The sequence below is a fragment of the Rhinopithecus roxellana genome, chromosome 16, assembly GCF_007565055.1.
Source record: "Rhinopithecus roxellana isolate Shanxi Qingling chromosome 16, ASM756505v1, whole genome shotgun sequence".
Lineage (NCBI taxonomy): Eukaryota > Metazoa > Chordata > Mammalia > Primates > Cercopithecidae > Rhinopithecus > Rhinopithecus roxellana.
In genome coordinates this window covers 108,818,608-109,062,400 of record NC_044564.1, presented here as the reverse complement: position 1 = coordinate 109,062,400, position 243,793 = coordinate 108,818,608, and the positions used below count along the sequence as shown (strand labels likewise).

Below are 243,793 nucleotides of genomic sequence, written 5' to 3'. Positions count from 1 at the left end.
TATTGATAAAATAGCTCACATTTATTGAGTGTTTTCTATGTGTTTTCAAGAAACCTATGTAATTTGATGTAAGTGATCCAAAGTGAAGAAGAAAGAAGAAGGAAGAAGGAAGAAGGAAGAAGGAAGGAGAAGGAGGAGGAGGAGGAGGAGGAGGAGGAGCAGGAGGAGCAGGAGAAGAAGAAGAAGAAGAAGAAGAAGGAGGAGGAGGAGGAGGAGGAGGAGGAGGAGGAGGAGGAGGAGGAGGAGGAAAGTTGTCCAAGGTAGCATGCAGAACTAAGTCAGGGATCAAGGAGAGAGGTGAGAAGGCAGGCACCACATTGAAGGCCTGAGTAGTTACCCTGCCACATTAGTTTTTAAGATAGTCTGCTCTCTTAATTTGAGGAGAGACACATGACTAAATATGAGTTTCCCATGTCTCCTTAGCAGCACTTCTACATGTGGCTCATGTCAATCACCATTGTTTATTTATTTATTACAGCATTAAATTTTTTATTTTTACATTTTTATCTGTTTATTTATTTTGAGACCAGGTTATGAGACTGGCTAAATGTTGTATTTTTGGTAGAGATGGGGTTTTGCCACGTTGCCTAGGCTGGTCTTGAACTCCTGGGCTCAAGCTATCCACATGCTTCAGTCCCCCAAAGTGCTGGGATTACAGGCATGAGCCACAGTCATCATTATTTAAATCAATAAAATAACACTGACCATTTGTTGAAGTTAAGACTAGAAGCTTTTATCTACCCGGGCAGGTAGGCATCATATTCCCATCTTAGAAATGAGAAAACTGAGATTCAGGAGCTTAACTTAGTTCATGTTTATCTAGTGCTTTTTCCACACTGTATCACTTTATCAATCAAATTTCCAATCTGAATTGACCTTCTAATTTCACACCCCAATAGTTTTCCCTTGACTGTATCTGCATTTAAGACGTGAATCTTCATGGACTTATAACATGGCACTAAGTGGAAAACAAGTGGAAATGATGTACAGCCTTGGCTTTCAGTGTGGTATCATAGTTTGTTTGCTAGTACGTTGTAGCAACTCCCCTGGCATAATTTTAGTTTCCAGGCTCTCTGGACAATTTCAGTGCCTCTTGGACATCAGACAAATTATTGTTAAAATAATGAATGAGACACCTGTAATCCCAGCACTTTGGGAGGCTAAGGGGGATGGACCACTTGAGGTCAGGAGTTCGAGACCAGCCTGGCCAACACAGTGAAACCTTCTCTCTACTAAAATTACAAAAGTTATCTGGGCGTGGTGGCACATGCCTATAGTCCCAGCTACTCAGGAGGCTGAGGCAGGAGAATTGCTTGCACCCAGGAGGCAGAGGTTGCGGTGAGCCGAGATCGTGCCACTACACTCCAGCCTGGGCGAGAGTGTGACTCTGTCTCAAAAAAAAAAAAAAAAAAAAAAAAGAAAGAAAGAAAAGAAAAGAAAAGAAAGAATGAGGACCAGTATAGCTCTGAGTTTAAGGTCTTTATTTTTATTGGTGTTTCTGTCCCGGTTTGTTTTTTGAGGGAAGAAAGGGTTGCGTGATTCTTTGCACATAGTGAAGACCTAGATCAGCTTTTATTTTAGGGCTACGGATAGTGGGAGTTGGGAGGGCAAGCAACAGTCTCAAAAATGTTCAAGGAATTAAAACACAAAAACGGAAAACTGCAAGTGTTGGCAAGGTTGTGGAAACTTGGAACCCTCAAACATTGCTGGTGGAAATGTAAAATGATTCATTCAGCTGCTGTGGAAAACTTTTTGGCAGTTCCTGGAAAAGTTAAACATAGAATTACCCTATGACCTAGAAAGTCCACTCCTAGGTATGTATCCAAAAGAACTGGGAACAGGTACTCAAATATGTGTACAGGCATGTTCACAGCAGCACTATTCACAATGGCCAAAAGGTGGAAATAACCCAAATATCTATCAAGGGATGAATGAATAAACAAATTGTAATATACACATACAATGGGATATTAATCAGTCATAAAAACGAATGAAGTACTGATCCACGCCTCAACATGGGTGAATCTTAAATACTGGCTAAGTCAAAGAAACGACACAAAAGGCCGCATATTGTATGGTTCCATTTATATGAAATATCCAGAAAAAGTAAACTCACAGAGACAGAAAATAGCTGAGTGGTTGCCAGGGTCTGGAGGAAGGAGGGACTGGGGAATTACTGCTTAATGAAGTGATCGAAGTTTCAGAACTAGATAGAAGTAGTGGTTGCTCAACATTATGAATGTAATAAATGCCACTGAATCGTTCTCTTTTAAATGGTTTATGTCTTGTGAATTTCACCTCAAAAAAAAAAAAAAAAAAAGTTAAAAAGCCTTCTCTGCCTTTCTCTGGGCTTGGAATCTTCCTAATGGATTCAGGGCAAAAGAAACATTCAGCCACTCTGTTTGCGGAAGGGGCAAAGAGTGGCTTGTCCCGACAGTTTGAGCTGTTGTGCATGCATTTACACACGCATTAATTCCAACTGAGTCAGCACAGTGTCCAAGACAGGTCCTGGGCTCCAGTGAGCACAGTCGCTATCTGGGGGAGGCACATTCCGCAGATTAACAGAAGTCTGTGATAAACTCAGCATAGGGGGATTGGCTGTCTCAAGTAACAAGGAGTCCTAAAAGAAAAGGGCCTATTTCAGTCGGGGGACCTGGACTGAACTAACTCGTGTCCATGGCCGCCAAATCTCGTGTGACAAATGTATTCTTCTGTTGTTAATAGAAATAAAACAGTTTTTCAGGCCCCTCCAGGAGCTCCTCTGCAAAGGTGGGGGGAAAAAGGCAACTAAATCAGTACGAGGACTTCAGCCCGAGGATGTCAGGAGCGGGGTCGGTGCGGACGGGCAGGTGGGCGGGGGGCACCCCGCGCCCCGCCCCAGTCCCCGGGAGGCCGGCGGCCACAGCTCGGGGAAGTGGGGACTGGCGCGGGGCCGCGCTCCCGCCGTCCTCGGCAGCGCCTACGGACCGGCAAGCGGCGGGCGGTCCGCGAGGGGGCGGCGGCGTCCGGGCTTTGTGGCCGCGGCGCGCGCGGCGGGGCCTGGCCGGCCGGGGGCGCGCCGCCGCCGCCGCCCGGCGCTCGGGAGCCCGCGGCCCTCCTGGCCGCCCTGCTTGCCAGAAGAGCCCAGGCCGCCCGCGCTCGCGCCTCGCCGGCCCCTCCCCCGGTCGCCGCGGCCGCCGCGCCGCCGCTGCAGGTAGGAGGCTCCCCTCCCGGGCGGGCAGCAGCGGGGCGGGGGCGGGGGGGCGCGGGACGGGCGTGCAGGGGCCGGGGGCCGGCATGGCGGGTTTTCGGGCCGAGCCGCTGCGACCCCTGCCTTGCAGGCTGGGCGCCAGGCGACCGCCTCCGCGCGCTGCGATGGGACTCGGTGAGTAGGGCCGGCCTGCTGCCTACAAAGCCCCGGGGCGCGGGCCTCCGGGGGACTCAGTGGCGCGCCCATGGCAGGGAGTGGGGTGGGCTCTGGACTCCCGGGCTGGGGGAGCTGCTTGGGGGGAATCCAGGTGACCCGCAATACCGCGGTCTTCCCATCCCGGTGTCCCCACTGTGTGCTGATCACTGTGCTCGGCGCTTTTCCATACTTGGCTCCTTTAAGACCCCCAGTGCCCCGCCCGTCCAGAGTGTAACGGGAGGGGTCTCTCACTTGCAGGATGAAGGCCAAGCATCACATCCTTGCTCGACTGACCTTGGGAAAGCTCCTTTACTCGGAGCCGGGGCTACTGTTTCTGTAAATTAGAGGCGGGGGTCGGGGGCGGGGGGGAGTGGTATTATATCTACCCTCAGGTGCTCTTGTGAAAGATAATGTATATAAATGATAACAGCTAAATTTTGAGCACTTTGTATATACCAGGCCCTAGGTACTGAACAGTTGGCATGAATTGTCATTGAATCATCACACTGGCGCTATGAGGTAGTTACTGTAAATTGCATGAATAATCTTTATTTAGGAGTACTAAACAGTGAAAAATGTAGTCTCCCTATTCCCATTCAGGAGATTGGGTATTAGGTGTGATAACATCTAAGATTACAGACGTTCCTGCAGTATTGAGGAGAGTAGTTGTAGGATGGAGGGATATATTTGTCATACATTTAAAACTGGAGGTAGGGTAATATCAAGGCCAGAGAGTGTGCCTTTCAGCATGTCAGAGAAGATGGTTGTATTCCAAGGAAATTGCTGAATACTAATTCAAAAACATAGTTTATAAGTTAGAATTGAGGACGGCTGTGGAAGTCTGGGGCCAGAGGGAGACATGGGATGGACTAGGGGGAGAAGAAGGATTCTGAAGTCCTGGAAGAAGATGTAGAGGAAGGTACCAGGGTTCACCATCCCTCCCCTGCACAATTCTGGACCAGGATTTCTGGGCCAGATTTCAGCCCTCCCTTGGAGAACCGGGATGAGGGACGAAGGCTGCTGGGTCAGGAGGTGGGGAGGGATGTTGTAGGATGTCTCTTTTTACTCCCAGGCCAGGCCAAAAATATTCAGATTGATGGAGGGTGGGGTGGTTGGGCCTCCTAACATGCCATTATCCCTTCTCACAGAATTCTTGTGTTTCAGGCCATGGGGATGCTTGCCAGCCCTAATGGTTGATGAGATGCTTAAAATACAAAGGTCTCACTGATAAAATGGAGGAGAGCATTTTCAACACCATTCATTGGGTTAGAGAAGTAATGGGCCTGAGGAAATTATTTTGGGTTTCATTTTAGAATGGGGAGGACTAAAAAGGCTTTGGATCCTGAAGAAGGAAGTGAGGCAGGAAGGGCCCAGGCACTGCACCTATGGGGAAAGGCAGGAGAAGGAGGAGCTGAGGACTTCACCCCACCATCTGCAGAATACCCAACAGGCTGTTCAGTTCTCAGCTACCAAGGGGGCACCCTTTCCTCTCCCGGTTTGTGATGATTTGTTACTTAACGTATTGTGGAAGATCAAGGACTGAACTCAGGCACTCCTGTCCTGAGTGAGTAGGAAAGAATCCTGGGAGAAGGGTGTTTTTTTTTGTTTTTAACCAGGCATTGAAGCAGAGAGTAGGTGGGTACGTAGCGATGGTGAAGGTAGGGAACACCATGCATAGTTGGAAGAGCAATTGCTTTGGAGAGATAGAGTGTTTGGGGTTTGAATCCTAGCTCTGCCATTTCTTAGCTTTGTACATTTTTTTGTGAGGATAAAATAATGTTTTTTCACATACCTGGTGTGCAGTTCAACAAGCCCTAGTGCCGTTTTCCCTGTCCGTGATAACATTCATTCAACAAATGTCTGCTGAGCACCAGTCGCGTGCTGAGTCATATGTTACATTCTGGGGATACAGCAATGAGTCAGAAATTACGTATTCCCTAGGAATTTCCCAGTCCAGTGTGGGAGATGGACGCAAAGAGCAAATTGAAAAAAAAAAATGGGAAGTGTTACAGTACAGTCATGTACAACTGGCAGCGAGCTCATAGAAGAGTAACTCATTCTGAGCCAGTGGGAACTCAGGGCCAATCTATATCTAACAAGATAAGTATGAGACATTATGACAGAGGTTTTTGTTTTGTGGGGTTTTTTTGTTTGTTTGTTTGTTTGTTGAGACAGAGTCTCGCTCTGTCATCCAGGCTGGAGTGCAGTGGCATGATCTCAGCTCACTGCAGTCTCCACCTCTTGAGTTCAAGCGAGTCTCTTGTCTCAGCCTCCCAAGTAGCTGAGATTACAGGCGCCCATCACCACACCCAGCTAATTTTTGTAGTTTTAGCAGAGATGGGGTTTCACCATGTTGGCCAGGCTGGTCTCGAACTCCTGACCTCAGGTGATCCGCCCACCTCGGCCTCCCAAGGTGTTAGGATTATAAGTGTGAGCCACTGCGCCCAGCCATGACACAGGTTTTGAATGCTCCTTTACCACCTAGCTTTGATCTCTTTTGACTTTGTCTTATCTTTGCCCTGATAGTCTCTCCTCAATCTCTCTCAAAAAAAAAAAAAAAAAAAAAAAATCTAGTTGTATTGTGTGTATAATTCGTAAGCTGCTTCAACCCCATTTTAGAAGGTAGCCATTATAAAGAAAATAAACATAAGAGACTGGGTATTAATTGAGGAAGGCTTAACAAAAAATTGCATGAGAGTTGGGCTTTGAAGATTGAAAATGGGCCGGGCGCAGTGGCTCACGCCTGTAATGCCAGCACTTTGGGAGCGAGACTCGGTTTCAAAAAACAAAAAAAAAAACAAAAAAAGATTGAAAATGGGCCCTTGGTGGCCTTGGGGTGAAGGATTCCAGCCAAAGGAAGCCGCATGTTGAGTTTGGTCTGGTTAGGGTGAAAAATACATGGAGAGGATGAGGGGCTGGTGAGGGTGCTATAATCAGGGCCAGATCCAGAAAGGCCATGAATGCCGTGTGAGGAGTTGGGACTTATCATTTAGGCAGTGGGAGAGACGTCTGAGGTTTACAAGGAAGCCTGTGGCTTGATCACTGTGTTTTAGGAAGATCCCTGTAGTTGTGTGGAAGAGAGACCAGAAGTTTGGGAGACCATGTTAGAGATTAGGTCTGACCACGGACATGGGCAGTGAGAATGGAAGAGGAGGGAACAGATGTTGGGGTAAAATGTACCACAGGTGTTGTTAATTAGTCGCATGTGATTGAAGATGACATTGATGTTTCTGCTTTGGGAAGCCAAATTGATGTGGCTGACATCATCAGAAATCAGAAGATTTTGGTGTAGGGGAATAATTAGTTTGTTTGGGCTATGGAGAATTGGAGTTTTCTGAGGTGCACATGATGGGGTGCAGAGGTGGCTGATAGATAATTGGAAATGTGTTTGATGCTAAGGAGAGAGGTTGAGGCTTGGAAGAGAGGTTCTTCCATCACTGCCACTTTCTTCTTTTTCTTTTTTCTTTCTTTTTTTTTTTTTTTTTGAGACAGAGTTTTGCTCTTGTTGCCCAGGCTGGAGTGTAGTGGCATGATCTCGGCTCACCGCAACCTCTGCCTCCTGGGTTCAAGCAATTCTCCTGCCTCAGCCTCCTGAATAGCTGGGATTATAGGCATGTGCCACCATACCTGGCTAATTTTGTATTTTTAGTAGAGACAGGGTTTTTCCATGTTGGTCAGGCTGGTCTCAAACTCCTGACCTCGGGTGATTCTTCCGCCTCAGCCTCCCAAAGTGCTGGGATTACAGGTGTGAGCCCCATGCCTGGCCTTTTTTTTTTTTTTTTTTTTTTTTAAAGAGACAGGGTTGTGCTCTTTTACCTAGGTTGGAGTGCAGTGGTGCAATCATTGTTTGCTGCAGCCTCAAACTCCTGGGCTCAGGTGATCCTCCCACCTCAGCCTTCCAAGTAGCTGGAATTACAGATGCTCATGCCTGGCTAATTTTTTAATTTTTATTTTTAGAGATGGAGTATCACTGTGTTGCCCGGGCTGGTCTCAAACTTCTGGCATCAAGCAGTACTCCCCCCTCTGCCTTCCAAAGTGCTGGGATTACAGGTGTGAGCCTCTGCCTGCGTCCCCCCTCCCAACTTTTTTTTTTTTTTTTTTTTTTTTAAAACAAACACTTACTGCGAATCTACTATGTGCTACAGATACAAATAAAATGTAGTTCAATGCCTCAGAGCTCACCATCAGATAGGGAGAGCCTTCAGGATATGGATAGATAGTGCAGAGTAATTCTGAGTGCTGCAAGAGGAAAATACTTGGTACCCTTCTCCTATTGAGAGCTGATGGTTGTAGCTGAAGTGGTGGGAGTGGAGGAGTGTGTACTCAGTAGACGAGAAGTAGGTTGGAGTGGGAACACCTACAGAAGGGGACTTTCTGTTTTTCAACACTGCTTTCTGTGGAAGATACCTTAATAATGATTCCAAAGGCATTTCAGGGAAGCCGTAGGTGAGGATGGTTTAAGATGGAGTGTGGAGAAGGGGAAGGAAGGGGATAGGACTTTTAAGAACTCTCATCTGGTTTATAGAGGGGACTGTGAGGGTGGGAAAGTGGGGGAGACCTGGCTTTCAACACAAGGCTGGTTCTGCATGCATACAGTCACACTCAGGCACAGATGATGAAAATAAACACTTCCAAGTTACATGGCTGCCTGGAGTGGGTGGAAAGTGGTAGAGAGGGAATGCATTAGAGAAAGCAAGTTCGGTGCTAGGTTTGACTGGAAAGCTCTCGAAAAGGAAAGAAAGAAGGTGGAGAGGCAGAGAGAGCTTGGGTGAGTGGCCATCCTGGGCACACAGGTATGTACATGTGCAGGCAGGTAAGAGTACTGTCTGATTACTCTCACCTCTGGATAAAATGAAACCCTGAAGGCATCATAGTGGTATTGAGGCTCTTAAAACGTTGCCATTTCTACCTCCTTTGAACTGTAATGATATTTGCAAGAAGGAAATGATTATTTTATGATAAATCCTTTCTAAGAGGAGAAATTTAAAATAATAAAACATCTAGTGGCCGGGTGCGGTGGCTCACACCTCTAATCCCAGCACTTTGGGAGGCCGAGGCCGGCGGATCATGAGGTCAGGAGATCGAGACCATCCTGGCTAACACGGTGAAACCTCGTCTCTACTAAAAATACAAAAAAAATTAGCTCGGTATGGTGGTGGGCTCCTGTAGTCCCAGCTACTTGGGAGGCTGAGGCAGGAGAATGGCGTGAACCCAGAAGGCTGAGCTTGCAGTGAGCCGAGATCGCGCCACTGCACTCCAGCCTGGGTGACAGAGCGAGACTCCGTCTCAAAAAACAAAAAACAAAACAAAACAAAACAAAATCTAGCAATAATTAGTTTAAAAAAATGCAAATGGTAAGCAGGTTGGTTATGGCATTTAATTCCACAAATATTTATTGAGTGCTTGATGTACACCAGACTCTCTGTAAGGAGCTGTAGTGAACAGATCAGATCACCTGCTTTTGCCATTTCACCTAGAACTGCTTAACTTGCATAGTTAAACCTGTGTATGGGCCTTAAGCAAAATAACAAGGTCATCTAAAGTGCTGAGATCACTTCATTCTGCTGTAATGCTCTCTTTCATTGGCTGGTAGCTCCACCAGCCTCATAAATAATCAGAAAATACCAACTATGTGTCTTTGGCAGTGAACTGTGGAAATTAGGTTGCAGAAAAATCATTTTAATGGCAGTAATAGATGACCAGTACTGGATAGTACTTTAGAGAATACCCCCTTGAGCTTTATAATTTAGAGATGAGGAATTAACAGCAAGTAAAGAAGGCGTGCCAAGACAGATGTCACAAAATGAATGACAGAGTTGAGAGCAGTGCCCTGGAGTTTTCAAACGGTACAGTCGGGGAGGCTAGAGAGTACCTAGCCAAAAGGGCATCCTGATGGTGAGGGGGTTCTGAAGTGGGAAAGGGGTTGGAAAGCAAACGAAGAAGCCTTGATTTCAGACCCTCCCCTGTAACTAGGGCCTCGGGAAGTCCTGTTTTGCCCTGAGCCTCAGTTTCCTCAACTGTAAAGTGAGAGGATTAGATTGAGATCCTTCTTTAACATTTATTTATATTTTTTCTTTTTCTAAAGCTCCATTCTCAGGAGCAGCGGTAGGGTTGGGATTTGAGGCCATGGGTCCAAGCCCATGTCCTTAACCTCTATACTATACTACCTTTTTTTTTTTGGAGATAGGGTCTTGCTCTGTCACCCTGGCTGGCGTGCAGTGGAATGATTATATCTCACTGCAACTTCAAACTCCTGGGCTCAAGGGATCCTCCTCTCTTAGCCTCCCTAGTAGCTGGGGCTGTAGGCACATGCCACCTTGCCCGGCTAATACTTTTAATTTTAATTTTCATAGCAATAGAGGTCTCCCCTTGTTGCCTAGGCTAGTCTTGAACTCCTCAAACAATCCTCCCGCCTTAGCCTCCCAAAGTTCTGGGATTACAGATGGGAATCACCACACCTGGCCAATGTCCTTTGTAGTTTAAAAGAAAGGTTATTTTTGAGGTGTTGAGTCAGAAGACAGGCAAGATACCAGGGTAGGAAATAGCCTTTCTACCTTTAGAGCAAGTGGATTCCCCATTACTTGCCAGGCCTTGCTTGTGGGGAGGGCTGCCACGTGTCCTTCAGTTCACCCACCACTTCTGAATATGTTCTTTAAGTCTTTCCCTCCCGAGCTGTGGCCCTGCTTTGTTCTCAAGTTCATCTAATTTCAGTCTATTCAAGTAGGAATTAAGTTTCCTGTTCTAGATCCCCCCAATTTTGGAATATGTCCCTGGGCACATCTCTGTCACTGTGCTTATCACACTGCCTTGTCACCAGCCTATCCCACAATACATGTGCATTATGTCTTCATGGGACTGTGATGTCCTCATTGGTCTGTGATCTCCTTGATCTTAAGGAATACCATTCTCTCTGATGCCTGCACAGAGTAGGTGTTCGGTTAATCCTCGTATATCCTCCCTGCCTCTGCTTTCTGTTGATCCCCTACCCTACTGTGGACACATATACATCCTGCTCATTTCTTCCTTTGAAACAGTCTTTGGCTGAATGTGGTGGCTCACGCCTGTAATCCTAATCCCAACACTTTGAGAGGCCGAGGCAGGCGGATCATCTGAGGTTAGGAGTTCGAGACCAGCCTGGCCAATATATAGTGAAACCCCATCTTTTTTAAAATTACAAAAATCAGCTGAGTGTGGTGACGGGCACCTGTAATCCTAGCTACTTGGGAAACTGAAGCCGGAGAATTGTTTGAACCTAGGAGGCGGAGGTTGCAGTGAGCTGAGATCGCGCCACTCTACTCCAGCCTGGGCGACAGAGCTAGATTCTGTCTCTCAAAAAAGAAAGAGACAGTCTTTGGTGTGTACTTCCTCCTGTCCAATAACATTGTCCCCAATCAGAGTCCAGGCCTGTTCTTGTCAATAATTTATCTGATGATCTCCTTCAACTCTCTCCATTCATATCCTATACATTCTTAAAGATCTAGCTCAAATGTCCTCTTATTCAAGAGAATGCCAGTGAACTTCTTCCCTCCTCTGCACACTCAAGGCGCTTTGTCCTCTCTTCTGGTGTCTGTTTCCGCGTGCCTCTCATTTTAGTTGTCAGTTTGTGCATGTCAGTGCTCTTTCTAGGCTGGAGGGTTCAGCCTGCCCCTGTATCTCCCACATACTCTAGAACAGTGCTGAGCCTTTGGCAGGAGTTCATTACATATTTGTTGAATTGTGTGTGTATGAAATAAGGAGCCAATAACTATATATACACACACACCCTATATACACACACACACACACACACTCTATATATATATGCACGCACACACACACACAGCACTATTCTATTTTTGGAAGCAGTTTAATATGGGTGGGAAGAGTAGAAAGAACTAAAATTGATTGAAGCTGTAGTCTGTTTCTTTATTCACGTTGCAGGACTGTTATGCAGAGGGAATGAGGCAGGGCTGGGGTAGCGGGGGAGTAACTCCATTTTACAGATGAAGCATTAGATGTTGATTGACTTGCCCAAAGTCACACGGTTGGGTGACAGGTAAAGTCAGGATTTGAGCCCAGGTTTTCTGCATCCAGTGTCTTGGTTGATTTCACCTCACTTTAAGATCAGCAGTCTATTAATGTCCTGAAGTCTGATTTTCCAGTGCCACAGCTCTTCAGTCATGGTACCCATTCTGAGTATTAACTTCAAAGAACTCCCCTTTCCACAAAGAGCAAGAGATAGAAAATCTTGACAAGTTTCTCTAGTCTTTGCTCAAATTTTAGGACTTAGTTTCACCCTTGGTGGACTCAAAAATCACTAGATGGTATATTAGTCTTCTCAGGCTGCCATAATAAAATCCCACAGATTATGTGGTTGAAACAACAGAAATTGGATTCTCACAGTTCTAGAGGCTGAGAATGCCAAGATCAAGGTGTTGGCAAGTTAGGTTCCATCCTGAGGTCTCTTGTCTTGGCTTGTAGGTGATGGCCATCTTGCTGTGTGCCATCTTGCTGTGTTCTTACATGACCTCATCTTTGTAAGCCATTGAGGATAACGGGGCATGCCAGCTTCCTGGTGTCTCTATTATCAAGGCACTAACCCCACTGAACCAGGGCCCCATACTTATGTCCTTATTTAACCTTAATTGCTTCCTCAGATATCCAGTCCCCAAATACAACCACTAGGGAATTAGGGCTTCAACATATGGATCTTGGGATGACACAGGCATTTGGTCCATAAACAGATGAATTTTTGTTTTATATTGGATAGTAAATGTATGCATTACAGTATTTTGGTGGTTTAGTCAATGTTAGTGTTTTGGAAATTGTGCTAATTCTTTCCTTCTTGTTCTTCTGTGGGTATGAGAAGTGTGCCTTTTTATTTAGGCCTATCTGGGTCTTTGCCTAGTCCAAGGGGAACTTCCATTGCATTTGAATTTTGCTATTTTATTTGACCATTTCTACTTTAATGCAGCTTTTTTTTTTCCATTAAGAGATGGGGTCTCACTATGTTGTCCAGGCTGAAGTGGGGTGACTATTCATAGGCACAATCATAGTTCACTATTGCCTCTAACTCCTTGGCCCAAGTAATCACCCTGCCTCAGCCTCCCAAGAAGCTAGGACTACAGGCACACCACCATACCCAGCCAATGTAACCTTTAGTATACTGTTTTGTCATGTATGATACTGTGTGCATGGTGGGCTGTTTTATGCCTATATCAAAATATCTGCATTTACAAAATGTTTACTGAGAGCCCACTTTGTGAGGGTCACTGGGCTGCTTGTTGCCCTGCAACCATGCATAAGAATGGATCATATACTGTCTACCTGAACAGCAGACACAAGAGATAATGGCTCCTGAGCAGAATTGGGGGACAGGGAAGGCCAGTCCATCCCTAATAAAAGTTGGTGCGGGAGGGAAGGCTTGTTATGTTGTCATTTATAGCCAGTTATGGACATTGCTGAATAGTTTTAAACACGAGTATCCTTTCTAGACTCAAAATTTCTATTAATAAGCATTAATAAGCTTTGCTGGAGAGACCTCTTTGGGAAGTATTTGTTTATGTGCTGAAGTGTAATGCCAGCATTCCCCTGAGGCATGGACCATGTTAAAGCTCCAAAAGATCTCCACAGTTTCCTTTCAAACATACAATCTTTTTTTTTTTTTTTTTTTTTTTTTTTTTGAGACAGAGTCTTACTCTGTTACCCAGGCTGGAGTACAATGGCTTGACCTTGGCTCACTGCAACCTCCGCCTCCCAGGTTTAAGTGATTCTCCTGCCTCAGCCTCCTGAGAAGCTGGGATTACAGGTGCATGCTACCACACCTGGCTAATTTTTTTATTTTTAGCAGAGACGGAGTTTCACCTTATTGGCCAGGCTGGTCTTGAACCCCTGACCTCAGGTGATCCATCCACCTGCCTCAGCCTCCCAAAGTGCTGGGATTACAGGCATGAACCCCCATGCCTGGCCCAAACATACAGTCTTACTGGTTTAACTGCAGAAATCAGAGTTCTGGTTAGAGCGAGGAAGGTACACGTGGGAGGATTATGGGCCCTAAGTTTGAAATCTGGAGGAGGTAATGGAGGGAGGGAAATGAGTGGGGGAACAGCCAACAGATGGAGACACACTCCACTGAAATTGCCCTATCCTGGGCCCTTTCCTGGCTGATGATTAGAGTGTTAATGGCCATGCTTTGAGCAGGGGAATAGAAGCTATCACTAGGTCTGAAACAAAAGAGCTAAGCAGAGCAGAGAGGAGCATGGGCACTGGAGTAAGTCAGACCACTTACTATTTGTGTGACCAGAGTAAGTTACTGAGCCACAGTTTTCTTATCTGGGAAATGGGAATAATAATTGATTAAGGGAGATAAACAGCCTATTTCACAAGGCTGTTGAAAATCCATAAGGAACCTTTGGGGTACATTGCCTTGTATCAGAATCCCTTTATAGCCAGGCAGAATGAACCACAAGGCCCAAGGAGGCCTGCTGTTCTACGAAATTAAGCAAAGTAAATTGGTAACTTTGGATTTACTTAGCTAGTGATTAAATAACAGTTTAGTTAATAGGCTATTAATGGTCCCCAGGTGTTGGTAATTCTGAGTATTTGCTTTTGGGAGCAGTCGTATAATTTCTCCTGATACTTTATATATATATGCATGTATATATTTACATATATAAAGTAGGAGAAATATATACATGTGCATTATATACATGTAATGTATATAATTATATACATATATATTATATATATTAATGTATATATAATATATAATTATATACATGTAATGTATATGTATGTAATACACATGTATATATACTACATATACATGTGCATTATATACATATAGATGCATGTATATATATGTATTTTTAACAGAAAACATTGAAGTAGCCGGGCGCGGTGGCTCAAGCCTGTAATCCCAGCACTTTGGGAGGCTGAGACGGGCAGATCACGAGGTCAGGAGATCGAGACCATCCTGGCTAACACGGTGAAACCCCGTCTCTACTAAAAAATACAAAAAACTAGCTGGGCGAGGTGGCGGGCGCTATAGTCCCAGCTACTCGGGAGGCTGAGGCAGGAGAATGGCGTGAACCCAGGAGGCGGAGCTTGCAGTGAGCTGAGATCCGGCCACTGCACTCCAGCCCGGGCAACAGAGCAAGACTTCGTCTCAAAAAAAAGAAAACATTGAAGTATAACAAATTATGCTCTCAGAGGCTATTTTTGGGAGGGTTAAATGATATTGTGCATATTAAACATTTGTTACACCTACAATACAGGCTCAATAAAAGTTATCTGCTATTATATTATTGCTATCATTATTACTCTGAGACACAACTGGCCACATGTAAGGCAAGAAACTTTGTGAAATTTAGACTCCCCACAAGTCCACCACCACCTGGTTGCAGCTAGAGGTGCTGCACACATCTTGAGGAAAAGTGAAATTGCTTGGAATTAATTCCATGTAATTTCAGTCCCACCAAGGATCACAAGAGCTTTGTTGAGAGTGTGGCTTACTTACCTCAGAACTGAAATTCATATATCATTAATCAATGAAGTGACTTTTTTACCTCCACAGTTGGCACAGAATAAAAAAACGAAATAAGGAAATGGACGTGCTTATGTGCCATTAATAGAAATGTAATCGGGCCGGGCGCGGTGGCTCAAGCCTGTAATCCCAGCACTTTGGGAGGCCGAGGTGGGCGGATCACGAGGTCAGGAGATCGAGACCATCCTGGCTAACATGGTGAAACCCCGTCTCTACTAAAAAAATACAAAAAACTAGCCGGGCGAGGTGGCGGGCGCCTGTAGTCCCAGCTACTCGGGAGGCTGAGGCAGGAGAATGGCGTAAACCCGGGAGGTGGAGTTTGCAGTGAGCTGAGATCTGGCCACTGCACTCCAGCCTGGGTGACAGAGCGAGACTCCTTCTCAAAAAAAAAAAGAAAAAAAAAAAGAAATGTAATTGGTGCAACATTTTACAAGGACAAGTTGGGGATGTAACAGAAGTCTTAAGTGTTTTTATCTTTTGGTGCAACAGTCCTAGGAATTTATCTTGAAGAAATAAAATAGAAAAAAGAGATTTATTCAGAAAGTATGTGTGTGTATACACACGTATAATGTATATGTAAAATAGCATTACATATAACAACAAAATAGGTAGTAATCCTTTTTTCATTTGTGAATCAGAGTTCTTAATCCTTACAGCAGCAATTCTTAGGAGTGGGGAAAGTAGGCATATTGACATCTCCTGGAGCAGAGGCATTGAGGATGGGGAATTGGATCAGAATCTGCTGTGTAAGCTGTGTAATTTAAGAACAGGCTATGTACCTGTTGATTTCATAACAAAAACTACAGAAAGTAAAGCTGGACATAGACATCTTGGCAGATAGAGATACTACAGAAGAGTGATATTGTACAGGGTGTATGTTAATAAATTTCAGTTTGGGGAACATTTATAGGAAATAAAACTATGGGTGAAGGTAAAAAATTAATTTGGGACCTTTGAGGAAGAAAGAGCCTGGGTTGGGTATCATTGTATGGATATTAGAGCAACATGATCAAAACACGAGCATGGGAAATTAGCATTATAGGGACACATCCCCAAAGATAAATGTCCACTCATGTAGCTTTGCTCAGGATCTGAGGGCCAAACCATCTTTGACTTGTGTCTGAACCGCCCAGTGTCTGATACCCGATGCGTCCAGTATGAATGTAGAGCAGGGTACCTGGCATTTGGAGACACAGATTACCCTCATACTTCATTCTATTAATAACAACTTCTAAGATGAGGCAGTGCATAGTGAGAGACCCTGATCAGGTTCTGTCACCCTCATGTAAAGCCCACACTCCTTGGCCTCAATTTGAAGGGTCTCTGATCCGGCCCAGTCCTCTCCAGCCTCAGTCAAACAGATTTCAGGCATTCACAACTACAGAAACTCCTTCCCAGGCATAGTGTGTGAGTAGCTGGCTTGAAATAATGTGATTTAAAATTAGTGTACCATAAACTTAAAAGTCACAGCCTCCCCCACCTAATTTTTTATTATGGAATTTAAAAACATAACAAAGGTTGAGAAAATAACTTAATGAATCCTTGTGTACCTATGACCTTTGATTTCAAATTATTCCATTTTCGGCTAGTGGGACTCTTTTTAAGATGGTTCCTAATTTTCTTTCTTTTTTTCTTTCTTTTTCTTTTTTTTTGAGATGGAGTCTTGCTCTGTTGCCCAGGCTGGAGTGCAGCAGCACGATCTCGGCTCACTGCAAGCTCTGCCTCCCAGGGTCAAGCAATTCTCCTGCCTCAGCCTCCCGAATAGCTGGGACTACAGGCGCCCGCCACCACGCCTGGTTAGTTTTTTTTTTTTTTTTTTTTTTTTTTGTAGTTTTAGTAGAGACAGGGTTTCACTATGTTAGCCAGGATGGTTGCGATCTCCTGACTTTGTGATCCACCCGCCTCGGCCTCCCAAAGTGTTGGGATTACAGGCGTGAGCCACCACGCCCGTGCAGTTCTAATTTTTTGATGTGATCGGTCAGTTTTAAATGGACTGCCTTGGCCGGGCGCGGTGGCTCAAGCCTGTAATCCCAGCACTTTGGGAGGCCGAGACGGGCGGATCACGAGGTCAGGAGATCGAGACCATCCTGGCTAATACGGTGAAACCCCGTCTCTACTAAAAAATACCAAAAAAAACTAGCCGGGCAAGGTGGCGGGCGCCTGTAGTCCCAGCTACTCGGGAGGCTGAGGCAGGAGAATGGCGTAAACCCGGGAGGCGGAGCTTCCAGTGAGCTGAGATTCAGCCACTGCACTCCAGCCTGGGCGGCAGAACAAGACTCTGTCTCCAAAAATAAAAATAAAAATAATAAAAAAATAAATGGACTGCCTCATCAGTATCTTGATGCATGCCTATTACTCTGAGAAATCAGAGGCTTGGAGAATGTAAGAAGGACTGGGAGGGAATACGTTGGCCCTTTCCAACAAGGGGAATGATAATGCTTTCTTTATTGCCGTGGTCAGTGTTGCTTAGCTACATTTTTGCCATAACATATTTGAGAGGTTAATTTTATGAAAAGCTTTCTGTGATTAAAAGATGTGGGAAAAGTGTGTGGTCCTAAAACACATACAGGTTTCATGCACTTCACTGGAATAAGACATTCACTAAGCACCTGTTGTGTGAAACATGCTGACTCAGCACTGTGGAGGATGACAGGGTGACTTATGGGAATCATGGTTGAATCATTTGGAGTGACCCAAGGCAAGAGGCTGAGAGACAGTTGTGGAATGATTCTAAGAATACTAGACTCCTAGGGCAGTCCAAGTTCTGGACTTTCCATGTTACCGTCTTTGTGATCTTGTGCAATCCACTTCACCTTTCTGACCCTTACTTCTCTCAGCCGGAAAGAGACTTGAGGACTGTAAAGAGGAACATTGAACTCAGTCTCTTAAGTGCCTAGGCCCTTTCACATCTGAAATTACATACATTGTTTACTTAGGATTTTAAAAAGCAGCCCTCATACCTGAAGGACACAGACTCCAACCCCTCATTTTAAAGATGAAAAAACTGAGGTTTCCGTTGCTCCAGGTACATGCCACAGAGTGACGAAAACATCAATTTTTTTTTTTTTTTTTTTTTTGAGACAGTGTCTCCTTTGTCACCCAGGCTGGAGTGCAGTGGTATGAACATGGCTCACTGTAGCCTCGACTTCCTGGGCTCTGGGATTACAGGTGCGTACCACCACACCTGGCTAATTTTTTTTTCTTCTTTTACTTTTTCTTTCTTTCCTTTTTTTTTTTTTTTTTTGTAGAGACAGGGTTTTGCCATGTTGCCCATGCTAGTCTCAAACTGCTGGGCTCAAGCAGTCTACCTGCCTCAGCCTCCCAAAGTGCTGGGATTACAGATGGGAGCCACCGTGCCTGGCTGTACATCATATATATATATATATATATATATATATTTTTTTTTTTTTTTTTTTTTTTTGAGATGGAGTCTCGCTCTGTTGCCCAGGCTGGATTGCAATGGCATGATCTCTGCTCACTGCAACCTCCACCTCCCGGGTTCAAGCAATTCTCCTGCCTCAGCCTCCTGAGTAGCTGGAATTACAGGCGCACACTACCACATCCAGCTAATTTTTGTGTTTTTAGTAGAGATAGGGTTTCACCATGTTGGTCAGGCTGGTCTCGAACTCCTGACCTCGTGATTCGCCCGCCTTGGCCTCCCACATCATATTATATATTTCATTACACGGTGGCTTCTCTTGTCCTCAGCTGTGACAAAACTTAGAAAGCTGTTTAGTTCTAAAACTGGCTAACATGATTTGGGGGAAAAATCAGTTGCCAAACATGAAAGAAAAATCAATTAAGAAATCAGAGTCTAGACCAGGCACGGTGGCTCACGCCTGTAATCCCAGCACTTTGGGAGGCCGAGGCAGGCAGATCACTTAGGGTCAGGAGTTCGAGACCAGCCTGGCCAACATGGTGAAACCCTGTCTCTACCAAAACTACCAAAAAAAAAAAAAAAATTTGCTGGGCGTGGTGACAGGTGCCTGTAATCCCAGCTATTCAGGAGGCTGAGGCAAGAGAATTGCCTGAACCCAGGAGGTGGAGGTTGCTGTGAGCTCAGATCATGCCACTGCACTCCAGCCTGGGCGACAAGAGCGAGACTCCATTTCAAAAAAAAAAAAGAATGTTCAACTTTTCTTTTTTTGCTGTTATATACCAGATAGTCACAGTAGCCACAGCAATCCAGTTTGAAGTAAAACCCCATTCCTAGTACATTTCTAAATATTCTCCAGAGTCCTGAATATCATAATTCAACATGAATGGAAAAGAAAGTACTGTATTTCAGATAAGGGAATCAAGTCAGGAATTAAGCTTCAGTGATTTGCAGGCATTGTTTTTGCTGGAGTTGGTAATCATTGCTTCAAACTTCCTTTTACAGGATAGCTAGCGGCCAGGAGAAATATAGTGGAAAATGCAAAACAACGAAATTATAAAGCCTGCCAAATACTTCTCAGAATTGGAAAAGAGCATCCTGCTGGCTTTAGTAGAAAAGTATAAATATGTGCTGGAATGTAAGAAAAGTGATGCGCGAACTATTGCCCTTAAGCAGCGTACCTGGCAGGCGCTGGCCCACGAATACAACTCTCAGCCCAGCGTGTCCCTGCGGGATTTCAAACAGCTGAAGAAGTGCTGGGAGAACATCAAGGCTCGGACCAAAAAAATTATGGCCCATGAAAGGAGAGAGAAAGTGAAACGGAGCGTCAGCCCTCTCCTGAGTACCCACGTCCTAGGGAAGGAGAAGATCGCCAGCATGCTGCCGGAGCAGCTCTACTTCCTGCAGAGCCCCCCGGAGGAGGAGCCCGAATACCACCCCGACGCCTCGGCCCAAGGTATCCGTTCCTGATGCCAGTGTGCACACTCTCACTGGGTACCTGTTTGACATTTTAATTTTAAAATCCTCCATTTTGAGGGAACTTCTAAAAATGAAACTTTTGTATCAAACTCGATTTTCCTAATTCAAGATCTCAGGATTATATAGGACATTCAAAGTCACATAGAGGTGGGCGCGGTGGCTCACGCCAGTAATCCCAGCACTTTGGGAGGCTGAGGCAGGAGGATGGCTTGAGCCCAGGAATTTGAGACTACCCTGGGCAACAAAGTGAGACCCCCATTTCTACAAAAAATAGAAAAAATTAGCTGGGTGTGGTAGCATGCACCTGTAATTCCAGATACTTGGGAGGCTGAGACTGCAGGATCACTTGAGCCTGGGAGGTGGAGGCTGCAGTGAACTGTGCCACTGCACTCCAGCCCGGGTGACAGAGTGAGACCCTGTCTCAAAAAAAGAAAAAGTATATAAAAACAAAAGTACTTGTTTACATCATTGTGCTAGCTCTCTTGGAGGCTTTATTATTACTTAAACATAAAGAAAAATAAGGAATTGCGTTAATGGAGTTCTCATTCATGAGGTGCTGCAGTTGCCTATCAACCTATCTCAAATATGTTAAAGAGAATTTTTTGAAGATTTATATTCTTCCACTCAATTTCACTTTTTTCAAAAAATATTTTTGGAGATCCTTATTATTTGCAAAGCATTGCAGTAGGCCACTCAAAAGGCCATATTAAAAGAGCCAACTGGCTGGGTACTGTGGCTCATGCCTGTAATCCCAGCACTTTGGGAGTCTGAGGCAGGCGGATCACCTGAGGTTGGGAGTTTGAGACCAGCTTGACCAACATGGAGAAACCCCATCTCTACTAAAAATACAAAATTAGCTGAGCGTGGTGGTGCATGCCTGTAATCCCAGCTACTTGGGAGGCTGAGGCAGGAGAATCGCTTGAACCTGGGAGGCGGAGATTGTGGTGAGCCAACATAGGGCCATTGCACTCCAGCCTAGGCAACAAGAGCAAAACTCCGTGTCAAAAAAAAAAAAAGCCGGGCGCGGTGGCTCAAGCCTGTAATCCCAGCACTTTGGGAGGCCGAGACGGGCGGATCACAAGGTCAGGATATCAAGACCATCCTGGCTAACATGGTGAAGCCCCGTCGCTACTAAAAAATACAAAAAACTAGCAGGGCGAGGTGGCGGGCGCCTGTAGTCCCTGCTACTCGGGAGGCTGAGGCAGAAGAATGGCGTAAACCCAGGAGGCGGAGCTTGCAGTGAGCTGAGATCCGGCCACTGCACTCCAACCTGGGCGACAGAGCCAGACTCCGTCTCAAAAAAAAAAAAAAAATATTTCAAACTTTAAAAAAAGTGCGGAGACTAATATGATGAATGCCCGTTTTAGCATTCACCCAGTTTAAAAACCAGCATTTTTAGCCATTATGCTATTGTGATCCACAGTTTTGGTTTGTGGCACCCCAGGGATCTTGAAAAACTCCCAAAAAATTAACTTTTAAGTTTAATATACTTCCATTAAAAAGAGAAAAATATGTCATACATAATTCTTAGGGAAAAAAACACTGTCATACAATGAAGGATGCAGTGATAGTGTGTCATGGCTTCAAAAGATTGGAATTAAGGGACTATTGAAATGTCTCTAGGCAAAGGGAGGGTGGAAATGCACACAGATAAATTTCCAGCAATTTCTGCTTCTTTTCAGACAGGAAGTGGCCAGTTTATATAAAAATTTATTGCAGTTTTCTGAAAGCAGACATTGAAGCAGAGGATGTTTCCTGGTGGGGGACAGAGGGTTGTTCATAAGGTGCTTCAGGGACCCAGCAACCACTTCCCCAGGATAGTCTGGTTCTCAGCTTGCAGGATGGGAAATTCACTTGTCAGTGTCTCCAGAGCAGACTGAGCTCTGAGGGACTGGCTTCTGTTAATTAAGAGTAACAAGAAGCAGTCCAAAGCCAGGTATGTTGTCTGTGTAGAGTGGAAAAGATAATTGCCAAGTGAATCAAATACATGTTTTTGATTAGCACCTTTTTTTCTGTCCTGTAGGCAGACGATCCTGGAGAAGCAAATTATGATCAAAGGTTTGCTTACTGATCATTTGGCCAAGGTTAAGTCCAGGAAGCCAGTTGGGTAACCATAGTGGTTTATGTTATGAACTTCATGCATCGATTTCCAGTATAGGAACCTTGTGTCTGGGTTTTGATCCCTGAGTTCCCAAGCCAGGGTACCTCCTAGCAGACAGTTTATGGGGGCACTGTCAGCTCTCTTTCTTATGCCTCCTCATTGCTGCTTCTGTCGTGCATGGACTGTCACTGCTAATTAATGGTGTCCTTGTTTTGGAGATGTTTATAGCTTTAGCCAGTTACTCTCAGTTCCTCTCCATCTTGCTGGCTTCAGAGCCATTTAGCTTCTGTGAGGCTGTGGAGGAGTGTGCTGGGGGAGGAGGGAATGGATCAGCAGGGCTGCTCTTTATATTGCATATGTTCCCTGGGAGATACTGCTGAGAACCATGCTGGTGTGAGCTGCTTTCTGTTCATTTTGCAAACCTGTGATCCAAATTATTGTGTATTGATTTCATAGGGTTATTCTTAGGGGGCCTGGACAGTCTTATTTCCCCATTTTCAAATTCTGGGGTGGGATCTAGGAAAGTTCATCCCACAAATTTTTTTCTCTTTCTTTTTGGAAGAAATGATGTAATTCATTTACTCATAAAGGTACATTCTCAGTGTTTTCCTTGTAGTGACGTTTAATAGTGACTCAAGTATAAAGGGATTTATTTTAAATTGGATATTTGTATATAGATGACGCTGGGCACTTCCCTTTTTGCTGATTATTAAAGCATAGCCAAATGCTTCTTGCTCCGGTGTCCAGGTCCTATCTGGAGGGTGGTGGAGAACCTTGGTGCTTTGTCATTTGGAAAGTGTGTCCAAAGGTAATCTGTTAATACTAGTAGGTAGGGTACTGGAACTCTTTCTATACAGTAAAACAACTTTGAATACATTTCACTCATTTTGCATTTCAATTTTCTTTCAAAAAAGAAAAAGAAGCCTGGAATTGTCAGTCATCCTTTCTGGGACTTGGTGGGAAAAAGGTAGAAAATCTGCTATAGAGTTATGGCCCTCATTACATCTTGTGTATTTGACATAAGGAATGTGTGTGTGTGTGTGATCTTTCTAACACTGTGCTGTCTAATACAGTTATCACAAGCCACATGAGGCTCATAAGCACTTGAAATGTGGGTAGACCACATTCGGATGTGCTATAATTGCGCACACCACATTTTGAAGACTTAGTACCAAAAAATGTAAAAAAACCTCATTAAATAATTTTGATATTGTTACATGTTGAAATGATACTATTTTAGATATATCGGATTAAAAAATATGTTACCAAAATAAATATCACTTTTTTTTTTTTTTTTTTTTTTACTTTTCTCATGTTACTCTGAGGATATTTTAAATTATATATAAATAGCTTATATTGTATTTCTGTTGGACAGAACTGTTCCAACACCTTACAGGGTACCTGTTACAGAATTAGGTACTCAGAAATTTGTTGGAAATTATGATAAAACTGTTAAACAGGATGGACTCTAATAGTATTCCACTAGAGGCCTCTCTGCAACTACTTTTTGGTATGAGATAGTTTCAACTGTGTCATCTTGATCACTGTCTCTTGGATATACTTAGCTTTGTCAATGACTTTCTGAAAATGTCCATCGTATTCCAACACACTAGTCTTAAAATTTAAGTATAACACTTAGGTATATATTAATATTTGCAAAAACCCCCAGTATTTCCTCCTTAAATATGTTTAAACAATTTACACCCTGCAGATTTTATGATGTGTGATAATTTGGCTTTGACACTTATCTTCCATTATTTTGAGGGAAACTGTGTACAGAACTAACTAAGGGAGCCAACAAAATTTGCTAAGAGTGGCTGGGAAGCTAGGATAACCAAAAGTCAAATACATTTAAGAAAACTAAGCTTTGGAGTAGCACCCAAATGTCTTAGGATAATTTATATTTAATTTCACATTCTATGCTATAAAGTGATACTTGATAACTGTGAACATTTCTTAATAAACGCCATTATTATTACTGTTCAATCCTAATCTTTGGGGGTGAGATCTCTGGTACCAGAGGGCTGAGTTACATTTCCAGTCATGGCACACCAGCCTCACTGGTCTGTGAAAAGCCTCTCTTTTGTTAGTTAGGTGTTTGCTCCATTTTTATTCCATTCTTTTATTCTCTTCTCCTGCACCTGAATCATTCTAACATGCTTACATATTCTTTTACATGTGTTTTGTGTGCATCTATTCCAAATTTATATAGTTTTAAATTTGTGCTAGAGATACTATTTTCTCTGCTTTCTTCGCTTAGAAGAGTCTTTTTAAGATCAGTTCCTAGGCTGGGCACAGTGGTTCATGCCTGTAATCCCAGCACTTTGGGAGGCCAAGGCAGACAGATCATCAGAGGTCAAGAGTTCAAGACTGTCGTGGCCAACATGGCAAAACTCCCATCTTTACTAAAACTACAAAAATTAGCCGGGCATGGTGGTGCACACCTGTAATCCCAGCTACTTGGGAGGCTGAGACAGGAGAATTGCTTGAACCCTGGAGGCGGAGATTGCAGTGAGCCAATATTATACTACTGCACTCCAGCCTGGGTGCCAGAGCCAGACTTCGTCTAAAAAAAAAAAAAAAAAAATCAATTCATTGCAGTGTGTAAGTCTAGTTTCTTTCTTTTAGTTAACGTGTTATACTCCATAACATGCATCCACCCATCTTATTTATCCACTTTCCCAGGCAGCCTTATTTCCTCTATCTGGGGTTTGGCCTGTTTATAGTTTCCTTCCCATCCTTTTGCTGTCATGGTAGGTTTTCCCTGCTGATATTAAACTTACTCCAGTTGTCCAAGTGAAAGAACATCCCCTTGGCTTTCCTGGTCCCAGGAAAGCTGATGGGGTTTCCTACCCTTTTTGCATAAGATTGAGTTGTTTTCTCCTTCAGGTGGCTTTGTTTTGCCTCTGAGAGAGATTACATGGTGGGTATTTGCAGCACAGTGCCATTCCTAGGCTAGTCTTTTTCCAATTAAGAGAGGATTCTTCCCATCTGAATAGTAGTTTCTATTCATTGGAGCAAATATGTGTGTGAAAGTTAATTAACTATACCATTGGGCCTCTTTAGTTTAAAGCCCCATCTTCTGCCAGAGTCTTCTTAAGAGGCCTGGCTTTTTTCCCTTTAAAATTTGGATGTTAGCACACATTTAAACTAAAAAGAATAGTTTTAAAGAAGAGTCATTTTTCTGCTCCCAGACACAAACCTACTGCCTTTTTATGTTCACAGCTCTAGAAATGTAGAGATCAAAATGCATGATACATACCCATGTTCTTAATAAGAGATGGTTTTATAGTGGTTACAATTTGGAGGCTGCATTTTAAGATATGTAAGTGATCAGCTGAGCAAGTGGAAGAGTGGGAGGCTGATTATTGTAGTGGTTGAGTTTGGATTTTAGAGTCATACAGACTTAGATTAGAATCCTGGTTCTTTCAACTAGCCATGTGACCTTGGATATTATATTTGGTTTTCTATAATAATACCTCCCTCATAGGGTAAGGATTACATGAGGTAATGCTATAAAGCGCTAGCCTAGGACCTGGTTAGCTGCTCAAAAAACAGTAGGTGCTATCATCATCATCGTCATCATCACTGTCATCATCAGGTCTCTAAAGCCTGGAATTGTTGAGATGAAAGTGAACATTTAGAAATTGGAAGAGGCCGGCGCAGTGGCTCACGCCTATAATCCCAGCATTCTGGGAGCCAAGACGGGTAGATCGCTTGAACTCAGGAGTTTGAGACCAGCCTGGCCAAGCTGGTGAAACTCCATCTCTACCAAAAATACAAAAAATTAACCAGGCTTGGTGGTGCATGCCTGTAGTCCCAGCTAGTTGGAGGCTGAAATGGGAGGGTCACTTGAGCCTAGAAGCCGGAGATTGCAGTGAGTTGAGATTGCGCCACTGCACTCCAGCCTGGGTGACACAGTGAGACCCCATCTTACCAAAAAAAAAAGAGGAAGAAGAAGAAATTAAAGAAATTGGGTGAGACAGCAGCATTGTGAGGGGATGAACTTTAAGGACTCTGAGGAGTATCCAGAACTATCCCCTGGAATGAAATCAAAGAGAAAAGAGACTAGAGGTACCAGAAAATGTCTAATGTGTCCAGTCTTTAAAGAAGACATTTTCCAGAATGTCTTCCTTTCTAAATCCAGAACTAGAAAGGAAACAGGTGAGGTAATGCTCTTTGCAGTTGAAGCTCACACCTGAGGGCCCTATTCTCAGTGTTAACCCTCTCCCATTCCTTTGTCCTGTGCCTTGGATACCCACACAGAGCACTGTTCCCTCTCCGTGGTTGGGCGTGTTAGGAGGTATGTGACCCACTGCAGGTAATTCTTCCCATACACATTTCTAACATGCCCAGCAGTATACCAGGCCCTGTGCTGGGTTCTACATGAGGATGAGCAGAAGCAATCTCTGTCTTGAAAGTTCTCAGAGACTTGAAAGGGAGGTAAACTGCCAGTTTTAACAAGTGTTCTGCCAGAGGTAGGCCCAGGAGGCTGTGGGAGCATGAAGAAAGAGCTGTCTTTGAGGCCAGAGCTGTCTCCAGGAAAGATTTCTAAGAGACATTTTCATTATTTCTGAATGGCACAGAAGTGCTTTTTTTTTTTTTTTTTTTTAAAAAAAACCTTCTCTTCCAGAAGTAAGATTTTTACCTTTTTTTTAATCATAATTACGGACTAGTTATGGTTGTTACTTTACCTCTTGGAGTGGAATAATTAAATAATACCTTGTATTAACAGGGTATTATGAATTAGGTTTCCCCCAGTAGCCGTTAACATTCGCAGCATCTCATCTTCCAGAATAATGGAGTGGACGTAATAATGTAATCAACTCTGTTAATAAATTGGCATTTTTTTCTCCAAGGAGAAGATTCTCTTTATTGGAAATGTAAAGCTTCTCAAGAAAGCCTTAGAGTCACAGCTAGAAGACTCCATGGGTTAGTGGAGTTAGTGGTTTCTTTATTGCAACTCCCTTAATTGACACTCATGTTACTGCTCTATTAAGAAATCAGGGCAAACATAGCACCTACCAAACATGGTATCCTTTTGCATCCATATACTCTTCGCTTTATATTCAAGGATTCAGCCAATAAACATTTACTAGGCATCCATTGTGTACCAAACAAAGTAATTAGTACCCAAGGATTAAAAAAAGAGAATGTCATGGTGCCAATACTAGTGTGTGTGAAGTGCTGTAACAGAAGAGTACATATAAAGGAGAGACCTGAGGTTTCACAGAGCAAGCGGCATTGGTTTTGAATGAGTAGAAGTTGGGGGGAGGTTAAAAAAGTGAGAGTACAGTAAGTGGAGGGACAGATAGCCTAACTTTAAGCAGAAGGAACAGTGAAACAGAATTATGAAAAAAACATGACCTTATAAAGGATGTGAGTAGCTTGTGGTAGGACTGAAGGGTACACAGGGCATTTGGAAGAGTCAGACAAGAAAGGAAGGTCAGCATCAGGTTATGAGTTTACTTAGGGTAGATTAAGAACAGAGCCACGGATGGGAACCCCCAGGAGAATATGAAAAGGTAACAGGTGAGTACAGCAAGAGTCTCTGTACATCAAGAAGACTTGAGAAGGAGCAATCAGAGAGGAAGGCATCTTAGAAATTAGGTGAGTCATGGTTCAGAAGCTAATGGAGGAAAGAAATTTCAAGGATAGTCAAGTACCAGAGATAGGTTGAATAAGAGGGACATTGAAAACTCCCCAGATGGCAGTGCTGGAGAGTAAAGAGAAAATGTATGTGAGGGAGTTAAGCCAGGGAATGTAGGCTCATCTTTCAAGGAACAGCATTTACAAGATGGCTCTCCAGGGTAAGGGCTAACACCTGTGACCAGGAAACAGCAATAGCACTCTTGCAAAGATTACACATATGTGTTCATAGCTGAATGAGAAGTTGGCAAAGGGTGATCAGACTGATAGAGAACTTACTTTGAAGATCCACACTGGCCTTGCATTGTGGTCCTACGCTCATCAGAGTTGGGCACATTTCAGTTTAGAATATCAACATAACAGCCGGGCGCGGTGGCTCAAGCCTGTAATCCCAGCACTTTGGGAGGCTGAGACGGGCGGATCACGAGGTCAGGAGATCGAGACCATCCTGGCTAACATGGTGAAACCCCGTCTCTACTAAAAAATACAAAAAACTAGCCGGGCGAGGTGGCAGGCGACTGTAGTCCCAGCTACTCGGGAGGCTGAGGCAGGAGAATGGCATAAACCCGGGAGGCAGAGCTTGCAGTGAGCTGAGATCCGGCCACTGCACTCCAGCCTGGGCGACAGAGCGAGACTCCGTCTCAAAAAAAAAAAAAAAAAAAAAAAAGAATATCAACATAACAATGTCTCCGATTCTTGATAAGCATGGTTTCTGACAACGGATCCCATACTTCGAAGTTCTAGGAAATAACCTAACAAAACCCCTTGTCATTATTTCTTAAGAAAAAATTGCTTTTGATTGTGGGTTTTTAAAAAGTCAGGTGTTGCTAGGGTCCCTGTAGACATGAAGGCCAAAGCAGACATGGTTTTAGATACATCCTATAATGAAGGACCCTGTCATTTGAAATAGGATTGGTTTTTTTCTCTGCCTGTAAAATCTTTGAACATATGTTTTCTGCTACTGTTTTTCAGAATCATTTGCTGTTTCAAATAGAGAACTGTGCGATGATGAGAAAGAGTTCATACATTTTCCAGTATGTGAGGGGACCTCTCAACCTGAACCCTCGTGTTCAGCTGTCAGAATAACAGCCAATAAAAACTACAGGAGCAAAACTTCTCAGGAAGGTGCTTTAAAAAAGATGCATGAGGAAGAACACCATCAACAAATGTCCATCTTACAACTGCAACTGATACAAATGAATGAGGTGCATGTGGCCAAAATCCAGCAGATAGAGCGAGAGTGTGAGATGGCAGAGGAGGAACACAGGATAAAAATGGAAGTTCTCAATAAAAAGAAGATGTATTGGGAAAGAAAACTGCAAACTTTTACCAAGGAATGGCCTGTTTCCTCATTTAACCGGCCCTTTCCCAATTCGCCCTAAGACTTTGGGGGTGGTTCTCTTGTAATTAATCTGTGTTGGCAAAGAATGTTTGGAACATGGACTTGCGGTCAGTAACCTGTAACAGAGCTACAACTAGGAAAATTAGAGTGGTAGTAGTCACTTATTTAAGAATTCATTCAGGTAAACAGCTGCACCCTCTGTACCCCTTAAGTGGCAAAGAAGCTGTTATAGTCTTCTGAAAATTATCACTATGAGTGCTATAATTCTGAATGTAATGTCTCTTAATTAGAATTCATACAAGAACCACGTGTGAGTGTTGTTGTTGTTTTTTTTTTTTTAAATCAAATGCAAGTGTGACTATAAAGGAGTGTGGCTGGTTTTTTTTTTTTTTTTTTTTTTTTTTCTTTTTAAACAGACAGCAGAACTTTTCTATCCAAATGAATGCCCTCTCATCGAAAGTGACTGTCCTGGGAGGCTACACGTTTCTCCAGTGGTGATGCTGTTGCTCAAACTTGCTAGAGGTCTTTAGGGAACCTCCATGAGAGCTGCCACACTTTTTTAATTTTCTCAGTATCATCCTCTGAGTATGGATTTTCTGTTTTTAAACAGCCCAGTGTTTAGAAGGGTATTTTCTAATGTGGCTCATAAACCACCTTTTAAGGCCTTTCCTTTTCTAAATAATTCTCCAACAATGGTAGTTCTGTTGGAACTAAAGATGTAACTACTTTGAGGGAGAAATGTTCATTTAGATTTCTACATTCTGGTATGTGGGTTTTATTAAAAAAAGAAAGACTTGCAATTTTATAGTCACACTGTGTATGTTTTTTAAAGGTGCTGCCTTCCCAGCTGTGCTCCAGTTTTTGTCTTCTCTCTGTAGTTTCCTCCCAGCTTTGTACTACTGAGTTGATGGTTGCCCTTGCTTTTAGTCTTTAGCCACCAAAGGAAAGGCCCTTCCCTCGCCATGCTCACGGTGCTAGCCAGTAGTAATGCTTTGTAGCTGGCATTACATAGTTAGCATCGGGCCCTTTGAGAATCCATTACCAACATATTCGGAAATATGGATTGATAAATGGATATTTTGACTGAGCTGCAGTATAGCTTCTCCTGTAGCCTCTTGTTAAAAACAGCCCTGGGAGTTGGGGACAGCAGTAGTTGGAAGCAGCAAAGTGACACTTAAGTACCAAGGCAGATCAGCAGTTTCTGACAATGAGAGTTCAAGGCCATGTGGTGGGGAAGGAGGAGTATATGTGGCAGAGTCCACATAAGTGATACAGGCCTTGGAGTCAGGGCCTGAATTCTAAGCTCAACTCTCCCTCAAGTTGCTGTATGAATGTGGGTAACTCCTTTTAACCCTTGGTGTGGTGTTTCCTGTCCACAGAACAAGGGAGTTGGGCTAGATAATGTTCTGAGTCTGTGACAACTTCTTGGCTATGGAGTGGTCTGTATAGTCTTGGATGGGTACTGCCCACATCATAATCAGCTGGAGAGCATGGGTCAATAGGGAGAAATTGTTTACTGCAATGGCTAAGCTTCCCTCCTGCATAATTTTGGAATTTGGGGGCTGGGGATCGTAAGTTTGGTAAGGTACACATATACTTGCTATTTATGCATAGCACACAACTTAAAACGGATGTGAATTTATTTTTAACGCTGAATTATATTTTCAGTGTCTCAAAGGACTGGTTATTTGAAGAAAGCCTGTGAAGACTAGTCTTCTTTGAAAGAAAAGATCCTTTTGTAAAGATTTATGTTCTTAATTTACTTTTTACCAAATGGACCCTTTTAGAGAAAGAAGCATCGGGATAAAGTCCCAATCTTCAGTGGTTTGTGGAAGACAGAACCAGATGCTTCATGCCCTCCTACCCTTTTAGGATTAGGACAGGGAACAGCAGACCCTAAACATACATGTGAACTGAGCAAAGATTGCCTTTGCTTTGCCTATTGACACATCTAAGAACCTCATTAATATAGAGAGTACAGAGTGGAGTCTGAGATTCTACATTTCTTACAAGTTCCTGGTTTATGCCAGTTATACTTGTCTGGTTACCACACTTCTGAATAGCAAGGTTTCAGAGGACTCTGTGAAGTTTTTATTTCTCAGAAATTTGGCTTTAGGTACATCTTTACCTACAGTGGTGTTAGATATTATTCTCTGAGAACTTACAACTTAACCACACAACAATGCAGAAGAACACAAAAAATGCTTGCACACAGTAGTGTATTTTAATGGAACTATAAAAGCATTGAACTGATTCCTAACTTTACATATAAAGGACAAACCAGCAGCCTAAAGCACCTTGCTCTACTGTTAATGGTACTTACGAGTTTCTAACAGTAGCTTCCAACCTTGGCTATGCATTAGAAACAGCATTTTATAAATAATTAGTCCCACTGCATCCCACTTCCAGAGGATTCTGATTCAATTTACCTGGGCTGGGGCCTTGTCCTCTGTATTTTTCAGAGGCTTTACAGGAGATTATGATGCATAATTGGGATTGAGAATCACTGATATAGCATTCACAAATGTGTCTCATTTTATTCTTCATGCCGTGAGGCCATGCAGAAGGAAGGAAATGACACTCAAAGAAGAACCACCTGGTGTCAAGCCCATAGTTAGTGAATGGCAAAGCAGAACCTCAATCCCGGATTTCTTGACTCCAAAATATATAGCCCAAACTGCCTGCCCTTGTCCCATTCCTTGAGCTCTATCATGGATTGGTTTTATCCTGAGAATCAGATCACATTACAGGGTACTTGTTGCAGTGTCTCCATTTGTGAACAAGTATATCACAATTCATTTCATTTTTGAGCAGTTTCTTACCTGAGGTAGAAATGCAATAACCGTTTCTTGGCAGGTGCTGTAGGGGATAGACAGGTAAATATTAAGACACAGTTCATCATCCCCCACCTTGGCAAATCATGGACACAGCCCAGTAGGGAATATAAGGGTTGTACACAGCTATCATGTGTGTGATCACTGCATGTCTTCAAAGTGCGTTTGTACCTCAGCAAAGAGCTAAGAAGCATGAAGGAAGTCCTCATGGAGGAGATGGCAGTGGAGCTAAGTCTTCAGAGTTGGCATTTTGGCAGGTGGAGGTTTGGAAACAGAAGAACTTCACTAGATGCAAGGTCCTGTTGAAGATTCAAGATAATGAGACACATAATTGAGAGGGAGTGAGAGCATGGGGAATTTCTGAGTTTGGGCAGTAAAGAAAAGTAGAAGAAGAACTGAGTGGAGAGAAGACTGGAGTAGGGGATACCAGGTAGGAGCGTTTGTCCCTGGTTAGGATGAGATGACAGCAGGACCCAGAAGAGGTTGCAGTAAAAACCAGAGAGACAGCCAGGTGCAGTGGCTCACGCCTGTAATCCCAGCACATTGGGAGGCCACGGCGGCTGGATCACCTGAGGTCAGGAGTTCACGACCAGCCTGGCCAACATGGTGAAACCCCGTCTCTACTAAACATACAAAAAAATAGCCGGACATGGTGGCGGGCGCCTGTAATCCTAGCTACTTGGTAGGCTGAGGAAAGAGAATCGCTTGAACCCAAGTGGAGGTTGCAGTGAGCCAAGATCGCACCATTGCACTCCAGCCTGGGTAACGAGCGAAACTCCGTCTCAAAAACAAAACAAAACAAAACAAAAACCAAAAAACCACGAGGGAGACCAGTGCGAAGGGCATTGCCAAAGTGGAATCAGTAAGGCTTGGCAGTTGACCTTGTTTGTTGGAGAGAAGGGATAAGATTTTAAAGCTACATGTCTGAAAGAATGATGCTGCTGATCGAAATGAAGAAAGGATGTATTTCTGGCTCCAACGTGTCCTAGGAAGGCCTAGACACAGATCAGTGCTATGCCTCCCTCTCAACCTCAAACACCAACACCTCCATGCATTTCCTCTTTGGCTACTATGTCTTTTCCCTGACTTCTGCTTCTTCAGCTCTCTGGGCTGCCAATTCCTCCTGTTCATCTGACTTAGACCGTCCCTGCTGGGTCCTTGGTCATCTACTCATTTTGTGCTTCCTCTGCCATCAGTACCTCCATTGCAGCTGGTGGGATGTCAATCACCATCTCTTATATTTGCTTCCCACTAGAAAGATCAGGAGAAGTTATTTCTTTCCCTTGTGCTCCAATTTTTCTCTAGACAGTTGGTATCCATAATTTTAAAAAAATTCCTTGTTGTATAAACAAGCATTGGCTGAGGGGGCTGTTAATCCACATCATGTCCCTTTTATAAAAATTCATGCATGGAATCCTACATTGTTATGCATCAAAATCTCCTGAAATGTCTTAGGATTTTTGCAGCGAGAATATTAAATGCATTGTTTTGTTTTGTTTTGAAGAGACTAGACGTGCAGAGGAAGAGAGGTGGCATGGTGGAGGGTACATTTGAGTTGTCAACAGCCTCTGCAGTGTCAGATCAATTACATCAGCACTTGGACTGGACCACGGGAAAGAAATGATTCTGCCTCCTGGGAATGTCAGAAGGACCTGATGATTATAGTTGGCAAAGCAATGAGGAGTGGCTTTGAATGTCATTGCTAAGAATTACCCTTTGAGTAGCATTTCTGGATGTCTGAGCTTTTCAAATGACACTTCTTTTCTGCTGTGGCTTTCCTTTCTGTTGGACTGGCTCCCAGAGGGTGGTCTTGTTTGTCCTTGCCCTTGCTTTTATATCAGTTCATGTTTGCTCTTCTGTCATCTTCCTTCCCAGCCCTGTTTCTCCGCCCCCTCCTTCTGCACTCACAACAGCCTCCCCTCTCCCCTGTTTAGAGGTGGAAGCATGTAAGAATGCGTGTGAGGGGGATGCTTGCCAAAGGACAGCATATTCAACATCTGGTATCAACAAGGTAACATTTAGCCTTAGACTAGCCAAACTACTGATGACCTGCTTCAATGCTGCATCTGCTTTTTGTGTTGATGGTACTCAGAAATCATGGGAAAGGTCTTCAGTGATCCATGACTGCAACAAATTATTTTCCTAATTGTGCCGTATTTTATGCCCCTCAACACAACTTACTAATCTCTGCTTCAGTTCCTCCATCTGTGAAAGTGGTGTGATACTTATCTACCTCCCTTGAATGTTGTGAAGATTAGTATATGTTGGTAAAGCACTTTTAAAATAAAGAATGATATAAAGCATTTTAATATTATTGTTGTCTTTGGGATGTGGGTGCCCTCCTGTAGAGAGGCCGCCCTGTTGGGGAAGTATCCCAGGTGTACCATGGTTTAGGAACACCCAGTGTATAAAACTTCCAGTGTAACAAAAACAAGAGTGTGATTGTTTCCTTTCTTTCTTTTTTAACCTCATCTCAGGCTCTACTTTCAGATTACTTTCTTTATGAAAAATTTCAACATGGCATTTCTTTAAATAGGCTTTTGGTGCATTTAGCATGAGATTCAATTTATAGAAGTGATTTATGCAAGATTTAAAAGAACACATCTATTGAACCTCTATTACCCAATACAACTGTTGAGTTTGCAAGCTAATTATTAATCTAACAGTGAAGTTTATCATCATTAGGTGGAAAATTTTGGTTTCTGCATTATCCAGATGTCCAGATTGTGTTTGAAAGTTCTCTCACTGTAGGTACTGATTGGAACGGACAGAATGGTGATCTTGTTACTTCCGAATAAGAGGATCTGCAGTTCCACTACTAAAATGCCCTTACAGCACAGCCAGTTTTGGGGGAAAAGAGTAACCACACATGCTCACTAAAGGGCTGACAGTCAGTCCATGAGATAGGAAAATGGAATATGGGTTCTCTTTCTTGACTCCTGGTGACTGCTAAGAGATTTAAGTCAGCTCTGGTCTGTTTTCTTTTCTATGGGTTTGTTGGGAGGAAAATTCAAAATCCTGTTATTTAAGAGATTAGTTTTTTTATGGCTGGGCATGGTGGCTCACGCCTGTAATCCCAGCACTTTGAGAGGCCAAGGCGGGTGGATCATGAGGTCAGGAGTTCGAGACCAGACTAGCCAACATGGTGAAACTCTATCTCGACTAAAAATACAAAAACTAGCCAGGTATGATGGCGTGTGCCTGTAATCCCAGGTACTCGGGAGCCTGAGGCAGAAGAATTGCTTGAACCTGGGAGGCAGAGGTTGCAGTGAGCAGAGATTGTGCCATTGTACTCCAGCCTGGGTAACAAGAGCGAGACACTGTCTCCAAAAAAAAAAAAAAAAAAAAATTGATTTTTTTAAATCAAAAGACTACCTGCTATGGAGGAAATACTCTAAGTAGCAGTGGAAGGTAAGGCTCTAGTTCTTTTCCTGTCCCATCATCTGGTTCAGCTTCCAGCATAACCAAAAAGGAAATTCAGAGGCTGGTGCTGTGCATATAGATTTAGATTCTTATCTATGAGTCTCCAAAGCGTTTCTTGAAATGGGCTGGTTGTTCTTCAAGATTCTGTGGGACTGGAGGCAGTTGCTCCAGTCACTCAGGCATTGAGAAATCTGGGGTATGACTGGGGCAAATGTCTCATGTGGTCACCTTTATTTCCAGGCTGAAGGGGCGGGAGCTATCCAGGAGAAGCTCTTCTCAGGGCAGAAGTAGAAAAGGGCAAGCCCAACTGTAGAAGAACATTTTATGATTCAGTGTTATATCTGCTAACATCTCCTTGGCCAAAGCATGAAGCTCTAGGGAGGAGGGAAGTAGACTCTTCCTAAGAAGGTGAGGAGAGGAGGAACGGTAATCTAACCTACCACAGAATCACAAGTGGGAAGGGAACTAGGGGGATACCAAGGAGTTGAGATTATATTATAAATCAAGGAACAGGGAGCCCAGGGAACAAATGCGTCCTCATTCCTCTGATTTTCTACTGAGACAATTCTTCATTACTTCTTTCCTTCCTCTAAATTTGTTTTTCATTTAGTGGGGGAGGCTTTAAAATGGTGATAATAATAGAATACCCTTCATAGTGTTGTTGGATTAAATGAGTGACATATGTATTTAGAATACTGCCTGGTATATAATAAACATTATACATTTTAGCCATTATTTTTTTAAGGTCATATGGCTTCTACATGGGGATGGAGAGATTTGAACCCAAGTGGTCTGGCTCCAGAGTTCATGCTTTTAAGAATGACAGTGCAGACTGGGCACGGTGGCTCACGCCTGTAATCCCAGCACTTTGGGAGGCCAAGGCAGGTTGATCACCAGAGGTCAGGAGCTTGAGACCAGCCTGGCCAACATGGCGAAAACCCATCTCCACTAAAAATACAAAAATTAGCCAGGCGTGGTGGCGCACACCTGTAATTCCAGCTACTCAGGAGGCTGAGGTAGGAGAATGTCTTGAACCTGGGAGGCAGAGGTTTCAGTGAGCCTAGATCGTGCCACTGCACTCCAGCCTATGTGACAGAGTGAGACTCCATCTCAGAAAAAAAAAAAAAGAAGAAGAAAGAAAAAGAAAAAACAAGAATAACAATACATCTGGGTGTGGTGGCTCATGCCTGTCTGGAATCCCAGCACTTTGGGAGGCGAAGGTGGGAGGATCACTTGAGCCCAGTAGTTCGAAGCCAGTCCGGGTTACATAGTGAGACTCTGCTTAAAAAAAATTAAAAATATTAATAAAAAGGAATTATAATACACAGCCTTTGTATTCAGCATCTGACTTCAAATCTTAGCTTTGCAAAGATGTGACCTCCTGAGTATTAGACCATCATCAGCAAAATACCTACTTCTCAGGATTGCTATGATCTTATGAAAATACAAATATGGAAGAGCCTTGAAAATTGTACAATCGAATCCCTCAAAGTTCCACAAAAACAACCCCCCCAAAACCTCTAACCCTCTATTCTGATCTTTTGTGTTGCAAGAGTCTAAGACTATCTCTTCTCCTATCCCAAAACCTCATCTTCAATTGCCTTCCAGCCTCCTCACTCTGATACTCCTTGAACACAATCATCAGTCTCTCAGTTTCAGAGCCAGGCTCTATGCAATTTCTTCTGTTGATCCCTCTACCTGGAATACTCCCAGCTTCTCTGCAATCCCTTTCCATCACCTATGCTGCTGAAATGTTACCCAGTCTTCAAGGTCAAGAGAACAACAGGACACACTCCCAGAATCTGGGCTCTGGTTCTAGTTTTGTGGGCAAGTTACTAGGTCTCTCTGGATACTAATTTCTTTGTGAGAGAAGGGTGTTGGAGATGAGGATCTCTAAATTCATGTTCTGATTAGTCTAATTCTGAAATTAAACTTTTTCAATTTACTGCATGTAACCCAAGTTATCAATTTTACCTTCTCCTTAAAAGATAATGTGTACCTAAATGGAATTCAAATACTACATGCAAGTGGATCAGCCCCCAAGGTTGAAAGCACCATTCATGAATGTTATTGATTATTGTATTAAACTTACACTTTATAAATGCAATCTAAATATAGGCAATACAAGAATTTCTATATCATGGGAACAAAAAGGTTGTTGCTGCTCCAAATGTAATTTTCCCTACGAAATGTAATTGACTGCTGTTTATTTCAAACTGCCCAATTCTATAGATTATAGGCCACTTCTATTTTATAAATTTCCCCATTCTAAGGCAATCATGTGCCCAGAATATGTAGATTTTTTAATATCCTTTAAAAATTCTAATAAATTGATTATGGTAGATGATTTCCATTATAAAACCAGGGCTATGTGAAAATCTGCTTCAAAGAGAAGGAAGTCAGCATTTATTGAACACATTCTGTGGGCTTTAGGCATATTTATGTATTATTTCATTTAATTCTTAAAATAGTCTGCAGATGTAAGTAATAATATTCATATTTTATAGAGGAGGAAGTGAAGCCTGGAGAGATTAAAGTGACTTGTTCAAAATTATATACCAAAAGATCTGGAGATGGATAGTGGTGATTTGTACAGTAATGTGAATGTACTTAATGCCACTGAACTGTACACTTAAAAGTGGTTAAAATGGTAAATTTTGTGTTATGTTTCACCACAAGAAAGAAAAGGAACTCACATAGCTAGTAAATAGCTTAACTAGATTTAGATTCCAAGTCAGTAGGCTTTGATTGGTCTGTTTATGACATGGGAGAAATTCAGCACGCTGATTGGGTGGTTATGTTCATCAAAGATCTGCCAGGAGACTGAGGAGGCTGAAGCAAAAAAAAAAGCAGAGAGAAGAGCTAAGTGAGGTTGTAAGTGTCAGCAACAGCTAAGATGGCAACCCCAATTCTGTCTGATAGCAAGCTGAGAACCAGTAACCAAGGCAAAAAAGAGATCATCAGTCAGGTTTGCCGTTTAGATAAGCGTTTCTGCAATGTTAGTATGCATAGGAATCACCTGGCTGTCTCATTACAATGCAGATTTTGATTTAGTAAATCTGTGATGGGGTGAATTTTGCATTCCTAACAAGCTCCCAGGTGATGGTGATATTGCTGGTCCATGGACTAACTGATGCATAGCAAGGATTTAGATCACTCTAAACTCCTCCAAGGCAGTTGTCCAAGTGTGGCTTTCAGATCACTTGCACCAGACAATCTGGGGTGCTTTCGCAAAGCAAATTCAGGGCCCCGTCCTGGACCTAATGAATCGGGATCTCTGAGGTGGGATTGGAATGTACACTTGTAACAAGCTACCCATTTGCTTGTTATGTGTATGATGTTTGAGAACCACTGCTAATAGGACATCAACATGTCATGATAATTATAAACCCTTTCACTTGCATACCCATTTCCAGTTTATAAATCCTTCTCACATCCTGTTTTTCCTGTACCTGTACAGCGGGCTGATGAAGCTGGTACCATTAGCCCCGCTCTGCAAATGAGGAGAATGACATCTCTAGTCTTAAGTGCTAGACTCAAAGGGTTTCTGACTCCCAGGAAAGCATTCTTATTATTTTGTGGCTTGCTCTCCCACTTTACCATATCTTTACTTATACCCCTACACAAATTAGAAGTTCTTTTATGTCTAAAAAGCTTTGCAGAGCAATTTTCTTGCTATGATGCTTTTAAAGATTTCAATCTAATTTAGCACATTAAGCAGCACAGTTTATGCTTATAAGCATAAAGTTATCCAAGGTCATGGCAAAAAATGTTTGGTGAAGTAATTAAGAAATAGTTTGCACTGAGGTTTTTTGTTTTTTTTTTATCTTTTTTTAATCCTTTACCTACATTTATCAATTGTTAATGGTTCATTTTCCTCTCTTTTAACCATTAGAAAGGAAGTTACAGACATCATGACACTTCACCCCTAAATACTTCAGCATGTATCTACCAAAAATAAGAAAATTCTCTTAGATTACTATAATCCCATCATCACACCTAAGAAAATTAACATTAATTCAGTATCATCTAATAGATAATCTACACTCAAATTTCTGCAGTTATCTTAATATATTTTATTGCTGTTTATTTTTTCGGATCCAGTTAAGGTTTATTGCATTGGTTGTTTTGTCTCTTTAGTCTTAATAATCTAGAACGAAACTCTCTCCTTATTTATTTATTTATTTTTGTGACATTAAATTTATTTTCAAGTCCAGGCCTTGTAAAGTACCCTCACATTCTGAATTTATTTGGTTACTTCCTCGTGATTGGATTCAGGTTCAACTTTGTCAGCAAGGGTATCATGTAGATAAATGTCACGAACCTCTCATTGCATCATTTTAGGAGGCACATAGTGGCAAACTGTCCCTAAATTTTATCACCTGGTGGAGGCGGTAGCAGTCATTATAAAGTTACTTTCACTCCATTATAAAGTTACTTTCACTCATAGCTAATAAGTTATCTGTGGGGTGATGCTTTAAGACCATGAATATTGTCTCCTTGTAACCTTTCACCCAACGGTTTTGGCATACATTGATGATCCTTATCTGATTCCATTATCTTGTTGAAGATTGCAAAACGGTGATTAAATCAGTCTTGACCATTTGTCAGCATTCATATGGAAAGAAGGCATGCTGGGTTTAAGAAAATCTGAATTTAGGTTACCTCAAGTCATGCTGGCTACTCAGAAAGCAAAGGCTCCACTTCGTCACATGTTTCTTAAGAGATCATCTCCCTTAGAACTCCTTGGCTGGGGTGGGGAGGACAGGGGATAGTTTTTTCCCTGTGCCAAGGAACATCTACCTGAGAGAAAAGACTCCTAACTTCCTCCTCCTAAGCATCGTGACTTTAGGTTGCCTCTCTGGTGTCTGCCTCTGGTGCTATCCATCTCTCCTGAGCTCTGCTGGGAGAACACAGAAGCTGTGATCTAGGAATTTCCTTAATATCTCAAAATCCTAACTACAGACCACCTGCAACAGCCCCCATTCTTTCTACCTTCCTTCTTGTTACAAAGAAGAAAGTGTCTTCTTTTAATAGTCATTTCTTCTATCTGTACTCTAAATGCCACTCCTTCCTGTTTTCTCAAGAATCTCATGCAGGGCAGGCGTGGCGGCTCACGCTTGTAATCCCAGCACTTTGGGAAGCTGAGGCTGGTGGATCATGAGGTCAGGAATTCGAGACCAGCTTGGCCAACATGGTGAAACCCCATCTCTACTAAAAACACAAACATTAGCTGGGCGTGGTGGTGGGCGCCCGTAATCCCAGCTACTCTGGAGGCTGAGGCAGAAGAATCATTTGAACCTGGAAAGCAGAGGTTGCAGTGAGCCGAGATTGCGCCATTGCACTCCAGCCTGGGTGACAGGGTGAGACTCTGTCTCAAAAAAAAAAAAAATTCTTATGCAACTGATTATCGTTTTTCCTGTGTTATTATGTTCAAGTCTCCCCTTGCCCCCTTATTGGATTTTTATCATCATCATTTAAATGTGTTATAGTCTTATCTTAAAAAGTACTTTCTTTACCCACTGTCACCTTTAGCTTTGTTTCTCTTCTTCCCTTAACACCTGAGCTGTCTAAACGTTGTCTCTACTTCCCACTTCTTTCTTTCTTTCTTTCTTTCTTTCTTTCTTTCTTTCTTTCTTTCTTTCTTTCTTTCTTTCTTTCTTTCTTTCTTTCTTTCTTCCTTCCTTCCTTCCTTCCTTCCTTCCTTCCTTCCTTCCTTCCTTCCTTCCTTCCTTCCTTCCTTCCTTCCTTCCTTCCTTCCTTTCTCTCTCTCTCTCTCTCTCTCTCTCTCTCTCTCTCTCTCTCTCTTTCTTTTTTCTTTTTTGAGGTGGAGTTTCCCTCTTGTTGCCCAGCCTGGAGTGCAGTGGTGTGATGCCGGTTCACAGAAACCTCCAGCTCCTGGGTTCAAGTGATTCTCCTGCCTCAGCCTCCAGAATAGCTGGGATTACAGGTGCGTGCCACCATGCCCAGCTAATTTTTGTATTTTTAGTAGAGATGAGGTTTCACCATGTTGGCCAGGCTGGTCTCGAACTCCTGACCTCAAGTGATTCACCTGCCTTGACTTCCCAAAGTGCTGGGATTATAGGTGTGAGCCACTGCGCCCGGCCTCTATTTCCTACTTATTACTCAGTTTCAATAAACTCTTTTCTGGATTCTGCTCCTTCCACTTTACCAAATGGCTTTACTCAGATCACTGATGACTTATAAATGACTGTATCCATTGAACTCATTTTGCTTTACCTATCAGCAGCATTCGACCAGTTGACCATGTCCTGGTTTTTGAAACACTTTTGTTCCTTGGTCACTATGACACTGCTCTTTCCTAGTTTCCTTCTGAATTTTCTGAGAATTCTGTCACAGTTAGTTACCTCTATCAGTGTTCCTCAGCTTCAGCCTAGTCCTCTTCTTTCATTTTACAAAATCTCATTAAATCATCACACTCACTTTCATGACTTCAATTAATTTACCCTCTGATGCCTTCCACTTTTATATGCCAAGTATAAATCTCTCCTCTAAGCACCAGGCTTATAAATTCAACTGCTACTGGACACCTCCATCCAGACGCCTCACTGGCCCTTCAAATTCAGTGTGCCTAGAACTAACTAAACTCATCATTTTCTCTTCAAACCTGCTTTTTGTCCAGAGTTTCTATTTTAGTAAATGCCACTGAATCTGGAGTTAACCCTTGCTTGACATTTTTTCTTCCTCACCTCCCACATCCAGTCAGTTACCAAGTTCTGCTGATTTTACCTCCTAAATTCAATTAATTTACTTGTCCCATCTTCCCTAGTCCAAGCCACCATCCTCACTCACCTGGACCACGGTGATAGCTCCCTCATGATTTCCTGCATATATTTTGCCTTTCCAATCCATTCTGCACACTGCAGCCCAAATGATTTGTAACAGCTTTGATAAGATGTAATTAACATAACTTACAGTTCACCCATTTAACCAAGTGACCTTTTAAAAACACAAATCTGAGCAGGTTATTCCCTGCTTATAATTTTGAAATCAAGTGTGAATCTTTATTCTAGTTTATTTTACTAAATTAATTAATTTATTTTTTTGAGACAGTCTTGCTCTGTTGCCCAGGCTGACGTGCAGTGGCGCAATCTTGGCTCACTGCAACCCCCACCTCCCGGGTTCAAGTGATTCTCCTGCCTCAGCCTCCGAGTAGCTGGGATTACAGGTGCATGCCACCACGCCCGGCTAATTTTTTTGTAGTTTTAGTAGAGATGGGGTTTCACCATGTTAACCAGGATGGTCTCGATCTCCTGTGATCTGCCCACCTCAGCCTCCCAAAGTGCTGGGATCACAGGCATGAGCCACTGCACCTGGCCCCTTATTCTAGCTTAAAAGGTCAACATGATCTGTCCCTTGCTTTCTAAAGTTCCCCAACTTCATTCTCTGTCATTCACTCTCCAGACTTCATCCACAGTTGCGTTTTCTCTATTTCTTGAACTTGCCATACTCTTTATTCCATTTTTACATGTTGATCTTTCTTCATAGAATACTGTTCCCTCTCTACCACTTTCTAACTCATCAGTCTTCCCGCCTGAGCTTAAATATCACTTCTTCTGGGAAGCTTTCCTCGATACCCCCAGTGCCTGCTATGGTAGGAGTCTGATACATTCTGATCATCTGCTAAAGCCTTTACATTTAAAATTTGACTTCTTGGCCGGGCGCGGTGGCTCAAGCCTGTAATCCCAGCACTTTGGGAGGCCGAGACGGGCGGATCACGAGGTCAGGAGATCGAGACCATCCTGGCTAACACGGTGAAACCCTGTCTCTACTAAAAATACAAAAAACTAGCCGGGCGACCTGGCGGGCGCCTGTAGTCCCAGCTACTCGGGAGGCTGAGGCAGGAGAATGGCGTGAACCCGGGAGGCAGAGCTTGCAGTGAGCTGAGATCTGGCCACTGCACTCCAGCCTGGGCGACAGAGTGAGACTCCATCTCAAAAAAAAAAAAAAAAAAAAAATTTGACTTCTTTGTTAGACTATAGGACAGGGATGGTGTTTATCTTGTTCACCTTTGTGTCCTCACTGCCTAAGATGGTTGCTCAGCAGATAATGGGCAATCTCTAAATACTGTTGGATGAATGCTGGGTGAATGGGGATATTGTTACCAAGATCCATGCCCTGCCCTGACCCCTGCTCTCATCGTTGTTGAAGTCACCACTACCAAAGCTGCCTTATGTACTATTACTATTGTTCTATGCTGAGAGAAATAGCTTCAGAATGTAGTCTTGCTGTCTTACTTTTATATCTCCCTCAATTAGGAAACTAGACTAAGTGCTGAATCCAACAATATTGACCCTTATGCTGAACCCCCAGGCCATTAGACTTTAGGGAATAATTTTTAACTGGGAGGAAGGGAGAATAATTAAAAGTCTGTTGATTCAAGTTCACATGTACATATACAGATGAGTTGATAAATACAGTGATGGATGTGTGGATACACACATGTAAATGTGCATGTGCAAACACAGGGTCCAGCTGTCATACTCCAATATGCATGCATGCACACTCTCACAGAGGCAACCTGATATATACTCACTCCTTACATATGTACACAGAGTAAAATGACATATGCTTGGCACTTATGCATATGTACAGAGGCAAGCTGATACACTCATTACATATGTACACACAGGCAAATGACATATGGTCAATACATATGTATACATACAGAGGCAAGCTGACATACTTAAATGCACACAGTGGTAAAATGTAATTATTTAGTTCCATTTGACTCACTGTAATTCCTCCAGGTACCTAGCTCCTTGCTTTATCTCTCTTTCATGATTCTTGGCTCAGTGGATGCCATTCTCAAGTTCCCAGGCTCTTGGCTGAAACATCTTGTCCTTCCCTTTGACCCACCTGGCTTTTTGTCAGAACTTTTCCTCCCAGCAGCTTGGCTGCCTCTGCCAGTTTACCAGGCTGCCGTCCTGCAGCCCTCTCTAGTACCCAGCCAGCTCAGATGAGCTCTTGACTTTAACCTTTTGGGTTTTGATTCAAAGTACAGGCTTTCGAGCTAGACAGACCTGGTCCCAGCCTTGTTGCCCATTAACTATGTACCTTGGGCAAATTACCTAACCTCTCCAAACCTCAGCTTTCTCATCTATATGATTAAGATAATACTAGTACCGGCCGGGCGCGGTGGCTCAAGCCTGTAATCCCAGCACTTTGGGAGGCCGAGACGGGCGGATCACGAGGTCAGGAGATCAAGACCATCCTGGCTAACACGGTGAAACTCCGTCTCTACTAAAAAATACAAAAAAAACTAGCCGGGCGAGGTGGCGGGCGCCTGTAGTCCCAGCTACTCGGAGGCTGAGGCAGGAGAATGGCATAAACCCGGGAGGCGGAGCTTGCAGTGAGCTGAGAACCGGCCACTGCACTCCAGCCTGGGCGACAGAGCGAGACTCCGTCTCAAAAAAAAAAAAAAAAAAAAAAAAAAAAAAGATAATACTAGTACCTTCTCAGGCCAGGCATAGTGGTTTACACCTGTAATCCTAGCACTCTGCAAGGATGAGATGGGAGGCTCACTTGAGGCCAAGCGTTCAAAACCAGCCTGGGCAACATATTGAGACCCTCATCTCTTTAAAAAAAAATTTAAAAATTATCCAGGCATGGTGGTGCACACCTACAGTCATAGCTATTCAAGAGGCAGAGGCTGGAGGATTGCTTGAGCCCAGGGTTCAAGGTTACAGTGAGCTATGATCACATCACTGCACTCCAGTCCAAGTTACAGAGTGTGACCCTGTCTCTAAAAAAAAAAAAAAAAAGACAAACCAAAACCAAAACCAAAAAAAGACTAGGTTTTTGGTTGTGTTACATTAGATAATACATGTGGAACTCTTAGTCTGGTATATAAGTACAGTTAATGACAACTGCCACTAACAATAACTAACATTTATTATGTGGTTACTATGCGACTCCTACTTCTAGCTAATGATTTATTGAGTACTTATGATGTAATAAGCATGGTTCTAAGCACTTCACATCTATGAACCCATTTTATTCTTACAACAAGCTTTATGAATCAGATAAAAATTTTATTTCCATGTTACAGATTATCAAACTGAGGCACCAAGAAGTTAAGTAATTTGACCAAGGTCATATTGCTAGCAAACAGCAGAGCTAAGATGCAAACCCAGATGGTTTGGTTCCAGAGCCTACACTCTTAATTACTATGCTATACCTCCTACTTCCATTTACATGTGATTGTCTTTCTCAGAGAAGGTATTTCATTGATACACTCCTTTATGAACTAAAACCCTTGGAGAAATTTTTGGATTGCGGCTGAAAATTTCCATTTGCTGAAAGATCAAGAAAAATCTTACTTTTGTATTCAGAGCAATGCTGAACAATTGAATGACAAGAAGACCTGCAGGAAAAACCCTGAGATGCCTCCTCAGTTTCTCTACCCACTCACAGGGACTGTTTGGGTGAGAAGTGACAATTATAGTAATGAAGCCTGTTCTCCTTCAGGCAGAGTTAGGATATCTTTCTGCATTCCCATAGCACTTTTGTTCTGTAACCTTTGCCTTCTTGGCTTCTACCTTGTCTATGTAATTGAGGACCATTCAGGGGAAGTGGATAAGAATAACAGTAATTCCAACTGAAGTCCCCACCAATATCGTCAGAAGAATCTCTGAATATAATCACAAGAAACCCAACAAAATCTCTTGACACTCTTGCAAGATGGTCACGATGGCTTGTGAAGACTCTTAGGTGCCTGCAGTCTTGATAATGCCAATTTTTTTTTGCTTCATCGTGTGTCAGATGATGTGCTTCTTTATCTTCTCCTGCTAGTGATGTGGTGGGGTTTTATAGTCAGAACGAACCAGGTGACTCCAACTTCTTCACCTTGTGGCCTTGGGTACTTGACCTCATTAGCCCTTTGTTTTTCCATCTATACAATGGAAATAATACTTACCAAAAAGGTGGGTGGAAAGATTAATGGCAACAAATGCGAAGTGCCTGGGACATAGGCATACCTGGGCCATAGCCGGTTCTTGGTGTATGATTATCATGGCTCAACCCAACAATTATTCTTTCCCAATGACATTATTATTATTATTATCAGGTCTCCCCTATTAGACCATAAGCTCTGTGAGAATCAGAGACTATTTTGTTCATTGCTGTTTCTCTGTACCTAGGACAGTGCCTAGATCATAGTGGGTGCTCAGTAAATATTTGTTGAATCAATAAATGAAGTCCCGATAAATGAAGTCTTAAACTAGTTGACCTTGCTTTTCTTTCTTTTTTTTTTTTTTTTTTTTGGAGACGAAGTCTTGTTCTGTTGCCCAGACTGGAGTGCAGTGGTGCAGTCTTGGCTCACTGCAACCTCCACCTCCCGGGTTCAAGTGACTCTTCTGCCTCAGCCTCCCAAGTAGCTGGGATTACAGGCGTCTGCCACCATGCCCAGCTAATTTTTTGTAGTTTTAGTAGAGATGGGGTTTCACCATGTTGGCGAAGCTGGTCTCGAACTCCTGACCTCAGGTGATCTGCCCACCTCGGCCTCCCAAAGTGCTGGGATTACAGGTGTGAGCCACTGTGCCCAGCCAACCTTGTTTTTTTAGATTCTTACTAAACTGGCTGGCATTCAGATGCTCTTACTCGCAGGGAAGTGTTCCCTCTGCCTGGAGCACTCCCTCTTCACCTGGTTAACTTCTACTCCTCCTTCTGATCTTAGCACAGGCATCACTCCTTTAGGGAAACCTCTCTAAACTTCTCTTTCACAGCATTTGTTAACAATGTGGCAATTTTACTTTTATTTGTGTAACTGTTTGATTAATATTTGACTGTAAACTTCCTAAGGACAGGGACCAGGTCTGTTGTACTTACCATTGTATATTCCCAGGCACTAGGAGTACACCTTCAGTACAAAGTTGCTGAATGAATAAATAACATATCCATTTTACGAAGACCCCCCTATCTAGAAATTGGGGTCCAGTTTCACAAATTGGATCAGAGGTCAATCCCAGGCTTTGCCAGTGCGGCACCATAAATCATTGCTTTCCCCTGTTTCTGTGTCAAGCACTGTGACTCTCTCCTACTGGGGCCAATTTGTCAGTCCCAAAGTGTCTCATTACTGTTTATCAGGACTTTGTTATGCAGCTGGACCCTCCAGCAGGAGGTCTAGGAAAGCCAGGATATTGGCAGGGCTGGGAGTATGGGATGGGATTTGCCATTTACATCTACCCCACCCTCACTCCATTTATATTTAGTATTTATCACACTGAGTTGTAGTTGTTAATTTTCAAGTGTCTCCTTCTCTCCCACACAGTGAGGGCAGGATCTCTTGCCCCCAGAGGCTACTCTGGTGTGCAGCGAATGCTCATAAGGGTTTCTTGAAGGAATGCAATGTTTTCCATGAGTGAAGCTTAATTGAGAACAGAAATCAACTCATAAGAGAGGGCACTACCTCTGACATTTTTTTTTAAAACCTGAACCAATAAATCCCTTTTTGTTTACCTTAACTTGGATTGGGGTTTCTGTTACTTGGAAGTGAAAACATTCTGGTAGAGCATAACTAATTATGTTCCGTATAAGATCTCTGATAGATTTTTGTTTAAAAATATTCACGTCTTATTATTCCCTCTCACTTACCTCCATAAGGAGAATAAACTTCCCTATCCTTTGTCTTTGAGCTCAGCTATGGGACTGATCTTAGCCAGTGAGATTTTAGCAGACATATACAAGCAGCGTGTAAAAAGTGCTAGCACAGTTGGGTGTACCCCCTTGTACCACTGCCATCTCCGTGACAAGAGTTCCTCCTGGATCTCATCCCCAGAATGAATACTAGAATAGTGAACCAGAGCTCAACCAGCACACAGGAGCCAAACCCAGCTGAATCTGTATCTTGAAGCAAAGCCATCCACCCAAGCCTAGCCTAGATCAACCAGCCAACCCCTAGCCAACCTCTAGATCTGAGAAATGAATGCTCCTTGTGGCATGCTGCTGAGATTTTATGGAGGTTTGTTAGGGAGCAATAGCTGACTGATCAAGTTTAGGTCAGGGTTTTCCAAACTTGACAGTGCATCTGAATAACTTAGACAACTTTTTTTTTTTTTTTTTTTTTTTGAGACAGAGTCTCGCTCTGTCGCCCAGGCTGGAGTGCAGTGGCTGGTTCTCAGCTCACTGCAAGCTCTGCCTCCCGGGTTTATGCCATTCTCCTGCCTCAGCCTCCCAAGTAGCTGGGACTACAGGCGCCCGCCACCTCACCCGGCTAGTTTTTTGTATTTTTTAGTAGAGACGGGGTTTCACCATGTTAGCCAGGATGGTCTCGATCTCCTGACCTCGTGATCCGCCCGTCTCGGCCTCCCAAAGTGCTGGGATTACAGGCTTGAGCCACAGCGCCCGGCCAGACAACTTTAAAATAAATAAGAGATACCTGGGCATCACCTAGATTGTCTGGAGTACTGTTCAGAAATCTACATTCTTTTAAAATTCACTGGGTGGTTTTTATGTAGTGAGTCCCACAGCATTTTGCTATCTGATATTTTGGGGTCACCAGTATTAAAGCATGTCATAGATGTTATATTAATTCACCTCTAACAACCTTTTCCCTCTCTAAGATTATATGATCAAAGTCAGACAAATTCTGTTTCTGAAGCAGAGTTGTTTTCAAGAAATCTGTGTTGAATTTGTGTTAGCTGATTTGGGGAAAGATGCAGATGTAAATTAATTTGTGACTTATGGCCCCAGGATTTTTTTTTTTGCTTGCTCTGTTGCCCAGTGCCCAGGCGGAAGTACAATGGCATGATCATAGCTCACTTGTAACCTTGAACTCCTGGGCTCAAGTGATCCTCTCACCTCAGCCTCCTGAATAGCTAAGACTACAGGTACATGCCACCACGCTGGCTAATTAAATTTTTTTTTTTTTTTTTGTAGAGACAAGGTCTCACTATGTTGTTCAGGCTGGTCTCGAACTCCTGGCTTCAAGCAATCCTCCTGCCTCGGCCTCAGAAAGTGCTGAGATTACAAATGTGAGCCACCCACCCCGACCAATTTTTTGCTTTTTATTTAATGGTTGACTTATCTTAGTATTTCTGCCTGGGCTATGGTAAGTAGTGAAATGAAAATTCAAGGCAGAATACTGGGGCTTGGAGAGCCAAGACACAGGTCAGGAAGGAAGCATGGAAGAGGTCAAGCTTAGCAGAGAAGTTGCTGAAGGTCTGAGAAGAAGACTTAGCTGTGGCTTAGCAGTTAGGAACCTGAGATCCCACAGGATTCAGGAAAGCCAGAAGTTCAATTTTAGTGGTAACATTTGGCATACCGCTAACAGTTTAGAGGTGTGAGGTTAGTCTTAATAAAATGTTAAAAAATGTGAATTTATTTGTATAAAAAGTATGATGAAATTACAATTTAAAATAACGTAGTTTTTTTTGTTTTGTTTTTGTTTTTGTTTTTTTTGAGACAGAGTCTTGCTCTGTTGCCCAGGATGGAGTGAAGTGGCGCAATCTCATCTCAATGCAACCTCTGCCTCCCAGTTCAAACAATTCCCATGCCTCAACCTTAGTAGCTGGGATTACAGGCATGCACCACCATGCTTGGCTCATTTTTTTTGTATTTTTTTAGTAGAGAGAGGGTTTCGCCATGTTGGCGAGGCTGGTCTCAAACTGCTGGCCTCAAGTGATCCACCGGCCTCAGTCTTCTAAAATGCTGGGATTATAGGTGTGAGCCACCGCACTGGCCAAAAGGAAGCAGCTTTTTAAAATAACAAGCCTAGGCAACATACTGAGACCTTGTTTCTAAGAAAAAAAATTAGCTGCATATGGTGGTACATACCCATAGTCCCAGCTACTCAGGAGGCTGAGGTGGGAGGATTGCTTGAGCCTGGGAGGTTGAGGCTTCAGTGAGCCGTGATCATGCCATTGCATCCCAGCCTGGGTGACAAAGTGAGACCCTGTTAAAAAAAAAAAAAAAAAAAAGATACAAAATTTTCATTGAAAAAAATTCAGATCACACAGAAAAATATAAAGAACAGGTAATTATAGGTAATTATTACTCATAAGCTGGTCTTTCAGACATAACCACTGTTAATATATTGCTGTATAGTGTTCTTCACTTTTTTCTCCTATGGATGTGTACACATACATATTCTAGAAAAATAGGGTTTTCTTATTACTCATTAGTATCCTGCTTTTTCCATGTCAGTAAACACTAACCTAATTATCATCATTGTTAAAGCTGCATAATACTTTATTGTACTAAGAGGTACCATACGTTAGTCCCCACTGATGGACATTTAAGTTATAAAGGCTGTGATGAACATCCTATGTATACATTTTTGTGTGCTTGTCCAGTTATCCTTTAGATAAATTCCAATAAATGGAATTGCTAGATTAAAGAGTAAACACATTTTAAAGTTTTTTTGATACATAGTCAAATTGCCCTCCTAAAATGTATAAATTAGTAGTGCTCAGTCTGCCAATTCTTTTAACTCTTGTTAATCATCCAAAGGGAAAGTGTGTGTGTGTGTGTGTGTGTGTGTGTTTGAGACGGAGTTTCGCTCTTGTTGCCCAAGCTGGAGTGCAATAGTGCGATCTCTGCTCACTGCAACCTCCACCTCCTGGGTTCAAGTGATTCTCCTGCCTCAGCCTCCTGAGTAGCTGGGATTACAGGCATTACAGGCGAGTGCCACCACACCCTGCTAATTTTTTATATTTTTAGTAGAAACGGAGTTCACCATGTTAGCCAGGCTGGTTTCGAACTCCTGACCTCAGGTGATCTGCCCACCTTAGCCTCTAAAAGTGCTGGGATTACAAGTGTGAGCCACTGTGCCTGGCCAGAGTTTTGTGGTTTTAATCTTTTATTATTAGTGGGTTCAAATCTGTTTTCAGGTATTTATTGTCTGTAATTTTTGTGAATGAGTCAAGCTTCCTATTTTTCTATTATGTCAACTTTTTCTTCTTGACCTATATCTATATTAAGTGTATTGTCTCATATTTGCACTAAAGACATTTTTCCTAATGTGGCTTTGTTTTTGGTGGCTTTTCACACATTTCTTAATTTTATAAATCAAATTGATCAGTTTTTCAATGAGACTGAAAATTCCTTCTGGGGTGGGAGGCAATATAATAGAATGAAAAGGGCAGAGGACTTTCACAGAATTCAGTCCATGATGTTAGTACCTATGTCTGGGTATCACCTTGCAGGATGTGGTAGGAAGAGCACTGGACTGGGAGTCAGATCACTACGCCTCTCTGGATCCCTACTTCCTCATCTGTAGAATGGAGATAAGAATGAAAACTCCCTCCGAGGCCTGTAAAAAAATAATTGAAGAGAATGCACATAAAGAGCTTTCACCAGGCCTCGTATATTAGAAAATCCTCTCTAAATCTCAGCTATTGTTAGGGGGAGAGGGCAATACAAACTTTTGTAAAACTATTTCCAACTCAGTTGTATGTGAGTCTATGGGAATGAGGTGGGGATGAGGAACCTAGAAATGTAACCATTCATCCAACAGCTTTTGAGAATTGCATGGCTAGAGTTAAAACTTGGGTTCCCATCCTGGTCCTGCCCATTTCTTGGTATGCGACCTTGGACATGTCACCTTTACCTCTTCCGTGACTCAGTTTCTTCACGTAAAAACTATTATAGATATATGATAGACCACCTGCCCTCATTCCCAGCCCTGCTGCTGGGCGAACGAAACGCTTCAAAAACGCTCACAAAGGGCGGCAAACAAGTCTATTACGGTGCTGCCTACCGCCGAGGGGTGGCCGCAACCCCGTCCCCCGCGCCCCTGCCCTGCCGCAGGAACAATAGCTCCCCTGGAGGCGGCGCCGGCCGCGGCCGGGGGCGGAGCTGTCGGCGCGGGAGCTGGGGGTGTGCGCGGGGCGGGGTCGCAGCCACCCCTCCCGCCGGCGGTTCCGTCACGCGCCCCTCACCGGGCGGGCCGGGGTCTTTGTGACGCGGTGGCAACGGCCACGGACACAAAGGGAAGGCGAAGAGGCGAGTGAGGGGCTGGGCCTGCCTCCGGCCCGCGACCCCCGCCCGCCGCGCTAGCGCCTGCTCGCTCCCCTCGCCGCGGTCTCCCTCACGCCGGCTCGCACCCTCGCGCGCACCCTCGCGCGCCCGCGACCCTCGCACGCGCCCGGACCCACCGACTCCGTCCCGAGCGCCGCGGGCCCGGGCCTGGCGGGTGCTGCGGGTGGGGCGGGGATGCTGAGGGGCTGCTCCACGGCTCAGCGGCGCGGCTGCTAGGAGGCGCCGAGGCAGCGGCGGGGCTCTGGGCGCGCGGCTGGATGCCCCCGGCCTGCGGCTCCCTGCGCTTCCCGCCGTCCAGGGGCGCCAGCCATGGGCGCCGCGGCCGCTGAGGCGCCGCTCCGGCTGCCTGCCGCGCCTCCCCTCGCCTTCTGCTGCTACACGTCGGTGCTTCTGCTCTTCGCCTTCTCTCTGCCCGGGAGCCGCGCGTCCAACCAGCCCCCGGGTGGCGGCGGCGGCGGCGGCGGCGGGGACTGTCCCGGCGGCAAAGGCAAGAGCATCAACTGCTCAGGTAGGACTGGTCGGAGCCGGCCCTAGGTCTCCCCACCCCTCTGTTGCCGCCTCCCTCCTGGTCCCCGCGGTCGGCCGGGCTGGGAAAGACCCTGTCGTGGGGGTCCCAGGGAGCTGGGCCCGAGGGTGAGCGAGGGCGGAGGGCAGGGCGCGAGCGTGCGGTGTGGCTTGGGGACCGGCGCTGGGGATGGGAGTGGCCGTGGGTGCGTCCGAGTGTGTCGAGTGGCTGGGCGAGGGCGGCCCGGCGTGTGGGGAGGCGGTGGGGCCGGGGCCGGCGAGGCTGAGCGGCCAGCAGGGGCTCCTGGTGTGGTCGTGGGTGTGCTCGCGGGAGCGCGTGTTTGTGTTGTGAAGGCTCAGGGGAGGGAGGGCCGCCCCAGGCAGGGATCTGTGTGTTTGCGGAGTGCGGTGGGTGGGAGACGGCGAGGTGCTGGGCGGGGTGAGGGCAGGGAAGTGACCATGTGCTGATGTGCTGGGGAGGTTCTTCCTTAAGGTACTGGGGTCTCGGGGGTGGGGGTCGTGTGGATAAAGGGAACGGGTTGCCTTGAGGACGCGGGTTGGCGATGCACAGTGACCGTGTGTGTGTATGTGTGTGTGTGTGTGTGTGTATGTGTGTGTGCGCGCGCGCGCGGGTGTGTGTTCTTTGGGTTCTGAGATGGGATCTGGGGGCTTAGAGTGACCTCGGGTCTGTGGATATGAGCAGGGAAAGTCCCAGGGCCCGGGAAGTGACCCTGTGTTTTTGTGTGTTGTGTGTGTGTGAAGCCTGGGGCTCAGTCACCCTGGGGTATGCATTGAAGAGGAGGGATGGGTGTCCTGTAGCGAACCCCATTTGTGTTTTTTCAAAGGGGAGGGGGCTTGGGAGTCATCACCCTACAAATCCTGTATAAGGTTTGGGTGTAGAAAGAGGAAATTAGGTCTCAGGGAATGCCCTTGTGTACCAAGGTGTAAACCTGGGTTATTAAAGTGGCGTGGAAAGAGAGAATTGGGTCCCAGAGAAGATGCCGTGCCTGTGTGTGTGTGTGTTTTGCGGGAGGGCCTGGATATTGGCAGCAGCGGGAGCAAGGGAGTGACCTCTCCCCTCTCTCCAAGGCTGATTGCCCCCACACAGCTGCTGGAAACAAAGAGCTTGCTGGGGCTTTAATGGATAACACTGGGGAGAGGGTCCCAGCAGTAAAGTTCCCTCTTCATTTCTAAAGGGGTCCCAGAGGCGCTCAAGGGTTATGACCCTGGGGCAAAGAGAGGCATTCAGGTCTCATTTTTTGAGGGGGGGATCCTCTTGGAGCTGGCCTAGCAGATGCTGGTGATCATAAGCCACATCCTTGCTAACCTGCCCTTTTATCAATTCTGGTGCCTTCTCTTGTCTTCTTTAAACCAAGGCGGAGTAGGGGGAGGAAGGAGGAACATAAGGCCACTGGGAATCTGCCGGACAACCTTTGTACCTTTGGGCTCTTGAAGGGGCATTATTTCTGGAAGAGTGAGGAAGGAGCAAGAGGAGCTCAGCACAGATGCTTATGCTACCCTAAATGAAGCAAGCCTTTGGCCTGCTGTTTAGGTTTGAAGGCCTTACATCTTTTAATAATTTTCATATGGTAATGTTTTATGAGGGGAAGGGCAGTTTTGAGCACAGTAAACAATGGCATGTCCATTAAAAACATTTCCATCCGTGAAAAAACTTTTCCTTTATTTTTCTGATGTTGAACGGGATATGGGGTAATGCTTTATTACATAATCACACTTTAAGAATAAAAACCAGTTGTATATTAGAGTGCCTTTTTATGTAACAAATATTATCAATCTTGTAAGTGATCACACCATGTTAATATTTTTCCAGTAATGTGTCCCGGGTATTTGTTTTTGCTAAGCTAATTTGTTCTTAGCAAAATATAATGTGTGTTGATGGGATGTTTTTGTGTATGCTTTCTAACTTGCATAGTTCAAGTTTTAAGAAAGGAAATAAAAGAAATAGAGGGTTGGATACCCTTGAGAATGTGGGTTGGCGATGCAGAGCGACTGTATTTGTGTGTGTGTGTGTGTGTGTGTGTGTGTGTGTGTGTGTTCTTTGGGTTCTGAGATGGAATGTAGGGGCTTGGAGTGACCTGGAGTATGGGCAGGGAAAGTCCCGGGGCCCCAGATGTGAACCTGTGTTTTTGTGTGGTGTGTGTGTGTGAAGCCTGGGGCTCAGTCAGTCACCCTGGGGTACTATGCATTGAAGAGGAGGGGTGGGTGCCACATGGTGTGGGAAAAAGGGGACTGATCTAGGGGTCATGGCCCTTGTTAAGCAGCTGTGTAATTTGGGGCAAGTTACTTAATTTCTCTTAGTTTCCTTTCTTTTTAAAAAAGAGACTTGGATTTAGTAATATCTGAGTGTTCATTCAAGCATATTTATCACTGATATAAATGTCAATAAATTAAGCTGATCAAATAAAATGTTTCCTAGCAGTAAGATTTACTTGAATAACTGGGTCTAAAGCTAGAGTGTTAACTAAATGATACTTGTAGATTCTTGTAACTTTTTAGGATGAAGATTTGGGAATGATTCATATGGAAAAAAATTTTTTTTAGTCGCTAAATTTGAGAACCATAGTAATACAGCCTGGACACACACATCCATTAATGCAGCTCGAAATTGTGCATAGTTTTTTAAGTAGCTTTTATTATCTACGTATCCCCACACAAACTGAAGTTTGCTTAGTCAGGTTTTTTTTGTGTTTTTTTTTTTTAGACAGAGTCTCACTGTCACCCAGGTTAGAGTGCAGTGGCGCGATCCTGGCCTACTGCAACCTCTGGCTCCTGGGTTCAAGTGATTCTCTTGCCTCAGCCTCCTGAGTGCCTGGGACTACAGGCGCACGCTCCACCACCATGCCTGGCTAATTTTTTTTTGTATTTTTGGTAGGGATGGGGTTTCACCATGTTGACTGGGCTGATCTTGAACTCCTGACCTCAAGTGGTCCGCCCACCTCAGCCTCCCAAAGTGTTGGGATTACAGGTATGAGCCAATGCGCCTGGCCTATTTCAGTTTTAAAACTAAATGCAGCCCTCGATTCCCTGTAGATACTCATTTTTGGTTTTGGACCATCATATCAGCCTACTGTAACCTTTCTGCAGCTGATTCGGTCAGGTTGTGTGTGTTGGGTCACTGACAGGTTTTTTTCACTTGCAAACGTGAAGAGCAGTTCTATGGCTTCATTAAACTAATAGAAGTTGTCTAGATTGTGAAAAAGGATGGAACCCTGCGACATATTACTGGAGACTTTCTACCAACTTGGTTGATGTTGTTACATTAGTCAACCAGATGTTCAACTAGCTATGCATCCTGTTAGTTGAATTTAACAGATTTTCGAGCTTCTGTTGTTCAACATTTTCCCATTTTGTTCACTAGCCTATTATTTAAAAGATTCTTTCAGATTGTCTTGTTAGATTGTTATGTATGTGTATCATCCTGTCATCCTCCCTTTTTCCATTTTAGTAATCCTGTTAAATAAAAAGCACATGTTGTATAGCCTGCCTTAATAAAGAGCTGATGGTGGCTTTCTTATTTTACTGTATTTGAAAACTTATTTATCCATTTTAGAATTTTTCAGCAGTTACATGGCAGGTTTACCCATAGATGTTTTTCTGGATCTGCATTCTGCCTTTTTTTTTTTTTTTTTTTTTTTTTTTTGAGACGGAGTCTTGCTCTGTTGCCCAGGCTGGAGTGCAGTGTCATGATCTTGGCTGACTGTAACCTCTGCCTCCCAGGTTCAAGCAATTCTCCTGCCTCAGCCTCCTGAGTAGCTGGGACTACAGGCGCATGCCACCACGCCAAGCTAATTGTTTGTATTTTAGTAGAGACAGAGTTTCACTGTGTTGCCTATTCTGGTCTTGAACTCTGAGCTCAGGCAATCCGCCTACCTTGGCCTTCCAAACTGCTAGGATTACATGGATGAGCCGCTGCGCCCGGCCTGCATTTCCCCTTTTTTGAAATTTGAGGATGTGTTAATTTTATTTATTTTATTTCTGGTCTTCTGGCACCTTGTCAAGGTAGCTTAGATAATTAGTGGTAGTTTTTAAGGCAGATGTAAAAGTTTTTTTCAGTATCATGGAGTGTGAGTTGTTTGGATGAGAGAGCATATTCTTTTGAAGTAGCTCTGTATTCTGTTACTGTCCCCCATCCGTGCCACTTACCTTAGAAGTTGATTTCCTTTTATCAGATTTCTGACCTCCCTAGCTTGAAGATCATGTTCCTTGATGAAGATGAAGCATAGGGAATTGGCCCTGTCGTCTCTTGATATTGCATCTTCCCTAAGCAGTGGGCCTTTGGTTTATCTCTTCTTGTTCTCAAGACTTTTTTGTTTGTTTGTTTGAGACAGGGTCTCATTCCTGTTGCCCAGGCTGGCGTGTAGTGGCGCAATCTCAGCTTACTGCAGGCCGCAACTTTTTGGGCTCAGGTGATTCTCAGCCTCCTGAGTAGTTGGGACTACAGGTGCATGCCAGCACACTTAGCTAATTTTTTGTGTTTTTAGTAGAGACAGGGCTTCGTCATGATGCTCAGGCTGGAACAAGACTTTTTTTGTTGTCATCTTGCCCCAGTTCTCCACTCATTCTGGACTTTAGACTTATTGTGATTAAAAGAAAAACTTTGATTTTATATCTTTTTTATTTATGCTTTTTTAAAAAGCTAACTTACCAGAAAGTTCCTAGTTATCCAAAGAGAAAAAAAGCTTGGAAATACATGACATATGTGAAGAAAGATAAACTTGAATTCAGGAGACCAGGTAACCTTAGACTGACTTTTTTTGTTTTTCATTTGTAACATGAAGATGATGATAGTCCTTTTTGGCTCTAGGGTATTTGAGAAGAACAAATGAGGCTAACCATGTGGGGCATTTTTAGTTTAGGGAATATGGTTAAATAGGTAGAAGAACATATTGAGAGATCAGTTAGTGGCATTTGGTGATAGATATAAGGTGGAGAATTTGAAATGGGTTTTAACTAGAAGTGGGTTGTTATATGGTGGTAGGAATGGTATTAATGGGTGATATAAATGGCAGATTATGAGAAGTGCCTTATTTATGTCAATTCAGGATTCTCGGGAATAAAAAGTGAGTTTTTCTGATTAATGGGGAATCTCAGGCAGGGCTTTTTTCTTCTAGATCCCTGGTGTGTAAAATGTGGATGGAGAATAATTAATTTAGCAAACCTTGATTGAATACTGCGTAGTGTAATCTAATATACTGGCTGTTAAGGGTAATATATGAGAAGGATTCCCTGCTTTGAAGGGCCTTATAATCTTGCGGAGGTGGTTAGCCTTTTACAGATATATACAGTGGAAGTTTCTTTTTACCACATCTGGGCTTGCTTCCCCCTCCCCACATTCCCCATCAATAAGCATTTGTTGATCACGAACAAGATAGGATTTTTTAAAAGGTGTACAGTTAAGTGGATTTGTATGTATTCACAAAATTGTACAACTGTTACCACTCTGTAATTCCAGAAAGTTTTCGTCATCCCAAAAAGAAACCCCATACCTATTAACAGTCATTCCACATTCCTCATGTCCCCTGTCCCTGGTTACTATTAATCTACTTTTTGTCTCTATGGATTTGCCTATTCTAGATATGCGTGCAAATGGAGTCATATGAGGTGTGTTCTTTTGTGTCCGGCTTCTTTCCCTTAGCATAATGTTTTCATTGTTCATCCATGTTGTAGTGTGTATCAGAACTTCATTCCTTTTTATGGCCAAATGATAGTCATTGTATGGATAAACCACATTTTGCATATCCATTTCTCTACTGATGGATATTTGAGTTGTTTTTGCTTTTTGGCTGTTATGGATAATGCTGCTGTAGCATTCATGGACAAGTTTTTGTGTGGACACGTTTTCAGTTCTGTTGTGTATGTATCTAGGAGTGGAATTGCTTGGTCATATAGTAACTCTGTGTTTCACGTTTTGAGGAATTAGCAAACGGTTTTCCAAAGTGGCTGCACCATTTTATATTTCTACCAGCAATGTTTGAATATTCTTATTTCTCCAACATCTTCTCCAACACTTGCTATTGTCTGTCTGATTTTGGCCATCCTAGTGGGTGTGAAGTTCTGTATCAATGTCGTTTTTATTTATATTTTCCTAATGACTATTGATATTAAGCATATTTTAATGAATATATTGGCTATCTGTATATCTTCTTTGGAGAAATACCTATTCAGATCCTTTGCTGGGCTTGATTTTGGCATCTTGGAGTAAATCATACTAATCAATTCCCACAGCAGGCACACAGATGCTCAAATGCTAAGTTAGCTCTCATTGTTTGTGTATCATTTGATTTTTCTGCTTACTAAGCAAGAGACAGTTGTATTTGTTTTCAAACTTATTGATACGAGTGGTAATTATGAGTATAATTTAATAAATATTACTCAAATCAATGAAATAATGATTACAAAAAGCTGTTTTTACGGAATGCTTTGAAAAGACTTGATAAAGACAAGAAGCTGAAAGAATTGCCCTGAATGAATTAAATTATGGTCAAGACAACTGAAACAGAATGGAAAAACCCTATAACTTTTGGAAGGATTTCGCAGAAAACATTGCAAGTATTTTTAAGCCCCTGTTCTACTTAAAGGAAAGGAAAACGGGCATTGTAGTTCTAATGGATTATGGATGTGATTTATCCAAGGAAGTAGGGAACTGCCATTGACAGACTTATACTCAAAAAAAAGGTCTTGGTGATACATTGGGAAATGAATGTATAACTATGTATTTAAGACTAAAATGGTTAAAATAAGTATTATTTTAAATGGTTTCTGCCTTAACTGACTTTTTTGATTAATAGATCAATGATCACTCTTGTATATCTTTGAAAAGAGGATTTCCACTGTACAAGGTGCCCTAAGGAAGATACAGATACAGTGTCATGGAAATGAATAATTTCTGATTTGTTGTAATCAAAACTGGTTTCCTGGAGTAAGTGGCACTTGAGCTGGGCTGTATGGGGAGAGAACATCACCTGGAAACATCAGACGCACTGTTGCCTGAGGCCTTTGCTGTTGATGTTCCTTTGGCTTGGAATCTTCTTGTCCCAGTTCCTACAGGTGTTTGCTCTAATGTCACCTTCAGTGGTGCCTTAAATTACAGCCTTCTCCACCCTCCATCCACAATGTCTTTCTCACACCCTAACCTTCCTTCATGTTTTTTCTTGCTCCAGAACACCTTTTCCTGTGTGACATACTGTACATTTTACTTGTTTTCTGTCTGTATGTAGCTCTATGAAGGCAGAGATTTTTGTCTGTTTTATTTACTGCTGTAGTGACAGTGCCCAGATTGGTGTCTGCTACAAAGTTAGATGCCCATTACATATTTATTTGTGGAATAGATTAATGGCTGAATGAACATAGAAGCTGAACATAGATGAATGAAGATAGAATACCTCTTAAAAAGGGTATTCTAGGCTGAAGGAATAGCTTTAGGAAAGGCACAAAGGTGGAAAAGAGAAAGGAGTCTTTTTGAAATACTAAGTTGCGGGGATTAAGGCAGGAGATTATGCCACTACATTAAGGTCTTCAAGGCCCATCTGCGGGTTTGGCATTTGGTTCAAAGACATCAAGAAGCTTTTAAAGGGTTTGAGTGACATTGTGGTTTTAGAAAGCAAAGTCTGAAATTGGTGAAGATGGAATGGAGAAAGGAAGAGACTGGGGGTACGATGAAAGATAACAGTAGAAATTGGAAGAATTGAGAGGACTTGTTTAACCTGCACAGGTTTTTTGTTTGTTTTAATTGTTGTTGTTTTTTGAGAGGGAGTCTAGCTTTGTTGCCAGACTGGAGTGCGTTAGTGTGATCTCCACTCACTGCAACCTCCACCTCCCAGGTTCAGGTGATTCTCCTGCCTCAGCCTCCTGAGTCGTTGGGACCACAGGCACGTGCCACCACACCCAGCTGATTTTTGTGTTTTTAGTAGAGACAGGGTTTGACCATGTTGGCCAGGATGGTTTCGATCTCTTGAGCTCGTGATCCACCCGCCTCGGCCTCCCAAAATGCTGGAATTATAGGCATGAGCCACTGCACCCAGCCTAGTCTGCACAGTTTCTTTAAAAAGTTACATTGGTTCTTAGCCATTAAAAATCTGGAGGTTTCATTTGGCAATCTATTTTTCTGCCTACTCTTCTTCTTCTTTCTTCCTTCTTCCTCTTCCTCTTCCTCTTCTTCTTCTTCTTCGACAGAATCTTGCTCTGTTGCCCAGGCTGGAGTGTAGTGGCTCGATCTTGGCTCACTGCAACCTCCACCTCCCAGGTTCAAGCGATTCTCCTGCCTTAACCTCCAGAGTAGCTGGGATTACAGGTGCATACCACCAGGCCTGGCTAATTTTTGAATTTTTAGTAGAGACGGGTTTTTGCCATGTTGGCCAGGCTGGTCTTGAACTCCTGACCTCAAGTGATTTGCCCGCCTTGGCCTCCCAAAGTGCTGAGATTACAGGCATGAGCCACCACTTCTGGCCTGCATTCTCTTCTAAACTTGGAGGTACTGTCAACATTGGGCTTTTATTTCCACATTGTGAAATCAGTCAGTGCTGTCTAGTGAGGCATGAGCTCTTTACTTTGCCTAGTTCTCAACCAGCCAGCCTCTTTTATTGATCTTTTTCTGCCTAAACTTCTGGATCTCCTCCTATAGATGGTGGAGTGAATTGTTATGGTCTTTGAGATGGAGAGCCTGTCTGGAGGAGAGTCAAATTGGAATATATTCCCTCATTCCTATTATTCACAATTACACGGTTGGATGGGAGACTATATTTCTCCAGTGCCTAGTTCTTCTGGACTCCTCTCCTGCCTGTACTCCTTGTAACTTCCACTGTATTGTTCTTCTTTTTAACTCTTTCCTTGAAGCCACTTCCTCCTTCTTTGTATTTGAAACCTACCCTGCTATCTCTGATTATACCATTGTCCTTGAAACACTCTCTGATGTTTTTATGTCTATTTTTTCTTTTATTAATTTTATCCCTTAAACTTTCCCTTTTCTCTCTTTCTAAATTCTTTAGGTGGATATAGATCATGATGTTTCTTTAACTCCATTGACATTTATGATAAAATTTCTCTCATCGTTGTGAAACACATGAGTTTATATATGTTACAGATGTGTTGTTTCATGATTTTGCATTATGGTCCAAGAATGTGTCATATGGAATCTCTGGGTTTTCGTATTAAAACTAGGTGTGGCCAGGCACGGCAGCTCATGCCTGTAATCCCAGCACTTTGGGAGGCCGAGGTAGGTGGATCACCTGAGGTCAGGAGTTGGAGAGCAGCCTGGCCAACATGGCAAAAACCCGTCTCTACTAAAAATACAAAAATTAGCCGGACATGGTGGCGCATGTCTGTAATCCCAGCTACTCAGGATGCTGAGGCAGGAGAATGAATCACTTGAACCTGGGAGGTGGAGGTTGTAGTCAGCCAAGATCACACCATTCCATTCCAGCCTGGGCAACAAGAGAGAAACAGCGTCTCAGAAAACAAACAAACAAACAAACAAGGTGTATCTTTGTATCCTAGTATGAAAACAAATTTTGTGAAAGCCTCTTCTATCCAGAAGAGTTATTTCCTTGACTTCTCAGTCTCCATGTTATATTAACTATTAGTTTTACTTAAGTTTATTTTTATATAATTTCAAACTTAGAAAAAGTTGTAATAGTATACCCAGATTCCCCAATTAAGATTTTACCACATTTGCCTTAAATCTCTCTTTCTGTATCTATTTTTTCTCTATCATCTGTCTCTCTTTTTTTTTTTTTTCCCTGAACTTGGCTCTGTCAAGTTGGCCCCTACCAAGGGGAGAGGGTTAATTTATGTTTTATATTATTTCCATACTTGAAATTTTTTGTTTTGTCATCTCCTCTTAAATAGTATAACTTCCGCTTATAATGATAGGTTTATTTTTCACTGTTTTTCAGTTTTTCTTATATTTTTGTTATTCTATGTAGGACATACACATTGAACATTATTTTGTATCATAATTTATTGTACTTTTTACCTTTGTATAGAGTAGATTTCAGGTATCTCCTAAAGTTATCATAGGACCCGACCTTTTCTGGATTTGTGTTTATATTTTAGTTTTTAAGTGTTGGGATTTGTCTCCCAATAGAGTTATAGATCATTCTGCTTTCAGTTTCTTTCAACTCATTTACATTAAATTAAGTAATTGATATCTGTGCCCCTCCATCATCATCTTTTTTCTAAAGTGCACAATCCAGTGTTTTTGACTATAGTCTCAAGGTTGTGGAACATTTTCATCTCCCTCAAAAGGAACTTTACTTTTTTTTTTTTTTTTTTTTGAGACGGAGTCTCTCTCTGTTGCCCAGGCTGGAATGCAATGGCGTGATCTTGGCTCACTGCAACCTCTGCCTCCTGGGTGCAAGCCATTCTCCCTGCCTCAGCCTCTCGAGTAGCTGGGATTACAAGCACCTGCCACCATGCCCAGCTAATTTTTTTATTTTTAGTAGAGGTGGGGTTTTGCTATGTTGCCAAGGCTGGTCTTGAACTTCTGACCTCAGGTGATCTGCCTGCCTCAGCCTCCCAAAGTGTTGGGATTACAGGTGTGAACCACCGAGCCTGACCAAGGAACTTTACATTCTTTAGCAGTCACTCCCCAATCCCCACCTCTCCTCATCTAGCCCTAGGCAACCACTGACCTACTATCTTATTTTTTTTTTTTTTAAACAGAGTCTCTATTGTCCAGGCTGGAGTACAGTGGTGCAGTCTTGGCTCACTGCAACCTACGCCTCCCTGGTTCAAGAGATTCTTGTGCCTCAGCATGAGATTCAGATGCCTGTCACCATGCTGGCTAAATTTTGTATTTTTAGTAGAGACGAGATTTCACCATGTTGGCCAGGCCAAGTTGGTCTGAAACTCCTGACCTCAGGTGATCTGCGTGTCTCGGCCTCCCAAAATGTTGGGATTACAGGCGTAAGCCACCAACTCTGGCCACGATTTACTATCTTTTGCTGTAGATTTGTCTTCTGGATATTTCATATAAATGGAATCATACAATATGACCTTTTATAATTGGCTTCTTTCCCTTAGCATGATGTTTTTAAGGTTGATCCATGTTGTAGGATGTATCAGAATTTCATTCCTTTTTGTGACTGAATAATGTTTCAATATATATATGAATATATAATTCATAATAATACCACATTTTGTTTATCCATTTAACATCCATTCGTCTGTTGATAGACATTTTTGTTGTTTTTACTTTTTGACTATTACGAATAATGCCACCATGGATATTCATGTACAAGCTTTTGTGTAAACACGTGGTTTCATATCTCTTGGGTGTATATATTCCACCTAGGAGTGGAATTGCTAGGTCAAGTGGTAACTGTATGTTTAACATTTTGAAGACTTGCCAAACTGCTGTAAATGGTTGCAGCATTTTACATTTTCATCAGCTGTGTGTGAACATTCCATTTTCTACATCCTCACCAACCTTTGTTGTCTTTTTTGTTATAACTAACCATCTTCATTTAAGTTCCTATTTGTTATCCTTCATTTTCCCTATATATGTGGTGTCTTTAATGGAATTTAAATTCTCAGTTTCTTTTAAGCTGGATTGAGAGATGATTCAACCCATTTATCCCCCTTCAGTTTTTACATTGTTAGAAGCCTTGTTTTAACTTAACTATTTTCTTTATTCATATTATTCTATTATTGGCTTCTTAGGAGCTTGGCATACTTCTCATGTACTTGGAAATTCTATGCTTAAATCTTTTTTTTTTTTTTTTTTTTGAGGTGGAGTCTCGCTCTGCTGCCCAGGCTGGAGTGCAGTGGCCGGATCTCAGCTCACTGCAGGCTCCGCCTCCCGGGTTTATGCCATTCTCCTGCCTCAGCCTCCCAAGTAGCTGGGACTACAGGCGCCCGCCACCTCGCCCGGCTAGTTTTTGTATTTTTAGTAGAGACGGGGTTTCACCATGTTAGCCAGGATGGTCTCGATCTCCTGACCTCGTGATCCGCCAGTCTCGGCCTCCCAAAGTGCTGGGAGTACAGGCTTGAGCCACCGTACCCGGCCTGCTTAAATCTTAAAATTCTCTCCTTATATGCTTTTAGTTTATTGTTGACTTAATTTATTATAAATCTTTTGCTACTATTCACATTCATTTAGTTTTTAAAAGTATCATGTATTTTCCATGGCTCAGTAGCTTTGTCATTTTTTCAGAAGTCATTTAAGGTTCTAAAAGTTCTTAACATATTCTTGTACCTTTAAAAACTTTGTCAGGTTATTATATTTTCAACCACAGCTCAATTTCTCTCATTTTTGTGCAGATATTGAGTCTGTCTTTTCCATGGATTAAAAAAGGGAAAAGCCCACACCTTTTTTTCTTTGTTATAAAAGCAATATATTATCTGTGTAGAAAATTTGAGAAATATGGAAAAATATGAGGAGGAAATCTGTGATAATTGCCATTCTCTTCTTTAATCTCAGTGTTTATGCTAAATTATTTCATTTTTCATCAGAAAGATTTTGAACTTTTTCTTTTTTTTGTTTTTGAGACAGAGTTTCACTCTTTTTGCCCAGGCTGGAGTACAATGACGTGATCTCAGCTGACTGCAGCCTCTGCATCCTGGGTTCAAATGATTCTCCTGCCTCAGCCTCTTGAGTAGCTGGGATTACAGGTGCATGCCACCATGCCCAGCTACTTTTGTATTTTTAGTAGAGATGGGGTTTCACTATGTTGGCCAGGCTGGTCTTGAACCCCTAACCTCAGGTGATCAGCCTGCCTCGGCCTCCCAAAGTGCTGGGATTACAGGCGTGAGCCACAGCGCCTGGCCTGAACTTTTAAAAAAATATTCATGTTGTTTTGCTTTGCATTTTCTGTTGATACTGGAGCCACTGTTGTTCAGAGGTCAGATCTCCTTTTGGGATATTTTATTTTTATTTTTTGAGACAGGGTCTCTCTCTGTTGTCAAGGCTGGCGTGCAGTGGCATGATGGCTCACTGCAGTCTTGACCTCCCAGGCTCAATTGATCCTCCTACCTCAGCCTCCTGAGTAGCTGAGACCACAGGCGTGTACCACCACATCCAGCTAATTTTTTAAAGTTATCTTTTGTAGTTACGGAGTCTCCCTATGTTGCCTAGGCTGGTCTTGAACTCCTGGGCTCACGTGATACTCCCGCCTCAGCCTCTCAAAGTATAGGCATGAGCCACTGTGCCTGGCTAGGGATTTTTAAGTTCAGTTTATTTTTGCCTTGTCAGCTTTCATTTAATATTGTTTTGCACGTGAAACTAAACTGCTGATATTGCTGTGTCAATTCTGTTGTTTATAGCCCAGTTGATGATTCTTTATTGTTCACAAGTCAGCTCAATCTTTTAGTGTCCTATATTTGTTTTCTGTAGCTTTTTTCCTTCTCTTTATTTTATTATTTTTTTTTAAATTTAATTTTTATTTATTAGAATTTTTTGAGACAGGGTCTCACTCTGTCGCCCAGGTTGGAGTACAGTGGCACTTCTGCCTCCCGGGTTCAGGCAGTTCTTGTGCTTCAGCCACCTGAGTAGCTGGAATTACGGGTGCCCGTCACCACACCTGGCTAATTTTCTTTTCTTTTTTTTTTTTTTTGAGACGGAGTCTCGCTCTGTCGCCCTGGCTGGAGTGCAGTGGCCGGATCTCAGCTCACTGCAAACTCCGCCTCCCGGGTTTATGCCATTCTCCTGCCTCAGCCTCCCAAGTAGCTGGGACTACAGGCACCTGCCACCTCGCCCAGCTAGTTTTTTTTTTGTATTTTTTAGTAGAGACGGGGTTTCACCGTGTTAGCCAGGATGATCTCGATCTCCTGACCTCGTGATCCGCCCGTCTCGGCCTCCCAAAGTGCTGGGATTACAGGCTTGAGCCACCGCGCCCGGCCTTCTTTTGTATTTTTAGTAGAGACAGGGTTTGACCATGTTTCCTAGGCTGGTGGCGAATCCCTGACCTCAGGTGATCCGCCTGCCTTGGTTTCCCACAGTGCTGGGATTACAGGCTTGAGCCACTGTGCCCAGCCTCCTTCTCTCTCTAAAGTGGTTTCAGGTGTTTTCTAGGTGGTAGACTTGTGTTTGCCATTGTTTACTTCAAGGTTATACCATAAGCACATCCAAATTCCCATTTATTTAGACCTAGTTTTTTTAAAAAAAATTTTCAGTGTTTTACAACAAAATTTGTCAGGGTTTCTGGTTATGGTAGTGTCTTTTTAACTTTGTTTTTGGTGGTTTCAGCCAAAGAATAACAGTCAGTCTTCTTCATAGTTTGCAGTGTTCTTTTGTAAGGATCTCTTATAACCATTGGAATCCTATAAGGGATTATTATACTCTTTTTTTTTTTTTTTTTTAATTCTAGGAAACTGGGATTCTCAGATTTAGCACTTGGCCAAGATCATATAGTTACTTTTACTTTTTTTTTTTTTTTGAGACGGAGTCTCATTCTGTCACCAGGCTGGAGTGCAGTGGTGCAATCTCATCTCACTGCAACCTTTGCCTCACGGGTTCAAGTGATTCTCCTGCCTCAGCCTCCTGAGTAGTTGGGATTACAAGCGCGTGCCACCACGCCCAGCTAATTTTTGTCTTTTTAGTAGAGACGGGGTTTCACCATATTGGTCAGGGTGGTTTCGATCTCTTGACCTCGTGATCCGCCCACCTTGGCCTCCCAAAGTACTGGGATTACAGGCGTGAGCCACCGCGCCCGGCCAGTTACTTTTACTTAATCAAATAAGTGGAACCCCAAGTGTGGAACTCTTTCTAATGCACCAGAATTTTGTGAAGTCTTTAAAAAATTCTCTTTTTAAAATCATTAATACCAGGTTTTTCAGTGCCAGTATGCAAGTTGTTGTATAGATTTTTGTCTTTGTGGGTGATTTCGCTGGGTTCTGGCTACCTCCTATTGTACTTAGTGTTGGAGACACTAAGAGATAGTGGTTAGAAATAGAACCAGAGGACATGGTTCTTGTGTTTGGATTATTGATTTAAAAAATAGTTTAATGAAGGAAATGTATTGAATATACCTGCAAAATCTTATATATGTAAACAAGTATATGTTTCAAAATAATGAGAGTAAAACTGTGTGTATGGTTTTACAATGTGTGTGTTTTTTTTCACAATAGGTCTTAGTTGTCTTTTCATATCACTACATGTGTTTCTACCAATGTCTGTATAGTATTATGTCAATAATTTAATTCCCAAAAGATGGACGCTTAGGTTGTTTTCCACTTTGGTTTTACAGAAAATGCTCACGTTAACAATCTTGGACATAGGTTTTTATATGTTTCTCTTTTATATCTGTTATAATTTCCTGGAAATGTTGGGTAAAAGGATAAAGACAATTAAAATGGCAATACATATGAACACGTGAGAGGTCGTGCCACTGTGTACTTCCACAGTTTGTTTGAGTGCTCATTTTTCTATGCCTTCTCCAGAACTGGTGCTAATAAAAAACAATAGTAGCTTACACTTAATAGAGTACTTACGATGTGTATTATTATTTTCTCTGAGTGCTTTCTATACCTTTAATCCTCCATCAGAATTTTGAGATAGGTACTGTTATTGTCACCATTTTGTAGATGAAAAAATGGAGGCACAAGTGGTAAATTACTAAGCTCACACAACTGTGATAAGTGGTAGAGCCGGGATGCTGAACAAGGTGGTCTAATGCCAGGGTGTGCCTCTTAAAAAGCATATTATAATGCCTGTTTTTAATTTTTTTATTTCAATTTTTCCAAAATTTAAGTAGCATGATTTATATGATTTAAAAATTATTTTTATTTTTATTGAGATAATTTTCATAATGTAAAATTCAGCATGTTAAAGTATACAATTCAGTGGTTTTCGTACATTTACTGTATTGTACAATGATCATCACTATCTACCATCTGATTATAGAATATTTCTATCACCCCAGAAAGTTTCTACCTCTTAACAGTCAGTCCTACTACTCCCCACCCCCATCCCCTGGTAACCACATAGAGACTTTCTCTGTGGATTTATTTATTTTGGATGTTTCATATAAATGGAATAATATAATGTGTAGCCTTTTGCGCCTGATTTCTTTCTATTAACATAATATTTTCTTTTCCTTTTTCTTTTTTTTTGGAGACAAGATCTCTGTTCCCAGGCTGGAGTGTGGTGGTGCAATCACAGCTCACTGCAGCCTTGACCTCCGGCTCAAGTGATTCTCCTATCTCAGTCCCCCAGTAGCTGAGACTACAGGCATGCGCCACCACGCCCGGTGAATTTTTGCATGGGACTTTCACCATATTGCCCAGACTGATCTCGAACTCGTGGGCTGAAGCAATCCTCCTGCCTTGGCCTCCCAAAGTGTTGGGATTACAGGCACGAGGCACTGCACCCTGCCTGCATAATTTTCAAGGTTCTTGTATACTGTAGCATGTAATTGCTTTATCTAATTTTAAAAGTAATACAAATTTGTTGTAAAACTCAATTCACAAAAATACAGAATAATGAAGAAGGTTTAAATTCTACCGAGAGATAACTGTGGTTCCTATTTTGGTGAGTGTACCTTCCAGATTTTTAAAATAGGCATTAAAAAAGTTTGCGTTACATACATTTTAAAAAGTCTGCCTTTAAATGTGTCATGTCAGGAAATACAGAGATTTTTCATCATTAATTTTAATAACTACACCATAACAGATTCAGGTTATGGTTTGCCAAGCTAGTGTCAGAACCCCAGAGATCAGAAACATCCGTGAGGGAGAGAATGTCACAACCATGACATCTTTGGCTAGGACTGGCGAGGCCTGGAAAGACCCTGGGGACCTTAAACACTCAACTTTGGACCCAGGCCTTTTCTTCCATCTGATCTTGCCGTAGTTGTTCTCCCTGTCACCTTGCCTGGAGAGTCCTGATACAGGCATTTAGAATTGAAGTAGGCAGCGGGGGAAGATTGCAGGAGTGGGGGTGGAGGATTGACAGGAGCAAAGTGTAGTTTAACAGGGTAGTTGGCAGTAGTATGCAAAATGGAATGAAAAATATCGGAGTCAGATGATTGTGTGGCATATGTGAAATTTCTTTCATTAAGTATAGCTTAGAGAAGTTTTAGCCATCTCTGCAGTTGATGCTTTTTAATATTAATGTAAACTGCTTTTGGTTTTGTATCATATAATATTAGGTAAAGTTTATTTTTCCTCCTCATATCTTTATACTAGAAGATAACTAATATGATTAGTAAACAAGTTGAAGAGGATTTAATTTCTAATTCTTCTGATTTCCTTGGACTTGAAGTCAACATTTGCCAAATCTGTTGCTTGATTTTATACCCTGAAATGTATTCTTAGTGATTTGTGTCATTAGAGGTGCCCCTCAGATTGGTTGGGAGTTGAAGTCTTATCTGGGAAAAGAAAAAAAGTGAATCTTTGTTGTATAACTACTTGTTCTAGGCATGATTGCCTTTGCATACATTATCTAATCATTACAATATCAAGGGAAAGTATTATTCTAAAAGGAGGACTACCACGTGAACTTGGCCCTTCCTGATCTCTAAACTTATGCTTTGTGTGTGGTGTAGCAAACTGTCTCTGGGGTTGTCTTTGAAATCACATTGAGGTTTTCTTTTTTTTTCCCCGTTAAATAATAACCAATATAGAAAATTGAAAAGGGGAGCAATCATTCATTGTTCAACTGCTGTAACAGGTTACTGTTACCTGTTTTGTTTATTCTTGGCTGGATTATCTTATATGTATGGGGTGTGTGTGGTGTGTGTGTGTGTGTGTGTGTTTGAAATGAGTTTCACTATATTGTCCTGGCTGATCTTCAACTCCTGGTCTTTCTGCTTCAGCCTCCAAAGTAGCTGGGACTAAAGGCCTACATCACAGTTCCTGGCAGGTTTTTCATATAAAATCATAGTCTATGTGTATAGTTTTGTGGTCTGCATTTTCACTTTAACATTCATAAGCTTATTTCCATATTATATAATATACATCTTTAAATAACTTTATAATATTCCATAGTTGTACCATACCATTTCCTGGTGTGCAGTATTTTAAATATTTTAATATTTTAAATGTTTCTGCTATTTTCAGTATAGAGATCATGAAACTGTTTTGTAGGCAGGTGGGTACAGGTTCAAGAACAAACTGGGCTTGTTCTGGGAGTGAAACCATCCAACAGGGTCCTGTCAGATTGGATTGGTTTGCTTTTCTGAAAAAGGGCAGGTTTTTCCAAATACTACTGACATCTAGACAGTCAGTATAAACTCATGAAATTTTTTTTTAAAGGACAAAGTGAAAAGTTTGAACATGTTCTGTGGGGAGTCAATACAGAATCCACTAGAGATGAACTAAAGTTTTCTACACGTTAATAAGGCCTTAGGGCCGGGCGCGGTGGCTCAAGCCTGTAATCCCAGCACTCTGGGAGGCCGAGACAGGCGGATCACGAGGTTTGGAGATCGAGACCATCCTGGCTAACATGGTGAAACGCCGTCTCTACTAAAAAATACAAAAAACTAGCCGGGTGAGGTGGCGGGCGCCTGTAGTCCCAGCTACTTGGGAGGCTGAGGCAGGAGAATGGCATAAACCCGGGAGGCGGAGCTTGTAGTGAGCCGAGATCCGGCCACTGCACTCCAGCCTGGGCGACAGAGCGAGACTCCATCTCAAAAAAAAAAAAAAAATAAGGCCTTAGGGAACATTAATTTATAGGACTTTCCCCAGCAATGCTCTGAAGACTGGAAATAGCACTAGCAAAAACAGATGACATGGCTTTAATATGGTTGGGAAAACCAGGTTTGAAGACTCGAAGTGGTGGGTGTGAATGTGAATACTGCCAGAGAATGAACAAAATGAGATGACACATGGGATGGTTGAAGGCAGAACACTTACTATACAGTAGGGATCCTTTTGTCTTGGTCCCACAATAATTTGGTAGTTATTTGGTTAATTGAGAAAGTTATTTAAAGTAGGGAGTCACAAAAATGATTCATAAATGCATGTAATTTTTTTTTTAAACATATATATATTTGTTAAATATTTTGAAAGAGGGCACATACTTTTTCTTTGAGAATGGTTTCCTCTTTGCTCTGTATCCCAGGCTGGAGTGCAGTGGCACAATCTCACTCACTGCTACCTCTGCCTCCTGGGTCCCAGTTCAAGCAATTTTCCTGCCTCAGCCTCCCGAGTAGCTGGGATTACAGGCACATGCCACCGTGCCCATCTAATTTTTGTATTTTTAGTAGAGACGGGGTTTCATCATGTTGGCCAGGCTGGTCTTGAACTCCTGACCTTGTGATCTACCCGTCTCGGCCTCCCAAAGTGCTGGGATTACAGGCGTGAGCCACCGCGCCCGGCCTCCTCTTTCTTGAACAAACCACTTGTATAATGCATTGATTACAAATTCCAGTTTTAATCCCTTTAAAAAGGAAGCTAAAGACCTGTGGATGCAGAATTCTAAGTGCAACTGTAGGTTTTTTAAAAAAGTAGCTCACCTTATTCAAGTCTTTCAATTTAGTTTTCATAGAAGTAATTTATTTTCACTCATATGAAATGTTGAAATCACATAATTGTAGTAACAACTACATAGGCTGGGTAACTGACTCTTGAAGCACAAGAACAGCTACCCTGGTTGGAGCTAAAGCGCTCATGGATGTTCTAGAGAGGGCCTAGCAGCCTTGAGAATTCATTGTGCCATAGGCATTATTATGTACGTTTTATAGAGAATGCCACACTTTGGTTAATCTGGAGAGTTGATTAAGTTGGAGATATGTTCTAAGAGTGTTATTGACACAGACTGGGCAATAGGAGAAGGAAAAAGGAGTGGGTAAATTAAAAGAGGTCAGAAAATTGAGGGGATAATGACGACTATTTGGTTACAAGAGGAGGCCAGAAGTGTCAACTGTTCTAGAAAGGTCTAGAAAAGGATTGGAGGACATCAGAAAAAAGCCATTGGATCTGAGGTTGCTTTGATCTTGAAGAAGAAGAGTTGCTATAGGAAGAAGGAGGAAGTGAGGCCTGCTGGAGCTTAAAGTACTATTAAAGGAGGGGGATTTAACATAAACTTGGAATCAATATATTTAAGTCCCTCTATTGAAATGGAGAATAGCTGTGGCAGTGTGTTGAGATCTTTTGAGAGTGCCGATTATTTGACTAGTTTTCCTTATAGTGATTGTGTCAGAGAATTAGATGTAAAGTCTTTGCTTTCCCTTTACTGTAGTTTTCAACTGGGGATAATTTTGCCCCTCCCCCTCGATCCCCCCACCCCCACCCCCCCCCCATCCCAGGACGTGGTGAGACAATTTTGGTTGTCAGAGCTGGTGTGGTCCTACTGGCATCTAGTGGGCAGAGGCCAGGGCTGTTGCTAAACAACCTCCAGTGTGCAGGATATTCCCTACAACAAAGAATTATCTGGTTCCAAATGTCACTGGTGCCTAGATTGGGAAACCCTGAATTCTATTGTAACATCTAATGAAGTTTATTTCCTTTTGTCTCTCCATGAGTGTTAGCTGACTCATAAGATCCCCAGAACTACCTTCTTTTTAATGGAAGGGTGGTAGAAAAGTCATATCATTCTGGAAGGCTGCTGCATCTCATTTTGAGTCAGAGCCTGAACCTAGTTGTTGATGCCAGAAGTTGGGAATTTGGGCAGCTCAGGTTTATAGAAAGCAGAGTTTCTGCCACTAGTGTGTATTGTTTCTGAGCTTTGAAATGTTAATGAAATTCTCGAGACAAGTTGTACATTTTGAGAATTGTGGGACAGATTTGCAACAAGAGCAAAATATTTTGTTTTGAGCAACTCTTATGAGTGCTTCTTTGTGTAAAACATTTCTCTTTGGAGAATTGATTTTTGAGGGCCTTAGTAATGGCTCATCCATTTTACTGAATTTCCATTTTGGTTTCAGGAAGACAGGTGCATAATCATCATAATCATTGACAGGTAGTAGAGTGTCCTCTTGATGCCTGGTACTGTACAGAATACTTGAAAAGAAGGAACGTTCAGAAGATGATCCCAAAATAGATTCCTTCTGTATTGGGTTTAAGCTAAGGCAGTGATTCTGTTCTCAAATTTGTTAGGAATCAGCTGGGTGTGGTGGCTCAGGCCTGTAATCCTAGCACTTTGGGAGGCTGAGGTGGGCAGATGGCTTGAGCCCAAGAATTCAAGATCAGTCTGGGCAACATGGTGGACCCCGTCTCTACAAGAAATACAAAAATTAGCTGGGCATGGCGGTGTACGTCTGTGGCCCCCAGCTACTCAGAAGGCTGAGGCCCAGCTACTTGGGAGACTGAGGTGGGAGAATCGCTTGAGGCCAGGAGGCAGAGGTTGCAGTGAGCCATGTTCACACCACTGCACTCCAGCCTGGGAAACAGAGTGAAACCTTGTCTTAAAAAAAAAAAAAAAAAAAGAAAATTGGGAGCAGTCAGAACACCAGCAAGTCGTGGGTCTCTTGATAAATTAATTTTATCGTGTGGTCTCTGATGTAGCACAAAAGTTTTTAAGACCATTGCTTAGAATTATTTATTTTATTAAATTTACACACAGTCATTCTATTGGGAATTACGCTTAACTGAATGTATCAGTGGTATGACCAGGGGTGGCTTATATGATAAGGGCTTTTTAAAAAATGTATTCATTTATATACATTATTTTCTGTAATGGTAAGTCTGGAAAGAGGAGATCCACAGGAGGTATGGTGATTTCATGATTCTTCCATCTTACTGTCTTGCTCCTGGTCTTTCTGCTGTGTCATCTTTTGGCTGCTGCAACTTTAGGCAACAGGTTTGCTCTCCAGTCAAGGGAAAAAAAAGAGGAAGAATGAAGGAGAAAGGGACAGTACCTACATATGAACACAGAGTGAGGGAGGCCGAGAAATATATGTTATTTAGTTGGGTACCTTGTTTCCCTGAACAAAATTGGAGTTCTCTTACTAAGTAAGAAGGAGAGAATAGATCCAAGGTAGGCATTAGCAGTGACTGCCACAACTACAAAACAATTTAAAATGTCCATTCATGAGCTTGTGACATTCATGACCTGACCTATGTTCTCATGAAACATTGTTGGAATATTTGTATTAGTATTCCTTACCTATTTGTTGAACATACGTTTACAGCTAGCCAGCAAAATATCTGAAATCATCTGATGTTAGTTGATAGCCAGCAACAAATCTGAAATAATCTCAGATATTGACGGTTTAAGAAACATAAAGGAAAAAACCCCTTAAAAATGAGAACAGTTTTTTTGTTGATTTTTTTTCCTGTGCAAATGAGAAAATTTCATATTTGATTTTAATGAAGGTACACTAGTCCAGGACACCAGTGTTCCTTTGAGGAACATGGTTTTGGAACCACTGATATTAATATTGTTTGTGTGTACTATGAAATTTACTTTCTCTTGCTTTCACTTACATTGTTTTCCTACATAAAAACATTCTCTTTTCTTTTCTGTCTTTTAGTATTACTCATATGTTTTGGGCAATTAGAACATTCTTTATTTAAAATATCTTTTCCAGATTCTTTATAATGATCCTATATTAGCTTTATTATGATAAAAAAGCCTTATTAATTTTTCAAGGTCAATACAAGTCTTGTTTTTTTCTGACACTGCACCCTATGCTTCAAATCCAGTTTTGTCCCCTACCTCTTGAACTCCTACAGCAGTCATAGACTGTATGACACAGTTATCCCCTTAATTATAGACTGTATTGAATTCATCACTAATTCTTGCATATATTAGCAAGATCCTTCCCTGTTACATTTTTTTCCTGTGTGTCCAAAATTCTTAGCATAGTATTAAGTACCTAGTAGATGCTTAGTAATTGCTTTCTGATGATAAACTAATCACATTTACGCATTAACACACATGAAACTAGCATGGATTTGATAGCAAGATAGGCATAAAATAAAATATGACTAATAACCAGAGTAATCAGAATTTCATGACTTTCACCCTTACCTATTAATAATACAGGACCTCTAGCTCCCTCATAAATGCCTCCCTCCAAGATTTATTCCAGGAGTCACCAAATTGTGTTTGATGTGTGCTCACTAATGCATTCTGGCCTCTGCTACATGACACCTGTCTTTTTCTTCCTGTGCTGTTTGCTGCCTCTGCAGTTGCACGTTGGTACCTCCTGTCAGATATCAGAGGTCTACCTCTTTGCTTGACACTACCATCTCCTTGGTCTTGTGTGGTCCTGCTAGATGCATTGCTGATATTCGGGGGCTGTTGATGTGTCCCAGCTCCTTTCTCGCCATGTATTATGTCTTGTCGTGTGAGCATCAAAGCAGAGCTTGTCACTTCATTTTTAGTGAAAATCATTCTTTAGTTTCTTTGTTGTAGCTCCTCTGTCTCTGTTATGAGTTCTTGGGGCTGGCTGGAGGAGCAAACCAAGTCTTGAGAAGGGACTATGCTTGGGGTCACTTCTCTTGTTCAAGGCTGTTTTTATGGGACCAAGCTCTTTTTTTTTGAGACAGAGTCTTGCTCTTTCACTCAGGCTGGAGTGCAGTGGCACACACTCTCCTCAGTGCAGCCTCTGCCTGCTGGGTTCAAGCGATCCTCCCACCCCAGCCTCCCAAGTAGCTGGGACTACAGGCGTGTACCGCCATGCCCAGCTAAGTTTTTTATTTTTAGTAGAGATGGGGTTTCACCATGTTAACCAAGCTGGTCTCAAACTCCTGACTTCAGGTGATCCACCTGGCTCAGCCTCCCAAAGGCGTGAGCCACCGCACCCAGCCCATGGGACCAAGCTTTTCTGCTTCACATTAGCAGGGGTGATTATTCCCCTAAAGTATTCTGTAGTCCCTCATACAAACATTCCTTGGGGTTACCACACATGACTCTTGGTGGCAGGGATGGTTTAGGTTCTAGCTTGCAATCCACTGTACCTGTAAAGTACAACAGATAAAACATTACAATTCAAGAGTCTCAAAGTAGCAAGTCATAACTCAGAGCATTATCTTGCCTCACAGACAAAATAAAAACTTGACTTATTCTTGTTTTTTTATGTCTGATTGTAATAGAACCCAGTGTGAACTTTAAGCCTACAAAGAAAGGAGAAAAGACAAATGCGCTGTATTTCATTAGTCAAATTGTGCAGTTCTTGTTTCTCTAGCCCCTAAAGTTGGTTAAGTTTTTAGTTGAGCAGATATTGTACATTTTTACCCTCTTTTCCAGGGCAGTTCTTTATTAATATTTTGTTATCTTCCTTTGGTCTGAAGATGTGTATTTGATAGTAATTGGAACCAGACCTTGTTCAAGTTCCTAGCAGAAGTGTGGGTAGATAGGGTGAAAAATCCTATACCTAGGATTGAGCCTCAAGAGCTAAAGCAAATAGTCAAGGGGGAAAGGGAAGAGGTAAGAAAATGGGGAGGTAAGAAGAACCAAGGACATAAAGCTTTCTACAGCCAGGGTGATGAGGAATGAAAAGATGGCCTTCTCTACCTGGAATAGTTTGTGGAACAGTAAGAGTAACAAAATGCTTGTGTTAGCTTTCTCTTGCTTTAAGTTTCCACTCATGTCTTTTTTTTTTTTTTTTTTTTTTGTAAATGCTTGAACTTTAATCCAATTCTGTACACCTGAGATCATTTAAGGAAAATAATCTTTTGTAACCCACCTGAGATCATTTAAGGAAGATAATTTTTTTTGTAACCCACCTAGACGTGATCCTACCCTTGTAAAGTACTTAGTTGACAGTGACTACTCAAGTAAGTACTGTTGACTATCAACTCCTTAGGGATTCAGGTACTTGATTGCCAGCTCCTCGGAGGGTCAGCTGGGAGTAGGAGACCCAAGACATCACTGCAGAGCAGTGAGAACAAATGGGGTAGAGAGAGGTAATGAAATGTCACTAGGACAGTTGTCACCGGACATAGAATTCCCTTGACTTAGTTTATTGAGTCCTCCTTTGAAATCTAGAAGTAGAAAACAACCAGGAATGGGGATAACTGGAGAAGTGCTCCCTTAGATCTCTGCCAGGACCTCATCATGATCTAGAGATACAGGAGTCCTTGTTCTTTTCCCAGAGTCTCAGCTTTTGAGCAGGAGAATCAGGAGTTAATCTAGGACTCTCCCTGCTCCCAGACTCATGTGTTCACCACTACACTGGGATTTTTTTTTTTTTTTTTTAAACAGTCATTTGTTTATTGTTTGCCTAAGTGCATTTGTTTTTGTAAGCTCTCATTTCTCATACAAAGGATATGAAAATTGCATTGTAGTGATTTTCATCCACTTTCACTGATTGGCAGCTTCAAGCACAACCTCGAAGCTTAATTTGATGCTTAATGTCGGAGCAGGAGCAAAATGACCACAGAATTCTGGTATTGTTGATTGGCTCTGCTTGCTTTGGTAGAGTCAACTTAAATCAGTCCATTAAAAGTTTTAAGTCTAGTAAGATTTTGAATCTCTTTAATTCTGTATACATAAATGCTCCATATTTATTGTCTGAAATTCAAGTTCACTGTTCTTTTGTAGTTAAAATACTTTGTCTAGAGTGAATAATGATCACCCAAAATTAATTCTGAATACCAAAAGAATTAAGATAATTTTTTATCTCATTTAATTAATACTACTGTTAATTTTCGTTAGTGTTAAAAGTAACTTACTAGAAAAATAACCTCAAATGTTAAATAAGAAATAGTAAGATTGTTATCTTAAGGTCTTAGAAGGCCAAATAGAAAAATTCTACAGATTTACCTTTGGAAATTATGTTAAGTCCTGAAATTTTGAGTTCTATTTTGAGTTACTTTTAGGCTCATTATTATGCAGGATTCTGTTTGGGGAATACTGAGCATTTTGTGTCTTACAGAATTTCTTTTTGTTTGTTTATGTCTTATTACACTTCTGAATGGGGGTGCTCAATACATTTTAAGGACTTTTTCATACACACACACATGTGTAATAGAAATCCAAATATATATGTCAAACAGTTTTTTTCTTTTGCAGAATTAAATGTGAGGGAGTCTGACGTAAGAGTTTGTGATGAGTCATCATGTAAATATGGAGGAGTCTGTAAAGAAGATGGAGATGGTTTGAAATGTGCATGCCAATTTCAGGTGAGGAAACCCAACTTATTTTGAAAAGTTTTATATTCTTCATATTTTATAATTCTAAATTCTTCAAATTAAAAAATCTAAAACATCTTGAACCCCATAAAGAAATTGGGCTCACAGCCCCTCAGTTCTTTTTTGTCAGATGATGCCCTGTTATTTGTGTCTTCCATGCTTCTTGCATGGAATTGAGAGAACAGATTGACAGTAATAGATGTGACAATTCTTTGAAAAAATATCAAATTTCTATTTAAATGTAAGGTATAATTGTCACTGAAAGGAAAGAAGGTACAGGTTGAACTAGAGTCTCTTATTTTAAATGTTGGCATCTTTTTCCTTTTCTTCTCCTTCTAGTCTGTCTCTTTCCCTTCCATTCTTATTTGTTGCTGTATCATCTCTTCAGGCCACAGAACTTGACTCACTTGGAGACTTGGGGTAAGTCAAGGTTAGAGCTGGAATAGCAAGTGGAACCTCAAACTAAGAGTATAAATATTTTTGCTTTTCAGATGCTCTTTTAGTTGTGATTCTGTTGTCTAAAAAAGTAAAACAAAGAAAATGTTATGTTTAATTCTTTCTTTTTATTTTCTTTGGTTAAATGGTAATCAGACTTCAGAATGTTTCTTACAAGATGTTCTCTGATGGTTGATTTAATATGAGACGAAAAAGGAACTAGAATTTTTTTTCTACTCACAATTTTCTCCTAAACATGCCCACCGTTTGGATTTTCAGGGGAAGAAAGGGTACAGAAATCCAGAATGAAAGCATAGGAGAGTTAGTATCTCTGGTAACCCTGTGAACTCAGGCAAATTTCTGTATGATCTCAGGTAATTTTCTCGGCATCAGTATTCTGTCGGAAAAATGAAGGCACGTTTCCTACCCTTACTTATGATTCTGTAATGAGAATCAAAATTGGAAAGAAAGCTTGCATATGAAACATCTTTGAAAACTGTAAACCATCAGGTGGTTTATTTTAATTAGAAGAAGTGGAGAGTTTAGGTAAAGGAGGAAGGGTAGGTAGGTATACTGTTGTCCAGCCAGTTTCTTCATAGTCCAAAGGGGCTTTACATTCAATTACATGGAATGATAGGAGGGTTTCTCTTGGGCATTTTCACATCAGCCACCTTCTGCTAAGCTTTCTTAGGTAGCTTTTGGCTGGCTTCAGATCCCTGCTGCCTGTTGGCTGGTGACATCATTTCTTTGCCAAGAGCACCTTTCTATGGAGCTCTGCATAACATGGAAGGTGACTTTAGCCAAAACGAAATGAGAAGTTGGTGATAATTTGAACTGTTTTCCCCCTGAAACTAATGTGTCATTTTTCTCTGACTGCTTTTAAGATTTTCTCTTTACTGTGTTTTGACTATTAAGTACTATGGTGTGGTTTTCCTTGAACTTATCATGCTTGGGGTTGGCAGAGCTTCTGAAATCTGTTTGTTACCCAGTTTGAGAATTATTTTGTCATTATTTCTTAAAATTTTTTTTCTGCTTATTATTTCTTATAATCTGGGACTTCCATGATGTATGTTAGACCTTTTGATAATGTCTCAAGGTCCCTGATACTCCGTTCATTTTTTTCCCAATTGTTTTTCCTATTCTTTACATTAGATAATTTTTATTGATCTGTCTTCAGGTTCACTAATCCTTTCTTCTGTCATCTCCATTCTTCCTATCCAGTGAGTTTTTAATTGTAGATTTTTTATGTTTAGAATTTAGAGTTTCTATTTACCTGCTGGGATTTCCTCTTTTCATTCACTGTAAGCATATTTTCCTTGAGCGTACATGTTATTGCCGCTTTAAAATATGTCTGCTCATGTCCACGTCTAGGACATCCTCAGGTATTGCCTCTGTTGATTGTTTTCTCATGTGAGAATGGACCATATTTTCCTGTTTCTTCACGTTAGAGTAACTTTGAATTTATCCTATACATTGTGAATCATGTGTTTTAGAGTGTGTGAGTTTTGTTATGTTCTTTGAAGATTATTGTTATTTTTGAAACAGTTGGCTGAACTCAAACTGCAAATTCTGCCTTACTTGTGGTGGGCAGCAACACAAGTATCAATTCAGTTCTTTTAGCCTCACAGGGGCTACTTGGAGTCTGTCCCATGTGTGGTTTAGGGGTCAGCCAGAAGCGTGCCCTGTGTTTATATGTGGAACCTGGGACTCCCCTCGAACTCTCTCCTTTCCGAGATTTCTCTCTCACTTTTTAGTGGCCGTGGTTGTCCTCAACTCTGTTCTCTGGTTTGTTAAAAGAAAGATGGTGAGTTTTGTTGTTGGAGATTTAGCCACCCTGTGTGGAGAAGACTGGGGCTGTTCCCCTCTTCAGCTGCTGTATTTCCTTAGGTTAAATTCCTTGAGGTGGAATTGTTGGGCCAATAGATGCTCATGTGCAGATTAACATTCTCACCAGTAGCCTCATGTCAGATGTCCTATTTCCCCTCAACCTTTTGGTAGTGGATTTTGTTGGTCCTTTTAAATTTAATAAATCTGAAAGGCAAAAACAATTTTTATTTGCATTTGATTACTAGAGAAATTAAAAATGTGCCATATATTTATTGACCATTTTTTTGTGAATTAATATTTCATATTCTTTGTCTAGTTTTTGGGGTATTTTCTTTTTCCCTCATCTTGATTTGTAAAGACATATATGTGTATGCGTGTGTGTGTGTGTGTGTGTGTATATATATATACACACACACACTATATAATACAATATTGGAATATATATATAGCTTACTACCTGAGCATTTGATATTCGTTAACGCATAAACTCTCAAGAGAACCTGCTGCTTTGATTTATTTATTTATTTTTATTTATTTATTTATTTTTTGAGATGGAGTCTCACTCTCGCCAGGCTGGAGTGCAGTGGCACGATCTTGGCTCACCGCAGCCTCCGCCTCCCGGGTTCAAGGGATTCTCCTGCCTCAGCCTCCCTAGTAGCTGGGACTATAGGTGCGTGCCACCACACCCAGCCAGTTTTTGTGTTTTTAGTAGAGACAGAGTTTCACCAAGTTGGCAAGGATGGTCTCGATCTCTTGACCTTGTGATCCGCCTGCCTTGGCCTCCCAAAGTGCTGGGATTAAAGTTGTGAGCCACCGTGCCTGGCTACTTTGATTTATTTTTAAAAAAGAGTAATGTATGCCCATAGTAAACAACTTGAACAATATAAGAAGATATATAACAAAAAAAGCTTCCACTCCAGAGTATCAACTCTTCTCAGAGGCAGCATCTGTTACTTCTTGCATTTCCTTCTAGAAATATTTTGTATGTATATAAAATTGTTTAATTCCCCTTATAAGTATTAGATCATTTAATAGTATTTATCTTAGAGATTGTTCCTTTCCAGTAAGAATAGATTCCAAAAAACTCTATATTTTAAAGAAGTTATCCTAATTTCATTTTTTTGTTTTTCTTTTTAACAGTATGTATTCTTAATTGACAAAAATAATTGTGTATCTTAGTTTCATTTTCATTTTGTTTATATTTTAGACACAAAGAAATTTTAGATTTTCACATCATATTTATCTGTCTTTTTTTTTTTGTTTGAGATGGGGTCTCACTCTGTTGCCTAGGCTGGAGTGCAGTGGCGCAATCAGAGCTCACTGTAGCCTTGACCTCCTGTGCTCAAGTGATCTTCCCACGCCAGCCTTCTGAGTAGCTGGGACAACAGGTGTCCATCACCACACCTGGCTGAGTTTTAAGTTTTTTTTTGCCCAGACTGGTCTTGAACTCCTGGGCTCAAGCAATCTTCCCACCTCGGCCTCCCAAAGTGCTGGGATTATGGGTGCGAGCTACTATGCACAGCCCTGCTTTTCTTCATTTTTTGAGAGAAGTATTTCCCTGAAACTCTAAAATTATAAAGAAACAGCCTTTTTGACCTTTTAAAAAATATACTTGAACAGCTAGAAAATCCTTCCATGATCTGTCTGAATTCCTTGCATTTTTACCTTGTGGCAAAGCAGGGAAGGAAAATATATTAGCAGTTGACACCATTAGACATTTATCCAGTGCTTACTTTGTGCTGGGTATGAGACTAGATGCTGAGGATGTAAAGATGTTTAAAGACTGGTTCTTTGCCTTGTAGGAGCAAACTGCCTCAGGGCTTACAGTATAGTTTGATCTTGCTACCGAGTGAACCTTCCTTTGACCATTCTGCCTTCCTTTATAAGATTATAAATCTGTTCAAGGTGGACTTAGGTTATTGCCAGCTTAAAAATAATGACCTGACATGCCCATTAAACCCTTCTCTGCTGGATACTTTAGCAATATCTTTCAATTCATTTTAAAAACTTGCTTATGATTCAGCATGCTTTTAGTGCTAAATAGAAGCTTTCTGGGACATTATTTAAATACAATTTAACAGGATTTTAAATAAAAATTCAAATTGTTTTTTTTTTTTTTCAGTCTGCTAATAAGAGCTATTATCTTGCCACATATATAAACAAAGCCACTTTTGTTAATTTGGTATACAGAAAAATGATTAATACTGCATCTTTCCCTGAAAACTTTGTATAGAGTAGAGTCTATGACTTTTTTTCCTGTTTTCTTTCTTTGTCTTTCTTCTGGAGTTCTCTGAACTATGTGTCTTTCTTCCTGTATTTATCAATGTCTGCTCTTGCTAGGTGCCATGCCCTCTTATTAGACCTTTTATTAGTCACAGTTCTCCAGAGAAACAAACATACACACGCACACAAACACACACACATGAATGTGAGAGAGAGCGAGCAATAAGGAATTAGGTTATTTGATTATGGAGGCTGAGAAGTCCTACAGTCTGTCATCTGTATACTAGCCCAGGAAAGCCAGTGGTATAAGTCCCTTTCTCAGACTGAAGGCCTGGGCACCCGGAGAAGATCAGTGTCCCAGCTTAAGCAGTCAAGCGGAAGGAGAGAATAATTCTATTCAGTTCCTCAATGGATTGAATAGTGCCCACTCACACTGGGGAGAGCAGTCTGCTTTACTTGATCCACTGATGCAAATATTAATCTCATCTAGAAATTCTTTCACAGATACACCCAGAAATGATGTTTAGTCTGGGCACCATGGGGCCCAGTCAAGTTAACACATAAAATTAACCATCACAACCTTGTTATTATTTTCTACTTGCTGTATTCAGCATAGTTCCTGACACACAGTAGGTACACAATAAATGCTTGAATGGATGCAGTTCTGGAGCTGTACATTGTTCCATCTTTCTAAACTACTTAAAATAGCTGGCAACATCATTACATTCTTCTAGCTAAAGAAAAGGTATAGGGGAGAGTTCTTTCTCCCAGCAAGGGTGGCAATATAGAGGAAGCAGACTTTAGGTTAGAGTTAGAATCCAACATCAGTGCATAAGTCAGAATTTGCGTGTTGTTAAAATTGTCTAAATCCCATAATTTGTCTATTGGCATAATTAGAGGCTTCCAGGAGAGACTCATGGAAACTGAGAATGACCAACAGCAGGTCTGCTTCTCCCATCTTACACTCATTCCTAGCTATGTGCTCGTGAGGGTGAATTTGAGACATTAAGTCCTCTGCTCAGTATCACCACGTGACAGATGGCAATACCCCACTGATTAACTTGAGTGTGTAGTGGTTAAAATGCATCATTTGGGAGGAATTGTGGCTCTTCCACTTATTAGTGACTGTTGGCAAATACTTATGACTGAGAAATGATACAAGCAACAGCAAAAATAGCTAATGTTTATTGAGAATGTACCATGGTCAGATAGAAATGCCAAAGATAGGTTATCTTATTTTATCTTCATAACAACTTTGTTAGGTAGGTACACCATTGTACACCGTTGAACATGGTGATGGTGCTAGCCCATAGTCACATGGTTGGTGGGCCCGGGATTTGAATTCAGACGTTTTTGGCTTCATAGTCTTGGCTCTAAACGTTAAACTGTGTGCTTCATGGTTATGATAGTTAAGTTAAAGGACACTTAAAGTTGTGGACTAATGCTTCTGGATAAAAACTGTTGAATAAATGTTGAGATTCTCAGCCCTATCAGAATTAATGCTTCATTTTAATATGCAATTTCTTTACTATCCTTAGAAGGAATTCATGGATAAATTAACCTACATAAACATATAATTAAAGAAATGAATTGAATGCATGATTGCAATGTAAAGGGGAAACAAAAGTAATTTATAATAAAATGAATATTTCAGAATGTAAATGCTTAGGTGTGATTACCATAGAAGAAAATACAGCCATCAGATGTTTATGTCTACTTATAATAAATGTTTGGATTTAAAAAATTAAAAGCAGGTCAGGCACGGTGGCTCATGCCTATAATCCCAGCACTTTGGGAGGCCGAGGTGGGTGGATCACGAGGTCAGGAGTTCAAGACCATCCTGGCCAACACGGTGAAACCCCATCTCTACTAAAAATACAAAAATTAGCTGGGCGTGATGGTGTGTGCCTGTAATCCCAGCTATTCAGGAGACTGAGGCAGGAGAATTGCTTGAACCCGGGAGGCAGAGATTGCAGTGAGCCTAGATTGCGCCACTGCACTCCAACCTGGCGACAGAGCTAGACTCCGTCTCAAAAAAAGAGAAAAAAGCAATTTCATACCAGGAGTATATGAAACAAAAATGTAGATGTATAGTAGATGCTAGAATAAAAACCAATATTAGGGTAAGGTATAACAACAGATCAGACTGATTTGTAGTATTATGGAAAGTCTTGTCAAAATTCCTACATGAATAGCCAGAAGTTATGTGGTACTTGTCTTTGTTGTATGGAACTGTCCTTTCCTTTGCAGTACTTCAGGCATCCTTGGAATCTGGTAAATAACAGTAAGGTCCTCTGTCAATGTGACAACCAAGAATGCCTCCACAGGGACAGCCACCCCTAGGGGGCGATATTGGCACCTTTGTGACCACAACACTACCTTAGAAAGAATGAAAGTGGGATTGGAAAGTTCATAGATTTAGCACTTGATATCTTCGAGCTCATAGTAGTTTCCTTGGCTAATTGAGTATTGTATGATTACAGAGTAACATATTGACTCATGTAGACATCATACTACTTATTGTGTAAATTTTAGGGAAAGAGAAGAAAGGAATGTGATCCATGAAAAACTGGAGGAATGTATATAATAGGGAGGCTTCCTAAAATAAAAAGATAATTTTAATAAAAGTTGATGTAAGATTCTGCTGATACTGGATGTATGGCAAAGTCGACTAGGTTATAAAATATTTTACTAGAAGTTGTTTTTACCAGTGCGTATACATATACATATGGTAGCATGCCATATGTATGCTTCATAAAGTAAATCTGATCACTTTTTAAAAGTAGATAAATGATAAAAGTAAGTCTTGCTCATTGAAGAAAAATAGACAAATATGGAAAATCTTAAATAGGGAACTAGGAAACCATGAAGACAGATAATATGAAAAATTTATTGACATTTTATTCCAGGATTTATTTTATGCATATTCTTTTTTTTCTAAATTGGCTATAAATATACTTCATTTTCTTGCTATATTTTATTTTATATTATCATATTATTTAAAACATTTACAGTTAGCTTTGTGGAATACATAATGCATTTAAAAATAGTACAGAATTCCCAGAAATTATATATGTGCTTTTTGCCTAATTTTGTTAGTTTTTCTTGTCACACAATATATTTTTTAAAGGTAATTCTTTTTTACAATTATTATTTTTAAACTTCTACTTTTATTTTAATTTCATGGGGTACATGTGTAGGTTTGTTAGATGGGTTTATTGCATGATCCTGTCACTCAGTGAGCAGTGCGTAATAGGTAGTTTTTCAGCGCTTGCCCTTCTGCCTCTCTCCCCATTCTATTAGTGCCCGGTGTCTATTGTTCCCATATTTATGTCCATGTGTATCCAGTGTTTACCTAACACTAATGAGAACATGAGGTATTTGGTTTTCTGTTCCTCAGTTAGGGTAGTGGCCTGCAGCTGCATCCATGTTGCTGCAGAGGACATGATTTCATTCTTTTTTATGGTTGTGTAATATTTTTATTTTTATGGTTGTGTAATATTCCTTGGTGTATATATACCACATATTCTTTATCTAATTCACCATTGATGGGCACCTGGATGGATTCCACGTCTTTGCTATTGTGAATAGTGCTGCGAAGAACATATTGGTGCATGTGTCTTTTTGGTAGAATGATTGATTTTCCTTTGGGTATATACCCGGTAATGAGATTGCTGGGTTGAATGGTAGTTCTGTTTTAAGTTCTTTGAGAAATCTTCAAACTGCTTTCCACAGTGGCTGAGCTAATTTACATTCCCATCTGTGTAGCATTCCCTTTTCTTTGTAGTCCCACCAGCATCTGTTATTTTGACTTTTTAATAATAGTCATTTTGACTCTTGTGAGATGGTGTTTTCTTGTGGGTTTGATTTGCATTTCTCTGGTAATTAGTGATGTTGAGCATTTTTTCATGTTTATTGGTCACTTGTATGTCTTCTTTTGAGAAGTTTCTGTTCATGTCCTTTGCCCTATTTTTAATGGAATTATTTGCCTTTTGCTTGTTGGATTAAGTTCAAAAGGTAATTCTTAATGACTGCAATATTAATTTCTTGAACAGTTATACTTCAATCAAACATTGTCTTGTTAGATATTAAGATTTTTAGGTTATTGATATTATAAATTTCTATTGGAAATGGCTGTAATAAATGTCTATAGGTTTCTGTCACATGGATTTCTAAATGTGTAATTCTGGATCAAAAACTGCATTCCTTTTTTTAGGATTCTTGAAACATATTCTTTAATTATGTTACCCCAAAGTAGAACCAATTTAGATGACCAAAACTGGTGTGGTGGTATGTCCGCCTAATTTAATGTTTTAATAGCCAATTTTATAAGTTGGAAATAGCATCTCATCTTAGTGGACAACTCTAATTGCTAGTGAAGATCAATAATTTTTTATGCATTAACTGGCCATTTGTAATTTTTCTGTAAAACATTTCATGTCTCTTTTTGGTCCCGTTTTTATTAATTTGTATGTTCTATTTTTTAAGTAATAATAATAACTTGTATCATATTGTTATAGCGTTTTCCCCAGATTTTAAAACTTTAGTCATTTATGATATTTCTAACATGTAGATGTTTTAAAGTTTTCCTACATACAGGTCCAGTGTCATTTCTCAGACGTGTATTGCGTTTTTTCTTCTTCATCTGTCTTATTTCTACTCATCCTTCAAGGCTCAGTTCACATTCCACTTTCTCTGAGCATGCCTTTCTTGAATACTCCAGCTCACAGTAATCGGTATTAGGCATTACATGCTTACTGATTTGGTACATGATCTAGCTTTGCAGTATTGGTTTTTTTCCTACTTGTATGACTCTCTTACAAGATTATAAGGTTTCTGAGAACAGAGATCATCCTATATTTCTTTGTGTCTTCTATACCATTTACCTTGGGACTTTGCCTACTAGATGTTTTGAATAATGAATTTTTTCTATTTTTATGATTAGGTTTGAATGAATAAATGAATTTTGATAATAATAAAATGCTATTACATAACTAGCACTCTTTACATTGTCAATAATTTCCTCCTACTTCAGTGGTTTTTCGTAGCAAGCAAATGAAATAGAGATTTTCATTCTAATTTTTATGGATAGTTGGTAGTTATTTTCCTTATGAATGTGAAAAAGGTATAAGAAGTAGCATAATTCTTTTTAAACCAAAAAAAAAAAAAAAAAAACCAGACTATTCAGTAGTGAAGTATGTCATAATGCTATGGTATTGCATTCACGAATGTGAAATAAGCTATTAATATTCATGCCTAGTTCTGAGAATTTATTTTTGTTTCTTTTGCAGTGCCATACAAATTACATTCCTGTCTGTGGATCAAATGGGGACACTTATCAAAATGAATGCTTTCTCAGAAGGGCTGCTTGTAAGCACCAGAAAGAGATAACAGTAGTAGCAAGGGGACCATGCTACTCTGGTATGTATGATATTCTTCTGAATAAATTTTGGAAAATATGGTGGAATCATTTCTAAAAGGGAGTTTTGAGCTAATCCACAACTGCTGCATGGATTGGTGGTGGTTGTTGCGGGGAGTGGGGGAATCTTTTTTGCCCTCATTTCACGTTGTTGCTTTTGCTTTTTTTAACCCCAGGTGGTCTTGTATGGACTTATGTTACCCCTTACTACATTGTTAAGGCTTAACACCGTTTTTGTAGGGACTTTCTTTTCATGTCCTTTCCCTTATGATTTGAACATTAGACAGAATGAGCTTTGAAGTGGGGAATGATAGGGGATCTGTCTTGATGAATTTTTAAAAAGAGGTGAGGAATTTCTGTAGAAAGTCATTAGCAATATCACAGATTGTTGCTTTCCAAGTTTTTTCTCTGCCACCTCTTCATCCCATGCTGTTTGTATTTACTTCATCTTTTTTTTTCCTTCCTGAATTAGTAGTGGTCAGTTTGGGAAACTATTAATATTATTTTCTTACTTGTGTTTGTATTAATGTTTGGGGATAGAGATGCAGGTGAGGTAACTTGAATTATATTGAGGTTAGTGGTAAAAGTGAAGGCCATTCTTATGAGATTTCCACTTCCTTTCTTTCCCTATATATTACAGTGTTCAGAAACTCTCCCTTTTACTAAATGTGACGATTTTAGGGTCAATCAACTACGAAGTCAAAGGGGACAGTCTCCAAGGTTGTTCTCACTTCTGACACCAGCTGAGATCAAGAGGTTCCCCAGCTAACCCTAGGCTCTATAATTTGCTAGAAGGGCTAACAGACTCACTGACAGATATTATATGCATGGTTATGAAGGGGGAGGATATGTGTTAAAATCAGCCAAAGAAAGAGATGCCTAGGACAGATTCTGGGAATGTTCCAAATATGGAGTTGCTGATTTTTCTGTCCCAGTGGAGGCATGGACAGTGTTAACTCCTCCTAGTTACAGTGTGTGGCAGTGCACATGGAGTATTGCCAGCTGGGAAAGCTTGCCTGAGCGTCAGTGTTCATAGTTTTTTCTTTATGAGACTGGATCTCACTCTGTCCCTCAGACTGGAGTGCTATGGCACGATCATGACTCACTGCAGCCTTGACCTCCCAGGCTCAAGGGATCCTCCCACCTCTGTTTCCTGAGTAGCTGGGACTACAGTCACATGCCAACAAACCAGGCTCATTTTTTTTTTTTTTTTTGTATTTTTTGTAGGAACAGGGTTTTGCCATGTTGCCCAGGCTAGTCTTGAACTTGTGAGCTCAAGCAATCTGCCTGCCTTGGCCTCCCAAAGTGCTGGGAGTACGTATAGGTGTGAGCCATTGTACCCTGCTATTCATAGTTTTTATTGGGGCTCATTGTGTAAGTATAATTGATGAGTTGGTTGTGTGGTTAGTTGAAGACTCTGGGTCCACTGTGTGACCCATAGACCCCATGATTGGTCTACTCTTCATGATTGGTCTTTCTAGTATAACCAACCCCACTCTAAGACTTAGATGTGGCCCAACCCCCAACACTAAGTTCCAGTGTGGTTAGCAGCCTCCCTTAACCAATATCCTCCTATCGGGTATGATGTAGATTACCTTCCAGAAGCAGAGGGAAAAGCCCAGACCTCTCTTGTAGTAAGACCAAATTCTTTCTATACACACTAAAATAATCATGTGCTTGGAGAAGTTATTATGTTTTGAGGCAAGTAGACTATGATTTGGTGTGGTTCTTATGTACTTCTTTAAGTACATTGTGTTCACAGAATGATCTAGAAATTAAAGAGGAATATGGAGGTTCTTTCCAATCCCAAATTATGCTTCATTTATGAGGAACATACGTTTAAGACACCAAGTGCTTTGATAAACAGTCTATGTTAAACATTAGGCAGCAGAGTGGTAGATTGGAAAGAGCACTGCACCAGGGTTACAAGACCTCACCTTAACCTAACTCCAACCTTTATTTATTGTGTGACCTTGGACAAATCACTTAGCCTCTCTGAGCCCCAATTCCTTAACTTATTAAGTGGATATTATCTCCTGTGGTTGTTAAATAAGGATTGAATGCGCAAAGTTAAAAGCTGCTATCTTGATTTTATTTTCTGAGTGGGCAGTGTTTTGTTATTTGGTCTTTTGTGGATCCTATTCCTTGAACTAGAAATACTACTCTCTTTTTCTTACTTGAAAACTCATTTTCTTACGCTTAAGGTTGGTCTTAAATCTTTTCTCCTCTGTGAAATCTTTCTTCTGTGACATCTTCTGGCAGAGTTTGTTTGTGTAAACGAACTTGGGTGTATCTCTATACATATACCACATTGTATTTCATTCATCTGACATAAATACCTCCAGCCAAATCAGTGCTTTCTCATTGGGAAGGTACTGTCTTGCCTAGGGATGTATATCATAATCTCAGGGTGGATGGAATCCTGTAGGTTGGGGAAACGCATACCATTTAGAAAATATAACCTACAGGGAGACAGTATTTAATTTATTTAAGGATTCTAAAAGACAGAGGAAGGTATGAGTTTTTATATTTATTAAAATTAGACATGGTTTGAATAAAAGATTGGGAGTAGTATCTCATATACTGGGAATATGTCTTATTTATCATTTTATTCCTCGCATTTACCATGATGCCTGGCACATAATATGTACCCAATCATTGTATGTGGAATCGAGGTAATAAAGGGGTGTTTTCCTAAGAAGAGTTTGGTCATAAAAACAATTTTGAGTTTCCTTTCTCCTTCTCTTTTTTTCTGTTCCATCACTCTTTCACTTCCTCCTTATTTACTCAGAGAAAATGTCATTTTGTGGTTGATTAATCAGAATTGAACATAATTTAAGACTTTCCATAAAATCCCATGAAGATTTTACAACTGGTACTGTATACAGTATGTCTTTTTCTAATTCCTCCTGTTTCTGCAGTATCTGGGAATTTGATTATTGTCTGAAAGAGCTTGAAGGGAAGGGAACAGTATTGTTCTGAGTGTTGTTTTCTGCTCTAGAGGACAATTTGGAGAGCTAGCATGGGTTCTTTAGGATCCAGGGTATCCTCTCCCCTGGAAAGTGCTAGATAAAGTGTCAAATTCCTCACTTGCTCTCTCTGTTTTTTTACATGACTCTGTGCTGATGATTTTATATCATTACCCTGTTTTCAACATGTTCTGTGCTAATACATTGGTTCCTTTAGGATTATAGAATAAATGTTTTACATTAATTATACTTGAGACTGGCTTCTTTCTGGTAGCTTTGATGAAGGCTCTTTTTAATTTCACTAGCGACAAGTCAGGTAAGTTTCCTTCTGATTGGATTTCCTAGAGGAAGTTAATTTTATTAGTAAATGAAAACCTCAAGCCTTTGGTTCTTTGCTTCCTAAACCTTGGGGCTTTTCTTACCTTTTGGCTTTTGGCCTTTATCCGCAGATTTCATTAAGAAGATTTTTTTTTTTTGGAGTAAGACCCAAAGCTCTTTTCCTGTCTTTCTAATAAAAGCAGCTTCTTCATTATTTCTCTCAAGCTTTAATAAAACTAAAATTTTCTCCTTCCTTTTAAATCAGTGGATTAAAATTAATTATTTACATTTAGCCGTTTACTTTTCAGTATTTATTGTCTTTACTCTGTGCAAAGCATCTGGATATGTCCTTAATGGGATACAAAGATGTATGAAATATAGATGATTATGTATCTAAGCAATTTATATTTTGAGAGCAGCATAAAAGAGGTATGTAAGAATAAATTGTAAGATATCAAAAATTTGAGAAAGGGACTGAGAATGGATATCACAGTTTTATTTTTGATAGAAAATTTTATTATTTGATAAGATGAAATTTCCAGGAAAAATGTTTGTATTCATTCTTTGTTTTTCTTCTCAGATAATGGATCTGGATCTGGAGAAGGAGGTAAGTTTCAAGTACCTCTTAAAGGATATTTGCTTTTTTTTTTCTTTCTTTTTTTTTTTTAAAACAGCTTTGAGATATAATTGACATACCATATAATTTGCCACTTGAAGTGTACAATTCAGTGACTTTTAGTAAATTCACAGTTATATATTCATTAGTATATTCAGAGTTATATATTCATCACCACAGTCACTCTTAGAACATTTTAATTACCTCAGAAAGAAACCATGCACTCCTAACCCAACTCTCCCTCTCAGCTCTAGGCATTCTTGTTTCTCGCATTTTTCCCTGGAAGTTTGTTGTCAGACAAAGGGGAAGATGTTGTAGTTTCTGTTAAATTGAGGTTGCATCAAAGTGACTTCTTCTTGGATCATCCCCACAAGTGATTTTAGCTTGGACCAGAATATTTGTAACTCTTTCCCATCCCTTGCTTTCAAGTTTTTGCTCATAAGGAATTTTCATGGTACAGGGTTAAAAACTACAGAGGAAGTTGTACACAGAAAAAGGAAGACTTGCCCAACAACTCTCACGGAGTTTAGAGTTTAATTTAAACCTTTAACAATTTCCTATCTATGTTTTTGATTTTATTTTATAAATATATGAAGTATTTCTGTTAAAAGATTAATATTTGGTAATAGCATATAATGGAGTTTAAATGATCAGAATTGAGATTGACTAATCTGTATCATAGTCTAATGAGGCTATAATTCTTAATGAGTATGTACTGTATACAAAATAATGTTTGAGGTATTATGGGGTTCACCAAAGAACACCCACTTCAGTACAGTTCACACTTAATGCAAATGGAAACTGCGGTTATGATCCTTTCAAAACTGCCTGAAAGCTCACTCCATACTGCTACATTTCATAGAATCTTAAAATTTCAGTGTTGGAAGGGACTTTGAAGGTCTCCTGGAGAATAGGAGAACTGTCCTGAGGAGAAATTCAAGGATGACAGTCTCAGCTAAAAAAAAAAAAGATTAAAGCTGTCAAACAATAGAATTTGAAGTAGATGGACATGTTTAAGCAGAAGCTTTATAATCACATGTGAAGGATCAGATAATAAATTCCAGATCTTAGAGCTGGAACAGATTTTAGGCGATCATGTAGTCTAGCCCCTGTGGTCAGGTATTCAGTTAGGAAACTGTCATTGTCATTGTTCCTATATTAAAGAAGGGAGAGTTCATCTTAAGATTTGCTTATATAATACAATATTGGGCTGGGCACAGTGGCTCCTGCCTAAAATCCCAGAACTTTGGGAAGCTCACTTGAGATGGGAGGATCACTTGAGCCCAGGAGTTTGAAACCAGCCTGGGCAACATAGTGAGACCCTGCCGGGCGCAGTGGCTCATGCCTGTAATCCTAGCACTTTGGGAGGCCGAGGCAGGTGGATCACCTGAGGTCAGGAGTTTGAGACCAGCCTGGCCAATGTAGTGAAACCCTATCTCTACTAAAAATGCAAAAATTAGCCAGGCATGGTGGTGGGCACCTGTAATCCCATCTACTCAGGAGGCTGAGGTAGGAGAATTGCTTGAACCCAGGAGACGGAGGTTGCAGTGAGCCAAGATTGCGCTACTGCACTTCAGCCTGGGTGACAGAGCGAGACTCCATCTTAAAAAAAAAAAAAAAAATTTAAAAAAAATTTTAAAAAGCCAGGTGTGGTGGCGTTGTAGTCTCAGCTACTTGGGAAGCTAAAGCGGGAGGATTGCTTGAGCCCAGGAGGTTGAGGCTGCAGTGAGTGGTGATCATGCCACTGCACCCTGTCTCAAACAAAGCAAAGCAAAGCAAAGCAAAACAAAATAAAACAAAAAATACTGGATATCTTGCCCTGAGGATGTAGGTTGACATGTAGGTTGACCTTTTTTTTTTTTTTTAAAGGGCCTATGAGTTAGAAGGGCTAAGTGGTTTGCTCCAGTTAATATACAGACCTTAGTGAGCTCATGGTAACTGTAATATTTCTGAATATTATGATGTTTTGGGGCCTCAGAATTACTTCGGATGATAATCCTTGGTATCTGTTTGGGAGTATTCATGAGAGTTTAGGGGAATATTTCTACTTAAGGATAGGCAGACACCAAAAATTAGAAGTTTGGCAGCATTACCAAACAGGCATAGCAGATTTGTGTACCTTTTTAACACCCTCTTTATTGTAAGACACCTCCTGAGGCCGGGGGTAGTGGCTCATGCCTGTAATCCCAGCACTTTGGAAGGCTGAGGTGGGCAGATCACAAGGTCAGGAGTTCGAGACCAGCCTGGCCAACCCCGTCTCTACTAAAAATACAAAACTTAGCCTGGCGTGGTGGTGTGCACCTGTAATCCTGGCTACTTGAGAGGCTGAGGCAGGAGAATCACTTGAACCCAGGAGGCGGAGGTTGTGGTGACCTGAGATTGCACCACTGCATTCCAGCCTAGGTGACAAAGCGAGACTCCGTCTGAAAAAAAAAAAAAAAAAAGACACTCCCTGAATAGTAATCTTTTTCAAACCAAATTCAAGGGAAATCCCTTGAATGAACTGAAATCCTTAAGTTGATTTCAGAACTGATCTCCCTGGCCAGTTTGAGATTATCAGGATGTGATCCACTCTAGTTGAGACCCACAAAATGTAAGGCCCTTTCAGTGTGGGATGTGAGCTGAGTTTGGGGCTGGTGATATTTGCTGTTTTTTTTTTTTTTTTTTTTTTTTTTTGCATTGGGTCTGCGTATTTTTGGCTGTGCTAAGTGGCCAAGTAGAGAAAGAAAAGTCCTTTATAAAGAGACTCTTTTCCATTTTAAAATTTGGAAGTAAGTACTTCTTCTAACTCTGAAGTTAGTTTTTATGTAGTTAGAAAAACAGGTATGAAACTGATGTGAGGAAAAGGTGAGAGTTACATTCTTTTGTGGTCAGGTGCTTATCTGCTGACCGACTTTGCACAGGCTGATTGCAACAGGAGGGTAATCACAGGACTAAATGTGTTGCTCCTGTCTCTTTTCTCTCTCCCTTATTCAGTGTTATATGGTAATTTTTTTAAAAAAGTAATTCATTATCAAACCTACTGTGTTGTTCTGCCTGCATAGTTTAAGGGATCATTTTGCCAACACCAAAACTTCTTTTCCTCACAAAATATGTTGTACTCAGTACTGGCAACATTTTTGAACTTCAAGCATTGGTAGATTTTGGAGGTGACTGTTTTCAAGAGTTCAGGTACATTTTCCTCAGAAACAGGATAATGACTACTGAAAACATGAAGTGTATCTGGAAAGGATCCCAACTTTTGGTTGAAAATTTGATTTTTCTTTTTAAACAGAGGAGGAAGGGTCAGGGGCAGAAGTTCACAGAAAACACTCCAAGTGTGGACCCTGCAAATATAAAGCTGAATGTGATGAAGATGCAGAAAATGTTGGGTGAGTTGGTTGAGGGGAAGGGACAAAGTTATTTAGAGATTAATCATCAGTATGATTATATTGTGGAAAGGTATCATTTACCTGGTTCTGTATCTTTTGTATGTTTTCAAATTTTTTTTTTTTCTGTTGTTGTTGTTTAATGCTAATCTATTGACTTTTAAGTTGATATAATACTATGGCTATTTAAGTCAGTTTAAGCGTTGTATTTTAGAATGAGAATCCATTTATAGTTTTTCTGGTTTTATCTATGCCTTTTTTCCTCCGGATAGTTTTATATATTTTATACCAAGTGCTTTTCTCACTCATGTTCAGCCTTCATTATTAAGGTGGGTTTTGTAGCTGACAGCACTGTCTGTCCAATTTCCCATTCACTCCCTGTAAGAAATGGTGTTCTTTTGTAGAACAGTAAGGCTGCAGACATTTATCAACAGTCATGTTTGATTTTTCCTTTCATCAGTATTCTATTTATTTCCAATCTAATTCTTCTTTCATTTTCCTGCGGTGCTGGCTTTTTGTATATTTGATTCTAAAAGCTTTAATGTTGACTTTAGGACCTGGGAGCATAAATGGATCTTCTTCACTTCCTCAGTTTCCACTTAGTATCTATTTTAAAACATTTATTTCTATATTTGTGCTTTCTTCCTTACTTGTACATATTTTTGGTGTGTATTTTCCAGTTCCGTATTTATTCAGCCCTTAACTACATATTCGAACCTTTCACTGAACAGTAATAATATGATCTAATTAGCATTAATGTCCAAAGTTAGTTTTGCAAATTAAGAACACTCAATTTTCACTATTATGTACAAAATCAGCTATTTGGATGGCATTTGGTAAAATTGTGCTAATTTATTTGGTACATATTTCAAAGTGGGTGAGAACTGGTAAAAGACAAGTAAGTTCAGTAAAAAATGAACTCAACAAAACCTGAATTTACTGTTTCTGCACATTGGTCACATAGATTGACCTGTGTCCATTCATTTCATTAGGAGTGGTTTGATTTGGAAGAACATGTTTTCCAAAGCAGATACTGGCCTGTAGAACAGTAGAGAAATGATGAACAATATGGACTTACAGAGAGAACTGATAATAGATATTATGCTGTTTCTTCCTTTTATTTTGTACTAATGATATGGCATGATGAAACACCTTAATATATGTGTGTGTGTCTGTATGTCTGTATTTTTCCTTAGTACTCTTCTATAATAGTGTTCAGAGACAAAATAGCTGTCAGTGATTGACTGGCTTGGTCTGTTGGTCTGTTTTTATTCCTTTCATGGTGCCGCTATTCATCCCTATTTTATACATTTTTCTATTATCATTTTTCATGCCTAATTTAAAAAGATGGATGTCTTTTGCTTAGAATTTAAACATATTCCATCTACTCTCAGAAGTGGCTCCAGATGTGACATCTACATGATAGGCTGGGTGCAATGGCTCATGTCTGTAATCCCAGTGCTTTGGGAGGCTTAGGTGGGAGGATTGCTTGAGGTCAGGAGTTCTAGACATCTACATGATAAAATACATATCGTTATGTAAATAGCTACTCATAATGTAATATGTAGCCTATTCCCAATCAAAGCAACTCTGTCGTGTGTACTAAATTAATTTTTTGTGTGTCTATTTATCTGAGAACTTGCCACCACTATTGTTGTAGATACCAGCTCTAAGCATAAGGAAGTGGACATAGACCATGGAAGGGCTTACCAATAGTAAGGAGCATGCAGGCTCTTACCAGCAGGCTAAGGAGCACATAGACAGTGACAAGAAGCCAACATCAGGCAAGGAAATTGATGCAACAAGAGGAAGATATGAAGGAAGCAGTTGGTATCTTTATTTAGAAAAAAGTGATTAAGCTAAAGCGTTTGATCCTTTTATGGAGAGAGACGAAAGGAAATGTTGGTAATATCTAATCTTTTAGTCTGTAAAGCACTTGTTACTGATGGCAGTTGTTTTAACAGTATAAGTGTATATCAGTGGTTATTTAATTTTTTTTTTTTAACTTTTAAATGGGCCATGGTACCAAGAAAGTTATATGGCAGTTATGTAACTCCCTCAAGGCATCTTCCATGTGTTTTTCATGGTTGCTAACCAGGTGAATAGTAATGTATCTAAGGGTAATTTTTATCCATCCAGCTGGGCCGTTTAGGTCTGGAAAATGGAAAGCTGCAGAAATATGACGTTAGCCATGAAGTCTTGATTTTTATATAAAAACCTGTTATTTATTAAGATGTTACATAATTTTCTTATTAAAAGATAAACTTTTAGTTATTAAGAACAAAAGCTCAGTTATAATTCAAGTAGTTCTGTTATGACTTAATTATTATGAACTCCATTGGAATCAGAGTATTAAGGTAGGGTCTTAATATTTATTTTCAGGCTGGGCGTGGTGGCTCATGCCTGTAATCTCAGCACTTTGAGAGGCCAAGGAGGGCAGATCATGAGGTCAAGAGATCAAGATCATCCTAGCTAACATGATGAAAACCCGTCTCTACTAAAAATACAAAAATTAGCTGGGCATGGTGACATGCACCTGTAGTCCCAGCTGGAGGTAGAAGAATTGCTTGAACCTGGTAGGCAGAGGTTTCAGTGAGCCAAGATCGGGCCGCTGCACTCCAGCCTGGCAACAGAGCGAGACTCCATCTCAAAAAAATAAATAAATAAATAAAAAATAAAAAATTTATCTTCTACTCTGATCCTCTCATTTTAAAGATGAAACCATTGAGGACTAAAGTCAGAGGGTTTGATGGGGGTATATTCTTCTAATTAACAGTACAGTGCTTTTCTTACCATCTGCCTTTTTCTAATTTTCTTTTAAAGAAAAAATTCCTGGAAGGAATGTTATCTTTTTCCTACTTTGAGGACTGCTGCCCAGTGACTTTTTTTTTTTTTTTTTTAAACAAAAACACTGCCCTCTTCATCAGCCTGGTCCCAGCTGTGATTTCTTTACTTCTGTATTAAGTCTTGGTCACTCTGAGTATTAGCTGCTTTTAAATTCTGTTAGTTCTTAGCTGGCATCTAGAAATCAAATGCCTATTTATTGAATTTCTTTTGAGTGATTTTCAGGCTTTTTTGACTACACTTCATGTAAAAAATACATTTGCATTGTTATCCAGCACTCCTGTTTATATACACATTGCACTAATAAATATTAAGTCAAACAAAATTCTGTAGAATAGTACTTACCTTTATTAAATGCAATGTACTCTAATATTTTCTATCCTACTTTTTAATAAAATACTGGCAGTGAACCACTAAATTGACTTCATAATCCACTAGTGATTATGACCTGCAGTTTGAAAAGTATTGCTCTATAGTATAACTATAATAGATGTGTATTGCATGTATTTTTTTAGGTGTAAGTATTCATTTAAAATTTTATTGTAGGCCAACTGTGGTGGCTCACACCTGTAATCTCAGAATCTTTAGAAGGCCAAGGCAGGAGGATTGCTTGAGCCTGGGATATCTAGGCTGCAGTGAGCCATGGTTGTGCCACTGTGGTCCAGCCTGGGTGACAGAGCAAGACCCTGTCTCCAAAAACAAATGAACAAACAACCCAGAAAGTCAAACATTTGTCTTTTCTCAATTTGAAATGTCTTTCCTGTCAGAAAAAAATGTTATCTAACCTATCTGATTTGCAAAGAGCAGCTAAAATCTTTCTCTTGTTTTTAAAAAGTCTTTCTCTTGCTAATAGTTGTTAAAAAAAAATCTGGCATTTTGGTGAGGGGATAAGTGATGCTGTGTAAGTTAATTTTCTGCTATTAAGAGAAGTGCTTTTTTTTTTTTAATTTAGCCATTTAAATATAAATTGATTTAAATACATTACATACTTTGCCTTCTTAAACAGAATATACAGAACATGTTTAACATATTCTTACAGTTACATATCATGTAGTATATTACAGTTTTCAGAGCATTTTTTACATATATTTTTAAGCTATTCTGAGCAGTTCTGTTTGGTAGTAAGGCAAGGAAGTATTATCCTGATTGTTATAGGTGAAAGTGAGTTCAGAAAGGCTGAATGGAGAATCAGAACATAGGTCTTATGACGAGGAATCAATCTATTGTGTTGTGCACACACATGTAGAGGCTAATGATGTGTGGTTGTTTCACTGCTGCACTTAAGGCTTCATTTAGCTTTGTGTTTTGGGTTCTATATCTGTTTTTTAAAAATATGTTTTCTTCTCTCTTGTAAGGCTGTTAGCTGCTGCTTCTAGATGCTGTCAGTGTGCCTTGGCAATGAGTTTGACTGTAGATGCCCTCAACTTTTAATTTGCTTCTCTGCTTCCCTGGAATAGGAAACAAACACTTGCAGAAACTGTATCTAAAGTAGGAATAAGTTCTAAATGTAAAATAAGAGTATATAGGTTCTTCTGAGTGAAGTGCATGAACTTTATTTATTGCATCTGTTTTATCTGTCTTGTCTGCTCAATGGCTATTTTAATTCATTTATAATTTAAATTATTTTTGCTTCTAAGAGGCTTCCCCCTCGCCCTTCCTTCCTGAAACTCACTGCATTTCTTTGATGGCATTGTGGGCTTTGCTTGGATTTGTGACAGTTATGTTTGTTAATGCTTACCTTTCAAATTTATACCTAGAGATGTAGGTGGTTGAGGCTCCAAGAAATATGACTCCCCACATAAGTGGGTTTCAGTATTTCACTGTGACCACTGTGAAACAGTGCATAGATTTCCTACTTGGTCTTAAAACTTGAAAACAGCACTTCCTTTACAGCAACTTATATTTCTTAAACCATATATTCTTAGTACCACACCCCCTCTCTAAACAGTATTTCTGATCTGTCCAAGGCCGAAGTTACTGCTGTAAGATAGCCATCAGCTGTTTCTCTGGATAATGGGAACACGTAATCATAGGACTCCTTCACTTTAGTACCTTTTATATACCCCACCTAAATCCCACCCAGGAATGGTGTGAGGAGTCTGTAGAATCATCAGACCTAATGCCAAAACAGGTGAGTTATAAAAATCCTCCAGTTATTTCTTTTGAACTTTGTCTGCAATGCACTTTATGGAAATAGCCCCTGCTCTTCTGCCTCTTTTATGTAAGTCTCCTTTTTGGAGGTGCTGTTTCCGTTTATCCCTGAGTGATATAAATATCTCAGAGTTGCTCAGAGAATCATACAGGTGTAGAGTGTGGCAGACAACATGGATAACCAGTTTAATCCACCTGCTGGAGATCTTAGTCATTTGTGGTACCATTTTCTGTTTTGACACAGATTCCTGTTCAGTACTACAATCTGACGAGTCTCCCTCAGAAGGTGCAATGACATCTTTTCTCTTGTGTAAACAGAATAATGCTACACATTTGTGTCCTGCAGTATATCCTACTTTCTGGAAGCTTCATGTACTTTTTAAAACAAGAACTGAAGAAGTACCTTTTCCATTCTTCTGCTCTTATTTCCTCCTAGTCCTCTGACTAGGAGGTAGTAATTTTTGTCATTTAGCACTGCCTTCTTCTGGATATTTTAAAACTATTTTTAGGTTTAATAAGTCCCTACTGTAGCCCCTTAGATTATAATGGAAAAAATAATTTTATGTTTTTTAAAACATAAACCTTATTAAGCATTATTTTATCCAAAGTATAATCTGGATGTTAGTAATGACAGGCTCCTTTATCCAGAAATATCTTCTTTTTTTTTTTTTTTGAGACGGAGTCTCCCTCTGTCGCCCAGACTGGAGTGCACTGGTGCGATCTTGGCTCACTGCAACTTCCGCTTCCCAGGTTCAAGCAGTTCTCTGCCTCAGCCTCCCAAGTAGCTGGGATTACAGGTGCCCACCACCACGCCTGACTAATTTTTGTATTTTTAGTAGAGATGGGGTTTCACCATCTTAGGCTGGTCTTGAACTCCTAATCTCGTGATCCACCCACCTTGGCCTCCCAAAGTACTGGGATTACAGGCCTGAGCCACTGCACCTGGCCTTCCGGAAATATCTTTTTGAGACGGAGTCTTGCTCTGTCGCCCCGGCTGGAGTGCCGTGGCATGATCTCGACTCACTGCAAGCTCTGCCTCCAGGGTTCACGCCATTCTCATGCCTCAGCCTCGTGAGTAGCTGGGACCACAGGTGCCCGCCACCATGCCCGGCTAATTTTTTGTATTTTTTTTTTTTTTAGTAGAGACGGGGTTTCACCGTGTTAGCCAGGATGGTCTCGATATCCTGACCTTGTGATCCGCTTGCCTCAGCCTCCCAAAGTGCTGGGATTACAGGCGTGGGCCATCGCACCCAGCCCAGAAATATCTTCGTAAAGTCCTTTGACAGTTGCCAGTAAGAGAGTTTTGCCTTTAAAATGCAAAACTCCGTCTCCCCACAATCTCTTGCAGTTTTCTGAATGCACTGTTATTATTGAACACTTTCTTACCCACTGTGCCCCTGTTATTCCACCTGTCTGGAGTCCCTTTCCTGTTTATCAGCTTGTTTGAACTCCTATTCCTCCTCCTAGCCTTAGATGCTGTGTGACGTGTGACATAGGTCAGATTCACCACCTCTTCTCACCTTGCGTTCTCCCACAGTTCGTATGAGTTGTGTGACCATATTCTGTGTTCCTCCTTGGTCTTGAAAAAGCAACCTCTGCATAGACTAAGTAGATTGTGAGTTTCCTGATGGCAGGGACTTTGTCTTGTTGATTAATGTCTTGGGTAAACTGCCCATAAGGTTGGTTGGGTATCTTAGGATGGGTCCTTTTATAGGCCTTGGTTGAATTAGTGGCAATCAACACTAGGCCTTTATTATTCACTTAGAGCTGCTTACAGGGTGGTTGTAAGGATTTAAGATGTGTGAAAAAGACTAGCATTGAATTTGTTGCAGGCTTTATTAGGTGTTTGTTAAATCTCAGTAACTTGATATGAATTAGTTTAAGCCAATGTTTTCCTAACTGGTAAATAAACTTACTATATTGAGAACAATGGTACTTTCTATATAGGGTTAGGAAGAAAGGAAGTGAAAGGGTGGATGTTTTTCAGTAATAATAATGCCATTCAGATGTGCACAGTATTTGATAGATTTCAAAGGGCTTTTTACAAAATCTTATTTGATCCTGTCAGCAGTGTTTTGAGGTATTTTCCCTGCTGTAAAGACTTGGAGTTGTGATTTGCCAAAATTATAGTGCTAAATCATAGAAGCCGTTGAATTTATGCATTCATTTATGTATGTATATATGCATTCATGCCTTTGAAATTTAGTGCTGCCAATTCAAAAGCTTAAAAAGGCTCTAGAGTGAAAGGTCTCATTTCCACCCCTGTTCCCAGTCACTCAGTTGTCTTCACTAGAGACAGTCACTGTGATCTGTTTCTTGTTTAATCTCCTGGGGTATTTTATGTATGTGCAAGCAAGCAAATATGTACATATATATATATATATATTTTTAAATAATGGCATCACACTATACCTTATTCTGTACCTTATTTAAAATCTTTATTGTAAAATGTACACTGCTTACAGAAGTGTTTAAACATACATGTGCAATTTAAGGAATACTGATTAAAAACCACCTATGTACCTAACACCTAGGGTACAAAATAGAATACTGCTATCATTTCCAGTACCTTGTGTGAACCTAGCCATGGAAGGAAAGGGTGATAGTGCCCCCTTAGAGAGGAAGGCTTACAGAAGACACTTTGAACAGCCTCTGTGGCAGGGTCTGGTTTTCAGCTCCTCGGAGAGTTTACAAAGTCCCTTTTGGGGAAGTCAATGGACAAAGCCATGAGTATTGGAGTCACAGGGTCATGGAGAATGTGGGCTCACTATAGTTGGGGCATCTGATAGGATTCTAATGTATGGATCACTGGTAGAAATGTGATCAGAATGGACTGCTGTGCTCTGTGTTGTTTACTTTTATAATCTCCCCATAGCTCACCTTCAACTGTCAAGAGTATGTCAATTAACTGAGTGGGCTGAGTTGTTCTTGCAGCAGGACATGGAGGGGAGAGTAGGAACTTCATTATCTTTATTAACTTTTTAATTATACTTTACGTTCTGGGGCACATGTGTACAATGTGCAGATTTGTTACATAGTGCATGTGCCATGATAGTTTGCTGCACCTACTGACTCGTCATTTACATTAGGTATTTCTCCTAATGTTATCTCTCCCCCAGCCCTCCACCCCTGACAGGCCCCAGTGGGTGATGAGGAACTTCATTATCTTATGGTCAAGACAAGCCAACTACACATAAGAATCTGGGCCAGGCTTACCTGAGCAGTCTATCTTCTGACTGAAAGTTGGGTATGGTAGCACTAGGCATCTTGGTAATAATGGCCGTCCACGCAGCTGTCAACAGAGTTGAAGTATTTCATTGTGGACTGATTGCCCTCTACATCTTGTATATAGCTGTCATCCCAGGATCTTCCTTCAGTTTGGTATTTTTTCCAACAACAATTGATTTTCCAACTCTCTAACACTACCTAGATGTCCAACAATTCAATTAAATTCTGACAGTAACTACTTGGAGTTAGTGCAGACGCACGGTTAAGGACTCAGTCCCATAAGACTGCCCCCTCTTTATAACCAGCTGTAAATGAGGTCCCCAGGCTACCCCCACTTCTGCCCAGATGACCATAAATTTTGGAGTTCCCATGCCCTACCTAATTTGCTAAAACAACTCACAGAACTCAGGAAAGCACTCTACTTATTATTTATTTGTAAAGTATGCAAATGATCATCCAAATGAAGAGGTACATAAAGCAAGGTCCAGAAAGGTTCTGAGTGCAGGAGCTTCTGTCCCCATGGAGTCAAGTGCACCACTGAGATGTGCTCACCAACCGGAAGCTCCCGAACCCCCCTTATCCTGAGTTTTTATACTGAAGTTTTATTATGTAATTGTGACTGGTTAACTCATTGGTCATTGGTGACTGAACTTAACATCCAACCCCTCTCCCCTTCCCAGAGGTAGGAGAATTGGGGTGGGGCTGGGAGGCAGAAGTTCTAACCCTCTAATCACTGTGGTTGGTTTCTCTGGTGACATTAACTCCCTGCCCCCTCACCCCATGAGTCATCTCAGTAGAATATAAGAACTCACCTATCACTCAAGAAATGTCAAGGGAACTCCATACCAGGAACTGGGAACAAAGACCAAGAATATTTTTTATTATACCACTAGGATCTTCCTAGAAATTCCTTTGTCTCTCCCTCCTATATAGGGTACTGTGTTTCTTCTATTTTTGCTTCTCACTTCTTGGTTTTACTTTCCCATTTTATTACTTCTCATAGCAGCTTCTTATGAAAAGGTATAAGATTTTAAAAACTTTTGAGACCTTGTTTGAAGTGTTTAAGTATTTTTATTCTACACCTAATATTTTATTTAGAACTTTGCAAGTGCATAATTGGAGGTGTGAGACAAGTTTCCCTGAGAATCAAGAAAGTGTTGCTTTGTTATCTTCTAGCTTCAAGTGTTGCTGTTGAAGTCTAAAGCCATTCTAATTCTTGATCCTTTGTATATAATTTTTTTCTCTTTTGAAGCATGTAGAGTCTTCTTTTGATCTCCAGTGTAGTGATATCTCACAATGTTATGCCCTTTCCTAGATACTTACTGACTTCCATTTTGAAAACTTTTCTTTAATTAATTATTTGATGATTTCCTTTCCTCTTTTTTTTTTATTTATTTTTTATTTTTTTATTTTTGGTACTCCTGTTACTTGGATATTGACATCCTGGACTAGTTCTCATTTTATCTTTTTTTCCCGTTTTCTGTTTTAAATTTTTTTGCTGTACTTTTTGAGAAATTTCTTCAACTTTATGAGTTTTTCATTTTTGCTGCAATTTTTACTTTCCAGGAGCTCATTTTTGTTTTCAGAGTACTCATTTTTAGAGCATTTTACTTTTATTTTATGATTGCAGTCTGTTTTTGTACCTATACGTTATTATTAGTTGGTATTCTGTCTATTGAAAGAGTGAGATTTTCTTTTCTATCAATCAGTCAGGACTCATGGATTTTTCTTTTAGTCATTTGTAGTCAATGAGTTATAATTATTCTTTTGTTTAGTTTTCATGTTATGTGGCCTATTAAAATGAGTTAGGGAGTGTTTTTTTCTAGTCTCTGGATGACTTTGTGTAAGAGTGAAATTATCTGCTTTTGGCCGGGCGTGGTGCACATGCCTGTCAATGCTTTGGGAGACCAAGGTGGGCAGATCACCTGAGATCAGGAGTTCAAGACCAGCCTGGGTAACATGGTGAAACCCTGTCTCTACTAAAAACACACACACAAAAAAAGAAAAAAAAAATTAGCCGGACATGGTGGCACATACCTGTAATTCCAGCTACTCTGGAGGCTGAGACACAATCGCTCAAACCTGGGAAGCGGAGGTTGCAATGAGCCAAAATTGCGCCACTGTACTCCAGCCTGGGCAACAGAGTGAGACTCCGTCTTAAAAAAAAAAAAAAAAAAGAAAAAGAAAAAAAATTACCTACTTTGAAAGATTGGAATGGATGTGTTCATAAATTGTCTTTTAAAAAATGCCTGGATCCGATGCTATCTTTAAGGGACTTTTTAAGAACAACTGATTTAGTTTCTTTAATGATTAGTGTACCCTAAGGTTCTATTTCCTTTTTTGTTAGAACTTGATAGCATTTTAAAAAAGTTATTCATTTCACCTAGATTTTCAAACTTGCTGGCATAATGTTGTTTACAATAACCTTTTATTATCTTTTAAATCATAATCGCTTTTGAAGTTTTACTCTGTTTCATTCCTGATATTGCTTTTTTTCTTTTTCTCTCTCAGGAAAAAGCCTGCAGAAAAGCTTGTGTTATCAGTTTGAAAATCTTTTCAAAGAACCAACTTTTGGTTTTACTAACCTCTGTTGTAACTTTTAAATTTCTGTTATATATTTTCCTTCCTTTTGTTTTTATTGGCTTTTTTTTCCCGTTGTTCATTTTCTAACTTTTTAAATGGATGCTTAGTTTTTTAAATCTTTTTATTTTATTTATTTATTTTTTTGAGACGGAGTCTCTCTCAGTCACCAGGCTGGAGTGCAGTGGCGTGATCTCAGCTCACTGCAACCTCCGCCTCCTGGGTTCAGGTGATTCTTCTGCCTCAGCCTCCTGAGTAGCTGGGATTACAGGCATGCACCACCATGCCCAGCTAATGTTTGTATTTTTAGTAGAGATGGGGTTTCACCATGTTGGCCAGGATGGTCTTGATCTCCTGACCTCGTGATCTACCCACCTCGACCTCCCAAAGTGCTGGGATTACAGGTGTGAGCCACCATTCTTGGCCTTTATTTAGTCTTTTAAGATTTGAGAAAAACCTTTGAGGTGAGAGGTGGAACCAGGAGGCTGTCCGGGGAAGAGTGTTTCAGGAAGAGGGAAAGTCTGAGGCAGGAGTGTCCTGGGTGTGTTAGAAAGAAAAGTGGAAGTGTTAGAAGTGGATGTGGTAGAGTTTCATGAAAAATTTTATGATAAACATGAAAAATGCCTTTACATGTGGTACTTCCCATGCTCAGATATTTATTTGGTATAACACCTGTAATGAATAGAGAAAACACTGGTCTCAGCCCCTCACTAATTTTTTGATCTGGGGCTTTTAGATTTCCTTCATATTCAGTTTTTCTATTGATAATTTATAATTGTCAGGGTTAGATGAGGCAAATGGGACTCTACCCACACAGTAGGTGCAGAGTTAATGTAGTTAAATGTTTTGAATTTAGCAGATTTACTGAAGAGTGATTTCTGTTCATTTGAGTGCACGCTTCTGTGCTATGGGCATCCTGACCTTGCTATGCTTGCCAGTCTGCAAACAGCTGTAATCACTATAATCAGTAGTACCTGTGGCCTCTGGAGTCTAGTATTTTCCTCCTTCGCTCATTGTTTCACTGAGCTGGACTTTACTTGAGATGGTAATTTAATCTTCTTTCTTTGTATTCCATTGAAAACAGTAGCGATTGTTTTCACAGTTGTTAGTCTTAGATGCAGTGATACCATCCCACTAAGGAACACTGTCTTTTTCATACATTTGATCAAGGCATTTCCTGGTCGGGCTGCAAAACCCACTGTAAACAATGCCACTTGTTAAACAAGTGATTACTTGTTTCTTATTGGACTGGTATGGTATTTTGCTATGTTGCTGACATTCTCTTCCATTAACCACTATTTCTATTTTATTGCCATCCCAGTTTTGTCCACTTTTATCCTTTAGGTCGCGGTGGGCAAAATTTTTTTGTAAAGGGCTAGGTGGTAAATGTGTCAGGCTTAGCAGGCCACATGTGGTCTTCACCATACCTAACCTTTTAAAAATGTGAAAACCATTTTTAGCTTCTGAGTATGCAAAAACAGGCATTGGTCTGGATTGACCCACTGCTGTAATTGCCAGGATTGATCCCTACTTTACACCATCCATATGTATATATAAAATATATGGTAAAATGACAGCAAATAGTGCCTTTATTTCAGGTTGAGCTGTACTTTTTCCCCACTTGTTGTTTCTTAATTCCTTTTATTTTTCATTACTTCTTCATTTTCTTCACCTTTGTGTTTTCCACCTGTGTTCTCCATGAATCAAGAAATCTGTTTTGCTTAGTGAAGACTTTGTCTTTATCCCTTTCCTTAGTTACTTAATTCATATCATTTAAAAGTATTTCCCATTCCTTGGGGCATATTGAAAGGAAAGAAGCACTTCCCTTTTTTGGATCATCCCTTTTGTTACCTTTCTCTCATTTTCCTTTACTAATAGGAATTTACCAGAAAAATCTAACGGGGCTGAGTGTGGTGGCTCATGCCTGTACTCCCAGCACTTTGGGAGGCCGAGGTGGGGGAGTTCGAGACCAGCCTGGCCAACATGGCAAAGCCCTGCCTCTACCAAAAATACAAAAATTAGCCAGGCATGATGGCATGCGCCTGTAATCTTAGCTACTCGGGAGGCTGAGGCAGGCTTGGACCTGGGAGGCGGAGGTTGCAGTGAGCTGAGATTGTGCCACTGCACTCCAGCCTGAACAACCGAGTGAGACCGTGTCTCAAAAAAACAAAACTAAACTAAACTAACAAGAAAAAAGAAAATCTGTTAACTTTACCAGATTGCTCTTTGAAATTAATTTTCTCTGTTCCTTTGCCTGATTTGAACCCCTCTATTCTGCTACTCTTTTTCACGTTATTTCACTGCAGCTTACCTGTAGCCATGAGAATAGTCATTCTCAAATATTGTTTTTATTATATTACTCCTTTAAAGACAAGTATATATTTAGATTTGATGTTTAATATAGTAATTTGGAATTCGGAGAGTATTTTAAAAACCTTGTTTTACTTTGATATATTAAAAAACAGTATCTTCTGTGGAAATGAGCATGGGCTCTCTCAAATGTAGCAATGTGTATATAGATCAGGCTATATTTATTAGTGCTAGAAGTGTGTCATTTATTTCAAAAGTAAAACTAATGGTGTGTGTATATCAAGACCCTATTGAGAGAATCTGAAATACTGTTCTTTAGTAGAAAAAAATAGATCGAAAGCCCATTTCTAGGGATAATATCTTGGAAGTTTTGATGCAGATCCTGCATCATATTGTAAGGCTCAAAAAAATTGTTAAATGAAAATGGTTATTGTATGATTTTTTTCCCCTTTATGCTGAGCCTTGAGGACGAGGAACTGGGAACAAAAAAAAAAAAAATGAGGGGAAATGTGGCCTTTCCTTGGAAAGTTGAGCAGGGAGGTTCACAATTAATTCAATACCTCAAGTTTTGTTTAAGTAATGGGAAAAGTCTTTGTACATTTGTTTAATATAAAAAGCATTGTCACTAACTTTGGTAATGGGCAAGCGATGATCTTTGAGCCTCTGACCTTTTAGGATTACATTTCTTTTGAGTCTTCTGTTTTATTAACTTTATTTCTGAGCGCATGCTGAGATTGTTAGTAAGAGCATGCTAAAGCTAACCTCTTTTTCTTTATTGGTAGTGTGATAAGATTGTGGTACCAGGGCTGAGCCTTAATTGTAATGTATATGAATCTAAGCAGGATAATCATCAATCTGGCTTGGTATACATGACATAGGAAGTCAGGTCAGATGATAGCTGCAATTCTAGGTGGTTAACAACTTCCTTAAAAGGTGTTCAGTAATGGATTAATTTTTCTAGAAATATTAAGGTAGGTTTCTTAGAATATGACACATGGCTGTGTTTATTGTGTTCTAGTCAGTGCGTTTATTGATGGCTTGTCAACATTATGAATATGTCAGTCTAGAAGAGATGTTAGATGATAGAATTAGAGTCCAAAAGATTTCGGCATACTGAGATAATCTAAAATTTGATAGAGATAAATGTGAAGTCCTAACCCTGGGTTCTAGACAATAGTGGTGACATGTTTTGCAGGCCATGCCTACAGAGTTGAATATATTTAAGAAGTTGAGTATGTGTCTAAAATTTGATGTGGTTATCAGAAAAGTTAATCCTATCCTGCCTGCATTATGCAAGCAGAGTGTCCAGAACAGTTAAGGTAATAGCTTCTCTGTACTGTAGTCCTTGTTTTGCTTTTGGCCTCATATTATGAGATACTGAATTTGGAGGGTGATCAGGATGATATAACAAATGAGGAATCATTGAATAAACTTCAGGTGAAAACTTGTATTCAATATAATGATAATCTTTGAATATTTAAATGATATTTTGGGCTTATTACATGTAGATTCAGAGGCCAGAGTTAGAGTCAATGGGTGGAAATTAATTAGGATGCATGTTTGGCGCTCAGCCCAGGTAATAACTACTCACCCATGAGATGTACTGCCTTGGTGAGACAGTAAGCCTTCTATCGCTACAAATGCTCTGGCAGGGGCAATGTAACAATAAGGTCACAAATACTGCTGAGAGAAGCCCTGCACTGAGTGGAAGATCGGAATAGATGGCTTTCTAAAGTCCTTTTCAGCATGGCATTTTTTCAGTATTTGTTTAGATACAGAGATATTATGACTAAATGTTTGTACACATGTTTTCACCCATGCATAGTAGCTTGTTATTCTCTGCAGTTGTCTGTGACCCTTCCTTATCCAAAACTTTCACCTGAACTCACCTTCTGGGATTGGCTAACTTTATTTTCTTTGGTTCTTTCACCTCTTGTTTTCCAGAAATTAAAATTTTGGTACAATGCATATTGTTTGACTGTAGTGAATATTCTTATGAATTTAAAAGTTTTTTCTGTTGCCTTAATTTTTAAATTATAAAATATATATTCAAAAGTGTATGAAAACTAAAATGTACACATTTGATTTAATGTGCAAAATTGGAATGAGCTTTTGTGAATCTACCAAGGCAAGAAACATAATTTTTATTTATTTATTTTTTGAGACGGAGTCTCACTCTGTTGCCAGGCTGGAGTGCAGTGGCATAGTCTCAGCTCACTGCAACCTCTGCCTCCTGGGTTCAAGTGATTCTCCTGCCTCAGCCTTCCGAGTAGCTGGGACTACAGGTGCCCGCCACCACGCCCAGCTAATTTTGTTTTTGTATTTTTAGTAGAGATGGAGTTTGACCATGTTGGCCAGGATGGTCTCCATCTCTTGACCTCGTGATCCACCCGCCTCGGCCTCCCAAAATGTTGGGATTACAGGCATGAGCCACCGCACCTGGCCAGAAACAGAATTTTAGCAGTACCATCATCTGCCAATATTTGGGGGGAACTTGTTCTGATACTCCCCTCAGATACCAAAATCTCAGAATGCTCAAAGTCCTGCAGTCGGCCCTGAGATTATGGAAGGCAGACTGTACTTCAGGGACCCCTATGTCCCTCTCTAGTTGCATCTTTCTGTCACCCACATGGTATACTGCATCTTGCAGAAATTATTCCCTTCCTTTCTTTATAGCTTATCACATATGATAGGTCTCTTAATAATCTGTAATCTGGCTTTTCATTGCTTTTGTATTTTGTATAAATGGAATCATGCTATATGCATTCTTCTTGATTTTCTTGTGCACAGCATTATATTTTTGAGATTCATTTATGTTGATGCACATAGCTGTAGTTAATTCAGTTTTACTGCTTGTTGAATTTGATTTTTGCCTGTACCACATTCTTTTGCAGTCCATTTTACTGTTGGACTTTTGGATTATTCCAGTCTTTTGTTCTCATGAATAATACTGCTGTGAACATTCTTACACATTTTCTGGTATACACGTGCAGGAGATTTTCTTATTTTTTCTTTTTCTTTTTTTTTAGACAGAGTCTTGCTCTGTCGCCCAGGCTGGAGTGCAGTGGCTCAATCTTGCTTCATCGCAATCTCCGCCTCCCCGGTTTAGGTGATTTTCATGCCTCACAGCCTCCTGGGTAACTGGGATTACAGGTGCCCACCACCATGCCCCGCTAATTTTTGTATTTTTAGTAGAGATGGGGTTTTGCCATGTTGGCCAGGCTGGTCTTGAACTTCTGACCCCAAGAGATCTGCCTGCCTCATCCTCCCAAAGTGCTGGGATTATAGACGTGAACCATTGCGCCTGGCCTGTGTGTAGGACATTTTCAAGGGCCTTGCCTTGTAGTGAAGTTACTGGGCATGTGCAAGTCTAGTTTTTCGTCAGAATGCCTGTTTTCCAAAGTTGCTGTCCCAGTAAGCTTTCCTACTGTGTCCAGAATTGGTGGGTTCTTGGTCTCGCTGACTTCAAGAATGAAGCCATGGACCCTCATGGTGAGTGTTAGTTCTTAAAGATGGCGTGTCTGGAGTTTGTTCCTTCAGATGTTCAGATGTGTCTGGAGTTTCTTCCTTCTGGTGGGTTCATAGTCTCGCTGACTTGCGGAATGAAGCTGCAGACCTTTGCGGTGAGCGTTACAGCTCTTAAAGGTGATGCATCTGGAGTTGTTCGTTCCTTCTGGTGGGTTTGTGGTCTTGCTGGCTTCAGGAGTGAAGCTGCAGACCTTCGCGCTGAGTGTTACAGCTCATAAAGGCTGCGCAGACCCAAAGAGTGAGTAGCAGCAAAATTTATTGCGAAGAGTGAAAGAACAAAGCTTCTACAGTGTGGAAGGGAACCCAAGCGGGTTGCCACTGCTGACTTGGGCAGCCTGCTTTTGTTCCCTTATCTGACCCCACCCACATCCTGCTGATTGGTCCATTTTACAGAGTGCTGATTGGTCCATTTTACAGAGCGCTGATTGGTCCATTTTGACAGAGTGCTGATTGGTGCGTTTATAAACCTTTAGCTAGACACACTGGTGTGTTTGCAAACCTCTAGCTAGACACAGAGTGCTGATTGGTGTATTTACAATCCTTTAGCTGGACAGAAATGTTCTCCAAGTCCACTCCCCAATTAACTAGACACAGAGCACTGATTGGTGCATTTACAGTCCTTTAGCTAGACACAAAAGTTCTCCAAGTCCCCACCAGATTAGCTAGACACAGAGTGCTGATTGGTGTGTTTACAAACCTCTAGCTAGACACAGAGTGCTGATTGGTGCTTTTACAATCCTTTAGCTAGACAGAAAAGTTCTCCAAGCCCCTACCTGACCCAGAAGCCCAGCCAGCTTCACCTCTCAATGGCACTTGCCCCTTTGCAGCACCTAGCCTGGGCACTCCGGCAGCCCAGAGAGAACTTGTCCCCCGATTGAACCCAGCAGGTGCTGGTCGTTGCGCCCAGTGTGGGGCCTGCCGAGTGCGGGCCTGCGGAGCCTGGGCCCACCTGGAACCTGTGCTGGCCTGTGAGCCCCTGGTGCAGCCCTGGCTCCTCCCCGCGCCTCCTCCTCCACACGTCTCAGTGAGCAGAGGGAGCCGGCTCCTGCCTCGGCCAGCCCCAGAGAGGGGCCCCCACATCGCAGCACGGGCTGAAGATCTCCTCAAGCCGGCCAGAGTGGACGCTGAGGCCAAGGAGGCCCAGGAGGCGCCGAGAGCAAGCGAGGGCTGCTAGCACATTGTCACCTCTCACTACCAGCAGAAGATGAGAATTCCCTTAGCTCCTCATTCTTGCCAATACTTGGGTTTTGTTCTTGTTTTCGATTTTTGCCAATTTCGTGAGTGTGGATGGTATCTCATTGTGATTTTAATTTTAATTTTTCTGATTCTTAATGAGGTTGAATATTTTTCACATATGTTCTTATATGTTTCCTCTTTTATTTCTATTTATTTCTTTGCTCCCCTTTCTCATTGATCACATATAATATTTAAAAAATTGATTTGTATTTACGTATTCTGGATAATATTTGTTGATTATGTGGCCTATAATTATCTTTTTGTTTGTAGCTTGTCTTATTCTCCTTATGGGGCACTGTTTATTTCAAATTCCTCAGTCTTATGTTTGATCTCCTAAATCTTTATAGTTTTTGACTTTCACATTTAGGTCTTCATCATGAATTAAGGAAATCATCAAACAGAAAAGGAGAAGAATGATGGACCCCTCCCCATTTATTCATCTTCAAAAGTCTAATTCTGTTACATCTTTTCTTCCATCCTTACCTTTTTTGGGAATAATTTAAAGCAAATTCCAGCATCAAGTCACCTTACCTGTGAAGATTTCAGTTTTGCTGATATTTTATCTGCTTGGTATATGAGTTGCTGAGAGAGGTGTGTTAAAACCTATCATGGTGGATTTGGCAATTTCTTTTCTCCTTTTCTCTTCTTCCTTCCTTCCTTCCTTCCTTCCTTCCTTCCTTTCTTTCTTTTTTTCTTTTCTTTCTCTCTTTCTTTCTTTCTCTTTTCTCTCTTTCTCTCTCTTTCTCTCTTTCTTTCTCTCTTTCTCTCTTTCTTTCTTGAGATAGAATCTTGCACTGTTGCCCAGGCTGGAGTGCAGTGGTGCTATTTTGGATCACTGCAACCTCCTCCTCCCAAGTTCGAGCAATTCTCCTGCCTCAGCCTCGCAAGTAACTGGTATTATAGGTGCCCACCACCACACCCAGCTAATTTTTTGTATTTTTAGTAGAGACGGGGTTTCACTGTGTTGGCCAGGCAGGTCTCAAACTCCTCACCTCATGATCTGCCCACCCTCAGCCTCCCGAGGTGCTGGGATTACAGGTGTGAGCTACCACGCCTGGCTGGATTTGGCAATTTCTTATTATGGTTATATCAGTTTTCACTTTTTACATTTTGAGACTTAAAATGTTTAGAATTGTATTATCCTGCTGAATAAAATTTTTTATTGTTATGAAGGGATTTTCTTTAATTCCTGTAATTCTTTTTGACCTAAAGTCTTTTATATCCGATATTAAATATAACCATACGAGGTTTCTTCTATACCAAGGGTGATGTATCTCTTTCACTCTCCTAGTATTTTCAACTTTTGTTATCATTTTAACATGTATCTTACAAGCAACATATAGCTGGCTTTTGTATTTTTACCCAGCCAACTACTTTTGTTATTTATTTGGAAAATGTAATCAACTTAAATATATTGTAAATACTGATATATTTTAATTTTTTTCTTATTTTATACTTTTGTCTTGCTTTTTCTTTTTCTTTTCCCTTTCTTGCCTTCTTTTGGATTTTTTTTCTCTAGTAGTTTTGAAGTTATGGATTTTCCTTCTTGTAATGGTAACCTCAGCAATTTTAACATGCATATTCAGCTTATCACAATCTAAATTTGCTTAATGTTACTGTTCTCCTTAAACACTTGAATTTCAGTTTCTCCAAACTTGTGTGCTATTGTTATCATCATGTATTTTAATTTCCAGCTAAAAAAATTTAACCACACAGAGCTCTGTTGTTCTTATATTACCCATGTGTTTAGACCTTTGTTCTTCATTTATATTTGCATCTCAGACTTTCCTTAAAGGATCATTTTTCTATTGCTTTTAGAATTTCCTTTACTGACAGTCAGCAGGTGACAAATTTTGTAAGTTTGTACTCCTTCCAAGTTCTTTTTATTTTATTATTTTTTATTCTCAAAAGATTTGTCTTAAATAGAATTCTATTCTACCTTAGCACATAGCAGGTACTATTTCACTTTTAGCTATAAACAGTTTGGCTTCAGTATTGCTTTTGAAAAGTCAGTTTTCCCTCTTATTCTTACTTCACTAAAGGTACTCTTTCTCTTCTTTCTGGCTGCTTTTATAATTTTTTTTTCTCATTATAAAATTCCACTATGATATTTCAGTATGTGGATCCATTTTTAGTAATCCTGTTTGGGATTCATTGGGCTTCTTGGATATTTAGATGAGTATCTTTTTTAGTTTTAAAAAGTTTGAAGAGAAGTTGCTGAGAATATTTTCCTGCCTCATTTTCTTAACTCCTGGAATGCTAATCAGATTCTTGTTACATCTTCTGACTCTTCCATGTCTATCTCTCGCTCTCTTTTTTTTTTTTTTGCCCAGGCTGGAGTGCGGTGGCACGATCATGGCTCAGCGCAACCTCTGCCTCCTGGGTTCAAGGGATTCTTCTGCCTCAGCCTCCTGAGTAGCCTCAGCCATGCGCTACCATGCCTGGGTAATTTTGTATTTTTAGTAGAGACGAGGTGTCTCCATGTTGGTCAGGCTGGTCACAAACTCCTGACCTCAGGTGATTCGCCCACCTTGGCCTCCCAGTATGCTGGGATTACAGGGGTGAGCCACTGCACCCAGCCCATGGCTCTTTTTTAAATATGCACCATGTCTTTGACTCTCTGCTGTGGTCTGGTTAATTTCCTCTGACCTGTCTTCTAATTCACTTATTCTTTAGTTTCTCTAATCTGCTGTTAAATCTGCCCATTGCCTTTCTTATATCTAGTAATATGTTGTCTATTTCTGAAAGTTCTGTTTAGTTCTTTTAAAAATCAACTTCTTTTCATGTTGTTTTATCTCTTTGTTGTGGGTATGTGACTGAATGTGTCTCTGTGGGCTGAGCTGTGTATTTTTCTCAGAATTGTATCTGTGGAAAATCATTTAGGTCTAGAGTGAAATTGAGTTTCTCCAGAGAAGATTGCAATTGCTTCTGTCATTTGCCTACAGCAGGGGTGTCCAATCATTTGACTTCCCTGGGACACATTGGAAGAAGAATAATTGTCTTGGGCTGCACATTAAAATAAACTAACAATAGCTGATGAGTTACACACACACACACACACACACACACACACACACACACCCCTCATAATGTTTTAAGAAAGTTAATGAATTTGTGTTGGGCTGCATTCAAAGCCTTCCTGGGCTGTGGGTTGGACAAGTTTGGCCTAGAGCCTCTTCTAGTCCTTGACCCCTTAAAATTAATTCTGGGTTTGAGATTTTTCAAAACAACCAAGTAGTATTTTAAGTTGTAATTATCTGTGTGAGGGCTGGCTTATGGCTTTGAATTCTCAGGTAAGCTGGTTTTCTTTTCGTTTTTCAAAGTTATGGGTCAGTGCAACCTTTTTAATTTTTTAAATAGTCCCTTTGGAATATGACAGCTCATTTCCAGTTTACCTTCATGCTGAGGGATATACACACACACACACATGTGTATTTAAAGATCTAACTTTTTTAGGATCTCCAGACTCCCTGCTTTAGGTGGGTCAGTGTTCTTTGTCTCCGGTTCCCAGGGGCCATCTTAGGTGGATCAGTGTTCTTTGTCTCCTGTTCCCAGAGGCCTTGTATTAGTCTGTTTTCACGCTGCTGATAAAGACACTGGGCAGTTTGCAAAAGAAAGGGTTTAATTGGCTGGGGAGGCCTCACAATCGTGGCGTGGCGGAAGGCAAAGAGGACCAAGTCACATCTTACATGGATGGTGGCAGGCAAAGAGAGAGCTCGTGCGGAGGAACTCCTATTTTTTAAACCATCAGATCTTGTGAGACTCATTCACTGTCATGAGAACAGTGCAGGAAAGACCCACCCCCATAATTCAGTCACCTCCTACCTGGTTCTTCCCATGACACGTGGGAATTGTGGGAGTTTATAGTTTAAGATGAGATTTGGGTGGGGACACAGCAAACCATATCATTCCCCTGCTTGCCCCTCCCAAATCTCATGTCCTCACATTTCAAAACCAATCATGCCTTCCCACCAGTCACCCAAAGTCTTATCTCATTTCAGCATTAACTCAAAAGTCCACAGTCCAGCATCTCATCTGAGACAAGGCAAGCCCTTTCTGCCTATAAGCCTGTAAAATCAAAAGCAAGTTAGTTACTTCCCAGATACCAAGGGGGTACAGGCATTGGGTAAATACAGCCATTCCAAATGGGAGAATTTGGCCAAAACAAAGGGGCTATAGGCCCCATGCAGGGCAGTCAAATCTTAAAGCTCTAAAATGATCTCCTTTGACTTCACATCTTGTATCTGGGTTATGCTGATGCAAAAGGTGGGTTCCCATGGTCTTGGGCAGCTCCACCTCTGTGGCTTTGCAGGGTACAGGTGGCTCTACAGGGTACAGCCTCTGTCTTGGCTACTTTCATGGGCTGGCCTTGAGTATCTGTGGCTTTTCCAGATGCACAGTGCAAGCTGTCAGTGGATCTGTCATTCTGGGATCTGGATGACGGTGGCCCTCTCCTCATAGCTTCACTAGGTGATGCCCCAGTAGAGACTCTGTATGGGGACTCTGACCCCACATTTCCCTTCCACGCTTCCCTAGCAGAGATTCTCCATAAGGGCCCCGCCCCTGCAGCAAATTTCTACCTGGGCATCCAGGCATTTCCATACATCCTCTGAAATCTAGGTGGAGGTTCCCAAACCCCAGTTCTTGACTTCTCTGTACCTGCAGGCTCAACACCATGTGGAAGCTGCCAAGGCTTGGGGCTTGCACCCTCTGAAGCCACAGCCCCAGCTCTACATTGGCCCCTTTCAGCCACAGCTGGAGCAGCTGAGATGCAGGGCACCAAGTCCCTAGGCTGCACAGAGCATGGGGACCCTGGGCCCTACCCAGGAAACCATGTTTTCCTCCTATAATAGGAGGGGCTGCCATGAAGACCTCTGACATGCCATGGAGACATTTTCCCCATTGTTTTGGGGATTAACATTTGACTGCTTGTAACTTACGCAAATTTCTGCAGCTAGCTTGAATTTCTTCTCAAAAAAATGGGATTTTCTTTTCTATCACATGGTCAGACTGCAAATTTTCTGAACTTTTAAGCTTTGCTTCCCTTGTAAAACTGAATGCCTTTAATAGCACCCAAGTCACCTCTTGAATGCTTTGCTGCTTAGATATTTCTTCCGCCAGATACCCTAAATAATCTCTCTCAATTTCAGAGTTCTACAGATCTCTAGGGCAGGGGCACCAATCTCTTTGCTAAAACATAACAAGAGTCACTTTGCTCCAGTTCCCAACAAGTTCCTCATTTCCATCTGTGATCACCTCAGCCTGGAGTTTATTGTTTGTGCCACTGTCAGCATTTTGTTCAAAGCCATTCAACCAGTCTGTGGGAAGTTCCAAACTTTCCCACATTTTCCTGTCTTCTTCTGAGCCCTCCAAACTGTTCCAACTCCTGCCCGTTATCCAGTTCCAAAGTCACTTCCACATTTTCAGGTATCTTTTTGGCAGCACCCCACTCTACTGTTACCAGTTTATTGTATTAATCTGTTTTCACGCTGCTGATAAAGATATACCCGAGACTGGGGAAAAGAAAGAGGTTTAACTGGACTTACAGTTCCACATGGCTGGGGAGGCCTCACAATCATGGCAGAAGGCAAGGAGGAGCAAGTCACATCTTACGTGGATGGCAGCCGGAAAAAAGAGTGCTTGTGCAGAGAAACTCCCAATTTTAAAACCATCAGATCTCGTGACACTCATTCACTACTATCACGAGAACAGCACAGGAAAGACCTGCCCCCATAATTCAGTCACCCCCCACCAGGTTTCTCCCACAATGCATGGATATTGTGGGAGTTACTATTCAAGATGAAATTTGGATAAGGACACAGCCGAACCACATCAGGCCTGCAAAGCCAAAAAATTGGTAATTGAATTTACCCAGTTTGGCAAATGCCTTCAAAGTGAAAATCAGCTTTAGAGAGCTCAGTTGACCCTTCTCTGTTCCTGTGTTCCTATAACTTCTGTCCTAAGTATTTCTGACTTTCTTACCAACTTGTGAATGTATTTAAGAGAATGTTTTAAAATGTTTGCCCAGTATTTTCTGTTGTTTTTATCAGGAAGGTTAGTAAAGGTTCCTAGTCCTCTGTGTTGCTGTAAACAGGAGAATCTCTATATTTTTACTTTTGTTTCTCTATTCCCAACTAGATGGTATCATTCTTGAGGGGAGTGATCTTGCTTTGGACTTCTTTCGCCTTCTCCGTAGTACAACACTCAGTGTTCAGTGGACATTCAGTTACATAGGTAGACACGTAGCTAGAAAACACTTTTGAGGGTTTCCATTTTACATATTTCATATCTATTATATTTTTTAACCTTCCCAGTTATTTGGTAAGGTAGGTTATTTATTTATTTAAGACAGGGTCTCACTCTGTCCCCCAGGCTGGAGTACAGTGGTGAAATTATGGATCACTGCAGCGTCAACCTCCTAGGCTTAAGTGATGTTCCTGCCTCAGCCTCCCAAGTAGCGGAGACCACAGGTACACACCACTGTGCCTGGCTAAGTTTTTTATATTTTGGTCTCAAACTCCTGGGCTCAAGTGATTCTCCTGCCTTGGCCTCCCGAAGTGTTGGGATTACAGGCATGAGCCATCATGCCTGGCCATTATTACTACCTCCATTTTACTGATCAGTAAACTAAGACTTAGAGGAAGAATTTGGACACAAATCTGGTGATAAGTAGGGGTAGAATTTAGATTTGTGACTATTGATTCATAATTCTGTGTCCTTTCCACCATGCCATTTTGCTTTTTAGTTAATGTCATTGATATTTGACATCTCCTGATTACTTTAGCTAGATATGAAAATTCTAGAGAAACCACTGGATTCATAATATCTTGATGAAATTATCTCTAAATCCTCACCTAAAATTTTTTTAAGATATTTGTTTAAGCTTTTATCAGTAACTTAAAACAATATATTGACTTCTGTTACAGAAAGCAGAAGAATTGGTCTTTTTTGTTGTTGCTGCGTTGTGAAATATTTTTGTTGTAAAATATAGGTAATTTTTGTCTTTTCCAACAGGTGTGTATGTAATATAGATTGCAGTGGATACAGTTTTAATCCTGTGTGTGCTTCTGATGGGAGTTCCTATAACAATCCCTGTTTTGTTCGAGAAGCATCTTGTATAAAGCAAGAACAAATTGATATAAGGCATCTTGGCCATTGCACAGGTAAAATACATTTTATTTATTCAGAGACCCATCTTTACTATTGTATACATATAATTGTATATTTGTATACATTTGGTAGTGTTTCAAATTTGCAAAATGAGAAATCCTTGAAGCTTTATTTTATTACTTTGTATTTCAGATTTTTTTATTACTACTTTAGTTTTTTTCATTTATTTTCATCTTTTCAAGACATAAACCATACTTCTTGGTTTTTATTTAGTTAGTTCTTGGTTACTAACTGATCCTAACATGGAATTATAATTATTATTTATAGTTCTAATGTCATCTCAAATTTGGAATGATTATAGCTGTTTAAGAGTTAGATAACTTATTTTAATTTCAGTAAAACTATGTTATTACCATATATTTGTTAAACCTCTTTTTATACAGCATAATAATTTACTTTGTTTTCCCATTATCTGTATCATTTTTCCCTGTACATATTATGTGTGATTACAGATTTTGGTGTGAAGTTAGAGAATGTAAAGAAAATGTATTGCCTTTTGCTTAAAATTATTTTTGCCCTTCTTGCTTTTTGTTATAGCTTAGAAACCATGATACCATATAAGAAGGAGTTTTTGTTTTCCACCCCTACTAGAAATATTCAGTCTCTAAAGCCAGAGATTCCCAATTTTCTTTCCTCAGTAATATTCAGATGAGCTGGGAAGATGGATTATTTCCTCGGTCACATATGTGGGCCAGGCACATATTCATGGACTAGGATTGTACATCTTTCTTGCTTACTGGTTCCCTTCTTCCTCTCTTTTTAGACTTATTAAAGGGATATTATGTTTTTATCTGAGCTAAAGGGAAAAGGTTGTAAGCCAAAATTTGGTACATTATATTGGTTACAAATTATTTGTGACACACTACACAATTGATTGCAGTACTTCTGGTCTAAACTATCAAAGAATACCCAAGAAGCTCATCAGACAATTTTTAGGTAGGAGTTGAGTGTGGGCATGATAGAGGACACCATTTGCTGACAGGGATCCCTTGTGGTTAGATGTCCCACTTAGCCTTGATCTTGAAGAAGTATGGTCCCCCCACCCCAATGGAGTGGCATTTAGAACTTGGATGGGAAGACTAGCTTAAGGAAGGACTATGTTCTCTGAGGAAAAGATGCATATTTGAATGATACTCCTTGGAATTTCAAGTTCAGAGCACTTGATCAGTGTATTAGTTCATTCTCACATTGCTATAAAGAATTACCTGACACTGGGTAATTTATAAAGAAAAGAGGTATAATTGGCTTGCAGTTCCACAGGCTATACAGGAAGCATGGCTGAGGGCCTCAGGAAACACAATCATGGTGGATGGCAAAGAGGAAGCAGGCACATCTTACGTGGCAGGAAAAGGAGGAAGAGAGAGCAAAGGGAGAGGTGTCAAGCACTTTTATAAACAGCCAGATCTTGTGAGAACTCACTCACTATTATGAGAACAGCAAGGAGGAAATCTGCCCCCATGATCCAGTCACCTTCCACAAGGCCCCTCTTTCAACATTGGGGATTACAATTAGACATGAGATTTGGGCGGGGACACGGAACCAAATCATATCAGTCAAGCTTGAGAGTTTAATTGAAATGCATCCTTTGGAGTGATTGGGCCTTAAGTTTTATCTTAGTTCCCTCTGTAATCTTTCATCCACAAACTTAACTGTGTCTTTCCTTTGCCTCCCCCACTAGTATTGGGAAGCTTGTGCTTCTAAACATGTGGCTATGGCTCATTTATAGTCTTCCCAGTCCAGGTGCAGTTCTCAAATCAGGGGTCATTTTTTATAGTAAGCGTTTCGTAACACAGCTGAGAGTCCCCATTTATCTTAATCTGATGTTTCCAGGGTAACAGTGGGTAGGAGAAGGTAAATCTTGAGGCAGTTGTCTTTTAGAGAAAGAAAGGGTTAACCCTTTCTTCTCAGAGTAGGTGTTGTTTTAGTTTGCATAGGAAAGAGTTTTTAAAGGAGGTGACATTGGAGCTGAAGTATAGATGAAACTGACTATTCATCATGCAAAGAGCACGCAAAGAGCACTTATGCCTGGGATGCCTTGAGGCCTCAGACAGAAATGACATAATTGATTTAGAGAATGGTAGACAACGTGAGCAGGATAAGGGGACAGAGGTTAAGAAGAACTTGGAATGATTTGGAATTATTGGGCGTATCATGATATGACTTAACCATTGTATGTATCTTAAGTTGAGAACCGTTTTCTCTTACAGATACAGATGACAGTAGTTTGTTGGGAAAGAAAGATGATGGACTACAATATCGACCAGATGTGAAAGGTACTGAATCATGTGTCTCCAAATTTTGGCCAGCTATGGAAATACGGTTACTAGCTGTCCTTATTAGTTTTGTTTCCATTATAACAACACCTCTAACTTTGCTCTCTATAGTAATATACATAACACAGTTAATTAGTATTAATAGTAACGGAAACAGCCAAAGTGCATCTCATTTTATAAGGGTCTCTCATATGTGCATTCTTTGATTAAAGTTTGTATTGAGATAATTTTAGATGTACATGCACTTGTAAGAAGTTATACAGAAAGATCTCCCAATATGTTTTATAAAAATTCTCTTTACTCCTCTAGAGTCTCCTGTTAACATGTGCCTGATGCCCAGGTCTTTGAACCTTGTTCCTTTTGTCTGAAACTCTTTATTTCCTTTCCTGATTAATTCCTTCTTATCCTTTTAATCTTAGCTTAGACGTCATTTTATTTTGGGAAATACCCCTTGACTCTTAAGTCTATATTAGATACCTTTCCTGTATACTCCCTTCTCTGAACACTTAGCCCACTCTATTATAACTGCCTTTTTATTCATCTGTAACCCCCTCTAGGCTATGAGTTCTGTGAGGAGAGGAGAACCTGTCTGTCATGTTCACTCTGTATCCCTAACCCTAGCCGAATATCTGGCACATAAGTAGGCACTCTGTGCTTGTCTGAAGAGTGGATGTGGCTCAAAGAAGCAGTAGGTTTTATTTACACAAGGTCTCATGTAGTAAAGGTCAGAGCAGAGGCTGGATTCCAGGTCCCTTGACTTCAAGGCCGTTGCTCTTCTTGCTTGTTTTCACACCCATTATTTTGTCTGATTCTTATAACTGCTCTGATAGGTAAGGACCAATGGGAAGATTGAGGATCAATGAGGTTGTATCTGGTTGACTGAAACAGGCCTATATCTTTGCCCTTCTAGGCCAGGACCTCTATATAATCACAGGGGCATCGTCTATCCATTTGTTTGGTTATACCATTAAAAGATATGTGATCTACCTTTTATACCAAATTTCTAAACAATATGTAAAATGGGAGTGATAATAGTACCTGTTTCATACAGTTTCATAAAAACTAAATGAGATAATACGTGTTAAGTGCTTCGAACAGTGTCGGATATACTTGTAAGTGTTCAACAAATGGTAGCTGTTATCATTGAGTAATTTGTTACTTCTCTTACTTGAATCATATCAAACCTGAGTTAGATGAGCTCTGAAATATGTCTAATGAGGCTCAAGGATAAGACCAAAGATGGGGTGGGGGTTGGGACAAGGTGGAGCTTAGGAACAAAGTGAGAATGTCTTCATAATAATAAAAAGGATGGTATGAGCTCCTGAAATATGTCTTCTATGTTGATACACAATGCTGTATTTAAAATAGAAAATTTCCTGTATTCTCGTAGGAGACAAAATAGGTCAGATTCAGTTTTATTCACTATATTGATAGTACTTGACTAGAATAGGAAGGCGATTTTTCAGTATTTGGAAGCTCATACTTAGGGCAGTTTGGGGAATTGTGTGTTCCAAAGCACTTGTGTGCCATTGATAATGGATAGTTTAGAGCCTGGGCCACTTTTAAGACACTGAAAATCTTTTACACATAAAAATTGATCTCTAATTTAAATGAAATCATCATAGTTAGTAGATATAATTTATTATGTACCTAATTTATACTGGCCATTTTAGTGTTTCTAGTTAGAAAGATATCTAAAATATATGCATCTTTAAAGATCTTGTGATATAGTAAGTGCAGATAACCAACTTCTAACAAAGTAGAAACTGATTATTGCTATACGTATAGTACAGTTTAAAAGTGCAATGGGAATTCAGAAAAGTCAAGGTTAATCTTTGGTGGGGAACAGTGGGAATCTGTGAAATGTGGAAGAAGTGGAACTTGAGTGAACCATGAAGGATGAACAGGAGTCAGAAGGATATCTAAGGAGGATAGGAGAGCATGAGCATAGATATGCACACAACGTTATGACAGGATGTGTTGGAGAAAGGTAAGGATTCCTTTCAGCTGGAGAATAGGAGGCTTAAGAGGTAGAAGTGGAAGGCAACACTAGAAAGATAGCTTGGTGCCAGATTGTGTAGTGTTGAATTCTGTGCTACTCTAGGGAATTTAGATTTTATTTGTGGGCAGTGGGGAATCATTAATATATTTGAAAAAAGCAAGGCTACAAAGTTAACCATTTGAAAGAAGGATACCTGGCAGAAATATTGTGCATATTGTACACATTGGGATGGAGGCAGGGATATCAGTTAGGTAAAGTCAAAAGGAATATACATCTTCTTAGATATGAGAGACAGAGAGTTAAAAATGACTTAAGACTTCAAGCTCAGATGGCTTAGATAATGAATTCTGTTCACAGAACTAAGGATATTAGGTAGGTGAAGGTGTTTGGAATAAAGTAAGGGAGGAGTTGATGGTGGAGATGGTTGATTGTATTTTTGAGTTTGAGGTGCTTGTGGAACTCATACAGGTCACTTTGTTCAGTATAAATTTGTGAATCGTCTTTGGATATAGAGGTGATAACTGAAGCCACAAGAATGAATGAGAGAGAGTTGTATTGTCTGTTATAGTAGCTACTGGCCACATGTAGCTATTTAAATTTAAATTTAAATGAAATTAGCTTGGACAGCATGGTGAGACCTTGTCTCTAAACAAAATTAACTGGTTGTGGTGGTATGCGATGTGGTCCCAGCTGCTCGGTAGGCTGACGTGGGAGGATGGCTAGAGCCCAGGAGGTCGAGGCTGCAGTGAACTGTGATCGCACCACTACTCTTAAGCATGGGAGACAAAGCAAGACCTTGTTTTGAAAAAAAAAAAAAAAAATTAAAAGCATACTAGCCCTATTCCAGATGTTCAGTAGCCAGATATGACCAGTGACTACTATATGGGACAGCACAGACACAGAACATTTTCAGAGTTGAAGAAAGTTCTGTTGGATGCACTATTATTTAGAAAGGAGAGAAGGCCCAACTTGGGATGAAGCAGAAAGAGGACTGAGAGGAAGAAAATCAAGAAGAGTACACAGAAGCTATGAGGGAAAAGATGACCAGTAGCTTAAAAAGCTACAGAAAGGTATTAGAAGACAAGGACTAAACTATGCTAGAATTTGAAGACAAGGGGATCATTGACAATCTTGGACCAAGTTTCTTCCATGAAGGATGAAAGATGAAACCCAAATCGTAAAAGTGTTCTCATAGGAAATAGAGGTTAAAAGGTAACTCTGTTTTTATTGTGTGTGTTTATTTATTTTTACCTCATTTGCTTTTATTTTATTTTTTGTTCTCACAGCGTTTATAGGAGGCCCTTAGTAAATGTCCACGTCTGCAACACACAGCCAAGATTGGGTAGGTAAGGCAGTGATCTGGGGATGGAGGCTACAAAATGAAAAGCAGGAACACAGCACCAGCAAGAAGCTGGAAAGATTGGAAGATAGTGCTCAGTAAGAAATGTCTTTTAAAACTTAGCTCTTAGAGAAGAGTGCTCATGAAATGGAGCATTTGAATGTCTAGAATAGCTGCTGAATTAGAGCTTTTCTTGGGCTGTTGGAAAACTTGTGGTAAATATTGAAATTGGAGTGTTAGAAGGTCTGTTGTAGATGTTGAAGTCATAAAGGATATGATTGAGCATGAGTTGTATGGGTGATGGGTATGTGACATTTAGAAAACATGTATCTATGATATATAAACAGAATAGTATAATAAACCTCATATACCCAGTACCCACCTTCAACAGTTACCATAAAGGATATGATTGAGCATGAGTTGTATGGGAGATGGGTTTGTGACATTTAGAAAACATGTATCTATGATACATAAACAGAATAGTATAATAAACCTCATAAACCCAGTACCCACCTTCAACAGTTGTCAGCATTGTCATTCTTTGTCTGTATACCTCCACCCATGTGATTATCATTATTCTCATTTTATAGTTTTTAAAGATGTAATTTATAGCACTGAAATGCACAAATCTTGATCAATGGATATACTTCACATATACCACACCTTATAATCAATACCATTTCCACCTGCAGGAAGTTTCTTTGTGGTATATGACATTTTAATGTGACCATTTTGATTCAAAAATATGCTCATACAGCCTATAATCTAACCATACCACCCTTTTTATTATTATGAAGACATTCTCACTTTGTTCCTAAGCTCCACCTTGTCCCAAACTCCACCCCATCTTTGGTCTCATCCTTGAGCCTCGTTAGTCTCTCCTCCTGCTGCTGGCCAGGGATACCTGAGATAGCGAGGTATTGATATCATTTCCATTAATGGTGACTGTTTAGATATTTCGGTCCAGCCCTTTTGATATGCCCTTTTAAAAATGATTTTGACAAATATGCCTCATCAAAAGGAAAGACTGTGAGCCAAACGCTAAGATCAATGAAGGAAATCAGAGAATGTCATGGAGCTTGGTGGAGAGTCATGCAGAGGATGATTAGCAGGCTCCTAAGAGAGGAAGGTGCTGGGGAGCTGAGAGTGGAATGCTGGGCTGGAAGTGACAGTGGTGAGCACATCAGGGGAAGAGGGAAGGAAGGGAATCTAGGAAGTAATATGGTGTTGGTACATCAGGAAGATGAAAGGACTATTTTCTAAGGGAGTAGTTGAGGTAGATGAACTTATTCATGTTAGAAGGGGTGTTTCTCTGAGCACAGTGGGCAGGCTAGGAAAGGAGGAATCAGGGCTGGTATGGAGGACAGTGGGGTTTAGAATTGGGAGAGTGGGAGGCATTGGAGTGTGGGCAGTAGTTTACATAGTGGAAGATAATTCCTTAATGGAGTCCAAGCAGACTGTGGTTAGGGAAGGATGTGTGGAGGGATATGTTAGTGATGAAGGCTGGGGGGTGCATGGTAGTATAGGGGAAGCAAGACAGAATATTTTGAATTTTTTAACTGTAGAGATTTATAGAAATAATGAGTCCTAGGGTTACTGATGCAGTGTTGATATAGTTGTGACCTCGGCAGTTTACCTTCCAGGTATGTGTCTCCATTGCTAATAGCAACTCCTCATGCTTTATTTTGGTTGTACACTGTTGGACCAGGACAGATAGCCAGTGGAACAAGCCTTTGCAGATAAGCCATCTGGTACTGGGTTTTTTAATAACATCATCCCTTAGAACCACAACTATCCTTTGTATTTGAAAACACTGCAGCTGGTGGTGGATTTGTTTCTGAATGCCTCTGTGGGTGAAAGGAGCCATTTGGTGACCAAGTATACTTTTTGTATTGTACATACACACACACACACACACACACACACACACTGTTCAGAGACTAGCAGTTGCAGTTGTTCATGGAGCCTGTCACCACTTGACTAAGGGCTTGTTTAGGCAGGATCATTCTGTGCTCAGTTCTTACTGTGTGCGGGTGACATCTCTGCTGTTGTTTCTGAAACCATGTTATGTTACATCTTTTGAGCTTTTCTATTTTTCCTTTTTGAAGTTGGCTAATTTACTTGGCCTGGAGAGCAGGTGCTTGGCCATTCTGCTTTTTATCTGTTTCCTACACATCTCCTAGGATAGCTTGGAGAAATAATACTGTAATGGCTAAGAGCTTGCCCTCTGGAGTCAGACTTGGTCTGTGCCTACTAGCTGTGTGTCTTGATTTCTCTGAGCCTCATTGATCACATCTGTAATTAGGGACAGTAATATCTACTACCTAAGATCACTATGAATATTAAACACTGTGTTACTGAGTTCATTGTCAGTATTATTATGGTTATTTTTAAAACTTTTGTTTCCTAGTTTCATGTTCAGTAACCTGGCTGTGCTCAACAGTCTCACCATTGGTGAGTTAGTTATCTATCTTGCCATTTAATATTATTGTGCATAAGTGACATCAGTAGGATATTTTTTCATTTAATAGTTATTAGTCAAGTGCCCCACCATGTGCCAGATGCTTTCACGTATTTGTGTTATTTAGTCCTCATAACAACCAAGTTTATCCTCATTTTGCAGATGAAGAAGCTGAAACTGCAGGAGTTTTGCCCATATAGAATGGCAGAACAGTGACTGGAATTCAGACTTTCTGGCCCTAAATGCTGCTACTTCCCTTTGTACCATGATTCCAGAATTCTTTTCTGCCTCCTTGCTTTCTTAATTACCTTCATATATTTAATCCCCTCTGAGCTATTACCTTGGTGAACCTTAATACTTCTTCTCGAGCCTGGATCTTTTTCTAAGCACTGGTTTCACATACTCAGTTGCCTTTTACTTACTTGTTTGTTTTGCCATTGCTTCAAACTTGTGGAACTACCATAGTGCCTGGAACATAATAGATGCTTAAAAAATACTTTTTGAATGACTGGAGATCTAAACTTGACCTCAGCTTACTACATTCTCTCTACAGAACCCCCATCGTTAGGCTCACATTTGGAGTCATTTTTACATAATTCTGTATTACAAGCATCTTCAATAAAGAGAACAGTTTTGTTCTACTGAACACTAAAATGTACAGGGGTTAGTACTGGGTACCACTCTTCAAGATAGTTGTAAATTGTTGGAATAGGAATGGGACTGGGGAAATCTGAGCTTAAAAATAAAAGATTGGTTAATAGAGGGGAGAGGGTAAACAGATGTGGGGAAATCTGCCTGAAGTTGAAGCGAGATTTCATTCAACATAAAGAAAATCTGATGGTATTAGAATGAACCATATTATGAGTTTTGGAAGTGTTCAAATAGACATGGGCTCTGAGGGTTATAAAACTAAAGATACTCCTTTATCAAACCAGATAGCCTCCAAGGACCCTTCCAGATCTGAGTTTCTAAGCTCATTCACTTTCCAAAACATCTTCAAACCATTTTTATTTTTTCTGTGTGTCTAGTGTCTACTCCTACTGCTGAGATTTAGCTTAGCTTTTTATTGCCACAAGTTTGGATTGTGTACTAACCTTCTTTATTTTTTTGAGACACAGTCTGGCTCTGTCACCTAGGCTGGAGTGCAGTGGTGCGATCTCAGCTCACTGCAACCTCTACCTTCTGGGTTCAAGCGATTCTTGTGCCTTAGCCTCCCGAGTAACTTGGGTTACAGGTGTGCACCACCATTCCCAGTTAATGGATTATGTATTAACCTTTTAATTGGTCACCTGATAGATCTATCAGGTGATATATATATAATATATATGTATAATATATATAATATTTTATATATATATATATAATATATATGTATAATATATATAATATTTTATATATATATATATAATCTTCCTAGTTCCCCTGCCCCATTATCTTGTATGCTGGTATCCAATTAATTATTTTAATATCTTTATTGAGATGCCATTTACATGCCATTAAGTTCACCTGTTTATAAAGTGTGCAATTCAGTGGTTTTTAGTATATTTACAGAGTTGTAAAAGTGTTATCATAATCTAATTTTAGAACATTTCCTTCACCCCTAAAAGAACTTCCACACCCATTATTAGTCACTCCCCATTCACTTAACCACCAGCTCTAGGCAACTATCTCAACTAATTTTCATGTAAAACCCGGCTTTCCTTGTGCTGTCTTCAAAAGGCCTTTAGTGTCTTCCTTGTCTATATGATGAAGAAGACATGTCTTACCTGGAATTCAAATTTTTCCATAATCTAGTTTCAGCCTACTTTTCCAACTTTGACGTATATCCTTCCCCAGTCTGAATGTATCATACTCTACCTAGGTTGCTACTCTTTGTTCTTGAGAATGCCATGTGCATTATAGCTTCCCTTTGGCTTCCACCGTTCCTCTGTCTAAATCTATTTATGCTTTGAGTCTTAACTTGAGTCCTACCCTATCAATAAATCCTTTAGCCTCCAGTGAGTTCTCCTTTCAATTTGAACTTCCATAGCACCTAGTGTTATAAAACCATCTTTTGCCGTTTAATTGTAAACTGCCACATGGGACCCCTTCCCTTATGTTATTCAGCTTTTCATGTGTATATGCTGATTTTCTGAATTGACTTTAAGCTTCTTGAGGGCAAGGACCATGCATGCCCTTTTTTTTTTTTAAATATCCTCTGTAGCTTAGCTGAGCATGTAGCTATGCCCAGAAATAGTATGTATGTTTAATGGGATGAATAAAGTTGGCATTGAGCGGAATATTAGACACTGTGAATTTGGATGTTGGCAGAAGTTTCAAAGCCTTATTAGACATGTTCATGTTTTATATAGCTTCACTTTGCCTACAGCTTGATACCACATTCTTTCATTGATTCATTCAGTGTATGTTTATTGGTGCCATACTTTTCCTATTAATTTCTCAAAACCTTGTTTTTTTTTTTTTTATTTTATTTTTTTTTTTTTTTATTTTTTTTATTCTTATTTTTTTTTTGAGACGGAGTCTCGCTCTGTCGCCCAGGCTGGAGTGCAGTTGCCGGATCTCAGCTCACTGCAAGCTCCGCCTCCCGGGTTCACGCCATTCTCCTGCCTCAGCCTCCCGAGTAGCTGGGACCACAGGTGCCCGCCAGGTCGCCCGGCTAGTTTTTTGTATTTTTAGTAGAGACGGGGTTTCACCATGTTAGCCAGGATGGTCTTGATCTCCTGACCTCGTGATCCGCCCGTCTCGGCCTCCCAAAGTGCTGGGATTACAGGCTTGAGCCACCGCGCCCGGCCACCAAAACCTTGTTTTTAATTTAGTTAACTTTCTCTGACTGCTTTCACCTAGCTGAGTTCTCTGATAGCTCTCAGCTCTGCGTTATCCTTGAAATTCCTTGCTGTTTAAAGAACTTCCTTATGGTACGTTAGTACATTACCACAGCCTCTACAGACCTGCAGAGTCCTATTACTAGGACTTTATCCTTATAGGACTTTATTATCATAGGTTGGTGCATAACCTTATTCTCTATAGTCCCATTGTTATACCCTTTCATGGCCATGTTCTGGGAAATGCTATGGGAGATGACCGCTTTCCTCAGTTCACTTATGGCCTGATGGGGAATGTAGAGTGGCATTTTTAGTTTAAAACTGTAGCAGGAAAAGTATATTTGATTTCAGTTATTTGGTTTCTGATAAACTATTTCTCATCAAAGCTAAATTACTTTAGGAAAGTCTTCTGCTTGGATCACAAGTATTAATAAATAAAAGATATAATAATTAAGTTTTGACCTCTGTTAGGAAACACAGGATAGAACTACTACAGACAGTCTAGTTCATGAAGGGATTCAAGATGGAAACTTTTATTGGATAATAATTTTGTCAATGGAAAACAACAAAGATACAATTTATAACTGTTTTTTTCTCCCTTTACCAGGAGAAAATTAGAATTTATTCATTTAACAAACATTTGTTGAGCACGAAATAATACTTGGTAATACTTATTTGTTAAGTACTTATTGTTTGTCAGGCATTGTTCTAAGTTCTGTACACACTTACATATTTAATACACTAAATATATTATCTCATTTAGGCCTCAAAACAACTCTACAAGAAGTAGACGTCATTGTCATCTTCATTTCTCAGATTAAGAAACTGAGGGCCAGAAATAGTTAAGTAACTGCCTTTAGGTCACACAGCTAGAGAGTGTTGTAACCAGGATTCAAACCTAGGCAGTCTGACTCTAGAGCTGTGTTCTTAGCCATTATGTGTACTACATTCTAAGTGTTAGGAGTTATACAGAAATGAATAACACAAGCAACCAGATTATTAAGGAGCTCGCAGTCTTATAGTAGAGGCTGACTTAAAAAACCCAAATAGCAATAAAACAGGCAGTACTGTGAGTGTTATAATAGAGGAGTAAGTGCCCAGGATCATAGCAGCCCAGAAGAGGGCCTGATTTCTTTTGCCATGGCAGAATTATAGTCTGGGAGCTGGAGGAGACTTTATAAGCCCTTTGACAACAGGATATGTTTTCATTTTTATATTCCCAGCACCTAGCAGAGTGCCCAGCATATATAAGGTGATCAGTAGATGATAAATTAGTGATCTGTTTTGCACTTTCCATTATGATAGCTACTAGGCTTATGTGGCTATTGAGCACTTGAAATGTGGCTAGTCAGAATTTAGATCTTTTGTTGGGTGTAAAATATCAGAATTTGGAGACTTATTTTAAAAAGTAAGAATATTTCAATTTTTAATATTGGTAATATGTGAAAATGTTATTTATTGGCTATACTGGATTACATTATATGATTAAAATTAATTTACTTGTTTCTATTTACTTTTTAAAATCTGGGCTACTAGAAAATATAAAATTACATATGTGTCTTGTACTATACCTATGTTGGGTAGTGCTGGTCTCATTCAGCTCCCTCAGAGAGAATAAGTGATTTGAACAAGGCCACAAAGCAGTAAAGACATTTTTTAAATTGAGAATTTATATGTTAGATTCCCTGACTTTTAGATCTGTTCTCTTTCTAGGCATAAATTAAATTAGCACAATGTAAATATATATACTTTGAGGAAAAATAATGTCATTTTTGTCTGGTTTCTCTCTGCTTTAGTTCCACTATCACTGACCTTAATAATCATTAAGGTTTTTTTCTGTCTATATGTAAATTTTTATCCTCAGAAAATCTGTATTTTTGGTTCTCAGGGTTTTTTTACACTTGACGCTTCTATTCTCACTTCTCCCTTGATCTTCCTTTTAATCTTCCCCATACACATACATACAACTCACTATTTCATTCCTTAATTTGTTTCCATTAACATTAAAAAAATTTTATTAGCACCTTTTATTTGTATTTTGGGGAGATAGGCCCTGTGATGTTACATGATGTGCTGTATAAATAGCTGGTTGTTTTGGTGGTATTTTACTTGCATTTGTTATCTCCTTTAATCCTCTCAAAACTGCATGAAGTATAGGTCCTGTTATTCTGAGTTTACAGTTATGAGGTCTCAAGTTTAAGAGGGTAGTATGCTGAAGGTACGGCTGTAGTGCACAGAATCTGTTAGCTAGAACTGTGTAAGAGAAATGACAGGAAGCCTGGGGATTTTTCCTGCACATTGGACAGGCATGTAAATATTGGGGAATTCTGGGTCCTTCGAGCTTAGGATTAATGTATTGGTGCATATACCAAAAAAAGTATAAAAATTCATTCCCAAATTTATTTGTGTATGTGTGTGTGCATATGTGAGTATGTGATGTATACATGGAGAATGACTGAATGAGTGAATGAATCTGATTGGTTTTGAAGACCAAGTTGCTATGTTTTCATCTTTCCTGACCCATTCCATCTCTCCTTCCTGACTCTCTTCCTTTTCTTCACTTCAGTTCAAATCATTATACTTAAGTATGAGCAGATGTTCTTCAACATGTTGATAGTGTTTTATTTTTGGAGAGCGAGATCTCAGGTTATTTTGAATTTCTTTTTTAACCTCTATATTATTTGAATTTTTAAAATAATGACCATATACTAAGAAAAACTATATGAAAAGCAGCAAAGCTATTTTCACTTGGGAAAAAAATGAATGTGCTTGATAATTTTCATTCCAAAAATAAACCTTTCACCCTAAAATTCCAGAATCCCATAACTTGCTCTCTCTCATTCAGTGTTCTTTGGCTTTAATTTCATAGCCCTCAAACAGATGATTAAGTTCATTCCCCAAAAGCCATTTCTGTGTACACCATCTCTCTGTCACAGAGGTGAACTTTCTTCTAGAGCTAGCTTTTTTTCCTTTGGCAAAGGTGTTTAGTTTTCTTTGCCATACTGTTTTTAAACAACAGTAATTCTTAGCGGTCACATTCTGCAAGTATTTTTAAATGCTTTGAATCTAAACAGTTTACCTGCTGTGTTTATGGCATAATAGGAATTAGAAGAGACCCTGGATCTTATCTAACCCCTTATCTGATAAATTTTCTTTTCAAATTGCCAGTAGGTGGTTGACAGCAGGTGAATTCGTTTGCTGTTTCAGAACATTTGAAAAGTCCTTATTTTTCAGCTTGCGTTTCATTGTTGAACGATCTGGTTTATGTTCTTTTAAGATGCTAGTGATCAAAGAGAAGATGTTTATATTGGAAACCACATGCCTTGCCCTGAAAACCTCAATGGTTACTGCATCCATGGAAAATGTGAATTCATCTATTCTACTCAGAAGGCTTCTTGTAGGTAAGTCAGTGCTTCCAGATGAGTGGTGAGCATTTTTTTTCATCAATGGTTGTTGCTCTATAGAAGGGAATGAAATGTAGGCTAAATATTACCAAAAATTAGTGTTTATTTGCAGTAGACAAGTAAAAAAATAAATCAGCAGCATCATTTGGAAAACTGGCAAGTAATATGCAGAAAACAAAAAACAATTTTTAAAGGGCTTTGAGATTATAGGCAAATTTAAAATATAATACTATGCATTTTTAATATAAAAAATAAATGTGCCATATTCCAACACTGTTTTGGTTTTTAGGCAATCTGTCACAAGGTGGTTGAGGGACTAAAGACTGTATTAAGAACAGAGAACGTGTAACTCAAATAAAATAGGTGCTAAAATAGATTTCTAAAAATAAGGGGATGGGGATGAAGAACCAGGTGTGAATTGAGAGATGAAAATGGAAAGGGCGTAAATCCTCAACTCCCTGATTCCAGAGAGGTTATGTAATTTGTTCAAGGTCAACAGCAAGTTAGAAATAGAGCTGGGAAAAAACTAAGTCTCAGACTTTCCAATACCCTACCTAATGATCTTAGTGTTTTTTGCTGCTCTTGCCTGTCTGTGGATACACCTTTTTGCTGCTGCTGGTAGGAGCTCATCATCTACTTGATGTTGGTCTAGTTAGCCAGGTGATGTTTCTATAGACAAGGGGACATTGCTGTCATTTTGCTTACCCTTGCCTCCTGGAGTTTGACCAGATCCTTTTTTTCCTTTCTTAGTCAAAACATCAAAACATGGAGAAATAGTATACTTTTCTTTTGTTTGGTCCACCTAGAAGCCAGTAAATCTTTCCAAAAAGTAAGAGGAAGCAATTGGAAATCCAGTATCTTGGGTCCTTATACTTCTTTAGCTCCCTGCTCCTGATTTTTTTCCCTGGCCTTTCTCCTGCTTAAAAAACAAGAAACAAAACAAAACACTATAAACTGTTAATGGTTGAATAGTTCTTTGTTAAGACATTTGCTTTTTCCTGATTGAAAGTTCTCCTTGTCTTTGAAGAACCCTAGCCTCCTCTTCTTTTTTTGTGAACATTTAAAAAATCCAGCTGTATGAATGATAACAGGCCAGGTTTTTTTTTTTTTTTTTTTGGATACAGAGTCTTGCTCTGTCTCCCAGACTGGAGTGCAGTGGTGCAATCTTGGCTCACTGCAACCTCAGCCTCCATGTTCAAGTGATTCTCCTGCCTCAGCCTCCTGAGTAGCTGGGACTACAGGCACGTGCCACCATGCTTGGCTAATTTTTTGTTTTTTGTTTTTTTGAGATGGAGTCTTGCTCTGTCACCAGGCTGGAGTGCAGTGGTGCGATCTTGGCTCACTGCAACCTCTGCCTCCTGGGTTCTAGTGATTCTCCTGCCTTAGTCTCCTGAGTAGCTGGGACTACAGGCATGTGCCACCATGCCCAGCTAATTTTTGTATTTTTAGTAGAGACAGGGTTTCACTATGTTGGTCAGGATGGTCTCGATCTCTTGATCTCATGATCCGCCTGCCTTGGCCTCCCAAAGTGCTAGGATTACAGGCGTGAGCCACTGTGCCCAGCCTAATTTTTTGCATTTTTAGTAGAGACGGGTTTTGCTGTGTTGCCCAGGCTGGTCTTGAACTCCTGAGCTCATTCAGTCTGCCTGCCTCAGATTCCCAAAGTGCTGGGATTACAGGCGTAAGCCACTGCTCCTGGCCCAAGCCAGTTTAAAAACGAAATCTTACAGTGGGCTCTTCATGTTAGTCCTATAGTGGCATGGATAGCTTGATAGAGGTTTGGATCTTGTCCTCTTAGGATGGACATCTTTCAAGATACTTAAATGAAGGATGAGAGAGAGGATCATGTTCCGGTAATGATGTGATACCAGGTCATTTTCTAGTATTTTACTAACTGAAAGTAAGAGGATTGAATGGTGTACAGGTTAAAGGCTTTGGAATTGGATACACTGACTTGGCCAATTATTGTCTGTGTGTTCTTTGGAAGTTACATAAAATACCTAAGCCTCATTTTCATCTTTCTTAAGGTAAAATAGTAATAGTACCTATCTCATGTTGTTAAAATTAAGCGAGATAATATATGTAAAGTGCTTAGCCTAATACCTGGTATGTAGTATGTACTTAGTGAATAGCAGTTGATATTATTAGACTGTAAGCCCATTAGGGGCTCTTTGTTTTGTTAACCAGTATTTTCCCTGTGCCTAGTGTAGGACCTAGCCCAGTAGGAACTCAGTAAATATTTTTGAATGACGTGTGATGATGATAAATTTTTAAGAGGAGTATCGGCTGGGCGCGGTGGCTCACGCCTGTAGTCCCAGCACTTTAGGAGGCCGAGGCGGGCGGATCACAAGGTCAGGAGATCGAGACCACGATGAAACCCCGTCTCTACCAAAAATACAAAAAATTAGCCGGGCGCGGTGGCAGGTGCCTGTAGTCCCAGCTACTCAGGAGGCTGAGGCAGGAGAATGGCGTGAAGCTTGCAGTGAGCTGAGGTCGCGCCACTGCACTCCAGCCTAGGGGACAGAGCGAGACACCGTCTCAAAAAAAAAAAAAAAAAAAAAAAAAAAAAAAAAAAAAAGAGGAGTATCTTAAATGCCAAAGAATCCCTTTTCTGCACAATTATAACTCCTTAAAAGCAGCTGATCTTTTTCTTTTGTCTGAGTCTGTGCAGTGTCTATAGGAATCAGGCCATGATACTTCTGCTAGTAGGTAGGTGTGTTTGTATAGCAGTAAACGGGTAAGGATAAACAGCTTTTAGCTATAGTCCTATTATTAGGTTAAAATCTTCTGGCATTATGGTACCATTGATTTTTTGTTTTGTTTTGTTTTGTTTTTGTTTTGAGATGGAGTCTTGCTCTGTCGCCCAGGCTGGAGTGCAGTGGTGCAATCTCGGCTCACTGCAACCTCTACCTCCCTCCCAGGTTCAAGCGATTCTCCTGCCTCAGCCTCCCAAGTAGCTGGGATTATAGGTGTGTGCCACCATGCCTGGCTAATTTTGCTATTTTTAGTAGAGACAGGGTTTTGCCATGTTGGCCAGGCTAGTCTCGAACTCCTGACCTTGGGTGATCCACCTGCCTTAGCCTCCCAAAGTGCTGGGATTACAGGCGTGAGCCACCGCGCCTGGCCTGATTTGTTTTTTTGATTGATTGACTGATTGATTGATTGACTTATTAATGCCGAATTCTCCCTGATATTGGGGTGTCAAATTCAACTATGACAGAGATCCAGGGATCTTGCCTTTAAAAACCATACAACCTGGTGGAAGAGACTGACAAGTAATTACAATATGAAAAATGCTATCATACCCAGGTATACATGAGGTGATTTGGGACTTCAGAAAAGGCATGTCAGCCTGAAGATGGGTGGGGGACATTGTTGGAGGAAGAGTCAGATCTTACAGGAACATCTGGCCTATCCCAGGAGCTTGGCTTTTATTTTAAAGGCGGTGAGACACCATTAGAGGATTTTAAGTAGCAATGATGCGATCAAATCTGAAAGTCACTCTGGTGACATTGTGGAAAGTAGATTAGAAAATTTAGGAGACTTAGTAAGAAGTAAGGGCCTGAATTAAGTATGAAGGAGTTGTTGTGAGGCTGATAAAATAAATAGATTGCAGAGAAATCATTAGGTGGTTGAACTCATAGATGTTGGTGACCGACCTGTTAGGTTGGATATGAGCACGAGAACCTGGGGTTGGTGGAGGTTAGTGGGATGAAGAGTCAGGAGAGTCTCCTGGGTTTCTGGCTAACACAAGATTGAGTGGGAAATGCATTGGGAAGAGGGAGAAGGTTTGAGGGGAAATGATATATTCAGTTTGACGTGCTTGGTCTAAGATGACTGTGGGATATCCGCTTACAGATGTCTGGTGGGCTGCTGGATATATTTTAGTTTTGGAACTGATGAGAGAGATGTGATTGAAGACATACATTTGAGAATCATTCCCTCTCTAGCATATCCATTTTACTTTCTACCTAGCAATTCTTCTATCCCACTAGCCCTCCCGTTTATTGATCCTATCACCTTTTCAGTGTCCCTCACTCCCCGGATATTCTCTTCCCCTCCCTCGTTAGTGTAAATTCCATGGCCAGTCATTGTAGTCCCTTTGCATTTGAATCCCTCTTTCCTCTGTTGCTTCATCATACTCACTTGCCAAAACTGTAGTCCTGGTTCCTCCCAGCTCTCCACCTACTGCATACCTATACATGCAGCTGATCATGGCTGTCAGTGAAAAGCACACCACCAGGTTAACTAGTCTCACTGACATATCTATAGGTCTCAAGGTGGGCCCTTTATGCTGCGCCGGCAGTCATTCTACACCTGCAGTTTATGCATTCTCCTCCTCTCCTATAGGATTTCTTTGTACCTTCTCATCTCTCCTCAGATTAGCCGTACCTCCTCTCTCATCCTCACTCTTGGCTGTTGATCTTCTTTCCAAGTTTACTGAGAAAATGGAAGCAATATGAGAAGTTGCACACACTTTCACTATCACATACCAGCAATCCTCTCCCTTTTTCTCTGTGTCGTAGAACTTGATATCAGTATATCTCATATATATTGATAAACTTTTATTTTTTCCATCTTGGAAAAAACTGCTCATTCTCATTCCCACCAGTTACTGTCCTGTTCATTTACTTTCCTTCATAGAACTCGAAAGAGTTGCCTAAAGTCTGTCTTCAGTTCCTCACTTCCCATTTCTCTTGAACTCACCCCAACAAGCTTTTGTCCCTAACACTCCACTGGGACTGTTCTCATTTCTAAATTCAGTGGTCAGTACTTAGTCTCAAATTACTTTTGAATGATCAGTAGCATTTGACACAGTTGATCACCCCCTCATGTGTGATATGCATTCTTCACTTGGTGTCAAGAATTATACTGTCTCTTGTTTTTTTCCTGATTTGCTGGACATTCCAGTTTTCTTGGCTGCTTCCCCCTTTGCTCCCTGACCTCTCAATGTAGTAGTGTACTCGGGTTTAGTCCTAGTCCTTTTTCCTTAGAGATTCTGTCCAGTCTCAGGGCTTTCCATGACATATGCTAATAACTCCTAATTTACATAAATCCCAGACTTCTCTGCTGAATTTGAAACTCGTAGATCCATCTGCCTCCTTTACATTTCCACATGGATGTCTGACACCTCAATCTTAACAGGACTAAAGCCGATCTCCTGATCTGTTCTCCCTCCCTTAACCTGCTTTACTTGCCACCTTCTTCATCTCAGTTGATTCCAACTCCATCTTTTCAGTTGCTCAGACGAAACAGCCTCTGATGTATCTCTGTCTTCTCTTTCTTATCCAATCAGCTGGGAATTCAGTTTCAGAATATCTCCAAAATTTGATTACTTCTCACCATTGTCAGTGCTATTCCTAGTGCAGGCCAATATTTCCCTGGGATGTTTGCAATAGCCTCCGTGATTGTATTCTATAGTCCATAATCAAAACAGCACACAGAGTGAGTGTCCCCGCCTTTTTTCTTTTTTCCTTTTTTGAGACAGGGTCTCACTCTGTTGCCCAGGCTGGAGTGCAGTGGTGTGATCTCAGGTCACTGTAGCCTCTGCTTCCTGGGTTCAAGCGATTCTCATGCCTCAGCCTACAGGCATGCGCCACCACACCCGGCTACTTTTTGTATTTTTAGTAGAGACAGAGTTTCACCACATTGGCCAGGCTGATTTTTGCATTTTTTAATAGAGATGGTTTCGTCATTTTGCCCAGGCTGGTCTTGAACTCCTGACCTCAGGTGATCCACCTGCCTTGGCCTCCCAAAATGCCGAGTGAGCCTTTTAAAATAAAAGCCAGTTCATATCATTCCTCTGCTAAAACCCTTCCAGCGTTTCCTTCATCTCACTCAGTGCAGAAGGCCCTACTTAATTTTGTTTCTTCACCTCTCTGTCTGGCTCTCCTCCCCCTCACCCCCTTCTCTCCAGCCACACTTGCTGTTCTTGGGCATGCCATGCATGTGTGGGTGCTCCCACCTTAGGGCACTTGCACTGGCTCTTCCTTTGCTTGGTATGCTGTCTTCCAGTTGTTTGCATGGCAGACTCCTCACCTCCTTCAAGTCTTTACTCATATGTCACTTTCTTTTCTTTCTTTCTTTCTTTCTTTCTTTTTTCTTTGAGACGGAGTCTCTCTCTGTCGCCCAGGCTGGAGTGCAGTGGCAGGAATTTGACTCACTGCAAGCTCTGCCTCCCGGGTTGACGCCATTCTCCTGCCTCAGCCTCCCGAGTAGCTGGGACTACAGGCGCCCGCCAGCACGCCCCAGCTAATTTTTTGTATTTTTAGTAGAGACAGGGTTTCACTGTGTTAGTCAGGATGGTCTTGATCTCCTGACCTCGTGATCCACCTGCCTCGGCCTCCCAGAGTGCTGGGATTACAGACGTGAGCCACCGTGCCCGGCATATGTCAATTTCTTAACCTACCCGGACTGCCTTATTTAAAATTGCAGCCTTCCCTTCTTGCAATTTTCCTGGCTCATACCTGGTGTTTGCAGTTTCCCTTAACACCCCACACCCCACATTCCCTATAGTATCTATCACCTTCTAACATAACCATTTAATTCACTTCCCTTGTTTATTGACACTCTTCTTCTGGTAGCTGGTAAGCAGGCCAGGGATCTTTATCGATTCTGTTCACTGATGCATCCCAAATGCTCACCACAGTAGGTGGCACATAGCAGGTGCTCAATAATTGTGGTAAATGAATGTGTGAATGAATTCACACATGAGACAGTGGGAGTGAATAAGATTGCCTGTGGAAGGTGTTTGTGATGAAAGTAGAAAGTGGAGGACTGAATCCCTGGATCTGCCTTTAATCAGTAACAGAAGAAGAAGTAATAACCTAGAAGTTAGTGCTCTAGGTATTAGGAGAGTGTATTAGTCTGTTTTTACACTGCTGATAAAGACATACCCAAGACTGGGCAATTTACAAAAGAAGGGATTTAATTGGATTTACAGTTCCACGTGGCTGTGGAGGCCTCACAGTGATGGGGAAAGACAAGGAGGAGCAAGTCACATCTTATGTGGATGGCAGCAGGCAAAGAGAGAGCCTGTGCAGGGAAACTCCTGTTTTTAAAACCGTCAGATCTCATGAGACTCATTTACTATCACAAGAACAGTGCAGGAAAGACCTGCCCCCATAATTCAATCACCTCCCACTGGGTTCCTCCCACAATAATGGAAGTTGTGGGAGTTATTATTCAAGATCGGATTTGGGTTGGGCATAGCCAAACCATATCAGATAGTATAACCGAAAGTCAGTTGGAGAAAATAATACCCAGGGAGAACTGCATCGATAATATATGGCATATTCATTCTTTTTGATACTCAGATTATAATCTTTGGCTTAAGCCAAACCATTAGAGAGCTGCATATCTAGGACATTGTTACAGTTCCCTATGGAACTGCTTTTATTTTACTGAGCTTTGACTATTGTCCATTAGCTTATCATGAAGGACATTATTTTGAAAATCTCATGAGGCTTCATTATATCATAGAATTTACTGCAGCTGTGTTGTTGAGGATACTGTTCTTTATGTTAGAAGGTGCCCTCTTTAAATGAGGAACAATGAGATTAAGTTCCCTTAAGTTTCATAACAGTAACAACTGTGCTTCTTTTGAACACCTTGTTTGATTACTGTACTTCTTTTGAACAACTTATTTATTTTTATTTTATGGAGATTGTATTTTGTGTCAACTGTCCTACTACTTTTCCCTCCCTCCCTCCCTCCCTGCCTTCCTTCCTTCCTTCTCCCATTGGTGTTTAGTATATGCACAGAGTTGTGCAACCATCACCACAATCAATTTTAGTACATTTTCTTCTCCTCAAGAGGATACCTCATACCCTTTAGCTTTTACTCCCAAATCTTCTCATGCTCCCTAGCCCTAGGCATCCACTAATTTATTTTCTGTCTCTGTAGGCTTACCTATTCTGGATAGTTCATGTAAATTGAACCATATAGTATGGGGTCTCATGTGTCTAGCTTTTTTCACTTAGCGTAACATTTTCCAGGTTCATCCATGTCATAACGTATATCAGTACTTCATTCGTTTTTGTGGCCGAATACTGTTCTATTGTATGGATAACACCACATGTTTTTAATCTACTCATCATCAATCAGTGAAAATTTAGGTTCTTTCCACTTTATGGTTATTACGAAAAATGCTGCTCTGAATGATCATTTGCAAGTTTTTGTGTGAACATGTTTTAATTTCACTTGGGTAAAGTTTAGTGGTAGAATTGCTGGGCCAAATAGTAACCCAGTGTTTAACATTTTGAGGAACTGCCAGACCGTTTTCCAAAGTGGCTGCACCGTTTTACATGCCCTACAGTACCTTCGTCAACACTTGTAATTATCTGACTTTTTGATTTAGGCCATCTTAGTAACTATAAAAACTGGTATATATGTTGGCTTTGATTTTTATTTCCATGATGGCTAATGATGTTGAGCATCTTTTTATGTGCTTATTGGCTATTTGTATATCTTCTCTGGAGAAACGTCAGTATATATCCTTTACTCTTTTATTTTATTTTTTGGCTATGATAGAGTTGTGTTAGTTCTTTATATGTTCTAGATATAAGTCCCTTATCAGATATATGGAACTTACATTTTTTTTCCATTTTGTGAGTTGTCTTTTTACTTTCTTGATAATGTCCTTAAGAACAAAAGATTTTAATTTTGATTTAGTGCTACTTATCTTTTGTTGTTGTTGTTGTTGTTGCTTTTGCTTTTTGGTGTCATATCTAAGAAATTGTTGTCTAATCTAAAGTGATAAAGATTTACTCCTATGTTTTATTCTCTTTTTAAAATTAAATGTATTTAAAAATTGACAAAATTACGTATATATATAATGTACATCGTGTTTGGAAAATATATACATTGTGAAATGTCTAATCAAGCTGATTAACATATGCATTACCTCACATCGTTACCACTTTTGTGGTGAGAGCACTTAAAATCCTCAGCATTTTCCAAGAATACACTACATTGTTAACTATAGTCACCATGTTGTACGCTACATCTCTTGAACTTATTCCTCCCATCTAACTGAAATTTAGTATCCCCTGACCAACATGTCCTCAACCACCTCCTACCACCCCAGTTCCTGGTAACCACTATTCTACTCTACTTCTATGAGATCAACTATTTTAGGTTCCACATATGAGTTAGATCACTTAGTATTTGTCTTCTGTGCTTGGCTTATTTCACTTAATATAATGCTCTGCAGGTCCATCCATGCAAATGATAGGATTTCCTTCTTTTTTTTATGGCTGAATAGTATTCCATTTTGTATATATACCTCATTATTTTATCCATTTATTTGTTAATGGACACCTAGATTGAATCCATATCTTAGCTATTGTGATAGTGCTGCAATAAACATAGGAGTGCAGATATTTCTTTGATATACTGATTTTATTTCCTTTAGTTATATACCCAGTAATGAGATTGCTGGATCATATGGTAGTTATATTTTTAATTTTTTGAGGAACTTCCATACGATTTTCCATGATAACTGTATCTTATGTTTTTTCTTCAGAGTTTTGTAGTTTTAGCTCTTACATTTAGATCTGTGATCCATTTTGAGGCAATTTTTGTGTGTGACACGAGGAAGAGGTCTAGCTTCATCCTTTCGCATGTGGCTATCCAGTTAGCACCATTTGTTGAAGAGACGATTCTTTCCCCATTGAGTTATCTTAGCACCCTTGTCGAAATCAATTGACCATAGATGTATGGGTTTATTTCTAGGCTCTCAATTCTCTTCCATGATCTATATACCTGCCCACTGCTTGTGGTTTTTTTTTTTGTTTGTTTGTTTGTTTGTTTGTTTGTTTTCTGGGAAGCATAGAGCCCAATGTGAAATGTACTGGGAAGTGTCTAGGAACTTCAGGGACTGGATTGGTAGACTTGTACCACCACTGGATTTCCCTGTTTCCCTCCTCCCACATTTCTTTTTTGTTGTTTTAATGTGTGCTTTGTGATAAGCTGCCTCAAATTCTTTTGTTAATGAGTTGTGGGACATTAATAAATACTATTTTTGTACTTCAAATGTTTTATTAATCAGTTCTAACTGAAGACTGGCTAATTTATACATTTCACTGCTGTCAGCTTAAAAATGTAAATTGTCTGTTAAGTGTCTTAAATATTTCTCCCTGTCAAATTATCATCAGCTGATGCAGTTCCCTTTTTTATCTACTTTTAATTGGAATTCAGATAATTTCTAAGATTAGCACCTACAGCTTATCTCCTTGACTGCTTGACATTGTTTCTGTCATTAATAACTTATTTTCATCTTACCCCTGCATCTTACATGTTTATATTTTATACACTAAAAAGTGTCTTGCATATAATTTGATGCTATGTTCAGAGAACTGTAAATGTTTATACCTTTTTTTCCAATAGTCTAATTTTCAGGTACCTAGCCCTAAGCAATAACACTAACTATAGAAAGGTGCCTATTCACCAAGGTGTTTACCACATCTAATTTATAATTGTGAAAAATTGAAAATAACTGACATGTCTTAGAATTGGGGATAAGCTAGCTATATTATAGTCACTGGATGGAGTATTTCTATTTTGAAATTATATGTGTATCTATTTTGAAAAAAATGCTAAGAAAGTAGATTTTAGGTGTTCTCACCACAAACATGATAACTATACGAGGTAATGCATATATTAATTAGCTTGATTTAGCCATCCCACAATGTCTGTACATTTCCAAATACCATGTTGTACATCAGCGGTCCCCAACCTTTTGTCACCAGGGACTAGTTTCATGGAAGACAGTTTTTCCGTGGACTGGGGGTTGGGGGTGGGGGTGATGGTTTGGGGATAATTCAAGTGCATTACATTTATTGTGTACTTTGTTTCTATTATTATTACATGGTAATACATAATGAAATAATTATACAACTCACCATAATGTAGAATTGGTGGGAGCTCTGAGCTTGTTTTTCCTGCAATTAGACAGTCCCATCTGGGGGTGATGGGAGACAGTGACAGATCATCAGGCATTAGATTCTCATAAGGAGCAGTCAACCTTGTGTGCGCAGTTCACAATAGGGTTTGTGCTCCTATGAGAATCTTAATGCCAGTGATGATCTGAGAGGAGGCAGAACTTGGGTAGTAATGTGGATGAAGGGGAGTGGCTGTAAATACAGAGAAGCTTTGCTTACTTGCCCACCACTTACCTCCTGTTGTGTGGCCTGGGGGCTGAGGACCCCTATTGTACATGATAAATATACGTAATTTTATTTGTCAATTTTTAAGCAAATTTAATTTAAAAAATGAAAAAAAGGAGGAAATCTTTGTGGCCTTAGATTAGGCAATACTTTTTTAGATTTGACACCAAAAGCAAAAGCAAGAATAACAAAATGGGTGTATATTAACAATATTCAGCAACTTTAAAATTAATGTGATATAACTTAGATGAAAGAAGCACTATGTAGGCATATCAAAAAGACAGTAGGGAAATATACAAATGACATTTTCCCCCCAGATTGTAGGAAAGTGCTTGATTTCCTATTCCTGTTTAAATTTTATTACTGTTTTGTATTTTTTAATGTAAAAGCTTGGGAGTATCAAAATTTGTAATTTTCAGAGGAATATATATATTTTTCCTTTTTCAGATGTGAATCTGGCTACACTGGACAGCACTGTGAAAAGACAGACTTTAGTATTCTCTATGTAGTGCCAAGTAGGCAAAAGCTCACTCATGTTCTTATCGCGGCAATTATTGGAGCTGTACAGATCGCCATCATAGTAGCAATTGTAATGTGCATAACAAGGTAGGTAATGATGTAAGAAATATCAACTTTAAATTAGAGGCAGGCAACTGTTTATTTATAGATGCTTTGAGGCCACCAATCTATTAGGAAAAATCCTATGATCAGTTCCCAGAGGTTTTCAGTGGTCTCTCTCTATCCTTCTTCTTTAGAATACAGGCAAGGACTAATTCCTAGTCTTACAAGTATATCTGGGTGACAAGCAGAGAGGGAGTGAGAGTAGTCAATGAGATAAAGGAATTTAGGGATCTGAGAATTGTATACAGTCTTCGAGCACTATATTCTGGGAAAATAATATTAGTAGCAATTTTTTTTTCTTTTCTTTCTTTTTTTTCTTTTTTAAGAGACAGGGCATCACTCTATCATCCGGGCTGGAGTGCAGTAGCAATTAGAGCTTACTGCAGCCTCGAATTCCTGGGCTCAAGTGATCCTCCAGAGTAGCTGAGACTGTAGGTGTGAACCACCATGACTGGCTTAGAATTTCTAGAATGGTCTGCACATGCATAGAAGAGCCATGCAGAAAATTTTAAAGCCCTGCACAACTGCAGGGTGTTTTATGCCCTAAGAATGTACTTTACTCACAGTTATAGTAAGAAAGGAAGAAATCAGAGGCTGAAGATAATTTTATTGTGATATCACTGTGTTAACATTACTTCATTTTCTGGATTGCAGCAATAAGTAATAAGCTTTAAAATTCTCTGTTATAAATAAAACCATTTGTCATAAATTAAATGACTTATTTGGATTGCAATGGCATAAAATGAGTCTTTTCTAAACTGAGTGGAAATACATAAGTCAGACTGAACTGGACCTGAGAAAAGTCAGAGTAAATCCAGCAAGTTCGTGTTGTCTTTGTGCTTTCCCAGTCTAATGTCTTTTCTTCCTGCTTACCTCTTTCTTTAAGATACAGTTCAGAAGTCTCATAAGCATCATATCTCCACTTCCCTGCATTATTCTGGGCAGAGGGTTGAAGCATTACAGATATTGGCAGGCCGTAATGGATTTATGGCCCTTCTATCCAAGGTCTGTATAGAAGCCAGACCTTCAGTAGTCTCAGCCATCTGGAGCTGAAATGATAAATCTAGAAATGATAAAAAAAAGTTCTCCAAGTAACAGATATTTTTCATAACACCTAGGCACTAAAGTCAGTGAGCTTTATTTCACAGAACAGATGATCTGCCCTTAGGCAAGACTACTGAATATAAAATTGGACGGTAGATCAAAGTAGGCACATAATCATGTAACAAATAATGATAACAGGGAGAGAAGATAGGGAAAAAACATTTAACAGCAGGACTGGCTATAGCCATTTAGTGTAGACTCAGAGGTTAAGTAATTTGCCTGTAGTCATCCAACTAGTAAGTGGAATTGTCTGGATTTGGATTCAGTTTGATTCCCATTCAGTCTTCTTTCCACTGAAAGGTTCCATGTTGAGTCATCTTGGGAAACATCTTTGCCCAATATGACCATGTCATGGGAGCAGGGTTCAAACTTGATTTTGTAGCAGTTTAGGGTTTTTGAGCAGGGAAAGGACTTGGTATAACCATTTTTTCAGAGTATTAATGAGTCATCAGAAAAACTCATTGGAGTAGTGAACATGTGAGGTAGGGGGAAGACCATTTAAGACATTATTAGAGTTAAATAGGAGTGAGGTAACAAATGATTTGGAAGGCAGAAGAAAAATTAAGGTAAAGTAAGGGAAGATGTTTGAGGCCTGGAGATAGTGCCTTTGTTTGAGACAGGATCTCACTCTGTCACTCAGGCTGGAATGCAGTGCATGGTCTTGGATCATTGCAACCTCAACCTTCTGGGCTTACCTCAATCTCCCGAGTGGCTGAGACTACAGGCATGCGCCACCATGCCTGGCTAATTTTTGTATTTTTTTTGTAGAGACTGGGTTTGGCCATGTTGCTGAGGTTGGTCTTCCACTCCTAGGCTCAAGTGATCTGCCTGCCTCGGTCTCCCAAAGTACTGGGATTGTGCCCAGCCAGATAGTGCCATTTTTAAGAGAATCAAAGGATGTTAGAGTCAATGGGAAGCAACTTTGAGTTCAACCCCTTCATTTAGAGAAGTCGGGAAACTGAAGCCCTGAGATAAGAAGTACCTCGGTCTAAGGTCCTAGAGCTACGAAAGCCCCCTTACAACAGTCCTTTACCCAACTCTGTCCTTCAGTGCTATAATGCTCAACTACTCAATTAAAATTACCTGGCAGGCCATTTTGAAGTAGGTACCCTCTAGTTTATACTCCAGATCCCTCCTTGTTGCCCTCACAGCCACTTAGACATCACAGTGTATTTCTAACTGTGTCACAGTGTCTTCACTGCCCACTGTCTCTAACGATTGAAGAGTCATCTCATTGAATTTATCACAGATTTCTCCTGGAGGCCTGTCTTTTTATTATGGTATTTCCTCCCCTAGAATGTCTTAATGTCTTGCTATCTTGGATTTAGAATATTCAGAATATATATGTACTTATGGATTTATTTCCATTGAATTTTTAAGTATCTCTCCCATACAGTCCATTATGGGACAGCTGTTGACATATACCATGGCGGCTGTCACATGGGAGGAATCTTCTTTAAAAGGATGTTCCCACTGACTTGTTTATCAAGACTGCATGAGTCAGTTTTTCTTCTTTTCTTCTTGGAATCTCCTCTCATGTTTTCAGACTCATAGAATGACAGATTGGCAGGAACCTGGAACATCACCTTAGCTAAACACCCTGATTTTATAGATTTAAAAACCATGGCACTAAGAAATTGGAACTTTTCCAAGGTCATGGTGAGTTAGTGATAGTAAAAGAGGGTTGCTTGATCTGTCAACTAGTTTTCTCATTTATGAAATGGAGATGATTCTAACTCTATCTACCTCATACTTTTAAAATGAGGATTAGTGAGGTAAAACCATATACAAAATGGAAGTATTGTCAACACTTTTAAATCAAGGCAAAGCTGTACTCTTTGAAATTGAACAAAATGAGGAGTACTCATTGTTATAAGACTTTCTTTCCAGTTTGTAAATTTCTTGCTGGCAGAGATTTTAGAACCTAGTCCAACTTCTAATTTATTTTTTACATTTAGGAGAATTGAGGTTGCACAGTTAGTTATTAGCAGAGCCCAGAATTCATCTCAGCCCCCTTATTCCACATTGCAAAGCACAGCACCTTGTGTTTGCAATCTAGTGTGCAGGCACAAGAGCAGTTCCAACACAGTGAGATTTGTACTGCTGTTGAGAAACATGGTAAAATGAGAGCAGAGTTAAAGAATGTCCCTCATCTTCAGTGTGGCAGTTGCTTATGGGCTTCTGTGGTTTGGCCCAGGAGGGTGTGGACAGCTTCTTTTGAGTCATTGTCTAAAATCAGTAGATATTCCTGTGTATTCATAGCTGAGGTTAATAAGCACACTTCTTCCTGATTTCTGCCTTCATCTAACCTGTTCTTGTCAGTTTTGAGCTGTCTTGTCATAATGCTCAGGGAAAGTACATAGGCCAGAGTCCTTTCTACTGCAGGGGTTTCATATTATCAGTCACTGTGACTAGGGAGTTTCTAGGCTGGAGGAAGGGTGGGATAGCTGTCAGAGGTGCATATATAGTAGCATAGACACTTGGAATGAATTTTGCTTGTGCCAGTACCTATATTACATATCTAATCCTCTCAACTCCCAGCTTTGTAGGGGAGGTAGCGGTCCGAATTGTGTTCATCTTCATCTTGTCTTGCAACAGATACCGTCTCATTTCCCTTTCACGTAATTGCTTGCAATGTGGCTTTGTGTGCAAAATGTGTATTACTTTGGAAACATTTGAAATATCCTAAACAAAATCATCAAAACAATATTTTTCTCTTTTTCTTTTTTTAATGCAACAGAAAATGCCCCAAAAACAATAGAGGACGTCGACAGAAGCAAAACCTAGGTCATTTTACTTCAGATACATCATCCAGAATGGTTTAAACTGATGACTTTTATATGTACACTGACCATGTGATGTACATTTATTATGTCTTTTTTTAAAGAATGGAAATATTTATTTCAGAGGCCTTATTTTTGGACATTTTTAGTGTAGTACTGTTGGCTCGTATTTAGAATATTCAGCTACGACAGTTTTGGACTGTTTAGTAGTCTTTGTTTTATGTTTTTAAATACAGAAATTGCTTTCACAAATTTGTACCACATGGTAATTATGAGACTTGTTCTTTACCCATGGAATGTAATATTTTTGCAAAGATGGACTACTTCACAAATGGTTATAAAGTCATATCCACTTCTTCCACAATGACCACAGCAAATGACCAAGCATGAACTAAAGGTAAAGATGTTTACAGATTACTTTTCTTACAAAAAAAAAAAAAATCTAGAAGACACTGTGTTTAAATAGATATTTAAATGTTTTTGAGATTTAGTAACTGATTTTTTAGACACTGCCTATCGCATGAACTGTAAAGCTGTGTGTGTTAGGTGTAAAATATTTATAAGATATATGGACTGGGGAATTTGATTATTCCTCCCTTTGAAAAAATAATTCTAATAATTTGAACAAGTATGTTAGTAATGATGGAAGAGATCATTGAAAAGTAGATTTAGATATTGTGAGAATAGGCTGTTTAACAGATTGGAATAAAGCCTACTCTACCAGTTAAACTACTTTAATACACATTCATTTTTCAAGAAAATATTTGTTTTAACATAAATAAACAAATCGTATCAGTGTTTGTGAATAAAATACAAAAATGATTGTTAATGATTGGTGCTCTTAAAGTGAGCTTAAAATTTATCCAAGACCTCTATCCAAATTTGTCCTGTAGTAATAGATTAATATTCATAGATTGTTGGTGTTTAAAGATCTGAAGTGTGAGTAGAATGTATTCAACTGTTTAACATGTAGTTTAGATATTCAAAAGTATGCATGTAGAATTTAAAGAATATGTTTAAAATTATTAATTTTAATATTTTGTTTGGAAAAGCATGTTATAATATAATGTTTTCACTATATGGCCTCTTTTGGTGTGTTTATTTACTAAATTTTTTGATATTGGTGTTTCAGTATATTTAATGTATGAAATTAGTAGAAAAAGCAGATTTTGGTTCAGAATTCCCCTTTACTCTTACAAATACTCATTGAAATTATCTAAAGGCAAAAGCTTTACCCAACATTTGGAGTTTGCTTTTTTGATCATTTGGCTTCTAGGTTTAATATTAGTTACATGGTGGCTTTAGTGAACTTTTTAAAAAAGCTTTCCTCTTCTACCCACACAGTCTTATTTGAGTCCCTTAGTCAGTCAGCAAGCATGTTTGGAACAGTCCCCGGTACTTTGCAAGGGTTCAGATTGCAGAACAGTCACATATGGGTATTTGTAGTTATAAATACTTGACCGTTCTCCAGGGGTGGGGTTTCCAACTCTTTAAACAACCCTGTTGCCTGTTACCAAGCTGACTTTTTGCTCCAAGTGCCAGAATTGATTGTGGTTAGGACATCTTACGCTGAGAAATAAATAAAATGGAACATAATGGGTCTGCTTCAAATGCTGATAAAATCCACCAGAATCGCCTGTCGAGTGTTACAGAAGATGAAGACGCTGCTCTTACCATTGTGACTGTGCTGGACAAAGTAGCCTCCATTGTGGACAGTGTGCAGGCAAGCCAGAAGAGAATAGAAGAGAGACACAGGGAAATGGAAAATGCCATAAAATCTGTCCAGATTGACCTGTTGAAGCTTTCACAGTCACATAGCAATACAGGGCATATCATTAACAAGTTGTTTGAGAAAACCCGAAAAGTTAGTGCTCACATTAAAGATGTGAAAGCCCGGGTAGAGAAGCAACAAATTCATGTGAAAAAAGTTGAAGTCAAACAAGAGGAAATAATGAAGAAAAACAAATTTCGCGTGGTAATATTCCAGGTAAGCTTGCACTTGTGTTCAGCTTGCTTATTCTAATCTCTTGCATCTTTTAATTGCCAACAAGTCATATCAGAGGTTTCCAGTGTCACATCTTAACTATTGTATGTATTCATACAATGGAGTTCTGTATTAGCAGCAATCTCAGGATAAAACCATTTCTGTGTTAACCAAAGTGCTATCTATCATTTTGGAATTTTGAGCTTCTCAACCATTTCATGTAATATGAACTGTGGCTCATAGCTTAGGCTATTTCTTGCCTTTGAAACTTAATATTGGTAAGTCCCTTTCAGCATATTAGCCTTATTAGCATGGTGCCCTCTCATAGACTTTGAAAATGTTAGAACTAGAAGAAGACTCAGAAGCCTCTAGTTTAAAACACCTCTTTGTTCTCTAAAAGAAGAAACTGACAACCAGTAGCTCCACAATGTGGTTTTTTTCGCTTATGTGGAGAGCCTGGAAAGGCCTAAACAGTAGATTTAAACTTTTCAGAATGTGATTTGTGTGTTGGAATTTTTGCATATAGATCACAATGATAGCTATTTTCCAATGAACAATGAGGCAATTATTCTTATTTTTCTTATTGTTATAGTAATACAAATATATGAGTCACATAAATAATTTCCTATGTTTGATTACAAAGTCTTTTTACTTAAGTGATTTAATATAATATTTTGTGTGTGGCATTGTGTATTGAGCTAAGTTCCCATATTCTGTGCTTGGCACTCATATTTTTGGAAATAGGAACATATTCATGGCAAATGCGTAATATCTATGGTATATTTTTAAAACTCTTACAGTTAAAAGGAAAAAAATTGAACATTCCTTCACAGTAGAAAAGTGGGAAACTGTCATTATCAGGCAGTTTACAAAACACAAGTAAGAATAAAATTCTACTTTCACTTATTTAACTGTTGGCAGTTATTAAAACCTATACCAAGAGGTTAATTTAAGAATTGGAAAAAAACACTTTCATATTCTGTTGGTAGAAATATTAATTGATAAAACATTTTTGAAAGGCAAATTTGGTAGTATGTATTAAGAAATTTAAAAATTCACAAACTTTTTGGCCCCAAAATTTCATGTCAAAGAATTTGTTCTATGCATAAAATCAGGAATGTGTGCAGGAAAGCTCACTGTGCATATAAAGTGTTATTTTTTAAAATGACACCTGTATTTTAAAAATGAGTACTTATGTACATAGGAAAAAAACTAGAAGAATATAAACTAAATGAAATGGGAACACAGTTGGATTATGTAGAAGATAATTTGTAGAACACTAGGGATGTGGCCTATAACTCCCCATGGCATTCTTTACACATTAGGCAATTCTCCATAGCCCTCTCTTGACTGATAAGGTTACACTGGGATGGTAGAGTGGTATTTTAGGTCTGTTTTAAAAAGCTTGTAGGTTATTTAGGAAAAATAATAGGGAGGAGAGTGAAGAGTTGCTTATTTCAAAGGTAGATAGGGCAGACTATGCCATTTTAAGTTCTTTATCATTTCCCTTTCCTTTCATGTCCCTGGAAGTCCTTCTGTAGGCTTAAAAATTTGGGAGGAAAAAAAATGCCTGGGCAATGTGGCAAAACCCCGTCTCTACAAAAATAGAAAAGTTAACCAGGTGTGTTGTCACGTGCCTGTGTTCCCTGCTATTCAGGAGGCTGAGGTGGGAGGGTCACCTGTGGGGAGGTTGAGGCTACATACAGTGAGCCATGATTGTGCCACTGCACTCCAGCCTGGGTGATAGAACCTATCTTAAGAAAAAAAATTGAAAAATTGAAAAAACATCAGTCACCTGATTTTCAGAGGCCAGTTCCAGTGTAGTGGGAAATGTAGTATCCATTCTTCGATTTGCCTTCTGAAGATGTTCGGAATTGTGGGTATATCTTACCCTCCACTGGCATGGGCGCATGGCCAGGAAACATATTTGGCATTCACAACTGCTGAGAACCTCTGTGCAAAGCAGTGGACTAAGTGCCAATTAAGATTTACAAAAGCAAGAGCAAAGAAGTTTCTGAAAAGTTTCCATTGACTCTGTTCATTGACATAACTCTTCCTTAAACTTTAAGATGTTTCTATATTCACCTGTGTAGTCCCTGTAACTAACTGCTGATTGTTCTTTTCTTTGATCCTTTGCAGTTATTTAAAGCAACTGAAGGGTCCTAGTTTAGGGCACATCTCTTTTCTTGTAAGAAATGATGCCATGAAGATTCTGTATAGTTAAGTTGTTCAGAGTAAGCAGCAGTTCGTCAAAAAGTAATTGCTATCATTTATAATGGGAAAGCTTGTAGAGAAAAGAATAATGGACATAGAACTCTGATTCAAAGATGCATTAGATGTTAGAACACTGTATACATGGTCACATGGTTATTCTTGGCAGTTAAAATTAGTTATAATTAATCATCATAGTTAAGGTATATAAATGGTTATATTGAGATTGCCCCTTCGGCTAAAATTAACTTGAAACTAAGCAATTCAGCCGTAGTAAACATTACCTATTTCTTATACATTTATTATTTCTCTTCGAACATACTATATCTTCACTAATAAGCCTCAGACTTTTGTATATTCAAAATTTCCCTAGCTATATTACTTTGAGAGCTTCTTTGGAGGTTCTAGGAGGGTAGCACAGCTGCTCGTATACTCTTGACCAAAGACCAGTCCTCCTCTATCGTGGATGGTCGTCCTCTTTGACTGAGCATGCGGTTTCGAGAGGGATGCATATGGAGCAGTGAGGGAGGAAGGGGACACCCACTTAGCCAGCCAGATCAGCTGAATCAACCCTGGCAATCAGTGGGGTGACAGATGTTGCAGCCACTTGCCCTAACATCCCCTAGCTATATTACTTTGATGTTCAATCCAGCCCACAGTACTCTGATGCACAGTATTCATTCTGTTACAAAAATGGTCTTTTTACCTGGAGTTTTATATTAAAAGATGCAGTTATATTTGGAAGTCAACTATAATTCAACATCTATAATCTTCAATTATAACAGTCTATTAGCTCTTTTTTTTTTTTTTTTGAGACGGAGTCTCGCTCTGTCACCCAGGCTGGAGTGCAGTGGCCAGATCTCAGCTCACTGCAAGCTCCGCCTCCCAGGTTCAAGCCATTCTCCTGCCTCAGCCTCCCGAGTAGCTGGGACTACAGGCGCCGCCACCTCGCCCGGCTAGTTTTTTTTGTATTTTTAGTAGAGACGGGGTTTCACCGTGTTAGCCAGGATGGTCTCGATCTCCTGACCTCGTGATCCGCCCGTCTCGGCCTCCCAAAGTGCTGGGATTACAGGCTTGAGCCACCGCGCCCGGCCAACAGTCTATTAGCTCTTGATAGCTCTGTCTCATTGGAGTTGCAACTAATAGATCTACGTAACAAGTACTTTTTTGTGACTCTACCCCTGTTTTGTTTTACTTTAAAGACTGATTTTATATTATTTGTTGTGTACTTAAAGAAGGGTATGTGATTCCTGGGCTAAGCTATATCTGATTTCTTCACAGCAAGATTGTGTTTTTTCCCCTACCTAACAGTAATTAACTTTTGGCTCTTTCCCTTTCTAATTATACCTTCTCAGGCCGTGCCAACCCACATTGTGTTGCTGAAGCTACTCCCTGCAGCAGGTGTCAGGAAAGGAGAGGAATACTTCCACTGCTTCTAACTGATTCATCAGAGAGTTATGAGACACCCACCACTGCCTTTTTTTAGCTCCTAGACACTCTAATCCTATAGCCAAAGAATTTAATTTTAAATAAGTATCAAAAGAAATAAGGTTCCAGGGATATCTTCTTGACTATCAGGCTGATAGGTTTTGGAATATGCATAAATGTGTTTTGTATATATTTATATATTTTTTGATTGAATAGATTTAATCTGGATCTCATGTGGGGGCACAGTTTCTTTTAGAAATTTTAACTTGTGGTTCAGTTAAAAATCTCATAATTTTTCAACTTTTGTCTGTTTAGTTTGAGAAATGCTCCCTATTCAGTTGGGTTCCTCTAGCTGCTGTGGTTGGGCTGGCTCTCAAGGTTTCCAGTGTGTGTCGTGTCCCAAATCCAGTTCTCATCCTTATTCTTTTGACACATTTGGCACGATTGGACCTCCTCTCTCTCTCTCACTCTCTCTCTCTCTCTCTCTCTCTCTCTCTCTCTTTCTCTCTTTAAAGAGACAGGGTCTTGGTCTGTTGCCCAGCGTGGAGTTCCATGGTGCAGTCATAGGTTACTGCAGCCTCCAACACCTGGGGGCAAACGATCTTCCCTCTTCAGCCTTCCAAGTAGCAGGGTCTACAGGTGTGCATCACCTTGCCTGGTTACACTTTAAAATTTTCGTAGAGACGAGGTCTCACTTTGTTGCCTGGACTTGGCCTCAAGTGATCCTCCCACCTCAGCCTCCCAAAATGTTGGGATTATAGGTATGAGACACCTTAACCAGCCCCTCCCTTTCTCATTGAAACTTCTTTCCTCTGGACTTCTGGGGTTACTATGCTTTTTGGGAGTTCCCCCTGCCTCACTGGCTGTTTGTCCTTTTTTTTTTCTTTTCTCATTTCTTCCTTCTACCAGTCCAAAATCCATGCTGTGTAACACCCATGTTCAAAAATTCTCAAAAATATTTTTAATAATGTATTTGACAGCAAGACCTAACTTGACCTGAAATTATTCAGTAGAAAAACCTGACCTAAAGTAGCAGGAGGCTATTTCTAGCTTTTATCCCAACTTAGTGTGAATATTCATATTTTTTGCCACAGAAATGTTTCTTCCAAGATCTTGCTGGGAATGTTATGTAATAAATCATATTATTTCCAAAGTTTGAAATATTCTGAATTCTGAAACACACCTTGGTGCCAAAGAGTTTTGAGTAAAACAGAGCATAGATCCATTCACTTAGTTTCTTTGTGATCTCTTTCATCTGGTCTCATGACTTTAATTCCATCTTTACATCAGTGACTCCTAAATTTGGATGTCTAGCCCAGCCCTCTCTTCTGAATTCCAGACTCATCTACTCAGCTGCCTGCTCAGTGCCTCTGCTTGCATGGCTAGTGGGTGTCTCCAAGACAGTGTGTTCAGATCCCATCCTTCCCCTCCAGTCTCTTCCTCCTCCTGTCTCCCCCATCTCAATTAATGGCAGATCTATCTTTCATCTGCTCAGGCTATGTACTTGACGATCGTTCTTGACACTCTGGCACTCCACATCCAGATCTAGCAGCAAATCTTGTTGGCTTCTGCCTTCAAAGCAGCTCCAAATCAGACTGCTTCTCACCCCCACCCTGTCAGCAACCTTACCCAGTGCTCCCTTGCCTCAGTGCCCTCCACCTGTTCACCCTGCTTCTTTTCTTGCCCCTACACTCTGTTTTCAACAGAGTGATCCTTTTATAATGTGGGGCAAATCCGGGCACTACTCTCGTGCAAACCATTCATTCATTCATTCATTTTTTTAGACGGAGTCTTGCTTTGTCACCCAGGCTGGAGGGCTGTGGCACAATCTCAGCTCACTGCAACCTCCGTCTCCTGGGTTCAAGCAATTCTCCTGCCTCAGCCTCCTGAGTAGATGGGATTACAGGCATGTGCCACCGCTCCCGGCTAATTTTTGTATTTTTAGTAGAGACTATTTCGCCATGTTGGCCATACTTCTCTTGATCTCCTGACCTCAGGTGATCCCCCTGCCTCGGCCTTCCAGAGTGCTGGGATTACAGGCATGAGCCACTGCACCTGGCTTCCTATCAGGCTTTTAGAAGACTTCCTGTTATGCTTAGACCTCACCATTGGATACAGAGCATTGCGTGACCTGGACCACCTGCTGTCTCTCTTACCCTCTTGCCTCCCCTTCTTGCCCTTTCATCACTCTGCTGTCACCACACGGCCCTCCCCACTGTTTCTCTGTTCTTCCCAGATCTATATGCAGCCTTCAGGACTAGGCTCAGGTGTCACCGTATGAGTGAGGCCTTTCCGACCACTGTAGTTCAAACAGCACCTCCTTGTCACTGCATATTCCCCTTCCCTGCTTTAGTTCTCACCTTAGTGTGTATCTTGCCATCTAACGTGCTATATAGATTTTACTTGTTTGTCCCTCTCCGAGAATATAAGCTTTTTCACTCTTTTGTCTTCAAAGAAGCTTCACAGTTTTTAGAACCAGAAAATTTACTGGTTTGTGGTGGTGCTTAATCACTTTGTTGAAGGAAGGTGTACACCTGTTTGATCCAATAATCATTCATTGAGTATGCCTACTATGTTCAAGACAGTCTGATAGATGGTGGGCATAAAACATAAATAAGACACATGATCTCTGCTTTCAGGGAATCTGGAGAAGACCTCCGGGAGACACATATTTTTGAGTAAAGCTTCAATTCAAACTGTGATAAATGTTATAAACAGAGGATGTATGTGTAAATTTGAGATAGAGTTAGCCACTTGGGGAAGTTGGGGACACTTGGATTATTGAAGAAAGATTTCATTTACAAAGCCAAAAAGAGGTGAAAGGGGACCTAAGATGTCAGAAACTTCTGGGTATGGTAGCATGTGCCTGTAGTTCCAGCTACTTGGGAGACTGAAGCAGGAGGATTCCTTGAGTCTAGGAGTTTGAGTCCAGCCTGAGTAATGTTGTAAGACCCCGTCTTTATGAAAAAAAGAAGATACCAGAAATCACATATACAAAGAGGGATGAAAACATCTTGTGATTGAGGAATTGAGAGTGATTGTATGTTTCTGGGCTGGAAGAGTGGGAAAGTAGGTTTAGCTAAAGCTGAGGAGCCTTCTCATCATACTGGACAATTTGAACTCTTCGTTGAGTATTGATGAGCTCTCCAAAGTTTAAAGCAGAGAAAAGATGTGATCAAAGCTATGCTTTAGTAATATTTCTCAGAAAATACTTAGGTGATGTTCTGGAGGTAGAAGGATCAGTGAGGAGGCATTGCAGAAGTTAGGACTGAGATGACAAGGGCCAGAATCAAGACATTGGTAGAGGGAATGAGGAAGGAGGAGGGAACGGACATGTTGTTAGGCAGTATTACCAGCAAAGCTTGGTGACTGGTTGGATATGGAATGAGAAGGAGAGGAAATATTTGGGATGGTGATTCAGGAGTTTCTATCTTATGTGGCACCTGGATGGGTGTTAGTGCTGAGAGGTAAGGGAAAGAAGTAGAAATGGAGAGAATGGTGGATGGGCCTTGATTTTTGGACTTGGTAAGTTCAAGGTGACTGTGTTACGTCAAACTGTGGAGCAGTCTGCCCATCATTCACACATGTGTCTTCATCTTAGGAGAGAAGGAAAGTGAAGATAAAATACATGTGAGTTTACTTACAATTGGATCTGAAAAATGGAGTGGTTAAGGTTGCCCAGGGTGAGCCTGGGAGATGAAGAAGAGGAAAGGGCCAAGGTAAGAGAAATCCTAAGAAATGCTAACATTTAAGGACCAGGCAGAGGATAAACAGCCCATGGAAAAGATTTACAAGGCATGGCCAAAAGGTAAAAGAGCTGATCTGTAGTGCAAAGGAAGCACTAATATGCTTTGTTTTTTCTCTCCTTCAGGAGAAGTTTCGGTGTCCAACATCCCTGTCTGTTGTTAAAGACAGAAACCTAACTGAGAATCAAGAAGAGGAGGAGGATGATGTCTTTGATCCCCCAATAGATCTCTCTTCAGATGAAGAATATTATGTTGAAGAAAGCAGATCTGCCAGGCTTAGGAAGTCAGGCAAGGAGCGCATTGATAATATCAAGAAGGCATTTTCCAAAGAAAACATGCAGAAGACACGGCAAAATTTGGACAAGAAAGTGAACAGAATTAGAACTAGAATAGTGACCCCAGAGAGGAGAGAGAGGCTAAGACAGTCAGGAGAGAGGCTGAGACAGTCAGGGGAGAGGCTGAGACAGTCAGGGGAGAGGCTGAGACAGTCAGGGGAGAGGTTTAAAAAATCTATTTCTAATGCAGCTCCCTCAAAGGAGGCTTTTAAGATGCGTAGCCTCAGGAAAGGCAAGGACCGAACAGTGGCCGAAAGTGAGGAATGTGCCAGGGAGATGGGCGTGGACATCATTGCCAGGAGCGAGTCTCTGGGCCCCATCAGTGAACTCTACTCTGATGAGCTCAGTGAACCAGAACATGAGGCAGCCAGGCCGGTGTATCCTGCCCACGAAGAAAGGGAAATCCCCACCCCTGAGCCTGTAAAAGTTACTTTTAAATCTCAGGTGAAAGTAGAGGATGATGAATCTCTTTTGTTAGATTTAAAGCACTCATCGTAAAGAGGAATTAGGTGTATCCTAAATATGAAACTCCCAATCATGCAGTTTTAGTTTGAATAGTGTAGTCATCTACATTTCTGTGCCATGTAGGAAAACATACATTTATGTTTTTTTCTTATCTTTAAAATCTTGAAGATAATATAAATATTATTTTCACTCTTTTTCACGGCAGCTGTGGATTTTTTAGTTCCTTTCTCTTGTCCACTAGAAAAATAGTTTCCTAGGTTGGGCCAGTTACATGTTTGGTAAGGGCAACTTTGCAGCCATCATTTGCAAGAGAACTCTAAATATTGGTTAGGACTGATACTGTGGCCAGCCTCAAAGGGGAGTAACTCATGTGTGGGTTATATCATCCAAATGTTCAGATCAACAGATTTGTTAGTAGCAGTCACACCCCTTTTTTGATGCTTTCACATTAAAAAATTGAAGTTTTGGACTGGAGCATTTGGTTCTAGTATCATAGCTTTACTTATAAGAAAGCCCTGGGCAAGTTATCTGCTTATTCTCATCAGTGAAAAAGGAGAGGGTTGGCCTCTGCTGCCCACCTCAGAGGACTGTTGTGATGATCAAAGGAAATGGCACACATTCTGGGGGAATAAGAAGCGCACCCAGAGAAAACAAGCCTCACCAGTTCTTCAAAAACAGAATTGAAAGAGTTATACCTTCTGAAAAAGACCCAACCACCAATCAATAAGGTCCTAGGTTGGACAGAAACTAAAACTGGTCTTCAGAAGCCTGTTCACAGAATCAGGAGTGAAAAATAAATATTTGGGTGACCACTTTTTCACCAGACTAACTAAACCTTGGGTTTTAGTTGGGTCTCAAAATGTTCCCTGGCCAAACCCTTTCTAATTTCCTTTTGATTAAGATCTTTAGTGGACTATAGCACTAATTTGTTTGAGCAGTATGAGGCATAAAATTGTGACTATGCTTCTAAAGTCGGCCCTGATGCATTGGGTTTGGAAATGACCGCAAATATCCCTGTTAGTTCCTGAGTGTACCCTTCAGGGTCCAACTGTCCAAAACAGTGTTGATAGGAGTTTATCATAGCTGCTTTGGGAGGAAGCCAGATTCCCCTTATCTGTTAGCTTTAGATGGTGGAATCCAGGAAGTAGAACAATGTCTATTGTTGCTAAAGAAAGAAAGAAATGGGCCGGGCGTGGTGGCTCATGAGAATAATCCCAGCACTTTGGGAGGTTGAGGCGGGTGAATTACCTGAGGTCAGGAGTTCAAGACCAGCCTGACCAACATGGCGAAACCTGACTCTACTAAAAATACAAAAATCAGCCAGGCGTGGTGGCATGTGCCTGTCCCAGCTACTCAAGGAGGCTGAGACAGGATCATTGCTTGAACCCAGGAGGCGGAGGTTACAGCGAGCTGAGATTGTGCCACTGCACTCAAGCCTGGGCGACAGAGCAATACTCTGTCTCAAAAAAAAAAAAAAAGAAAGAAAGAAATGGTAATACTGGTTCTGTACTTGTAGGATGTTTAATATAGCATGGTGTTGTAATAGAGAAGAAATGATGAAATTGTTGAATTTGAAGAATTGGGACAACAATCAGCTCTCTCACTTTTTTTGTCACTTTCAGATCATTTTGTGGATAATCATGTGGTAGTTGAAATAATAAGTTGTACATATATACACACAGGCATACATAAATCGGCTTGAAAATATTTGACTCAGTTACTCAGATGTTTGGGTTTGGGAGTCTGATTCAGCATCATTTCCTCTTCACCCTACATGAATACATAAAATGATAAATCATTCATCTTGTTACCTTTTTATATTGAAAATTAAAGTGTATACAACATTGGATAACACTTTCAAATGAATAATTTTAAAATGTTTTTATGACATTTTGGAAAAATCTTGGATGCCTAATCACATATTTTCTTAAGAGCCATAATAAATTTGAATTTAAGAAAATGTTATTACAACATTTGATGTTAGTGTCCTATAAATATTTTTACTAATAATGCAAACAGTGAATGTAAAGAAGTTACAAGCTTTTTCTTTTTTCTAGTCCTGTGTAGAATAAATATCAGTTGGCCTGGAATATTTTTCTGCAAACATTACTGTCAGGGAATTTTTATAAAGTCAGTTTGCTTACTGATTCATTATATAACCAGACTTGACATTTTATGGGACATTTCACATCTAGCTGTATTTGAATTTTGATGAGAAGGGAGTTATAACCTGGTCAGCTCTTCATCGTGGTAGACTTTGTGCAACCCCAAAACACTGAACAGTTTCATGTCCTGGAATTTTATTGTAACCTTGTACTGCTTTCTTGGTACTTGCTTCTGTCTCTCTACATTTCTTCCCATATTTGGGACATTCCCAAATTCTACATTTATAATTTATTATCCCTTTAACTTAATTTTCTTGATATAAAAATAATGGGCTGCAAACTCACATGTCCCATTTGATATAAGGAATATTCTAGTCAGTGTTCCTATTTTAAAAGTTTCAGGTAACAGGGACAGATTATTTTACTTACTCATCTGTATTTTAGAAATTATACATACCAGATTTTAAACGGTGTATTCAAATAAAACCATTAGCAAGATTCCTTGCTCTGAGACAGAACAGTGCAGCATCTATAGACACCAGGGGGCAGAGAGCTACATAGGCTCTTCTGCAGAACAGACAGGATAGAGCAGGGGGGTGCAAGTCTGTCTCCGGCACGTGATGATGCAGGTCTTTCTGTGAGTGGTTGATAGCCTGATTCTAGCTTACAGGTTAGAGAAGCAGGGCAAACAACAAAGTACATGAGAATTCAAGGCCGGGTGTGGTAGTTTATGCCTGTAATCCCAGCACTTTGGGAGGCCAAGTTGGGCGGATCACTTGAGTTCAAGACCATCCTGGCCAACAGGCTGAAACCACGTCTCTACTAAAAATACAAAATTAGCTGGGCATGGCGGTGTGCGTCTGTAATCCCAGCTACTTGGGAGGCTGAGGCAGGAGACTCACTTGAACCCGAAAGGTGGAGGTTGCAGTGAGCCGAGATGACACCACTGCACTCCAGCCTGGGCAACAGAGTGAGACTCCTCAAGAAAAGAAAAAAAGAAAAAGAAAAGTACATTCAGCTTGCTGAAAATGTACTTGTGGGGTGTGTTTGTGTGTGTGTGTGTGTGTGTGTGTGTGTGAGAGAGAGAGAGAGAGAGAGAAAATGCCCTGAAGCCTCCATAAGTTAAAAATACAAATCAAGATAAAAATACAAAACATTTTTGATTTCATTCTTTACCTTCCATGCCCATTAAAGGGTTTGGTTTAGACCAAGACCTGCAGTTCATTGTGATTCAGCTAAAAAGCATGGGTCATGTTATGTAAAATATTCCACAGAACCGTTGTTAAGTGCACTTCCATTACATGAAATCATTGGGCTCATTTTTATTCTGAGACATGTTTACTGTGGCTTCTCTTATTGAACCCTGCTAAGAAAATTATAGATCATGATTCCTAAATCGGCAGAGTGACCACTGTAGTTTCACCCTCAATTCTGTTTGAATTTGGGGCATGCTAGTCCCTGGTCTGTAGTGAATAAAAAATGAAAAAACTTCATGCTAAATTTTGTGTGTTGTTCTTATGGCCACCTCTGAGTTATGTTGTCTCAGGATTTATAGTTGCCCTTCCCAGGTCAGAATCTGTCATTGTATTTCATAAGCAGTGGCTAGGAGATCTAGGATAACCACGACTTCACTGTGCATGTCTTAGGACATCCAAGGATCCCTGAGAGGGTAGACTGGAGTGGCAGAATATCCTCAAATTCGAATTTACTTTGGGCGTCTTCCTAAAATCAACCACTTTTGTCAAAAGGCCCTCCCCAAATGCTCTGCCACTTGATGCCTTTGCCCATGCTGTATGTCTTGGAGCACCACTTCCCCTTTCATTCTGAGAGATGCCCTTCAAGTTCACTGAGAATGTCAATTTCCTAATTTTAGCTTTCCCTGGTCCCTTCATCCCCTAGGAAGGGCATGACTACTCCATATTTTACACACACAGAGATTCTATGTGAGGCACTGAGGATTCAAAGATGAATAGAAGTTCCTTCTTCCCCACCCTTTCCTATCCCGTATCTCAGGCTCACAGTTCTGGGAGACAAGCAAAAATTCAGCAGTGTGACTAGTGCTATGTATCAGATGATGGAACTGTGGAGATGGAAGCTGTTGATAGAGTATTTTGATTATGCATCTGCCCTAGCACTTGCACAGTATTGCAGTTTATTTGTGTAACTGTCTTCTAGACTAGACTGTGCTTCTTAAGGTCAGGGACTGCATTTTACTCATCTTTGGGTCACCAGCACTTGGAGAGCTTCCCAAGTGCTAGCCGTCTGTATCATGAATCCAGAAATGAAAGACGTGGTCCCTATGCTTAAGGAACTTTTCCCTTGGTGGAGGAGATAGACACATCATGCTCAGATTGCAGAAAGGATGATAGCTGAACATAGAGGAAAAATATCTCATAATCTGGGGAAATGCTGTCAGGGAAAACTAGAGAAAGTGTTGCTTGGCATTTGAAGGCCATTTGAGTCAAGAACAGAATTCAAGTCAAGATGCAGCTAGAAAGATTGTATGAAGGTGTTGTGAGATTTATGTCAAAGGCCATAGAGAGCCATTGAGAGGTTTTAAAGGATGTCCTGTTAACAGACCAGAGGCAGACGGACCAGTTGGTAGGGGCCTTGAATTTTTCCAGGTAAGAGGAGTACCTAACGTAAAGCAGTAACTGAGCTATGGAGGGGTCAGCTTGACTGTGGGTTGTGATGGGAACAAATGACTGCCAGGTTTCTGAGTTGGGCAAGTCACAAGTGGTGCCACTCACTGGGGCAGGAAATATAAAATGTTCTAATACAGCCCTCTCCTGATGCTTCTGTCTCTCCTCTGACAGCCTTCATTACTCATCCCTCAGTGTGGCTAAGGAACAAAAGGGAACTATGCCCATACTCCAGAAGTTCCCCTTCTAGAGTTCTGCCCAGTCCAGCTGTTGTGGCTCCCACCTATGCGTGAAGAAGCCTCCTTTAAAGGGACCCTTTTCTGGCTCTAGCAGGTGCCTTGCCGTCTCCACCAAGATGTGAAAGTCCTTGGGAAGCAGAACTGCCTTGCAGATCTAAGGCCATTGTGAAAGCTGCTTTCTCATCTGTGTCTTTGCTCAAGGCCGAATTTCTGTTTCTGTTTGTGTGGTCCAAAGAGAGGCTACTTCTGATTCTAAGAATGGATTATAATTTTCTAATCTCACTTTTTTGTTGGGCACCTGAGGATTCCAGACAAAGCTGTGCTTTATTCCATCTGACATCACAATAACAGTTGCTGTGACCAGCTGCAAAGGCCAGGGCCAGTTGCCCAGGTTCATGTATCTTCTCCAGTCAGCTGCCATGGTGGCAGCAAGAGCCTCGATCTCATTGTGGGTACTTGTTTTCAAATTTAATCCCGCCATGTCTGTCATATTAGATATGAGTCATGGCACCAAAAATGTATCAGAGGTTCAAGGTGGGTTTGATGCAACCCATTCTTCTTCCCCTCCAAGTTTCTGGTTTATGGAGAGTTCATACAAGGATTGTCAGCAAAATGGAGAACACCTTTATTACAGGCTGGGCATGTGTTCAATAAATCCCCCCAAAGTAGGGCCTTTAGTAAATTCAGCTGGCGAATGTGGCTTAGGCCCTCCCTGGGACCTGCGTGCTCTGATGTGGTGGTAAGTGAGCAAGGTTTGCAAAGCAGGAGCAGAGTCCATTTTCTCAGCTAGCAGTGAAGCCTGCAGGCCTGCTCACATCTTTATCTTCAGCCAGGGAGAGCAATGGGGATGGAGTGCCTTCCCTTTGTGGTCACCTCCAACTCAAGTGAGCAGGTAGCAAGGAGAGGGAAGGCTGAGAGACCACAGCCTCTGGGACAGAACATAGGGTCCAGTTTGAAGCCACAGCCTCATTTGCACTTTTCAGGCCTACTATGCAGAGTTAAACAGAGCCCTCTGAACCTAGCTGCTCCATGTTGAGCATCCCTAATCCAAAAATCCAAAACCTGAAATGCTCCTAAATCCAAAACTTCTTGAGTGAGGACAAGACATTTTAAGGAAATGGTCAACCTGTGTAATGCAAATATTCTAAAATAAAAAAAAAATACCTGAAACACTTCTCCCAAATACTTGTTCCCAAGCATTCAGTTACAGGATACTCAGCCTGTAGTGCTTCTGAGGCCTGTTGTGGACACACCGAATTGAGGTACGTGCGTCTTCGCAGGGACCAAGTGAGGACCAAGTGGAAGGTAGGCAAGTTGGATATTACAGATTCCAGCCCAGAGACGAAGGCTGGATAACACATTTGTTAAAGTATAGGTAAGTGCAGTTGTGAGTTTTCATGCAATTTGAAAGGAGTGGATAAAGATCTTTTATTTGTCAAACTTCTAAAATAAAGTATTCTGAACAATTGTTCTTGGACTCTTATTTCAAAAATTCTCCTGATCAGTCTGTGACTGGCATTACCTTTGAAAGGGCAAACAGTCTCTATCCTCATTCTGGTTTCCAGCCCCCGATAGAATCACTTTAAGAGGAACATTACATATTGTTCTAAGCTGAAATTTAGAACTACAATGAGCACCCCCGTCTGAAGAGTTTGGCTCAGTTTGTTACTGTGAATCCATTAAGGTGTTACTCCTGGCTGAAGTTTGCTCACAGCTTCATGTTACAAGGCAGCCAAGGTCTCCTAATAATGTCATGGGCCAATATTCGTAACTTACTAGGGTCTAACTAGGCTTTTTATCTGAACAGGCTTTAAAGTCTCAACAAACTCTGGTTATGTAAATATGTTCTTTTAGGGTAAAATAAAATATATTGAAATGAGTGTATCACTTTAATTGTATTAGCACCTTTCAAGTGGCCATATTTGTTTGGACAGTTTCCATAAGGAGAAGAAATAAATTAACAGAATTATGCATGGGATGTGTTCCTTTCTAGTTGAAAGCAATAGAAAAGATTTCAGAGTGAAACATTCATATGCTGTCAGCTGCCAAGAAATAGAACTGTGTTTTCTTTAACAGGAGAGAAAATATCTCAATAAATCATAGGTTGTAGATTTATTAGGAAAATGTGCCAATGTATTCTCTACTTGAAACTCGTACGTCTTACATAAAAGGAAATCATCAGCATTTCAGACAAGCCTTTATTGGAGGGTAAAATCACTTAAGATTTGCTAGTTAGTTACCTGTTTTTTTTTTTTTTAAATCATCCTATCCAGTGATAATCTGCTAAAGCATCCTTCCACCCTGTTTATTTTCCAGAATGCCAGCCCCTCTCAAGGTAGAGAAGCTGGAGAAGCCTGCATTGGGCTGGGTCCAAGGAAGCCTGTGATTTACTCCTGTGGCTTGATAAGACCAAGCCATGTGCATATGGTGGATTATTTTTCCTGACTTTGTCTCAAAATTCTGTGTAGAAAGGATGATGATTATTACATTTTTCCAGGGGCATGAGGTATAGGAATGGGGAAATTGTATATGGAAATCATGAAACTTAATTGGGAGTTTTGGCCAAAAAAAACCCCAAAAAACAAAAACAAAACCAATTCTCAACTGAATTAAAGATCAAAGGCAAGAGCACTGTAAATTGTGCACGAGGAGGAATCTAGAGAAGGGTAACCTGTGATCTTTGTTGTCATTGAGAACAGAGCAAAATAAAATGAAAAAGAAAATGGGTTTAAATGCAGGAGACAGGAATCGGGTTAATCACAAAGAAAGCCTTCTACTGCAGAAACATTTCCATCTGGAGGTTCTAACAATTGAATGAACAATCTTGTATTTGGAGGCAGAGTAGTAAATGAAGTGCCTAGAGAGATGCTGCATGCATCATGTTTCTGTTGTTTCACAGTTTTTCATGGTGGGCAGCCATATTGTTATATTCACCTCTCTCCCCATCTTTTTTTTTTTCTTGAGACAGAGTCTCACTCTGTCGCCCAGGCTGGAGTGCAGTGACGCGATCTTGGCTCACTGCAAGCTCCACCTCCCGGGTTCACGCCATTCTCCTGCCTCAGCCTCCCGAGTAGCTGGGACTACAGGCACCCGCCACCTTGCCGGCTAATTTTTTGTATTTTTAGTAGAGACGGGGTTTCATCGAGTTAGCCAGGATGACCTTGATCTCCTGACCTCGTGATCAGTCCACCTCAGCCTCCCAAAGTGCTGGGATTACAGGTGTGAGCCACCGTGCCCGGCCTTTTTTTTTTTTTTTTTTAAAGTGGGGCTTGCTCTGTTGCCCAGGCTGGAGTGCAATGGTGCAATCACAGCTCACTACAGCTTCCATCTCCTAGGCTCAAGTGATCCTCCCACCTCAGCCTCCCAAGTAGCTGGGACCACAGGCACGTGCTCACTCTGCCTGGCTATTTTTTTTTCTTTATTTTTAATAGAGATGAGGTCCATTATGTTGCCCAGGCTGGTCTAACACTCCTGAGGTCAAGCAATCCTCCCTCCTTGGCCTCCCAAAGTGCTGGGATTACAGTCATGAACCACCACACCTGGCCTATATATCTCTCGCTTTGTAAAGCCCTTAAAAATTGTGTGCATTCTCTCTGAGATTCTGTTTAAGTGCAAAGGACTTACTGTGTTTCTCATTAATAAGATAATAGGTATTTAATAAGTACCTACTGAATGAAAACAAATTAATGCCTCTTTGAACTATGGCCTTTTCTCTGAATATCTTTGAATTAAGATCATTTATTTGATGAGTATTTTTTTGAGCACCTCATGTAAGCCTGGCACTCTTCTAGGCTCTGGGAGTAAAGTAGTGAACAGAATTCTTGCTTTCAGAGATTTCAGAGAAAGACTAATAACTAGTAAATATAGTATGTTAGGTGGTGAGAGGTGCTGTGAAGAAGTCAGGTAAAGGGGCAGGGCATTATGTGTGGGGTGGTGCAGGCTGGTGCTATTTTAGAAAGGGTGTCTGGGAAGGACTCTGGTAAGGTGAACAAAATGTTTTGAATCTGATAAAGAGTCAACCATGCAGCTGTTTCTAGGAAAAGTTTCAGTTGTGTTCAGGAGACAGTGTGGTTGAAATGGATGAGGTTGCAAGAGTGGGAGCAATGGGGTGTCACAGGCTTTTCTAAGGACTTTTGGGTTTTACTCTGAATGAGAAGGGGACCCATGGGAACGTGTTAATATGAAGAACGACATGATCTAATTTATTGTGTTTATACTCATTGAAAAATCAAGCCATTGTGTTCATACAAAAAGCTAACTACAGTTCCTGCCTTAGTTTACACTGCAAAGGAACTCACCAAGACTCTCGAGTTTTCCATTCCATGCTCGCTCTCTAAGCCCCATTGCAGCTCAAGGCTGACATCTAGTGGATATTTTCATAATTGTTTATGCACATGGAGTTTGGAACCTATCCAGTGTAGATTAATAGAGGGGGAGGTTTAACACAGAAAATCACAAACTGGATGATTAGTAGAATACTGTAGTGGATTTGCCTTTGTTTTTCTTTGGCTCTTATTCAGGTACATTTACGTTTATCTAGCGTATATTAGCATGTATTAGTTAGCGCTGGTGGGTTCAGCTGCCAGAGATTAGAGCATCAAAATCATGGGTTGGTAAAGAGGAAAAAAAGTATCAGGTGGGATGAGCCAGGAGAAAGTATCCTGGTTCTAGTGGTGGCCCTCCAAAGGTAGCTGTGGTTTGTTGTATGGTGTTTTAAGGGTGTGTGTATTCCAAACCTGTGCTTGCATCAGGTTGGCATTGATTTACAAAGGGAGTCTACTGTATAGGGCATGGTGGAATGAAGTTCAAGGCAGCATGGAGATACTGAAAGTCGTGAAGTTGAGTGTTTCCAAAAGCTTAGGTCGGGTATTTCAGTGTAGCAATCAAGAGCTTTAGCTTTATAACTGGACAACTGGCTTTGTGTCTGCCATTTACTGACTGTGAGAACTTGGGCAAATTATATTATCTGAACCCAGTTTCTAAATAGTACCCACCTAAAGGTGTTATATTAAGCCAGATATTTTATGGAATGCACTTAGCACACTTAGCATTTAGTAAGCAGTCAAAAATAGCTAGGCGTTATTGTTCAGAGGGACTACAAGTAGCCTCTAGAGATAGAGAAGCAGGCTATTGTAATACAGATATCTGCATTACGATATATATTTTTTTTTTGCTCCTAGCATTTAACATTAACAGAATTTAGTTTGAAACTATTTTGTAGATGTATATGATCCATTTTATCTACTTTGTGGGCAGTTGAATATTCCGCTTAACTAAGACATAGCATTTTTACTACATAGAGATTAAAATCATCCAGTGGCTTTCATAACTTTTAGGAGAAAAAGGCTCATGTATGAGCTCTGCAGGATCTGGCTCCCACATGCCTAACTTCATCCGCATCTCTTATTCTTCCTCCTCAGTTTCTGCATTCCGGAGACACTGGCCTCACAGGTCCTCCAATGCCTTATCCAACCTGTCTCAGGACCTTTGCCTAGGCAGTTCCACTTGCCTGCCCCCACCTTTCCTACTCCCCTTCCAACCAACTAAGCACACACCTAGTTCTTTTCATCTTTCGGATTCCATTGAAAATGATACTTCTTCAGGGAAGCTTTCCATGCCTCTACATCACTCGCTGATGGGGAAAGCCTCCCCTGTTATACAATAAGAACACTTACTGTAGTTAAAAAATATATATTTAGGTGGTTATTCACTCAGCTAGATTGTAAGCCTCTTGAGCACTGGCACTGTGTCTGCTCAGCCCATTACTCTGTCCCTGCCACAGTGCCTCAGATAGAGTGGTCTGAAAAGAGAGGGATTTTATTTGAAAATTAAAATGTAGAAATAGGTAAAACACTTGGTGACTGAGTATGAGGGGTGTAGTGGGTTCTAGATTCCCTCTAAGACTTGTCATTCATCCCTCCAGATGCTGGGAGTTTTGATGGCTGATGGCTCTCGCCCAAGTCTGTCTCCAGAAATCGCCCTCAGCAGAGAGAGCCACCTCACCCAAGGTCATGCCCCTTCCTGAGAGCAGCCCACATTGAGTGACAGGTTGACTGGGGGGTATGTGTGTGGCTCCTGGCTTCAGCGTGGAACAGCTGTGAAGGACCTTCCTGGGTCCAGAGCTTGCCATAACACTGGCTGAAGCCTCGGTTTAAACCTTATTAACTGTTCAACTCCTGTCTCCATCCTGCGTCCTTCAGCACTCACAGGTGCTGTTCATGAGAGCATCACGCAAACCACCTACAATACCTCCGAGTCTGTTTCCTAGGGAACCCGGCCCACAGCTGGGCATGATGGAGAGGGAGGAGTCTAAGGTGGCTCCTGGATTTCTGGCTTGAGACAGCACATGATGCTATCCAGTGAGAAGAGGGACAAAGAAGAAAGTGTACAGAACTTGAAGCAGGTTTGCTGGAAAAGATACGGTTTAGGGGTGCTAAGTCTGAGGTGCCTGTGGGATAGCAGGAGTTTGAAGCTCAGCAGAAAGATCTAGGCTAGAGGTTCAGATTTGGGAGTCATCAGCACAGCAAAAACAATGACATTAAAGAGATCTTCACCCCATACAACTGTGGAGTGTGAAAAAAACAAAACAGGAAGCATGTGTCCTGGGAGCCAAGAGAAATGGGCAGGGGAAGGAAGACACACTCGTGGCAAATAGAGTGATCAGAGAGTTTTGAAAACTGGGAGTGTGAGCATTGTGGATGACAGAGGGATTTTAAGCAGTTTCAGATACATGTGTCAGGAACTGCAGAGAGAGCAGCCTGGAAAAGTGCTCATTGGGGTGCATGACAAGGTCGCTGAGGACCTTGCTGGTAGCAGTTTGAGTGGAGTAGGTAGAAGCAGCCAGATTCCAGTGAGTTGGGTAGATGGGATGGGAGAAGAGACAAATGTGATAATCTTTGATAACTCTCATGAGATGGGACAGGAGAGGTAGGTAGGGACAGGAAGGAGCACAGAAAACAGGAGGGTATTTGTAAATAATGGGGGAGACGGGCTGAAGGAGAAGGCCCAGCCAAGAAGGGATAAAGTGAAGGCCGCAGGTGTGGCAACTGGTTAAAATTCTCGAGCAGGTGGAAGATGACTGAGCAAACAAAATTACTCCTGGAGAGGAAGAACCAAATCTCAGGCGCCAGAAGTGACGGAAGCAGGTAACAACAGCCACAATTTATTATGCTCTTTCAGGCAAGGAACTTTAAGTACTTTAACCCTTACAACAAATCTACACTCGAATACCACGCAACTGGCCGGAGCAGGTGCGGCTGCGGAGGCAGGGCCTCGGCTCTCTCCCCGCAACCCCTCCCAGTCCCCAGGTAGGCGGGGGAGCCTACGCTCCGGCAGGACCGGGTAGTTCCAGAAGCTACCCCTCTCTCTTGAAACCGGCTCCGCAGGCTAGGAGGAGGGAATTTTGCATTTCCCGGCGCCGGGGCCGGGGAAGAGCCACGTGAAAAGCGCTAATGGCATAACGCATGCGCGTCGCGGAGCGCCGGTGCTGTGCCGGCTCCTTGGCGCAGGCGCCGAGGTCTGCGGGGCGGGTGTTCTCTTCCCGTGTCCGTCAGCTTCCAGGTTCAGCGCCTGGCTTCAGTCCGGTTTCTTTCGTAGGAATGCCTGTTAATTCCTGTCGCAATCTAGCCGTCTACCTATAGGAAATTTGTTAAAATATAGTGATTTGCATATGACGGGCTATTTTTGAAGCTCCACTCACGCAAACCAGAAATGTAAATTACTCCCTTGTCTTGATCTCCTTATAGTTGAAAAATTATTCTCTCCTGGCACTGTGCTATTTATGGCTGGCGACCGAGCTGTTTAAGCTTTGCAGTTTCTGTCTCATTGGTTGAATTAGACTTAGGAACAAATTGTACATATGATGACAAGAGGGCAATGATGAGTGAGTTTTTCCTGGGCCAAGCGGGTCAGTGGTAGGGAGCTGGGGCCACTTGGAAAAAATATTTCTCCTTAAGACACTTCCTCTCGAAGGTGAGAGCTCAGCAGAAGGGGCTTGGAGCCTCACTGTCAGATGCGTAAGTTGAGGGGGTTGTTGTCAGGAATCGGCTGGAGGGGAGGCATTCCTTGAGGAAACTTTGAAAGAGCTCCACAAGGAAAAAAAAAAAAAAAAAAAAATCAGCTTTGAGAATTTGCCACACCTGAAAGGCACCAGTCTCCAGATTTCTTGGATGGGAATGAAACAGCAGTGCACTGCATCCCTTGGACTGCAAGCTCCCTGAGTGGTCCCTCAGAGGCCTCTTTGGTAAGCTTGAGGTTAGAGGCAGGCCCCTCACACCACTTCCTTTGGTTGGGGGTTCAGTAGATCTCCCCAAAGGATCCTCACCTGACCTTTCTTCCCATCTCTACTCTTTGACCTCATATCTTCTTTATGGACAGATAATGAATTCAAGGTTTTAGCCAAGTCCTGCTTTGCAAATCCACCAGGATGGTCTGTTTCACTACTGATTTTGAGATATGGATTCACACTTCCAAAATGAGAGGAATCTTAGCTTGGTACTGCAGCATTATGCAAGCCCACCTACAAGCAAGCAACACTTCCATGGAACAAAAGAGCTTACTCGAATCTCAGAAACCACGACTACCCTTACATTCAGATTTGTCGAAATCCTGGTTCCACCAACCAGCAGAACTCGATTCTTTCTCAGCACACTTCCTATGTGTGCCATTGTATTGAGAGAGCTGAATTCAGAGGGGTACCAAGAGAGAGAAGCTGTTCTTTTCCCACTGACCATCTCAGGCATGTTCTTTTTTTTTTTTTTTTTTAATTATACTTTAAGTTCTAGGGTACATGTGCACAATGTGCAGGTTTGTTACATATGTATTCATGTGTTCAGGCATATTCTTATAACTTCTTTGGTTACTGTCAGATAATAAAAAAATTATTCTAGTTACTTTTAGACCCAAGAGTAATCTTATTTGAGTTATTAAAATTCCAGTCCAGTATCAAAATCATATAACAACTTTATCCAATTGAAAACTCTCTACCTTCAGTGAAGTCATAAACACACACACACACTGAAGGGTTTATTTAAAAAACAATAGTCGGTCAGGCACGGTGGCTCACGCCTGTAATAGCACTTTGGGAGGCCGAGGCAGGTGGATTACAAGGTCAGGAGATGGAGACCATCCTGGCTAACACGGTGAAACCCCGTCTCAACTAAAAAGGCGCGGTGGCTCAAGCCTGTAATCCCAGCACTTTGGGAGGCCGAGATGGGCGGATCACGAGGTCAGGAGATCGAGACTATCCTGGCTAACACGGTGAAACCTCATCTCTACTAAAAATACAAAAAAATAGCCGGGCGAGGTGGCGGGCGCCTGTAGTCCCAGCTACTCCGGAGGCTGAGGCAGGAGAATGGCATAAACCCGGGAGGCGGAGCTTGCAGTGAGCTGAGATCCGGCCACTGCACTCCAGCCCAGGCAACAGAGCAAGACTCCGTCTCAAAAAAAAAAAAAAAAAAAAAAATTAGCCGGGCACAGTGGCGGGCACCTGTAGTCCCAGCTACTCAGGAGGCTGAGGCAGGAGAAAGTTGTGAACCCAGGAGGCGGAGCTTGCAGTGAGCCAAGATCGCACCACAGCACTCCAGCCTGGGCAACACAGTGAGACTCCATCTTAAAAAAAAAAAAGGCCAGGCGCGGTGGCTCAAGCCTGTAATCCCAGCACTTTGGGAGGCCGAGGCGGGCGGATCACGAGGTCAGGAGATCGAGACCATCCTGGCTAACACGGTGAAACCCCGTCTCTACTAAAAAAATACAAAAAACTAGCCGGGCGAGGTGGCGGGTGCCTGTAGTCCCAGCTACTCGGGAGGCTGAGGCAGGAGAATGGCGTAAACCCGGGAGGCGGAGTTTGCAGTGAGCTGAGATCTGGCCACTGCACTCCAGCCTGGGTGACAGAGTGAGACTCCTTCTCAAAAAAAAAAAAAAAAAAAAAAAAAAATCTCCCAAAAAAAAAAAAAAAAAAAAAGCAATAGTCACTTGCCCTACTTCTCTCTCCAGCTACAGTTCTACTGCCTAGAGGAAACCATTCTAAACGCTTATTTTTGTGTTTAGTAAATTATAGTTGTTGATAAATTTACGTCAACCCTGGCTTCTCAGTGGGTACTCAGATTCTGCTACTTGGCGATTTAATGTTTGGGAGACATGAGGGATGACTCAGAGGCATGCTGTGACTCTTCACCTCCTCACCTGGACTCCCCTCCCCCCATTTTCTTGAGATAGCATGTAGATCAAAGGCTTGTATGAAGCCCCAAAAGGCCAAGATTGCTGGCTGTCAGCCAAAAGGCCTTGTCACAAGTCATGCTCGCTGTTGTCTAGTAATATTTTAGATCCAAAGGCCTGCCCTCATGGGCCTGGCTGTGACAGTGTTTGTTTGCATGGATTGGGCGTGGCTTTTGTTGGAACTGATGTTCTTGTTAAGCCTGGCAAGTTTGTCTCTTGGGAGCAACACTACTCCTTTGCCTTTTGTATACAAAGAATGGACTCCACACAGCTGGTGCTGCCAATCTCTTGTCTTAGGATCCGTGTATGACAGCTGACTCTCCTTGGTCTCTTAGCCATGCCTTTCGAGGCAGCTCTTCTGCAAGGTCAGTGAGCACAGGGACATAAACCATGCTACTTGGTGTCCTTCCCATAGTCCATTGGGAACTTGCTCATATATTTGTTCCAGAACCTATAGGTTATCATCTCCTTTTCTTCCCTCTCCTAGGCTACTTAAGCACCTCCTAAATGGTTTATTTGTATGCATTCTTACTCTTCTTCTACAAAGCTCTCCATTTAAGAGGCCAATATTTGCTGGTTATCAATTTATGGCCCCTCAGTTTCAAATCCACTCTGCATAGGCTTCTCTGGCTGGGTCCTTTAAATATGTTTCCTTTGCCAACTGGCTTGTTGCTAAGTTTTGTCAGCAGAGGGCACTGGAGAGACACTGGAGGAGGAAGGAGTTTTCTCTCCTAGTTGGACTGTATGGCTCTCTGGCTCTCTGGCTCTCTGCAGCCTCCTGCAGTGCGCATAGATTCCCCAGGGCTCACCTTCTGTGGGCAGCTTCTCAGGCACCAGCTTCTGTAGTGCACCATGGCCAGCAGCACCCAGTGGCCAGAAACTTCCTGTGGCATGCTCTTGGGCAGTTTCATAGTGGAGTGCCTCTGGAGAGTTACCTCCTTTTGAATAGCTTTCCCTGGTACTCTAGAGGGTACGTTTTTCAGTAAGTTCCACCGCTGAGACTTCTGTGTTGTCCCATAAGCCACGGCTATGGCATCTCCAACAAGCTCCAGATCTCAGTAGGAGGCTCCTCCTTGGTTAATGGTAGTTTCTTATATCAGCTATGCTTGTAATTCTTTCTTTCTCCTCGTCTCCAGTTTTCTTTATTTCTCACAGACCATCCCTTGTGACTTCAATTTCCTGTTAGAAAGCTAATAAAGCCGGGCGCGGTGGCTCAAGCCTGTAATCCCAGCACTTTGGGAGGCCGAGACAGGCAGATCACGAGGTCAGGAGATCGAGACCATACTGGCTAACACGGTGAAACCCCGTCTCTACTAAAAATACAAAAAACTAGCCGGGCGAGGTGGCGGGCGCCTGTAGTCCCAGCTACTCGGCAGGCTGAGGCAGGAGAATGGCGTAAACCCGGGAGGCAGAGCTTGCAGTGAGCCGAGATCCAGCCACTGCACTCCAGCCTAGGTGACAGAGCGAGACTCCGTCTCAAAAAAAAAAAAAAAAAAAAAAAAAAAAGCTAATAATCCTTGATAATAAATTTTCTCCGTTCAAATCGCTGCACAGTTTCTGTTTCCTGATTGAACCCTAACTGATACAGGATGTGATCTTTTTTGAAATGCAAACCTGATTCTGTCACTCTGCCTTACTTAAACTATTTTATAGGTTCACTCTGATTATGGGATAAAGAAAAACACCTCCTTTCATGCCTTCTGAGGTCCTGCACCATCTGACCCCACTTTACCTCCTGGCCTAATCTCATACCAGAGTCCCCCCTAGCTTTTCTCCACCACATGGTTTTTATAGTTACTGCTTCTCTCTCTAGAATCATCTTCTCTCACTTGTTCACCTGGCAAATCCCTACTCATCTCAGACCTCAGTTGAATCATCTTATCCTCAGGGACATCTTCTCCACCTTTCCTGCTTAGGCTGAATCCACTTTATCCACTTTCAAAGCATGATGGACAGCTCCTTCAGACCATTTTTTCACAGCTGTGATTTTACGTATGTCCATATAATTTTTCTGATTAATATCTATCTATTCTTCTACAGTTGTAAACTCCCTGAGGGCAAGGGACTATGACTTTCTTGCCTCTCTGCAGAGCCCCTGTGTCTAGCACGTGTTACAAAGAGCTTGTTACAAAGCAGGCATTCCAGCTTGTTCCAGTCTTGGTCCAGTGATTTTCCTGTCCATATTCCAATTTGCCACAAGATGGCAGGCTAAGATACTCTGGTACTTGATGTCCTTTGAGAAAGAAGTGGTACTTCAGGTTAAAATGCCTTTGAGCCGGGAGATCTCTTTGAAGTGAGTATGATTGAGTCACTTAACACAGAAGACTTCTCTGAAAATGTTCGCTGCATCTTCACTTCTTCACTGACCCAGAGGAACTGTATGGAATACTATCAAGCAAGACGGCTTCTCTTCTGCTTGCTTGAGAGGCTATTGCGTGATTTAGGAAACAGTTTTAGGGAGAGCAAAGAACCCTGAGCTCTGAAAATAGGGACATGTATATAATATTTACTGCTCTTCATCTCACACTTTGTTTTGCATGAACTGTGAGTTCTAAAAGGCCTACAGAAAGAGGTCAGCAAACTATGGCCCTCCGGCTAAATTTCTCTCTCTACCTGCTTTTGTGAATGAAGTTTAATCGGCACACAGCCATGCCCATTTGTTGGCATATCTTAAGTCTTTTGCACAACTGTGAATAGTTATTGTTACCAGAAAGGGGTCCCGATCCAGACCCCAAGAGAGGGTTCTCGGATCTCGTGCAGGAAAGAATTCCAGGTGAGTCCATAGAGTAAAGTGAAAGTGAAAGCAAGTTCATTAAAAAAGGTAAAGGAATAAAGAATGGCTACTCCATGGGCAAAGCAGGGCATTCCCGAAAGTAAGAGGAGGGATGCACCCAACTAGGTACACTGCTTGCTTATATTGTGGGGAGATGCATTCTACTACAAGGGTTTGTGATATGGTTTGGCTGTGTCCCACCCAAATCTCATCTTGAATTTCCATGTGTTGTGGGAGGGACCTGGTGAAGTAGTTGAATCATGGGGCAGATCTTTCTCATGCTGTTCTTGTGATAGGGAATAGGTCTCATGAAATCTGATGGTTTTAAAAACGGGAGTTTCTCTGCACAAGTTCTCTTTTTGCCTGCTACCATCCACATAAGATGTGACTTCTCCTCCTTGCCTTCTGCCATGATTGTGAGGCCTCCCCAGCCATGTGGACCTGTGAGTCCGTTAAACCTCTTTCTTTTGTAAATTGCCCAGTCTGAGGCATGTCTTTATCAGCAGTGTGAAAATGGACTAATACAGTTTGTGATAAAGGATTAATTTTCTTTTTTTTTTTTTTTTTTTTTGAGACGGAGTCTCGCTCTGTCGCCTAGGCTGGAGTGCAGTGGCCGGATCTCAGCTCACTGCAAGCTCTGCCTCCCGGGTTTACGCCATTCTCCTGCCTCAGCTTCCCGAGTAGCTGGGACTACAGGCGCCCGCCACCTCGCCCGGCTAGTTTTTTGTAGTTTTTAGTAGAGACGGGGTTTCACTGGGTTAGCCAGGATGGTCTCGATCTCCTGACCTCGTGATCCGCCCGTCTCGGCCTCCCAAAGTGCTGGGATTACAGGCTTGAGCCACCGCGCCCGGCCCTAATTTTCTTAATTACTATATTTTGCAGCAATTGATATTATTATCTTTAAAGCAAAATTACAAATGCTTTTGTTCTCAAGATATTGGGATATCAGGACATTCCTGAGTCTAGGTCTGTTTAGTAGACATTATCAATTTGTTCCCTTAACTGTAAGCATCTAGAGGCTGGGAATACCTAACTTCCTGGGAATGCAGCCCAGTGCGTCCCAGCCTCATTTTACCCAGCCCCTATTCAAGATGGAGTTGTTCTGGTTCAAATGCCTCTAACATTATGACAGTGACCATAGGGTCTGCAAAGTCAAAAACACTTACTATCTGACCGTTTAAAGACAAAGTTTGGGAACTTCTGGTCTAGATGGATATAAACTTTTTTAGAAGCCTTAATATCTGGTTAGCATTTAACTGACTTTTCATGACAAATAGTGATTTGACCCTTTTGGGGAAAGACTTGATTTCCTTCTGGAAAGCAAACATTCTGGGTAGAATGATATAGATTCTTAAGGTTTCTTAGAAATGGAAATATAAATCAGAATTATATTTATAAATTCATTTCAGGAATTAAATATTCAAGTGTGCTATATCTTTTTCTCTTTTAAGTGGGAAAAAAATGGGCCTATATGATGTACATTCCTTGTAGCTTCTTAGCATACTTTCCCACAGTGGGACTAGTAAGTCACTGATATACTAACTACAGTATTCCCACCTTATCTATAGTTTTGCCTTCTGCAGTTTCAGTTACCTGTGGTCAGCTACAGTACAAAAATATTAAATGGAAAATTCCAGAAACAAACAATTCATAAGTTTTAAGTTGAGCTCTGTGCTAGCAGCATGATGAAATCTCACGCTGTCCTGCTTCCTTACTTCATTTCATCACGTAGGCATTTTATCATTTCACATCAACAAAAGAAGGGTGAGTATAGTACAATAAGATATTTAGACAGAGGCCATATTCACATAACTTTTATTACAGTATGTATACACACACACATATATGTATATGTGTGTGTGTGTGTGTGTGTGTGTATATATATATATATATATTTTTTTTTTTTTTTTTTTTTTTTGAGACAGAATCTTGCTTTGTCCCCCAAGCTGGAGTGTAGTGGTACAATCTTGGCTTACTGCAACTTCCACCTCCTGGGTTCAAGCAATTTCTTGTGCCTCAGCCTCCCTAGTTGCTGGGATTACAGGTGTGCACCATCACTCCTGGCTAATTTTTATATTTTTAGTACAGAAGGGGTTTCGCCACGTTGGCCAGGCTGGTCTCGAACTTCTGGCCTCAAGTAATCCATCCACCTTGGCCTCCCAAAATGCTGGATTACAGGCATGAGCCACTGTGCCTGGCCTATTATTGTATATTGTTATAATTGTTCTATTATATTATTGTTTTTAATCTCTTATAGTTCATAATTTGTTAATTAAACTTTATTGTGTGTATGTATAGGAAAAAAGATAGTATATATAGGGTTCAGTACTATTCACGATTTCAGGCATCCACAGGGGGTCTTGGAATGTATCCCCTGCAGGTAAGGGGGGACTACAGTACTTCATTTGTCAAGATACTGATCAAAGGCCCTGTACTTCTATAGCTATTTACCTTTCATTCAAAAAATATTCTTGGCATGGATGGTGTGCTCATTTATGAATTTGTGAGTGCTCAGACATTGCTGAGTCAGAATCAGGTTAATTCATTTTGCAAATTTTACGTAATCCACTTTAAATCCACTTTGTTCAGAACCTCTTCCTGCCAAACATTTTGAGGAGATAGTGGATATTCCTTACCATTTCTTAGTGTTCTTATAAAAACCGGCAAATCAGAATCAAGCCAATTATCTTTGAGCATACCCAGACAAGAGATTTGCTGGACCCTGTTAGATCCCCTTAGTTTAGGCAGATGATAGCTATGGCTCAACAAGAGGGTCTGTTCTCCGGGCAAGGTCTGCAGAAAGGAGCTGCCAGAAGGAAAATTCTCTGCTCGTGAATATTTGTGAGAACAAAGCAGGCAGGCTGTCTATCCTCCCCTTAGTGGTACCTTTTTTGTAGAAAGTTTTTCAGGCATGTAGGGAATCTCTTTCTTATAGTCCAAAGTAATTATGCAATCAGAATTCTTATCTATACCAAAGGATGGGGCACGGAAGGGTTTTAGAGACATGTTATTGTAGTTAAATTTATTTTTAAAATATTATATGTTATTTCAGAACCTTTTTTCTCTGAATTTGTAAGCTACAGCTGTAATTATTTACATGATACATATTTATGGGATTTTAGTGTTTCACTCCAGTTCTTGGTTGTTGCAGAATTCTTAATGCTGGTTTATGCTTTAGTATGCTGATTTCTTCAAGCACTTTTAACAATGAAGATATTTGTGTCATACATTTCACACATTTTCTGCACACTTGCCTTTATGGGAATACCTTTGCTTTTGTACATATAAAAAAGTGAGTGTAACATTTTGATTCACAAGCATTCCTTGAAAAAAAAACCACTATAATAATAGTGTTGAAGGGCAATTAAAAAAAAAATAAAATCATGACTCTCATACAGATACAAAATGAACGTGTATGAAGAGTTTGTTTAACTCATTAATTAATGAAGGATGCAGTTAAAATGTTACAGTTGGTTCAAAGGGAAATTAAAATCACCACAAATTATGTAGGAAAATAAAGAATACTGGAATGAATTTACAAATAGATGGAAAACAGATCTATCTATGAGGGAAAAATCAGTTATATTCTACTAGACACAATTAATTTGCATTTTTATGGATGGAAATCATTTACATTGTTTTCTATTTTCTACAACTTACAGAGTTGTAAAATAGCTCAAAGACGGTGAAAGGTTAATATAACCTGGAAAGGTGTGCTAGACAGACACTTAGTAATTTCTTTGGCTCATTTTAATGTCTTTAATAGCCTTTTTCCTACAATAATAACATTAGTGTTTAGTATATCTGGTATAGTTACAAACACATTATATATCTTAACTCAATAAACCTTCACCAAATTATCTTTATTGTAGAGATGAGAAAATGAAGGCATTGAGATTTTAATTTGCTCACGGTAAAATGAAGGAGCCAGAATTTGAAAATAATATGTATGCTTTCTTATATATATACATATAAAATCATACATATATATAATTATACAGATGTATAAAAGCATACATATATGTAAAATATATATGCAGAAATTATTAAGACAAAAGAATGTAGTCTTTATCAGTGGTTTGTGGGATATCCATGATTTATGTTAAGAAAAAAAAGGAAGATGTAGAGTAATGTGTGTAGAATAATTTTATTTCTATAAAAACAAACTTACATGGGGCAACAGGAACTCTTGTTCATAGCTGGTAGAAATGCAAAATGGTACAGCCACTTTGGAAGGCAGCTGGGATACTGTTATCATACATGACAGCAGTTGCATTCCTTGGTATTTCCAAATGAGTTGAAAACCTAGGTTCACACAAAACCAGCAGAAGGTTGTATATAGCATCCTTATCCAGATTTGTCAAAACTTGGAAGCAATAAAGATGTCCTTCCTAGGCGAATTGACAAACTGTGATATGTCCAGACAATGGAATATTATTCCATTGTTTTTAGACAAGAGAGTCCTCCTAATCATACAAAGAAGTAAGTTACCAAGCTATGAAAAGACATAGAAGAATCTTAAAGGCTTATTAAACTTAAGCCAATCTGAAAAGGCTACATACTGTATAATTCTAACTGTATGACATTTTGGAAAGGAAAACTATAGAGACAGTAAAAAGATCAGTGATTGCCAGCATTTAGGAGGCAGGAGGGATGAAGAAGCAGAGCACAGAGGATTTTTAGGGTGGTGAAATGATTCTGTACCATACTGTAACTGTATGACATAGCATAACATATTATTTATGTCAAAACCCATAGAATGTATAATACCAAGAGTGAGCCCTAATATAAACTATGGACATTGGGTGATAATGATATGTCAGCGTAGGTTCATTGATGATAACAAATGGACCGCTCTGATGCTGGATGCTGATAGTAGGGGAAGCGATGTTGAGGTGGGAGGAAGACAGCATATGAGCACTCTATGTAGTTTCTGCTCGATTTCTCTGTGTACCTAAAACTACTCTAGAAAATAAAGTATATTGAAGAAAACCAACCAACGAACCAACAACACTGACCAAATAGCTAACCAGCAAACAAGCCAAACCCCTCTGTATGTATTTACATGCTTGTGTATGTTTTTGTGACTGGGAGGAAGATGTGGAGAAGTATTCCACTGGTTTTGATTAAGGATCAGAGGATGGGGGTGGACTACTTGATTTGGATGATTGTTTTCTTTGTATACCTTTTGTTTTACTTATTGAACAAGCAGGCGTTATTTTTACCATGTGAAAGTTATTAAAGAAAAAGATTAAAACAAGTACAAATCTGTGGCTTTCTTTAGCAAGCTGTATGTATTATGAAATTTTCTTAATGTCTACTTTTAGTACTTAGCTTTGGTGAATTTTTGTTACTCCATAAATGTGACTGTAAGCTATTTTTGATTAGAGTTTTTGTGATAAGGTGACAGTTTCTGTAATTTCTATATTTACAGTTTTTTCTAAGGGAAGATGGGCAATCATGACAAGGTGATCAATTTAAGCTCCTTGAGGAAATTTTTCTAGTTTTCCATTCTAACTGGATTTTGACACGGTGATCATTGTTGATCTTAGTGACAGCAGTTATAGAGGACTGGTAAGAGTAGAATCCAGATTGGAAAGAGTGGATGGTGATGAATAGAGATTGTTAAGGTATGTAACTCTCTGGAGATGTTTAACTGTGAAGGAGGGAAAAGAGGAGAAGGTAGATGGGGCATGAGTGGAGAGATATATATATATTCTATTGGTTTTTATTAAGGACCAGAGGATGGGGGCAGGCTCCTTGATTTGGATGCTCGTTTGATTGGATGTTACATATATTTTAAGTTCTACTTGATTGAATGTTACATATATGTATGTGTGTGTGTATATATATATATATGATGGAAGATATATTAGGATTCTCCTAGATATATAGCTATAGGTAAATATAGAGAAAAAGATTTATTATGAGGCTTTGGCTCTTGTGATTATGAAGGCTGAGAAATCCCAATATCTGCCATTGGCAAGCTGGAGGCCCAGGAAAGCTGCTGGTGTAAGTTCCAGTCCAAGCCCAAAACCCTGATAACCAGATGAGCCAATGATATAAAGCCCAGTATGAGTTTGAAGGTCTGATAACCAGGGGGCCGATGGTGTAAGTCTTGGTCTCAGTTCTAAAGCCTGAGAATCAGGTGCTGATGTCTGAGGACATTAGAATCAGGAGCACCGATGTCTGAGGACTAGAGGAAATGGATGTCTCAGCTCAAGCAGTGAGAGAGCAAATTCACCTGCCTTTTTCTTCTCTTTAGGCTCTCTATGGACTGGATAATGCCTACCAAAACTGGGGAGGGTGATCTTCTTTACCAGTTCAAATGCCAATTTCTTCCAAAACACCCTCAAAGACACATCCAGAAATAATATTTAACCAGCTATCTGGGCATCCTTTAGCTCAGTCAGTTGACACATACAATTAACTATCACTTTGAAGAAAGTCTTGGATCTGCTCAAAAGCTGACCTGAAGGAGTCAGTAGAGCAGAGAGAGATGGGAAGTGAGGCTGGAGTGAGGGTGGGCTATTATTTACTACCTAGAAGACCCTAAGATGATGGGGGAATGGAATCCAGAACATGGGTGAGAGGGATAGTTTTTAGACAGGAGAGTACTCCTAATCATAACAGGAGGGAAGGAGGAAAGGAAAGTTGATGGAGTTTTCATTTGATAGTGTTTTTTCTCTGTGGTAAGTACGAGGTGAGATTATCTGCTGGGAGTGAGGAGGTTAAAGGGGAGATTAGATGTTTGAAGAAAGTAGAAAAATGTTTTAGGTTTAAGTAGTTGTGTGGTCAGGGTTCTTCAGAGAGTCAGAACCAATAGGATATATAACTATATATTCATATCTGTATCAATATAAATATACAGTTGTCCTTTGGTATCTGCAGGGAATTACTTTCAGGACCTCCCTGTGGATACCAAAATCCATGGATGTTCAAGTCCTGCACTTGGCCTGGCTGAATCTATAGATACAAAAAGTCAACCCTCTCTATCCATGAGTTCTGCATCCTGCAAATACTGTATTTTCAATCTGAATACTATATTCTTGGCCTGCAGTTGGTTGAATCCACAGATTCATAACTGTTGGATACAGAGGCTGGCTGTATAGATATATAGATATCTGATAGGAGATTTATTAGGGGAATTGGCTCACATGACTATGGAGGCTAGGAAGTCCCACAATCGGCTGCCTGCAAGCCAGGAATATTGGTAGCATGGCTCAGTCCAAGTCTGAAAGCCTCAGAACCAAGGAAGCTGATGGTAGCATGACTTGGTATGAAGCTGAAGGCCTGGGAATGTCATGTCGGTAGGGTTGGTGGTAGGAGGAATGCTGGTGTAGGTCCTGGAGGCCCAAGGCTAGAGGACCTGGAGTTCTGATGTCCAAAGGCAGGAGAAAAAGGATGTTCCAGAGAAAAAGTGAATCTGCCTTTCCTCTGTCTTTTTGTTCTATCTGGGCCCTCAGTCGATTGGATGGTGCCTACTCACATTGAGGGTGGATCTAACCCCACTCAGGTAACAGATGCACATGCCAGTGTCCTCTGGAAACACCTTCACAGACACACACAGAAATAATGCTTTACTAGCTTTCGAGGTGTAGTTGACACTTAAAATTAGCCATCACAGTAGTGATAGTGCAGAGCAAGCTGACTAGAGAAGCCTTTGGGGATTTTTCTCAAATATGAACAGAAGCTCAGGCATATGCATGGGGCAGGTGGGTGATTGGACATATCCAGTAATAGAGTTTAGCCAGGGAAATGTGAGAAATTGAAAGAAATATGGAAAGGATAGTTCTTGGCATGTGAATTGCATAGGGTGAGCAGGAAGCCAGGATGGGCTAATGGCTGGGAAAAGGTGGATGGGCCAATGTACTGTCAATTCTGATGAGGTCAGAAGATTAGGAAGCTATGGTCTAACTCAGTGACTGTTGCTTCAGGAGATGACTATGGTGTGACCATAGGAGTGATGGAGGATAGAGAGGCTCTCAATAATGTAATTCATAAGGGCTATTCTGTTTCAACCGTACTGCATACACTTTCCATAGTTTGTTTATAACTTAAAAAAACCCCTATGTGCTTCCCCACATATTGTTAAACATGTAACATTTAAAATTTGCATAGTTCAGAAACATCCTCACAGGGAATGACGCTAAAGAAGAAATAAAAATGTTATCTTTATCCAGTGGCCATGCTCAGTTCTCCATGGCAATATGAACAGTGGGAAAATACTATGAAGATGAAATTGACTTCCCTGACATTTGAATCCTAAGAATGTCTTACTGGAAAGAGAGAAAATGAGCGGACAATGATCCTTAGTGGTCACACTAGGAGTTTTGCAGCTCTCTGCATGATGTTTCTTAATCTTTTATTTCCCACAGCAAATCTGCCCTTCTAACTTGTGGTTACCTGGATCAGTGCTGGTTCAAAGTAAAACAGAGATGTAGCAAGTCTTTTGGATGGCTTTTATTTCCCCTTCTGGGGTCCTTCCCTTCCTGCAAAGTCCCATCTCAAGGGAGCATAGATACTAGGGTGGAAACATTTTTGGCCATTTTTGCAATTCACCACACTGTGTTAATCCCATCTCTCTATAGTAGTGTCAAGAGGTCTCTGACCACACAGGAGCATTTTCCTGGGATTCTTCCATGTTCATAGTCACATTTTCTATCTCATAGTCCTTTCCTATTCTTAGGGAACATCCTTTCAAGAGCATAAATCAAAAATGCTTCCAGAAAGGACTTTTTCTTTCATTTAATTGAGGCAAAATCTCACATAAATATTTTGAGAATTTATAACAAGGAAAGGCCTCATTTAAAACATATATTTATGGATTTAAAAATAAAGATGTAAATAATATGTTTAACTCACAAAACCTAAAAAATGGGCAAACATAAAGAAAAAATATTCACCCACAAACGTATTACTGAGTGTCTATCTGGTTGTTATTCCTAAGGGCTTGTGTGTGTTTGGGGTAAAGAATAGTACAGAATAGAGGTCAAAAACAGGGATTTGAAGTCAGATTGCTTGGGTTAGAACTTGCCAGAATAGGCAAGCTATAGAATCTCTTTGTTCCTCAGTTTCTGTACTTTTCAAATAGAATGATATCTACTCACAGAGGAATAAATGAATATATGTAAAGAGTTTGGAACAGCACATGTCTCAAGATGAGTGCTTTGTAAGTTAGGTTTTATCTGTATGTATATCTAATTTCTTGGCTTCTGGTTTGTCCATCCCCAGGGCATGCCTTCCCCTTTCAAGCCTGCTTCTTGAGTCTGTGCACTCAGTTTGTTGAACACTGTAAGTGCATCATTGACCACGTTCACTTCCCCTAGTTATATATGGGGCTTTAAAGGAATCATAACAAGTTCCACAAATCCATCTTATCACCTTTGTCTCTACCTCCAGCATGGCAGGACTCCTGGCTGGTGCTCAATGTTCTACCAGCAACTGCTATGTCCTGTGCTATTAGCCACTTTCTGGGGTTCCTAGACCACTGTCTCCCTAAAAATGAGGCTGCACCAGTATCTTCTCTGTATTCGTCTATTTTCACACTGCTAATAAAGACATACCTGAGATTAGGTAATTTATAAAGAGAAAGAGGTTTAGTGGACCCACATGGCTGGGGAGGCCTCACAATCATTACAGAAGGTGAGAGGCATGTCTTACATGGCAGCAGGCAAGAGAGAGAAAGAGCCAAGAGTAAGGGGAAACTCCTTATAAAAACATCAGATCTTGTGAGACTTATTCACTCCTGCGAGAACAGTATGGGGGAAACCACCCCCATGATTCAATTATCTCCCACCAAGTTCCTCCTACAACACCTGGGAATTATGAGAGTTATATTCAAGATGAGATTTGGGTGGGGACACAGCCAAACCAGATCACACTCCCAACCATGAACTGTCTTAAATTCCTAAATCCCAGTCAGAACAAAGCTTAGCATTTCATAAAGATGCATTGAAGAAGTTGAGATAGCAAAACATAAAAGTATTTTCCTGTCACTCTTCAGCCCACTGTAATTTGGCTTCTGCCTCCTTTTTGCCTCAGTTTTTAAGCACATATAAAACTAAGGAACAAGTACAGCCATGTATTGCATAATTGCATAATGATGTGTTGGTCAATGATGAACTATATATTTAACAGTGGTCCTATAAGAGTATAATTCTGTATTCCTTTTTTTTTTTTTTTAATGGAGACAGAGTCTCACTCTGTCACCCAGGCTGGAGTGCAATGGAGCAATCTTGACTCACTGCAACGTCTGCCTCCCGGGTTCAAGCAATTCTCCTACCTCAGCTTCCTGAGTAGCTGGGACTACAGGCGCATGCCGCCATGCCCAGCTAATTTTTTTTGTATTTTAGTAGAGATGGGGTTTCACCATGTTGCCCAGGCTGGTCTCGAACCTGAGCTCAGGCCATCTGACCGCCTTGGCCTCCCAAAGTGCTAGGATTAAAGGCACGACCCACTGCACTGGCATAATTCTGTATTCTTCTGTATTCTTACTGTACTTTTCTGTTTAGATATTTTTAGATAAACGAATACCATCATGTTATAATTGCCTGCAGTATTCTGTACAGTAACATGCTGTACAGATTTGTAGCCTAGGAGCAATAGACTATACCATATAGCCTAGGTGTACACTAGGCTATACATCTAGATTTGTGTTAAGTTCACTTTTTGATATTCACATGACCACAAAATCACCCAACAATGAATTTCTTAGAATGCATCCCAGTTGTTGAGTGACATGTGACTGTATAATGAATCACTGTGTCCCACTACTCATCCTCAATAATTACTAGTGTTTTGCCAATCACCTTTTATTTATCTTATCCCTTTTCTGGAGTATTAGAAAGCAAATCCTAGATATCATGTTAGTTTACACATAATGCTTGAATCTGCATCTCTTTAAAACTTTTAAATAATTTTTTTTCTCTTTTTTTCATAGACACAGGGTCTCACTCTATCATGCAGGCTGAAGTACAATGACATGATCATGGTTCACTGCAGTCTTGACCTCCTGGGCTCAAGCGATCCTCCTGCCTCAGCCTCCCAAGTAGCTAGAACTACAGGCACACAACCACACCCAGCTAATTATTTTATTTTATTTTTTTGCTGTGCTTCCCAGGCTGGTCTTGAACTCCTGGCTTCAAATGATCCTCTTTCCTTGACCTCCCAAAGTGCTGGGATTACAGGTGTGAGGCACCATACTTGGCCTTAAATATATTTTTACATACTACCATGGCATTATAACAAAATGTCTCAAGATCATATAATACCACCAGTCCATATTCAAATTTCCCTGTTTGTCTTAAGAAGCTCTGTTTACAATTCAGGATCCAAACAAGGCCAAATCAGGAGCCAAACAAGGTCACGTGGGAAGGAGTGTTCTTTTCTTTTTCCTTCTTCTTCTGTTCAATGCTCCTTTCCCTGTCTTTCCTCACTTCCTCCTCTGAAATACAACTTTTACCATTTATTAATATGTCTGATACAGGAAAAAGGGTAGCATCCACAGCAAAAGCTAGATGTCTTAAATCATAAGTTATATGGATTACCTTTAATTCATGGTTATAACTAAAAATTCCCTGCCACCTCCATCCTTTCCAGAAATTGCTTTGGGATTCACAGTTGAGGGAAGTCATTGTATTCATAAGAATACTTGTACATTCAAAAAGTGGTTTGCTTTCATAAAGCAGATTTTGTGAAAATGGGGGAATAAAGACATTTGAAGGGAGACTCAAATATAACTTTTGAGAACAAGGGAAACCACAGTAAAGAAGGTTAAGTATGCATTTGAAAGTAAATTCAGATATATATTTATAGAAAGAAGTCATCACAGTATTCCCACGGTTTATAACTTTTAGAAAAAGGGCTATAAAACTCTTGATTATGGCCATGCTGATTTTTCTCATCATTCTTCCCTCTGTATAAGGTCACCTCTGCTCTGTACATTTATGTTTATGTATTTGTTAGGCTATAATTATACTTAAGAGACACTTGAGGCAGGTTGTGATAGTTTAGCTGTTCTCCCCACATTGATTCTGACCACCTCCTCTGCCTTTCAGTAATGCCGTAGCTAGAGTGATTGTATAAGGTAAATAATCTAATCACCCCTTATTAGTGGTTTCTCATTGTGTTTGGAAAAAACCAAAATTTCTTAGCTTGGGTTATAAAGCTTGGATTATAAGGTTTACTCCCCGCCTGTCTCTCCAGCTTTAGTTTGGATTGTTTTTCTTTCCTTTTGCTTTGGGCCTGATGGTCTTCTCTCTGTCTATGGAATGTCATGCTCCTTTCACTCAATCTTCTGATTGGATTATCCAGCCCACCTCCCACCTTCCATCTAAGCAAGGTGACTTCTTAGAGAACCATGTTCTTCTCTTTCTAAGCATTTATCAAGTTTGTAATCATTAATTCAGCAATGGGATTATTTGGTTAAGTCTGTGCTCTCCACTCAGGTGTTGCACTATATAATATATGGAAATGGTGGCCCTGCTGGCTAGACCACAATCTTTCAGAAAGTTAGGGCAGTGTATATATTTGCTAAAATGATTAAGCCAAGGTATCCCATCTTTTGGCTTCCCAGGCCACATTGGAGGAAGAAGAATTGGCTTGGGCTACAATAAAATACATGAACACTAACAACAGCTGATGAGCTAAAAAAAATTGCAAAAAATATCATTTTTTTTTAACTTTTTTTAAAATTACACTTTAAGTTCTGGGGTACATGTGCGGAACATACAGGTTTGCTACATAGGTATACATGTGCCATGGTGGTTTGCTGCAACCATCAACCCATCATGTACGCTAGGTATTTCTCCTAATGCTATTCCTCCTCTAGACCCCCAGCCCCCTGACAGGCCCCAGTGTGTGAGGTTCTCCTCTCTGTCCATGTGTTCTCATTGTTCAACTCCCACTTATGAGTGAGAACACATGGTGTTTGTTTTTCTGTTCTTGTGCTAGTTTGTTGAGAATGATGATTTCCAGCTTCATTCATGTCCCTGCAAAGGACATGAACTCATCCTTTTTTATGGCTGCATAGTATTCTATGATGTATATGTGCCACATTTTCTTTATCCAGTCTACATTGATGGGCATTTGGGTTGGTTCCAAGTCTTCGCTATTGGGAACAGTGCCGCAATAAACATACATGTGCATGTGTCTTTATAGTAGAATGATTTATAATCCTTTGGGTATATACCCAGTAATGGGATGGCTGGGTCAAATGGTATTTGTAGTTCTAGATCCTTCAGGAATCGCCACACTGTCTTCCACAATGGTTGAACTAATTTACATGCCCACCAACAGTGTAAAAGTGTTCCTGTTTCTCCACATCCTCTCCAGCATCTGTTGTTTCCTGACTTTTTAATGATCACCATTCTAACTGGCATGAGATGGTATCTCATTGTGGTTTTGATTTGCATTTCTCTAATGACCAGTAATGATGTGCTTTTTTTCATATGTTTGTTGGCTGCATAGATGTCTTCTTTTGAGAAGTATCTATTCATATCCTTTGCCCACTTTTTGATGGGGTTTTTTTTTTCTTGTAAATTTGTTTAAATTCTTCATAGATTCTGAATTCTAGCCCTTTGTTGGATAGATTGCAAAAATTTTCTCCCATTCTGTAGGTTGCCTGTTCACTCTGATGGTAGTTTCTTTTGGTGTGCAGAAGCTCTTTAGTTTAATCAGATTCCATTTGTCAATTTTGGCTTTGTTGCCATTGCTTTTGGTGTTTTAGTCATGAAGTCTTTGCCCATGCCTATGTTCTGAATGGTATTGCCTAGGTTTTCTTCTAGGGTTTTTATGGTCTTAGGTCTTACATTTAAGTCTTTAATCTATCTTGAGTTAATTTTTGTATAAGGTGTAAGGAAGGGATCCAGTTTCAGCTTTCTGCATATGGCTAGCCAGTTTTCTATTAAGTAGGGAATCCTTTCCCTATTGCTTGTTTTTGTCAGATTTGTCAAAGATCAGATGGTTGTAGAGGTGTGGCATTATTTCTGAGGCCTCTGTTCTGTGCCATTGGTCTATATATCTGTTTTGGTAGCAGTACTATGCTGTTTGGTTACTGTAGCCTTGTAGTGTAGTTTGAAGTCAGGTAGCATGATGCCCCCAGCTTTGTTCTTTTTGCTTAGGATTGTCTTGGCTATGCAGGCTCTTTTTTGGTTCCATGTGAAATTTAAAGCAGTTTCTTCCAGTTTTGTGAAGAAAGTCAATGGTAACTTGATGGGGATAGCATTGAATCTATAAATTACTTTGGGCAATATGGCCATTTTCACAATATTGATTCTTCCTATCTATGAGCATGGAATTTGGGTGGAGAGTTCTGTAGATGTCTATTAGGTCTGCTTTGACCAGAGCTGAGTTCAAGTCCTGGATATCCTTGTTAATTTTCTTTCTCATTGATCTAATATTGACAGTGGGATGTTAGTCTCCTGCTATTATTGTGTGGGAATCTAAGTCTCTTTGTAAGCCTCTAAGAACTTGCTTTATGAATCTGGGGGCTCCTGTATTGGGTGGATATATATTTAGGAGAGTTAGCTCTTCCTGTTGCATTGATCCCTTTACCATTATGTAATACCCTTCTCTGACTCTTTTGATCTTTGTTGGTTTAAAGTCCATTTTGTCAGAGACTAGGATTGTGACCCCTGCTTTTTTTTTGCTTTCCATTTGCTTGGTAAATATTCCCCCATCCCTTTATTTTGAGCCTATGTGTGTCTTTGCACATGAGATGGGTCTCCTGAATACAGCACACCAGTGGGTCTTGACCCTTTATCCCATTTGCCAGTCTGGGGGCATTTTAATTGGGGCATTAGCCCATTTACATTTAAGGTTAATGTTGTTATGTATGAATTTGATCCTGCCATTATGATGCTAGAAGGTTGTTTTGCTCGTTAGTTGAGGCAGTTTCTTCATAGCATCAATGATCTTTACAATTTGGTATGTTTTTGCAGTGGCTGGTACTATTTATTCCTTTCCATGTTTAGTACTTCCTTTAGGAACTCTTGTAAGGCAGGCCTGGTGGCTGGTGGTGACCAAATCTCTCAGCATTTCCTTGTCTGTAAAGGATTTTATTTCTCCTTTGCTTATGAAGCTTAGTTTGGCTGGATATGAAATTCTGGGTTGAAAATTCTTTCCTTTAAACATGTTGACTATTGACCCCCACTCTTTTCTGGCTTATAAGGTTTCTTCCAAGAGATCTGCTGTTAGTCTGATGGGCTTCCCTTTGTGGATAACCCAACCTTTCTCTCTCTTAACATTTTTTCCTTCATTTCAACCTTGGCGAATCTGACAATTATGTGTCTTGGGGTTGCTGTTCTTGAGGAGTATCTTTGTGGTGTTCTCTGTATTTCCCGAATTTGAATGTTGGCCTCTCTTGCTAGGTTGGTGAAGTTCTCCTGGATAATATCCTGAAGAGTGTTTTCCAACTTGGTTCTGTTCTCCCTGTCACTTTTAGGTACACAAATCAAATGTAGATTTGGTCTTTTCACATAGTCCCACATTTCTTGGAGGCTATGTTAATTTCTTTTCACTCTTTTTTATCTAATCTTGTCTTCTCACTTTATTTCATTGAGTTGATCTTCAGTCTCTGATGTCCTTTCTTCTGCTTGATCGATTCAGCTACTGATACCTGTGTATGCTTCATGAAGTTCTCGTGCTGTGTTTTTCAGCTCCATCAGGTCATTTATGTTCTTCTCTAAACTGGCAGTTAGCAATTTGTCTAACCTTTTTGCAAGGTTCTTAGCTTCCTTGCATTGGGTTAGAACATGCTCCTTTCACCAGGAGGAGTTTGTTATTACCCACCTTCTGAAGTCTACTGCCAATTTTCAAACTCATTCTCTGTCCAGTTTTGTTCTCTTGCTGGCGAGGAGTTGTGATCCTTTGGAGGAGAAGAGGCGTTCTGATTTTTGGATTTCTCAATCTTTTTGCACTGGTTTTCTCCCCATCTTTGTGGATTTATCTACCTTTGGTCTTTGAAGTCGGTGACCTTCAGATGTGGTCTCTGAGTGGATGTCCATTTTGTTGATGTTGCTACTATTCCTTTCTGTTTGTTAGTTTTCCTTCTAACCATCAGGCCCCTCTGCTGCAGGTCTGCTGTAGTTTACTGGAAGTCTACTCCAGACCCTGTTTGCCTGGGTATCACTGGCAGAGGCTTCAGAACAGCAAAGATTTCTGCCTGTTCCTTCCTCTGGAAGCTTAGTCCCAGAGGGGTACCTGCAGATGCCAGCCAGAGCTCTCCTGTATGAGGTGTCTGTTGGCCCCAACTGGGAGGTGTCTTCCAGTCAGGATACATGGGCATCAGGGACCCACTTGAGAAGGCAGACTGTCCCTTATTAGAGCTCAAATGCTGTGGTGGGAGATCTGTTGCTCTCTTCAGAGCTGTCAGGCAGGGACGTTTAAGCCTGCTGAAGCTGTGCCAACAGTCGCCCCTTCCCCCAGGTGCTCGGTCCCAGGGAGATGGGAGTTTTATCTATAAGTCCCTGACTGGGGCTGCTGCCTTTTTTTTCAGAGATGCCTTTCCCAGAGAGGAGGGAGTCTAGAGAAGCAGTCTGGCTGCAGCAGCCTTGCTGAGCTGCGGTGGGCTCTGCCCAGTTCGGACTTCCTGGTGGCTTTGTTTACACTGTGAGGGTAGAACCCTACTCAAGCCTTGGCAATGGCAGATGTCCCCCCCTCCCCCACCAAGCTCCAGCATTCCAGGTTGAGCTCAGACCGCTGTGCTGGCAGTGAGAATTTCAAGCCAGTGGAACTTGGCTTGCTGGGCTCCGTGGGGGTGGGACCCACCAAGCCAGACCACTTGGCTCCCTGGCTTCAGCCCCCTTTCCAGGGAAGTGAATGGTTCTGTCTCGCTGGTGTTCCAGGTGCCACTGTGGTAAGAAAAAAACTCCTGCAGCTAGCTCAGTGTCTGCCCAAACAGCTGCCCAGTTTTGTGCTTGAAACCCAGGCCCCTGATGGTGTAGGCACCGGAGGGAATCTCCTGGTCTGCAGGTTGCAAAGACCATGGGAAAAGCACAGTATCTGGGCCAAAGTGCAGGGTACAGTCCCTAATGGCTTCCCTTGGCTAGGAGAGGGAGTTCCCTGACCCCTTGCACTTCCTGGGTGAGGCAATGCTCCACCCTGGTTCGGGTTGCCCTCCTTGGGCTGTACCCACTGTCCAACCATTCCCAGTGAGATGAACTGAGTACCTCAGTTGGAAATGCAGAAATCACCCACCTTCTGTGTCGATCTCTCAGGGAGCTGCAGACAGAGCTATTCCTATTCGTCCATCTTGCCAGCAATCCAGCAAAAATCTCATAATGTTTTAAGGCAATTTATGAATTTGTGTTGGACCATATTCAAAGCCATCCTGGGCCGCATGCAGCCCATGGGCTGTGGGTAGGATAAGCTTGGGTTAGAGTGTTACACCCAGCACAGAGTAAGAACTCAATACATATTTATTGATTGAAAAAATGAATGTCTACCAGAGATGGCTCTTATTCAGTATAATTTCTCCAGCTTCAGAAACTAAAGTTCCTGAAGTTTTTTTGACTCATTTGTGTATATCATCCATTCTTCTTATTCACAGTAGTAATAGTTTATAAAGTTGCTACAAACACAGAATTAGTGAATACTGAGCCATTGCTGCTAGAAGAAATACAAGGTTAGGCTCCTGTGAACTTCTGGTCACAGCATTTTTGTCAATCAGTCAATATATAACCTTGTTTTATGTGTGTCCTGTGTAAACGCATTGTTTAATATCATTTTGATTTATTGACATTGAACTCATGGCCAATGGCACCATAGCTCAGGCCTGATGGGAGCTTATCTAACACACATTTTCTCTGTAAGGCAAATCGTAGTCTTCTCCTTCAGAGCACTAGATAGCACCTCAGTGTTATGCTTGGGGGCCATTTTAAACAGTGACATCACCAACAAAATACAGAAAAATGTGGAACTAAATAAAATGTGAAAAGGACAGGACATGTGTTTACAATACGAGAGCTGAAACAAGAAGGTGGAATGTTGCCTCGTTTGACCTTTGACCTCAGCTCTGAACATGAGTATGGGGGGGACTCAGATTTTTTGCTGCTCTGCATATGTCCAAGAATGATTGGCAAAGTGTCTTGAGTGTTATTTTGGGGTTACCAGTAAACTGTAGCAAATAGGTAATTTCACCAATATGGAATCCATGAATAATGAGGATTGACTATATATGTATACATAATGATAAAATATATACTATACAAATATATTTTACATATATTTATATATTATATGTAAGGTCTATATAAAATACATAATGACCTAACTGTTAATATCTTATACATAGTGTTCCGCTCCTTGGCAATATACTGTATACAGATCAATACTCTTTTACAAAATATATTCCAAAAAGTGTTTCCCAGGCCATTGTTAAGTCAGTTTGGGAAATGCTGAGATCAAGGAATCCTCTATGCCTGTGGCATCTAAAAAAACCAGTGCCTCAGGTTCTTATAGTTATGCTTTAAAGGGGACAGGGTCACTTGTGCCAAAAAAGAAGCTAAAATCAATACCCCTCTTGCACTTGCTTATTTTGCCTGTGTTTTGTTACTTTGCTTTTTCTAATTCTCATAGGCCATTTTACTCTATCTCATTGGATGAGGCACAATTGGATCCCTTTGACATGATTATATACCTACTCATGAGAGAGGGTGTTAACTATTAATTTTGTAATTACAATTTTTCTCTTACATGGCACAGATTTTACATGTAGCTTTCATCTGAAAAGGTGCAATGTAAAAGTTTTAGTGAAGACCTTGGTTCTGTCAGAGCCTCAGCATCAGTTCATTCAATTTTGCGTTCCTACAGCCCTGTTCTGCGTTTCCACTTCATCCTTGCTCTCTAGGCATTCAACAAGAGCTTAATTTGACAAGAAGCCATGGGTTATCCTCAGTTCAAATAATTTCTTTTTTTTTTTTTTTTTGACACGGAGTCTCGCTGTGTTGCCCAGGCTGGAGTGCAGTGGCGCGATCTCGGCTCACTGCAAGCTCCGCCTCTCGGGTTTCCGCCATTCTCCCGCCTCAGCCTCCGAGTAGCTGGGACTACAGGCGCCCGCCACCGCGCCCGGCTAGTTTTTTGTATTTTTAGTAGAGACGGGGTTTCACCGTGTTAGCCAGGAGGGTCTCGATCTCCTGACCTCGTGATCCACCCGCCTCGGCCTCCCAAAGTGCTGGGATTACAGGCTTGAGCCACCGCGCCCGGCCAATTTCAAAATCTCTTATCAGATGGCTCTTTTGGAAATGTCAACAATTTCTAAAATGTCAACGCTACAATATAAACAATGCTACATACATTGTTAATAGGAGAAGTAATTTCTAATCCCAATAAAATAGACCCTAGGGAAGTTTGTTGTGATGACATGTTTTTCACTTGAGATCAGTAAAGACCCAGCTGCAGCTGGTGCCTGTCCATGGCCTGGCATTGGAATTGTCTCATTTTCTAAGCCTAAGCATTATGGATTACATCTGGTATGTTGAAATTTTGATAAAATAAAAATGAACTTTGTTTGATAATAATTTCAACTGCATATAACTTTTAAAAGTAAATACGTATAATTTTTGCCTTTTGGAACTTATATGCTCTTCCTGTTCCCATAGTTTTTCTTTCACTTTTGAATTGAAAATGCAAACAAGCAAACAAAAACCCTACTCTAGTGCAAAATATCCTTTTAGTATGGTTTTTATGTGCTTTGTTTAATATTCTATAATAATCAAAACCCAATAGATGAGTTAGTAATTATGTTGTCCTGATTTTTTTCTTATGTACACATATTTATGTGTTAAATTCAGATATGATGAAAAAATATTGCAGATGCAAAAATTTAGAAAATAACGATAAAGAGAAAACTCCCTACAAAAACCCTTAGACAGCTGGGCACAGTGACTCATACCTGTAACCCCAGCACTTTGGGAAGCCAGGCAGGAGAGTTGCTTGAGGCCAGGGGTTCAAGACTAGCCTGCATAATATAGTAAGACCCCATCTCTACAAATACAGACAAACAAACAAATAAAGAACCTATGGGATGTGATCAAAACTGCAACCACAGATAAATCCATGGCCTTCATTTTTTTTTATTTTAATAAGTTTTTGGGGAACAGGTGGTGGTTGGCCACATGAATAAGTTCTTTATTAGTGGTGATTTATGAGATTTTGGTATACCCATCACCCAAGCAGTGTATACTGTACCCAATGTGTAGTCTTTTATTTCTCACCCCCCAATCCTTTACCCTGAGTCCCCAAAGCCCATTATATTATTCTTATGCCCTTGCATCCTCATAGCTTAGCTTCCACTTATGAGTGAAAACATGTTTGGTTTTCCATTCCTGAGTTACTTCACTTAAAATAGTGGTCTCCAATTCCATCCAGGCTGCTGCAAATGCCATCATTTCATTGCTTTTTATGACTGAGTAGTATTCCATTATGTGTGTATGTGTGTATGTATATATGTGTGTGTGTATATATATATACACGTATATATACACATACCCCACATTTAAAAAAATTCACTCATTGATTGATGGACATTTGGGCTGGTTCCATATTTTTGCAATTGCAAAATTGTGCTGTTATAAACATGTATGTGCAAGTGTTTTTTTTTGTGTGTGTAATGACTTCCTTTCCTCTGGGTAGATACCCAGGAGTGAGACTGCTTGATCAAATGGAAGATCTACTTTTAGTTCTTTAAGGAATCTCTGCATTGTTTTCCATAGTGACTGCACTAGTTTACATTCTCACCGACAGTATAAAAGTGTTCCCTTTTCACCACATCCAGACCAACATCTGTTATTTTTGATTTTTTGGTTATGGCCATTCTTGCAGGAGTAAGGTGGTATCACATTGTGGTCTTTATTTGCATTTCCCTGATCAGTAGTGATGTGGAGCATTTTTTCACATGTTTGTTGGCCATTTCTATATCTGCTTTTGAGAATTGTCATTCATGTCCTTAGCCTACTTTTTGATGGGATTGTTTGTTTTCTTCTTGCTGATTTATTTGAGTTTGTTATAGATTCTGGATATTAGTCCTTTGTCAGATGTATAGATTGCAAGCATGCCCAATCTCATCTGGACTTCATATTTTTATTATTAAATAAGAATGACAGTAAATGAACACCAGCATAAGTGGATTTAAAATAACCAACAGCCCTATAAAGAGCCCAGCACTTTGGGAGACCAGGCAGGAGGGTTGCTTGAGGCCCTATAGAGAACTCTTAGAAATCAATATTCAAAGTTAAAAGTATCTTAGGAGAAAAATGGATGGGAGAAGAAGGCCCATGTGCAAACAGTTTTTGAGTCCCCAGAAAGGGAAGACTGGCTAAAAAGTCTTCAGATGGGATTTGCTTTGGGACTCCTTGACCACTGGGCCTTGTGATTTGCACCAGATTTACTTTCATCTCTTCTGGTAAAAGATATAAAAAGGCAATTTATGAAAGGACCATTACAGATACCAATAGATCTAATAGATGTCATACTTACTAAATAATAAATGAGTGAAAAAATAAATAAAATATGAATCTGCCACATTGTCCCAATAAATTGGCAAAAAAAAAAGATAATATCTAGTTGGGTATGGGTATAGGAAATGAGCATTTTCATTCTGTTTGTGGAAGTATAAGCTGATTCAGCTTTTCTGAAGCAAAATTGGGCCCTATATATCATGAATCTCTTTTGAGCCATCAATTTTATTACTGGGATTTTATCCTGAAGAAATAAGGATATGTGTAAAGGTAGATAAATAAGGATTTTCTTGTAGCATTTATAAGAGGAGAATATAGGCTACCATGAAGTCATTAAATGTACTCATAGCTATCCTTATCAAACATTTACTGCATACAAGGCAATATACTAAGTATATGATGTGCTATCTCATCTATGAGGTCAATATTTTAAAAATTGTGGCATAAAGAGGTTATGTAATTTATCAGAGGTCACATAGTTAAGAACGAGCAAAACTTAAATGAAACCATAATCTTACGACTATAATAAATGTCCTTTATCACTGAAGAACTACATTTAATGACAGAAGGAAATGTTTATAACATATTACTATTAAAAATTAGGCTATCCTTAATATCTATTAGATATAGGACTATTCAGATTTTCTGTCTTGCCCATACTTTTCCAAAGTTATGTTTTTCTAGGAATTAGTCCATTTCATTTACAATTTCAAATTTATTGGCATAAAGTTGTTAATAATATCCTCATTATATTTGAATGTTTCTAGGAGCCATAGTTGATGTTCTTTTTTTATTCCCGTTTTTTCTTTTTTCTTGGTCTTGATAGGGATTTGTTAATTTAATTCAACTTATTTATTATTTATTTATTTATTGAGATGGAGTCTTGCTGTTGCCAGGCTGGAGTGCAGTGGTGAGATCTTGGGTCACTGCAACCTTTGTCTCCTGGGTTCAAGCAATTCTCTTCCTCAGCCTCCCAAATAGCTGGGATTACAGGTGCCTGCCATCACAGCCAGCTAATTTTTTTTTTTTTTGTATTTTTAGTAGAGACGGAGTTTCATCATCTTGGCCAGGCTGGTCTTGAACTCCTGACCTCGTGTAGTAATTGGTTTTCAGTTCCTGTGTTAGTTCACTTAGGATAATGGCCTCCAGCTCCATCCATGTTGCTGGAAAAGACATGACCTCATTCTTTTTTATGGCTGCATAGTATTCCGTGTGTGTATATGTACCACATTTTTTATATCCAGGCAACAGTTGATGGGCATGTAGGTTGATTCCATATAATGACATATTTTAAACTCCAAGTGACATTATTACTATTTTTTTGTAGTTAACATTCACTTGATGTACTGATAGACTTTACCCTTCCCCACATTTTGTATTCTGTCCTATACCTCAAAGCTTCTTTCTGGGATTATTTTCCTTTCCCTTTTTATATGTCCTCTAGTGTATTTGTGCTGATTACAAATTTTTGTAGTTTTTGCATTAAGTGTATTTTACCTTAAATTTCAAATGAATTTTTGATGGTTATAGAATTCTGTATTCAGAATTCTTTTAGCAAATTGAAGACACTATTTTATCATCTTCTCCTCCCTGCCTTCCCCCACCACTGTTAGGAAATCAGTTGATAGTTTTATTGTGTTACATGTAATGTATTGCTTTTCTTCTGGGTGATTTTAAGGTTTTCCCTTTGTCTTTGTTTTTCAGCAGTTTGACCATGATGTGCTAAGCCACCATTTTCTTTATATTTATTTGTCTTGGAGTTTGTAGCACTTGGTGTTTTAATCATTTTTTGGGGAAAACTTTTGCCATTGTGTCTTCAAAGTTAGCTTCTGCTTTACTCTCCCCTCTTCTTGGACCATTTCATCATATCTCATGGGTCTTTTGTGTTTTTTGCTGTATTTTTTCATCATTTTGATTTTCCATACTTCAGCCTGTATATTTTCTTCTGATGTTCTACTTCACTAATTATACCTTCAGTTGTATGCAATCTGTTAAATCTATCTATTGTACTGTCGATTTACAATGTTTATTTTTTACTTCTCGACTTTCTAGAATTTTCATTTGATTTATTTTCTGCTTTCCAGTTCTCTGCTGAAATTTTCTATCTTCTCATTTAATTGATTGGACATAATAGTTTGTCTTTGATACTCAATATTTGTATCTCTTGTGAGTTTGTTTCTATTGTGTTTTTTCTTGATTTTTACATAAATCTTATCTTTTTACCTGTTCCTCCCCCCAACCATTTTCAGATTGAGTGCCAGATATTTTTTATAAAGAATTTTAGAGAAAAATTGAGGTTCTGGGCATTCTTTCCCCAGGGAAGATTTGTCTGGACAGGTCAGCTTAATTCTTTCAGAAATTGAGAGGACTCAAATCTGGGCTTCAGTCTTTGGGTGGGTTAGTTTGCTTCTAGTTCACCCTTATTCTTTGGTGCAATCTTTCAGAACCTCACTGAAAGTGTAGGGTATATGCCGGAGACCCTTCTTTTTGGGAAGCCTTGAACTCAAATGTTCTCTGAGTCCTGTGAGAATGAAGAAAATTGTGCTCACTTTCTTGCTTCCCATTTGTTATTTTCATTTTCAGAATTGGCAATTTGCCTTGAGGGGAAACGTGCTGTAAATTCTGGCATTACCTCTCTTGGTTTCCCTAATCTTCTAGATATTGGCCCCACAACTTCTCACTGTCTTGGTAGTTCTTTGAGGCCAACATATATTTCAAGTATATATTTTAAAACAGCTTATAGTTGTTCTCCACAGGAGGGTTACTCTAAAAGTATGCATCATCCATTGCTAAAGCAGAACTCCATTTTTTTTCCTAGTTGTAGAAATATGCATAAACAAATGGCTCAAGGAATTTAGAATTTTTGTAGTACCATGGATGCTTTTGCTTTCATTTTTACTCCCTTATATGTGCATGAATTATGCTTAAATGTTTATTAAAATGAAAATATATAGAACATTAAAATCTGTATGTAAATTAGGATACCAGCAGCAGCATTGATTTGTAATTGTTTTAAAACATAATAATAATAATAAAAAAGATATTAATATATAAACCAAAGCATCACCTATAATCTCCTTGTATAAACTTACCTTTTTTATTTTGTGGTCTGTGCCTTTATTTTGCATACAGATATAACAGTGTGCATGTTAAGTGAGTGTTCATAGCATTGAATTTTAATGATGTACTTTGAGAAAAAATAGCCTCCATGTATTTTTTTTTAATACCATGTTTATAATACTGGTCAATATCTTATCATTCTTTACCTAGAATTAAAAAGATTGGGGTTTATAGATTTTTGTTCTATCCTAAAGGTATGTAGTTAAAAGTGTCAGATAAATGGTTAAGATATTAACATCACTAGAAGATGTATATGGCATCTTTCTACAGATGTTTCTCTTTCAAATTAGAAAAGACATAAGGTGAATTTTGCTTCAGAATATTACATTTGGTTTTGCCTGCCTTTAAAAGCTTTATTTCAGCTTGTATGGATTATTTTTTGCTCTTCTTTGTTTGAAATCCATTTATCAATCTTCAGATGTAGTTTTCTTCCCAGAACAATGCCTTTGTGTCATTAATGGTGATGGTATTGATCCTGAAGATACTAGAATGATGACTTGGAATCCTTTGATGATATCTCTGATAAACTTTTAGAAAAGACAAATTATTAGATTCACATTAACATCACTATACTTATAGGTATCTTAATCAAATTCTTGACAATAAATGGGGAAGCCAAATTTTAATTGAACATTGCCCTTAAAAATGGAAGAATCCCAAGATTTTTTGTAGCTAGGCAATATTAAGTAGGTGAAAATAGGAAATAAAAATGTGTCTGTTCTTGGAAATAAAGAGTTTCAGGACTTAGTAAACTGGAAGAGAGTCTTCTCTGAAAACGATGCTAATAATTCTTGTTACATTTAAAATATCAGTATTGTGAAAAAACACAGGGATTAATCTAGGTCACATATCCACTCCTTTGAAAATGTGGCAACTCTAAGTTATGCAGTGAACTTTATTTTTATGAAAGGCTCTGGTAAAGAACTTACATGGAGTTCCAGCTCTGGAAACTTCACTAGAGGTCCCAGAACCCTAGCCACTTGTTTTCTCTTTAGATTCCTTACGTTGAAGTCTGTTATTTTAATCTATTGAGTAGTGAATACATTCACAGGTAAAGGGGCCGAGAGAGAAAAGAATAAAACTTCAAAAGATATAAAAGGGATTATAGGAAGAAATCTTTTTGCCATGGATCCCCCAGCCACCCAGTTCTCTTCCACGGAGACAATCTGTGTTGTCTACTTCTAGCATATCTTTCTAGGAGTATTTTAACTATTTACAAGTAAATACATTTAAGTATGTATTTCTCCCTTCTGTACGCAAACTCGATCTGTTCCACATTTAGTTTTCTCATAACGTATCTTGCAGACCATTTCATATAAATATGCAAACAGCCTCCTCCCCATATTTTCCCTCTCTTTTTTTAAGGTAGTTTGAGTCTTACTTTTTAGAGATACTTGCACACAATAATCTACTAAATGGCAGTGCATTTTTTTTTCTTTCTGCAAACATATATTGAGCCTTCTCTATACCAAGAACTGTGCTCTACCAAAAGTCCAAAAGTACAATTACTAGGGGACCTCATGGGAGTCTTTTTTTTTTTTGAGACAGAGTCTTGCTCTATCGTCTAGGCTGGAGTGCAGTAACACGATCTTGGCTCACTGCAACCTCCGCCTCCTGGGTTCAAGCGATTCTCCTGCTTCAGCCTCCTGAGTAGCTGGTACTACAGGTGTGCACCACCATGCCCAATTTTTGTATTTTTAGTACAGATGGGGTTTCACTATGTTGGTTAGGTTGGTCTCGAACACCTGACCTTGTGATCCACCTGCCTTGGCCTCCCAGAGTGCTAGGATTATAGGCATGAGCGACCGCGCCCGGCCAAGGGAGTCTTATCAGTTTATAGTTTATATGTATTTGTTACTTTGGTGAACTCCTGTTTTCTCATAGTGATGAACAGCAACATTCTAAAAAATGCACCTTGTACATACTTTGAGATATCACACTGAAGAGAAGGGTGAGGACCAGGGAGACAGGGAAAGGTTCCATGAGAAACAGTCCAGGTGATAGTAACTCTAAAATACAAAGGAAAGCAGTACAAGCTCTGACGTCGGGCAAAATGGGCTCACAGAGGCAAAGAGGGCGGATGGAAGCAGAGTGTGGTTAAGGCTGGGGGTCTGGGTGGTTTCCCAATGCCTTCACCTTCTCATTCCTCATCCTTCAGAAGAGCCATACTGGTGGAAAGACAACTTGCTGTGTTTTTGAGTGTAAATAGGAAACATATATCTGTTCAGGGTGTTATTTAAAAAAGAATTACATCAAATTACAGAGAATGAAATGGTAATGTCATTTGAGTAAATTACCTATTCATTGTCAGCCATGACCTAATAATATGTTTTCTTTATATATAAAGGCAATGTCATTCCTCTGCTATCAGTAGGGCTATTTCCTCCCTCTCTCTTTCTTCATTCCCCTGTCTTGCTGAGGGGAGGGGTCAGGTGGAAGCCATGAAACACAGTGACCCTGAATAACTTTCACAACAATTGACACTTGGTCATGGCTTCCTTAATGTCTTGTTCTGAGATTAATCAGCCTCAGGCAATAATCTGATAGTTGGATAATTACATCACATTTATTTCCATAATACTCAAGAGCATTATTAAAGAATATGTACAGTTTTTTTCTCTGAATTGTTCTGGGTAGAACTTTTATAGATGGAAAACAGTTGCAAAAACAGTTAAAATGAGATTTTCAAGGTTGTATAACATATTCTATTTAGATATAAGAATTTTACAACATCCCATTTAGTCTGTATTTTTGCAAAGACCTTTTATTTACAAGAAGTTGCATTTGCTAGTAAGTGTTCAGAAATATCCTTGATTTTTTTTTTTTGGCACTGATCATCTATTTACTTAACAACTTAAAAATACCATTCAGAAGCTCATATCCTCAACCCTTTCCCCTTAGCTTCTCATACTTTCAACCCAGCATATCTTCCTCTGAACTTGTCTTTTGTTTTCATTTTTTTTTTTTGTTGTTCAGAGACAGAGTTTCACTCTGTCTCCCTCAGCTCCCTGCATCTGAACTCCTAAAGCTCAGGACTGTTCCAGCTCCTGAGCCTGTCCAGATGGGGCCATGGGAAGAAACAGCCTGAGACTTCCTATTTTGTGAACCTTGGAATAAAAACCTGCTTCAGTCCAGATGTTGGATGTGTCTTCCTTGAGGCCAGTTTCTGCAGCAGGTTCCTTACCCCCAGCCGTTATTTTATGTCCAAGTGAATAAGGAACTCTGGATCTCAGTCTGGTTCCTCTCCTTATTGGATTTATGTTGTTACCTTTGCTTTATGACTGCGCCTGTGTACTTTGAAATTTATGTGTGACTATGATAAGGATAAGAGTTTGAGTTCTGGAATCAGATGAGATAATTTTTAATTCTGGCTCTACAGTTTACCAGCAGAGTGGCCTCAGAAAGGTTATCAACCTCTCTTCAAGCCTCAGCTTTTCTTGTCTATAAAATGTGGATAATAACAGCATCTCCCTTATAGGATTGTTGAAGGATTAAGTGAAATAATGTATGTCAAATTCTTGGCACCCAATGGTTGCTTAATAAGTGTTAGCTATTATTATTACGACTTAGATGTTGACTATTTGATGTAACCAATACAGGTAGATAGAACTCTAAGTCTCCTTATAGGTGGAGACTATGATAGGTCCATTGGCATAGTAATTAATATTTGTTAAATGAGTAAATAATGGAGATGTCCTTTTTTTTTTTTTTTTTGAGACGGAGTATCACTCTCTCACACAGGCTGGAGTGCAGTGGCCGGATCTCAGCTCACTGTAAGCTCCGCCTCCCGGGTTTAGGCCATTCTCCTGCCTCAGCCTCCCGAGTAGCTGGGACTGCAGGCACCTGCCACCTCCCCCGGCTAGTTTTTTGTATTTTTTAGTAGAGACGGGGTTTCACTGTGTTGGCCAGGATGGTCTCGATCTCCTGACCTCGTTTTCCGTCCGTCGCGGCCTCCCAAAGTGCTGGGATTACAGGCTTGAGCCACCGCGCCCGGCGAGATGCCCTTTTTATACAACTTTCAAATAACAGGTTTTTAAAAGGGCCAGAGTGGTTTGTTCTTTCAAAAAAAATATCTTTTTTTTTTTTTTTTTTAAAGAGATGGAGTCTCACTGTGTCATCCAGGCTGGAATGCAGTGGCGTGATCATAGCTTGCTGAAGCCTACAACTCCTGGTCTCAAGCAATCCTCCTGCCTCATCCTTCTGAGTAGCTGGGGCTATAGTCACATACCACTATGCTTGGCTAATTTTTTTATTGTTTATTTTGTAGAGATGGAGTCTTGCTTTGTTGCCCACGCTGGTCTCAAACTCTTGGCCTCAAGTGATCCTTCTACTTTGGCCTCCCAAAGTACTGGGACTACAGGTGTGAGCTGCTGTGTTTAGCTTCTGGAAATATTTTTCAATGCTTTCTGCATATAAGATCTTGTCAGTGATACAATAAAGTACAATTTTCTTTTCTTTTTTTAAGGGTTTGTGGTCCAAAGGACAGTTTATCTAAAACAAAGGTGATGAGGTATAGGAAGAAGAAAGGAAGGAGAACAACAATTCTAACATAAAAACACAGGAAGCATCTCAAACTTAAAAAAAAAAAAAAGGAGTGGGAACAATGGAGGAAGCTATATCTAATACAAACTGCTGACCTCAATTTATTACTTACATCCAAACCTTACAAAATAGCATTTCAAGTCAGCACTTAAACCAGTGTTGTTAGATTTTCTTACAAAAAGTTAAAGCTACAAACTTCACATTTTAAAACTGTACATAGCAACAGCATTTAAGCTTTTTTTTTTTTTTTCCCCCAAGTTGGTCCAAGTGCAAGCTGGTAAAATATTTTTTTCCCAAACACAAACAAGAACATGTATTCCAAAGACAATGAATATAATACTGATAAAAACACAAACATAGTAGTTAAGAAAAGATGGGGTGAGGTGGAGAAGATGTAGATTAGGCAGGAACAATTTTCTGGTAAATAAGGAGCTGCAATCTTTTTTTTTTTTTTTTTTTTTTTTTTTTTTTTTTTTTTTGAGACGGAGTCTCGCTCTGTCGCCCAGGCTGGAGTGCAGTGGCCGGATCTCAGCTCACTGCAAGCTCCGCCTCCCGGGTTCACGCCATTCTCCTGCCTCAGCCTCCCGAGTAGCTGGGACTACAGGCGCCCGCCACCTCACCCGGCTAGATTTTTGTATTTTTTAGTAGAGACGAGGTTTCACCGTGTTAGCCAGGATGGTCTCAATCTCCTGACCTTGTGATCCGCCCGTCTCGGCCTCCCAAAGTGCTGGGATTACAGGCTTGAGCCACCGCGCCCGGCCGGAGCTGCAATCTTTAGAGGCAACATGGTATGCTAGAAAGGACACTGGAAGAGGAATCAGAAGACCTGGATTTGAATCCTGACTCTGCCATATTTTAACCACATGACCTTGAGCAATAGACTTTACCTCTCTGAACCTCAATTTTTCACATCTGTAAAATGAGGATAATAATACCTATCTCTCCCAGCACTACAAAAGTTGTACAATAAAGTACAATTTTCTACACCACTTTTTAAAAAGCATCTTAACATACTTTTAAATTTTGTACTCAAATACAAGGGGTTGTAGAATATTACTATAGTATGATAATACCTTGTTTTTATTCTAGATTTTTCAGGCATAAGTTAGTCTATATGTCCCCATCTCTAAAGGCCAAATAGCAAGCTTTCCAAGTGGTCTTCTTAAAGCCCCTCTATTTTGATTTGCGGGGATGGAGAAAACATCCTCTAGTTTACCATCTTGGGTGAGGAGTTAGGCCTCTTGTTATATTCCAACAGCTTTCTCCCAAATCTCCTAATCTGTGACTTCTAACCCTTTCATATCCTGATGTAGCTGAGGGAGTAGGACACATGCACAGTTTCCCTCCCCTCCACTCCCCTCCTCTCCCCTCCTCTCCCCTCCTCTCCCCTCCCCTCCCCTCCCCTCCCCTCCTCTCCCCTCCCCTCCCTTCTCCTTTCCTTTCCTTTCTTTACTTTCCATGGAGTCTCGCTCTGTTGCCCAGGCTGGAGTGCAGTAACGCGATCTTGTCTCAAGTGGCACTGTAACCTCTGCCTCCTGGGTTCAAGCAATTCTGTCTCAGCCTCCCTAGTACCTGTGGTAACAGGTGCACACCACTGTGCCTGACTAATTTTGTATTTTTAGTACAGGTGGGGTTTCACCATGTTGGCCAGGCTGGTCTTGAACTATTGGCCTAAAATTCTCATTTTTTGTTGTGTCTCTGCCAGGCTTTGGTATCAGACTGATGCTGGCCTCATAAAATGAGTTAGGGAGGATTCCCTCTTTTTCTATTGATTGGGATAGTTTCAGAAGGAATGGTACCAATTCCTTTTTGTACCTCTGGTAGAATTCAGCTGTGAATCTGTCTGGTCCTGGACTTTTTTTGGTTGGTAGGCTATTAATTATTGTTTCAATTTCAGAATCTGTTATTGGTCTAGTCAGACATTCAACTTCTTCCTGGTTTAGTCTTGGGAGGGTGTATGTGTCTAGGAATTTATCCATTTCTTCTAGATTTTCTCGTTTATTTGCATAGCAGTGTTATAGTATTCTCTGATGGTAGTTTGTATTTTTGTGGGATTGGTGGTGATATCCCCTTTATCATTTTTTATTGCATCTATTTGATTCTTCTCTCTTTTATTTTTTATTAGTCTTGTAGCAGTCTATCAATTTTGTTCATCTTTTCAAAAAACCAGCTCCTGGATTCATTGACTTTTTTGAAGGGTTTTTTGTGTTTCTGTCTCCTTCAGTTCTGCTCTGATCTTAGTTATTTCTTGTCTTCTGCTAGCTTTTGAATTTGTTTGCTCTTGCTTTGCTAGTTCTTTTAATTGTGATATTAGGGTGTCAATTTTAGATATTTCCTACTTTCTCTTGTGGGCATTTAGTGCTATAAATTTCCCTCTACATACTGCTTTAAATGTGTCCCAGAGATTCTGGTAGGCTGTCTTTGTTCTCACTGGTTTCAAAGAACATCTTTATTTCTGCCTTCATTTTGTTATGTACCCAGTAGTCATTCAGGAGCAGGTTGTTCAGTTTCCATGTAGTTGTGCAGTTTTGAGTGAGTTTCTTAATCCTGAGTTTTAATTTGATTGCACTGTGGTATGAGAGACAGTTTGTTGTGATTTTTGTTCTTTTACATTTGCTGAGGAGTGCTTTACTTCCAATTATGTGGTCAATTTTGGAATAAGTGCAATGTGGTGCTGAGAAGAATGTGTATTCTGTTGACTTGGGGTGGAGAATTCTGTAGATGTCTATTAGGTGTGCTTGGTCCACAGCTGAGTTCGAGTCCTGGATATCCTTGTTAATTTTCTGTCTTGTTGATCTAATATTGACAGTGGGGTGTTAAAGTCTCCCATTATTATTTTGTGGGAGTTTAAATCTCTTTGTAGATCTCTAAGGACTTGCTTTATGAATTTGGGTGCTCCTGTATTGGGTGCATATATGTTTAGAATAGTTAACTCTTCTTGTTGCATTGATCCCTTTACCATTGTGTAATGCCCTTCTTTGTCTCTTTTGATCTTTGTTGGTTTGAAGTCTGTTTTATGAGAGACTAGGATTGCAACCCCTGCCTTTTTTTTTGCTTTTCATTTTTGATAGATCTTCCTCCATCCCTTTATTTTGAGACTATGTGTGTCTTTGCACGTGAGATAGGTCTCCTGAATACAGCACACTGATGGGTCTTGACTCTATCTGATTTGCCAGTCTGTGTCTTTTAATTGGGGCATTTAGCCCATTTACATTTAAGATTAATATTGTTATGTGTGAATTTGATCCTGTCACTATGATGCTAGCTGATTATTTCACCCATTAATTGATGCAGTTTCTTCATAGTGTTGATGGTCTTTATAATTTGCATGTTTTTGCAGTGGCTGGTACTGGTTATTCCTTTCCATGTTTAGTGCTTCCTTCAGGAGCTCTTGTAAGGCAGGCGGTGACAAAATCTCTCAGCATTTGCTTATCTGTAAAGGGTTTTATTTCTCCTTCACTTATGAAACTTAGTGTGGCTGGATATGAAATTCTGGGTTGAAAATTCTTTTCTTTAAGAATGTTGAATATTGGCCCCCACTGTCCTCTGGCTTGTAGGGTTTCTGCTGAGAGATCCGCTGTTAGTCTGATGGGCTTCCCCTTGTGGGTAGCCCAACCTTTCTCTCTGGCTGCCCTTAACATTTTTTCCTTCATTTCAACCTTGGTGAATGTGACAATTATATGTCTTGGGGTTGCTGTTCTTGAGGAGTATCTTTGTGGTGTTCTCTGTATTTCCTGAATTTGAATGTTAGCCTGCCTTGCTAGGTTGGGGAAGTTCTCCTGGATAATATCCTGAAAAGTATTTTCTAACTTGGTTCCATTCTCCTTGTCCCTTTCAAGTACACCAATCAAACATAGATGATTTGGTCTTTTCACATAGTCCCATATTTCTTGGAGGCTTTGTTCATTTCTTTTCACTCTTTTTTCTCTAATCTTGTCTTTTCACTTTATTTCATTAATTTGATCTTGAATCACTGACATCCTTTCTTCGGCTTGATCGAATCAGCCATTGAAGCTTGTATATGCTTCACGAAGTTCTTGTACTGTGGTTTTTAGCTCTATCAGGTCATTTAAGCTTTTCTCTACATTGGTTATTCTAGTTAGCCCTTCATCTAACCCTTTTTCAAGGTTTTTAGCTTCCTTGTGATGTGTTAGAACATGATCCTTTAGTTTGGAGAAGTTTGTTATTACCAACCTTCTGAAGCCTACTTCTGTCAACTTGTCAAACTCATGCCCCATCCAGTTTTGTTCCCTTGCTGGCAAGGAGTTGTATTCCTTTGGAGGAGAAGAGGCATTCTGGTTTTTGGAATTTTCAGCCTTTCTGCTCTGGTTTCTCCCCATCTTTGTGGTTTTATCTACCTTTGGTCTTTGATGTTGGTGACCTATGGATGGGGTATTGGTGTGGATGTCCTTTTTTTATTGATGTTGATGCTATTCCTTTCTGTTTGTTAGTCTTCCTTCTAACAGACAGGCCCCTCAGCTTCAGGTCTTGGAGTTTGCTGGTGGTCCACTCCAGACCCTGTTTGCCTGGGTATCACCAGAGAAGGCTGCAGAACAGCAAATATTGCTGCCTGATCCTTCCTCTGGAAGCTTTGTTCCAGAGAGGTACCCACATGTATGAGATGTCTGTTGGCCCCTACTGGGAGGTGTCTCCCAGTCAGGCTACACGGGGGTCAGGGACTCACTTGAGGAGGCAGTCTGTCCATTATCGGAGCTCAAACACCTTGCTAGGAGAACCACTGCTCTCTTCAGAGCTGTCAGGCAGGGATGTTTAAGTCTGCAGAAGCTGTCTGCTACCTTTTGTTCAGATACGCCCTGCCCCCAGAAGTGGAATCTAGAGAGGCAGTAGGCCTTGCTGAACTGTGGTGGGCTCCACCCAGTTCAAGCTTCCCTGCCACTTTGTTTACACTGTGAGCATAGAGTTGCCTACTCAAGCCTCAGCAATGGTGGACGCCCCTCCCCCTGCCAAGCTCCAGCATCCCAGGTCAATCTCAGACTGCTGTGCTTTCAGTGAGCAAGGCTCCATGGGCATGGGACCCGCTGAACCTGGCATGGGAGGGAATCTCATGGTTTGCTGGTTGTGAAGACTGTGGGAAAACCACTGTGTTTGGGCAGGAGTGTACTATTTCTCCAGGTACAGTCACTCAGGGCTTCCCTTGGCCAGGAAAGGGAAATCCCCTGACCCCTTGTGCTTCCCAGGTGAGGCAATGCCCCACCCTGCTTAGGCTCACCCTCCACGGGCTGCACCCACTGTCCAACCAGTCCCAGTGAGATGAACCATTTATCTCAGTTGGAAATACAGAAATCACCTGTCTTCTGCGTCGATCTCGCTGGGAGCTGTAGACTGGATCTGTTCCTACTCAGCCATCTTGGAAGCGACCCCTGCCCACAGTTGTTTGTAAATTAAACTTTTTATTTGGAGTTGGTTGTAGATTCACATGCAGTTGTAAGAAATAGTAGAGACATATCCCTTCTACCCTTTACCCAGTTTCCCTCCAGTGGTAACGTCTTGCAAAACTATAGTGCAATCTCACAGCTAGGAAATGGACATCAATCCAGTCAAGATACAGAACAGTTGCATCATCATAAGGTCCTTGGATAGAAGTGCAGGCTGTTGGCGGCCTTTTTAGTCTGCACTCATTGGTGTTTCTGCGTTGCCAGCTCCTCCAGCTGCTAGTCTGGGATGTATGCAGCAAAAAGGAAAGCAAGCGGACTTGCCCATGTTATTCCCTAGCTAGTCTGTCTTCTTCTCTTGCAGAATCTTTTGGTTATTTTAGATATAATTTCCAGGGTTTTTAGTTGTGCTTAGTGGGAGAGATAGGAAAAAATACGTCAACTCCATCTTCCCAGATTAAAACTGTTTTTTAAAATCACCCATTTTGCCAGTTTGTGGCGTAGCCTTGTGCCTCACTTGAAATTTAGTATCTCAGTGCTTCAGACAAAATTTCCTATTGGCATCTAGTTGCATGCACATGAAAAAGAAAGGGTTGCAAAATACAGTACGTTTGCAACACAACCAATTATGTAAAAGAGCCTGTGTTTTCATTGTTCTAGTAACAATGCATAAGGTGGCGGGCGCCTGTAGTCCCAGCTACTCGGGAGGCTGAGGCAGGAGAATGGCGTAAACCCGGGAGGCGGAGCTTGCAGTGAGCTGAGATCTGGCCACTGCACTCCAGTCCGGGCGACAGAGCGAGACTCCGCCTCAAAAAAAAAAAAAAAGATATTCCTAAATTACTCTCTTTCTAGCTTCAGGGAGATCATTCTGCAAATATAGGTTTTGGGAAAATTATTAAAGAAGTGACCAAGTTCCACTGCTGATAAAAATGAATATTGTTGTTATGCGTTTTTTTCACCTGTTATAACTAGAGGGCTATTTATTCTAGTAACAGGGCAGCCAGGGTATAGAGAGTGGTGGGCTGCAGCCAGTTTGCATGGGCTTGTGAGATATGATTGTTTTCAGGAATTCTGGAAGGTGGTAATTGAACATAACCATTATTAAAAATTAAATTACATAACATTTCAATAAATTATATTATAAACAAAAGTAATAAATATTCAAAAATCACTACTTCCTAGTTGTTTTTACCACATTCCACTACTATGTCCTTGAGATTATTTCCATGTCTTGTTTCCATGTAGTGGAAATACTCTATAATGGCATCTTACTGTGCGTCTCTTCTCACCTAATCTGCTGTTAAGATTCTCTGCGTTCAATGATGCCACATGGGTAGCTTGAAATCAGCCACAGTGGGAGTATTTATGCCACAGAAATTGGAAAAATGTTACAATTCAGGGCTTTACCTCTGGAAAGCCTGTTGTTAAATATTTTCTAGAACACCACTGGGCATAAGCCATTTTTCCCTAGATTCTCTCTGTTCCTAAAGATTATTTTTTTGTATGCTCCAAAACCTGCCTTATTCTCAGGAGCTTTTGAACTTCTAGACCTAAATTATTTGCATTTTATATAACGTAATAGCAAGATAAGACCAAGTATTTCTTTAACCTTCGTAATCCACAGTGGGAGACAGATAGATGTTTTCTATTATTCTGCCTTTTGAGGAAGCTTTGCGGATGGAGCTGATGGTATGTTCAGATTAACTATGTGAACAGAAGGGTGGGGGAGGGGGAAGACAAATGACTTGTTTCTCCAACACAGCTGCTCTGGCTATTGCCTTTAATTACACTCCTCCTGGACTGATAAGGAAGGGGCTTCTGACAGCTGTGAGAAGCTGCCACACCACCAAGCCCTAATATTTCTTTTTGGGTATTAGCAATGTCTTGTGCACTAAACAACATAGACATGAATTATTTTTGATAATTGTGAGTAGTGGCTGTGTTTCTAGTATGCCTAGGGCCTCAGTTTTCTTAAAGTGACATGGCCTCTCTTTAGAAGTTTACCCTCCTGTATTTAGTGAGGCAGGAGGTTGTAGTGGTTTGAATGTAGATGTGTTTTTCTCGCTTTTCAGCATATTCCTTATTCATATGCCTTTGTATTTGTCATTTCAAGATATGCTTATATCTGTTTAAAAATATGACTGATAGCTATGACTTATCTAGGTGAATTTACCTTTCCAGTTCAGCAATCATTCTCTGAGGCTCTTTTGGATATCCCAGTAGTAGTGTGAACCCAAAGCAAAGGCATATGACATAGACGACGTGTGCTTTTTAATTTTTTTTTTTTTGTAGGAAAAAAGCTAGCAGAACTGCACATTTCAGTCTTTTATCACCATCATCCTCACCTCCATTGCGGTAAATGGTCAAATGCCAAGCAAAAAATGTAATAGACAAATGTATTACTATCTGTTCCAGGGGAGTATTATCTGAGGGAAAAAGTATGACTATGCTCTTGTTCTAAGCTACAGGGTTGAAATGATTAACAAATGAAAGTACCTGATGATTTAGTTTACTGTGTTTCAATTAAGAATCTACCAAATGTGATTAAAAAGACCTGTATCCTATTATAGTATTCTAGAATAACCTACACAAAATTGGGCATGAAGTAATTAAACATTTGATGTTGGATTAATAGAGGGTGTTTCAAAGGAAATGCTCTTCTCTTTATGTTTCTCTTCAATGAGGGAGTCATTTTAACCTTCCATTGAAAGTGGATATGCACTCTTCATATCGCAGAGTCTTTGAAATAAGCTTATCCTGCTGCCAGAGCTCAGCTACAGAGCAGGGGATAAACTGGGGCCAGGAGAGCCCAGCGTGGAGAACCAGGGCGCTCTACGTCAAGCAGCATTACCCAGGACCCATTGGAGGGAAGCAAAGCCAGACGTGTAGGGATTTAGGACAGGACAAAATCAGCTCTTTGAATAAGTGGAGACTCAAGTCCTCATAATAAGAGCCCTGGAATAAACATAAGACATCTAGACATCCCAGCAGGGAACAGGCCAGCTGGGAAGCAAAGCCAGACGTGTAGTGATTTAGGATAGGACAAAATCAGCTCTTTGAATAAGTGGAGACTCAAGTCCTCATAATAAGAGCCCTGGAATAAACATAAGACATCTAGACATCCCAGCAGGGAACAGGCCAGCTGGGATGTGCACCACCTATACTAAGCCATTCAGGAGAGGGTCCAGAGACAACCACTTGAAAAAGTCTGGCCAGTCCCTGGCCCTGCTGGTTAATTCAGGCAAGTGTACTCGTTAAGTCTGTGGGCTCAAGAGTCAGAACAACAGGTTTATGTCCTGGATCTGCCAAGTGACACCTGTGTGAACTTGTCTTTTTTAAACTCAGTTATGTTATCGATAAAATAAGAATAATGATATAACACACCTCATGTAAAGCTCTTAGCAAAGTTTTGGAATCTAGTAAATTCTCCATAATGTTAGCTATACATATGCTAATGCAATTATTTTATTATTAGTTCCATAGTGGAAGGAGACTATTACCAGAATCCATTCTAAAATTTTATGACTTTTAGTATATTAGTGTATTTAGTGAACTGTATATCGTTCTCATTACAAAATGAAGGTTTAAGAATTCCCCACAAATGCTTTTATACTTTTTATAGTGTTCCTAAGCAGAAAATCCTTAGGGTGTTATTCTACATTGATATCTACTACAGGTGGCCCTGCCCTGACTATTGGACTGGCCTGAGTGGAAAAGTAGAGTGATATAAGCAGCCCCCTTACAGAATGCAGACTTAACAAAGCTTGTTTTTGTCTGAATTTGCTACCAGTTAACTTAGTTTGTATCTTTATGTGTCCCTCATGTGTAGTGAGGTAGCATCTGAGGATACAGTGAGGATACAGTGACAAAGCAAGAGACTATTCTCTTTTACTCATTCATAATTTATTCATTGACTCATGGAGTCATTAATTGATTGACCGATTCATTCATTCATTTATTCATTCAACTATGGTGACTGACCACCTGAAATGTACCAGTCACTCCCTGCACTAGTATTATAATCTCTGTTTTCAAGAATTGCACATCCAGTAGAGGTGACAGAAAAAGCAAGCCAGGAAATAAAATATAGTGATACTTGTCACATATAATGACAGTGAAGACATCTGGTAATAATGACTAGATGAAGGTGGCTCCTAACTGTAACGACAGGTCCCAGGCAAAAATTTCACTCATACAGCAAACACTTGTTGACTAGTATGTGCCAGGAAATTTTAAAAAAACCTGGGCATATAGCAGTAAAGAAGACAAGACACCTGCTGTCATGACTTTTACATTCTTCTAGGGGGAAGCAGAATAAACTACTAGAAAAAATATCAAATAAGAATATATATTATGCAATGAATTAAGGCAGATAGTTTAGGGAATAATTGGATAGCTATTTTATATAGAGTGGTCAAGAAAGCCTCCCTGAGATGGTGACATTTGAAATGAGACCTAAAGGTTGAGAAAGAAAATCAGGGGAAGAGCAATTTAGGTGGAGAGAAAAGTTAGTGGAAATGTCCTGATGCAAAATAGACATTGACATGTTCAAAAGGCCAGTGTGGCTGGTGCAAGGCAAGCCAGGTACAAGACAAGGATAGAGAGTTGAGAGGATGCAGGAAAGTCTCTGAAAGCTGGTATAAGGAGGTTGACTTTCATTCTAAGTGCAATGGGAAGCCGTTGATGGTTTTTATGTAGGGGCATGACATGGCCTAATTTGCATTTTTAAAAATGTACTTCTAGCTGCTGTGTGGGGAATAGGTTCTTAAAGTTGGGCAATATTCCATGTGAGAAATGGTGGTAGCTTGGACTGCAGAGGAAGCAATGGAGATGGAGAGATGCAAATGCACTTGGGGTGTGTTCTGAAGGTAGAATTGAAAGGATTTGCTCACAGGCTGGATGTGTGGACTGAGGAAAAAATGAATGAATGCAAGTAAGTTCCTAGGTTTTTGATAGGAGCATCTGATTGGGTGATGGTGCAGTTTCCAGAGATGGAGAAGGGTGGGGAAGAAGCAAAGTGTGTGTTTCTTTTTTCTTTTTTTTTTTTGAGGAGGTGCTGGTGTGTGGGATGAGGTGGTGAAATCAGGGGTTCCCATTTGACTGTGTGGAGTTTAGGATATTTATTCAACACACAAGATGGAACATGTCTTATCCACTTTTGGCACTGGGACGGGAACTGGCACATTCTAGGTTGGGTCAATAACCACATTTGGATGAAAGAATGAATGAAAGAAGTGGATGGTGGCCTGCTCTGGGACCTCATTCTCATCAGATGCTGCCTTATCACACACGAGGACAGGAAGATGCAGACCAACTCAAAAGGCAACACATTCAAACAAAAATAGATTCAGGTACATCTACATTTTGTAAAGGGGTTGCTAATTTTTTGTTTTTTGTTTTTGGTTCATAAGTAGTAATTTGGATATATGAATCTGGAATCCTGGGGGAGAGGTCAGAATTACTGAGATAGATTTGGTAGTCTTAGAATACAGGGTTTTTTTTTAATTAAAAAAAAATTTTTTTTTTTTTTTTTTACAGTTATTAACATCGTGAGGTCCCTTAGGATGAATGTATAGATAAAGAAGGAATTGGAGGCTGGGCATGGTGGCTCACACCTGTAATCCCAGCACTTTGGGAGGTGAAGGTAGGTGGATCACATGAGGTCAGGAGTTTGAGACCAGCCCGGCCAACATGGCGAAACCCTGTCCTACTAAAAATACAAAAGTTTGCCGGGCATGATGGCACATGTCTTTATTCCCAGCTACTCGGGAGGCTGAGGCAGGAGAATTGGTTGAGCCTGGGAGGTGGAGGTTGCAGTGAGCTGAGATCACGCCACTGCACTCCATCCTGGGTAACAGAGTCAGACTTTGTCTCAAAAAAAAAAAAAAAAAAAAAAAAAAAAAGGGACCTGTAGTACTGTCCTATTGCTGCTGTAACATATTTAGTAGCTTAAGATAACACAAACGTATTATTTTATAGCTCTGGATGTGAGAAGTCCCAAATATGTCTTACTGGGCTCAAATCAAGATGTTGGCAGGGCTGGGCTTCATCTGGACACACTAAGACTGTATCCTTCTTCTCACTTTTTGAGGCTACCTGCATTCATTGGCTTGTGACCCCTTCCTCCATATTTAAAGTACATCATTCTCACCTCTGTTTCCATTGTCACATCTTTTTTTTGTGACTCTGACTCTCCTGTTTCCCTCTTTCCCTTATAAATATGATTGTGATTTCACTGGGTCCACCTGGATAATCCAGGGTTATTTCCTCATCTCCTTAATTACGCCCACAAAGTACCTTTTGCCATGTAAAGTAAAATATTTACATGTCCTGGAGATCAGGATGTGAACAACTCTGGGGGCCATTATTTTGTCTATGACAAGACCCAAGACTGGTTCCTAGAGAGTTCCTAGGAGGCTGAACAGAGAAGCATCCAGCAAAGGAGAAGGAGGGGCCAGTGAGAAAGGAGGAAAACCAGGAGTACATGGTACCACAGAAGCCAAAGGTAGCCGGTTTTAAGAATCAGGGAGTGATCTGCTGCTGATGGTCAGTGCTGCTGAAAGGTCAAGCAAAAGCTGACAAGGGAGCTTGGATTGGGTCATAAGGAGATCTTGAGTGACTTGGCACAAGTGGTCTCATTTGAGTGGTCTAAATGAAGGCTGAGAAGTGGCTCAAGGTGAGAATGGGAATTGAGGAGGTGGAATAGCAGCTTCAGAAAAACTTCAAGAAATGAAGCAGTAGCTAGAAGGAGATACAGGATCAAGAGATCCTTCCTTCCTTCCCTCCCTCCCTCCCTCCCTCCCTCCCTCCCTCCCTCCCTCCCTCCCTCCCTCCCTTCCTTCCTTCCTTCCTTCCTTCCTTCCTTCCTTCCTTCCTTCCTCACTCCCTCTGTCCCTCCCTTTCTCCTTTCCTTTCTCCTTCCCTCACTTCCCCTCTTCATTTCTCTGTCTTGGTTTCTTTCTTTCAAGACAGTAGTCACTAGAGCATGCTCGTGCTAATGGTAACGGTGAAGTAGAGAGGGAGAAACTGAAGATGTAGGAGAGAGAGGGGGAATTTCTTGGGAAGGTAAGGAGAAGGAAATCCAGATTCCAAGTGGAATAACTGGCATTTGATAGGAGTTGGGACACCACATCTGTTGTAATGAAAGTGAGGGCAGAATGTAACTGTCAGGTAGCTTTGAGTTTGGCTGTAAATAATGAAAACCCCTATTAAAGTAGTTTAAACGAGGAAAGGGTTTAATTTTCTCCTGTAACGGTAAGTCTAGAGTAGGCCATTCATGGCTGGAGCACTGACTCAAGGTGCCTTCTGTCTTCCTCCTCTGCTGTTTAGTGTATGGCTTCCTTATGGTCACAAGACCGTGGCTGTATTTCCAGGTGTTGAGTCTGCCTTTAAGTCAGAATAATGGGCAAAGACAAAGAGCAAAGGGCAGAGGGTAAAAGGAGCATGCCAGTTGAGTCTGGTTCTTTTTTGAAAAGCATCCTCAGAAGCTCCTCCCAGTCACCTCGCTTACATCTTATTGGCCAGGTTTCATGGTCATCTCTAGTAGCATGGGAAGAACTTGTTAGCCAGGAAGAAGGAAGAATGGATATTAAGTAAGCAGTTAGCCAGTTCTGCTGCTTTAATATTGTCAACCATAACATTTTTGTGAAGGAAAATGATCAAGAGGTCTTTCATTCAAGATCACTTCTTCCATCGAAGTTGGGTCTTTAAAAATAGAGTTAACTCTTTTGTAAAGAACTATGATGACTGGTGTTCTATAACCTTTGTAAAGACCATAGTAATATTTGATTTATACACTCAAGAAGCTTTTTCTCTGTCTCAGAATTTCCTCTCAGATGTGATTTAACCCCATTTCTTTTTGTTCAATCTTCCAGAGAGATGGAGTAAAACCAATGAGCATCAATCAATTACCCAGACCCTTGAAATAGCATGAACTTGCAATCCTCCAATGAATCAGTGAGAAAAGGCATTAGGAGATGAACTATAGGTATAATTCTCTTACAGCTTATTGAGAGGATTAGGGAAATATAAAATGAGGAAATGTGCACACTGCTTTTCTTGGAAAAGAACTGGTTGGAGTGAATTTTTGTACAAATGGAGGGGGATGTTATGGCTTTTATTGATGGGCATGAAAATTTGAACACATATAATAATGAAAATATTCTAGATATTCTAAAACACTGCAGAAAGACAATTGCAAGGCAAGAGAAAATGGTTTGGCAACATTGAGGAAGGAGAGGCAAGAGCATGGTGCTTCAGTGAAGGCGTTTCTGTGTCTGAATTAACTGGGGTTGCCATGTGTCAGTCTCTTCTGACAGTTGGTGTTTTTCTGGGTTGGTGGTTTTATCTCCCGTGTGTTCTCATTGGCAGGGTAAAGGCTAATATCAGGCAGGCATTATAAAAGGGAAACATTTAAAAATGTCATCTTTTTGTGGATTTTCCAAGTATGCTTTAAAAGATGGAAACTAATGTCCTTTGAAATTTTTTTTTTAACTTTACATGCTATTCTTGGCCCATCTATCAGACTAGAAAATTACTACTCTCTTCTCTCTTACTACAATGTTCAATTTTGGAGCTCTTAAAAAAATGTTAGGAAATGGTTCCACAATCCCAGAAAATTCTAGTTAGTATGAACTGCTCTTCCTCATTCCCTACATATGCACACATGCTGCAGCAGATTGATGGCTACATTCACTCTAAACCTAAACCCCCATGTTACACATGCATGCATGCGAGCATGTGCACGTGCACACACCTCTGTCACAATGGAGTTGAGTGAACCTCTGCCAGGTAAAAAGGCTGTCTATCATTAATGAGACTTGCTCACAGTAGATTCTAATTAGAAGGCTAATGAAGAGCAGACACTTTCATTTTTGATTGATATGATAGCAGACATTAAATTCCTAAGTATTTGGAAATAGAAAAAGGCTTTAATTTTAAGCATTCTACAGACTGATTTTCATCACTGACCATATCTTCATGGTCTTGAGAAGGTGGTATTTGAGCTGGTGCTGAAGGATTTTGTCAAGAGGGAAGGGGAAAACAGCCTTTCAGGCAAAGGGTACAGTGTGAGCATGGGTAGGAAGACAAGGCATTACATGGTATACAGGGGAAATGGAAAGTAATCTGATGAGGCTTTGGGTAATACAGTCATGGGTCAGGAAATTGGAGATAATCTTTGGAACAAGGTTTTGGAAGGCCTTGGATGAGACTGAGGAGTTGAATTTTATTCATTGGGCAGGAAGATTTTTGAAGGTGGAAGTGATCTGATTCACATATTGGGAAGATAATTTATAAAATAAACTTAATTATAGTGTACAGAATTCTTATATGTGTACAGAATTCTAGGGTTTATGTAGCATTTCCACCTACTTTAAAAGCATTTGGTTCTGCAGAATGAAGTAGATAAAGCCTTATATGGAATTGGGATTGAGAATGCATGCCATTTGAAGTCTATTTGATCACTGGAACTGACCCCGATTATTTGAAAGGTTCTATAGAGGGTGTAGATATGTATTGTCTCCACAGGAGAGGCAGAAACTTAGGATTAATTTAATTCTTCCGAAAAGTCTTTAAAAGTTAGTAAGATTGGAAACATAAGTAAAGAACAATTTAGAAAACATCAAAATTATCATCTCTGAAAAAAATTATTAAAAACTTTGATATATTATCTTACTTTTTTTTGCTACACATATTTATCTGTCCATCCATTCATTTCATTTGATACAACAAAAATGTATAGATATTTTGGTAGATTATGTAGATACAATGTTGTAAGAGATCAGAATATGCCATCCTAAAATGTGCCACACTGGCCTGAGAATTATTTTGAGCTGAAGGCAATAGAGGATAAGCAGGTATGAGAAAAACTCTCTGCTTTCTCCCTATTTTCCTAGAAGCAGTACATAAACTTATAGAGACAATGTTGTCTTCCCCTCTCTACCAGGAAGGACAAAGGTTAGCCACTGAAGACATCTTTTGATTTTTAACAGCCTGGAGACGGTCAGAGAAATCTATAGAACAAACTTTACTAACTACCCTTTATCTGCCATTTATTTGCCTTCCTCAAATTTGCCACCCCTAGAGAATCAAAGTTCTTTTCCTTTGTCTTGGCACTTCTTTAAAAATTTACTGTTGTCTGTTATACTCTATGAGCTGGAATTCAAAGCCACTTCTTTGAGAATTACTCATTTCCTGGGTATTTCTCATGTATATATGAAATACACATGTTAATAAACTGCTTTTACCCCCTCTCGTTAACCTGTTTTTGTTACATGGGTCCATTCTAACTAATAACCCAGAAAGGGTAGAGGAGAAAATTATTATTTTTTCTCTTACAAGGTAGATAAGACAAACATAGTTCCTGTTCTCCCAGGGCTTATGGTTTAATTTATTCTTTTTGCACGTTATAATCACGTAATAACGACATCTGTTTCTTTAAATTAACATTTTACAATTATTATATCATTTGTACTTGCTATGCTATTATAGATGTGTTATTTGCATATGATTTTACCTTGTGAGTGTTTCATGTATTTTTTTCTGTTGTTAGATGTTTAGATGGCTCTCATTTTTAAAAACTGTAAATGACTTGACAGTCAATAATATACATAACTTTTTGTACATTTTAGACTTTTTCCTTAGAAAAGATTCCTGCCGGAATTGCAGAGCCAAAGGGAGTAAACATTGATAAAACTTTTATAGGGAGCATTTCTTAACTAAAGGTTTATAGACACTGATTCTCTATTCAGCAGTATAAGAATAAGCCCATCTCACAGCAACTTCACTGTACTGGGCACTAATTAGTATTAAAAAATTAATTTGACAAGTGAAAAAAGGTAGCCATTAGTGGCAATATCTTCATTAGAAAGGACTATTAGATGACTCTATTTGTCAGAAAATGCAAGGGGATATCTTCTGCTTTTGTGAACTTCTTGTGAATAGAGGTATGCCAATTCAGACTATATAATAATGTGATTATTAGTCTAGAACAACTCCAAAGTTTTGCTTTTTTCCTAAAGTATTTTGCTTCTCTTCTGTGGTAGTGATCTAAAGTTAGCTTTATGAAAATGTGCTATTTTATCGATAATGGATAGAAGGTCATTTGATAGGGAAACATAAAGTATGTGTAAAAAACTTTAAATAATGCAAATAGTACGTATTATGTTGGTGCAAAAGTGATTGCGGTTTTTGCGATTACTTTTTTTTTTTCTTTTTTTTTTTTTTGGAGACCGAGTCTTGCTCTGTCGCCCAGGCTGGAGTGCAGTGATGTGATCTCAGCTCACTGCAACCTCCGCCTCCCGGGTTCAAGCGATTCTCATGCTCAGCCTCTTGAGTAGCTAGGACTACAGGCGTGTGCCATCAGGCTCAGCTAATTTTTTATATTTTTAGTAGAGATGGGGTTTCACCATGTTGGCCAGTCTGGTTTTGAACTCCTGACCTTAGGTGATCCGCCCGCCTCCGCCTCCCAAAGTGCTGGGATTACAGGTGGCAGCCACTGCACCTGGTTTGCCATTACTTTCAATGGCAAAAACCGCAATTACTTTTGCACCAGCCTGATAATTAGAAACTGTAAAGAGGCTTGTAATATTTAATGAAAAGAACTACCAAAAAGAAACAGAAGTACCTGCAGAGCAGAAAGGAAGCAAACCAAACACTCAGCAGTTCCAAGGGAAACAATGGGTCACTGCCACCAGGGCTTCAGATACAGATATGCCATAAGTATTAATTGCTGTGTTAGAAGAGAAACAGCCTAAAAATATGTGAACAAGGTTGGGCCCTAGAGGTGCTAATGGCAGTGGAAACGGTTTCCATGACAACGGCAAGGAAAAGTCAACCAAAGGGATTACTAATACATATGAGTGTAAATGTGCCTGACATTGAATAATGTGAGCCAATTCCTTGGCAGATTCCAGCACTATTTTTGAACCTGAAAAAAAAATATTTCGGCATTTATCACATGCAGGTTTTATCATGTGGATTTTATGGTAAGGGGTAACTAACTTTTTCATAAGAGGTGGGCTTAATCTTAAAAATAACTTTTATTATAAGAATAACCTAGGAACGTTAAAGGAAATTTTCAAAAGACAGAAGAGATTGCTTGTCATCCTCCCCATCAATACAGCAGCTTGCCTTTTTCTTGTCTTCTCTATATCCAACTGCATTTTTATATAACTGTAATCTTAGTATTCTGACACTTCTGCATTCTACTTTTATTTAACCTCATATCTGTAGCATTTCCATATTTTAAATTCATCTTCATAATTATCAGCTAAAATTTCTGCATAGTAATCAACTGCATTATGTCATTTACCCAACCATCCACCAATTAGAAAGTATTTATGGATTATTGACAAATTGTGTTATAGGCAATGCAGAGAGAACAGGTAGAGTTTAGATTAGCGTTACTGAAATGCTGCCTCTCAACATTACAGAGAGTTGAGCTTGTGTTTGGGCCATCAGGCATTACAGTACACAAATATCTGTGAGCTGGAGGGTGGGAGGGGTCAGCAGTTCTTGATTATTAGGTGGTGCCAACAATTAATAGGATAGGGAAGAATGCTTTTCTCATTATGCTGCATATTGCTTTATAATGCACATCTGCTCCCATACCTTGAGCTCTGCTGCAATCCCCTAGTGTTTTTCTGAAAGACCATTTCTTACCCCAAATGAATCTGTCCATAATAATTATCATGGTAAAAGTAAAAAAAAAAAAAAAAGCTCAGCTAACATGATTGAAGTGTTCTCTTGTAGTCTGCAGTGAAGAAAAGTAACTATACATCATAGAATGACAATTGTCCCTTGTATTTGCAGTAAATCAGGTATCTTTTTCATCATATATTGGAAGGGCTTCTGCTTGGCTTCATATGCTGTACCATTCATCTTGTTTTGTGTAAATAATGGCGCTATTGGCTCTGAATGACTGCGTCAGTGTTTCAGGTTGTTAATAGATCCATTTGCTTACATGGGGAGGCTTTCTGAATGTATGGCAGTTCTACTATCAGTCTGCATGATTAGCAAATCAAAGGACAGCCCCATAAGTCACAATGTGTAGATGCACTACTTGAATTTGGGAAATTCAATGCTATCTTAATGCCACTGATGATGGATTAATGACAGACGGAAAGTGGAAGCAATTGTTATCAAAACTACTGTTTTGATGACCACTCAATTACTGAAGAGTTGGGCTAATTCAAATTGACTAAAGGATGTTGGTTTTGTGTAATTGTCATTAAATACATGATAAATAATTATAAATTAGCATTTTGCATCTCAAATAGTTATTTGGCTAGAAGGAAGAATAGAAGGATTTGAGGAAGTACAGGAATAAGTGAAAAGGGCTTAGGAGAGTGGGATGTACACCAAGGAAAGCAAACAAAGAAACAAGACCAGGAAATTGGTCTCAATCATCAGCCACACTCATTTAGGAAACTTTTTTGGATACTCAGAGTTGTTAGCAAACCATGTGCTGGGATTTCTTCTATGTTCAGAGATGCCTGTGGGCAGCATTTGAGAATCTGACTTCAAATTTCTGCCACTTCGTTTAGGACACTTTGAAGTTAAAAAATTCCTGCTTCTTTTTCTCAAACCAGAAAGGGCCCATAACAGACTTTATAGTGATGAATATATTCTTGTCTTAGTTCATACTGCTATAACAAACTACCTTAGGCTGGGTGGCTTACAAACAATAGAAATTTATTTCTTGTGTTCCTGGAGGCTGGGAAGTCCTAGATTCGGTGTTGGGTGAGGGCTTACTTTCTGGTTCTTAGACACTTATGTTCTTTCTGTGTCCTGACATGACAGAATGGGCAAGAGAGCTATCTGGGGTTCCTTTTACATGGGCACTAATCCTAATTCTGCGCTTATGACCTCATTACTTTACAAAGGCCCCACCTCTTAATACCATCACATTGAGGGTTAGGAGTACAACCTATGAGTTTTTGGAGGGACACCAACATTCACTCTATACTCTATCCTATTGGCTATGCTAGGAAGTTCAAATCCTGAGAAAGGTGATTCTATTTCTCATTGTGAGAGGAAAAGCAAATTGTGGAAAGGGACCCCAAAGATCTCAGATGTAAGGGTTGGGAGGGAGGAAGGATTAGAGCATGATATTCAAACTTCGGCCACAACTCACAGTTGTACATTTTACATGGCTATCCAGTGGGTGTGCAGGCACAACACCAGAGCAAACATTTTTTATGAAAATTCTTATCCTTACTATTTAAGGCTGGTGCCTTTTCATCAAACACAGCACCATCAGTCTACTGACAAGACAACATACATTAATTAATCCAATTTTTTTTCCTGACAATGACCCTAAGCAGATATTATTGTACTGTTTTCTAGATAAGGAAACTAGGGCTCTGAGAGGTAAGATTTCCAACCCATGTTCACATGGCAGTTAAGGAAAGGAGCAGAGAAATGGGTCTGTCTCTGACTAACCTGTGCTGAGCCATCCTCCACTGTGCTAACTGGCCTTTTCCCTCAGTTTGGTTCTGACATTTTATTAGCAACTAAAGAAAAGGGAGAAAGATGATCAGCCAACTGTGAAATTCAAGGAACTTCTCAGAAACTCAGGTTTTCAGAGATAACATGGCAGTGGCAAAGCCCTATGATTCAAAGCATGGGCTCTATGAGGCAGACTGCCTGGTCTCACTGTTGTCCCACATTGACCAGCTGTTGGACCTTGGGTAGGTTAAAACTCTCTAAATGTCACTTTCCTTATCTATAAGCTGCTGATGTTAATATAGCCTCCTTGTGGGTTTGCTAATAGATAATGTTAATTGATCTCACTATAGTAACTGATATATTCTGGCTGTGTCCCCACCCAAATCTCAGTTTCAATTGTATCTTCCAGAATTCCCACATGCTGTGGGAGGTACCTGAGGGGAGGTAATTGAATCATGGGAACTGGCCTTTCCCATGTAATTGCGGTGATAGCGAATAAGTCTCATGAGATCTGATGGGTTTTTCAGGGGTTTCTGCATTTGCTTCTTCCTTTTTTCTCTTGCTGCCACCATGTAAGAAGTGCTTTTTACCTCCCACCATGATTCTGAGCCTCCCCAGCCATGTGGAACTGTAAGTCCAGTGAAGTCTATTTTTGTTCCCAGTTTCAGGTATGTCTTGGGACTAATACAGTAAATTGGTACCAGTAGAGTGGGGCATTGCTGAAAAGACACCTGAAAATATGGACGCAACTTTGGAACTGGGTAACAGGCAGGGGTTGGAATAGTTTGGAGGGCTCAGAAGAAGAAAGGAAAATGTGGAAAAGTTTGGAACCTCCTAGAGACTTGTTGAATGGCTTTGATAAAAATGCTGACAGTGATATGAAAAATAAGGTCCAGGCTGAGGTGGTCTTAGATGCAGAGAGGGAACTGGAGCAAAGGTGACCCTTGTTATGTTTTAGTAGAGAAACTGGTGGTGTTTTGCCCCTCCTCTAGAGATTTGTGGAACTTTGAACTTGAGGGAGATGATGTAGGGTATCTGGTAGAAGAAATTTCTAAGCAGCAAATCATTCAAAAGGTGACTTGGGTGCTGTTAAAAGTATTCAATTTTAAAAGAGAAACAGAACATAAAAGTTCAGAACATTTGCAGCCTGACGATACAGTAGAAAAGAAAAACCCATTTTTTGAGGAGAAATTCAAGTTGGCTGCAAAAATTTACATAAGTAGCAAGGAGCCTAATGTTAATCCCCAAGACCATGAGGGAAAATGTCTCCAGGCCATGTCAGAGACCTTCACGGCAGCCCCTCTCCTCACAGACCCAGAGGCCCAGGAGGAAAATGTGGTTTGGTGGGCTGTGCCCAGGGTCCCCATGCTGTCTGCAGTCTAGGGACTTGGTGCTGTGCGTCCCAGCTGCTCCATCCATGGCTGAAAGGGGCCAATGTAGAGCTCAGCCTGTGACTTCAGAGGGTGGAAGCCCCAAACATTGGCAGCTTCCATGTGGTATTGAGCCTGTGGGTACACAGAAGTCAAGAATTGAGGTTGGGGAACCTCCACCTAGATTTCAGAAGATGTATGAAAATGCCTGGATGCCTAGGTAGAAGCTTGCTACAGGGGTGGGGCTCTTACGGAGAACCTCTGCTAGGGCAGTGTGGAAGGGAAATGTGGGGTTGGAGTCCTTACAGAGTCCCTACTGGGGCGCTGCCTAGTGGAGCTGTGAGAAGAGGACCACCATACTCCAGATCCTGGAATGGTAGATCCACCAATAGCTTGCACCAGCTGCCTGAAAAAGCCACAGACACTCAATGCCAGCCTGTGAAAGCAGCCAAGAGGGAGGCTGTACCCTGCAAGGCCACAGGGGCAGAGCTGCATAAGACTATGGGAATCTGCCTCTTGCATCAGTGTTACCTAGATGTGAGAACTGGAGTCAAAGGAGATCATTTTGGAGTTTTAAAATTTGACTGCCCCACTGGATTTCGGACTTGCGTGGACCCTGTAACCCCTTTATTTTGGCCAATTTCTCCCATTTGGAAAGGCTGTATTTACCATTTTTCATCGTATCTAGGAAGTAATTAGCTTGCTTTTGATTGTGTAAGCTCATAGGTGGAAGAGACTTGCCTTGTCTCAGATGAGACTTTTCACTGTGGACTTGTGAGTTAATGCTGAAATGAGTTAAGACTTTGGGGGACTGTTGGGAAGGCATGATTGGTTTTGAAATGTGAAGACATGAGATTTGGAGGGACTCGGGCGGAATGATATGATTTGGCTGTGTCCCCACCCAAATCTCAACTTCAATTGTATCTCCCATAATTCCCACATGTTGTGGAAGGGACCCGTGGAGGAGGTAATTGAATCATGAGGGCCAATCTTTCCCATACTATTGTGGTGATAATGAATAAGTCTTACGAGATCTGATGGGTTTATCAGGGGTTTCTGCTTTTGCTTCTCATTTTTCTCTTGCTGCCCCCATGTAAGAAGTCCCATTTACCTCCTGCCATGATTTGGAGGCCTCCCCAGCCGTGTGGAACTGTAAGTCCAATAAAATCTCATTTTCTTCTCAGTTTTGGGTATGTCTTTATTAGCAACGTGAAAACAGACTAATACAGTAACCATTTTACTATCTATTTGTATCCTATAACATCATGTTGTAAACCTCAAAGATACACAATAAAATTTATTTAAAAAGATTAAAAGAGAACATCAATAAAAGTATTTAACATGGCATCCAGAACAGATTTGGCATTCGTAAATGTTATTACCATGGAGGTAAAGAAGGTGTGCAAGTGTGTTAGAAACCCCTTCATTCGAAACCAGGCCCCTTCAGCTATAACCAACTAAAGTTTTTGTTTATGGCAATATAAATTCTACTGAGGTGCCAAATGTGTTATTTGACCCAATGGGGAGGCTAGATGGAAATTCATGATAAACATTTGCAAATTACAAAAGACCCCTAAGCAGTTACTGAGATGACAAGGGTAGAGTTATGTCCAGGTTACTCCTTTCATTATATTAATAGCTCCTGTAATTCTCACTGAAAACAATCATGAGTTCTCTTGTTAATAGCCCCATTTATATGTATTAGTGGCCTCTATTCAGCTTCCACTATGTAGGTCTCTCAGTCACAAAAATCATAGATTCCAAAATGAAACATACATTCTAAAGTGAATGGAGTAAACTTAGAAAGCATGGGAGAAAACTTAAATTCCCACTGTGACTAACTGCCATTAGGATTTGTTCTGAAGATAAACTGTCAGAAAAGCATAGGAATAATTTTTTTTGATTTTGATTGTGCTGTAACCAACTTATCAACACCTAGGCACCTGTGTCAAGCATTAGAAGAACTTAAAGACAGACTGTAGAAATGAGAATAGCATCTTTTTCTCTCGTTGTAGTCCCTCCAGTTTTGTCAGGCAGTTGCAACTCAACCCACAAGGTGTGGAAATTATCAAAACTCAGTGATATTGTTGTTGGTCAAGAGGAAACCAAGCAATCAAGATAACTTTATATATAAAGTTTTATTTTTTGAGCTGAATCTTACCAGATAATATTCTCATCTCTGTCTCCATCTCTATAGTTGAGATTCTTGGGTAAGTTGTACAAAGCTTGGAGAAAGTTCTTTCCTATCATCTTCTCAAATTCCTGAAACAAATTCTTTGGGACTTGGGTAATGTCATCAGTGAGGACCTCCAGCAGACCTATTTAGAATGAATAGAAGGGGGACAAATGCAAAGACTTAATATGAGCAGCTTGAATCTTGTTATGCTCTTATGATTTCCAGAACATGTTCTGTCCCATTTGATGCCTTCTCCCCAAATGCATACTGTGTGGCATTGACAGGCTCTCAGAATATGAAGGATTGCAATGTTGGTCATAATAGTGATTGCATTTGTTGAGTGCTTACTATGTGTCAAACTTTGCTAAGTACCCTTCATTCAAAATCTCATTTCCTAGTCACTGCACTTCCACAAGGTAAGTACTATTACAAACCCCATTTTACAAATCAGAAAACTGAGGCACAGAGAGGGTATTCATTTACCCAAGGTTATGTAACCAGTACTGTCTCATGTTGACAAACTATTAATGTTACTTCCTGTTTATCAGCCTTGATTACTACTTAATAAATCACCTGAAAAATAACTGTATATTTTGGTTCATAGTAGTTCCTAGTCACCCAACAGGTCTACCAAAATATATTTTTTATCTTTGCTTTCTTACTGCCACATGGGGATCACTGACAAATGTTGTGGATGAAAGCCATAGACTGAATTGAGCCATTGATGACAGGCCTCCTGCCCCACACAGTGGAGTATCTGCTGACATAGGCCTCTCCTAGATGCTAAGTTCTAGAACTTAGAAGTCACTGAGTCCTACAACATGTGCCTATGGGTACAGTAGAGCCTCAATGACCTCTGTACCCATCAGGACCTATCTGACGTGGTTTCCATATCCTTTGTTTTTGGACCCAAAGAACTCTGCCTCTGTGAAACCTTCCCTGTCCTCTCCATCTCTTTCACAGCTGAGGTGACAGCATGCACTTTGACAAACACATTCAGGAGGGCTGTCTGGTATAGCTGAATCACAGGGTATTTGGAGGGGGTGAGACAACACTAGAAGGGAGGAAAGTTATTGATTAGGGAAGGCCTTACATACTGTTAGAGGAAGTCAGTATCTTATTTAGAGGACTTGAGGGAAGCACTAAATGATTTTAGGCTGAGGAATTGACATTAGCAATACTTGAATTTAGGAAGCTCATTCAGCAAAGATGCAAGGGCAAGGAGGCAAGACATGAAGCAGGGAGATTCATCAGAGGGCTATTGTAATAAAGTAAAAGTCCTCCAGCTACTACATACAGAACCTCCCAGAGAGCTTGTTAAAATACAGATTGCTGGAGCCACTCCAGAATTTCTGATCTAGTAGGTCTGGGGTGGGGCCTGAGAATTTGCTTTTCTAAAATGTTCCCAGGGGATGCCCACATTACTGATCTGGGAACCCTGCTTTGAGAATGATGAGAGAACTGTTGTAAAGAAAGAACAATAATTTGAATCAAGGCATTGACAGTGGGGTTGGGGTGAGGGGCCACATTTAATACATATTTAGGAGGTAAAAAATGTGACAGTTATGATGATGGGGTGGAGGGAAGTTAGGAAGATAAAGATTTTGAGCTGGGTGGCTGGGTGGGTAAAGGAACCATGCCTGAGCTGAGCTAGGGTCCCAAGGAAGATGTATTAGTCCATTTTCATGCTGTGGATAAAGGCATACCCGAGACTGGGCAATTTACAAAAGAAAGAGGTTTAATAGACTTACAGTTCCATGCGGCTGGGGATGCCTCACAATCATGGTGGAAGGTGAAGGCACATCTCACATGGTGGCAGACAAGAGAAGAGAACTTGTGTAGGGAAACTCCCCTTTATAAAACCATCAGATCTCATGAGACTTATTCACTATCATGAGAATAGCAAGGGAAAGACCCACCCCTATGATTAAATTATCTCCCACCAGGTCCCTCCCACAACATGTGGGAATTATGGGAGCTACAATTCAAGATGAGAATTTGGTGGAGACACAGCCCAACCATATCAGAGGAAAAGCAGAATCCTCCAAAGTGCAGTACTCTCAGGGTTAATGCATTTTGTTTCACCTCATAATGAGGGTTTCCTTTAAAAGATGGATCAATTTTTCCACTTCAGTAATTTCTACTTTTCTAAGTACTATGGAAATATTTTGTGGAGACTTTTCAATAATTTAAGTGTCTTCTGTGAACCGTTTTATGGTACAAAGTAGGAATGTGTAAGGGAGAGGGATGCCGGGTGAGATGAATGAGGCTGTCAGAGGGTGTGCGTTTGGGGCTACATCATATTCATTTTCCTCGCTTGTCCCCTCCAGTGCTGTGGTTACAGCTGCAATAGGAAATACCCACAAATGGATTCTCCTGATTGGCAACAATTATGAATATTATCACTCAGCAGCCAGGGAAGTTGTATGCCATTTTCAAAAAGGATGAACAATAATTTTTCTTTGAATGTGGCAGAAGGGAAATAGAGCTTGAAAAGGGAACTGTAAGTGGGAGAAGTCAGTTGCAGCAGGATTTCCTTATGTTTTCTACCAAGCAGGAAGGAAAGAAAACTGTGTTCTTCTTGACTTTGAGAAAAGATTATAAATAAATTGCCTGGTAAGCTCTCAGGCGATGGATTGATCAGCAGATGCAGAAGCTGCTGGTATTTTCTGACACTGAGCTCTTTCCACCCAGTCTGTGCCACTGGAGGCACTACCGTGACCACAAATTAGAAAGGATGTGCTCCTAAAAAGACGCTTGTTGGCCAAGCTGGTCATAATTCATGCTCTGGCAACACTATGCCTGGAGGAGGGAGAATGAAACATTTATGAAAATGACTCCTAGCAACACATCACATTTGTCAAAAGGAAGAAGGCAGGAAAGCAGTAATCATCTCCCCAAAAGAAGCCATGCTGGTTTTGTTTTTTTTTGACTAGACCGCATGTGTGAGTTTTTGAAGGTGAACCCATGGGTGATTCATATCTACAACTAGGTTAGTTGTTAGTGCCTTATCAGATTTTACGAGAGGTCAGTGAGCTTTCTTGCAAGGTAATGGGGAAGAATTGGGGCTTGATTATTCAATAGGCAAACTAAGCATGTGTTTAGGGCACTTGCAAAATTGGAGCAAAAAAATTTCTTAAGGGAAGGATAGTATCTAAAAATTGGAGGAAAGCATCTGTGTGGTCATCATGTGTAGACCCAGTTTATTATTATTATTATATTTTAAGTTCTGGGATACGTGTGCAAAACATGCAGGTTTGTTACATAGGTGTACATGTGCCATGGTGGTTTGCTGCACCCATCAACCCATCATCTAGGTTTTAAGCCCCGCATGCATTAGGTATTTGTCCTAATGCTCTTCCTCCCCTTGACCCCCACCCTCTGACAGGCCCTGGTGTATGATGTTCCCCTCCCTGGGTCCATGTATTCTTATTTAGACCCGGAATTTTGTGGGATTTCTTTATGCCCAAACACTGTTCGGCAAATATAATTAAAAACAAAATCTTCTGGCTCAAGAAATCTTTTCCACGAAAGTAGAAGAGAAAGACAACAGTTTTATTATTGAATAAGCATTAAACCCAAACGTGATGTGCATCACAGGCAATCCCTCAAGAGACTGCAAAGATGGAAAGAAATCACACCCCTTTCTATAGCCAAGCAGATACAACCTATTCCAGATGTGTTCTCAAGATAAATAATAACTAGTCCTCAGGTAAGAAGACTTGACAGCACTATTTGTCACACATCATTTGTTCTAACTTTACCTGGTAATTGAGGTGACCATCTGTGTTAGCTAATTGGCTTTATCCAGAGGAAAAACAAACCTCTGATATCTTTATGACAGGAGGCAGTTTTGCAACTTGGAGGATTGTGCCTGCTTAAGTTAGGCTCCTACCCTTCCACAGAAACTGGGAGATAGGGGCACTATCTCCCTTGATGTTTGCATTTCAAAGAAATGGTTCCCAAGGCTTTGAGGAAGACTTTCTGGGTCATAAAGCTGACAAAAGACCTATTAATTTTGGCAAAGATTTATATACATTTCAAAGAGAGGAGAATATGCTTACAATTTTTAAGGTTTCTAAAGAAAATGCTGTAAGAAAAAGGAGAGGAGGGAAACCTCTTTCCTTATATATTTATTTTTTTATTATTATTATTTTGAGATGGAGTTTTGCTCTTGTTGCCCAGGCTGGAGTGTAGTGGTGCGATCTTGGCTCACTGCAACCTCCACCTCCCAGGTTCAAGCTGTTTTCCTGCCTCAGCCTCCCAAGTGGCTGGGATTACAGGCACGCGGCATCACGCCTGGCTAATTTTTTGTATTTTTTAGTAGAGACGGGGTTTCACCATGTTGGCCAGGCTGGTCTTGAACTCCTGACCTTGTGATCCACCCACCTTGGCCTCCCAGAATGCTTGGATTACAGGCATGAGTCACTGCACCTGGCCCTCCTTATTTATTTTAAATAAAAAAAATTGACAGATAAAATCATATGCATTCACCATGTACAGCATATTGTATTGAAGTATATATACATTGTGGAATGACTAAATCTTGCTAGTTAACATATGTATTATTACCTCCCATTGTTATTTTTTTTTTGGTGAGAACACTTTAATTCATTCTCTTAGCATTTTTCAAGCATACAGTATTTTATTAACTAGAGTTACCATGTTGCACAATAAATTTCTTAAATTGATTCCTCCTATTTAACTGATCTTTTCTTATTTTTAATAGGGAGAATTAAACCTCTTATTTTGAAATTTTAAGTGTTCTTATAATATTTATTTTATAGTTAACATTGTTTTAATTTTGATTCACATGTGGTTTTTTTTTGAGGGGGTGGGGTTGTGGAGGGGAGGGGGGATAAAATGTGCTATTTTCAGGAATTAGTTTGGCGCTAGAATGAGACAGGGCCTGGTATCTGTCCCTGGCTTTGAGGGACAAATTCAGATGGGGGCGTAGCAGTGGGATCCAGAGGCTTTAGTAATCTGTAACACTTGGTTAGCACTAGGAAGCTGGGCTGAGGGAGCTGGAGGGCTCAGCATGGGGTGGAGTTGAGGAAATGAGTCCAGAAAGGTTTTGGAGACAAGCCTCAAGTCCACAGGAGCAAGCAGACTTGTCATTCTGTCTGTGGGTCTGAAGCCCCCAGTCACTGGAAGGAGGCTCAGAGACAGGACTCCAGACCTTCCAGTGAAACTGTAATGAGAGCAAGGCAGGGTATGGTCAGTGGAGGGAGACTGGGAACTCAAAGCTCAAGATGGGGATGAATGTAACTGATAACAATTGCTTCCACTCTGTCTGCCACCATCAGTCCATCATCAGGAGCATCAAGCTTTCAATGAATTGCGTTGAAATGGCAATTTTTATGTAGTGACTTATGGGCTGCTCTTTGAATTGCTACTTATGTTTTCTGATTGTAGAGCTACCGTATTTTTAGAAAATATCACTGTGGAAACCAATGGCTCTATTAACAACAAGAAACAACTCAAACTGGCCTAAGCCGGAAGGAGAATTGGTTTTGTAAAAGGCAGAGAGGAGCTATCTTCAAGAATAAACCCAAGGATTCAGACGATGCCATCAAATTACTATCTCCCTTTTCTCCATTTCTTTTTATTTTTAATTGACATACTAATTTTATAGATTTATGGGTATGCTGTTTCAGTATGTGTATATATTGTGTAATGATTAAGAGCAATAAGTATATTCATTACCTCAAACATTTATCATTTCTTTGTGGTTGTAACATAATTCTTCTAGCTATTTTGAGATATACAATACTTTATTGTTGACTCTAGTCACCTGACTGTGCAATAGGATACCAGGATGTATTCTTCCTTTCTAATTGTAACTTTGTACCTATTAACTATCTTCTCCCTATTCCCACCTTCCCCCGCCATCCCCAGTCTCTGGTAACCACTCTTCTATTCACTACTTCTATGAGATCAACTATTTTAGATTCTGCGTATGAGTGAGAATATGTAATATTTGTCTTTCTGTGCCTGGCTTATTTCACTTAATGTCATGACCTCCAAGTTCATCCATGTTGTCACAAATGACAGGATTGCATTCTTTTTTGAGTGAATAGTATTCCATCATGTGTATACATCATACTTTCTTCATTCATCGATCTGTCGTTGGACTCCTAGGTTGATTCTATGTCTTGGCTATTGTATATAGTGCTGCAATAAACATGAGAGTGCAGATATCTCTTCAACATACTGATTTTATATCCTTTGAAGATTTACTCAGTAGTGGGATTCCTGAATCACATGATAGTTCCATTTTTGATTTGTTGAGGAACCTCCCTACTGTTTTCTATAATAGTCATACCAATTCACATTCAAATCAATAAATGTGATACATCACAATAACAGAAACAAGGACAAAGACCATATGATAATTTCAATAGATGCAGAAAAAGCATTTAACAAAGTTCAACATCCCTTCCTGGTAAAAACACATAGACTGAAAGTCCCATCCAGAGCAATTAAACAAGACAAAGAAATAACAGACATTCAAATTGGAAAGAAGAAAGTCAAATTGTCCCTGTCTGCAGAAGACACAATCTTATATATAGAAAGCCCTAAAGTTTCCACCAAAAAACTGTTAGAACTAATAAATTCAGTAAAGTTGGAGAATACAAAATCAATGTACAAAAATCAGTAGCATTTCTATATACGAATAGTGTACTATCTGAAAAGAAAATCCAGAAAACAATTTCATTTGCAATAGCTACAAAAAAGATACTTAGGAATAAATATTTAACCAAGGAAGTGAAAAATCTCTACACTAGAACTGTAAATCATTGATGAAGGAATTGAAAGAGGACACAAATAAATGAAAAGATATTTCATATTCATGGATTGGGAGAATTAATATTGTTAAAATGTCCGTACTACCCAAAGCAGTCTACAGATTCAATGGAATCCCTATCAAAATACCAATGACATTCTCTAAAGAAATTGAAAAAAAATACTAAAATTCATAAAGAACCACAGAAGGCCATAAATAGTAAAATAAAAGCAATTTTGGGCAAACAACAACAACAAAAGAAAAACAAAAACAAAGCTAGAAGCATCACAGTACCTGACTTAAAAATCTAATACAAAGCTATAGTAACACAAACAACATGGTACTGGCATAAAAACAGACACACAGACCAATTGAATGGAATACAGAGCCCAGAAATAAATCCACACATTTACAGACAACCAATTTTTGACAAAGGTATTGATGGCAGCAGCGGCCAGTCTGGAGCAACTGCTGCAAAGATGCCAGCTGCAGCAGGGGAGGTGTGACCGGGACTGTGTGCTGTGTGGATCCAACAGGAGCTGGGAATAGGCAGAAGCCCCACCCCTGTCTGAGTAGGCATTCCTGCACTCTTGGGGGCCCAGGAATCCCCCTTGCTCCTGCAGGTTGGAAATACCTACTCCTGCTGCCAGGCCTCTCCTGGGTCTTGGTGCCCACTCTGATTTTGGAGCAATGTTGAGGTCGAGCCTGGGTGCTATTGTCACCCAGCCAAGTGTATGTGTGCTCAGGGAAGTGCTGACACACCAACCCCCTGTTGCCTTGGCTCCCTCCAGACTTTGGGTGCCAACGAGCACAGGAGGGAGGCCAAGGTGGGGCTGAGGGCTTGGCATGGGCCTGCAGGCATCCCTCAGCATGAACAGCCTGAGTTTCATGGATAGCAGATTGATGGTGGCAGGAGGCAGACAAGCTCCTGAGTGGGAAGAGGTGGGTCCCTGGTGCAGCCCTATCTTCAGGCCTGGGAAGGCTTGAAGCCTGGGGGCCAGGCTGCCAGTTCCATGGACCAGAGTGAGAACTTGTGGTGCTTTTTCTGGGCCCACCCATGGCTTCCTGTGGACCAGTCAGCATGTACTTCCTTCCCTCTGAAGCCCCCCAAAACCCCAGATTTAGCCAGATTTGGGCAGATTTTGGAATGACCTGCCTGTAGGGAGGAGCTACCCACTGTAGGTCTCCTCTCTGCTGAGAGCTGAGCAGACGTGGGGTCGACCTCCCTGAGGAGAGGAGCTACCCACTGTGGGTCTCCTCTTTCTGAGAGCTGAGCAGACGATGGGATGACCTGCCTGCAGAGAGGGTTTCCTGTGAACTGTTCTGTTGCTCAATAAAGCACATTTTCACCTTGCTCACGCTCCACTTGTCCGCACACCTCATTCTTCCTTGACACAGGATAAGAGCTTGGGGACCACTGAATGGTGGGGCTGAAAGAACTATAATACAAACAAGGCTGAAACATGCCCCTTCCTCACTACATTGTGGGCGATGAGAAGGAGAGGAGAGAAGGAGAGAAGAGCTGTGGCACTTCGAGGATCTCAGACCTAGGAGCTCCCCAAGCCAGAGCCGTGACACCCCCTTTGGGACTCTACAACTCCTGGCACCTCTAACTTTCCAGGTGCCACTGCATTCCCTGGTGCCAGCTGTGGAAGCTGTTTGCCATATGCCTGGTCCAGCTGCAGCCTCACAGGGAGCTGTCATCCATGCTGGCACCTGAAGCTGCCTGCCCTTCCACAGCTGGCATGCCTGGCTGTGCACAGTGGCTGGACCCTGTGCTCACTCACTTATGTACCCCTCACCACTCTGCCTGGTTCACCCTTAGCAGATGTGGGATCCAGGCTGGTCGTGTGAGCCAGGTGCAGCCTGCCAGGCCAAGTGGGTGGAACAAGCCTAGTGGGCCTGAGCAAAACTCGGGCAAAGGTGTCACTAGCCACAAAGGTTTCCGGCTGGTGAAGCAACACCCCAAGGATCCTGTCACAGTGTCGAGAACACCCAATCTCTTCATAAATGGCACTGGGAAAATTGGATATCCGCTTGCAGAAGAATGACACTGGACCCCTCCCTTTCACCGTATACAAAAATCAACTCAAAATGAATCAAAGACTTAAATGTAAGACCCCAAACTATGAAACTACTATAAGAAAACAGGAAAATGCCTCCTGACATTGGACCAGGCAATGAGTTTTTGGATAAGACCTCAGTAGCACAGGCAACCAAAGCAAAAATAGACAAATGGGATTGCATCAAACTAAAAAGCTGCTGCACAGCAAAGGAAACAATCAACAAGTAAAGGGACAATTTACAAAATTGGAGAAAATACTTACTAACTATACCATCTGATAAGGGGTTAATAAACAGTATAAGGAGCTCAAACAGCTCAGTAGCAAACAAACAGAAAAACCCACTGCCACTAAAAAAACAATAACAAAGAATCCAAATAATTCAACTAAAAAATGGGCACATGCAAATGGCAAACGGGTATATGAAAAGGTGTTCAACATCATTGATCAACAGAGAGATGCAAACCAAAATTACCATGAGATATCATCTCACCCCAGTTAAAATGGCCTTTATCCTAAAGACAGGCAATAACAAGTGCTGGCGAGGATGTGGAAAAAAGGGAATCCTCTTACACTGTTGGTGGTAATGTAAATTAGTACAACTACTATGGAGAACAGTTTTGAGGTTCCTCAAAAAACTAAAAATTGAGCTATCAGATAATCCAGCAATCCCACTGCTAGGTATATACCTCAAAAGAAAGGAAATTAGTATACTGGAGAGATATTTGCACTCATGTTTATTGCAACACTATTCACAATAGCTAAGATTTGGAAACAACCAGGTGCCCATCAACAGACGACTGGATAAAGACAATGTGGTACACATACACAATGAAATACTATTCATTTATAAAAAAGAATGAGATCCTGTGACTGGCAACAACATGGATGCAACTGGAGGACATTATAGTGAAATAAACCAGGTGCAGAAAGACAAACTTCACATTTTCTCACTTATTTGTGGGAGCTAAAAATGAAAACACTGGAACTCATGGAGTAGAATTGTGGTTACCAGAGGTTAGGAAGGGTAGAGTGTGTGTGTAGAGGAGGTAGGGGGGATGTGGGATGGTTAATGGGTACAAAAAATGGGAAGAATTAATAAGATCTAGTATTTGATAGCCTAACAGAGTGACTATAGTTAATAATAATTTAATTGTACATTTAAAAATAACTAAAAGAGTATAATTGGATGGCTTATAATACAAAGGATAAATGGTTGAGGTGATTTATACCTAAATTACCCTGATGTGATTATTATACACTGTATGCCTGTATCAAAATATCCCATGTACCCCATAAACATATTTACCTAAAGTGGCATCATTGTCTGGGGTAAATATCCGAGGTTCATCATCTCATGCCAGGGAAACTGAGGATGGGGATACACAAGAAGTGAGTTTAAGAGCAGAGGTTTAATAGGAGAAATAAAGAGAAAAGAGACTAGCTCTCTTGCAGAGAGAGAGGGGCTCCCGAGTCAGTCCTCCATTTGTGTGGTGAAATGCCCGGGGTTTTATAGACAAGCTTGAGTAGGCGGTGTCTGATTTACATAGGCCCCAAGAGATTGGTCAGACCAGGTGTGCTGTTTGCATAGCTCAGGAAGAAGCTGGCCATCCCACCCTAATCTTTTATTATGCAGAAGGGTTTTTACCTGGCCAGCTCCATGTTGCCTGCCTTTTTACTGCACGCGTGGCCACAAAAAAAAGGGAAGAGGAAACCTCCATGTTGAACATGCATGTTCCCCAGGTAGCCTTTTCCTGTTGGCACAGCTGCGGGCATTTACCTATGCAAGCTTCCAGCTTGCTTATTTATGTCTGCAGCTCGATTTTACAGGCTGCTCTTTGTCAGAAAAGAAGTGATTTGGGGCTGCTTTTTGTTAGAAGGGAAGCCTTACCGAGGACTCCCTTACCTTCACTAACTACCTAAATAATTTCCTTTTTGCTCCTGTATCTTACCTACAATGTACCCACAAAATTAAAAATAAAAAATGAAAAAAATGAGCAAAAGACCTTAAAATACATTTCTTAAGAGAAGACATACAAATGGCCAACAGGTATATTAGAAAATGCTCAACATTACTAATCATTAGGGAAATACAAATCAAATCCAAGAGATATCACCTGATTCTAGTTAGAATGGATATTATAAAAAAACAAAAGACAACAAGCATTGGTGAGAATGTGGGGAAAAGGGAACACTTGCACACTGTTGGTGATAATGTAAATTAGTACAGCCTTTCTCATTTCCTGCTTTCCTTCCTTGGTAGGCAGGTTCTCTCCTCACAAAGTGGTTACCAGTTGCTCCAAGTTTACATGCATGGATGGTCTTCAGTGCCTGGAATTGCGAAAGGGGCATAAAGCTTCTTGCCCTGTGTGTATTTCAGTTCCCCAAATCAGATCTCTGATTCACCTTACTTGGGTCACATGCTCATCTCTGAAACCAATCACTGTGTATAGACAGAAGAGCACTTTGTGGGTAGAGTTGAGACCACATGACTTATAGCCCCAAAGAGGTTCTGATAACAGAAGAAGAGGAGGGAAAACAGGGTTGATGAAGCAACTGTCATTCACTACAACTGTGCCCTCATTGAGGGGAAGTTCAGTGTTTTATTTGCCTTTGTAACTCCAATGTGTAGCAAAGGCTCTAGGACACAGTGGATTTTCAGTACATACTTGTTGAGCTTGCATTCTTCCTTTTGACACATCTTTGTTGCCTAAGTATATTGATCTGATGGCAGTAGAATTTGGTAATGGTATGGAGGAGTAGATTTTGGATATAACCAGATCAAAATATGTGCATCAGAAATAATATCCTTGCTTGAAAGCAGTTATTTACAATGCCAGCAGCCTATTTAAAGTAAAGAATACATGTGAGTGGTGCTTAAAGAGGTGCTTGTTTAGAACACTGCGTGTTGAATAGCTGGTGCTATAAAAATGTTAAAGAAATAAGCACATTCTGAGTAAAATGTGGCTTTAACTAGATTAAGTAAAAACTGTTAGTAATTCTGTATGTTTAAAGTGTAGTGGCCTAATTACAGTTATTTAGGGAGGCACCAACACCTGGGAAGCCTCCCACAGGTCTTCAGGCAGACTTAAGTACTTATATATTTTCAGGCATTTTGTGCATATCCCCAGCAAATAACTAATTGTACTGTTTCATTGAATCTTAAAATGTCCTATTGAAGTACCCCTAGGGGTAGAAGGTATGAATTTGATCTCCAGAGGATGGAGGTATTGCCTGAAGCATCCTCCTCAAAAGTGAGAAATTTCTTTGCAGTGTCACTTTTGACGCAAATCAAAAGGGCATGCACATTTTGCATTCTGTTCCACGGTATTCCGCATGTTTGTTGTAATATGAACAATCATCTGTCCTTTCCCATTGGAAGCACAGCATTGAAGAAATTCTCCCCAGATGACACAAAGGCAATTTTACATTCTGTAATTCTTCCTGCCACTCATTAAGCAATTTGAGGCGTTTTCTAAAACTCATGATAATTTTT

At 40.5% G+C, this 243,793-nt stretch overlaps 2 protein-coding genes across 5 annotated transcripts; both read left to right on the top strand.

Moving 5' to 3' along the window:
- Nucleotides 1-3,018: 3,018 nt before the first annotated feature.
- LOC104670791 (myb/SANT-like DNA-binding domain-containing protein 3) lies at nt 3,019-151,872 on the top strand. Of its 4 annotated transcripts, XM_010374139.2 has the most exons (11): nt 3,226-3,364; nt 19,291-19,741; nt 78,477-78,586; nt 88,372-88,501; nt 92,367-92,393; nt 95,677-95,773; nt 120,662-120,810; nt 123,025-123,090; nt 134,992-135,115; nt 146,734-146,892; nt 150,752-151,872. In XM_010374139.2, the coding sequence occupies exons 2-11, from the start codon at nt 19,324-19,326 to the stop codon at nt 150,834-150,836; spliced, it is 1,365 nt and encodes a 454-aa protein (XP_010372441.1). In that variant the 5' UTR covers nt 3,226-3,364; nt 19,291-19,323; the 3' UTR covers nt 150,837-151,872. The 4 variants fall into 4 exon arrangements, with proteins under 4 accessions (XP_030776083.1, XP_010372440.1, XP_010372441.1 ...); XM_010374137.2 differs by lacking the exons at nt 3,226-3,364; nt 19,291-19,741 and adding an exon at nt 52,028-52,622; XM_030920223.1 differs by lacking the exons at nt 3,226-3,364; nt 78,477-78,586; nt 88,372-88,501; ... (5 more) ...; nt 146,734-146,892; nt 150,752-151,872 and adding exons at nt 3,019-3,193; nt 28,487-29,656.
- A 422-nt stretch (nt 151,873-152,294) lies between these two features.
- On the top strand, nt 152,295-164,568 carry CAVIN4 (caveolae associated protein 4). Its single transcript, XM_010374140.2, has 2 exons — nt 152,295-152,781; nt 160,289-164,568. Exons 1-2 carry the CDS (start codon nt 152,380-152,382, stop codon nt 160,994-160,996), a joined length of 1,110 nt encoding a protein of 369 aa, XP_010372442.1. The 5' UTR covers nt 152,295-152,379; the 3' UTR covers nt 160,997-164,568.
- The last annotated feature ends 79,225 nt before the right edge of the window (nt 164,569-243,793 follow it).

What these genes read in the sequence shown, in the direction of transcription:
- LOC104670791 (XM_010374139.2), top strand. Translation starts at nt 19,324, where the DNA reads ATGCAAAACAACGAAATTATAAAGCCTGCCAAATACTTCTCAGAATTG. An exon ending in AAGGGGACCATGCTACTCTG is followed by an intron (nt 88,502 to 92,366) that starts GTATGTATGATA and finishes TTTTCTTCTCAG; the next exon opens with ATAATGGATCTGGATCTGGA. An exon ending in ATTGTAATGTGCATAACAAG is followed by an intron (nt 146,893 to 150,751) that starts GTAGGTAATGAT and finishes TTAATGCAACAG; the next exon opens with AAAATGCCCCAAAAACAATA.
- CAVIN4 (XM_010374140.2), top strand. Translation starts at nt 152,380, where the DNA reads ATGGAACATAATGGGTCTGCTTCAAATGCTGATAAAATCCACCAGAAT. An exon ending in TTCGCGTGGTAATATTCCAG is followed by an intron (nt 152,782 to 160,288) that starts GTAAGCTTGCAC and finishes TCTCTCCTTCAG; the next exon opens with GAGAAGTTTCGGTGTCCAAC.